The 275,621-nt window shown below is 38.6% G+C and overlaps 2 protein-coding genes across 4 annotated transcripts; both read right to left on the bottom strand.

Moving 5' to 3' along the window:
- Positions 1–15,576: 15,576 nt before the first annotated feature.
- On the bottom strand, positions 15,577–93,474 carry ODAD2 (outer dynein arm docking complex subunit 2). The gene is made up of 19 exons (XM_088534015.1): positions 93,251–93,474; positions 92,101–92,258; positions 90,545–90,740; positions 89,901–90,007; positions 89,300–89,436; positions 88,138–88,254; positions 83,526–83,746; positions 81,819–81,932; positions 81,453–81,594; positions 63,192–63,338; positions 62,708–62,917; positions 62,306–62,542; positions 61,229–61,339; positions 60,553–60,707; positions 56,971–57,213; positions 47,645–47,759; positions 35,764–35,952; positions 34,963–35,184; positions 15,577–15,720 (listed from the first exon to the last, which is right to left on the bottom strand). The coding sequence occupies exons 1-19, from the start codon at positions 93,472–93,474 to the stop codon at positions 15,607–15,609; spliced, it is 3,159 nt and encodes a 1,052-aa protein (XP_088390141.1). The 3' UTR covers positions 15,577–15,606.
- A 23,429-nt stretch (positions 93,475–116,903) lies between these two features.
- On the bottom strand, positions 116,904–216,666 carry MPP7 (MAGUK p55 scaffold protein 7). 3 transcript variants are annotated; one of them, XM_088533999.1, is made up of 16 exons: positions 216,572–216,666; positions 202,787–202,905; positions 178,919–178,996; positions 174,478–174,558; positions 159,940–160,071; positions 154,335–154,416; positions 152,575–152,660; positions 150,724–150,798; positions 149,916–150,112; positions 149,332–149,396; positions 130,182–130,352; positions 123,654–123,734; positions 121,694–121,787; positions 120,508–120,616; positions 119,278–119,421; positions 116,904–117,885 (listed from the first exon to the last, which is right to left on the bottom strand). In XM_088533999.1, the coding sequence occupies exons 1-16, from the start codon at positions 216,606–216,608 to the stop codon at positions 117,706–117,708; spliced, it is 1,731 nt and encodes a 576-aa protein (XP_088390125.1). In that variant the 5' UTR covers positions 216,609–216,666; the 3' UTR covers positions 116,904–117,705. The 3 variants fall into 3 exon arrangements, with proteins under 3 accessions (XP_088390125.1, XP_088390124.1, XP_088390126.1); XM_088533998.1 differs by lacking the exon at positions 216,572–216,666 and having other exon boundaries at positions 202,787–203,266; XM_088534000.1 differs by lacking the exons at positions 174,478–174,558; positions 178,919–178,996; positions 216,572–216,666 and having other exon boundaries at positions 202,787–203,266.
- Positions 216,667–275,621: the final 58,955 nt, after the last annotated feature.

The raw sequence follows: 275,621 nt of genomic DNA, 5'->3' as shown, positions 1-275,621 counted from the left end.
CAAGCAGAAAGGGGCCTAAAAGTGGTGCTCTGGCTTCTAAATAATCTATGACCCCAGAGGAGTCTGAAATAATCTGTTGTTCTGTGCCAGGCTGAGAGAAGGATTTGCTTCCCGGGCTCTCCTGTGGCCCATTCAGAGCCACCCCTCTCTCATTCTCTTCCCAGAGACACAGCTGGCATGGCCAGGGCAGGTCTTAGCTCTCCTGCCATTCCCTCCTTCCCCTTCCCTGTGGGAGCAGGAGGCACTCCAAGAGCAGCTTTGGTAGAGCCCCACTTATGCTCCTAAACACAGTCTTCAATTCCAGTTTGCAGTCCCGCTTCCAGCAAAACATCATTTTTGTGCCTCAGGTTGTGCTCTCACTATTTTTCTTAACTGCTTTTAGAAAAAGAAACACTTGGAGTTGCATTCTCACAACCACCCCCTCCAGCTGTGGATTCCTTAACAGTTAACATATATGTTTGAAATTCAAAGAATTTCCCCATCTCGTTGGTACACTCTGTGCTATGGCATTTGCTGAAGTCAGGTAGGTGAAGAGCTGTTTAGCATTAGGCAAAATAAAGTCTTATCTGGACTGCAAAATATTCACCCTCCCGGAGAGGGCAGCTGCTGAGGACTGTTGCTGTCTGTGGTGGTGGCGGGATCAGCCCCACACACAGCTCGGAGATGCCTGCAGAAAAGCATGGCAGGGCTGCGACCTTAGCTGGGATCCTGCATCCTCGAAAGCATGTGGGAAATAAAGCAGGGGTGAAGCTGGATCTCCTAGCCATGGAGTCCTGCAAAACATATTCCTAAGGACGTGAGAAATACTTTTCCCTTTGGATATTTCACAGGGCCAGTGCCGAGGTGTGATGCTGCAGGCGATGGGCGCACAAACACGGGCACAGTGAGCTGCATCCATGCTTGGGAGCAATGGGTTGTCATGCAGGACATACAACACCTATGAGGGGGAAAAGACTCTGCCAGTCTACTCGAAAGCAAAGATAGGCTGTGAACTTACCACCAATTACAGGCCTTTTGCATGCAAAAAGCCATGGAGAACTGGGGATTTGGAGGGTTCTGCGAAGGAAGGAAGGGATTGGGCTGAAGGCTAAAATGCAGGGTTGCTTTCCTTTCTAATGGGTGTTTGGTTTAGACAAGCGGTGAGAGGGAAACCTGTTGACATGGAAACCTGTAGCCAGGAAAGGAACATGCCAGCATCATGTGTGACCACTCCTGGAGTGGCTCTGCTGCGGATGCTGCAGCTGGGAAAGCTGTCAGACTGCAGGGCCGGGAATGCGGGGGTGAGGAAGTCACCAGCAACAGCAAAAAGAGCAAATGGGGAGGATAACCCAACGCCGGGGAGATGTAACCATCAGCCAAAACCTGTGCTTCACTTCCAGGTTGACAGAAAAGATTATAAAGCAGAGCTGCACAAGCATACTTCTCATCATACTTCAGATATTTCTTTATCATTTACATTCGCAAAAGAGATTTATTGAGAGAGAAGCCTGTTGCAAGAAAGCAGCTGAATGCTGCAGGAAGATGAAACAGACTGTGAGAGGTGAGCGCCAAGAATGAGAACTGCACCAAATTCTGGTGCACAGGAGATGACTTAGAGCAAAGATGTTAGCTGGAAACACTGGTTGAACCGTTTCAGATGCGAGTTGTATCAAGAAAGAGTAAGTATGGGGTAGAAGTAAGACCCTATTCACTATGATTCAGTGTTAGCCATAGTTCAGGAGAACCTGCAGTGCAGCCGCTCCAGGCTCCAGGGCACCACGTTTCTGACATCCCTGCTCTCCATCACGTGTGCCCGGGCCACATCATGTCTCCGGAGACGATAACGAATAAATGTTATAACGAATGAAGTAACGCTCACCACCCTTCTGGTCATCCACCCATCTCCAGGAAGGGTTGCATCCAATTTGCATGAAGGAAGCAGTGGGCAGAGGGTGTGAAGCTGTTCCCTACTGCCTGGCCTCTCTGCCCTGTTTGAGGCCAGGCTGTACAGGCTGTGCATCACCTTGCATCACTTGGCTCTTGCTGCTCATTTTTCCTTAACTGTGAGAAATACAAAAGCGGAGGATCTGGTTAAGTGCTTGGACTTTTGTTTGCTTACAAACAGGAGTTGAAACACAGCTCAGGAGTGGATGATTTTCTTGATTAAAAGTAATGCATTGATTCCCATTGGTAGTTTTGCTATGCTTTTACATATTTTATTATTTCATAATAAGGTTAATTTTAATTGACTCTTAGAGGGTGAATTTAATATTTTCTGAGGAAATTCATTGTACTTTACTGTTTTTACTTGTCAGAGAATGATTCAGTTTCACTAAACATAGATGGCTGATGCCTGCTCTGCATTTGAAGAAAGAATGTGGATTTGTTTGAATTTAGCACTAATAGTTAGAAGTTACACGGCACAAATTTCCTATCACCGCTTTGAAAATTAAGGATAGATGTTGAACAGTTGATACTAATAATTTTTATTACTATTATTTTAATTATTTTTTTTCTCCAGCCACCTGTGCAAAAATAAACATCACATACAGTGTTACTAAATTTCCTACTATTTGTTCCTGTTTCCCCATCTAGCATTACTGGAAAGTATAAAGTCGGGTATTTTTAGAGTAACTCCTACCACCAATGTTACTGCTTTGTGTTAGGGATATAGAGGTCACTCCAGCATTGTAAACAATCATGTGCAGTGTGGTTTAAACTGAGAGCAATTTTTGCTCCAGTTTATCTTTACTGGGCAGGAGGGAGACACTAGCACTTGTGCATAGAGGTGAGTAGAGGAGCTGCAATAACTTGCAGGGACTCACAGAAAAACGCACGGTCTCTGCCTGACTCCCGACTCTTTGGGACTTACTCTATGTGTCCAAAAGCTTGAGCACCTGCAAATAACTGGCAAATTTCAACCAACCCTGCGCCGCTAGCAGGGGGAGAGATGTGAGTGGGATGAGAGGGGAGAGGTGATGACTGCGAGGTGGTGACTCGGTTTCCCACTTGGCCTGCACGCGTTTTCGTGTGATTGCATGGATTTCCCATCGCCGAGCCTCCCTTCGGCAGCTGTAACATGGGAATAATAACACTTCCTCTCCTTCCCCTGCTTCCTCCGCTGCTCTTGGCACATAGCGATTACAGCAGGGCTTGATCTCAGTTGGAATCTATCAGTGCTACTGACATGTTAATAATACTCGCAGAAACGTTTCCTCCTCGCTCCGCACTGACAAAGCTCTGCTCGGGGTAGGAGCTTGTGGTGCGTCAGCCCAGGACGTATTCCCTTTCAGCCCCAAATCTGAGGCATTTTCTGGAGGCAAGACAGAGGGGATACAAAATTCATTCTGACTTCGAGGATTTTAAACAGAGAGAAATAGTCATAATATGCTTAAGTTTGATGGTCCTCCAGATATCGCATAAAAAGCTCAGAAAAATCCTCAGCTCTTGGCTGCTTACACTACAGGAGACCTTAGGCAACTCAGTCCATTCTGGTGACTCTGCTCTGAAGTCCCCACAGTAGGGCTGGTCCTGAAGAGGACAGACTGAGTTGCTAGAAACTCTGGACAACATTTTTGAGGTTATTTTTGTGTCCTGAAGGAAAAATCCCCAAAGCTGTATGGGATCGGCTGCCTGAGCAGCCTGGGTGAAGCTCTGCCCAGGACTTCAGGGTCTTCTTCTCCCTGGCTCTGCCTGCAGCCATCCATGCAGGGCTGGCTTCCTGCAGAGGAAGCCTGGGGAGGGTTGAGGATGCATTAAAGTTATGGGAAGATTTTCCAAATAATTTGCAATTAATATTTTTGGCCTGAGTGTGAAAATCGCCTTCCCTAATTGCTTGCAATCATATAAAAACGCCTTCCTAGCAGCTCTAGCTTTTACATAATTCATCATTTAAAAGTCTCTAATGACATGTATCTTTTCTTAAAGTTTTCCAGGAATAATAAATACGTGTTTACTCAAACAGATAAGGAGCCAGGCAGATTAAATCAATCTGCTTAACCAATGCTGATAGTTGTATTATTTTAGTAGAACTAAATTAAAGCTCTGTAAAACAGTTTTTAAACACACAAATGATTACTAGTAGAGGATAGACTCAAAATGCATTTGGCTTTGGTAGTTATTACCAGCCTTAAATGGCAACTCCAGGGAGCTGAGACAAGCTCATAATCTGTTTGCATTTTTCCATCTGTGCTCCACCTTCTGATATGCGTGTTCTGCAGGATGCAAGATGTGACGTGTAGCAGTTTAACTCTTGTACAAATTGTTACTCACCAGCAAGACCGAGGCATGCAAGCCAACGTAGGAAATAGCTGGCACATCCTCATTAATTCCTTCTGGTTCTAAAGTAGCTCTCAGGAAATAATTCTCCAAGACCTTGGCTGCACACACCGAGTATTTATGCAGAGCTGGCAGAGGCGCCAGAAACTGTATAGCCCATAGAACCCTGCATTTGTTTATATCCTGAAGTATTTATGAGGAAAAATGCTTAGGCAGAGCACAGCTATGCAGATACATGGTGCTATACCTAGGACACTTATTGGTATCTTCAGGCCCTTAAGACTTAACCCCAACACCCATGTGCTGTATGAATAACCTTCAGAAATGCCTTGATGGCAGTGAGAGTGACTTAGGGAGTAAGGAGCCACCCGCCCTCGCGTGTCCTGTAGATATTACTTGTGCAGTTTCTTTTTCCTCCAAATTATTTGCATATAACTATTATATTTTCTCCTGTGTTGTGACTATTTCACTTGTGACCTCAGAGATAATTTTCCTGTTGCTTGAGATTTGGCCACGACTAAAACCAGGAGTTTAGCTATTTATTCAGACCTTTTTTGTCTGAAAAATAGACTGAAAATCTTGAATATCAGTCTCTCTCATGAGATGTCCTGATTTCATGCATTATGGCAGGGCCAGAAATAACACGAGAACAGCTTTTCTCACAGTCCTTCGGTAGTTCTTTTCTGGCCATCGCCAAAAGCAGGATGTGAAGACATGCATGAACATTAAAGCAAACTCTCATTAGAATAGTTCAAGTTCCTTTTGCATTGTGGTAAAAAAAATGTGTCAATTTTTATTCTATTCAGACTATTTCATCCCTTTCGCTACTTCAAAAATCCTTCAGTGTTTTTTCTTAATAAATCATTCTGCTAGGTTAAATTTGACTTGTGGGCTTTCATCTCTTTTTTAAGTGTGATCCAAGAAAATGACGAAGCACTCAGACCGAAATTGCACATTTGATTGTATGCATAAACATTGGCTATCCCATTGGCTTTGCCAGAAGTCCTCGTTTGGGTAATATTAAGCATCCGCTAAGCGTTTGCTGGATGGGGACAGGCGCTGCCCTCAGAAGCCTGGGGGCTTCCAGTTGCCGTCAATGGGGACGCTGCTCCTGGGCGCAGGGACAGAGTTGGCTTTCAGGTTTGCATAATTAAATTGTTTCCTTCCAAGCTGTCAACAAATTTAGGTGCCCATCACCTCACAGCCTTTTGACAGAGCAGCAAAGCTGTATAAAGTTACCTAGCCCAGCGGCCAGGGTAAATACTGGGAATATAAGCCGGTACAAAGCGGGGTCACGGCCGCTCAAGCCGCACTGTTTTTGCACATGCTCCTCTGCACAAGACGCAACCATGGCAGGCAGCACGGGAGCACCCGGAGCTGCGGGGTCCACCACCATGGCAGTGCCCCTGGCCACACTCGCAGCCGTTTCAGGAAGCTTCCCGGACTCCTTGCCATGCAACATGGAGCTGTGGCTTCCTGCTGTCCTCCCTCAAGCGGCAGTTCAGAGACAGCCTCTTAAATCTGTGGTTGCTTGGGCCTCCTTGCGCTGAGTCCTCACCTTCTCCATCAGATGGCAGCAGAATTAGCCTGGCTTTACACACTGCAGAGTCCACCCCTTGCCTGTATTTCCTTCTCAGCAGCTCAGGGAGGAGGGAAGTGCGTGGGGATGAGGACAAGCTTGTCCATGCAGCATCTGCCAGATGGACACACTGAATTTGAACACCTGCACACAGCACCACAGCAAGCCTGGTGTGCAATAAATCAAAGCTAAGAACCATCAAAGGTAACAGGTACAGGGTCATTATTTCTCCCCCTGTACCCCAGCTGAGTACAAGTAAGGGGTCTGTCATGTCAGGAAGGCGTTTTTGAGGCAAGATTTCTGGTGAGGCTTTGCCTGTCAGCTAGCAGAGTTTTCCTGAAGAGCCCCACACCTCTACAATAAGTGGAGTATGGGGGGCACACATGGGTGGGCTCAGCACTGAGAAGGGGCTGTTCATACCCCTGCCCTGAGGTCATGCGGTTCTGGATATGTGCCCAGATTTCTGATGGCAGTTAATGGCGACATGTACTCGTGGCTCATCCTCAGGCCCTCAGGTGACCTGTGCTGCTGCAGCAGGATCAAATGTGTTGGCCCTGCCCAGGGGTTCTTGTACCTGCCTGTGTTGGTGAGGATGCCTGTGTGCACGGCCTGTTGCAGTGTTTTGCTGAAGAAGCTGGACCTCCTCACAGGCTGCTGAGCCTCTTACAGTTCAGTGAATTCAACTGAGACCTTTTTCTTTTTTTTCAATGTCATCACAGACACTGTCCTGCAAATGCAGCAAGCCCTGCTGGGAGCTTTCGCTGAAAAAGAAGGCACTTGGTCTCCTGCCTGTGTTTATGTGAGATTCTCCACAGGTTGAGCCACCATGTCCTAGTTAAGGTAATACTGCTTGGCAGTGGCACTAGATAATTTGCAGTGAACATTTACAAACTGGCCAAGGAATATGATTTCCAACCCAAAGGATCTATTCTTTTAAGGTTCTTATCCCATGGAGTGGCTTGAAGCGGTCATTGTGATTTTGTCCTCCGTAGGCCTGGAACTGGGTGGCAGATAACTGTAAAAACGCTCAAAGCTCTTGGAAAGGATCTAACCATGTCAGTGCTCTCCAGTGAAAGAAGCAGGCACAAACACATTGATTTGCCAGCGGTCTCTGTCTGGCTCCAAGAAGCCTGCCCTTGTTTGCGTTGCTAATCTATGGAGACAGAGGCTGTATGGGGAGATAGCGGTTCACAAGCTTACTCTTGTCCTGCTTCTCCTGGGGTCTGCGGGCCAGCAGCCATCTGAGACGATCTGGGAAGACTCCACAGTTGTCAGAGCAAGATAGAGGAACCTCGGCTGTATGTCTTCACACTGAAGGTCCTTATGCTTTGCCCACACTCAGCTGCTTGTGGGGCCGGCTAACGCTCGGCTTGCTGCAGCCTGGCAGGCCATTCTCCCGAGGGACATCCCTGTGGAGCTCACAGCGACCCAGGGAAGGTGCTTGACATCGTGCTGGAATAAAAATCCCTGCAAGTTCTTTCGGAGTTGCCTTCTCATAGGAGAGTGAGGAGGGTAGTTGGTGTCTGTAGGTACTTGTGAGTCTTTCTGGAAAGGGGAGCAGCAAGAGGGTGGTTATGGTATATAGGATATGTTCCTGCCCTGCCTTGTCCTGCTGTACGTCCTTAAAGAGCCCTCCTTGCTGCCTTCCACACAACAACCTATCGACCATCTCCATTTCTCCAGCACAGAGCAGCCTCATGGAGCAGCTCCCAGGCCCCTCAGGTTCTCCTGGGGTGGGAATGGCACCCAGAGGCCGTTGCCGGGGAGGCCCTGCCCGCTGCGCCCTGCTGAGGGAGCCATGGCCCCGCAGAGCCGGTTTGCGGCTCATTCTGGCTTCCCAGAGCTTTCCAGGCCTGCAGCTCCCTTTGGCTCTTACTCAGCAGTTTTGCAATCACTTCGTTTACAGTTACTCAAGGCGCGTTTGCCCAGATTGCACATGGTAAAGGCTAATGTAAAACGTTGCCTGCCCCGGAAAGAATGGGCTGAGTTTTCAGGTATTTTTTCCACACTGTTTTTTTCTTTGATTAAGGCCTTGGAGTGCGTTGAAGGGAGACGTGCAGGTGGCAGCCACCTTTTGTAACCCAACGCCCTGCACATTCCTGCAACTTTGTCAAACTGCTACCAGTTGATTATATCAACACAATCTCGTTACTTTGCTGGACTGTTTCATTTTAGAAATGCAAACCTTGTGGACTTCTGACAATTGCTAACTTTCTCATTGGATTAAATTCTTAGACAGTTTTATTGTTTCATGCTGTGGGGTTTTCCAGGGTTTTCTTTGGCTGGGCCCGCGTTTTTAAACTGCCGTTTAGATTTGCTATGAAAACACGCGCCTCAGTGCGTGCAGCACACACCCAGCGAGCGCAGCCGGAGCCCGGCGGCCCGCACTGCTCCCTCGGCTGCTGCACGGGGACACTCGCTCACACCTTGCCCGGGCCTGGAGCGCTGTGGAGAAACTGCCCGTGTGATCCCAGCCCTCTCAGGCGCTGCTGTTGGGTTGGGAAGAGATGCTTCGCTCCATCCGGCTTCACAGCCCTAAAGCGGCTGCTGGATTTGAGCGTTCTGGCCAGCGCTTTCTCCTGCTGTGAGGCCCCGGCATTGCCGCGGCTTTCTGCCCGAGTTGCAATAGCTGTTTGCGGTAGGGAACAGCAGGCTGCAGGCTGCACTGTCCTCTCCTGGGCCGACGTGGTCTGATGGAGGCTCTCTCAGACTTGGCGCATGCTGAGGGTGCTGTGGGGCGCTCAGGCCTGCGTTTGCAGTATGCTCCGGCTCACGTTTCCAGTATGCACTGGAGAGCACGGGGTGATTCGCTGCTAGAGCTGGAATGTGTTCCAGATCTCTGGAGTGGGCATGAATTTGGTGTCTGCATGGATCTGCATAGTTATTCAGGAGAGAAGACAAGTAATTCCCATGCAGTTTGAGCAGAAATTAAAGTGGTAACTATTCCACATTCCTGAAGTTCAGACTGGGTGCGAGGGTACGTAGATATCGGTAATTGCCAGTGGAGCTATAACCAGAGCACAGACTAAGCAGGGGCAGTGGCTGTGGACCACGGAGAGCAGCGGTGCTCGTACAGCCTGGTGGGTGCCAGTGTGCCGGCGCACTGCGAGAGTCGCAAAGGCTCATGAAAATCTGAAAGGCAGCCCCGGGAGGACTGAAGAGAGCTCTGGCTTTTTTCCTCCTGGACTTGGAAGGAATTAGGCCTCAGCTTCTGCGGAGAAATCACTCTGCTTTGTTTTGCACCTCTTCGTGCCACATCAGATCCAGGGCTTGGCAGTCACCTATATTCCCGGGTTGCTACACTGAAAAACATTCACCTAGTCATTACATTCTGGGAAGTGAACCAACGCTGGCCCACAGATGTCCGCCTCTCCAAATATTTTTCCTTTTACATGATACCCCACCACAGACAGTTGTGGAATGGGCTGGAAGGAGGCATCCATCTGACCGTAACTTCTGATTCTGAGCATATTTTGCCCCTCATCTGCAAGTGCACGTGTAATGTTTCTATCCAAAGTCTGCTTCAGCTCTGCTTTGACTGTTTCCCCCGTAGCCTCATGAAGGGGTAGGAGTTAGCTGGTCTGCTTTCTATATGGTCAAATTAAAAAACAAACAAACAAAAAACCCCCAAAACAAACAAACAAAAGCCACAAGTGAGTGCAATGAAGGTCTGCAGAGCGAGCCTGGCAGCCATGGGAAAGGATTTTTAATGTACTGGGCAAGTACAGCACAGAGAGGGGCAATTCAGGAGCTTCTGCACTGTCACCCGCAGTCACTCGTCAGTTGTGCCTGAGCTCGGTTACAAAGGCAGAGGGTTTTTCACTATCGACCTACACAGCACTGGTTCCTTTGCTAAGTATGCTGAGAAGCCACCCTCTGTTGAGCTGGTTGTCTCCTGGAAAACATCTGGAGAAACCCCCTTGTTCTATACCATCCTCCAGTCTAGCCCTAATCAGCCTCAGTTCCATAACCAAGCTTTACAAAATTGCTGACCGTGTACCACCAGTCTCCTCCCCCACCCCTTTTTTTTTAATAGTGTCTGTTTGTCCCAATATGGGTTCCCCCACCCTTCCGTCATTGGAAGGTCTAATGCTGAGTGAAAAACCACGAATATTCTTCGAACGTGTTCTGCCAAGTCTCTTTACAGTACAATACTGGCAGGAGTGAAACACTGGGGCCGGGCAAATATGCAAGCTTCATCACATTAAAGGAAACAGAGCAGCAGGGTTATTGCATCATTCCATGGCTTCCCAGACATTGTTGTTATTATTTTCATTAGTGCAACAGAACGGCACTCGGTGCTTTTGCTAACGAGCCAGGGCAGCCCCAAAGGCTGTTGACTGGAGGAGAGAACGCAGCAATTGGAAAGATGAGTGGTTTACTGCACTAACTTTATAATACAGCCTCTACCAGTTTGTGGTGGAGGGAACCAGCAACATGATCTGTGTTCATTTTTTTTTAAAAAAAAAAGGACACATAGCCAAACACTTAAAACTACTTGCTTGTTCAAGACAAGTTGTTTGAAAATTTAACTACTACTGAGTCAACTAACAATTTTCAACAGTAAATCATTTCAATTTCATATCGTATGCTTTTAATTTAATCAGCATCTTTCTAATGATTTCTGAATTACCATTTTTTTATTAAAACCTTTTTTCAAAGCGGAACACAAATCCTCGGGTGTTTAACCTGGGTACCAGCACTCGCAGCTCATGGCTCAGCCACCGCAGCAAATTTCTGCTTCCAGAGCCGCCCTGCCAGTGCAGGTGCTCGCTGTTTTCTCTTGGCCTTCCCCAAGTGCCTCACAGAAGTGGTACATGTCACAGGAGGGCTCAAGAAAAATCCACCACCAAGATTTTAATGAACCATTTTGCCAAAGAAAAGCTTCTAGGGAGATTCTCACCTAATCATGAGTGGAGAAAGCGGCAGCCAGGATCGTGGTTCAACAGGGAGGTGCCGGAAAACTTGCTCTGTGACCTATCATTTCATGGCTCAGCCTCAGTACAAGTCCATTCTTCTGGCCCTTCTCCAAAATACATTCAAAGTGACAACAAAGCACAGTTTTGTCTGGCTGGCTGCCCTATCTCGTCACATCAGGATTACCAAATGATAGGAGAAAACTCAGGGATCTTGTAGAGCTGGTTTTGTGCCGCCGGGTAACTGCGAAAGCGATAGGATTAGGCCACGTCATATAAACTGATAGCCAAAGCCAAGGCTTCCCTATGTGGGTTTATGAACCTTGGAGAAAGGAAGCAGGTTTGTAACCAAAGTAGAATTGATTGCAGTCATGGTAAATGAAGGCTCAAGCAGCTAAATTGTCCTGTGTCCCACCTAGCTTCGATTAAAGCCCATAGCTTGCAATGAAAATAACTGGGAAAAAAAGAGAGAAACTTGCCAACCAAAAGGTGCCTGGCAGCTACCACAGATACGAGTGGAGAAAACAAGCAAAAATTACATCAATGCTGTTCATGTCTTCCCGTTAAATAGTAAATATCACTGAACTGATAACTAGGCAACAAGATGCAAAGCACCTGGTACAATGTAAAACTGCACTCAAGAAAAAGTCAGGGAAAGGGGTCACTCTTTGCTAGCACCAATATACAGAGCAGCAAAATGTTGAGTCCTGACGAACTTCTCTGCGGGAGGGAACAGTAACTGGTAAAACTCATTTCCTTCAGAAACCGTGTAGTTTAACTTCCCCCTGCCATGGCTCCATCTCCAGACACTCTGGTCCTGGCACGTGTCAGGTCATTGAAAAACGGGAGATTAGGTTGTCTGAATTTCAGTGTGCCTGAGAAACAGCACTGCTGCTCTCTGCTATTCTGGATCCTGAGCAGTATGTGGTGAAGCTGAAGTGACTAAAGAAGAAGCAAACCACAATGCACAGTTGGGGAGCAGTTAGCTTCTGACTCGGGAAATACGCTCTGCAAACAGACAGCCTGAGTGTAGAAACTTGAATACTGTGCTACAGAAACACATTACACGTTTTCTTTGTAGTCATTCTGCTGTCATGTGTACCTTTTTTTTTTTTTTTCGGTAGAAGTGTGCAAGGAACAGCAACCTGATTTATTATGAGATGAAATTCTTAAACTAACATGTTATCTAGTTCAGCTTCCCGGCAGTTCACACCTCTGACCCCCAGTGTCAGCAGCTCATTTGACTCATTTTAGGAGCTACAAAAAGGAAGAGGAATCACATTTCTTACAGAGTGATCAGTTGGCAAATTAGTGATGGGAATCTCAAGGCGCTGCGTGACTCGAGCTCATATACTCTCTGAAGAAAAGTTCTGGTGAGGGAGCAGAATAACAAAGCCCCTAATATGTCTCAGATGCCATTGCACCCAGGCCGTGAAGTTTATATTTCCTTAACAACTTGGAGACAATATTGTGTGTCAGAACACATGCACTTGTCATTAGCATGAACATTCAGAGGAAATGAACATAAATCCCAGATTTAAATATGTAGTTTGAACATCCTGGGACAATTAAATTATTGATAATGGTTATCTGTCACCAAGCAATAAATCATGGAGTGGCAAAAGAAAAGCTATCTTGCTGCTGACAGATGCATGGGCTGAAAGATTTGCTCAGCCTTTAAGGTTCCAAAAGTAATTGCAGAAAGGTGAAAGATTTCTTGCCTTTTTTTTTTTTTTTTGATCAATTCTAGTACTTCCATACTCAAAGCGACACTTTTCGCGGCATCTTTTCTTATTCGGCCTGTAATTTTTCTGACGTTTTAATGAAAGCGAAGACGAGAGCTCACGGCGGCGGCAGGGCCGGCCTCGCTCACTCTCTCGCTGTCTGTCGGCACACGCTGCCCTGCGTGCACCGGGGAGCTGCCCAACGGGATTTTAAAAGGTGCTGGACTCTCTTGCAAGTCAAGGTCAAAATCAAAGTCAGAAGATCAAAAGCAAGTCAAAGGGATGACAAAGTTAATCTAAACTAACTGCAGGCTGGAAGAAAACTACTGCAAGCCTGGGAAAACACAGGAATTGCGTGAAGAAAACCAGCAAGTAGAAGCCAGCAAACAAATGGCCCAGTGAGGGATCTCCTGTTAAAAGTCACTTGATTTTTGCAGTTAAAGGAAGGACTTTTTGTTAAATTTTTACATCAAATTGCACGAGGCCGAATATAATACTCAGCTCCGGTGCTCAATATAACCACATTTCCGAAGAGGCTTGTCTGGATAAGCAGCCATGGCGGCATGAGGAAGGAGCGGAGACGCTTCCCCTTCAGCCCCGGGGGCCCGGAGAGCTGCTGGGGCCGCTCGGAGACGTGCGAACGCAGGGGCTGGACGTCCGGGGCTGCTCCGTCCCCGTCAGGCCTCGAGCAGGCCGATGGCGGCGCTAGGCCCGGCGCACGTGAGCGGGGACCGCAGAGCAGCTCGGGGGGCTGCTTTTCAGCAGACCGTGGTGCTGTGAAGCCCGACACGGAGCCACCGGGAGCCTCTCAAATGTCCACGCTGCCCTGTGCCCCTCAGAGGGGCCAGGGACCGGCTTCATTTATTCTCTGTCCAAGAACTACATTGCTTCATATTAATTACATGGAATCTGGCAGTTTTAGCAACTCCAAAAAAATCTATTTTTTAAAATACTGATCTTCCGACTGTGTGGCAAGTCTGTATCGATTTCACAATTTCTTCTTCCTATACAGAACTTAAAAACTGCCATAAGAATATAGGAAAACACCAGCTTAAGGAGAGGATGAGGTGTCCAATATCTTCAAACGAAGTCTTCACCTGAGCTATTCCAAAGTTTAAGGGCTCCCAGCGTGAGTGAGAGCATCACACTGAGCTTGTGTAATTCGTGACTTATTTCCCTGTCACCTGTATTATAAAATTAGGTTTCCTTTAAACTGATACCACTTGAATTCTATGCTAAAGAGCCAGGAGTGCTTTGAGAGGTCAGGTTAAGGACAACTGTTATTGTCAGAGAGTTTCCTTTTTTTTTTTTCCCTACAACAATAAGTAAAATAACCCACTATTGTATATAGTTTTCGTAGGCAAGACTGCCACAAGCTATTCACATCCACAGCTTGTCTCACAAAGAAGGACAGAAATAGCACTGAGCCCTCCCCTTCAAAATGAATTTGTCAATCAGATTTTTTTTCAAATGTTTATGTGACTAGCTATGAAGCAAACACTGTTACCACCGTTGTGACAGCTGTGGAATAATAGAGATACGTTGGTTTAAAATAACACACCACGCCTGTGGGCCAGAGTAAAAATCACTGAAATCATAGCATTTTTTTGGTTGCTAGTTGCTGAAAGAATTTGTGCCACCCTTGTGACCGTATAGGTGTTTGCATTGATCAAAACTGCTAACTGGATTAATGTTTTGATCGCCACCCTCTCAGCATCTGCCCGGGAGGCAGCCCAGGCTTAGGGAGCTCCTCCCCAAGCCCTGATGATGGGCGACAATGGAGTTTAAAAATAAAAATTAAATGAAAATTCAATACTTTTTGAATATATAATGGATATTTCTTTAAAATGATACAATGAGAAATAATTCTGACAGTCTTTTAAGATGAAGCTAATGAGCCTGCATGCTGATTTCAGAGAAGACACGATTGAGAAGTTGGATTTGCGTTTATTTGTTTATCTGTGAGAAGCTTCTGCTGGTTAAACCAATTTAACTGGTTAAAGTTAAGTTGCCTTTTTTAGCTGTGCTAGTTAGAGGAAAAAAAATATAAACTGATACTTCCAAAATAAGAAAACTGTTGATTATTAAATAAATTCTTTAAAACAAATCAAAAGTCAGTATTTCAATTAAGTTTTTAAAGACTTGTTAATTTTGTTTTTCAATTTTGTCACTTGTAATTAAGACATTACTGCGTTTAGGGAAATGTCTTGGTCAATACTATTCGTTGAGCATGGCAAATACTTTAGCAAAGGATAACAGTTGAACAGATGCCTGGGATGTAGTTCTGTGGTTCTATAATCTGTAATCTGAATAATTAATCAATTATTCACATGGTGGTTGTTGAATACCAGTAATTGATTATATGGTTATTGAAAGGAATTCAGTAATCTTAAATATAATTTTATGTAGAGGAATAAAGTAACTACCTTAAAACAATGCTGCTCTCAGTTTAAAAATGGAAAATCAGAGAAATAATTTGTAATGTGGAAACATGAAGTGATCCATTTTATTTACAGCTGGTAAATTTCAATTTGATTTAAATGTATATGTTAATTAAGATACATATTTCATCACCTTCTTGTAAAATTAGGCACTATTTTGTTTGATGCTGGTCGTAATAGGAAATGTGGAATGATGTCTACTGCTACAGCTGTTTGCAGTCCTTACGTAACACCAGATGTGAGATTGATGTATCTATAGTTTGTCCTCTCCTGTGAATTGCAAGTGATCAAACAGGCAAAAAAACATAGTGACAGGATGATTAGACAAGTTTAGCAGGAAGGGAATTGTTCAAGACATTCATAAATTACTGCACAACCACACACACGCCGCAATGGGAAATGTATTTATTGTAACTTTACAGCTACAGAAAAACACATATATCTAAGATGAATCTGAGATACAAGCTTATTAATTACAGAAGAGTACTTTGACATACCGTATAGACACCATCGAGGTAAAAACAAACAAAACCTCCTTTTGTTTTCACAGATGTATTTTTATTAGTAAATTATTCTCCTATAAATGTTTTATGAACTCTGCTGTGAAATACAGATACCAGATCAAGTAGTCATGCATTTAAGTGTAGATGCACTGTAAAAGAGGTTGGTTGATAAAAGCTGTTAAAGCATCAGCCATATTTTGCTTTTTCTGTTGCCAGCGCCAGCCTGCGAATGTTTGCTATGCAGCCAGCTGCCGCCTCCTGGAGAGTTTCATCCGTAGAGCCTACCATAGCCAGGAGGAGCTAGTAAAAACACAAAACAGCATCAGGAAAACAAATTTGTATGCTTTTTCTGCAAATAATATTCAAATCATATACGCAACAATTGTGTAAATTCACTCGCATGCAGAGAAAATGTTAAAATTGTATTAACCAAAAATATTTGAAAATTAAGATATAGAAATAAAATGCTTTAAATTTGATAATATTTGTACCTTCCACTTCATTTACTGATTACTTTATTACCTCTGTCTTTCAGTTCTGACTTAGCTCTTTTCTTGAGAGTAGAAATTGCACATGCTTTAATTGAAATAATGATTTCCCCTTAAGGCATAGTATTATATTTGTACATGCTCAAGATTTTTAACAAACAAAACTCTGCACTATGTTTTGGCCTTGATCTTGAAACTGGATCCATGTGAATGGGCCCTCGTGTCCCATTGACTGCAGCAGGTTTCTTTATTGCCACAGCAAACCACTCACGTTCAACTGCTTGAGGGATAACAGTCCGAGCATAACATTCTCAAATATTTGCACGTAAGAGTGAAAAACAAAAGTTCAACAAAAGCCCCAAACTTCTGGAGCAGATTCAGCTCTTCAGTCATGTGGAGCAGATCCTTTACTCTGGAAGCCATTCAGTTCTTTCAGTGGAAATTCCCTTGGAGAAAGGCACTGCTCAACACCACTATCACATAAGAGAGGGCTGGTTTGAGGAGAAAACATTTTTACATATCTGAAAATCATTAATAATCATTTTGGGTCTTATTTTCTTAATGTTTTGAAATCAGTGATGCAACTGCAGATGCAGTATATGCTGGAAAACCAAAGACTTGCTTAGCTTAAATCAACTCTGTGCAATCCTCAGATTTCTGAAAATCTGCCAAACTTAATGTGAGTTCAGGTATTTTGAAGCTCAGACAGCTCTAATTAAAACCTATATTTTCAGTCTGCAATACTTAGGATTCTGCATCACCCAAACAATGTTGAGTCAAACCACAAAGAAATCTGTTATCACTCAACTCCAGTGCATATTTTTCATACAGCTAAAATATTACATAAAATTATGAACTGCTAAATATAAAAGCATAAATTGAATGCAGGCATCAAATTCATATGCTACCTTTTTCTAACCTTCCAGCAATCATGAAGCATGGGCCACAGCTGCAAACATATGGCATTTGCTTATAGAGATCAAAGCATTTTATACTTGAGGAAGTATTTGTGTTAGCCAAATGTACAAAATAAGCATCTTGCCAGTCACCTTTCACTCTTTGACCCCTATATATAACCTATAAGATTGCCTGTAATATGCCTGAATTATGTCAAAAAGACCCTTCTTGTAAATTACGCATTGATGATAAATTCTTCTAGCCATTCTTCTTCCGATAATTTCCATTAATGTAATGAATTGTTTAAGCACAAATAGATAAATAAGAATTCTTAAAGTGTGAATACTATGAAAGGATACACCTGAGTTAAAACAGAGAAGCAAATGATATGTGAAAGCTTTATATTTTTGTATTTTATTCATATGCAAAATGCAGGCCAAGTTAAGCAGGCAGTGAAGTCAGTGAAGTTCACATTTGATTTCAGCTGCGGACAAGACCAAGCTGTACATCTCTGTGCAGTGATAAAGCTGCTTTACAGAGCACAGGAGCCAGAAAGCAAGTCTTAGCAGACAATTCACTTTTTTGAAAGAAATATTGCTGGATGAATATGCTGCTTCGCTGATGATTTCTGCAGTTGATTTCTTATCAGCCTAAACTGTAAAGTATTTCTTTGGGTACCTCACAATGTTCTATTAGAGCTTATAGAAGAAGACTGACATAGACCTTCATTTCCCTGACTCAAAAACAAAAACATGTATCTGGTATGTTAAAGCTGTAAATTTCACATTTTGGAACAAGGTAACTATATGCCTTGTGTGATTACTCAGGGCATCTTCACAGACCTAGTGCAAGGCTTCTTCAGTTTAGTGAATTGTGGAACCCAAATTTAATAATTTCAACATGAGAAGAACAAGAGCAGAAGTTCATCACAAAGTGAATGTTTTGGTGATATGTTATTTAGTAAAAATATAGTAAAAAGCAAAAATAAATCTGCCTCTGTTATGTCTACGTATAGTACGTAAGCCTCAGTTCAAGGTTATTTATTCCCTCTTTAGGCACTCTTTGTTTCTAGGCTTAGAAGACTTTACACTCCAGAGAATAGGTAATATGAATTCCACCAATGCAAACCACAGTGTTAATGAACATAGTGAAAACTGGGAAGTTTCCCTTCTGGGCTTGGTGGGACAAGGGTCAGTCTCTCTCTAACTGATTTTCTTTTAAGTCACTCGCCAGTGGTAACTACCACTTTGTACAGTATCCATTACATTGTGTCTCGCGCTGTTCACAACATGACTTGAAAAAAATATTCTTGAAAACAAAGTCTAAAACAGTAGCTGCCCCTGGGGATGGAGGATATAGAGCAACATTTGTCAGTCAACTTTTACTTCATGTGCTAACAAGGAGGCAACTGAAGACAGGAATAGCAAAAATGCAAAATGTTTCAATGCAAGTAGATAATTGCATATTTAGGAATCCAACTTACAAGATTTTGATATAAATTTTGTTACTATCTTTGTCTTAAATGAAATAAAATTTTATCCTTTCTTATATATCACAAAGTTATAATTCCTTCAATTCCTGACTGCAGTTCCTTGATCCTTTTGTGGGTTCTGTTCAATTCACTGGCAACCTGGGTTTCCAATTCAACTATGGAAATGTATTCATAGATCATATGCATGGATCATATACACATATTACATGTATTTGACAAATCCAAAAAATCTTTTTTTTTTTTCTTGATTCTGATACATCGTTGCAATATAACATGTCCTTTCTATTGATGCAATGCCCTTGAACTTCATTTATCCCTTCCCTTTACTGTTCAGGTATTATTTTCTGACACATGTAAATGTTAACAGATGTGAGAAGCAGTAAAAAAGCATGTGGTATAAATGCTTCTTTCTGGCATATAAAAGGCACTTTCCATAGACAGAGAAAGCATTTGCAGCACTATGTAGACTTCATTTTCAGTTGGCAGGTATCTATATTCTAAGGCAAGAGTCCAATTTTTTTTTGCACAGTTAGCACGTCATACCAGCAAATAAGCACAAATACAAGCTGTTTGGAGATCGTACAGAGCATATGTAGCATTTATGGGTTCCAAAAGCAAAAGTAAAGCAAAACCAAATCATCTAGATATTCACAACAATTAAAGAGATTTTGATATTGTTAGCATAGCTTTAAAATAGCACAGAGCAGTGTGGCTGTGTTAGGACTGTGTAATCATAAAATATGCAGAATTTGCAGAATATGCAGATTGGAAGAGATCTGAGGAGGTCTCTAGCCCTGGTCAAGGCAGGGTCAGCTGGGAGATCAGACCAGATTACTCAGGGCTTTATCCATCTGATCTTGAAAACCTCTAGGGATGGAGACCATGTAGTTTTTGGGCAACCTGTTCCAGTGCTAGATTGTTCTCCTGGAGGAGATTTTCCCTTACATGCAGTCTCTTTTCTTTTCACTTGTGCCTGTGGTCTCTCTGCCTCCTGCCAGGCATTGCTATGAAAATCCTGGCTCCATCTTCTTGACCTCCTTGTAGGTATCTGAAGGCTGCTCATAGGTCCCCTGGAAGCTGTTGCTTCTCCAGGCTGAACAAACCCACTTGCTTCAGCCTTTCCTCACAAGGGGCATGTGCTCCCACCACCAACTATCTTTGTGACCCTGTGCTGAACTTATTTTAGTTCATTCATGTCTTTCCTGTATTTGGGTGGCCTAAAACTGAATACACTGTTCTAGGTTCAGTCTAATGAGTAGTGAGTAAAGGGCAGAAATCCCTTCCCTCATTCTACTGGCAATATTCCTGCTATATTAGCAGTATCCTGCTAGTCTTCCTTGCTGTCAGGAGACACTGCTGGCTCACGATCAGCTTGCTGTCCACCAAAAGCTGTTCCCCAGCCAGTTTCCACCCCGTGCCACCGTAATGGGTGACTTGGAAACTCGCACCACTGATTCCCATCCCCGGACCTGCCTGGATACCTCTGCATGGCAGTCCTGCCCGCAGACGTACTGACTCCTCTCGCAATCCCTCACCTTGCCTCGCAATTTGATGTCTTTGCAACCATACGAGTAAAAACTACACTGCCTTCTCCAGGACACTGGTAAACATGGAAAGTGGGACACACACATCCCAGTAAAGAGACCACTTGTTACTGGCCACCAGGTAGATTATGACCCATTAACCACTACCCTCTGAGCTGGATTTTTAAACATTTTACACAAGGTTTTTACAGATTTGGCTGTCCAACCTTCTAGACTGTAAAACGTCTGAAGTTGGACAGACATATATGGTGGGAAACTGTTTTTAAAATCTCACAAAAGTCTGACTTGCAAAAGTCAGAGTAAATGACACCCACTGCTCTCCTCTCATCCACCCCCCTAGTCACTTTATGATAGAAGGCAATGATGGCCTGATTTATCTTTGATAAAACTATGCTGACTGTTCCCAGTCATCTGCTTCTCTTCCTTGAGCTCAGAAACGTGTTCCAAGAAAACTAACCCCATAATTTCCCCAGGGACCAAAGGGAGGTTCACCAGTCTGGAGCCCCCCAGACTGTTGGCAGGAACTGCTGCTCTGAGGACATGCTCAGCAAATCCTTGTTGTCGGGTCTTAATGCTCTCTGGCAAGCAAAGGGATAACAAAAATGAAAGTTTTTTGTTCCGTAGGGCAGCAGTAAGAGGTAAGGGTGCAAGCCATGGCATTTACTTGCATATCAGGGTATCATGAATGATGCCATCTTCCATCTTCTGCAAAGCAGAGATTCCTTAAAGCAAAATCTCTACAAACACAAGTTAACGAACTGAAAAACTATTTTTTTTCAAATAGAACAGCACAAGCATCAAGATAAGCACTTGTAAAACTCTCAAAACCTGGGAATGGGTCCATAGTAAAATAAAATAAAAATAAAAAATGGTATTTTCAGAGAAGGCTAGTAACTCTCTTTTCTATGAAGGCATCTTTTGAGGATTTTTCGCTTCTGCAAGAAAGTAGCACAAGGGAATTTCAAAGAATAAGAAATGCACATATTTGAAGATTTACACCAATAAAGCCTGAATCTGACAAAATCTCAGAAAGTACTTGTGCTTTGTGCATTGCATACAATAATTTTTAGGCAGTTCCTTTCCTTTAGTCCCAGTTATTGCAGCTTCCAGATTCAGTGGTGGGAAGCAGGAGACAAAGGAAGTGGTATTCTCAGACAGAATACACTTTCGCATGTATTCATCTTAAAATAAGAGGTTACTCATGTGATGTATCTACAACATGTTTTCCAAAACAGTGGAAAGTGCAGAGCAATACTGCTGGACAGAGATTTCTTTACTCATGTAAAACAGATAAAGATCAGCTTACTCAATACTCTGGAGTCCTGTGAACATGAAAGCAAATAATGAATCCTGAGTAACTCTAAAAAAGAATATGTAATGCCTTTTTTTCCCCCTGTCTTCTTTGGATTTTCTCTCCTGAAAAACTTTTTCACTCTCTTTTTTTTTTTTTCTTTCTCTAATTAGAAGGAAATACAGACAACCTCTTCAACAAGATTCATATTCAGACACAGACTGGGAAGCTAGTCAGAGTTCACATATAGCCTAAAATTCCTGGAACCACAGACATTTGCTTCAATACAACTGCTGCTTCTGTCTGCTAACACTGGTGATGACATCTTGTCGATTGACATAGCGTTTCCAGTTAATGGATTTTTTTCTAATTTAGATTTAATGTCTGACTTCTTTTATGTGCAACATTTCCTAAAGGATGCCGAATTTCTAACACTCTGATCTTCTAATTGCTTAAAACTTCTTTTCCAAAGAAGACATTTTTCACATGCTTTTTATAAAACTAACCTGAAAGAAAAAAATACTTTAAATAAAAGCATATGGTAGAAGCTTATCCAAGAAAGTATCAGTCTAGATCCAGCCAGCGTTTTGCTAACTTTCAACACCATATTGCACACTGGAAAATATTAAAGCACCTAGTTTGAGTGTTATGTTACACATACTCCTATGAAAATATTTCTCATACAATTAAATTATAAATAATAAAACATACTGCAGAATCAAAGCGTAATGAAAGTAAAGCTAAGTCACTGTTTCTAAAGTAAAAGTCATGCTGATTTCCTGATTTTATCTTTCAGCTGAGTGAAAAGACAAGATGTACCACGGAGCTTCCTAAGAACACACTGGCCCAAGTTCTGCAGCATTTTTGGTTGATTTTGTTTTTCTCAGGTGGCACAAAGAGAACAGATCTCAAATGTAATTTCACCTGTGTCAGGGAATACTCTGAGCCAGCAGAGGTAGCAAGCACAGCATCTTTGCTATTTGTATATATGTACAAGTGGGGGAAAAATAACCTACTCCTCTTTCTACATCTCATCTGTATTAATTGTCTTCTAATTTTATAATTATTCGGGGGAGGATACACTACTTCTTGCAAAGCCATAACAAATGGGCAGAGAATTCTGGAATATCAGTGAAAAAGAGAAAGTGAACAAAATGCTACCTGGTAAAATGTAAAACAGTTCAAAAAATTCTAAAACTTTCATGATGCTTTAAAATATGCTAATTTTTAAGATTTCCTATCTCAAGTTGTAACTCATAGAGTTTCAAATATTTTCAACAATTTCAGATATGAGTCTAACTAAATATATATATCATGCAAAAATAATGTACCTAAATAAAGCTAGCACTAAAAATGTTTTCTAATCTTTATTTTAAAAGTATGATTAAATGTAACTGAGAGGGGTCCTTAAAGGCAGATATTTTGAATCTATACTCAGCTGTAAGAAGTTTGGTGCAACATTTAGAAAGAATTCAATCATCATGAACATTCCGATGTACAGGGAGTCTTATGGGATATGAAATTCATCCCACAAAAGGCAATACGCAGATCTGATAATCCAGAAGTGATGAAGCCAAAGGTCTAAAAGCATATTTTTATTCAAACCACTTTATTTTTATTTCATTGTAATTTTCAAGAGAAGATTAACATATAAAAGGCTCTTGGAGGGCTAGAGAAAATAAAGAATTTTCTGATAGTATTAAAAGAATGACATTGAAGAAAAGCTTTTCTCAGTTCACTGGAAATTCATTTTATTACGATTAAAACAGGAGCCTGCTTACTTACTACATGGACGTTCAAAGTGATAGACTTACACCATGAATGCTCCTTCCCTTTTCATAGTTTAGTTTGACTTAATAACATGTTGTGGACCATCCTTTCCTTATATTGCTGCCATCATAATCAAACCTTTCTTATGATTGTTTCCCATTTCTTCTCCTGGCTTATCTGCTTTTTCGCACTTTTCTTTCTTTTTCATTTAAAGGGAGCATCACTTTAACATTGTTCTCCCTTCACTGAGGTGATAGTACAGAAAATTGGAGAAAGCATCGCTAGTTTAGTCTTGATTTTCCAAATTTTGTTTAAAATTGTCATTACTGTGAATACTGTAATTCTGTCTCCATCTGTCTTTCTATTTCTAGCAGTCATAGAAAGATTATATGGGAGCTAAGAGAGGGCATTTGGAAATGAAGTACAGAAGCAAGTCAGAGAAACAAAAGGAGCCCTAAGCTGTCCATAAATACTCATATTGTGAAAACACAGTGCATTTGGTTTTCTAGTTTATCCAGTTTTCTTGAAATGCCTAGACAGTCTTTGAAGCCAACACCGAACTGCAGCAATCAGAAACCACAGTTTGCAGATCAGTGGCAAATTTTGCAATGTTTATCTTAAGCTGCACCTTATGGCAGAACAAGGTATAAAATCTGACCATATTTGCAATTCTAAAGGTATGCAACATCTACTGCAATGTCAATGTTTGAATTAACTTCAAATTGTCTTCTGTATGCAATTACAAGTACTGATTTTGATCTCTAAAGTCAATATAGTTTTAGGTCTAATGATATAAGTGTCTGTCTATGTATGACCATAATAATCAAAACCAGGGGAGTTCTTTTTCTACTAAACCTTACTAGAACCCTACTTTACCTTAGTAAACCATATCAGAGTCTGAGGAAAAAAGCAGGATATCCATATGGGAGTACCCATATGATAGTATTTATTCCAAATAACAAGTTAGGAAATTTTAAAGCTCTTGTTTTTCTGGCCTCTCTGGGCATCCTGGTGGACATCAAGTTGACCATGAGCCAGCAATGTGCCCTGGTGGCCAAGAAGGCCAAAGGTATCCTGGGGTACATGAAGAGCATTGCCAGCAGGTCAAGGGAGGTGACCTTCCCCGTCAGCGCCGGTGAGGCCACATCTGGAGTGCTGTGTCCAGTTCTGGGCTCCCCAGTACTAGACGGATGTGGAGCTGCTGGATAGAGCCCAGCAATGAGCTACAAAGATGATTAGGGGACTTGAGCGTCGCTCTTATGGGGAAAGATTGAGAGCTGGGCCTGTTTAGCCTGGAGAAGACGGAGAGGGTATCATCAGTGTATACAAATATCTTAAGGGTAGGTATCAAGAGGATGGGCCAGGCTATTTTCAGTGGTGCCCAGCAACAGGACAAGAGGCAACAAGTACAAACTGAAACACAGGAGTCCCATCTGAATATGAGGAAAAACTTCTTGATTGTAAGAAAAACTGTTTCAGTGTGACAGAGCACTGAAACAGGCTGCCCAGAGAAGTTGTAGAGTCTCCTCTCTAGAGATATTCAAAATCTGCATGGATGCAATCCCATACAACGTGCTCTAGATGACCCTGCTTGAGTAGGAGTGTTGGATGAGTTGATGTCTCCATCTCAAGCACTCTGTGATTCTGTGATTCCATCGTTTGCGACTCAGTGGTGAGATCCCACGGCTGAAAAACTTAACACTTCTATTCCTCATTTTTAACTGATTATTTACCATCTGAGATCTTTGCCTCTCATAGCATAGCAATTTAATTTCTTAAGAGCTTTTGGTGATAAGTTCTGTTGAATTTTGCTTGTAGTGTAAATCCAGCAGTTCCAAATAGCAACAGGTTTACTGCAGATGAAAAGAACTAGACAGCAACTGCCGAAAGGTGTAACACTTTGAGAAGCAGAAGACTAATAAAATGTTCACTATACAGGGATTGTGCAGGGAAGTCAGGACAGACAGGCCTCCTTGAGATATGTTCACACTCCATGTGCCTATAGGACATCTGGACTACCACAATTATCTGTCTTTAGATTCCTGCAAAGGTACTAATCCAATCTAATGACTTTTGAATCTTTGGCAGATTGTAGAGATGATAGATACAAAACCCGTAAATAAACCTGGAATCATCCTACATAACTGTAGACTTGGTAGGTGACAGGGAACAAGTGGCAGAAGACAGGATTTGCACAGGGGGACTCAGACTTCAAGTGTTCGGAATACCTTTTGAAGATTATTAATCTCTTTATACTGCCCACCACAGAGATATATGGGGATAGACAGCCTAAGATTCCAGTATATAGAACTGTACTACCTGTAAAGCAGTATGAGAATCTCTTTTCTCAGTTCTATGATATGGAGTTTTTTTTATATTTTATCTTTTTCCCGGTTACAACGTAAAATCACTTAGTATGCAGCCTACTCTTTTCCTAGATCAAAGATAATGTATAATATGCAATATATCTGTCTCCTTTGGTAATTATCTAGTAATATGGACCAAAGTTCTTTCACTTTACGTTTTTTTTTTCTTCACAATTACCATAGATTATAAATTATCAGGAGCTGTTGCAAGAATTCTTATAGCGATTAGCAGCTGGTGAATATAACCACTTATCGGTCTCAGAGATTAATTCAAAATAAAGTAAAATGAAATTTAGAATAAAATGAAATTGTATGGATTTTCACTAATAGTGTATCAGAAGATAAAATTGATCATTATATAAAATTGATCATTATCATCTCTGTCATCAGTGATGAGTGAGTCTGATCCAGCCCTTCGGCAAATCAATGACAAAATTCTCATTAACCTCCTGCCCTCTGGTAGTTAAATCAGGCCTTTAGATTTTATGCCAAAATACAGAACTCTGAAAAGCAACATTAAGAGTAGAGCTCATCCTACAATCTACACTTTGCAAAAGGGTTATTTCTTAGCATCTGTACCTTGAAAGTGACAGTAATAAGATATGCTACAGTACTAAAAGATACTGCAGTGTGGTGTTTGAAAAGGCAACATTGAAAAGATTACAATGACTGGGGCTTGAAGCCAATTTTAACTAAGCCTGATTGATTCTGCAGGAAGAAGGGAAAAAAGAAGTTTTCATAGATGACAATAATGAATGCTTATTTTGGTATGTTAAGAGACTCCTGAGTGATAATTTAGCCTCCATTTACACATATGTATCTGTATGTACGTATGCAAATTTATATATGTGTATATAAGAACAGCTATTTTTAAGGGTAAGTGGATCATATTTTCACTGAATGTCAAAATAGACTTATTCACAGAGTCCAAAGTACCATTATTATTATTTCTTAAATTTAGCTTCTGTGAATAGCTCAGTATATACAAGGAAAATATTTTTGATCAGCTGAATGCCAAAAACAATCACCTGGCATTCTGCCCTTGTGCATTAAGCCCAGTAACTTTCAATTAAGAAAATGAATTTTAATAATTGACAATTTAGCTAAGGTATTATTACATAAAGATAAAATAAATCTAATATTCTTCTTTCTTATTATTGTTAAATTAGAAGGAAACATTTCACATAGTCAGAAGGATCAGACTTGGTTCAGGGAGCTAAACAATTGCAAGAAGCTGCTCTCTGTATTTCTGTGGTTTAGAGATAGTGCCAAGTCGGAAGGAAAAGACATTCCCTGCATTTTATAAAGCAAGATAAATACAGAAAAGAAATATAGATGAAAGATGGAACTGCTATCTATGGACCCTGCCAGATTCCTAGGCTTTTTGGCACACCTATTGAAGCTGGCAGACTTAGCCAGTAGCAATCTTTTCCATTAAAAGGAGCAGCATATATTTTGGTTTAACATACTTTGTTTATGCATTTTTAAACTTCAAAAATGTCTATTTAAATTTTTTTAATGATTCCTTCTGCACAGTTGGCTGCAATTGTACTTATTTGAAATGGCTCATTTATCACTAAAAGAGCTGCAGGGCACAGCTACTGTTAAACAGCTCCAACAAACCTACAGCTTAGTGGGACAAGCTTCTTTTTATAAGACTAAAGATGTTTAAAATGTGCCAAAGGAACTTTATGCCAGTTTCTAGGTTTGTTATCCAAACGTTACTAAATTAGAGGTCTCCTGAAGCACAGAGTTTGGGCAAAGATAAGCTGATCTCCTTTGGGCTGCTGCTTTTTTTTCCCATCTGGGATCAGCCACAATTTAAGAGAGCACTTGCTGCATGTTATATCCTTTAATCATCTGAAGTCTGAGGCTTAATTTACACTGAAGTCAAACTTTATCACCTTTGGCAGTAGTGCAAAAGCAAAATGTTTTATATTTAAGTATCCCTACTTTATGAATGGTGAAATTCTGTTTATTAGGAAGGATCAGGCTTTCTGGTTTCTGCCTCCCAGAGCTGAAATAATAAAGAAAATGTTCACACCTGCTACTTGCTAACACAAGAAAAACTGCAGTGAGGTAACATTGTTAATTTTCCATGATCCTTCTGAAACAAAACGAAATATGCTAGTATAGGGTGCAGTTTATGGAACTGCTTGTTTTTAAATTTGAAAGTGATGTGATCAATGCCTTGGGGGTGAAGGAGGTGGGCACACTTTCTATGCCTGACAGACATGCAGCAATTTTGCCATCTAGTGCCCTCTTTCTTCATGTTTGAGAACTGTAATTAATTCATAAAAAGCAAGAGGCATTCGCTTGGAGTATTTGCCAAACACACCGTACCTCCAGCCTGAACTGTGGAGCCAGAAGAGAGGCAAACACGACCGTTAAAAAGTAGGCTCTTCCAATTGGGAAATAAAAAATGTAAAGATATAAAATAAACAAATACATGTGTTTTTAATTACATATACATGGACATATATTTACGCCGATATCATAGGAAGTATTTTTGACTGATTTAAAAAGAGATTTTCCCAAACCTTGGTTGATAATATAAAACTGTGCATCATATAGTCAATGTTCTCACCAAAAAGCATTCCCCTCAAAACAAGCTACCCCTAAACCAAATATACCTAAAGAAGAAGGTGTCGGTACTTCTACATTTCAGTTTCTGAACTTCAGATTTGTATGGTTTATGGCAGAAGCTGTTTTTAGAATATTTTCAGTATAAATTATTAGTAATTGTTATCCATATTTTGCAATTCACATATATTTATTTCACAAAGATGGTCTTATGAAAGCCTTTTCACATAAAAAAAAAGTTAGCCAAAACTTCTTGTAAGGATTTATGACTTCAGCAACAATGGCCAATATTCTGGAAGCACTGCACAATAAAATACACAGAATGTATTTTATAATACATTATAACAAATGTTATTATAACAAAGTATGCAAGAACATTTTAACCATTCAATCTACCAAAAAAAGCATGTGTCTCTTGAGGTTATAGGCTGATGGGAGGACAGGCAAAACTCTGATGGATTAATTAAAACATATATATATATATGCATATGTGCATCCACATATACATCAATATATATTTCGAGTAGCACTCTTAGGAGCACAAGTCTTTTCTGCCTGCCTTATTAAACTAGGTATTTCAAATTAAGTTTTCAGCATCCCTGTTAAAATTCCTATATATTACCACAATTGATATTCTGTGAGGGAATCTATTAATATTTCTTTGTAATATGAAAATGGGGTACTTGCATTTATGCAAATAATTCAAAGAAGCAGAGCACAGAGTTAGGTTAAAAAACAGTTCTGTATAGTGGTAGGCAGGTTATTCACCTTCAATATTAAAAAATGTCAAACTGAAAAGTTTGACCTGCATTTCATGCATGAATTTCAATCATTGAGTTAACGCATCTGTCTTCCTCTGGTCCCCAAAATATGGTTATGGATATTATTATTCTAGGAACAGGAGACAGTGGAGTTGTTTACAGTGCAGCCTAGCAATAGCTATCTTTAAATGAACTTGTTGGATAATAAAAGCAGTTCAGAACAGTGCAGAGCTCAACAGAGGCTAATTTGCTCCAACTTTCTGTAGCCACCAGAGGAGACACACACATGGAAAAAAGCTGCCAACATCACAGTTATGATTCCCATGTAAGTTCCCAATGTCTGATTCTGTCCCAACAATCCCAAGTGACTGTTCTTTACTGCCCAATTTCCTTATTTTTCAAACAAACAAACAACTCCCGAGAAACACAGTCAGTATTCGGTACTTTCATTTTACATCAGCTAATTGAATTGCAACTATGAATTAACAATAGTTGTATCTTGGTTTTACTTGCGTTGTCAAAAATGATCAATACAAATATTTATACAGCTTTCTACCATTCTTCATTTAGAATATTTATGTGCTATTTGACAAGGTTCTGGCAAATGTAGAAAGCACACTGGTAAACTTCAGGAAAAATTTCTTAACAGTGAAGGTGACAGAGCACTGGAACAGGCTGCCCAGAGAGGTTGTGGAGTCTCCTTCTCTGGAGATCTTCAAAACCCGCTTGGACACAGTCCTGTGCCACGTGCTCTAGGTGACCCTGCGTGTGCAGGGGGGTTGGCCTAGATGGTCTCTAGAGGTCCCTTCCAACCTTGAGCATTCTGTGATTCTATGATTCTATGAAAAGAAGAACATACTCTTTTTTTAGTTTCATACCTTACTATTTAAAGCCACAGGTATTCTTTTCACAGTCTAATGCATTTGTATCTACATAATTTACAGGTGTTTATCAACTTTTCAGCCAGTGAACTCCTTTAGTTTTCTAATGTATTATACCTCTGCCAAAACTGGAATCTGCTACTAGAGAAAAATGCAGCATGTTGTTTTAAAGACATTATATATATTGTCCGTGTGTTGATCTCTTAAACTTCTCTAAACAATGAAATGCATGAATAAATGTTGTGGCGGCCTTTAAACTGTGAATGATTCTTACAAAAAGCAAACAAATTCATTTGAGGTCTACAAAGTATATTTTTCAAGTATTAAACACTGACTGATCTCCTGAAAAAAAAAAGATACCAACTTATTTCACAAGGTCTAACTTCAGTAATGATTTACATTAAGAACATTACCTTCCTTTAATTTTTAGTCCTGTGTATGCAGGCCAATATTAGAGCATGAGAATTTCTAACCTGGGAAACAGCTCCCCAAAGACATGGAAGTCGAAACAGAAAATTGGCCAAACAAACTTTGAGAGGAATATTGTGGCCAAACAGGTTAATGAAAGTCACTGATGTTCGCATAGAGCTTACATAAAAACAGGAAAGTTACTTTACCTGATTGAGTATTCATACAGCTATTACTGGAATACTGAATCATGTTTTGATGTTGAAATTTAGTAAAAAAAAGGGGGGGGGGAGGATTCATAGCTGACCCACAAAAATAACAAAAGAATTGAAAAGAGAGCATAGAGATTCCATCAGAAATTCCATCTACTTAGTTACTATGGAGTGATTTGCTCTTACTTTATAAAAATGTGTTTACTTTATAAGAATGTGTATCAGAAAAGAAATTAGATAGGGCTTTTCAGTCTACCAAGCAACAGTATCATACATGTAATGGCACAAGATAAAGCTAGACAAGTTCAGGCTACAAATAAGGTGCAAATGTTTTTATGAGGAAGGTATTTAGCTACTGGAACAAGTTATCATGGCTCTAGACGATTTTCCATCACTGGAATTTTTTAAGTAAATAGTCCGTGTTTTTCTAAAAGATATACTATATTCCAAGCAGAAACAAATTGAAGCAATGTCTAAGCTCTGTATGAGCTTGGCTGGTCAGACTACATAATCACAACAATCCCTTCTAGCATTACAATGTATGAATCCATGACTATCTAAAATGAGAATAGTGCCTCATTTACAAGCCTATGGTCTTATTTAGGCTTTTTAAATATTGGCACAACATTACCTTTCTTCCAGTGCTTCAACTTCCCCTGTACTGCAATACTAGTTGACAGTCAGGATTTAGGAGGATATTAATTTAAATTTAGCTGTCTAAAAGTTACCTGTTGAGTCTGAACTAATTATCTAGGTCCTTTCCTATACTCAGTGGAGGAAGATAGGCTCCTTCCACCAGATTCCATTCAGATGTTTTTGACACTTACTTGCAGCTAGTGTAAATCTACAGCTGCTTCTCTTTCCTCGTTGACCACAGAAGGTGCCTTAGTTTAGACGACTATGAACTATACACCTAAAAGTGGCTAAGTTGGAAAGGAATTCATCCTTAATGTTCCAAAGATTTTTTTTTCAAAACCCTGTATTCATGTTAGTTAGATCCACTAATTTAAAACATCTGTCTTTACTATAACAGGTACCTGTTACTGCTGGGCAGATAGTATTTCACTACCATCATATCATATCACTAACAAGTAAAATATTTTTTAATAGCTCTAATTGAACAATTATTCAGAATTCTGTCTTTCCCATTTAATGGACAGGACTGTATAGGCATCTGTATAGGATCTTTCTTCTTTCCTGCCTCAGGGTGGGATTTGCCCCTCTCAGCATAGATATCTACAGCGTAGATGTGTAGATGAAAATTGTGAACCTGGACTTCCATTATAACCAAAAGACACCATGTAAGACTGTCAGTAGAGAACGGGGTGCCTTATTTTAGTGTAAATTAGGACAGAAGAACCGCAATAGAGAATCTATTTCTCATCCCTGACTATTAAAGGAATTTGAATGATTACTTCAGAGAGAGATGTCTACAGTGTAGACATTATAAGTTGAATGCTTTTATTTTATTTTATTGACATATCCTGCTTTTGGGTGATTATTTTTCCTTCTTTTCCTCTTACTTTTTTCATGACTTCAATAATCTCCTGAGAAGTCTCATTAGCCTCTTCATGACAGACCGTGCTCATCTCAGCTTTCAAAGAAGCCAACCAAAAGTCCTAGGTGGACTCACAGAAAAAAATATAGGATTTTATCCTACTCTATACACCCTGATTTCAGTAGGAGTCTGAATGGAAAACAGTTTTCTTAAAGAGCTGGATAGATCCGTTCTTACAGGTTTACAGCTATTTAGCAAGTTTGATTGTGCACTGGTTGACATTTTTTTTGGTATGAATGGATGGTATGGATGGCAGGTTTGATTTTGTGTTTATGAAAATACACTCTTGACAAACTTCCATTATTTTTGCTTTTTGTGGGACTGGTTAACAGTCAATCCTTACGGTAAATTAATGGCTTTCAAGGTTATTTCCTTCCTACTGCCTGTAAACAAACTGTGCAGTAAGGAATCTTGATGTTCCTCCTCCCAGGTATGAATTTGGATCACAGTCACCTCTTGGCTATGAAAAGACTCCAGCCTACCAACCTGAACAGTTTATGGCATGAATCAACAGTGGGGCCTTTTGATATTAGAGATGATTTCATTGGTATTCTGAATGACTTTTAAAAATCTATCCCAATACTTTCTCAAAATGTGATATTTAGCAAGAATGAAGACAAATTCTACATTCTTCATGGCAAAGTGCGCTAACAGGTGATTTAGTTTTATTGCCCTTCTTTGACATCTTAATTATTGATCAGTTTTGGTTGTATTTTTAAACACTCAGAACCAGTCTTTTCAGGAGCATCAGTCTTTGTTCCTCAAAAAACCTCTGAGATCTTGCAGAGGAGGATAGCTAAAGTCAATCTCCATAGAGTTTTGAAGTATCTAAAGTTGAGCAAGGTAACTTATCATTTATTTGCAGACCTAACAACTCAACTGAACTTCTCTTCATGAAACTAATATTCCATTTCTGAATGATACAGAACAGAATGCAGACATTTTATTCTACATATTGCCATAACTGTCTAAACAAAAGGGTGATAAAATCTGTCCCCCTGACATTGTTTCTTTTGAGAAACCCACTTAACTGAATATAGTGAAGAAAATTCTTTCCACATTAGGTGGAGACTAAAGGGGATGACTTCTTCTGGACACTGGGAAAGTTTATTATTATAACTGCTTTCCCTGATCAGATCTGTCAAGGCAATGGGTCAACTCCACTGCTAAACTGTAGAATATTCCTCAATTATCAAAAATGAAAAAAGGAGAAGGGTTGCAAGGATCAATCATTTTTCCACTTTTGATTGAAATCATTTGAACCATTGAATCATTCAGGTTGGAAAGGACCTCAGGAAGCTGTCTAGTCCAACTTCTGCTCAAAGCAGGGTCAACACTGAATCCAGACCATGTTACTAGTGGGTTTGTTGAGTCAGGTCTGGAAAACCCCCAAGGACAGAGATTCTAGAGCCTCTCTGGGAAACTGTTTCAGTGTTGCATTATCCTCAGAGTGTTTTTTTTTTCTTATATACAGTTGGAAGCCATCTGTCAATTTATGAACCATAGTTCATGCATATGCTTGTTCACATGATGAGAACAGGTCATTTATACCCTCATAAGTTCAGATAACTCATGAATTATGAGATGGGAGGCAATTCCACTTGTTTTTTTATGATGGACCCACTTAAAATCATGTGATCATACATTTGTACACATGTGATCTTATTTGTACATAAAAAGGAAAGTGCACGTTAGTCAAAAGGATTAGCCCAATTCCTTTAGAGGCAACAGATTTAATTCTTTATTTTGTAACTTTATGCATTATTTTACCAGTTATATTTTCTCCCTCTTAACATCTTATAGAGATTACAGAACATTATGAATATATTTTTTAAAAAAACTCATATTTTGCTGCAAACTCTGTTTTTCTTTAAGAGTAAATAAATGCCTTTAATTAGTCTACATATTTTAACTAGGCCTGAGGACTAAGAATGAACCTACACCCATCTGGAATTATTACAAAAGTATATCATCAAGATTGTTTTCATGCAATACTTTTAGTGTGTTACAGCTTATAAACCTGTATAAGGACCTGTATAATGAAGTGAATGAAAATAATAGGTCACAGAAAGGCAGACAATAGAAAAAACAGGAGGACACATTGTGGATTGTGTCAGTGGAATGGAAAAATAAGCAACAATAGAAGTCACCAGACACTAAAGTTTGAAAATGAGCTGTAGCAGAGTATACATTTCCCTGTGCTATGTAGCTAGGATACTGCAACTGTAATGGGAAGAGGCTACTGAAAGCAGAAAGAGTAGCTTAGGTTTGAGTCAGTCCAAGTACTGGCTTTTCAACTGAGTCTTTAAACATTGCGACCAGCTGAGTCTTTTTAACCAGACTATAGCCAACTATAGATACAGGTTTTTTTAATCAGACTTTTACCAACCATACATATAGGTATGATCATGCAAGACCATTAGGCTGTGCCAGAATTGAAACTAATCATAAGAAAATGTACTATCATTATTGTTGACAAATTTAACATTAACTTCTCAAATTTAACATTAACAATAATACTGCATCATAATTTAACTCTTTTTTTCAATACATTTATCTACATGTTACAGAAAAACCTGCAAACAGCAAACCTTTCAGGAATTTTATTAAAATTGACAATTCTTACAATCTCCATCTCTAAGATTGTAATCCTTATGCCTCCTATGCCAATGAAATAACTCTACTGGCTTCAATTTCTGAGATAAAACTTAACTGGAAAAGTCTTTCTGAGAGAAAATTCTTACTAGAGAAAAGTCTCTGGGGAATGTGGCTCATACTTAATTCTTAAAATAAAATTCTTTATAAGTGAATACAGAATGCACTGAAACAAGTCCAGGTGAACTAAGCTTTTGTATTATTCTACCTTAATTTGGCCCTTAGAGTATCTTATAACTAGATACAGTTGCACTGAACTCTTAGGTGGCTTTCTGCCATACCAGGTAACTTCCATTAAGATGACTCAACTTCTTTTGCAAAAGCCACTTGAAAATGATAAAATGCTGATTACCAACCTAAGTAAGACTCAGGTAAAGCATTCTAGAGGTGAATGTCAATATCATATGTCTATATTTTAATAATCATTTAGCTGTGAGATCTTTAGAACTGAAATATTCTTTCCCACTCATTGTTTAACCAAATGTTTCTAGGATAAATTTCAGAAAATTCAAGGTAGGCAGCAGTATTCTAAAATGTTTTCAAAACTATTTCAAATTATAGCACCTTTTTTTTTTTTCAACATGTCAAAACCCTTCAATGATTTGAACTCCAAAGAAAAAAAGTCTTTCACCTCACCTTCACCACTCCATTTTCATGCATGGTGATACAGTTGTTGGGATCCTCTGAAAGCTGATATAAAGCCTGAGCTGTAGCTCTGTGGACTGATGGATCATTTGATTTCAAGTAACGTACCAAAGGAGCTACAGCTTTCGTCTCTCCGAAAGTAACTCTATTGCTTCCCCACATGCAACAGTGGGAAATGGCCTCTGCTAAGTGACGTCTTAACTTGTCATTGTTCTGAAGAAGATAAAAACATAATACATAAAAAATGCAATGTGTTAAAAAATCCATAGGAAAGCAGAACTGTATTCTCAAACACCATAAGGAATCCCAATTTAACTGTAATACTATTTAAAACTAGAGAGAACTGTGAGGCATGGAGTTAGTATCCTCTTACTATTCTCTTTGTAAGAGATGCTGTGATTTTTTTTCTATATGTTTTTAAAATTATTTCAAAGGTGTTTTTAGAATGACTGGAGATTAGCATTACAATGTTACATACAGTCCCATCATTGAGACTCTCTCTGGTTCAGATTTATTGCTTGCTTAGTCCTTTGTGCTTTTTCCATAGGGCAGCTGCACCACTGAAAAGCAATATTCTGCAGTAGGGATTATGAAAATTAAGCTACTCCAAAGCAACTTTGGAGAGCTAAGGAATGCTTTCATGTCCAATATACCTACCATAGTGGAAGATTCTACAGTTATTTTTCTTGCTGCTGTAACATCTGCTGTTCATGTCCTAATCTTTTATTTGGGTGTGATGCAATTTGACATAAAAAAATTCAGACACTTAGTACATGTTTAGATGCTACTTACTGTGTTTGCTAGTTTTGACAACAGAGGGACAACTCCATGGTCTGTTATAACAGCTAAATTTTCTTCATCCTTTGCTATATTTGTAATGGCTGCACATACACTTGCCAGAACTTCTTTATTCTTTGATTTTAGCAAATTGACTATCAGTTCCAAGCCACCAACAAAGGACCGAACCATTTCTCCAGAATCCTAATTGAGAATAAAAGAATCCTTATTTTAAAATATTCAATCCCTATTTGACAAACAAATGTTAAAAAAAGGAATTGACATGACAAATATTCAAAAGACTGCAGCTTCTTCTTTGTGTGGCCATCACCAAGAATCATGGCCAATTCAGCTCTCTTGATTGACATATGTGAGTTAGGTTGTTTTACAGACAAAAATCTAGGAAGAAATTCAACATCTAAATAAATATATCTAGTGCCATTTTAGATGCCACAGAATATTGTTTCCAAATTCACGCTCTCATTCCAGAAGAGCCCCTTATCTACTGTATCTGCAGGTCTCTCTTATCTGCTGTATCATATTTGCCAGGTGCAGGTGAGTGTCTCACATGCCTCAGGATATCTAAAACTTCAGCAGAACCCCTTTTTCCTCTCCCACAGTTTCCTCTGTTTCTCATTAGATCTGACAGTGAAGACAAAGGAGGAGTAGTATTACTTTCTTATATCAATAATAAATGTGTATTTGGGAATACTTACAAATCTATACAAAAGAAGGTTACAGGAGCTGTGACAGCAAATTTGAGACAATTGTGTTGCATTTCAGAATGTACACCTCCAAACAGGTTCTAGGGGTTTGGAATGGCATCAGAGTATGAATAATCAACATAAACTATAACCAAAGGTCACAAACAGGACTCCGGAAAAGTTTAAGTATGCTTTTAGAACAGAAATATAAGTCAGAGAGCACCATTATGTTTCTGTATAAATCCATAGTGTGCCTCAGCGTTGAATAGAGCATTCTACTCCACCTTACCCATCTTAAAAAAATATAGTAAGATTAAAAAAGGTTTAGAAAATGACAGCAGGGATAATCAAAGCTGGGAACTAGCTTTGGAACTAACCAAGTAGGACATGCTATATAAAAAGGCTATAAAAATAAAGGTAGATGAGGAGGTATATCATAGAATTATATACTATATATTCTTAAGCATACACTATATATTCTTTCAGAACTGGAAGATTCCTACAGATCTCAGAATGGTCCTCCAAACCTTTCAAAGTACAACCTTCTTATGGGGAAACTAGAGATGTCCATCTTCTCAAAAGTGGCCTTCAAAAGAGAAGTCTCCCATTTGGAACTGGATGTCTCTGTATAGACTAGAGGTTTTTAGAAAACATTCTTGGCTTCAAACTACACTACTTGAAATCATCAATATCAGCCTGACATGTAGCTGTAGAGTCTTGCTGACTCTTAAAAAATAGAGTCAAGGCTTTTTCCTAAGTTCAGGATGATACAGGTCTAAAAATGAAATTATATATGTAAGAAGTTTAAGGCCACAGGTGACCAGAGAGTGCCAATAGTTACTTAGTGGGAATGCACACTGATAGAAAAATAAAACTGTGTAGAAAACTATTTAGTTCTTTTATAAAGTTTGCAGATACAGCGATTTTTTGACAAGCATTTCCTTCCTATAGCAGCAGCTGCCAAATATACTAGGCTGCGAGGAAAGGAAGAAAGGAAAAGCTTACGTCTCTTGCTGGGATGAGAGACATACCCTGTACGTAACTCTGCACAGTGTTGGATTTTGCCAGATGAGATGGGTAGAGTCCAGAAACTCTGACAAGGCTGAATGACAATGACACATTTGCAGTATAGGCAAAGGACACAGCTCCAAGGACAGATCCGGTTTATTAGTTCTAGGAAAGCTCTTCAGTCACCCTGTGATTGGGCTGGGGTGATGTGGAATCTATCAGCACCAGGGAAGTGTTCTTTCCAAAGGAAATGTTACAAGGTTTCAGGTTAGAGAATAGATCAGAATCAGAATAGATCAGTTTCTATATCAGACGGTGACATCAGATGACCTGGTGTCTAACTGCTACTGCAGTCACAAGGGGGTTAACTAGTCAAATGGTCAGCAGTAACTCTAAGAAGAAATTAGCCTGTGCACTTCAGTAATAAAAAAAGTAGAGGTAGAAAGAAAGGTCTGCCATTGGAATTGCGTTTGTATGTTCACCTCAACAGGCCACTAGGAGAATTTTGGATAAAAATTACCAGATACTGTCTTGAAACCCTTTTGAGCTGAAAGGTTTTAGGAATTTATGGAAGTGCAGACATGGAAAGTACGAACTTTCCTAGGGCTAGGGAGTGACCTTGAGATGGAGAATGGTTTTGATTGTATTTCTTTCTTTTGGGGGCTGATTTACGAGCAGAGGAGTGCTCCAATTGTATTGTGTTAGTTTTGCAGAGCCAATGCATCAAATCACTCAAGGAGCTGGTAAATAAAAATTCCAGAAGATCCTGCACTCCCTTTTTGAAGTTATGGGACTAAATGCCAAACAGAATATTGAGCTGTGATGTTTCCTTATGCAAAAGCAGTGGGTATGCTCATCAGGAACATAATATTTTCTGCCACAGGCAGGACAATTCTTGAGGCTGGGAGGGAGAGGTTGCTGCCATACAGTTTGAGGGTCAAAAGAAGCCACCACAGCCTGTGGAAAAGGACAGAGCCCAAGAGCAAACTTTAGGCTGAAGTCCTAAATATAACCGAATGAATAAATAACAAATACAGACATTAAAAGAGAATCTAAATGTTTATGCAAAAGAAACATAGGATTATGTTTCTTATAACCCTAAATAGAGCTATGACCCAAAAGATAAGCTCAGAGGAATAGAGAAGGAAGGGCAACATTCTGCCAACTCTATTACCAGGTGAACCACACAGAAAGGGAGTTGGACTTAAAGCAAATTTCCCATGGATATTTTTTGGGGAGGGGAAAAAAAAAAAGCTGCTCTGACTGTCATTGCTAATGAAGGTATAAATAGACTATTACTTGAATAAAAGCAATATTTCTTGATAGGGATTTTCACTTCCCACTTGAAATTTTTAATCTGCTCCATTGGCACTAGATGATGGGTCACAGAGGAAAACAGCAAAAATTCTCTATGAATTTTTGATTTTTTTTTCTATGAAAGCTATACGGCTAAATGTTTAGATTCAGGAGAAGGAAAGGATATATGACATTTAAAATTACTTGAATTCCTTGAAACTTACTGTAGAAGTGTGACTGATGTTGTGTCTAAATTTTGGCTCAACAAATGTGAAAAGCTCTCTTCAATAGGCAAACTCTACAGTAAACCGTCTGGAATTTGAAAGGTGGCCCAGGCAGATATGCAAACGATTCTGCTTTTCTGGATGGTTCAAATACTCATGCAATTTTTCTTCGTGCTCTTGAAAGTTCTTCCATGAAGAGATAAGATAACCTGTCTCCCAATTTATGAACTGATATGTACATTTTGTATTTTCCTATCTGTGGAAATTTTGTATTTGCCTATAATCCCAAGTGATTACAGCCCTACTTGTTACATTTCTCTTCTGACAAGCTTAGATTTTCCACCTTTTGCAAAGCAGTATGTTCAAATTAAACCGATGGAATGCTATGTAAACAATCCAACAGCAAGTAAGAGAGGAGTTTCAATAATTGTCTGTGAAACCAGCCACATACAAGGACAGAACCTTCTACCAGTGATGAAAAGCAGAGGGAAACTACAGAAACCACATGTCAGGAAAGTTTCCCAAATGTGATTGTGGGTGTAGTCTGGGCTCTGAACAAGACAAAGAGCAAAGCAAAGAAGAAAAAAAAAATGAAGAATAATGAGCAGAAAGGACTGAAATGAGAATGTTAAAATTTAAATTGCTTACAAGATTTTTTGATGAGTTTTTCTTTCAAAGAAATCTAAACAACAAATGCAATCTTTTTTTTTTTTGGTATCACTTAATGAAGCAAAATATTACTTTGTACAGTAAAACTTTTTTTTTTTTTTTTTTTGCAACATATGTGTTTGTTATATACAATTGCCATTCTTTAAAGATACTTTCACAAGAAGAAATTATATGAAGTTGCGACTGTGACTGCAAAGGCCAGGAATCAACTCTTTCCATTCCTTGTCCTCTGAGTACACTTGTATTAATGATCAGATACTGACTCAAACTATAAAGCCTAAAGTAATTTCTGTGACTGAAGAAAAATCATATATAATATGTCTTTGGAAAACTCCTTTGTACTTTCTGCTTCAAATAGAAAAAAAAATAAGCTTTAAAGTCCATCTTTTAAATTAACTGACACATAACTATTTTGTGAGACTAAGCACCCAAAGCATTTGCCATTTCCATATATTAATGTGTGAAGCTTTAATGCTTACTCATACTCCTTCAGTCCTGCTGCAGAAATGCAAATAGCATTTCAGGGTCTTGGCCATGCAATTAGTTTGCTATTGGGGTATAACAGAATTCTGGTATCGAATGCAGAGTGGATAATGTTGCATTTCAAGCCTAAGACTAAACCACTACAATCATAATGTAGCACTTACATACAACAAAACAACAATCTATTAATCTAGGCACTTAATATACATATGAACATATACAACAATAGACTTCCAATGGTAAGTTTTTATCCTCGGAAAGTATGATGAAAATTATTTCAAAGCTGGATTCAAAGGAGGAGTTTGCAATTTCAAACAGTAAAAACAAGTACCTGGCATAGAAGGTGAGGACTACAAGATTACCTACTATGCCTACTATAAAAGCTGCATCCTGCTACTCTAATTATGATATTTTCATCTTGTTGAACTTCATAACTATTAAAGAAAAAGTAGTTAACATTCCCTTCCTTTTTAAACTTAAAAAAGCAGCTGATTCTTGGCTTTTCATAAGAGCAGAAATACCATGAGATAGATCAGCTTTACACTTCTTTTTTTTAATTAGGAGCAGAGAGCATATTTGCAGAAAAGGCAGATTTGGAAAAATCATTTGATCTTTGCAGTATTTACACAAGGAGAACATTTGGGATTTTTGAGTTCTCCTTTTCATCATATTATATGTATTTTTGTGGTCATTTTCATTAAGTAAATAAAATTCATCAGCCTTAAGTTGAGACATACAGTTCTTGTACAGGAACTCCAGAATTCTTTTGTAACTGGATTCTTTTCCTATTCCTTCCAAAGCGAAGGCTGATTTTCTTATTTGAAAGACTTAGAACTAAATGCTGTATTATGAAAAAACATTGTATTTACCTTTAAAAATACTCTGTTCTAAAGATAAAAGTTTCTCCATTAAAAACAGGTAGCATTTTACTCTTAGAACATCTTAAAAAGCTTAAGATGTCACAGGTAATTTGTCAAATCCAACTGTTTTTGCCCAAAAATGTGATGCTATGGCTGTGCAAATAAACTCTAATTATCAAGAATCATCTTTAAGCTACCTTTACTTTAATGAAGCAATCCATCCATTTCCATTTCCACTGCATGACTTAGAGAAGTACAACCAAATTTAAAATACAAAATAAAGAAATGCAATAGGTAAAGTTCTATATTATAGCTGTTCAGTGAAAAAATGAAAAAAAAAACTATTTATATATGGAAGTTACTATACATTTTTCATATGACACAATCTAGTGTTATTATTCATTCAAATTATTTTATATTTAACGGCAAAATTTATTCCTGTCTATACAGCTGTGGAGATTTCCAGTGTAGCAGAACTGGTGAAGGGTAAGACCAGTTTATAACATTTCACGTCTCTGCCTCTGTACAGTGTGTTGGGGCAAGGAAAGGCTGGATACGAGTGACAACCAGGATTGGATTTTCCTGTCCTACTCACCTCACAGAAGCAGCTACAGATAGAGGAGGCTTAGTGTTATATTAGCAGCTATAAAATGGCTCCAGGGCTGCTATGCAGTTTGGAAGAAACAAATTGCTTTCTCCTGGGTTTCTCCAGACAGCTGATCATCACACATCACACATACTTGGCAAGAGTTGTGCTACTGATAGTCTCAAGAAACAAAAGTCCATTAGCCAGCTGTAGAGCTCAAGACAGCATGTGATGCATGTTCTCAAGTAGATGATGGAAAAAAAAAAAGCCTTCACATTTGCTAGTGCAACTGCAAGTCGTCCTTTTGGTTTTTGTTATCTTGCTTTTCTTTTTCTATCCCATCTTCCTACTCATCCCCCTCACTTAAGTTCACTCCTGAGTGAATGCCAAGCTCTATTTTTTTTCCACAGAAACAGGGAAAACAGTAGCATCAGGGTCCTTTGAGGCCACAGTAGAGAATTGTATGAAACTGTTGTTTTGCACTGTCTTGAAAAACATTATAATAACAGAAATATGAAACACAGATAACACAGAACATAAATCCAAAAAAATGTTTAAGCAAACTTCATAAAATTATTGACGTTTTATCAGACAGCTAACACTACTTCATAGTTCAGCATTGCAGAGATGCAAGACAGCAATTTTCTCAGAACAGCCTAGCTAGATAATCAATGCGGTAACAACACAAAATAATAAATTATTACAATTATTGGCTTTGTCTTTTCAACTCTGGCAAGTTTCCATGAACTAGAGAGCTCTATTTGTGGAGGCAATCATATCATATTGTACCAGTTTTAATTGCAGACCACTGGGAATTTGAACAAGCATGAAGTATAAAATATGTTATAGTTCAATCAAAAGCTTCTGGTCCAGATAAATGATTGCTTGAAATTTTCTGGTTTATATTATACGATAGATCAGATACAATGATCTCAGTGCTCTTTTCTGGTCTTGGAATCTATGAAAATCCCATGTGGTAAATGAGAGGGCAAAGACAGAATGATTGGAGATGGACAAGAAGAAAAACAAAGAAGAGATGAAAATGAAAAAAATGTGAGGAAGATGGGATTTAAATTTTTTACAGATTTTTATATCCAATTAGAAAGTCTAATTTAAAAGTACAGAAGCAACATGACAAGTTGTTGACTAGTATGTGTAGTTATTATAAATTAAGTTAAAAGAAAAGCTGCTCAAATATTTTCCAGTGGAACAGTATTCCATCAAAAAATGCTGATGGAACAGAACCAAAACCTTCCATAAGAACATGACGGCTCCTTGAAAAGTTTTGACAGAAACCAGGCAGAAAGACAGGTTAAATTGCCAACGTGCCTCTTCATCTTTTCTCCTGTCAGCCAGACAGCTGGTTAGTAGCTTGCCAGGCTACTTGGCTTCTGGTGGGAAGAAGGGAGACATGGGCTATGAGGGAGAGGGAGACGTGGGCTATGCTCTAGTCTCTCCTTCCCAGCTTTCTGGCTCTGTGTTTTGATGCAAACTGGGCATCAATGGTAGGTTTCAGGAGCAATTTATGGTTGTCCATTCAGGATCTCTCGGAGAACAAGTCTACAGGAGCTGAAACTGCCCAGGATAGCTGATTCATTGAGCTTCTAGGCCGCCTGTGCCAAGAATCATCAAACAGGCTGGCACACAGGACAGGCAGCTACCAATTCCCTGAGCCAGCTCTGATGTCTTGGGCTTCCTAATTGTCCAGAGAACAGGGTGCTCTGGAAGTCCTTAAGGGCAAGCCAAAAACTCCTTTAAGATCTCTTACAGTAGATTTTTTCAAAGTTCAGTTTGTAATAAAAGCTTACAAATTTGGAAAATGGACATACAGATATGAGCTCAAATACAGAGAAGCATGAATGATGTTAGAAAACAAGGATAATGTTTAGAGAAAACAAGTAGGAAAATGGAAAGAGAGCAGTAAGAGCATTAAGTTTAAACTGCCAGTGTTTCTGTATATAAAAGCAAGAAGCATAGCAAGGAAAACAAAGACAGTGCAGAGTGCTGTACATACTCAAGCATGGAATTTTGACATCATAGGCTTAACCAAAGAATGGTATATAAACAAAAATGTATCAGTGCTATTTAAATATAATTTATAAAATATCAAAACAAAATAAGCAAGAATGTGCATTGAGGGAACTACTGATCTTTATATACTACATTTTTAATTATTAAAATGTGTAAACAAAGCATTTTAATTCTTTTAAAACAACTGGTTATAATTTAATTATTTGTTAAATATCTGAAGATTTTCCAAGTTCAACTACCTTTATCTACTACTTTTAAATAGAAAGGCTAAACCACTTAAACCTGTTTTAGTTTTGGTTCTGATATTTTTGGGCCAATATGGACATTCTCTTTCCCCATATATAGGAGACACACAGACATCTTTACATGGCTGACTATTCATCATGCCTATGAAATTCCAGTCCAGAACTGAAAGGGATGCAACAAAGTTGGAAAAAAAGTCCAAACTTCTTTTATCACAGAGGTGTGAGGTGTCGTTTTACAAGCAGACAATAAGAAAATAGAATAAGTACCTTTCCCTCTTTCTCCCTCAAGTCCCCAATCCCAGACTGTTTACTTAAGTTAGTTTGACAGACTTCATACACAATGAGCTTCCTTGATTTTTTTAGGAAAGCTTTTACAGTTGTAGCAATAACAAAGGTTAAAATTGAAACATCTGAAAGCTGATATGTAAGCACAGACAAAAGATAGAGGAAAGATGTGGGCCTGACATTACCATTCCTATTCAAATGCTTGTTCCAAAATTCTACTGAACAAAGAAAGGAGAATAACCTCTGCTATATGTGTGTGTGTATATATATATTAATTTCAAGACATGCTATTTAGAAGTTACTCTCTGAGGAAGTAGATATTTTAATAGAAACTCAGGTTGGCAGCACCCTTGTTACTGGCATGATGCCTTTGGATGAAATTTATAATAATCCAAATAACATCGTTGTAGTTTCTCTAAATTCGTGTTTGGACTGATGTACACTGGGATAACTACAAATACTGCTTTTCAAAGTAGCATCATAACCAAATGTTGCTGTTCCAACATCAACAGAGTTCAAGAGACTTTTCTTAGCAATTTTTCACAATCCTGTGTGTTTCTTGGAGAATTTCTTGGACAGTGCACTAATACTTTGCTCTTACCAATGTGCCTGCAGTAGTAACTTTTTCTTTTGGAAGTAAGAAATTAATTAGTAGGAATCTGCTTCTATTAAGTTAATTATTGTTTAAGTAATGCTTTTCTTTTTTTTGTTGTTTTATATTTTAGAGAGATGCATAAATTATTTTTTCCAGAATCATGGTATATTTGTCTAAGGTTCACAAGCAGCACTGACAGGTGTTGTGCAAATTTTCCTAGGACATTTCTACCACTCAAATTATATCACTGCCAATCTGTAAGATTTTTGTTCTACAAATAGTCTTTAGACTAAAAATTACTTAGAACTGACTCTGGTAAATGGAAGTGATGACTGACATCAAACTGATATTTTGTCTGTTGGAGCTGAAACAGTCTATACACAAGACTATGCAATCTACCTTCTCTATTGAAGAAGTTTTAAATCTGACATGAACCAAATATCATTAACCTAAATCATAGTGATGCTCTAAGCAGTACATTCTTCTCCAATTCTACAATTCTGTTTATGAGACATATTCCAGATACAATAATGTAATCCCTGTCATACATAATCCAGGATTAAGGACACTTAGAATCTATACCTTCCTTGCTATTAACTTCCCATCTGAAAATGGACAAATTAATTAGACCCAAAAGTTCACAAGTGGCCTGCACCTACATTTCAGAATTGAGGCCTTGGCCTTTTGTGGCTTATATATCTCTGACTGTAAAACAGAACTGGCAGAATTCCCCATTTTAAGAAGATACAGTGAGAATACATGAGAGAGGCTCCTGTGCTCACATACAATGACCGTAAGAGCCAGAGGCATAGATTTGCTCCATCATAAATATCATGGAAAACAACCTTTACTTTGTATGTACAGAAAGTGTTTGTGTGGGAGAAAGAAGTTGTACAACACTGTCATAAAAATTTGTTTCTAATACTGGTAACAAGTTCTGCTTCATTTGCCAAATTCTGCACTACAGCTTCTCCAAAACAAAATCAAAAAAAGGAGCAGAATCCAATCTCAAAGCTATTTGAAACATGGTTTGTAGCCTCAAATACAGTCTTGGAAAAGACCAAATGTACATAATCCCTTTAAAACTGTACTGTTATCACTGACATCAAACGTAGTACTGCATAAACTGAATTATGCTTCTTGAAAAATCGTGTAAATAGTTAAATATTTTTAACTGTGAATAAAAAATCTAAATTGTGCTAACATAGATAGTTCCTGCATATTCACTGTCTAGAATTATTTATTTATACATCTCTCTCTCATTCAGTGCTGCAGGAAAGGGGATTGGTAGGTTTGTGTCAGTGTGCCACTCTGCCTCAGCCTCATACAAAGCACTCATTGTGGGGTCACCGATTAGCATGTGGGCAGGCAGCCATGAGAGATGAAAGGGGACAGATACACTGAGGATGTACATAGCTTAAACTCATTAAGTAGCCAAGGGGAAAAAAAAAAAAAAAAAAAAAAAAAATCCCTGTAGCCTATGATTTCACTAGCGGTCCCCTACTGCAAAAACTTCTGAGAAAGGTTCTTAAAGTGGGAATTCCGGTAAAGCAGATCTCTGTCCTGCCACAACTGCTCAGGCATAATAAGTATTGCCTCATTCCTGAGAGATAATGTGACACTGTAACATTTAACTATAGAAATATCATTAGAGAGGAAGGCAGGTGTGGCCATATTTTGACAGAAGAGGCATGTATGAACCACATCAATAGATAATAGGACTTTTATATAAGGTTCTATTTTCAGAATAAAAAGATGTAAAAATAATTTGGAATAACTGTCATGTTTGAAAAATGGCAAGGAAACTGATGTGGTAGGAAAGAAGTGAAGAAACAGAAAAGTGAAAAAGCTTTTAATGTCTAAAAATCAAAAGCAAATATTCTTTCAATAACATAATAAATATGTACATCTATCTATATAATCCACATCAACATAAATTAATAGCAACCATATAGTGTTCAATCCCAAACAGGAAACATTGCTTGCAAGGATGCTAAGGATACCTAGCACTTCTAAGGTGCTCTAACTTTTTAGAGGTTCTGATTCTCAAATGATACACAGAAGGACATATACTTGTGGTAGAGAGAAAAAACAAACGTATTAAGTATGGATGCAAATTATATACTATAATGATTATATTATATATATTGTATATTGTATATTATAAACTATAAGATATTATTGCACAAGTGTTAAGGCTAAAAGTATGCTTAGTATTTTAGACAACTATTTTAGAGAGCTCGTAATGAGAAACAAATCCTTCCCCGCTTATTTTCCACAGGTCAGTGGCAGCAATTCACGAAGAAGAGTTACAGATTATACTTGCTATTTTATCTCTTTGGAAGCTGATGTGAAATAAATGAATAGCTCAGTCTTCTGTACACAGCTGAACCACACAACTGCTATTCACAAATGGCACTTTTTTTGGCAGTCTGAGCAGAGAATCTAAGGATTACATTGGCAGTGAATCTAAAATACACTCTGAACCCAAAAGATTGTCTCCAGAGAACAGCTGAAGTACTCATAGAAGAGAATTTCTACAACTACCTGTCTTGTTCATAGCCTATCTATAGAAGATCTCTGTTTGCTGCATTATCATATTAGCAATGATAAAATTATCAGATTATCAATATGCTTTATTTGGGAACAGCCTTTTTCGGTTCTGACAAGTTACAAAAATACTTTTTCCAAATAAAATAAGCAGTGTGAAGACAAAACAGAATGCTATAATGAACAATCGATTGAAGCCTCCTGTTCTGTTAAAAAACAAATACATCAATTATTTGAAGCAGTCAAAGAACGAACCAGAGAAACTGTAAGCAGAAAATGTGACAGTATTGTTGAAAGTCAAACAAACTTAATAATTACATGCAAGTATATAAGAAAAATATTATTTTAAATATTTCTCACCTTAGCATTTTCAATGCAAGGACAAATAGCCCAAGCTGCACTTGCTTGAACATCTGGATTAGGATTTTTCAGCAATGACCATAACAAACGAACTCCATCTAGACGGTCAATTATCCTATTGAAGAAACAAACAAAAAATGATCATCAGTTATACAACAGACTGCTAAATTCATCCTATAATCTGTTTGCAAGAGTTTTAGAAGTATTGGTATGATTTTCTTTAACATACTCCTTTGCTTCATGTAAGTGATTGTGTCTTACTGTCGGCTAATTACCATCATCATTTTCTGTAAGCACTGCTTACTATGACAGGTTGCTGTGAACAATTGATGTAAAAACAAAATATGTTTTCTAACTAAATTTCATAAATGCTGTTTATTTTTATCAGTATTGTGATTTAAAATGCTTATAAAAGATAAAGTAAGCTACATTATAACCACGATTCATGTAAAGCTAAAAACAAGCATGTGACTTTTTAACGAGCTGCATGCAAAGTGAAATCTGAACTCAAGCATACTGGCTTCTTTCATATAGCAACAAATACTTTCCAAAACAAATATTTATGCCCAAAACTATGTACTTAACTTTTTACTCAGACTATGTTTAATGTATTTACCTTACTGTATGACATATTTTAAAGTTCTATGTTTCTAATCTAGCATTAGGAATTAAAATGGTTACACCACAGTGCATCCTTTGTTGGGTCTGAAGAACGTGCAACTTGTTTCCCATGTGTTCCTTACCAACAAGGCTAACATTGAATACTGTGTTATAATTACTTAAACACACTGTAATCAAAGTACTTCATGACTGACTGAAAAATGAATTATCAGAATCATCTCTACACCATCTGCCTTGTGTTTACATATCAATCAGCATTGGGGATCACAACTTCACATTAGGATCCAGTGAGTACTTTAAATGGAAAGGAAGGCCAAACAAAACTTAATATCTTTTACAAACATTTTATTCTCCAAAAAGGTATGTTAAACTCAAAGCAGATGAACTGAAGATAAAGAAAAAAGTATACCTTGATTTGCTAAAATCAGGAGTTTAATTGCATAGCTATTCCACATCTTTATACTGTAAATGCAGCATGAGAAATAAAATACAGATTACTCACCAAAAAAATCACATGAAGTATCTCATTTGCATTCACTACCTATAAGTTTGCAAAGACTTTTTAAAACTAACTACAAAATCAGCTCTGTATGTAATCTTGCCATGATTTGAAGCAGAAAAAAAAAGGAGCATGAACTCTGCCTAAAATACTTTTATGCAATTTTGTATAACTTTCATGAAAATTGGTTGAAGAGTTATGTTTTCAAAACAATAACCATAGCTTTGTGCAAAAAGGTAAGCTGAAACACGATAATTTTATCAAGGTTTAGTAATTTTAACACAACTTGTTTGACTTGATCAGATGCAAGAAGATTATTGTTCAAAAGACTCAGAAATCCTATCATAACAAAACATATCAGCATGATCACGTACTAAGCAATTACACTTATATATCCACATAGTAAGGATAAGTCAAGGAATACAAGCTTTTAAATCTCTCCAAGGCCCCAAAGCTTTTCAGCAATTATTTTATTATTTTCTTGGCATTCCTGAAAGCACAAGGAATTTCTTTTTCCTTGTACTAGACTTAATTAATAAAGGTTCCACGAGTCTTCCTTCCAGTCAAGCAGAGCACTGACTATTAGCAACATGAGGTATTCTCAAGAGGGGGTAAATACAAATGACCTAACTCCAACCAGTACATAAAAATCAAGAGATAGAAGCCAAACACTGAGCTCAGATTTTTCCAACATGCTAAAGAAAATAATCTCTAGGCTGATTCACCTTTCCTTGTATTTTTTTCAAAGCTTCTTTTCAATTTAAAGTTTACTTTGATTTTCTTTTCAATTTTCTTTTCTTTTCTTTAGCTTCTCAAGCTGTACTCTCTTCATGGTAGAGTTTGCTTTCTAAATAAAAGTTTTGCCTTTTGTTTCAAGACCATAATGAGGTTAAGACCCAACTGGATATCTCAGAATATCTGTAAGTGCAGATCTCAATCCATTCAACATGTGCAAAAACAAACAAAAAATTTAAAGATTGAGCAAATCAATCTTTAAATTACACTGTTCATTACTGATTACTTCCTCCTCTCAGTTACAGTAGATTAACCCAAAGGAGAAGAACTCCAAAAACTAAATGATTCTCTTTGTTTCTCATACTGGAAGAGTTGAGGTTATTTAATCACCATATAAGCACAAACTGTTTTATTTTCATTTTGCTGAGAAAATATATTTGCCAATTATTAAAGAAAGTATTGGTAAACAAGTGACTAAATCCCTTCTCAGTTCAACCTTTTATCTCCTTTAGTTTCACTGCATAACATAGGACATGAAGAAACTGGACATCAGGGATGTTTTCTATTCAAAATAACATATCTGCAATAAAAGCAATAGAAGCACTAAAATAAATGGCCCTGAAAAGTGGTTCTCCTATAAAAGTGCTTAGACTCTAGGTTCCTTTCTCTCTATATATATTTTTAAAGTGGACAAAAATACATACTATTTTAGTTTTCTTTACAAAAAAAAAAAAAAAAAAAGGCATAGAAAGAGATGGAAAAATAGATCTTTGAAAGTCCAGCTGTGATGGCATGACTCTAAGCAATATTTCAGCTTGCTTGCATAGCTTTCATATCTAGTTTTTTTCTCAATATATACCATAATATTGTTACCAGGATGCTGTAGTAAAGCTCTCCTGTAAAATAAATACAAGCAAGAATACTTTACAATTCACTTGGCTGGCATTCAGTTCTGTATTGATTCATAGCTAGTGCATGGTTAAAGTCACTTAAAGGACACATTTTTACAATAATTAGTTTAAATTATGAAGACAAAATTAAACTATAGTTAAACCTGTTTGTTTATTGTCAACAGTTATTGAATAAAGACTTTTAATCTTATTTTCTTTAAGAACCTTCAATGTCATTGTTGTACATCTATGCAAGACCAGGGTGACAATTCTATAAGCACACACGGATTTTTTTTACATCTTAAACTAACAAAAGTGGTAATCTGAAAAAGTACATCCCTTTTGAATTCCAATGATTTAATATTGAACATTTCCAGTAGAAACGTCAACATGAATTGTTGAAACACACATGCACACACAAAGCCTAGACATCTGTTTGTCGTATCTATCATCTTTTTTGTTCAAATGTTACTTGCCAGAACTTTTCAGAAGTCTAGTCTTACTGCCTGCCAGCTTAGACCACAAATACAAATGTAAACAAACAATGCGGTACTGATTCTATACTGTGCTCACTGCTAAGATTACAGGGTTTAATCCTGGCAGAATGTAATCTTGTCTTTTTTGAAACCACAGTTTTGCATGTTTCTTGAAACTTTCACTAGTTGTTGCAGATTGCTTTGATAAGTAGTATTACATGCCAATGACTCAAACTCCATCTGCTCGGCTAAAATAATTGTACATCTTAGCTTGCAAAGATTGTAAAGCCTCAATTTTGAGTACTAGAGATGAATCCTATAGATTTTCAAATGAAAAGAGCAAAATGAAAAAATAATTAACATTAAAGAACCAGTCTTAAAAAAGAGTAACTGGGAAAAAAAGGTTTCTCAAAAGGAAAAGCCTACAAAATGATGTCTGGAAGCATCGCGGTCAGAGACGTTGCAGCAGACTGAGTTTGGGGAATAGCTACAGGCTTTCCACATAATGCTAATAAAGTTCAGTCACATAGTTATGCTGTTTAAAGAAGAGTCATCTTATTTTTTGCTTGGCATTGTCTTACAGCTGTATGATTCACTCTTTTTTACATAGGTCAAAAAAGTAATTAGGAATGATTTATTTTCTTGAAGTTGCCACAGACTAAGGGCTTGGTGCAGAAAAGCATCACTGTTAACCTTCCATTCTGTAGAAGTTAGAGTGTCAGCTGGGAACATCACAGAGATATATAAAAGACATAGAGGACATTTAGATTCATCTATGCCTCTCTACTACTCTTCTCCCTTTGTCAATGCGGGCTTCATCTGAGCAACATATGATAAATACACAATTTTTCCATCAGAAGGGAGTTCTACTATTTCCTAAGACCTTACTCCTAGGATTTGCTTTTTTGTTTGTTTTTTCACAGTCTGTGATAATATGATTTTTTTCTTTTTAATCCTATCCTCTTCATTACATACCCTTGAATCATTTCCATAAACGACATGAGTTCCCTTGTTAAGCATTTGTGCAGTTTTAGAACTAGCAATAGTGCAGATATCTACTACTGCAAATATAAGCACATTACAAAACAGAAGACTGCTCAACTGAAAGTTAGTCAGAGACTAACTGAAAGGTTAGTCTCTAAGCCACACTTTATTAAACACATGCAGATCACAAAATGTGCAAAAATGGTTGAAAAAACTCTTCCAGAGGGCAAGCTAGTCCTTGCAATTCTCCTGCTTTGTTCTGCGCTTCTATTACACACCAAAGACAAGGACAACAGAATCCAGAAGAATCACCATAATTTTTGAGTTTCTCTAGTGGCATTGGAGTAAGGCAGTAACTCCTTAATCATTGCCAGCCAAATTTGTCAGAGAAAAAATAACAGAACAACTGCTCTTCTGGAACCTGTCTGAAACCATTCCATGGAATAAATGGTCATAAAGTAAGGAAGTGATAGGGTTTCAGTCAGCTGAACCAGGAAGACCAGAAACAAAAAAGCATCAAAGTGCCTTCAGTCTTACAAGCTATCAGTAGCTTTGCATTGCTGTCCTCTCTTAGCCCATCTCCACATCCCTAAAATTGGAAATGGGCTGTGAGGAACAGAAAGCCTTATTAGAGCTCAAATTGAGTTTCTCTGGTTTATTTGAGGTTAGTTACTGATAGCTATTATCACAAATAAGCAACTGATGTTGATGCAATTCCAAAGGAAAAAAAGAAAAGGTGTAAGGCAAATAGTGGAAAGAGGCAATAGAGCTATGCACCACCTTACCATGATATTAGAGTTATTCATACATGGGAAGAAAAATTCTCTACCATCTGGGTCATTTTTAATTCTCTTAGCACTTTGGAAAGGTTAAATAAAGTAAGGACATGAATAGTAGAACTGCTTTCAGGACAAATACCTGAGCTACTTTAGCATCATGTGACACGAATATTTTGCATTGTGAGAGGTCACCAAAAAGACATACATTGAAAAGGGTTTTTTTTGGGGGGGGTTTTTTTTGGGGTTTTTTTTTTAAGATGAGGACATAAGGATTAGAAAAAAATGGCATTTTTTTTCTTTTGTTTTGGCTATCATAAAGTTGTAACAATACTTTTCTGAGTAGAAACTTCTACATGTGGAACATTAAAATAAGTTACCTTAATTATGATCCCTTATCCCCTTCTAGGGTATTGGAAGATTAAAAAAATCATACACGCAAAATGCTTCTTTATCAGAGAAATTGCAAAATCCCCTTTCCATACTTAACAGCTGAACAATAGAAATTTTGAGAGTTTTGAAATGCAACAAGATGCATCGAGAGACATCAAAACTGCAGAAGGAGCACTGCTCTGCAGTCTGAGAAGCTATGACACCATATCAAAAGGAAAAACTGTCACATTATTTCCCCCTCTATAGCTATTATTTGACTTTTCAAGCAACTTCACTGATTTCCATTCCTCTTTGTACTTAAGGAATTTAAATGCAACCTTTATTCAAATTCTAATATCAATATATTCTAATTCTAGTCAAATTCTAATATCAATACAAAGACTAATTTCTCATACTTTTCCCCCTTGTATGTAACTCATCTGTCAGGGTACAGCAATACCTTTCAAAAAGAATGGATTTTAGAATGTCTAATAGGCACACTGGTTCACTGAGGTTGCTATACCATCCCTACATATATATATATATTTATATATACATATTATATATATATATGTAGAGAGGATGTTATATATATACATACATATATAGTATAATATATATATATATTTGTAATTTTGCTTGACACAACCATTTGAATCAACTCTTTTTTTTTTGGTTTGGTTTTTGTTTTTTGGCAGCCCTACTGGGTAAAGCTAAGGGGAAAATTCTGACAGGAATGTAAGACGCAGAAGCAGGTATAAGAATGATTAGGCCAATAGATTGAGGCAAAAAGTCAACATGTACCCTCCAGAAAATGCAAAGAGGTCAGACCTCTCATGTCTCGCCATTCCTGATTTCAGCAAACATCTATGAATCCCCAGTGAAAAAAGTGTTTGTCTGCACTGCCAATGTCACTGGAGTGCTGGCAGCAACACCACTGCTGCTGCTAACAGTCTTCCATTAACTTGAGACCGTAAGAAATGGAATTAAATGTTCCAAATGCTTCATTAAATCTTTCAAATGTTCCTGCTAAGGCCTATGGTAGGCATCCCTGAGTTCACACAGATGATCTACTTTTCTGCCTCGTTTTAAAGCTACAACACAGCGCAAGGTTGTTACCAAGGCGGCAAATCTTACAATCAAAGGAAAGCATGACAAAATGAGGTTGCCCATGCAACTTTGAGTCAGACAATATGCTTGTGTCTGACACTATGATTTGCAATTGCATGATCATATCCCTGTTCTTCTCTAAAAGAACCCAGTCAGTGAATGGGATGGAAATACTATGGAGATAAGTCAGGGTTGTCTTTTCTTTTACACAGCTATGAACTTCTGTCACATCTGATGGTATTTATTGACCAAGACAAAATATTGCACTTAAAAAAAAAAAAAAATTGTCTGGGTAGCTGAATCCTGATTAGTTAACACTATTTGACTGCAGACTTTGCTATGGAGCTGTTGTGCCAAACAAGTCATTAAGCCCCAGGATAGCAGCCATAAAACTACTCTAAGCTACACCAGGACAAGCAATGGTGGAGAAACAATCAAGTCTTTGTATGCTTGGGATGTGGTCAAACCACATAGCTGTGCAGTGGAAAACCAGTGCTAGAACCAACTAAAACCATAGTTACTGTGAACAATGTCCCTCGGGTGTTCCCTCATTGTAAAGAATGCTGGATAGAGAATACGGAATACTTTCCACACAAAATATGGGCTCACCTAATATTTTTGGTTAAAAGCTTCAGAAAATGTTTACAGAAAGAGCATGAGCCCCCTCAGTACTTTCCAACAAGACAACACATTGTTTTAGTCCCAGATTCTGTATTTGGCACAAAGCAAAATTGTACACTGTCCCTTATCTCTTTGGTGACTACTTAAAAAATCTGGATGAGGCTACAGTTTCACCTCCTGCTATACTGGTCTGAGGATAAAGAGAAGGAAGGTGAATGGATGGTCCCAGTGTTTGTTTGTTGTTTGAAAGATTGAATGTATTAACCCTGCAAGATGCAGAACACACAACCAAGTAAATCATTTAAACACGTGAGGAGCTCCATTGACATCAATGTTCAAGTTAAGTATTGTTAAAACAGTTTGCTGGATCAGGATCAAAATTCTCCCTACCTGCCTGAATCATGCCTTGGAAAAAGACAACACCATTATTTCTTCTAGCGCTACAGCTCTAAACTTGACACAACTGAACTTGACTGAACACTGACACATTGCTTCAACTAAGCATCTTGGTCTCCCTATGAATAATAATTTATCTGTAATGTCTTTTACCCAGTCGTTAAAAGTACATTATATTCCTGGAATAAAATCTAGCCTACTTTTTCTAAACGTTGCAAACCTTCAACAGAGAATTTTTCCATATGAACCTAATTTGAGACTTGATTCCTTCGTCCACTATTGGCAAACTCTTTAGAATTTCCTCCCAAACAACCTATGCTCTCTCCTTCCTAAAAACAAGATGGACTCTGTTTGATTACAATTTTAGCAGCAACTTGTGTTATTTTTGGGGCTTATACCAACCACATTCCAGTACGAAGCTATCCATACTGGGTATTATGAGTGATAGTGCTGTGGGCTGCAGTATGTCTGAGGTTTTAGAAATGTCGTTTTCTTTTTATTGGCATTTACACTCCTCTGTCAATTACGATGTTATTTGTCTTAGGTTAGTAGAGCAAAGACTTATGTTTAGTATTCTTCATTTGAAATATTAGCAAAAGTGATTTCATTTGTGTATGCTTTTATACTACACGGCTAACTGTTCCTATAAGCCATGTTTACCGTTGTGTAGCATCTAGCCTCTTGCCACTGGGTGACAGCCAAAGCATGGAAACAAAAGCCCTATTCAGGCAAAGAATTCCCTGCACTGCTATATGAATATCAAGTGAATTATGCAAATCAGAACAGGAGGAGCTTAATAAAACTCTCTCTTTCTGACCTTCCTTACATATAAGGAGGGAAATATGCCCAAGATCTTGAGGAAAATATCCCTGTAAGGGAACAGCAAGCACAGTAAATGCTGACCTGAATATTTTACTGGAACACTTAATCATGAAATTCAAAGTCTTTCTGTCAGTCATGCAAATCTGCATCACAAAACTAAAGAGAGCAACAACTTTCTCAGTAAAAGCCAGCCTTTTTCTTCTTCTGTTTTTGAAGGAATAGTACAGGAGAAAAGGGTCAAAAAGAAAAAGTCGGAGTCCATAAAGAGAATAACGAAGACAAAAAGACAAAATACAAACCATGTTCTAATTTTAACAGCTTTCAAAAGATTTTTCATGAGAGTAAACACACACACTTCTTTTTGAATTATTTCTGTAATTTAGGCAATTATCTATGACTTGAGAACAGTAAAAGGAAGAAAAGGAAAAACAGATCATCATCATACAGTACTTTAAAACGGTGCTCTGTAAGGCTGAATCTTAGCTTTAATAAAAATCAATTTATTACAGGCTTACCTGATTTTCCAAAAAATGCCTGTTGTGTCCTATATATTAATTAAATACTTGTGTTGCCATATAGCATACTATTCAATAGGATATAACTAACCCACATAGCTTGCAAAAAACAAAATATCCATTAAACTCACACTAGCACTGATGAAAGTAAAACCTATTACTATGTTTAACAGGAAATTAAGTCCATTATTAATTCAGATGATTTTATACTAAATGGTACATAATCCATCAAAAGCCTGAACTAAAATAGTACAAACATGAAATGTCTTTTCAAACAACCCTATTACACAAAGTAACTAATCTGTGAATTCAATACCATAGCTGATTGCAATATATCTACTTATATATATTTTTTTGTAAGAAGCTATCTTTACCTTAGAACTTTAAATGTTGTCCTTGCAAAATCAGCTGCTGGAATTACTCAGATTATTTTCCTGCAATATTTCAAATTCCGTAAGTATTACTTATACCGTATTTTCTTACCTCATATATATACACACGTAACTTACATCATATTTTCAGGTTCTGTTGCACAAGCTCCCACTGCTTTGGTGACATTCACAAGAAGTGCCTGATCAGTTCCAGTGAGCAATTTCACCAGAGGGGGGATTCCACCGCATTTACGGATAATAGTTCGATTTATGTGCTCTTGGCAACATTCTCCCACTGCTCCAACAACATTTACAAGGACTTCATCAGGCTGATCAGTGAGCAGTCCTACTAAAGCCTCTAAAGTTTTATATTCCTGAAGTCTAAATGACAGCAATAACAACAAAGTCATTATTTTCTGTATGTTACTGTTGTGATGCTTTATTTTGTAAGTAAATTAACTTGTTAAAGAAATTACAATACATGTAAACCATCCCAGTCAGTTCTTGTGAGTCTTATGTACAGCACAATTTCTTATTCTTTTTTAGAAATACATATTTCTCTAGGAATGTGAGGAGTGGTTTGAGGGTTGTTTAAAACTTAACATATGGATGCAATAAAAAGCTGAAAATGCACTGGAAGACTGGCAGATACAGTGGCATCCTAATTTCCATTGCTTTTTCCTGCCTGTTAACAATGGGCTGGAATAGCAGTATATCAGCACCTCCCTCAGTTTTCTATAGCCAAAGGATCATTCTTACTTTTCACCGAATGTCAGCCTTTGGTGGGTTTTACTGACAACTTCTATACCTAGCTAAGGCCTAACATTTGCATTTTCTTAAAGTCATAAGGATAGTTTTTGTAAATTGCTGTTGTATTATGTGACATTCCATTTTAAAGTGAGGAAATAAGTTGACAGAAATATGGAATGAGTCAACTGCAAACTAATACTGCCCTTACTTTTCACAGCACTTTCAATATTGAAAAAAAATCAAGAAATTTATTTTAAAACTCCAGGAAGTCTGTTTCCTTCTCCAGGTCTCATCCTACAAACATACGCATGCTACACCTCAAAGGTTCATCTTTCAGATCAGGACTTTAGTCCTCAGTACTAGGGTCATCTTCATGTTTTGTTCAGAACTTGGAGGTTTCTTAAGCCTTAACAAGACTTAACATATTCTACCTTCCTTCAGTACATTTTCTATGATATACCATGACAATTCAGCTTGGGATATCAAACTGCATTTATCCAATAACTATGCTTTGACTTACACATTTGTGCAAATACATACATTTTTTCTCCCTAAAGAGATCAATTCTCTGAGGGTAGGGTTCTTACTTGTGCTTCCCTCATGGCCTCTAGCATCTGTTAATGTGAACATGAGCTCATATTTACTCTGAATTTTCCAGGAATCAGCTATACTTGGTGATTTTTGTTTCATAGAATAATAATAATAAAATCTTATTTTTGAAGTTTAGATAGCCAAATTAGAAACATTTTGATAAAAGTTAATCTTTTCAGGTGGATTCACTAGGATTGCAGTACAATTAATATAAGTAAGAAATAAAAAACCTTCATTTTTCATAATTCAGACTTTTGCCTTGCAAAAAACATCTTTCCCTGTTCCTTGCTATTTGGAAAAGTCCCAAAATTTTATTCAAGAGATGTTAACAGAAAAAGAAAAAAAAATGACATTTCAAAAGTATCAATAAAAAAACCCATTGATTTTCTTGGGCGAACTGCATCTGTGTTGCAGATGGGATGTTTCCCAGACGGAATAACGGGCTGGCTCTGCGATAGGCAGGCTACTCTCCGACAGAGTTGCTGGCTCGGGCCATCTTGTGTCCAGAAGCAGAACGGCTGCCTGCGCTCAACGTGGAGGCCGAGCTAGGCGGCCCAGACACCTACAGCAGCTCCCTGCTGCGGCAGCCCTGCATCCCAGCAATGCGCTCCTGGTATGGGGAGCGCTGTAGAATAGTTTGAAGATGAGTAAGTGGCTCTGAGAAACCAGCAGAGTTTGTTAGTTCTAGCCCCGTGCCAGATTCAAGCTTGTCCCTCCAGATTACTTCTGTGTTTTCGTATTATCCCCCCTCTCCTTTCTGCAGTGTCCTCCCACCCTGCGTTTGGGCAGGGTTTACTGCTTCAGACTCAGCGCTAGAATACACATGAATTCAGCGGAAGGCTGGAGCTGTGCCTGGCTAGTAACCTTCATGGAGCTTCCAGCACTTGCCAAAGATATCTGAATGGCCCAGGAAAAATCTGTTTGCATTTGGCCAGAATTATTGGCTACAGCTATACTAATAAATAAAACAGGCGAGGGCTCATTCTCTAGCCCTGAGGACAAGAGGCACAACATAGCATCCATATGGCTAAAATCTCTTATCCTCACAATACAGGGTGGCCTCACCCTTTTTTGCCTAATGGGAACAATCTGCTGCCTTGTGCTGTTCCCAAGCAGCGTCTAGGCACTGTCTGGGGGACTGCTGGCCAAACTGTATGGGGGACTGTTCTAACCCTTAAACATGTGGATGATCATGACACAGTGCCTGAACCCAAGCCTTGGCCTTGACTCGTTTACTAGCACCACCTCCCTACAGACTGCTCCAGAAAGAGAATGCCTCTGTGCAGACACCAAAGCTCAGAGAAAAGGGAGATGGGTACTTCTGCAAAGCAGGGTGTTACTGTGCAGCCAAGAATGCAGAAGCAGAATACATAAAGACCAAAGCTCTGTATACCAACAGTTGGGGAATTCATTTAGCAGAGCAAAAAGCTGTACTCAAAGCCCTGATATTGGATTTTTTTCTGATTTTAATCAGTGGCTATCTAACATATCAGCATGTCCAGCAATGCATATCAAAATTAGGGCTGCAGGAGGGGTTTACTCTGGTTTTCCTTCCTGCCCATGAATCTTGCCCTTCTCTGCACAGAGCTGCTCAGCTTCAGCAGGAACCTGGCACAGTGATGCCAGCATTTCCTTAAAATGAGGCACATCAGCGATGAACGAAGCTGAACGGAGGCAGCCTACTGTTCTTAACTGCTAAGTTATTCTACAAAAGGTGGACACAACTCCCGCTGTCACATCCCCTATGACTCCAGGCTCTAATACCAACTTACAGTAGAAGTCACTTATTTAGTAGCTGGGTGTCCAGACTAGGTTACGCATCTGAGAGGTTTCTCCAGAGGCTACTTATCCAAGCCTCCAGCATATTACTAAAATAGGTGGACCTAACATATTTTAGCTATCTACTCTAGAACAAGACAATTCGCTCCATTGAATGACCATAAAGAGTACCTAAATATGTATCTACACTGCTAAAGTTAGGTATTCTCTCTGGAGAATATCTGGAGCCATAATTCAGGTTTCTAAGCTACAGAGAGCAAAGGGGGATACTGGATGTGCATTCAAGTCAAACATTTTCTATGCGTGAGTATACTCCCTGGCTCCATGTCCTATATCTTGATTATTCTTTGCAGGCACCAGTTCTCACCCTTGACTCCTAAGATTCTAGAAACTTTAACAGTCTCCAGTGCACCCTGACGAGGTCAGGGGGCAGCCTGCAGCACCTAAGCTGAAGGCACAGATGATCAAAGCATGGCTTTGCAGAATCATGGCCAAGAAGAAAAACAAGCAAACAAACAAAAAAACTCCAAAAAAACAAAAATAGACCCGTAAATTTAAAACATGGAAGCATAATAAATATTTGCAAAATTAAATGGTTACTTTGACACATTTTCTCCACTGATCGCACATTTCCAGATTGCTCCTGTCACAGCTGCTAAAAGTTGCTTATTTTGAGTGTTACCGAGCAAAACAGACAGTGGTTGTAGACCTCCATGCTGTCTGACCAGGTCACGTGTTTCTTTGTCTTCTGCACACTGTGCAACAAATGAAATACACATATTATTGAAAATGTAGGAGAGACTGTCTTCAAAAGCTAGAGGTACTATGTTGCAAATATTGAAAACTAACATAGAAGAAAATGAGAACTGCTTATTAAATACCTAGAAATGCTAGGCACTCACTAAGATATTTCTGACAGTAAAGAACTACTTCATGTTACAAAATTTATATTTTTTTCCCCTTGTGAACAAATAAACAGAAAATAATTTGTGCATCTCTTTGCGTAGCATGTCCCACCCCTCTCCACCAGTTACCTGTGCAATTTAGGACCTGCTTGCAAGAGACTAATTCAACTAGGATCTGAACAGCAATATTAAATGTACAGCTAAGACGCCTCATAAAAATTAAGCCACAAACTGTCAACATTTTCTGCAAAATAATTTCTCACATCTTAGAGAAATAATAAAACTGAGAAATATTAGTACTAAGTGACAACGATATGAAAACCAAGCGCTAATCCCTCCCTCTGATCTACGAATTGAAATAATAAAATTACCTTAAATATGGCACTTGCACAAAGCATCTGTAGCTCCTCGTGTTCACTACTTAGATTTTTCACAAGGTCTTCAATCATTCCTTCCATCCTTATTGCAAGTCTGTAACTTTGCTAAAAGACAAACTCCATCTTTTTTAACTCCTCTGCACTAGTAGTAAATAACACTAATCATAGTAATAGTGAAGTACTATAATTTTAGCCTCTGATTTTGTGGAGTCCTGCACTTAATTTTAAGCAAAAGTAATCTAGATTGCCTAGAATATACTACTGATGTTCTCCACCACATGCATAACATCTCTGCGGGGCTGTGATCTTATTATGGGCAGTACAAACAGGTGCTGAAGCACTCACTCTGTATGAACCTCACGGAACGCTCTGAAAGGTGCTCAGGTGCTCACATGTTTCTTTACTTTCTGCACAGTATACAAAAAATAAAATATTCATATGTTCAAAATGTATAAAACAGTGGTTCAATGTGCAGAATCAGAGAAGAAACAGATGCTCCAGGATGGGGTCAACAGGCACCTTTTCATTTCACCTAAAGCCAGTAGCCAAAATAATAGATCTGCTCCCAGAAGGAGGTTAGGAAAACATGTTATTAGCATTAAAATTTGTCGTATGTTTTCTTCCAAATTTTAATCCACAGGCATTGTAGATGGAATTACTTTAGTTTAAGAGATTCATTTAGTCTTCCCTGAAAAAATGTGTTCAAATCTGGCCACATGACTCTCCCCCTAAAAACCGAACCTCCTGATTGTTCAATACAGAATACTAAAGTTAAAATTTCTCACGTGTGTGTCTTCATGAGGCCTATGTGTTTCAAGAAAGTTTTCTAAAGACAAACTACTTTTGTCTTTAGAACAAAAAATTAAGTGGGTTTTATTTTACCATAAACTGTAACCTTCTTACAAAATCTTCTACCACACCCTAGCATTCACAGTTCTGAGTCCAAATGTCATAATGAAGTTCCTGCCCTGGACAAAGTTTGTTTTTAAATGGTAGGCAAAGGTAACACTTCCTTTTATTGGTCAATTATTTTTATGATTAGAAATAACGTAGTTGTACGTGTTTACCTACCTCTGAGGCACATTCTTGTAGTGTCCCCACCACTGGGGTTAAGATGTTTACATGTGAACACTTGAGCCACTTAGCCAATAATGGAATGCCACCAGCCTTAAGAATTGCCTCTTTGTTTTTGGTGCTTTTGCTGCAGCTCCAGAGTGCCAAAGCCCCACAGCGAGCTATTTCAAAATCTTTTGCTTGGGGTGGTGTAAGAGCAGATGATCCCACTGAAATACATTCCAATAGCCCAACCTAACAATAAAAAAAAAAAAAATCAATTATACATAGTGGACCCTGATATTATACCGCTTTTTATTGATAGCGGACACTATCTGGACAGCCAGGCATACAACAAATCATCTATTGTTAGGAAAAAATATGCTTGTGGAAGGCATACTGATTTTAATATTTTCTTACCAGTTTCTTGATCCCTCCATATTGCCTTACTGTCCGTCGTGCTCGTTTAAACCTAGCAACATTAGCAATTGTTTCAGCTGCCAAACACTTTAGGTCTTTATCTGGAGACTCTAGTATTTTCACCATGATCTGTAATCCCTCAAGATCTGCAATTGCATGTCTGATCAGTGAATTCTGACTGATTTCCTTCAGTATTTTTAAAGAACCAATCTAAATAATGGAAAATAACAGACATTATATACCATTTAAGAATAAAAAAGTAGTAAAATTATTTAAAATGTAAGAGTGATCTAAAAACATTTTATCTTTTAAATTGAAAATCAGAAATCAGATTTTTATATATTAAAGTCCTTCAAATTAAGAAAACACGGAAAACATGAGAAAACAAATCAATTTTCTTTATACTACATAATCTTGAAAATTGAGAAAATATTCTAATAATAAAAAAAGTATAATCACTGCTCTATTTGACAAACCCCCTTACCTGACATTTAATTTCTTCTGTATCAAGTAAATTAATTAACACTTCAAGACCTCCAACATCTCTAATGGCCAGTTGGCATGTTTCTTGAGCCAGATTGAAATCTTTCATTGAACACAATGCAATTACAGTAGCTGTCGGATTACCTCCCTAAAATAAAATAAATTATTAACATATGTAAAGAAAATTAAATGTAAAACTTAATCTCTTCTATTAGCACCAACAAAATTACTACTAAAGGAGAAACCCGTTAGAGTATTTCTTGAATCTATGGTATTAAATAACATAGGCGTAATGAGAAATGAAATAATGATAGTCTGAAAATGGCAAAATGTTTAAGAAAAAAAAATACTGCAGACAAAAAATGGGCTGATAAATTAGGGAAAGTCAAGTATCAGAAATTCTGTGTTTTGATCTAAGTGTTTGTAGAGAGCAAGAGAAGATAAAGACATTTCAAAGACTCTATCTGCATTCCTTGCATTGATGCTCACCCTGGAAGAAAACAGAGTGCAAACTGGAATTCTTCTTTGTCAAGGACATTTCAGATCTGTCCGAAAACTGAAGTGACTGCAGAAAAGCTTATTAAAACAAACAAACAAAGAAAAGCAACAGAATGAGTAATAACGAGTCACCGTTAGTGGATGGTATTCACTCAAGAGTTATTATACAGAAAATCAAGGCAAAAATATTTGAGCCATTACAAGTGGCCTGTATCCTCTGACTTCAAACAACTCTGCAGCCTAAGTACTGGACAAATGTCACATCAATTTTGAAAAGATACTGGGGTGATCCAAGGCCTGTTAGATGCCCATGCTTGACAATTCAGTAGGCTGTAATAAAGAATAGGATTAGCAGACATCTAGCTAATTATGATATTTGGAAATATATATATCTAAATAGTCAACATAGATCTGTTAAAAGAAGTGCTACAAAACCTGCCAAACTCTTAGATAGGGATGATCTAGTTGAAGTCTAATGAAGCCCCATAGGGCTTTTGACAAAGTCCCTCACACTCTACACACAGTCTCCCACTGCTAGAAATTATGCACTCAAGTTTTTCCCACTTGTGAAAATAAGAAGTCAGGAAATCTGGAGTGCAAGAGATGAACCCCAGGCATAGAAAGCTTCCTTCTTGGTCATAGCGACTGCAGCCAGGATCTTAGGATCTGCTATTACTTTTGATCTGGTCCAATATCTTTTATATACAAATTTAAAATAATAAATACACAGAAAAAGACAAAAGAATATACCTTAATGTAGGAGTTTCAGAACGAGGGCATGTGAAAAGACTTGGGATCTTGCATACAAATTTGAGATTACATTGTAACATTTGACTAGAAGTATGAATTTTTGGATGTGTCTTAGGCAGAAAATGTATTGTAACAATGATTTCTTTCAAATCTATAATATAGACTTAAAATTAACCAAAACAAGGATGAACTCAGCTATGCAGAAATGCAGGAATCTGAGCTACCACAGCTAGAGGAGAAGTGGGAGTGCACGAACAATGTCAACTGGTGCTAGTGAGTAGGCTACAGCTTAGTGTACCTGTTAATCAAACTACAGTGTCTGCCTCCCAAATGCCTTGGAATTCCAAGGAAGCTTGGGCTCACATCCAGGTGTGAGCTGGGCTGCAGCCTCTCTTTTTTAAATGACATTTTTGAAACTGTAAAGAACTTCAAATCTACCCTTCCCCAAGGAAAATATTTTGCTAATCCATGCTGATCATACTGAAACAGACAACACTATAAAACTCAGTAATGCTCGCAAATATTTTTGTTAGGTGTACTTGCTTCATATTTAAATTATGAATCACATCCCCTAAGCATAAAGAAATCAGAAACAGTAAGACTAATACAGAATACCAAAGTATTTGGACTCAACATACCCTTCAATTGATATGATAAAACTAGTAGAGAATTGTAAGCAAGATAATGTTCTCAATAGAAATGTGAGAAAAATACTGCGTGAAGCTTCAGATCAGTAACTTACATCAGACAATGCATTTGTGACAATCAACGAATTATAAGTGTATGGTACTTCAAAACCAGTTTTTAATTTTAATTTCTTTTAGCTACAGGTGTCCACATAATTTTCTTGCAGAAAGCTGCTTAAACATAAAGGTATTTTTTAACATAATATATTGTCCTGAAGAAAAATTTTTACAATTACTTCATGCTAAGTTTTCTTCGATCGTCATTACATTCTTGACTCTAGAAGAAACTGAAGCATGTGTCCAGCTTTAAGAACATTTTTAGATCTACTTGGTAAAATAGGTCCTATGGAATAAAATTATTGTAGCATTTTTTCAAATGTTTTCCTAGGGAAATTAGCTTATCTATACATATCAGAAAGCCTAATGGTTTTAAAATATCTACAGAGCATGATTGCCAAACTACAGAGAATACTTTGTAGCTGGAAAAGAGAGTGTCCTATGAAGTTTTTGATCTTTTCACATAGCTCAGAGTTCGACATTTATTCTAACTTTGCTTCGTAATATAAACATTTTGCAACAGGTGTTTAAAGAAAAAACTTCTCTTTTTATTCTTTTATATAAATTCAAGGAGTACATTGTTAAAGTGACAGTGTCTCTTCTTTTGAGGAATATTTACCCTACAGTAAAACTACATTTATAGATAATGTAATAATTCTTAATTCTGTTATCTATTAAATATATAACTGTCCATATATGATACTCAGCATAGTCCAAGTTTTTTTTTAAAAAAAGTTTGTTTCTTTTTCTTCAAACTGCAAAAACAGCTTAAAATATGTTTCTAAGCTTCAACAAACTTTTTCATATTTTCTGAAGTATCTGTTATACAAAATGAAAAATACTACTGATGGTCTCAACAATTAATTTTATTGTAGTTACCATTGCAGAAAGTCTTCCAGGACTTACAGTAAAGATTTTAACAGGCATGGAAATAGTTACCTCTCCATTGAGTTGAAATAAAACCTGCATCATGTTGTATGACCATTTGAAACATGATCTGCTGGATGCAAAATAAACTCTACTGGCAGATAAACAACCAATTTTAAGGCTTCAAATTAAGCACAGATTTAGTTTAAAATGTGCATCTCTTTCTATAGAGCAATATAGTGTAAATATCCACAAGCTAAGTCAAAATAAAACAGGATCAGCACTGCATTAATCAGTAAAACTTCTCAGTTTTACTGAGAAGTAAACATTACACACATCGGTATGTGTAATGTCTCAATCATGACAGTAAACTCATGGAGATCACAACTGAGAATTACAGAACTATGAAGATGGCTATATAAAATTAAAATCAAATGTGCAGCAAAGCTTGTCTTGATTTTATTTTAGAAGTATTTAACTGAATATTTTTATAAAACACAGACAAATCTACTTAAAACCTTTAGCATATGTCAACAAAATCAGCTATATTAGACAGTGCAGTATATAAATTTGGTGTCTATGACGTGATCTCACTTTTCACGATGGGAGGAAGATCTGTGAGATCTGCCTTTGATTTTTTTTTATCCTACTACTGGATGTCCTGCTGGATATTCTTTTCCCAACTTAAAAAGACCTTTCAGTAATGGTGAAAGCTACAGAATTGTCACGCAGAGGTTGATAAATTATCTTTTCATTCTTAAGCCGAGATAAAAAGGTAAATCAAGAACTAATGTCCAAAAGAATATTAATCTACCTACTTTGAGTGTCTTTATACCAACAGTCTTTAAATTGATTAATTTATTTTTGTTTAATGCAAAATAACTCATTTGACTCTTACTTTACTTCTGGCTGGGACAATGCCTTCAGTCTTGATTTAATAATGTCAAGAAATGCAGCATCTCCAAGTTAATCATCTTTGCTATTAAAATTTTGAGCTCCTCTGACTTCAGTTTTAGCCACTGATTGTTTAAAGAGTTCTTTGGTAATTGACAACTCCTTCTTCATAAAAAAACTTTCTACTATATTAAGACACCCATCAATTCACTTTTTGGTAAACTAACAAGCTTGAGTTCCTAAGTCTTATAGCACTCACTGTCTAGCACTTTCTCTAGCTTTTGAATAAGCTTACATTTTGAAATGTAATTCTTTCCTGAACAACATTTTTTTTCAACATTTTTTTTTTAATTTTGCATACCAGAGCAGGCTCAAAATCAGTTTTAGGGGCTCCATACACCAATGTAACCTTGCATCCCTAAGCCTTCTCACTGCCTGTGTTTATGAAACAGGACATTGGTCTTTGCCATATAAGTACTGCTCAGTTGCTTGCATGTAACTGCCAGAAGTTTTTAGAGGAGCTATGTCCAGAATACAGACCTCCCTGTACAGGTATGTTCTGAATTCTCCTTCCTTATGCACCTAACTGCATCTGGGCATACTGAAGCATATTTGATCCAAACGGAGACATGCTACCAGGCAATTCAGATCTGCCTTTTAGTACCTCCCTGTTATTCCACATTCTTTCCCATTTCTGGTTTTCAGGAATGACTTTACAACTGGACAACTGATGAAAATGTTGTTCAAGGTCTGCCACTAGAGGAGAAACATCCTTATTTGGTGCTGTTCTCCCAGTGATGCCACTTATTTTGTTTAAGACTTTGCAATTCAGAAAAGAATTACCTGCCTACATTTTTTGCCTGCATCCAGACCACCTTTTCAATGGTTTGTTTGGAGTCTTATCTTTCTCCATTTTAAAATCCTCAGATTTTCAAAAATCACTCCTTGGCATCTCCCTTTGGATCTCAGGATCTCACTGCTGGACAGTGCTTCTGAGACACCCAAGTACTTTCTGGCACCTTCTGACAGAAACACATTCAAACACCAGATCACAGAATCACAGAGTGGTTGAGGTTGGAAGGGGCCTCTAGAGATCATCTAGTCCAACCCCCCTGCTCCAGCAGGGACACCCAGAGCATGGGGCACAGGGCGGCATCCAGGCGGGTTTTGAAGATCTCCAGAGGAGGAGACTCCACAACCTCTCTGGGCAGCCTGTGCCAGGGCTCTGGCACCCTCACAGGAAAGAAGTTCCTCCTCATATGGAGATTAAACGTGCCATGTTTCAACTTACACCCATTACCCCTCGTCCTGCCGCCAGCCACCACAGAGAAGAGCTGCCCCCACTACTGAAAGACCTGAAGTTAATATGGCTCCTCAGGAACAAAAATAATAGAAAATAGTCACCCACTTATTTGTTCATGTTTGTATTTGGTACAATTAGTATTTAAACTCATTCTACATTTTCTTAAGCCATGGAAAAAAGTTTTAACAGAAGAAGAAAAACAAAATTAGCTGTAGTGGCAGGTTTTAAGACTCTTAAGCATTTAACCATTTTCTTTACAGGCTTGTTAAATGGATTTTACAACAGACAGAACTGCCAAAGATGGCTTCATACTTATTTTGCAGCGTTTACATCCTAAATCAGTCAAAATCATCCCAATCTCCAATATAAATCAGGGTAGTTTGAAGTCTCTCTACACTTGGTTGCCCACCATGTTGCACAGATACAACAATGTTTATAAATGGCAGTAAATCAAATGGCATGTAAATGGCAAGGTACCTAGTTAGAGTCCAGAAACTCATCCATTGTTGTTACGTAAATCCAGGAAATAAGAAAGCATGATTTAAAGAGAAAGAAATTTAAGGAAAGAGGAAGTCATTAGTACCTTAAAGAAATTAACAACACAAAAGCAAATATCCCACTGAGGATGAAGAACATGAAGCAAAATCATTTGCATTAATCAAGCAAAATCCTGAGCTTTTCAGAATTTCTCTGAAACTCAGGATGCATACAGACATGAAGACAAGAAAAAACGACTAAGAATAAAAATAAAAGAATAGATCAGACATGTAAGGCCACAAATCAAGATACAATTACCAAGGGGTGTGCAACTGAAAAACATCATTTTGTTTGGTGCAACAGTAATTATCAAGACCAAGAAAACTATTAGTTGAGGGCGACCTCTCAATAAATGAATGCAAGAAGTTCAACATCTTTGTATGCTTTTGTTTTTACTGTGTTCCAGTACTACACACCCACAGTCAATGATGAAGAAATAAACACTCCTATGCTAAAGACCTAATTAGTCAATGAATACTTTGATAAATTAGATGTTTTAATAGTAGTTGAGCTTAATGGAGTCCACTCTACGTTGCTGAGAGAATTGGCTGCTGCAATGTCAGAGCCATTAGCAACCATGCCTGAAAAATCAACAAGGAAAAATTATCTCCTGGAAAACACAGTACCTGTCTTTAAGGTGGGATAGTAGATGAGTCAACACATGTAAGATTAGCCTGATTGACTCCAAAATGGAATTGGCACGTACAATCCATACCATACAGCTCTCATTTCTTGTTATGAAAAGACTTGTCGATATTGAAGAAGCAGCAAATGAAATATGTACTAGGTTACATGCAAAATTTGGTACAATGTATGGAAACAAGGTTAGCTGGAATCAATTGTAAAAATATATTCAGACAGTAACTACAACTTGTTCACTGTCAAACTGGATAGATACATCAAGTCAGTTCCTCATCTGTGTCCTCATTGAGACCATATGTTTCTTATTAATACAGTCACAATGATCAAAATGATTCCAAGCCAGGAGAACAGGATTACGCTCCAAAATCATTAAAAAGAAAAAAGAAAAAAAAAAGAAAAAAGAAAAAAAAAGAAAAAAGAAAAAAAAGAAAAAAGAAAAAAAAGAAAAAAGAAAAAAAAGAAAAAAGAAAAAAAGAAAAAAGTAAAAAAGAAAAAAGAAAAAAAGAAAAAAGAAAAAAGAAAAAAAGAAAAAAGAAAAAAGAAAAAAGAAAAAAAAGAAAAAAGAAAAAAGAAAAAAATAGATTTTTAAAAGGGCATGTTTTAAAGTTACTCAGGAAAAAAGAGATGTTCAAATGCAAACAAAAGACCATGGTTAGTTTCCAGCACTCCACAAAAAAAGGGATCTGGTGTCAACAGTGGAGCACAGTGTAGCCATCCCCACAATGCTGTGGTTAAAAAAAAAAAAAAAAAAAAAAGAAAGAAATTAAAAAAAAAGAAAGAACACACACACACACACACAAATTCGACAATAAGACTTACGAACAAATTTGCAACCTAAGGACTGGCAATCATCCCTCTGTTCAGCACTCACAATTGCTGTACTAAGTCCTGTTCCAGACACTGCACTTCAGAAAAGCACTGAGCAGAGATGAGGGGAGGACAGCAAAATATCAGAAAAGTACGATCTGCTAAGAAAAACTGAAGGAACCAAAGCTCTTTATATGCTAGAGATGGGGGGAATAAAGAGATCAGTTTAGGAAGACAGCCATGTATTCTACATGTCCCTGTTCTTGTGGAAGGGACAAGAAATCAAAGTGTCAAGGCTGATAGATATTAGAAATACTTTCTAATGACGAGGATAATTAAACTCAAATTTAATATTTTAAATATATTAAAATTTAATATAATTACAGTATTAAGTATTTTACCTATATAGTTTAGAGCAATAATGAAACCAACACCACAACAAAGAAAAGCTACACAACTACCTGTCAAGATGCAAAAAATGTTGATTCTGTTCTGGAGACAAACAGTGGTAATAAATGACCTCCTGTTTTCTACTCTAGTTGTGTTTTCTACTACTTATTTTTCCCCCCCATGAACTGTTATTACCTTTTTTTTTTTTTAAATACAAAATGCTTCTGATTAGATATTTCCTTTGATTCATCTCCAACAGTGCTGAAGCAAAAGATAACATATATCTTAACAAAATATAAAGACTCAAGATTCGAATATCACATGTCCCATCCTAAATAAAAGCCACACTAGTCAATATAAGACTTTAAAATGTGAAACCATGATCTCAATTCAGCAATGCTAGGGAAGAAATATATAAAATTTCCTCCAGGGTCACCTCTGTAAAGGGTAATCTGCACTAAAGCTTTTGCAGATGTTCTGCCAGCAGGCGGAAACATTAGCTTTTCAGACAGCTGAAGCTGCAAACGAGCTGCACAAGAGACCTATGGAATATCTAACCTGAATTCTTTCATCTAGTACAGTCCACATTACGGCAAGCATTGCCCTATTCCTTCTGTTTGAACCCTCCAATACCTACGTGGTTTAACTACACCAATTGACCAGTGCAATAGGGTTTATTTTCTCTTGCAGAGACCTCTATCAAAGTTCAGAATTGCCACAACTGACACTAGAGGAAGGGCAGTTTTAAGAGGAAGGCCTATACCTGAACTCAGGAGTTTCCATATGCATGGAAAATACGGATGTAACAATTAATTCTAAGTGTTTTTCAGTTTCCCAAGAGACAACAATATTAAATAAAATGAAGATTATACATTTTTTTTGGTTGCAAACATCGCCATGAATATTCAGAGTTATTTTAGTAATTTATATAATTCATATGTGAATATGACTGAATGCAATCAAAAAATGAAATATTATTTCATACTGAAACGGCAATGTGAAGGATTTTTTTTGTTACTTAAAATGCATTTTTACTATGGCAAATTAAATTTCAGCCATAGATTTATTTACATTTATAAGTAAGTAGATACTGGATTGATACAGTAAAGCATATGTCTATTATAGTTTGCCTGCGATTCAGCAACAGGAAAGAAAAATGCTGCTTGACATTCTTAGGCCTAATAAAATCATAGTTTTGCTTATTAGTATATATATATCTACATGACAATTATAATATACTTGAAAAAAAAAAGACTGAATATATCAAATCAATATGTATTTAGAAAATGCTGAACAGAAAAAACTTAGTTGCATGAGATAGCTAAAAGAAAGCAGGTCAAAATGACCCTTGGTATCATATCGAAAATTATTTAATTAAAAGTCATTAATGGAATGAAACAACCCCTAGAACAATAATATTGATTAAATGGAACCTAAGCCAAATATATTATTAAAATTTTTGCTATTTCTGTAAGGCAAGTAAGCCAAAAAAAGTAGTAAAGCTTAAAATGGAATTCTTAATCGGCACTATTGTAATATTTTGATTTTCTATTGAACTTGACTCTCTTAAATCACAGATCATGCATTTTGTAATTTACTACCAGAAAATATTTCTAAATTTAAATTTCAATAAAATTTAATGAAAAACTTACTAATGCTGTATCAACATTCTTCAGCAAGTCAGATTTTCTATCCTAGAAAATCCATAAACACTCTGGATTTTGTTTTGGTTTAAATACTAATTCAAATTTTTCATTTTAGTTTGTAAAATATGCAATCTGCAACTTGTTAGAGATGAGTTATGGACAAGTATAACAACTGATTTATGGAATCATTTCCTGAATCTTCTGGAGTGCTTGGGCTACTGCCTGGCAGTATGTAAACCATACAGATTAACACAGAGGCAGGGGAAAATCATGGGCATCTCAAAGTCAGAGAATCTAAAGTATTCACGTTGGACTACACTGGTTAGTGCACAGAATTGCAGGGTTTTAGCTGCAGATTAATCACCTGGCCCTGACCCTATTTCTCAGTGGCAGAAGTGAGATATATGTTAGGACACAATGAGTTCAAATTGCTATCATATTTTATGGAACTGAAATGAGTTTTCAAAAAAAAAAAAGAAAAAAAAAAGAAAGAAAAAAAAGAATAGTTCTATTATTTTCTGAATGAACCAGAAGGTTGTGTTAGGCAGTTGCTGAGTTCCTCCTGAAAACTCTTCCAAGATAGGTATATATTTTTTTAGGTAGCCTGACATGCAATCATTGAATTCTATCACAAAGAAGAAAGAAGTTCATGTGCAAACATGAGCTTTTACTGCACTGGACTAGGACTAGCTGCATGTTTTCCTCAGTAACTTCTCAAATCTGATTGAGAGAACAAAAAGTGTTGAACAACAATAATAAAATATACAAATAAACAAACAAGGACATTTGAAAAGACAAAAAGAAAGGGGGGGGTGTGTGTGCAAAGTTAATGTATAACATTTTAACGCTGCAAGTTCAACCTCTTCTCATTTCTGCCATTTTCAGTTTAGGAGAGTATTTGTTACTCACTTGCATCTGGACAATTTTATATAGACATGTGTCACAATGTTTTCAAATCTAGATAAATCTGGAGTGAAAAACAACATAGACTATAATGTGGTCAATAAAGCTCCCAGTTCCCTTCAATTTCCAGATCCAATTACTGCAACACATGAACTGAGAGATACTTTACAACTTACTCCCTGAAGGGCTAAAAGGACAGCACAGTATGAAGTGATGAAAAAGTAAAGAGCTATGCAGAGCTGGTAGTCTGCTGAAACACTTTTGAAGAACTGGAAGCAAGACAAGCCTACAGGATGGTGATTATATCCATATTACCTATGCGAACAATGCTCCAACACAGCCACTCAGTCAACTAGGCCAAAGTCAGAGTGTAGGTATAGAGCAGAGTAGGTAAAGTTGATGAGGCAACTCTCCATTAGCTGAGGGCTGCCAATTAGTTTATAAGGCTGGTACCAAAAAGGCTGATTTTGGAAAAGGCCTCCAAGGAAAAAGGTAAAACAAGGGGGAGAAAAAAAAAATCCAGATTTCCAAATACTTAAAGAATATGCCATATTAATAGGATTTTAAGAGACTATTTTACAAGACACTGACCAAAGACTTCAAATGCACAAGATTTGGAAACCCGTGTGTTCTAACTAAATTCACAAGTCCATAGCCATCCTACATTCCTGTTAAATAAGATCAAGTCAATGAAGTTAAGATCCATCTAGCTCTTCATTAGATGCTTAAACAGCAGATGAATCACACCTAAAAATACCCATTCTTTCTACTCATTGTACAAGGGGCCTAGGATGCACAGCTCAAACACAAATGCCTACGTTGTTCACAGACAGAGCTAGGCGAGACAAATCCCACCCTACACACCAAACTTTTGGCACTTGAAGAAAGGCATAGCCCTTTCCCTACCTTTGGTCACTTTGATGAAAGAAATATGAATATTTCCTACAAAGAACACAAAGAAATTATCAGGAAATTAAGAATGAATGAGAAAGACAAAAGGGATTAGGAGAAAGTTAAAAAAGCAGCCCACACAGACAGTAGTACTGTTTTTTCAGTTAGTTTTGATACTAATCCTAACTGCAGGCTTGGGGATGTGGTATACGCTGCCTATAATGCACATGTACCAGTGACCTTTAGTGATACAATGTCAGACCTGCCCAAGCAATTTTGATTTTGCGTAGTGCTTGGCTCAGGAAGACGATAGAAGCCTTAATGTTATTACAGCTATTTTATTTTACTTTTATGGATCCAAGGCATTTGGGACACAGGTGGAACTGCATCTGTGGAGAAAATTTAATGAGGTTGAACTAGGAAGGACCTGTGCTTGTACAGACTACTGGAAAAACTAGCAAGCTGTTGAGCTTGCATAAGCATTGGGCAGCCAAAAAAGACAATAGGATTTGAAACAAGCCAAAAAAGTTTTTGCAAGAAATACTAATTGATACCATTAGTGTATGAAAATATATGAGAAAAAAAATGCTCTCTGGAGAAATAAAAAAACTCAACAATGATCTTAGTGAGTGCACAGGAAAAAAGAGATGTAGATGAGGACATGGATGAGACATCTCTAATAGGCATGCTTTAGAGGCAACAATGTACGTAGTGAGCTGTGGCTGGTGATCAAACTGAGCCCAAATCCAATACGAAACCCTTAAAACCAAAGAAAATGCCTTTGATATTTTGCCTTGGTAGTTTTCAGAAACAATCATGTTCCAATTCTGCAGCAAAATCAACAATTCCATTTCAAGATAATAAAGCTTAAAGTCACATTGAGACACATGTGCCAATTACAATTATTTAAAGCAAGTATATGGGAAATGTGGTAGTTACGAATTCAGAAAAATACCCTCTTTTTTAATGCAGCATAATTACTTTTACAATATGTTACAATCCCACAGAAAAGGAAGACACAAACTTCATTCATTTTACCTTCTCTTCGTAGGTCCTTCTATTTTGATATAACATCTTTTTCTCCTTTTGGAATTATATTTTTCTGCTTTTTTGCTTCACTTCTATGCTGCCCTTCATCTCATCAGCTATGAAACAATTATGAGTATGTGACCCTTGGAACATTAAGTAAATCTCCTCTGAATAAAAATTCATTAGAATTAGTGTTAATGGTCAAAAATCAACTGGCTACGATTTGCTTCATGTCTCTACTGATGAGGAAGGATTGTTTGTACAGTATTTCGAGGAGAAAGCTATGCAAGTTCAAGTTGCCAATTACAATAATAATTTAAGAGTTCATCATTTGCCACCATGTCCAACCCAGTAAATTTATCATGGAACGATTTCTTTTTCATGACCTAGCACTGGCTAGGTTGTTAAAAATACACATCTTAACTATAATAAAATATAGTTTTTCCATATTTTTAGCCCACTCTTCCGTTTGTCAGCAATCACATTCCTTACAGGAATTAAAAAAAAAAAAAGTCCTGTATAATATTAGAAGATGGTAAAAAATACTTTTGCAAACAGTGGAGAAGAGGACGATATAAAGAGGTTATCTGCCAAGGTTGCCAGGTTAAACAAACATGTGCCTAGAAATACTAGCAGGTGGCATGTGATTACATCTCGTATATTTATTTTCTGAAAAATAATACCCTAGCACATAGCCAATTACAGCAAAATTCATTTTTTCATCTTGATCTCCCAGTTTTGGTTCAACTTCCTTCTTCACATTCCCTCAACATATGCTTTCATCAGGGAACAGGAAAGATTTATTGTTAGACATTGTACTAATTAAAGGTCAGCCAAATTGTCTGCAAGGCTGGTCAGTCTTGAAATAAACGCACACTACACTAGCAGAATTATTTTATATACTATATTTTACTACATGTAATTATTTTGTATTTAACAGCTATTCCTCTAAAATATTATCAGACCCAAGTCTTGCTGATGTGATATTGGAAAGAAGAGTTAATTGTTTTCTGCAGACTGTGGAAAAAATAGTATTATGAACAATGTATCTCCTGTACAGACGGGATATGTTTGCTACTCCTTCTAGATTTTAAAATTTAGCTATATTACACATATAGAGTGTGTTTTGCACACACACAAACAAATCAAATTTGGTTACATATCTATGCAAGTCCATACCTTCTGTATTATTCACCTAAGTATCAAATTATATTTGCAAAATTCTATCCACCAGTAGGTCTTTCTGGCAAAATGGAAGCCAAGTAAAGGGCTATAGATCTCTTCACAATTTGTATACTCCAAACTGTGGAGTTTGTTATTAGGGACATGCTAAAACACCCAAGGGTTTAGATTTGTCTTTGGCTAGCACAAGACTTCTAGGCACTACTACAGCATGTAAAATATGTAAACAAACAGTTTGTACTTCCATGGGCACACCATAACACTAATGCTGTTTGTCTTGTCTTACAAAAATTAAAGTATCTCTTCATATGATTTTGCTTTAAGTTCCTTAGTATTTAAAGATTCATTTTATTCCTTAGGCTAATATGATCGTGTCTCTTTTGAAGTTCTGCATTTTAAAATAAGGAAGATTAGTTTTCTGCTAATCCTGAAATACAAATAATATCTTAATCCATATCTTCCAGTCTATGAAGCTAACTTAAAATTTTATAATGAGTATTAATGTAATCTCAATAATTTGGAACATTTCCATCACCGTTGTAACTTTAAAAAGTCTATATTTTTACATTATGCAGTTAACAAAATACTCAGTCTGCCCTCTCACTCCCAAAAACCTTGAAAAAAAAATCTAAAAATCTGTTAGCCCGATCATTGTCTCTCCCAGTGCCATAAATTCATAAATGGTTCATATACAAGAGTTGCCATTTAGACCACCCGTTAAACTGTGGGGCACTGACAGTGCTACACAACACTGTTTAGCTAATCTCTCATTTGCACAAAAATATAAAAATCTATTTGAAAAGGTTGATGTTTTCTATGGGGTAAATTCCATGAGGAAATTTCAGATATCTAAAATGTCAGATCTCAGATATGATAACCTTCATCTTAGAGATAAACAGTGACTGATTTGATACTGATAAGTACCAAGGTAGCGTGCAAGTTGTTTGCTGCTGCTTGCTCCTTCCTCTCCAAGTACAGAAATATCATTTCTCCTCAACTTCTTCTGGCGAATGTAAGGGAACCTCCCATCTCCAATCCTGGGCCGTAGATCCTGGCAGAGCCCCGCAACATCTTTTCTTCCCCAAGAATCCTGCTACCCTCCAGGTAAAAAGAAGGGAACCTATTCCTTCCTGCAGGCCAGCCCACAGCTGTCTCTCCAGCTTCAGCACCTGGCACAACGTGGAAACAGCTGGGGAGAGTCACTAGGTTTGCTCAACACCTGAGATCTTGGAGTAAAAAAGAAACACAATTCTGTTGGAAAGAAAGGTTATTTTAAACGGTTGCCAAATTCATGGATATCTTACAGGAGGTGCCAGACCTGACTGGTTTCACTAATATACTCCTGAAATGTAGCCAAAAGTACCACAAGTTCCCAGGTGAGGAGCTGAAGGAGGAATACTGTAACTAGCACAGTCCCTTAGTGGGCGACTGCTCTGGCATAGGACAGTGCATAAATCACACCAGTACAGGGAACCAAAACTGAGCAGCATGAGAGCTTAAAGGATTAAAGACTTATCCTGGAGATTGGAATTATTCCTGGTGCAGTTGCTAGCCCCAATTCACCGCTTAACATCTTAAAACGGGCAATAATCAGCGCTCAGGGGAAGGCAGCACAAGCTGTGTGCTCAGCTCCAACCATTTCCCCTCAACCTTTTTTTTTCCCTCCTTCCTCAATTCCCTATGACCAGCCTCAAAAGCCCAGGTCTTAACGCAGAGCTTTCCTTTCTGAAGGTGAAAGGAGCTCTGTGGGACTTGCTGCCTAGTGCAGAAGATAAATACAATTCCTCACCTGCTGTGAGGCAGTGGGTCCTGACAGAGCCTTGTCCCTGATCCATGCTGCTATGAGAAATACAGAAGTAGGTGGGGATATTCAGGGTATATTCACTGCAGGAGAGTATCAACTTTGCAGGCAAGAGAGCTTATTTCACAGTGACAATCTTGTCTTAGTAGTTGGCAAACTCATCTTACCACCCTTTAACTTCACCTGAAACCAGTTTAACTAACAATGCTGAAGAAATGCAGCTGATGCTGGAAACTGCTTCCTGGGACTTGCTGTAATCCTAGCACCATCACCCCTGCCTGCAAGCAGATTTATGACCACTATAGGAAGTAACTGTAAAGAAAGTCATGTGGAAGGCCTTATCTAACCACGGCAAACGAGTGACGGTTTCTGTCCATCTCAGCTCTTCAGTGTAGAGGATTCTGTGTGGCTACCTGATGCTCCCCACTTCTAGTAAAAAAGGAAAGATGCTTATGTGTTCCTCCCACCCTATTCCTATTTTTTTTCATGTGCAAAATGCACTCCTTCCCCCAAAAACGTAATATTTAAGAGGCACTATTTTAATAAACACCATGAAATCTGAAACAGGCTCTCCTGAGTGGATCTCACTGTTATAAACATCAATAAACCACTTCCTTTTATTTACATCTACTCCAGCCCCTGGAGATGCCTCACACACCTACACGGGTATTGCGGGTCTCTCCTCCCTGACCGCTCGTAGGCCTATGGGGAGACTTGGCAACAGCGACGAGCTCCATGTGCCGCGCCAGAGGCTGGGAAGGCTGAAGGTGGGATGAGGAGCCAGACCACAGAAGCAGCTGCTTCCCAGTGGAGCAATTCCAACATGGCTGCTGCTTCCCAGGAAGGAGGGGAAACTGAGCAGGGCAAGCAGTCAGGAGGGAATTTCCCTGTGCACTCAGTTTTCTTCAGAAATGCATGAAGAGATACACAAATATGCTGTCTACAGGCACAATTCGCAGGACCTGGCAAGTTTGCTTTATATAAGAAACAACTGTCTCCTAAATTATAGTGACAAGCTAACAGTGATATAAAACACTGGTGTCGTTCAGGCTTGCAGGTTCATCTTTTATACAGTCTTACTGAACTGTGAATTGCATTTACTTTATCAGGCATTCAAAAATGTTTGCACCTACAAAAGATTTTATTTTCTAACTTTGTATCTGAAACAGCTATTAAGGCATCTTATTCATTTTTTAAGATGTGCATACAATGTATTCAAGCTTTGAAGACACTCAAGTCCCCGCAAATTTGTGCTTCTATATAAATACATTTGTAGATGCTTAAATATCACAGTTGTACATATATTTTCTCTTATGTTGCACGTGTCATGAACACTTGCCTACATGAACAACAAGAATGCCAAAAAATCTGCTAAGTCTGGCCAGAACTGCAGTATTTATACTTGAATTAAAATTAATTCCATGTGCAAGTTAAAGTAGCACTCCATCAATAAAGCATTTCAACCACTGTCTGTGGTATGGCACTGAGGCATCTCTTTTCAGTTTTATCTGACACTAGGGATTTCTTGCTTTACGTAGCTAAGAATCACTAGTGAAGTATTACATCTTTAAGCCCTTCTTTGTTCACTTATATCTAATTTAGAAAACTATAGAAAGACTCCGTGTACATGCAAACATAAACTTGCATTTGAATTTTCATAACAAACTACACTTTACATGATTGATTTTTGTATTATAAACTCTTCAGGTACTCACAATTTGATCAAATTTTCTCATTCTAGTTCTAAGCCCTTAAATCATTTTGACATCCTGCTTTTTGACAGCCTAAACAAAGTATACTAATTTCTAAAATAGAGAAGCATTAAAAAAGTATTTTCCATTTACCATTCTCACACTTCATTCTAAATAGTCTCATGTAATTTTAGACATATTTCCATACTGAAGCATGTTCATTACTAAAATCTAAACATAACCTTATTAAGGATCTACGTAGGAGAGATGACTTGAGAATTATATAATTAGCACCGAAGAGCCTTATCTGTAAAGAGGTTGGTCCATACATAGGACATTGACAAGATTTCCAAGATTTCTGGGAGTTCATCAACAGTAATGAATTCCAAGTAGCCTCTCTAGGAGAATCTCAAGTCTTTACTAAGAAGCTCAACTCTTAGGAAAGTGAAGGTAGAGGCGGTCCACAAAACAGAGTCAGGCCATCAGCAGACTGAAAGTTTTGAAAACAGCATCTTGGACTGTAATTCCATGCAAATGGAAGCATTTGTATCATGCAAAGCGTGCAAGTAAGGTGCTTAGCATTAGAACAACAGCCGAGCAAGTAAAACGCTGAATATTACACTAGATTAAACTTGCAAAGGGGTCTTCTCACACAGCACTAATGACACAAATAAAAATCTTCAACCTGAAATGTCAAGGCATAATGAACCATAGAGAGATTTATATTATGAATGCATTTTTATTTCTCTTTGACTACGAACACTGCCACAGGTCTCATATATGCTAATTGAGAAACAGCACTGAGAGTGGATTAAAAATTGTTTAACAGATAGGAGGAGTTATTCCACTACAACGGTTAAAGGACAGGAAGGAGCCAAAACTTTGCTTACATCTCACTAGCATTTCTGCTGCATCTAATGCCAGTGCAATCACTGTATCCCTGCGATGTGCATACTGTGTACTAATAAATAAATAAATAATAATCCAGTGCTTTTCTTAGTAACTTATGTAACTTAAATTCCAATACAAACTTGTAAAGGAATTTCCCCTGAGGGAAAAACATAACAAGTTTTAAAGTTTTCCAGTTTAGAGTCTTTTTTTTGAAGTATGTCAGACATACAGAATTATAAACATCTATATTTGTATGGTCCAAGAGATTTTCAACACGTCTGTGTAAAAAACTTTTTCTGTTGTTTTAGAGGCTGCCTATTTATCATACATTTTCTTGTCCACTAGCAGCATCTATCCAGACACAAGACCACATTAGAATTATTTCAGTCATGTATTAATCATAGTTGATGAAAGACTTTAGGCAAGTATTCAGTTTTAATAAAAACTCTTGAAAGTTATTATCCACATAAAGAAATATGTTGGAAAAAATTCCCCCAAAAAGTAAAACAGAAACCTAATAATTTATGCAGAAATTATACCATTTTTAGTTTTAAATAACACTGAACACATGGCTTAATCTAAAGATCTCTATAAGCCAAAAATAGCAGATAAAAAATTCAGGAAAAAAAGAGTGCATGATAGGAAAGTCCACAATTCCAGCGTTTGAACATATTACATAGCAGGGCTATAGAAAAATATTTTGAAGGGTAAAAGGGATGAGAAGTTTGTTTGCTGTCCTAGAATGTAGAGGGGCAAGAGAGGCAATTTTATAACATTTATCAAAGTACTCAATTTACCTTTAAATACTTCACAAGTTTCTGAATTTGCCAGTATTCTGATGGTAAATCAATGTTTCCTTCCTGGCGACGTTCAGGCTGCTCTTCATCTTCCTCAGTCTCTGAGGAACTTTCACTAATTTCATCCTTTTCGGAGGTTTTACTAAAAGTAAATAAAGAGCATCACTCCCTTTACAAGATATAAGCCAATACAAAGAAGTACATCTTACATCTAAAACTAATATGGCATTGTCTCCTCATAGTAACATTAGAAAAATACTAGTAAACAACATTAGAAAAATACTAATAATTATCATTAGGTATGGTGACAATTATTGTAGGTATTGATAATAAAGGAATTGAATCAAAATTAAAAAAAAAACATACCATTTTGCAGCAGATTCAGGAGAACTGCTGGTGGTTCTCTTTTTGATTTTTTTAGACACAGTACTTCTTTCTTCTTCGGTATCTTTTTTTTTAACTTTGTCACTGAAATATTTGCTAAAAAAATGTTATTCTATATATATAGCCAAAATATTCTGGTTGCACACACATTGTATCATTATATAAGAGCTTATGAACCAACAATGAACTTAATTAAAAGGAAAGTATGCTGTGTCTGAAGTATCTATTTTTGCTGTATTAAAATTAGTGGACTATTATAAGACATATATTATCTGATCTGTATGCAATATAAGAACAAAGAACGAGTGTATGAAGTCTGATTGTCACTAGTCCATCTATCCTGGGATAGCATTTCCCACCATGTCCCACCGCAATAGTTTTCTAAGGAAGAGTTGGAAGAATGGAAGAATATAATAATTTTTCTATGATGACTCTATGCTTTTTCTTCCAGAATATTCTGGCAGGGAAACTGTGGTTCAGGGACCTCCTGAGTGACCTTGCATTACCAGTTTTAGATGGATTTTTCTCCCCTGAATTTGTAAAGTTGCTTTTTGAATTCACATCGCCATCCTGTGACCCACAGTTATGTGCTGCGTGAGGCAGGTCCCTTTGCTCTGAACCCCATCTGCTCATTTCATTTGATGCACCTTGCTCTTGTACTAGAAGAGACAGTGAACAACTGTCTTCTAGTCATTCTCTAGTCATTATTTCTTATCTCTATTTTATCTTCTCCCAGTCATCTTTTTTTCCAAGCAGAAAAGTTCTAATCTGTGCATTGAACAGTTCCATACTTTTCATCTTGCTCTATTTAAATTCCAAGAGGATTCCCAGTCACAGCTGGGGACAATCTCTGGTGGCATCTTTTTGTTAATTCGAATGTTTTGAAAATTAAATCTCCTTCTTAGCCTGGGCTAGTCATACTATTCCAACCACAAGAGTAAAGGAGAAGAATACTCATTACTTGTGTATAACTTTATGATCAATATCTTAAATAATATCTGTGATTAATATATTAATATTTGTGTATAACATTACAATTAGACCCAATTCTACTACTTCTAGGCTACTACATCTAACCAAGTCCTGGAAGAAGAAAAGATCTTGTCCTTGGACACCATATTTTTGTATCCGACTCTAGGTTACTTCCAAAAGCTCTTAAAATGTCTCTTGCAACATTCCCAAATGTTTCAAATATTGAGATAGTCTCATTAGTGAAAACTGTTTCAAGTTAAGCAAAATTAGAAAGATGGCTCATAGGTCTTTGAAACACTAAAAAATGATACCCTATTGTCACCCTATTGAAACACTAAGAATTGATACCCTAATTGTCACCCTACTTTTCCATCCTGGATCTCTTGCCTTCCTCATAAAATGTTGTGTTGTTTAAACAAGACTGTCTATTCTTTGTTGCCTTAAAATGCACTTATATTAATAATGTGACAATATGAGTGTACTCGAGGATCAGGTACTGCAGATTGTAAAATATTACCCTGCTTTGTTTTGCTGCTGAAATGACCCAAAATAGCAAAAGTTGTTGCAAGACAGAAGGCAACAGTGAGAAAATAATTTGCTAGTCAATACTCTTTAAAATTTGTATATAGTAGACTTTGTTTTATTGCTGTTAAGATAATACACCTATAACATGCTTACCAATCACTAATATAGGCTAGAGAAATTATAGCCAACTACCTGTAGGTAACAGATCTCACGATATTCTTCCACTTCAGAGATGGTTCTAGTTTTTTGCTGTCAGCAGACTTGCTTTTTGCAGAAGAACTTTTTGTCTTCTCATATACATTTTTTTCTGTATAATTAAAAGGCTTCTGGGATTGGCTGGAGTCCTCAGCATCAACTGCTTCCATATGCTGATAGCACTTCGCAGATGCAGTTTCTTTAAAAAAGTTATATTCCTAATAAAAGAAAGAGATATAATTTGTCAATCACAGTGCTGTATGAATAATACATATTAAAATAATAAGCTATACAAAAATGTCCAGGATGTAGTCCTTACAATTGTATGTATTAGATACAGAAATAAATTTTAGGTATAAAATAAGATTGCCTTTAAAAAGAATAAAACATTCAGATTATTCTGAAAATTTCTATAGTGAAAAATAGCTGTTGCAATATGCAAAATAAAATGTTTTAGAAATAAAAGAATGAGATTTAAAAATGATATTTCTCTGCACAAATAATTTATATTTTTATAAAATTTCCACAAAAATTTATGAACATAAAATTGAAAATAAGGTATGATAAACTGCTGTACTTTATTTCCAAGTAGTTTAATTTGATATAGTTTTATATTAATAAAAACACATTCAATTTCTGCTTTTTCATCTTTTGTCTCTCTGCAGAAGTCATTTGGTGATCCACTTTTGTACAAGAATGGATTTGAGTACCCCTCCCAAACCTTCCACTTTCTCTCTCTGGTACCAGGGCTGATCAAAAGTATCCAGAAGCGAACAGCCTCTTGCCAACTTTTGTTTTCCATCAGAATGTATTCAATTTTTACAGGAAAGAGATCTCATGATCATTACTTCTCATTATTATTATTGTGGCTGTCACTACCAGGTAGGTGAAGACATTCCCTTACATTTCAGATTCAAGGCAGTTTTAAGGAGACTGTCACAGTACGGTCTGTCTTTGATTAGTCTGTGATGAGAATCAGCTGTTCCATGCTTGTTGATCCAATCGTCTAATCATAAACTAACTCATGCTAATTTTCTAAATCTGAAAATGTAGTCTAGACAATACAATTTAATACATGCTAAACCAGTCACATTGCTGGGGAATTGGTGCTGTAGCTTGATCAGCTTAACACGTGTTAAAGCATATGTCTGTCCTACAGCTACTCTACAGCAACTCAGCAATTCTAAATGTTACCTTAAACGAGGTCAATAAAATATTGTAAAAGTTAACTAGTTGTGTTATATAGATAATACAGTAATATACATATACAGTTATGTAGATATCCAGTAATGAGTTCCTCCCAAATCAAAAATATCTCCAGTCATAATTCATTTAATGTAGGAAAACTTGGAAGGACGGTTAAAAAAAAAAAAAGTTAACATTTTTTGGAACTTCTGAATTAGATGTGATTTATCACACTGCAGAAATGATGGGAATATTCACTTAGGCAAAAGCAAAGGCAAATTTCTTTTTATACATATATATATAAACTATCAGTTAACTAATATCTTTTATATAAAGATGAAATTCTGAAAACCTAAATGTACATCACCTGCAATTACTATCTTGTTACATTCTCTGTTATCTCAGCTTTTCAGAGCTCCTGAATGGAGATGCTTTTCCTCCAAATACAAATACACTAAGGCTCTATAGTATAAATTTTCTCATATTGTATGCTTAGAATGTAAAACCTACTAAATAAGCTCTTATACATGTCAATATGATATTCTTAATCCATTAGAATAATATAATTTAAGCTTTTCCGTATAAATTTCTTAGAAGTCAGAGAACACAGAACAAGTAGTTCATATGGCAGTTATAAGAAAACAAGCCAAGTCCCATTTATTTATTCTTAAGAATAAATATTTCTTTAATAGCAGAGCATAATGACAATGAAGGCATATACTTTATTTAACATTGCATTAACTTTTAGAATTAGGACTGTAAAATCATTTTAAATGTATATATCTTAGCTATCTATATAATATACATACTTATCTTTCAAAATCACCAAATGAAGCAAAGCCAAGAGACATTTAAACAGTAAATATGGCTAAAAGCTATCATACACTGTCATATTTATGAAATGTAAACAATATGTAGATAGACTTTAAATAAATATTGGGTATGGGATAAGCAAAACACAGTTTAGAACATACTACATTATTTTCAAATAGAACAACCTAGACGTTTAGCTACTGTATTTATGTGTGCAGCTTGAAAGGCTTTGTTCTTTCAGAACTGACACACATCTGTATCTCCAAAAAAGTAAACATCAGCCCTACATCCCAGAAAATCAGACAAAAAGCAAAGAGCATTTTCTATTTATTATTTCCTCTTTGCAATAATTAATGTTGCATATAAATAATCACAACTTAAACTTTTGGCAGCCTGTAATGAATATTACCACCAAGTTACAAACCTGTTATAATCACATTATAAATCTGAAGAAAGAATTTTTAACATGAATGATAGAACAACTGTCTTGAAACTACAAGATCTTGTTGCAACAGACGAAGTATGATGCTCCTTGCTCTAGATAATGTAGACTTCTAATTAAAAGTCAGACACTTGCATTTTACCTTGGCTGGAGCCTGGCGGCAACCCCTGCTATGTGAGCTGAAAGCATACCTATCAGCTCTGACATTTAAAGCCAAAAATAAAAAAGAAAGTGTAGCTTTTATTTATATTTGGGCCACAAAGAATGAAGACAAAGTTTAAGTGGTTTTGATTACAGAAAGATATTATCATAAAAGGTTGACCTTTTCCATGAGGTCCAACATTTTAACATTTCTAGTGCTCCATAAAGAATAATATCAGATGAAAAGAACTTTTTGTGCAAAATTAGAAGCTGATCTCACATATTGGTTGAAGCCTCATATTACTCAATGATAGGATTATATGTTTTCAAATACAATGAATACTGTAAAAACCCAAATTTAAACAATAATGAATGACATTAAAATTCTTAACTGTTACAAAGCTCAATTTTAACAGCTGTATATTAAGCATTCTTATCCTCTGCGTTCTCTTTTACATAGAAACTTTCATATACATACAACAATACTTCATCCCTATGTTCATTTTTCTTTTTTGCCTTTGGACATAGTCTTGCAAAAATACACTAAGCTTAGATCCAAATGAATCCAAATCACCAGTACTCAGTTGTATAGGGCTTTGGGATACACCGTTTTCCAGCTAAGCTCTTTCCTGGAGTAGAGTTCATTCATGCTGTACAGTCATGGATCAGGGGTACAAGCCCTCTCCATGAATAACTCTGACATTCTAGACAGCTCCAGGGATCTCTGGGCTTTTTAAAGTAGAACTAGGACTCTCAGTGCGTGCCTTTTTTTCCCCTCTTAACTCCATATAGGTTTTTTTGGGGGGGGGGTAAAAATGGGAAATCTGTTGTTATTTCCAGAAAAAAAAATAACCTTGTTATTTTCAGAGGAACAAAAGCTGAGAAAAGTTGTGTTTTTTTTTTAAACACAAACGAATGTGTTCAGAATACACAGTAGCATGGTGGGATATTATAAAAACAGCATAACAGCTGTTAGTTGCTAAGGTTTGTATCTATAGTCTCTACAGTGGTGAGGGAAGCTTCAATGAAGCCCAAACTAACCTCACTCAAGGTTTAGACATGCCACCAAATAAAGTCTTTGATGGCAGTTCTTCTCATTGTGCAACTATCTGAACTTAAACAGACCACTACTGCACTTTCAATTACAATTATGTTGTAATTAACAGGAAGACAAGCTGGTTACAAGGTTCTTTTGGAAGGACCAGAATCACTACTTTGAGCTCAAGCTGCCTTTAGAACTAAGCTGGTGTCTGCATCCTGTTTACAGATATCCTAAAACCTGGTGATACAGATAACTAATTCAGTAAGTGCATCAATCTAACACACTCCTGTCCGGATATCCAAGATACAGTGGTACAACCTGCCATTTGTGCAAACTCTTCATAGTTTTGTTTCAGCAAAATGTTACCAGTTTGTACTGGAAAATATCTTGGGAAACTCATCAGTTGCATCATACACAATAGGATGAAGCTTATAGCTGGAAAAAACTGATTAAAACTGGTCTTTCAGAGACACCTAACTATAAAACCTGCATCTTCAATGCGAGCCGATCAAAACTTGAACAGAAAAATTTTCCAGGGACACTTTATACAGTAAAATTAAAGAAAGCAAATGAATTAAAAACTCAAAACATTTCAAAGTCTTAAAATGCATCTAAAATCATTGGGAAGAGTTCTTTGAAAATGACATAGTATGAACACTGTAAAAATACTTGTAAATTTATTGATTCATTTATAGAGAATAATTTCCTTTTATGCCACAACCTAACTACAGTAGGAATATATTAAGAAGAAAATGTTAAGTAAATCAAAAGAACAATGAGAAAGATATTTTAAGTTCCTTGAAATTCTTCATTTAATCACAAATTCAATTTTGATGAAGAGTATAGTCAACCATGTTTTACTACTCTTTTATACTAACATAATTCTAACATTTCTGCAAATACCTTATATAATGTAATTTTTACCAAACTATACTGTACATTGGTTCAAAGTAGAATACATATATCCAATATCCATAAATACATACCTGTTTAGACATATTTTCTACAAATTTTGCTGATTTTTCCCTTAAAAATGTGACAATATCTTTATATATGTCACTTTTTCTTTCATAATCGATATCATCTTTCTCCTTTAGCTTACCCTTAAAAAAGAATAAATTTAAAATTATTAATAGTGTTGCCTTATGCAGGATATTTAATCTGCTAAGAAGCACAGGTGTCATAACATAATGAATTATATGCAGAAGCCTCATGCCCAGCACAGATTACATCAGACTTCAATATTGTTTAGTGAAAATGCATGGATCACTTCCATAGGTCCCAGTGGCTAATCAAGGCCTTATATACAAGCCTGCAAGTAATTACTACCAGTTAAAGTGCACTGTATCATGGGTTGTTCTGCTGAGAGTTATTTAGGGTTGACAGCAAATAACCAACTAAATATGAAGCTTCTAGTGCAGTATGGCGAGAATCCAAAAAGATCAGAAAATAATGGTTTATGAACGAGCTTTTATGAACTTCATCCATTAAAAACATTCTAAGTCAAAACTTCCCTGGGTTTTTTAACTCTTAGGAAGAGCAATCTATAGAGTGACACTTCAATGGACATCTGTCCCTCTTCAAAACAGGTGTAAGAGCTTTAGTCACTGCTTAAATGTATTGGGAGATTATTACACCTAAATAAAGCCTATCTTTAAAGAAAGAGATAACCAAAATGAAAAGCAGAAGAAAAGAGATAAGCAATATCTAAAAACCTTCTAATGAGAGCAGAAATAATTGCTTATTAAAAAAAAATGACAAAAGGAAGCTGTATTTTTTACAGACAGTACTATTATACCTCAGATCAAGAGTAATGAGGAACTACTGAGGTACCTAGTCCAATAGTGCCTTCCATATAGGAATAGTGTTATTCCTATATACCTCTTATGGAACTCTCAAAGACTAAGTGAAGACTGCTGGTAAAATGTGCAGAATACACCCCCTGTATAACACTTAAAGAACAAACACTCAAATATATATATACAAAAACAGTATACATTTATTACTGCGTCTTTTTCTTCAGTACCAATAAACCAACTCTGCAGCTCTAAGAGGTTCAATACCACCCTAAGCCCCAGATCTGCTGGAGTTTTGATTTTAATATATGAAAGTGTTTGTTGCTTCAAGATGTCCTTTATTATTACTTACTCCATTTAAATACACTCCTGCTGTGCTGCAGGTGATACACAAAGGATCAGTATCATGTGGTTTGATGATTAAATAACAAATTTCTCCATGCATTTGTCTCCAGGGAGGAGCTCGGCATCCATTAGAGAATGTGTAATCTGTAACCAATTAGCAATAGTGTTTCTATCAGATTTAAATATGCATTTTTAATAGTTATGGCTGATGTTAATATAACATGTATACAAATCAAGGTCCCAAACCAGTATGTTACTCTTGAAAAATTATACTCAGTTTGGAATTAATCATGTGAAATGCTAAGAAATGTTGGCTGATCTAACAAAGAATTGCAACACATGCTCAGCACTTTTTAGGGTCAAGGACTCCGTTTACTTCCAGTGAAGTCAGTCATATGATTAGGGATTATTACTATAAATGAAGCCTGAAGAATAACATTTCATATCTGAACATAAATTTTATTCTACTTTGTAACTTTAAAGTGAAAATAAACAGTTTTAATTGACTAGTAAATTTATTTTAGCAAATTCATACAGAAGTCACAAGTATATATGTGTGACATATGATAATTTAAAAGCAAAACAAAAGCAAAATGTAAATTTTGAACCTGATGTATATTCCAGTGACTCCAGTACTGTATCTTCTCCTTTCCCAGAGAAATGCTTGAGAAGATTCACCTCATTATTTACAGCATCTGGATTTAGTCTTACCTCTCTGCAATTAATAGAAAATGGTCTAAAATCTATTCATCAAAAACATGCACTTAGAGAAATCAAGATAGAATATAACAGGATTTTTGTCTTGCAAAATGAGTCAATAAAAATCTAGAAATTGACCAAATTCTTTTTTTTTATTTGTTAATCAAATCTTAGTTATGCTAATATGAAATTCTCTTATCTACAGATCAGATTGAATGGAATACTTAGCATGTTTCCAAGAAGAAATAAACATCTCCCCGAAAATTTTACTGTTAATGTGTTATTTTACGATTTATTAAATTTGCTACTGAAATGTAAAACATATGCAAAAAAAGCCCAATCACGCTCATGGGCACACACGCACATATGCACACCCATAGCAAGGTGTCTGTAAAACATTTTTTTCACTAACTTAATGAATAGCAAAAGTTGTTTCAGTAACTTTACCTTTGTATCACACCTAAAGCACATATTATGAGTTGAATCGAATCTAATTTAATTTTTAAAAAAACACTTGGTGACAAGCCTAGGTTTCCATTTGAAATGTACTTACTGTGAAATGTGTTTTAAAGAACTATTAAGCAGTTGCATATCCAGCTGATTAAGAAGTATAAAGATTTTCATTTTAATCTCTGTTTCAGGGTCATCATCTTTTTTCACTTTGTCAAGTAAATGCAACATGGACATATCTTCTCCTTCAACAGTCCCATATCCAGGGCCAAGGATATTCACTATAGGATCCCTATTAGCTATAGAAAAAATGAAACAGCAGCAATATAATGTGAAAAATCATTACAAGGTTAACATTTTTCTTATTTCAACTGCCAAATAATTTCAACACTGTTAATTTATAATAAGAACTTTAATAATGTGCATGAGTATTCATCAAACATCACTAAATACTACTGCATGATGAAAGTAGTTCATGCCCCTGTGCAGTTTGAAATACACTTGTGTAGTAATAATTTTTAAAAAGATTAAAATATTAAGATTTAAAAACTTTTTGATAATAAATAAATTTGCTTTTTACAACAAGGATTAAGATTCATTCAGCCAAGAGGTGAATATTAAATACACTGTCCTCTACCAATACTGCACTTCCCAGAAAATATCTGTGTCATCACCAAATCAGAAAAGGAATGGGCTTAACTCACTGAAGTAGATTGCTGTGGTTATATGATTTAGTGTTAAAGGACATCTTAAAAGTTTTCTAGCAGCATTCTCAATAGTCCAGTAACTTGCTCAGCTATGCCAGCTGTCCCTTCTGGTATAAGGACACAACTGCATGTTGGTTGGTTTTATACATACATTTTGCCCTGTTCTTGCAAGAGTAGTTCCATGCATCTATGAATGTTTCCCTGTGCATATATTTTTTCTCTGCTATTCACAGTTGATCAGTGCCAGGGCACTAGACTAGACAGACCTTAAATTTGATAAGCATTTATGTTTTACTATTACCAATGTACTACTTCCTATTAAAGTTACCACATAATATTACCTGTCTCTTTAATTCCTAATGCAAAGTGGCTATCCCATTTAGTATACCAAAGTCTTTTTGTCACTTTGAAAAGCTAGGCTTTGTGTATGACTCTGAAGTACTGACACACTTATTCTAAAAGGCTTTTATAGAGGGCCTGGAGATGTTTGCTCTGAACCCTGCACAGGTAAGAATGTCTTTAGTATACAAGGTTTTCTTTGGCTATTTTTAAGGAATCAATATTTTTAAAAGACTATTTAATTAGAAGTATAGAAAAAATTGTTAACAATTTCCCATGAGACATCCTTTTTTTCTGAAAAATATAAGCCTACTCTCTGTTGCAACAGCTGAGGTACTACTTAGTATACTGGAATTTGCACATGAAATTGAAAAGTTGACTTTAAAAGTTAACTTTATTCCAGAATTCTCTGTTACTGATTTCAGTGTAAATAAAAGAAGAAATAGAAATTTAATGAAATTTTGAGTCAGCACTTTCAGCCAGCTTCATGAATCAATGCCTTCTCATATATTTAAAATGAAGGCATGCACACATCTCTTCACATTTCATAAACATGAGTTAAAGGAGAAGCCATATTTTTGGAAAGACAGAAAAGAGAAAAAATAACAAAAACCTTCAAGGCATGCTTGTGCTTCCTTTAACTTTTTTTCCATTGCAATATGTAGCAAATAGGACAGCTGGTCAAAACTGCGAACTTTGATAGTTGATCCTGTGAGGAGGAGCAATGGTTGTCCATCTTTACTTTTGGCTTCAGACTCAACAGTTGTTCCACTAGAAAAATGGGGAAAAAAAATAAAAGAACTTTAATAAACAGCAAATTGTAGGGAAGAATCCATCACTAAGAATTTTGTTCAAGCTTCACAACCTTTTTTTTTTTTTTTTTTTTTAGTGCAGATAACTTATGATGTAAGCCCATAAAAAAATTCACAGCAAACCAGCATGGGCAATTCGTTTGTCCTACCTTGGAATTTTACAGTCTGCATTACAGAGTATTGCTACAGTGTTATTGAAACCAAGCCTGAATTTGCCTACTTGTCAAACAAAATTGGTCAAATTCTCCAGCAGCTTCGTAATTTAGGGAAAAATAATTTTCACATCTACAAAAACTTAATTTGGCACTGTTCAAAGAATTACAGAATTACATGGCTTTACTGCAGCCTAAGTCTTAAGCAGCAATGCAAATCCAGGTAAAGACAGACTGAAAAACAAACATAAACCTTCTGATTATCAGTACTTTTTCACTACTAAATCGAAAATAGTAGAAGAACCGTTAGCACATTTGGAAAATAAGACATAGTGGCATAACCAAGTTTTATGACTGAAGCTCTATTAATACATTACAGCAGTCTACTCCTGGAGAACCTTTGGAGAGTTCTGTCCGCAAAGCAACTGTAATTCAAACTTGTGTTTGCAAATACACCTCCATCGCTGCAGTAAAACACTTCTGTCCCATCAGAAGCAACTGCCAACACTGACAGAAAGGATATTAATCACTGCTAGACACATGTAAAAAGTCTCAGGAGCAGCAGTGCAAGCCTGTCCTCTGTGTTTCTGCAATAAATTGCTGATGAAACAGTTTTGTGTCATAACCAAGATGCGATAGCCTCAAACTTTCCAAGAAAGTTATTGTAACTCAATTTTTTCAATGCAAAACAGTTGTAAATCCATCCCCGCCAGCCTCCCAAACACGTAAGGCTTTCCCTGTGCTCGGCGTGCACTGTGGCCCTGGGCTCGCCTCGGAGCGCGCTGCCCTCCACACTTACTCGCCCTGGTAGCCCGCGCCGAAGGCCGAGCACCCCAGCTGCGTCCTCCACTCGAGGGGCTCTCGGAAGACGAATGCCGCCTCCCGCGGATGCCGGCTGCTGAAGCCCTCCACAAACTTAATGATTTCATTCAGGAGGGATTCGTTCAAGGGGGTGATCTCAAGCGTGCCGCGTCCAGAGCCAGCCGAGGTCCACTGGGCTGCCCTGGCCAGCGCCGCTCCCATGGCTGCCTTGGCAGACACACAGAGCATGACCCAGGCATTAATAAACTTATAGTTATTAGTCATGATTCTTGTAAGGAGGATAAATCCCCGAAGGGGACATTGAGGCCGGGTAGAGGGTGCCCTCCTTCCCCCGGCACCCTCCTTACCCAGCCGGGGGGCCTCCAGCCCCTACCTTGCCCCGGTGCCCAGGTCCGGGCCGAGTCCGCTGCCTCGCGGCTCGCGTTGCTATGGTGCCTGGCCCGGCAGCAGCCCGTTACCACAGGCAGCGGGTAAACACCGTGGCCATGGGGACACGACAGGGACGGGCTCCGGCGGCCATGGGGACAAGACAGGGACGGGGCTCCGGCGGCCATGGGGACCAGCACGTGCTGGAAGGGGAGGCTGGGGCTGCGGCCAGGTCCCTGCAGCGGCTGCCTGGTCTTTGGGGGCTTGGGTGCTGCTGAGCCCCGCTGAGGGTGCCCAGGGAGCGGAGGGGCCCTGGGGACACAGGTTTGAATGAATAGTTTGTGGCTGCTTTTTCTTACACTAGCACCGGTCCTTTACATTATACTCAATTATTTTTATTTCTTAACCTTTATACCTCATTTCTGAGTTAGAATATCTTCCCCAGGCTAAACAAGTTAAGTACTGTCTTAGGTGTTCTTCATCTCTCTTATCATCCTATCATCCCTTGTTTGCCTGTCTGACCTTGATTTTCTCAGACAGATGTGACAGTATTTCTAATGAGATTTCATCAGTGCTCTTTATGATAGCACTAATATTCTTCACCTCTTTTGGAAGTTCCTCAGCTACTACATTCTAGGATTGCATGTGTTTCTCAAATCGTATTATGGACTGTGACTCCTTGCAATTCAATAAGGCAACCAATTTTTTTCCATTACTTTTATTTTCAGGCGTCGACTTTGTAGCTTTCCATAGGCTTTAAACATAGTGTTGCAGTTTGACATTATAAAATTTAATTTGATTTTCTTAAGGAAAAAAAGATTTGCATCACACCATCTATCTTTTGATCCCTGTCCTCTTCCCTCTCTCCAAAGTAATTTTTGGACCTGACAGCAAATGTGAACCGTATTTCATAGAGGGTTAGCGGCTTGGAAATAATTATGCTCCTACAAATTTCGTAAAACATGGAATATTTGAATAGAGGAGAAAGTAAAATTAATGTATTTTCTGAGGTAAAGGCAGGCATACAAAACTCAGACAACATTCCGCAGCAGCCAGCCAGCCAAATGCCATGTTCATACCATGCTGGTGAGTTAGAACATGAGCAAGTGCAACCTTGCCCAGTGTGTGTCTCATGGAAAAGGTGGAAGGAGAGGATTAAAGGTCAAAGCACATAAATCCACAAGAAACCAGATCTCATTAGTTCGGCTACTCAAGGAGTATTTAGTTTTAAATGTTTATTTTTATTATGTCTATCTCTCGGTCTATCTATATTATATATTTATATAGTTAGTGATATATAGGTGATATAATAGTATATATTATTTGTGTATAAATTTATTTGTTATATATTTATTATTTTATTGGCTTATTGTCTTTTTTATATTACAGGTGCCTGTTGAAAGTATTCTTTCTACTATAAAGAACATTATGCCGAATTCTCCTTCTCTGCAGATATTCAAAACCCACCTGGACATGATTCTTTGCAACATACCCTTCTTGTGCAGGGGGAATGGACTAAACGATTTCCAAAGATACTTCCAGCTTAAAACATTCTCTGACGGTGATTCTTTGATTCTGTGGCAAGGTGTAAGATCCCTTAATGCTGGATGGTATTTAGAGCCTCAGCTGGATTCTTGCTGTGACAGAATCTGGATGTGATGCAGGCAGCATCGTACTGGCTTTTTTTACTGAGTGATCTTGAGTTATGAAGTTTGACAAGATCAACTTTCCCTAGGGTTCAAGTTAGGTGAGAAGGTGTGAAAGCCTGGAGTAGAATTTGTGGGTGCAGCAACCTCCATGTGGTGACCATTCATGCACCATTCAATGTCTGCCTTACACTTCGCTGGGTTCTGTGAATTGCATTCTTCAGTACCTCTTTAATCTTTTCTTCATGTAACATCAACCATTTCTTTCCTGCTGTCAGATTACTCTCTCCATGCTCTGCAATATTTTTGCACATTTTCAGACACAAATTTGCTCTAGCAATTCATTGCTACAGTTAATATACTGATAGTTAAGCCCTAGGTGATTCCTTCAACCTGGCTTTGTGAGGGAGTTCCTAAATGCCTATTTTTAAGTGATGGTGAAATAAGAAGGCATGAACAAGGGGTAATGGGTATAAATTAAAACACAGGAAGTTCCATCTCCATATGAGGAAGAACTTCTTTCCTGTGAGGGTGACAGAGCCCTGGCACAGGCTGCCCAGAGAGGTTGTGGAGTCTCCTTCTCTGGAGATCTTGAAAACCCACCTGGATGCCGCCCTGTGCCCCGTGCTCTGGGTGTCCCTGCTGGAGCAGGGTGGGTTGGACTAGATGATCTCTAGAGGCCCCTTCCAGCCTCAACCACTCTGTGATTCTGTGATTTCTTGTCATCTAGCAACACAAGCCTGAATGAAATCAAAAGCAGCTTACACAGGAATTGGGTACACCAAGAGATGGCATTTGTGCTGTGTAGGTCTATAAATTCACAGTAGTACATTTGTGTACTAATAATATTTTATTATAAGACTTTTTGTAAATTGGCATTACATTTTCTAAATGGTAGGTGAAATGTTTGCCTGAGCTTAGTTGAAGATGAGGCCATTAGTTATTGGCACAAAGAAATGGGAATATATATATATAAAAATAATAATGGAAAGGAACTTGGAGGGTTTTTTTTTTTTAATAGCTCAAAGCTGCAGCCAGAATGTGTAAGCAATTTTTCTTCCACATTTTTCCTCACATTATAGTGGAATGGGACTTCCACTTCCAGAACAGTAATATAAGTTCTTAAGAAAACAAGTAAATAAAAGAGCTATTAAAGGCAAATGATACTAGCTGTGGCTTCTGTTAAATAGCAGTTTAGCTGATGAACTTCATGCAGTTTATAAGTAAAGTTGAAAATCAGGAGAAAAGCAGATCTGAATATTTCTTTTTATATGTCTAACTTTTGTTGCAAATATTTTCATATTTGACAATTTACAGAACAAACAGAAGTTATAGAGGTCATCCTCCTCCTCTACTTAGCTCTACTTCTTCTCAGAATGAAGCCACCTCTGGAGTAATATGTCCAGTTCTGGGCTCCCCAATACAAGAGAGACAAGGAACTGCTGGAGAGAGTCCAGGGTAGGGCTACAAAGATAATTAGAGGGATGGATCATCTCTTACATGAGGAGAAGCTGAGAGAGCTGGGTCTGCTTAGCCTAGAGAAGACTGGGAGGGGATCTTATCAGTGCATCCACCCAGTAGCTTTGGGTGGATGAGTGTCAAGATGATGTGGCCAGACAAATTTCGGCAGTAACCAGGGATAGAACAAGAGCAAACATGTACAAACTGAAACACAAGAAGTTCTGTCTGAATTTTGAGGAACAACAACTTGACTGTGAGGGTAATAGAGCACTGGAACAGGCTGCCCAGGAAGGTTGTGCAGTCTCTGTCTCTGGAGATATTCAGAGCACATCCACAATGTGCTCCAGGAGACCCTGCTTGAGCAGCGGGGCTGGACTGGATCATCTCCAAAGGTCCCTTCCAACCTCACTCATTCTGAGATTCTAACATTTTGGTGAAGAGGACTTAGCTAGGGAAGAAGAATCTAGTATTGCATTCAATTCATCTAAATGCAATATACATATGAGTTGTTAACTTTTTAAATATATTATTCTTATAATCTTATAACCTATTGTTACTGTTACTCTATCTGCTTTTTAATTAGGGAGTAGTGTTTTCTGAAAAGGCAAAATTTCAGTTCCGTTGTGATCCACATTAAATTGTGAAAAGAAAGAGGACGAGAATAAACTGTCAATGCCTTCTTTATTTTTTAAGTTTAATGGGAAACAGCGTACAAAATTATTCTTAGAAAGTAAATGACTACTCATGCTTTAGCGAATCTCTGACTTCTTTACTGTGAACTCCTACTTACTTCTTGTTTCTGAGCAACTGTGTGCTTCCAAAAATGCCAAATGATCCGAAGCGAAGTTAATTAAAGACTGGGCTTTGTGCTGGCTTGGTGCTAGAATCAAAGAGAAAAGTCAATTTTTGGAATATGTGTCAATGTAACGCAGGAAAAAAGTGTGCGGTTTCATGAATGGATGTCTGGCCAAGAGACAGTTTCTTCAAAAATGTTCAAGGCAAATAAAGGACTTCTTAGCATTTGGTTAATAAGTTAAAGATTAGCAATATCCGGATGGTTATTTTCCCAAAAATGATAGTAGAGGAGAATCTGCTGTTCTTTTTTAAGAAATGGTTTCCATATGGGAATTATGGCCTACAATCCAAGATATAATGTCATTTTTGTAAGTTTTTGTCAGTAAAGAATAAAATATTTCAGAATACGAATTGTGTTACTAGACTGTTCTTTCCTCTGGTTGTGGATGGCTGTTTATTCCCTTCTTTTGCTTACTCCTGCTCACTATCACACAAGTCTTTTCAATATCTGAGTAAACTTTGGAAGAAAAAAACAGTATCGAGTAATAATCACATGACTGTGATTATGTCATGTTAGTATTTGTAGTACCATGTTAGAGGACTATGATTTTTAAAGATGTAGTAAATGTTTCCATGTTTTCTTTGGAGCATCATAAAAAGATATGGGTCAGGTTACCAGGGCCCTTCTTAACATGGTGGCATAGTGTTTCAAGGAAATTTGGTCTGTTTTCCTGAGTTTGTAATGCTTTCATGGAGATAATTACATTCCAGGCTTTTCTTTTTTCTTTTTTTTTCATCTTTTTACATTATTTTTCTATATCCATACCTCAATCCATCTTCATGTGATATTTTCTCAAGAAATACCTCCCATGAAAACATACATAAAATAGTAATGAAAGACAAGGCTTCAGAGGGGGATGTTCTGGAATGTAGTTATATATATAACTATAGATATGTACATACTGTTTATATACACACACACACGTAATATATACATAATATCGTGCATATATATAATAATTATTATTATATATATAATTATTATGATCGATAATCAGGTTTTGCATGCAGATAAGAACGGCAGTTATTACACTTACTCTTGTGTCAGAATAGGTCTGAGTTGTTCTCCGATTCCAACTCTCCAAGTTGTTGATTCGAATCCTTCTCTGACTTACATAAGTACTATAATTAGAGAGAAGAATGAACATAATTATAATTGTAGCTATGATCCATGTATAAAATTAATGCAAACTTTGGTAGCATAAAAAATCAAAGCTTCCACAGCATTAGGAATTCCCGAGGCAAAAAGAGGCCGCCAACACTGCTGAATTTCTTTCTTTTTGAGTAATATTTGTTATAGTTCATAGATCACTTGTTACTTTTTCAATGATTGTTTCTGTTTGTAAAAGAACAAACATTCCAGTTTACTTTGTATTTTAGGGCAAAACTTAATTATTGAGTGATGACCAATGGCTCCAGAAGCCACCCCGACCTGTTCATATAACAGTGCAACTTTTTGCATGCATAAAAGGTTAATTGCTGTTTCTTGTAACGCTTCTGCTTGATTCTTCCTTGCATCAAACATTTTTATTTTGCATATATATTTTCCTAAAGAAAAACACTATCTGTGCCTTTTAGTGTTTGCATAAAATGTTTTTTGGGGGGAGTATTTTTCCTAGAACAACTAGTTAATTATTCTGACCTTAGTAGGATAGCAAGTCAGTATTCATATAAGCTATGTCTTTTTGTAAAAAACTTGCTTTGGATTACAACTTGGATTATAACTAAAAAGTCTGTGCAGTTTCTACACAGCTATCAGAAAGAAACAGAAGCCTTTGAATAACTCATTAATGTAAATCACACCTTCTAATTCTTATTATAAAAAATAATGTAACTTCAACAGTGCTAGTTTTCTTTAAAGTAGCATAATAATTAAAGTAGCAGAGATTTATTTAACAAAAAAAAAAAAAGGAAGAATAGTCTGTGCCAAGTGGAATGCACTAAGTGCTAACACTTAACTGAACTTAAAAGTAAGTTCTAAGCAGCATCCAGAACCACTTCTCACTTTTGTCATTTAGAAAAGATTTTGCCTTTCTGGCTGGAAAAACAAAAATGGGAAATTACTTTGAAGTGCATGGAAAAACTTGCCAGCTTCAGTTATTAGTTAATGTGTTTAGCCTGTGGTGCTAAACACTTGAAATAATTTTATATTAAAAATATTATTGAGGACCAATGTGTCTCATACTGTGACTAGAGACTGTTTTCTGCTTGCAAATATAAACCTTTGCAATTGAAATGCCACTTGCGAGTGCCTCTTGTTTTGCTGTTGGCTTGTAAAAAATTCCTTCTCTTTCAAAGGGAAGGATAAGAGAATTGGTCGGGTTGTTTGGGGGTAGGAGTGTGAGAGGGGGATTTTTTTTTTTTTTGGTATTAGAAAAAAAAAGTCATATATAGTCTCCATTTATGGATTGTCATGATTTTTTTTTTCTTACGAGAAAAATGTGTGTTATTGGTGGAAAGTATTTTGGATGGTAATTTGGTGATATTAATCAAGAAAGACAGTCTGTCTGTTTTGTGAAGACTGGCTCACCAGGTGTTAATACAAACACGCAAAAGAAACTACATAATTTAAAGAAGAAAATAAAGTCAGTCTTCCAGTTACCACCGTGATGATAGCCCCATTTCATTACTTAGGCAATCAGCAGTAGCAATGCAGCAGTTCTGGGTAACTTGTGCGTAGTTTGTATGAAAAGTAAGAAAAAATTGTTTTTTCCAAATATTTTTTTCTCCTTATCAAAAAAAGAAAAAAAAGAGACATCAGCATGTTTTTTGGTTTTTTTTTTTTAATTCTTTGTAGGTCATTCTAGGGCAGAAATTCAAGCATGTTGGAACAATCACTATTTTTGAAGAGACTGCTTCTATCATTTACTGTGGCATGGTATTATTATATGGGAAAATATGAAATGGAGAGAGGATTGGTGATCAGAATAAAGCCAAATTGCTACAGGGTTTGAATGGCAACTGGCTGTAAAATTAATATGGAGCAAGAGCTGGATGCTGCGTGGTTGAGTATTAAGCCAGTGCCTGGTAGAAAAATAATGCTTTCATCTAACTTTCTGCTTGACAAAACTATGTGAATTCTTACAGCAAAATAAAGAAGTGACTTTTCCTCAAGTCCATAGAGTACATTTCATGACACTGATATCTCTTCTCAACTTAGATGAGAAATACATGTGCATGGGGAAGAATGATGATTATTATAGCTCCATTCCAAATCCATTTACATTATGACTTCCAAGTGGGGAGGAAAGTTGCCTTTTTATCGAAATTATTTTATTGTTTGAGAAAAGCAGAACTTCACGTTACCTGTACGTGTCCTCCTGCGCAGTACATTCTGGTACAGTTAATTCAGCCAATTTTCTGATATTAGTCTCAAGATGTGTGCCATGGATATTAGAATTCTCCATACGGGTACATTTATTCCTCTGATTTTTTTCCCATTGTTTTTTTCTGGTAATAGCTGTATAAAATCCAGCATTTTCATTGAAATTTAGAATCATTAAAGTTGTTCTAGAGGATGTGAAGCTCTCCCACATTATGGTAGTTAGTAATTTTACTGTAGAAAGAGCAGAATCTAGTTGTTGGTAGGTCTTGATTGCTGTGTTTTCTTGCTTTCTTTTACTTTCTTTTGTTTTCTTTTTTCTTTTTTAATTTGGGCAGAGCTAAAAACATTTTTTTTTAAATTACGTCCGTTTTACGCATAAATAGATATTCCAGTTTATTACCAGAGCTGCGTGTTTCCAATAGGCCTCCAACTCAGAATATAAAGTTTTGGGGATGAATCAAGCCATACCTTCAAAATGCATTCACTTATACTTTGTTTAGATTTGGGAAGAATATCACTGAATAGATTGAATGTGATTTTTCTTGGAATATCAAGCTTAGCATCTACTGCTTTTGCATTGAAAGAGATGCCGATTATGGTGCCAAAAGACTGCCCTACTGCACAGTTTGAGGTGATTTCTTTGAAATATAGGGTAGGTCTGACCCTACCAGAACATCATCTATGGGAGGGCTTTGGTATCTGCTCCCATTGCCATTGGCACCAGTAGCTTTCTGTGATTTTATGGGAAGAAAAAATGGGTCCATTAACAGTACTGTTGGACAGCAGATGGGTAAACTTGATCTTACCTCATCTTCAAAAAAATAGAGCATTTTTGACATTTTAAATTGTAGTTTAGTCACATGAATGTAACATTTCTGTTGAGATTGCCATGTAAGGCACTTGTGATTTGTAACGATTTTGGTAAAGCTCTTCACACGGGAAGCAAGAGCAGTCTCTGCATGACAGGAGCCAGAAGCGATCGCTTGTGGTTCTGACGGAATGTGCTGCCAATTAGCAGTCTGCTGCGGCTCTCCATTAAACAGAAGCATATTTAAACACGATAAATTCAAAAAAAAAAAGTGCTTTAGTGATTCAACAGTGTTTTGTTACTTTGCTGTTTTGGTTCAGTAACACTACTGAGCCTGAAGCAGTAACATTTAAGAGTTAACAAAAGTTTTGTGCATTGAAATAAGTAAGTACAGAATAGATCGCGAATGCCCAAATCTGCAAATCTTTAAGCACACAGTCCTGTCCATATCCGACTGGCTACGCTGTACTGCACAACAAGCACGATGCAGAAGCGGGTGCCAAAGCTAGCTCATGCGTTGGAAGCAGGCTAGCCTGTTTGTGCAGTGCTTTGCCAAAGCTAATTTACTTTGCTAAGAAACAGGGTAAATTAGACAGTGTGCGGCATTAAGCAACGTGGTTCCACTGCTTGTAGTTACCCAGGCTGGCTCCCTTTGAGCTACTTTGGCTATCTCTGCGCAGCACCGTGTTGGGTAGTACTGAATAAAATTGATGTGTGTGAAATTTATTCATGCAAGGAAGGTCTGACAAATCGTCCCCATCCTTCCTTCTCCAGAAATTTTGTCCTCTGACACACGCAGAATGTGTAACTGAGCATGTCTTTAACTAACTCCAGTGTAACCCTCACTGCATTTGACCTCAGAAATGTGATTCACTCTGAGTAAACACAGAAAATGGAGCTACCACAACTGATTATAATTAAATATAAGTGGTTAAGCACAGATCTGTGGTATAAATAGGATGTGTTACAGCTGACAGTTAAAGTTTGAGTTCAGCTTACATGTGAGCATTTGCATTACTCATGTAAATCAATGTTCTCACTTACAAGAGAAACCTCATAATTTACCACTGCCCATAAAGTATCCTCTCTGTAATCAATAGTGATTCCTATATGGAATTGTGCAGAGCAATCTTTCTTCCATCCATATCCTCAGCATGATTACTGTATGGTTTGGCAACATGACAGCAAAAATCCAGTGAGCTCAGTAGCTTACTGTGTGGAAGGACTTAGCTGTCCTAATAGGGTACAAAAATTCCATTCAGTTTAAAGTAAGAAAAACTTGGAATTAAAAACTCCAAATGGTGAAAGATTGAGTAGAATCTTCAGGAAAAAAAAACACTATATCAAGTATTTGCAATTAAGTTCACTTTGATTATTCTATATATAAGTAGAATATGCTAATTACAAATATTCAGTGCTCTCTGGCACAGTGTTACAACAAAGGCGGGTCTGGTGATGTTTCATCTCCACATAGGTTATAATTATGTGCTTGCAAGCTGGGAGCAGACCCTGCTGAGACGCATCGTGAGGCGCTTCCTTGCCTTGCGACGCTGCGCGCACGTCTCCGCGCTCAGGAACGCGGAGGGCAGGGCTGTGTCGGGAGCCCGCAGCCTGCAGGGCTCGGAGCCCCTTCCAAGGCCCCGCACAGAGCAGCATCCCCGTCCCATGGGATCCCCCGCCGTGTAACACACTAAAGCTTAAAGCAATAAGGCACATGGGGACCCGGGTGCTCAGCAACTCACTGCCTGATTAGCGGGTGCCGCTCGTTTGCAGCGCTCTGGAAGGGATGTGCTCGGTGTGCTCAGCGCGTGTGGGTCACAGTGAACCCCTCTGGGCAGCGAGCACTGACTTAGCTTTAATGGGATTAAAACAGGCAGAAGCTGGAAGTTCAGAGTTCAGTGAACTCACAGAAGCTTATATTTTGGCCCTTAGGAGACCAACACTGGTGCCAAATGAATTTGGATTTTGCAGCCAGTAAAGTTGAATTACTTCTGTGGATTTGGATTCCCTAAATTCCACCTTGGGGTCCTTGTGTGCATCTTGGGTACAGGCCTGTGCATTCCAAAGAAAACATAGGCAACTTCTGAAATAAACAAATGAATAAAATAATTGTTTTTCCATTTTAGTATGTGATTGCAATTACCAAAGGAAAAAAAATCCTGTAATTTTCAGTCACCTATGTAACTAAAACTTCCAGTGGAACTGAATGTACCTCTTGTAGTTACATAAAACAGACTCCTCCAAATGTAATGTTTTATGAAGCTGTGATTAACTACTGGGGGTAGAAGAGTTTTATAATAAAAGATGGAAAACATGCTAAATAAATGTCACTTTCTTTACAAATCATTATTCTCTTTGGCATTTGATTGCAGCATTTAAGATCAAGGTGTGACAGTTAAAGTATATTTAACCTGTCAAAGCTATTTATATTATAGAAATCTGCAAAAGTAATTGCTTTCCTGTTCCTATTGTCCTATTTCTCATTTGAAAGCTACTTTATTTTTTGCTTTGCGTATCTTGCTGTAAGCTACTGCCTACTTGGCTACAAGCTACCCGTGTATGTCTATGCTCTACATACTTCGTATCTTCCATGATTTATTAGGTACACTACATAACGTGAACCATCATGTCTTACTGTGAGAGACAATAGATGGGAATCTCTTCACTTCCAGAGGTATTTCCCAGCAGGGTGTCTCGTGTGTCTCCCACCTTGCACCAAAGGAGCAGCAGGACATTTTGAAGGTGTCGCCTCTTCGACACCTGCACAACATTCAGACTCTGGAGAAAATACACAGAGGTTGTTGAATCCCCAACAACTGCTTTGCATGTGCTCACTGAAACCATGCGGGTGCTCACACGTTGCTGTGGAAGCGGGGCCTGCAGTGACTGCTTGGGCTGTGATATGGCAATGTCTCCATTTAAAAGATTTCTAAAACTAAGCTCAAGGGCAGGCAAGTGCTAAGCAGTAACATTACTTACTAAGTCTAGATCAGTAGAAGTATCTTAAATACAGCAACTGCTCACAGCTTGTGTTTAGCTTGACATTTGCTGTTCTTTTAGATACAAGGAAGAACAGTCCTGAGAAGGGCAAGCCCCTAAAAGCCGTTTTTCCAACCATATAAACTAAATTTATGAAGATGCATCTTTGCAGTCCCCGCTCCTTCTAAGTGTGCCGTTGAGGTGCATGGAGCTGGGTTTTTCAGCATCCATAGCACAGCAGTTGTGACACTCACAGCCTGCAGTCGCCAGGCCTCAGCCCTTCTGCAAATTGCACTCCACCGTCTCAAGCACCAAGAAAACGCACTCAGCAGCCACATGTGAGAAGTGACTAGTATCACACAGGGAAGCTGCGGCAAGACAGGGCTACAACTCAGCTCCCCAGGGCTGCGCTCATGCCTTAATCATGAAAACATGTTCTCTTCCCTGCAGTTGTCTGGTCGCTCGCTACGTGCTTGTCGACTTCTGCAGCGAGCACAGCACAGACTCGTCAGGTCCCGTTCTCTTTTACTGCGCAATGATTCATCCTCCAGAGCAGGTCTCTTCCATGCACTACAGACCTACAGAAAACAAGACCCACAGAACCCCCTCCTCACCCTCAGATGAGTTGCGCTCACCGGAGCCGCCAGAATGTCCGTCCTTGGGCTTGGTGGCACAAGGGGGTCTGGGGCACGGGGGCCGCGGGAGCCCGGGACCCTGCGCTTCGTCTGGCCCCAGCCGGCAGCAGCGACGAGCAGCCGCGTCAGGAAAGGCCCTTCCGCGCGCCAGGAGCCCCGCGGCTGGAGCGCGCCCAGATGTTTCGCGGGAACGGCTCCAGCAGCCCCGGCACACACAGGTGTTTATTGGCTTGAAGTAAAAAATCAGGAATACCAAGAATAATTCATCCAGCACTTGGCTTCGAACGTAACAAGAACGAGCACAATATACAACGCTGGATGGCAGATAACAGTGGCTATTAGCTAACAAGTGCGCTTCGTTTGCAGAATTGCTCAAATAATTAACATTTTCTTTTCCTGGAATGAATTAATCTTAGCATAAAAACTGACTATGCATGGAGCCAAGAAATCATACATCTCTTTTTCTTTGTTTTTTCCCCACTAATATGCGTCATTTTAGGAACAAAAGGTGCTGCTTCTAGCTCTAATAAGCACAAATTTACTTCTTGGAAGTGTGATTGCAGTTTACTTTCACTTTGCATTTAAAACTAGCATAGGTCTAACCAAATCGAAAGTAGTACTGCACACTTACATTAAATATATTCATTTTCACACTGAAATTACTTTAAAGAGCGAAGGATTGATATATGTAGGAGATCATGGGGAAAAAATATGAAAATAGTCCAAAGAAGTTTGTGTCTAAGCACAACAAAAGCTCAGCACAGCCTCTCTGTGACCTAGAGCACAGCCAGGCTCCACACGATTTATTGGTTAACTTTAATAAAGCGAAATCCAAGCACCTTTTCTGTTTTGTTACTTCCATTTTAACACTCGCGGTAGCAGACAGACAGACAAAGTTTAGTTTTAGCCTGGGAGCTAGAAGAAATACTTCTAACACACATATGGACTCTTAAATCTGACTTATAAACACTCAGTAGTAAAGTCGGCGGGAACTGAGCACTAAAACTGGAGAAGAGCAAATGGAAAGAGCCCGTGCGCTGTTTGGGAGCTAATGGCAATAAGGAAAGTGCTCCTGCCTCTTCTTGGAAACGTGTCTGATAAGTGAGTGTCTGCGAGGGGAGAGGACGGGCAGTGACAGACTAGTCTGCCAGCCCCAAAACGAGTTACAACAAACCTAAAAAAAACTGAAAAGATTTTGAATCACACATTGAACTAAAAACGAATGCTATTAAAACAAATTAAACCAGCCCTTTGTAAATATAATCTAAAAGCTCCTGGCTTCCATTTAAGTGATGTCTGGCAGAGTGCTGTGCATCAGCCACAAAGAGTCATCCAGCATTCCCAGCAACCTGGCTTCAGAAAACCCTCTAAATCTCACTAAATTCTGATGATTCTGATGTCATTTTCTAAGCTTAAAGTGTTCTTTCAAGTGACATCAATCATGACTCAACTTTGCCTCTCATGCCACAGATGACAAAAGCTCCTATTTTTAAACTTTCAGACAAATACAGCCACTATGACTTTTTTTTTGCCAAAAATACATCAGTTCAAATCTCAGTTTTCTGAACCTATTCCACTCTTTTGGGATACTTGTCAGCTGGCCTATTTATATTAGATTTGTAAGAAATGAGACGTTTTTCTAGGAGAAAAATAACGGACTTGGAGAGCAGTGCTTCCACCTTGCATTATTAATAGAAACTGTGATAATCTGCGGTTATATTGTCAAGGAGCACAGAGACTAACTGCACAGAGCCAACAATTCACTCAACATGGTGGATGAAATGGATAAATGACTAAAAATGATTTGTATCAGTGTCTGCAGTCTCTTGTAAATGTCAAATAGTTTCCTGACATTCTAAAACCCGTGCTGTACCGAAAAAGTGGGAGAACAGCATTTCGTATTAATTTAAAAATGCATTAAACTGATTATCCTCTTCTAGCACTCAGTATTTCATGATTTCATGAAGACCCTAGATGATGCTGATAGCTGGAGGAATTGCTGTACTCTTTCAGATAGTCATGTCTCATTTTTTGTCAACAGAGCAGTGAATGCTTTACTTTAAGCAAATAAAATGAATTCTACTTGTTGTGCAAGAGGATATTTACAGAGGTTCTCATGACCATCTCTTCTTGCAAAAAAACTGTGAATATTTATATTGTGCATTTTCCATGAATGGCAGTATTGCTGTTCCTATGAACTGGGTATTCCTTTTGTGATATCCCAATTACAGGCATGCATCTTCAGCACACTTTGCAGTACTGCCACTTCAGCTTTGTACTATTCACTTAATCACCTAGCAGGATTAGAAGAGCACCTGGATAAATTCTTACCTGCTCATCTTGGAAGCAGCCACAAAATGTTCTAGTGTAAAGGATTTATGATATTTCCTTGGATCTCCCCATTTGCGTACTTACAGTACATCTGTTCCTCTGGTTTCTCCACTATAGCAGACCGATGCACAGGTGTAACTGAAGTGACAAAACTGTTAATATTTTTCTAAAACAAATCACTTATATTCAGTACAACTAACATTTTATTCATTGTTCTTGCTAGTACCTGCATTTATTCCAAAAGAATTGTGAAATGAAAGAATCAGAGAGCTACCAGCTGCACAAGTCTTCTGAAACCTCTGTCGTCGGAGCCTGTCTTACACATTACAAAAACATGCAAAACGGCTTAGAGAGAGTTTTTAAAAAAAAAGAAAAAAGAAAAGGAATATCCAGGTGGCTTTTTAACTATGGAATACAATAAAACAGTTTGGAAACTATTACACAGAAATATAATAACGAAAAAACAGGATACACAATTTACAAGTTGAGATATATAGAGCAGAGCTTTTGCTTGAGATGAGATCAGTAAAGCAGACAGAATGCAAAGTTTGTAAGGGATTTTTAAGTATGTGACGGCCCTGAGTTTACAAATGCAGGACCAGCTGCTTGCAGATCTGCTGATCAACACTAGACAGCCTTCTAAGGCTTAAGGTTAATTAAGGTTAATTATTCTGAAGCACAATATTAGAGGTTTCAATCATAATTTACTAAATCCACAGAGATTAATTGTTGCTTCCATTCTGAGAGCACTTGGGAAATTACTTAAACATATGTGAGAAGATTTATCAGGAACACATTGCAGGTGTTTCAAAAGAAATGAAGATGATGAACATGAACAGCCAAGCAGCAAAAGGCATGCCAGGGTATTTAAGGCCCAGAGTTTGCATTATCTAATTTGACAGAGAATCAGTAGATCAATTAGGAATACAAAGCTGCAATCACTAATGTATGTGCTAGGTATATTTCTGTTGAAATTCACTCCCAGATACTAATCTCAGATATTAATCCAAAGATATTGACCAAACAGCTCATGCTTGTTTGTTTGCTCACCAAAATATTTATTGGCTTTGCTGATCACATCTTATCTCAATGGCAGAGCCTGAATCCAGCAAAGTCATCAATTTTTTCCAGGGTAAGAGCAGCTGAAGCTGTTGTGAGCAGTGATACTGACGTGAACGGGACCACACATGAAATGAGGCACTAAAACTCAGCAGTAAATGTTAGCAAGACCTGGGTGTTAGATTACGAGCTCTTCCAAGCAAAGACATTCTTAATTTCCCAGGCTCAAAAAAAGATAAGAAGTAAAATCCCGATATTGCTAAAATCAAAATGAAAGTCATATCAATTTTAATTCACTATCAACTCATCTGTGTCACATAATCTAACTGAATAAGCAATCCCTTGTTTTTAAGTGAGAGTACACGGTACAGATGAAAGTCATTTGAGGCTAGCTATAGGAAAAGTTCCTGCTGTCATTCATTTAGAGTTGAACTGGTGTCAGGTATCCGCTGATATTTCAGACTTGTCCCATACACATAATAGAGACAGCGGCAGCAGACGTTAGATTCTAAGAGTGAAGCAATCCAGACTAAGCACTTTCCAATAACACAAAATGAGGCAATTACCAGGAAGAGAAGGAGTCCCATTAGCATGAAAAAAATCTAAGTTATTCACAAGATGCTAAAGAAAAAGCAAGAACCATCAGTCCTGAACACAGGAATCAGGAGGACCCATAAGTATTTAACACAACACTCGTGAATTCAAGCCAAGTAACCACTGCTACAACTGGAGCCGTGCAGGGAGCAGACAAATAGAGGTGCCTCCGTTTACTCAGAATAGCAGGTGTCAGATTTAGAGAGAACTGGTCTATTGTATTTTTTAGATTTAGATTTTGTTAGTTAGATTTTGTGACAGACAAGTTGCTGTAGCTGAGGTGGGGAACACGGGAGTCCCTGCTCAAAATCTGACCATGAGTGTCTCCCTGGAGCTACTTTATGTGATTGCTAGGAGGACAGCAAATATGAAATGCATAAATGTGTCACAGTTTGCCAGTAACAGCAGAATTAATAGCTGCCACCATCATCCCTGTGGTACAAACTGAAAGAACACAAAAGAAACTCAGGATAAAGAATGCGCCCACTTTATCAGTGACTTGTGGACAATTCAACATACGCTTCCCAGGACATGTTGAACCTGAACAGACTGCAAGACCAGGAAGGTTTTAATATCACTTTCCAGAATATGACCTCTGGGGACCATGAAGTCAAGAGCTATGTGCTGGCCGTGACACACAACATCACATGGACCAAATGGAAATTCTGCTGTGATGGAATTCAGACCAACACATGGGAAGTACTATACTGTGTCACAGAAGGGACATGCTAGATCAGCTCACAGCATCTCTACGAGAAGGTGGATTGAATTGAGGGAAAGGAACATGTAGGAGTGGGTACAGAGACATCTGCCTCTGGGTGCTCCATAGGACTCACTCTAGCACCCAGAGCTGTGGAGGACAAGAAATGCTCTTCTGCCTCATGCTTGCCAGCTGGGAGAAGTCATCTGGAGTCCTTAAAGGCTTCCTGGAGAAGCCTTCCATCAGAAATGAGGGCTCCTGTGTGGCTTCTGATCGAGGATGCTGAGCTGTGATTTGAGGATATACTAGATGAACTTGATTAGTCACCTGGTTTGGGCATCAAGCAAAAAACTTGTCCTGCAGCCAAAACAACAGAGAACAGTTGGGCTTTTCATTTCCTTAGAGAAAGGTAAAAGGAGCGGATGTAGGAAGCCTACTGAGTGTAGACAAGAGTTACAGCTGGGGCGCAATGCTGACAAAATCTAGAGGCTGGGCTGGGTGGCACATGTGAATCATCTTTTGGGCTGTCTTATAGATGGAGAGCCTTTATAAGAGAAGGGCAGTATGAGGTCCCCAGTCCCCATCATAGAGGTCACAGTGGGAACAAGAAGACATTCAGCCATTAATCAGGTCCTACAGGTGAGCTGCAAAACTCAATCCGTTTAACTGGTCCCTGCTAAACGCCTAGGAGCAAAGGGCACAAGGTGGACACTGCTCCGTCTCGTGGATAAGAGGCAGTAAACAGCAGCTTGCTGTTTAAATCACCTTTCCACGCTGTTTGGCTTTTCAGGCTGCCCAGGTCTGCATGAAACTTGCAGACTTCCAGGGCCCTGAGCCCTACAGGGCCACGGCCTCTCCCTTGGAGCAGCTCCTGGCCAGCCTCTCCTTTCTGCTCTGCGTCTGCTCTAGTTAAACTACTGACCTCTGGCTCAGAGAAGCTTCCTGAAAACAGTGGGGGAAGAAAGGAAATGGGATTAAACAGAATGGGTCACTTGAGAGCAGTTGAAGAAATTCTATCATCAGCTTGGTCTGGTAGCTTTGGAAGATAGGAACTTCACACCTTTCACTCATATTTTTTTAAAAAAGAAGGTTTTAATTACAACCACTGTTACTTTCATGTAGGCAGTATGGAAGCCAGAAGAAAACTAGAAAGAATCTGCGGTTCAATTAGTGGTGGCTGAAAATTAGAAGTGTCAAAGAAACTTCTGGAGATTAGAAATGGAATCAAATAAGGCATTTTCCTCTCTTACTAAATACTTCCCTAATTTTATTGGGAATAACATCTCTGGTTTCAAAAGCTATGGCACTGTAATGGCATTATCCTCTGTGGTGAATGGTACCGTCTTCATTTCTTGGAATAGCTTCCCTGCAGCATCCCGGCTCTGCCACCACACTTCCCAGCCCATGCGGCTGGCCGACAGCAATGGAGGCAGCTGCACAAGGAGGATACATATGTAGTCAGATTTAAGTTCAGGGCCTATTTTGCAGGGAAAACAGAACTTGATACTTCAGTTCCCACAGGATGCCACCACAGTGACTATTTTATGTAAAGTGAAACCAGTGGAGCTGTGTTTTACACCACAGTATCACATAAAAGGCAAAACAGTTGGCCCAGTGATACTCCTACGCAGACAAATTCCTATGTCTCCTGACAGGTTCACATTTCTTTATCTGGCAAGCATAAAATTATAGTCTATGTACAAAGCAGTCTTTTTATGTAGAGAAAAATTAGGCTAATCCCAGCAAGATTTCATGTTCAACTAAGTTTGTAGTGAACAAGTTTATAAGTCTGCATTCAATCAGGGCCTCTCTTGACTTTCACTATACAGCAAAAAAATAGCATATTTGCAATGTAAAAATCTAAGCTTCCTGAGGTGCCTGAGTGTCCTCCTGAGTAAAAATGCTTAGCTGTTTACTAGAACTTGGCTATTGTGCCAGGTAGACTTCTTTCTTTAATCTTTCATTTATCTTTCAATTAAGCAATAAATATATTTGATAAGGTTGTTTTTCTCAATAAAATGTAATGGTATATACTACAGCAGTATAAAAGTATGTATATCTCTCTATATATAGATGCAGCATGAAATTAAGTTGATATTGGCATAAAAGTAACATTAGTTGCACTCATTACAAGTCCTGCCTTTCAAAATATCACCTGTTCTTCAAACAGCAAGGCTTGAATTTGTGCATTTTTCAGTTTGGATTCAATCTGTTTTGGAATCAGGTGTGGCACATGATGATCACAATTCAGTGAAGGCAAAAGAAGATAATAATTCAAATTCAGTTCTGTTTTTCCACAAATCCATGGCTCAAATTAGTCTCCAGCTTTGGTTCTACTTCCTGCTTAATAGCTGGGTAAAGAAAAATATCCTGGAAAACATCTCAGGAGGGCCAATAACTGATGCTACTCTTTTATACTATCCAAATAGGGCAGCTTGAACCGTGCCAGGAAGCAGCTACAACCTCAGCCTTCTCTGGGACCTTCAATCCCAGCTCTGAACAACCCTCTCTGCCAACGTGGCCGCTGTCCTCATGCCAAGTATTTGGTGGCTCACTAGTTCTCAAGAGTCAATTATCCCTTTTCCCCTTGTTCAACTAAGATTACTGCATTAAATCTGTACAAGGGCCAAGAGGAAAAAGAGAATTTAAATTGCCAATAGTTAAACATAGTTTGGTGGGTTAATCTTAAAACTGTGACCTGTGTCCTCTCTCTGTGAAGGATAACAACATCAGGAGAAAACAAAGCAACAGCTTTGTCAGCATCAGCAGGACCAGTTCGGGTACCTAAAAGATAGATTTCCTGGAGAGCCTGCTCTTTCACTGAAGTTGCTCTCTCTGCCATACCCACAGACCCACTGCACCTAATCCCTTAAAATTAAGTTTCCATAAGCCTGTGTATGATACTATAGAAAGCTTGTAACATCTCTGTTAAACTACAGATCTAAAATTTACTTAAGGAAAATTACAGCATGTCCTCTCTTGTTTTTTTTTCTTCCTAGCACATTCAAGTCTTCAATATAACTATTCAAAAGAAGAAATATGCATACAAAAGAAGTTGTGACCTACTTTTCTCCATTTATTTTTTATCAAGAAGTTTTCAAATACTATTTGTGCCATTTGAACGCTTTTGGGAATCCTGAAGCTATTTTTCTCCATTTAGACACTGAACTGTGCAGTTGCCAACTTTGTGCCACTACGTCTTTGAAATTTTGTTTAAGCAGACATAGGTGCACCACTAAAATAGAAGCACACCATAAATAAAATATCAACAATCGCAAGTGTTTACCCTCTTTGTTGAAATGTTGGATGTCAGCTGCACAAAATACTATAGTATTTTACTTTAGAAATGAAAATTCATTCCATACGGTCTTCCAAATATGCAACTTGTATTTCAGACACAGATACCATGAGGGGAAAAGTATCCAGCTGTCTAGAACTCCAAATTCTCTCATTTGTACTGTCATTTAACATAAGACAAAATTTAAGACCAGACCTTAACTGTTTCCAAATGTTGTTTTTGCAGTGTTTCTGCAGAAACCTTTAACCATTGTCAAACATCAGGACTCTTAAACAACAAATACATGCATTGTGTTCCTTCAGGTTTTCATTTTAGACATTCTTCTGTTGACTGCTTGGTATCCTACATAAATCATGGTAACATGATAAATACTTAATGACCCTGAGAGCAAAAGAAGGTCAGGCAAATTGGAAGTACTAATGATTTTAAGCATCCATACAGACAGAAAACTCTTGATCCTGCAGTAAAATGACTGTAGACATTATAGTAGAAAAAATATGTTCAGATTATATTTTCAACTGCAAATCTGTGAAAAGCTATTTTTCCTTTTTAGCAATCTCACAAAAACTAAACACCAACTTCAGTGAAGAAAAAATCCTATATCCACAGTAGAAACGTGCACCTGAATACATATGAAAAATGCAGAATACTGCACTGAAACAAAACAGAACGGATTTCAAAATCTTCTCTCTAATCCTAGTATGTACTGGGCTTTTTTTTTTTTTGTTTTCCCCAGAAAAAAAAATAACACAATGCTAGCAGCAACTCAGTTAAAATATTATTTTTTTTCAAGTCTTACAAATGAGCAGAATCTTCCTGTACCTTCCAAGTGTACTGGGAGCACAAGGGGTCTGTGACACTCCAGCATGACAAATGCTCCTTTGCTAGCACAGCCAAGGTTACTGCTGATACGTACAGGGATTTCTGATGACCAGACAATAAATGGCTGTAAGCACCTTCACAGGCCAGAGGAACGTGTGAGATCTATACTGAAAAAAGCAGCAGCAATATTTAATGTAGCTGACATCCTCTTCTTCGTTCCTTTTCTGAATAATCATCTCTTTACACAAACCTCAGCAGAAGTGCAGTAGTTTTGTAGCTCAGGGTCGCAGTTTGAGACATCGTCCTGAATGTCCCCTCTCTGGAACGTCCCCTCTCAGGAACAAACTGGATAATCTGGGGATCGGGCTGCAGGAAAGGGTAAAAATCTGCTTTGAACAAAAATGACAAATTAGGAGTTTGAGTCTTTGTTCTGGGTTTATCATTTTTGCATTTTAAAGATTTTTAGTTTTGAAGAGATAGAGCTATAGGAACAACCTAACTTACTTTACAGGCATTTTATCTTTCAAAGTCATTAGATACATATTTTGTGGTGCAACTTACAATAAAAATAAAGTACAACCTTTAGTGATTCACCAATAATTTATTGTTTTGCATAATAAGGTAAGATCAGATTTCAGGTAAGACATCAACCAACGACCTGATGGCAACTTCAAGTATAGAGCTTGGTACAATATTAACAGAAGCAAAAAAACAAAAACATTTGCTTGACTATGGCAAATGGCTAAAACATAGTATCTGGACTTGACTGTCAAAACACACAATTCTCTAAAAACCCACACAGCACAACTTGAATATGTCTAGTATTAGAAACATATTTAGTCATCTCCATTCACAAGTTCTTAGAAGTCAAGAGGAACGGAGAGCACCTCACGGGCAGCTCAGGAGCGAGGCCGCTGCACCACGCACGCTCCGGTCCTGTCCCGTCTGCTGGGCTGAAACTTTTGGGGCCTTGACGTGACACTCACCTACGCTGCCCTCCCAGAGGCCCACGGCTTCTCGATTTGTTGGTAGGCAACCACTGCAGCAACGCTGGTTTTGAAGGGAAATCTAGTAATTCTCTTAAAATTATTTCACACTCCTAAAAGACTCCGTGCACATTTACTGTTTGTGGGATACATTGCGGGTTCCCTCTCTTTTGCAGGTGCTGTTAGTCTGGAATTAGTTTCAGGCTTGGAGACAGGGGCGGGCAGCCATCTGTCTAGGCAATTCCTGCCGTGCTGTGCTGGGATCAGAGTCGGTGTCTCTGCAAGGCAGCAAGCACCGCACAGCTCATTGCTGCCCGACACAGCCAGCCTGCTGTGGAAAGCCCTCCGAGGACACGCCGACCCAGCAGTGGGATTGAAAGTTATTTCAAAAGGACAGGAAAAAAAGGCCTGCAGGACAGCCAGGACTGGTCCAAACAGGGAGTTTTCCGAATATTCTAGCGTCTATTTCTTAAGGAGAAAAGCAGGTCCCTTATGTGAAAGTTATTCTGCACTACTGCATTGAGACACCCCAGGTTAGAAGCAGAGCTAACAGAGTGTTTCATTAAAAACTAAAGCTCCTCTTGTTGAAAAAGGTCAGATCCTGAGAGTTGCACAGTGCTCTCCCAGTTCTGGTTAGCTGCAAGAGATGGTGAGTGCCCTCAGCACCTTGTAGGCAAAGGCAAGCAGACATGCTGAATACCAGAGCTCCTGAAAAAGAGTTCAATTTTCAGCAATAAAAAGAAATAGAAAACATGTTTTCAACCCACATTGCAATCTGCATGCGGTTAATTTAATCAACAATTTTCTATTTAAGTTACAAAAAAGATTAAGTCCACCAGAAAAATGGTGAAATTTGACAAAAGTTACATTACAGTTGTTCAAACAGCAGGTATCTGCACTGAGACTCAGTACGTCTGCAACTCTTGCATAAGCATTTCCAGACTCCTAGGGATTTTGCTGTTGTTGCTTGCATTTCGTTAGTTCTATACAGCTCTATGCCAAATGCAATGCCCCACACATTAAATATGCCTAAATATGCATTTAAAATACAACAGAAAAATCAGATGGCTTTATCAGTGTATAAAATGAGTATTTACATGGAATGTTGAGCTCAATTTACAAGACGGCATTTCAGCTACCAGGACCTCGTAGTCCATTTACTAAATGATCACATTGACAAGATATTTAAAAACTTAACATCCCTTTTCAACCCTTTCATAAATATATAAAGTTTCACTAAATTCTTTGTTTTCTTTAAACAAGACAGCTATACTCTCTTTACAGATTAACACCAAATAACTCTGTTTCCTGTTTGAATGCCACAGATGTGATGATATGAAGAAGATAGCAAGTTCATACACTCCTTCTGTCCTTGTAAGACATATTCACAATATAAGAAGTAGCGCACAGGTGTTCCTTGGTCTTTACAGATGTACACATTTCCTGCATATCAGTAGTAAATAAAGGGATTTACCAGATTATCTGTAATATAATCTATTATACATTTGCTTACACTGCCACGTAAAATTTATTTTGAGGTTTCTAACTGAGCAGTGTCAAGTTCAGTTTTACACTGAAGTTTACAGCATTCATTTTAATGCCTGTTACACTATGAAAAATGTCTCACCACATACAAAAAATAGAAAGAATTAATTATTGCAACTACTTCCAAGATCTCAAAGGTTTCCTCAATAATTATTGGAAAATTTCTGATGGGAAAACTATTCTAAAGGATGCTAAAAATGTTTGAAATCAAAGAAAAATGTTTTCTTTACTTTCTGTTGCTCCTACTAACGTATCACGGATCTTACAGAAAATTAATCCTAAAAAAAGATTCTGAAGTTATGTACATAGTAACTTTACCCTATTTAAATAAATATTTCCATGAATTTTATTTTGCCACAAAGCATGCATGAAAATATTTCCCATCCATGCATGCTCATAGCAGACTATTTCACAATCAAGCCACTGAATACATCTTGCATTTCATGACTAGTAAGTGCAAAGGAATACTAAAATCGGTCTGTACATGTGAGACAAGGTTCACATCTAAAAAAGTAAAAAGATATCTTGATACTTAATTTAATTAAACTATGATGTATTCCTCATAAAAAATGTTGGTCACTTTTGCCTGTCTCAGTTCTCTCAAGCACTTAATTTCCAAGCACTGATGTGCTTTTTATGAGAGCAGTTACATTTAAAACCATCAAAGTGCTGATCTCTAGAATTAATTAGTATCTTCTGGTAACTCTCCATTAAAAAAGACATACCTTGGAGACAGACTTACAAATAACAGAGAAGTGTTTGGCAGTTTTGTTACACTAGTGTTAGCTCCCTTTCTTGAGTGTAAAGAAAGGGTTAAATCTGACTGCACTGTCCCAAATTCTGAACAGAAGGATTGAAGACACAGAAAAACAAGACCAATGTTTCAAGCACAGGAAGACTGTACCTGCTCTTCCATTACAGTTATAAAGCCCTCCTACCAAGAAAACGGCAAGTAAATAATGCCTAGAAATGCACCATATTTGGATTTGGAGCCATCACCGGATGTTTTGCCCATTTAAATGTTATGAGTGCAGCCAGCTGACGGGAACCCAGAAGGTCTCAGTCTCCAATCTGTCGAAAGTTGTTTTGAGCTCACTGTAAGCAGCTGCAAGGTCATCGTTGACTATCACCTTATCAAAGAGATGGCCGTACTGGCCTTCCATCACCTGAGCAGATTTGATCATTTCTTGAAAATCTTCTTCCTAATAAGATCAGTGAAAGCAGTAGTCAGTCCACAGAAACATTAAACACACAAATTCTGTGAAAAATTGAAAGTTAGTTGCTTATTTTTCTTTTCATCAGGAAATGAAAAGGGTACATTTTATTAAAAATATCTTGTATTTACCACTTCATATGATCTCAGAGAACTTTCTCCTAAGTAGGCTTTGCCCAACAGGCAATTCTCTCCTCTCTTCCCTGGCAGCAACACAATTAGTGCACTAAGTGCAGAGACACTTTAGGTTAACAGTCCCAGTGGGAAGTGTTTCTGTTTACTTTGATGATACACTGGGAGCTTTGTTACTCAAGTCTCACCCTGCTATTATCAAGGGATATATTACAATACAGGCTTTATTTTTTTGAGAGCTCAGTGGATGTGAGAAAGATCAGTGGATTTCTATTCATGGTTTGGGAACAAATTTTAGAAATTAAATTGATTATATAACTAGAAGAGACTCAAACTGTCCCAAATAAACAATGTCCCGAAGAAAGATTACTCTTCAGAACGAACTGCTTTCACATTTCATATACCATACAAAATATTCTACTAGTATAGGATTTCCAAATTATTTCAAAAGCATATTTTAGCCAGATATAGTCTGCATCAGTGGCTCGGCTTGAAAAAAAATCATAAAATTCTAAAAAGCACCATAATGAAGGAAAATGATAGACAAAGTAGATGTAGAAAAAGTCTGTGATCAGCTTTGGTTTAGCTTCAGTTCAAATCTTATTTCATTACATTTCAAAGAAGGAGATTAGGTTACTTTTAGGTAACCTAATATTTCTTCTGCTTATTGACAGAGTAGTGTTTGTTACTTGTTTACATTTTTGTCTTTTTGTCTGTTTGTCTTATAGTACTTATTTACATCTTATATTATGGCTTATTTAACACTTAGAAAAAAATAGGTCTCTTACCAATGGATGCATTTTTTTTTATTGAATAAGCATTTACTTTTTAAATTAATGCTTTATATTTGAGTTTTGCTCTAAATTTTGATTCAGTAATTTACCTGATAAAGCAGTAAAGTTCTTATATTAGAGACATCTGAGCCCAAATGCAACAGTTTTAAAGAAAAGTCACAGCATTATTTCTCTTAAAAATGTATTTCTTCCAGTTAGGGGTTCTGTGATGATATAAAATCAAACAGAGCACCATGGAAATGTAAGTATGCATGAGCATATCAAACAGTAAAAATACCCCAGCATGTTTAGGATGTGATAGAGATTGGGAGATAATGTATATACTATGTATAGGCCCTGACAAGCACTCTAGACAGGATCCAGTGAGGACAAGTAACGATCTTTAAATTAAGGTAAACCACCACAAAAAACTCATAACAAGTTCTCATGTTTTTACCAAGTCTATGTATACTTACTGTAAAGGGTTTTGCAGTTCCCCTATCATCTTTACTTGAAATAATCTTTGCATTTTTTCTGGTCTCTCTCAAACGTTCAAGTGATGGAGGCTTTATAAATATAACAAATGGCTTAAATTCATATGTCCGTAAGTGTTTCACTGTCTGGAAAGAGGAAAGACTACATTCAGTTCATTTCTCACAGTGGAATTTACAGTAATAAAAGAAAACTCTACAAAAAGAAAAACTAACAAAAACAAACAAACAAACAAACAAAACACCATAAAGGCTATTTTTCAATTAATGTCATCCCATTTTGTTGACAAGCATCAATTCATATAAGAAGGTTTTTTTTTTACGTAAATGGCAAGAAAATTCATCATTTCCACCTGGGCTAATCCCATTGGCAAAGTCAGGCTGTCCGCAGCCCTGCCACTTGCAGCTACAGAAGGGAACAAGAAGCTTTGTAGGGGAGAAGCACTTGAACAACGGGTTTCAGAAGGAAGAAAACCTTGCTACACCCATGAGAAGAAATGGAAAAAGGTGTTTGTGACAATCTTTTGCAACAGGCCAGTTGCTCATTCTCTTCAGTACCGTCTGTCCAGAGACCCCGGACACACACCTTGGAGAAGAAGCAGTTTGACCTGGTTCAACCAAAGCACTCGAGCCCTGGCAAGCACTGGCGGTGCGAAGCTCCCAGCGGGGCAGCTCAGCCGGGCTCGCAGGCAGGGCCAGCAGAAGCAGCAGAGGTTTGGACAGGAAGGTTCCTAGCAAGACCCCAGCCCACATTACATTTATTTGCTCCTTGCCTTATGCTCATCCTGCATGGAAAGCCTTTCGTAACAGTCCTGCTGAAATCAAGCAGTTACATGTGTGCGAGAGAGCTGCTGGACTGGGTGGTAGCTCAAGGATATTCTGGAATTAAGGTTGATTTTTGACAGAAGCTGTGACCCAAAGCAGCAGAGAGATAAGTGAAAATACCGGAGCATTTTCTAATTAAAGCTTTGGTGTTATGCTGCAGGCTTTCAATTCAGTTAATTACTGAGCTGAGCATTTGCCAATAAGGATTAAAGATTCCTTCTTCTCCTTCAGGAAGTCTTGCTATGATAAAGGTATCCAGCAAGCTTGGGCAATAGAAATTCAGCATGGAATGAAACATACCTCTCTAGAAACAGAGCTTTTTTTTCCCTAGAATCTCAGTGTGTGGCACAGGGAATTAACTACAAGATGCCAAAAGACATGCTTACTTACATGAGGCTGCACATCCAACAAACAAACTTTGTTTTTAGCCAGAACAGATCGAACGGAGTCTAAACTTGTACCATAGTAGTTGTTCTTATATTCACCATACTCAATAAACCTGTGGCAGAAGGTAAAAACAACTGGAATCATTTCCGTTTTCTTCAGCAAGACTCATCAGTCTAGTTTATAAGATTAATTCAGAAGCAGATATATTTTACTTTACATGTGAGTTTTGCCTTGTTTTATAAAGGAAATGCTGTCAAGTACTTCAGCATGTCAATTTTAAGAAATCTTCTATTTTACCACTTTCAAATCAGTAACACCTGCTTGTATTACAGTAAAAGCGAAAAAAGTACTATGGTCCAACAGCCCACTAATGTTTTCCATCACCTCTTTTTCTGAACTAATGCAATGCAATAAAACAGTGGATAAGCTAAACAATAGAAACTACTGAAATTTCATTGCACACCACAGAATACCCAAATTCTCTGTCTCAGAAGAGGAGGAGGAGCTACTATGGTGCTAATGAAACCAAGGCGGCTGGTTATGCGCTATAAAAGTGCAAGCACTATTTGCCAAAAAAGCAAAGCACAGTTTGAAGTTTCAATAAAACCCACAGCTTTGTGTCTAATACACTTTTGCCCTCTGAAATACTAGGGCAGAATTTCAAGCTACAGTATTTTACAGGCTGCTAGGGAGCATGATGCTATCACTGTCTTCATTTTAGTCTAATTTCTGGAGAGTTTATGGTGAGGGGCTTCACTGTAGGTCTCTACGTTTAAAAGAACAGGAAGTGTCTGTCCTGAAAGAGAGCGTAACTCCACAAACATTGACTTAAACATGTTCACAGCTTTTCCAGGCCTCTCCTCCTGGCTTGCAATACCCCCACTGCAGGACAGATAGTGCCTCTCCTGTCTTGAACTCCAGCAGTTTCAGTGTCTTATTGATGAACTGCAATGCTGAAACTGCTTGGAAATTCAGAACCGTTTCTGTTTTGTACATAGTGATTTTTGTTACGTACTTTTTGCAGCTGTTCTGAACTGCTTAGATATTACGAGGTAATTTTTACACATCTTCAAATCACTGCAACTTACATCCACTTTGAAATATTACCTAAATTACAACCAGCCACATTTTATACTATAGCCATTCCTTTAACCGTGGTTCAATTTCAGGTAAAGTCTCTTCAACGTACTTGTTATTCTGTACATCTGTCTCAAACAAGTGCTTGGAAATGAAAATGTACTCAACACCGTCACTTTCTTGGCCTCTTCTTGCTCTGGTAGTGTCTGCAGTTTCATTAACAGAAAAAAATAAAAAGGATCAGATGGGCAAAACGGAGTAATGTAAACCAGTTCAGGAAACATTTAAAAGCACACAAGCCTTCTGTGACACTAAGCACAGCAGTTCTCTAACTTCCGATTGACTTAAGGCTGCTCTGCATCTGGGAGGCGGCGCTCGAATCCATGACTGGATTCATGACTGGCTAAAAGCAAAGGAAAAAACTCCTGGGTAAGTGTCAGATTATCACTTTTATTAACTAGTGGAAAAATCCCAATAAAATCAGAGCAGACAGCAGAACAATAAAACGAACAGCAGTCCATAACAATTACCCCACCTTGCCACTTGTTAAACTTATTAGCATATGAGACCATAAAGGGAAACAAAGTTCACGAACCTGATTTATAAAATGTTATGTTCATTAACAACCCTTGTAGCTATGGTATGTGAGGCATGATAATAAAAAAATGGGGTGTGAGTTTTATGCTTTACTGCTTTCCTGTTTCTGGCAAACAAAAAGGAATTCCTTTTTCTTTCAGTAATCTTGTATTATTATTTGCATTCTGCATAGTCCCTCTTTACTTCTCAAGTATAATATAAAAAGGGAGATATGCAGAATGCAACAGTACAATGTATGTACCAAGGTTTTGCTTTTGAATAAATCTTGTTTGTGGATGTGTCATTTAGGAATAACAAATCCTTTCCACACTCATTATAATTTGCACTGGACAGCATCATGCATTCCCCATCCCATATGAACCTACCTGCCCTGCTTGCAGAAACAGCCTAAAATGCCAGTTGATGTCATGCTCTTCTCAGGTTCACACAAAAAGAAACATTTCCAAGACAAGAACCCTCCTGGTCTCCTTGAAAGTTCTGACTTACTGAATTAGTGAAGAAGGATTTCTTTACTTGTTTATTTTAAATTATAACCACAAATTTTGAGTAGCATAGAGAAAAGGCAGTTTGATGAATACTGGCAAATTTTAGAAAAATAGTTCTGGGCAAGGGATTGCATATGCTTCCATATGTTAAATATTTGGGAACATCTGTTTTTTTGTTGCTTTTTTTCAATACCCTGCTGAGGCAAATATTTGCAAATCAAATGAATTGCTGAAAAGAAATGTATGCATCTTTCCATCTAGCAAACTAATTTGTGTATATACCTTATAGAATACCTGCATTTGCAAAATAGTGGGACAGTATTTCTCAAACTCAGAATGTCAGATCCATATTTTTAGGGACCCTTCTAATGTGTAATTTCCCTTCTAAGAAGAAAATTACAGGTAATAAGCAGACCACTGAATAGAAGTTTAACTAAAAATACAGTAATGTACTATACAAGTTGCTGTGGAACAATGTTACTTAGAACAGTGTTATACAAATTCTACAACTTGGAAGGACATGGGGAAGGGGCAAAAGGAAAACTAACCATCTTTCCACGGCTAATCAAGTGGTTTTTGATTCATTTATGCATAGAATGAAACTGTTTATCATTACTCTTTATTTGTCAGGCTGCCTAACATTATCTAGTACCTGAAGGCCTTTGGGCTGCACAGAAGGAAGGGTACTGGGGAATGCTGCGCTCCTTTGCAGCCGAATCCGGGGTGTTCTTCGGACGAGTTTCATTTACTGAACTTTGTTGACATAAATCTTGTTAAACTTGCACTAAAAATCTACTGCAATGCCTCTGAGCCAAAATGTCTTATCAGTTTTAATCAATGCCATATAAATAAAGCTGCAGCAGCACTTTTAAAGATTAGAAAAGTGACTTGGATGCCAAAGTTAGACTTAGCAGCCCAAATTTGAAAATGCCTTCAGTTGATATAAACTAAGTAGAGCATTAATAGAGCAGAAATGTATTTTTTACTCACGTGGCACTGTTACCCCATAATGCTGCGTGTCACTGATCAGCAATTTCCGTTTAAGCTCATTCAGTCCAACCCCAACAGGACCTGAAAGAAAAATATCATGCTTTTTTCCAACAAATTTCTCTATTCTTAAGACATAAACACTTCCTGAGATAAGATGACATACTACATAGCTATAATATATATTGACTTTTTAATCAGAATCTTTTGGAAGTGTCCATGGGACTTCAGCTCCTCTCCATGCACAGAGTGCTCTCCAGGCCACAACCTATTTGGGTGAGTTTGTTTCTTCCCTTGTTGTTGCTGCTTCTTCTTTTAAATGCTTCTTTTCTCCTGTCTGCTGTCTGGACTGGTCCAAAATAAATGTTTCCTTCTCTGTGTGGCTGCCAAAAACAGACCAGTCTTGGAAAGAAGATGGCAGAAGAAACAAGACCTGCATGGAATTGTCTCAGGGCTTTTCTCACCCCTCTCCTCCACCTGAGTCATGGAGGAGAAGACAGCCCCTCTGCTCTCGTGTTATCTCCAACTCTGGCCGTTCGGCTGCAGTGCCTTGGGTGGAAGGACGAGTCTCAGGGAGGTCCTGCCAACCCCGGTGAAGGCTCACGGGCTACGTGGGACGGCTGGCCACCAGCCCCAGGCCTTCCTGCGGGCTCCTGTCACGGCCCTGCTGCTGGGCGGCCCTGGTGGGCCGCGGGGTGGGCCGCGCGCAGAGGCGGCCCAGCTCGGAGAGCCGCGGGTCTGACGGGGCCCTGTGTCCTCAGAGCGAGGAGCAGAGCTTAGAGGACACCGAGTTGTCTGAAGCACAACCCAAATAACACAAGGACAATACATGTGCTTTTAGGGAAGAATCTCGCCATTCTCACGATAGCAGTACACATATACATTGAATGTTTTTTTATACAGACATAAACTAGACATAAAATCCTATAAACATTTTAAGGAAATAGTGGCATATTGGTTAATTACTCCAGAAAGTCTGGTAGCAGGAACCAAAGACTGATGCTTCAGCACGTTTAGGTGCCAGTTTCCAATTTGCAGAAATGACTACCCATCCTGTCTGAAGTTAGAAACATGTAATGATGAAAAGCAAATGCTTTCTACTACCCCCAGACTATGGTCGCTCTGTAAAATCTTAGCGTTTCTGTATTTATAATTTTATATGTTTACATAAGTTAAACACACAACTACATTTCAAGATCCATCTCTGACCTGCCTGTAAATTAATCTATCAGTATGTATAAATGTTTATTTAATATGGTGTACAGCAGCCTCTACTGGTGCATGTCTGCAGAGGAAAGCAATGTGTCATGCAGCTAATGGCATTAATTCTGTTCTCAGTATTTTTAAAAACAGGCTACCACTTCTAACTGTACAGTTATTTAAGCAAATAAGGGTTTTTGCAAGTAAAGTAATTAAAACCTTCAATATATCCTAGCAATGAAACAATAACTGCAATTCAAGTAAAAAAAAGTTGTATTTCTTTCAAACAAAAATATTTCCCATAAAATTTACCCAAATATTATTTCCTTAGTCTACATGCTGTCAGATCAACAATATACTTTTAGCTCTGTTTATATGTAAAGAACCTAGACTTCAAGTACTGAGAGATGCCTTTGAAACTTAGATTAAATGTTTCCATACCAAGACGTCACAACTATGCTGTCTCTCCTTCCAGATTAACATTTTAAAATCACCTTAAATTTAACTACTAAAAGGTGCGGTCTTTTGATTCCATGCTGTCTTTGTCCTAAAGTGTAGCAAATTGACACCGAAGGCTGATTCCTAATTAGCAGTGCCATTAAGTCTTCTTTTTTAACAACATTTCCCAAATATAATGTATAGTTCTATCTGAATATTCATTTTTATGGAATCAAGAAATATATGGAGTTCTAATAATTATGAATCTGCAGACATGATTTGAACTCATTAACAGTACATCAGGATTAAAAAAGACAATCCAAATTCTTATAGCATAATGCCAGGGATGCCAGATTCATGACTGTAGAAAGGTTTAGTTTTACTACACATCAAACCATACAGCAATATTTAGTGTTATGGCAAGATATTTAGGGATATTTTGTTTAATTTTTAAAAGGAGTATTTATGTCAATTGCTCTTCCAGCTTGAGGCATGTAAACTAAGTTATGGTTGAATCCTACAAAAACAGCCTCTAGTAACTGCCCCACCTTATTGACAGACATTTGCAGGCTTAGACGGAAACTGCCTAAAACTTGCATTAAGTTTTGCATCATACACACATTTTTGAAGAAAACTGGAAATGACATTTTATGCAAGTTCAACGCCCAGGAAGGCTGACCTGAGAAGCTATTCTTCACAAATAGATACATATTGAACTATATATGCAATATATAACTATATATGAACTATATATGCAATATGTACTATATGAATATATAGTACACATATATGTTATATATGTATATATAGTAATATATATGTTATATATGTGTATATATATGTGTATATGGTAATACATATGTAATATGAACTATATATGTAATATACAGCTCAAATACTATATATATTTGAGACATGAAAAAGAAAGCTGTCTTGCAGAAAAAGAGAAACTGCAAGTTAGGTAAAAGACTGGTTTCTGTAGCTGAATTCCTTCTCTCCAGTACAACTGATTGCTGCAATGCAATGCCTGCACATGCATATCCAACTTGCAGAAACAATCAGATATGAGGTAGAAAAGTAGAGCCTCATTATTGTGTGTTTCAGTAAATTATAACTAGCAGTGGGAGTGTATACTGGGAGGTTACGCTGAGTTCCCACAGGCAAGGTTAGCCTATATAAACATTGCATTCTGTATAAATCAGACCTTACTGAATCCTGCTGACCTACCAATGCCTTCAGCCAGGAAGGTTTCCGGCAGACAGTAATCCCTGTCCAGATGGTTTACGGGATGTAGGATGGGCATAACAGTCCTGCAGTACTGCTACAGCTCTATTAAGCCTCTGCAAGCTCCTCCTCAACAGCCTCTGTAGATGCTCAAAGAAAGCCAGGAGGGAAAGGAAAGCCAGAAGCTACTGCATCTCATCCTCCCCTTGCCGAGGCCAGCCTGGCTTTCTGCATAGGTCCTTCATGATAAAACCAGAAGTAATGGATACTTTTTAAAACATAAGTAGTATAACAATGCAGAACTTTTCCAAAATGTCTTTCTTCCAAGCCTGAATTACAGATGCCTTTTATTTGCATTGGTGACCAGAGAACACCACTGTAGGGAGTACTGTCAGCCTAACTTTGGGAAAGAGCACATTTTTTTATTTATTTCTTACAGCAATAAACACTGCTCCTTCACTCTCCCACACCGCTGATCCTTGCTGCCACCACTGTCCCCTTAGGGCAGATGCATCCTAGTAGGTGACCATGGCATCTGAAAGGGACTACTCAAGCTCTGCATGCCCCTGGCAATTACACTTGATGCACATACATAGTTCTATACATAATATACACATATATATGTGTTCTGGGACATATGCTAATAGTTTGTTGTTACTGAGCTTGCTTTATATGGCACATCCATTCTGATGTTTAGGAAATACGTTTTGTGCTAGTCTGGTGCTTACAGGCACTGAAGGAGCCTTTGTGAGCAGGACTTTTTCCTGATTAACATAAATAAAATTATATTGTCTAAATATGTACTTAATATTAAAATATTCTGACTCTCCTTGATAGGGCTGCAAGGTATCATCCTAGCATGCACACAACATTTCTGTAAGGAAGACTTCAGCAATGTGTGGGCACCCTGGGAATAGTAAGTTACCAGAAAGAGACTGGTCATATGACACTGGGTGATTTTGTTTTCAGCACACTCATCACATTCATAATAATTAAAAGAGAGCACAGGAGAAGCACCTGCACTAAAACCACTCTGGATGATCCACTATTTTAGCCCCAAGTATATGCAGACTGTATTCATGGATACACACTTGCAGACAAGGTGAAATCTTGACAAACTAGTATGTCTAGCTGAACCTGAACCTAATTCATCTCATACAAGAAGGACTAAAAATTACCATACAGGCAGCTTGCATACCATCAATTAGACTAAAGCAATTTGATATGAAGCCAAAAGAAATTTCCACCTCAAAGTTGTCAGCCCCTCACCCCAGCCTCCCTTCAGAAAGAATAAAGCAAAAACCTAAAAAACCTTCCAACAGCAAAGCATGTGTTTAGTCCTAGCATAACACACATTGGACATGCAAAGTCCGAACAATTTCAATTATGAATTAATTATCTGTCCTTTTTTCCCTGGTACTAATACCCAGATTATATTTGACAGATTATATTGAATGCTGCTACTGGCACACAAAAAGCTTTTTAAATGTGTTCGCTTCTACTATACCTGTGTTGCCTAGCTCTGCTAGTTTTTCCACATTTTGCCCAAGACATTTTTATGGTATTGGCCAGATTTAAGCTGCTCTTAATATCCAGAGAAAAAACATTAGAATTACTGAAGTCTGCAATAAATTTCTGAAGTGCTTTTGTTACTGCAAAAGCACACTTTCTTCATTTGATTTATTACAACAAAAATCACATGAAATCTCTAGGTATTCCTCAGATCAGACATATGCAATTTGTTATAAAAAGTCTACTTATCACACTTCTGCACTGCACTGTTGATGTAAGTGTAAAAATCAACTGAACCATGTTATTACTTGTTGCATATAGCCCACAATCTCACAGTGATCACACTAGTAGGTGGTTGAATTTTAGTGTTGGAGAGTGACAAAATTGTTTATTAAAAACTAAATTTAATGTTCCCTTGGATATGAGTGATATAAAAACACAGCCACTCAACAGTTTGTAACAGTCCCTGATAGAGGGTCATATTTCTCCTGCTCTGCTGCCTTCAGATTACAGGAGATGTTACTAATGAAGCATCAACCTAAGTGCTACTGCAAAAGAAACTGAAAAATAATGAGACATTTTGATTACTTCTTTAAAAAAAATCTCTTTTTTTCAGGTGACTGAAGCAATGCATTTTGATTAGATACTAACATGGCAATGATAAATTACAGAAGAACAACAAGCTGCCTAGGGATGACAACTTTATGTCTGATGGTTCCAACTCTGCTTACATCTGCCCTTGGTGCACCTAATTCTTCCTCTCATCTACCTTTCTCTCAACTTGTGTATTTACTTGTTCTATTACAGATCATAGTTTTGCTACTTTCCATCTATATAGTCTTGGCTGATCACAGAAATTTATTCTACTTTTGTTTCTTTTTTTTCCTTTTCCACATAGCAATATTGAGTCATCTCTGAGAGCAGAAAGCTGTCTACATACTGACTTAATTCTTATGAGTTTTAGTACTGTTTGACAGCCAGGTTCAGAGCAGTCACTTTGATAACTACTTTTTCATGCCACTTTCTGCCTTTGTTTTAGCAAGGATTTCAGTGTGATCTCCCACAGCATCTTGATATCCAAACTGCATTTTGCTGAGATGAGCGGACATACATATGGGTGAAAAAATGGATGGATCATGTCACTCAAAGGATGGGGGCTAATGATTTGTACTCTGTCTGGAGACTGCTTACAAATGGAGTTCCTCAGAGTACCTTGGGACCTTGTTTCTTACCTGTATCAATCACCTGGAGGAGCAAAAAAGAACATGCCCTCATCAAGTCTGCTGACAACACCAAACTGGGCGATGCAGCTGACTTGCTTGTGGGCTCTGAACAGAGCTCAGAGAGGCCCAGAGATGCCACAGGAATAGGCTGAGAAACACCTTGTGAAATTCAGCAAAGATGAATGCAAAGTCCTGAGCTGTGAGAAGCCCCACAGCAGCACTGGCGGGGGCCTGATCGGTTGGGGAGCAGCTCTGCTGAAAAGGGCCTGCCGGCCCTGGCTGGCAGGGCACAACGGCAGCAGGGAAGGCAAAAAGCACCCAGGGAGGCATCACGAGAAGCATAGCAAGGTGCGGGGAAGTCCTTCTTCCCTTTCCTCAGCATTGAACCACATGAGGTTCAATGTTGCGTCTGCCTCTGCCAGGCTGGGTTCACACTACGTGAAAGTAGTTGATAGACAGAGCGAGTGCTGCGGAAGGCTGCCAAGGTGGTCAGGGGCTGGGGCACGCGGCCTGGGAGGAGAGGCCGAGGGAACTGCGCTTGTTCACTGTGGAGAAGAGAGGGCCAGGGGACCTGTCTACTTCCTATTGGGAAGACAGAGACAGGATCTTTACTGAGGAGGAGGGTGGGAGGACAAGAGACAACAGTCATAAATTGAAACGGATGGTTTCCAACTGGATGTAAGGAATATTTTCCATTTCCATTCAATGCGATGCTGGAGCAGTTTTCCAAAGAGGCTACAGAACCTCCAGCCCTGGGGGTTTTCCAGACCTGACTCGACAAAGCCATCAGCAGCCTGTGCTGAACTCAGTGTTGACCCTGCTTTGAGCAGGAGGTTGGATTAGACAACCTTCTGAGATCCCTTCAAACCTGCGTTATTACTGTGCTGACCAACTGTTCTGTTTTACCAGGACAAAAATAAAGAAAACAACTTACCAACCAAAACTACAAGCCTGTATTTTTCATTAGGTTGTCGTCTATATTTTGCAACTTCTTCATATGTTGGGATATCTGCTGTATCGTATTGATCACTCTTCTTGCACTCATACATGGATTTGTTTGTTTTTTTATCTTTTCTACTAAGACGAAAGCTTCTTCTAAAACCAGCTGCAACAAGAACAGGATTTTTGAAAGTAAGAAATAAGTCTCTTCAAAATATCTGAAAACAACATCTTCCAAACTCTTGAGGAGTATATTGAGGAGTGTATATTTTTATATATACATTTTTAATAGTTTAAGTACATATTTAAATAAATACGTATTTAATAGCTATATATGATTAATATAGAACTATACAGAATCACCATGTATTAATGAACTAACAATAATGCATTATATATTATAATATAGCCGGTCATTAAAATAATATTATCCCACAGTTTTAAACTATAACAGATGCCTATTTGAAGTGCAAATATAAGACCACCAATGAAATCACAATTGCAACCACAAATAACATGTAAAAATATAAAATATGACTACAATAATTTGTTAGTGCATTTAGAAAATTTTGAGTATCTCATATATTTTATATATATACACAAACATACAAGAAAAACATTCATGCAATCTGGACTCCTATAACATACTTAATTCTAGTAAATCATTATGGTACACAGATGTTAAATGCAAGATATGGTGGAAGTACACCCTGTGGTTGAAATGGTTAATGGAAATTAATTCCTTGAATATTTTTTGTGCTTAGCTCCATGCTGACAGCATAAGAAAATGCATACCTTTCCTGAAGACATTAAAAATAAAAATCAAACACTGTTAGTTAAACTCCAAACAACCATGGAACATCTTGGACAACAGGGTACTCATGGATATGATAACATGAAATTAAAAATGAATATTCTTATTAGACTTGCATTTACAATTGCATCAATCATATTACATCACCAGTGCCTATCTGCAAGAGTGGAAATTTCACATAGCTTTTAAATGTTCTCAGAGGAAATAATCGTAGGCAGTTTCAAAGAGAAGAGTAAATAACACGTTCTACATTATACATTAAAGACAAATTTACTCCATCATTAATAATTACTTTTTTTTCACATAAACACTCTACATATATTTTACTGGTAACCCTATGCACACCTTTTCTGTAGAAAGAACTAGATGACCAGACTGAAAAGCTGATTTCATTATTTTGCAGTAATAAGATAAAAAACAAACTGCACTTAAAAATTACCAAACAATCCCAATACCCTTTTTCCCTCTCCAGGATTTTTCATAGGATAGTAAACACATGTAAACTTTCAATGACCCTAGAATTTTCAGCAATACGTTTTAATAAACTTGCAAAAGCACTTATTTTTAGGTGTTTGAAATGTAATCATATTACAGCTTTTTCTTCAAAGGTAGTTTGTGGCAAATTCAAGACTCAGCTCTGCAAATACTTCAAACCAGACTTGGAGCAAGATCCATGAGTCTCAGATACACCAGCAGAGCATTTTGCACCCACGCAGTTCTGTTGTGCACGAGCCCGGATCACAAAGAACGTCACTGCCCTGCTGTGAGTCCCTATACCTGTGGGTGCCTACTACATACCCCTACATACAAACGAAGAAGGAAAATTTCTTTGACAATACAGTGATATTGACCCACTAATATTAAGATATCAATCAGTAAACTGAAAATTAGTGAATAAAAGGAAAAGAACATTCCCAGAAAAGGATGGTGATTTCTAAAGTAGTAGTAGTATGAAAAAAAAAAAAAAAAGAACAAAGAGTTCTATCACAAAACCCAGATTTCTCATATCTGAAGAGGGTTCAGTTTTGTGTTGAAAGGCAATCATTTTTGAACTCTCTTTTAATAAAAAAGAGTACAAGCCAAATGAAACCAAACCAGTCTTCTCCATTCCTTTGATTGAATTCCAAGCTCTTGTAGTGCATTTTACTAATAGGTTTCTTAATCTCAATTTAGATGGTAAGATGTGTGATCTTAATGCGGAGTACTCTTCATGCAAAATCTGCTATTAGATTTTAAAACAACCATTCATAATTTTTTCTTCTTTTCTCCATCCACTTTGTGAGTTCAGGTTTCACTGTCAAAGTGTCAGATGGTGAGTTATTTAATAACTTTAATTCCTTTTTCTATTAAAGGAGTGAAAATTTATTTTTTGTGTATATATAGAGAGGGAAGAAAATCCTCCAATGAAGTTTTTAGGCTAATTCTTCTCTGATCACTTTTGCAGACTATGTATAAAGCATCACAAAAACTCAGGTCATAGGTTTCCACTACTAACAGATGCTTCCTGGATTAAAACATTTACTATTTCTGTGAATCAAACTGATTTGTAATGTAAAAATATTAGTATTTCCTTGTTTTTAAAAAAAGTTCATCAGTAACTTACACAAAAACCTCCAGTATATTAATAAATTAAAAAAGATAAAAGCCAGAGAAAACAAAGCACATGTGCGGTAGGACTGATTTTTCTGCAGTTTGCTAGTAAAACTCTGTAAAACTAAAAAATATTAGAAGTCTCCTACAGATTGATAGTTTTGCCACTTAAATACTTGAACATTGTCAATTTTAAAGTTGTTTCACTCAGATGTGCTTTTGTTCCACAAAGCTACATCTGAGTAGCCCTGTACAGAATCCTAAAAAAGCTTGCTTAAAGCAGCTTTCAAAAGCAAGGAAAACATACAATAATGAGAGAAAGGATGAGACTGTTCTGAATATATCCAACATTTTTATGACACTGCTACTGCATTCCTGGGAATATGATTCTCCCTCTCTCACATCTGCAATTATACATCCTAACATATGTGGCTTAGCTTTACATTGACCTTTAGAAACTATTGTATAAAGGACCATTGATGTTTTCTCTTGAGTTCTGATTGCATTTTATAAGCAATATATTCATCAAGACACTTTAAGATATGTTACCAAGCATAAATACCACATAAAGAGGCCTTATTCAATACAGAATATTGAATACAGAAGATTACATGGGTAATCTTACAAGTTGATTAGATTTATTTATCATTATGATTTGAGGCTACTTGGCACTCTTGTACTTCTTAGGATCTTGTACTCCTAGGACAATCTAACTGACAACGAATGAGGAATGCATGTGCTTAACACAAAAAGAAAACAAAAAAGTTCCTAAACAGCAATTTTCCCTTTCTAAGAATTCTCCCTTGGAGTGTCGGTGAACATTTCCACTGTGCCAAGTCAGGCCTGCCAAAGTAAAACTGAAATGCCACCAAAGCAGTATTTCTTAATTGTAAAAAACAGGCTTTTGCTATTTTTGTTCATTTATTTAATGAATTTTATAGCATCTGAGACTGACTTTGTGTTATTTTGAAGATTTGTAGATATTTCCCTTTAGATATAGTTCTCTAGCAGAATGTCAGCAGTGATACATATTTTGTAGCTAAGACTGTGCAAAATGATTAAATTTTACTGTAAAAACATGATACTTGCAAGGCATGAGTACATTTAGGAACAAGCAAGAAAAAAAAACCCTAATGTTTGCATATTTTACAGTTTAGGAGAGATGAAAAACTAAAACATCATATATTTTAATTAACAATAGAGCATTGTTAAGGTGAAAATCCCTACAGAAAACCAAAGAATTGTTTCTATAAAACTGTCAAGCTTAAAAATAGACTTCTAAAAAAGAACAGAGGGAAAAAGTCTTGCTTAGCCAGAATATTTGATAATATTAAGTGAATAAATATGAAAGGAGCTGCAAGCTGTACTGTCTGTGGAATATGGATATCAGTAAAGATTAACTTTGGTAGCCAAGTATGCAGACTGGAAAGAGGGAAAACTGTCACCAAAGCAACAAAAACTTCTGAACATTAGGAACTTTGCACCCGCTCACAGATTTCAACTATATACGACTAGAAGCCTACGGAACACGCTAACCGATAAACTACTCCCGGAACGTAACAAGTTTGGTGAAATAAAGAACAGCCGTTGGGAAGTAAATATGAAGAACAAATGTTCTGAAACCACAAATACCTCCAGACTTTATGACACTTAACAGGAAACAAAAAAAAATCATGAAATGTCACTAATAAAAGGTTATTAGTTTTAAGACCTTACAAGAACACAAGAGAAACAACTTCTGTCTCTAAGAATATTAAAAATGAAGAAAAAAAATCCTAGGTGAAAAGTCTGATTATTCCTTTAATTACTATGACTGATGACTGATGTTCAGTCATCTCTGAACAACATTTATATATCCTTACATTTATACAGAGAAACCCATCTGGACCCCATACAGAAATCAAAACTGAGAACCGGCAAAGCATGAGCATATCCGGTCTTCCCTAACATATTTTAAAAGGTGACAGTGTAAAGACTTGTATTTAGATTTAGGAATGTAATTCTAAAGAATAAATGAACAAGAGCTTACAACTACATTGTGTGAATAGAATGCTCTAGAATGCTACAAAATACTTACGCAAGTTTTTGTTCATTTTCATTCACTAATAGTATTACTTAAGTATGCCTGTGACTTAGAGGCATTCTTCACTGATTTGGGTAATCTTACACACTTTCTACATACAGTGAACAAATTCACTTTTTTTTTGTAAGTGCATTTATAAATACTTTTTTGTATTTGTACCTCTGACAAAAATAAGTTTGGTACCATGGCCATTACTGATGTTTGGAAAAATACAAAAAAATAGTACATAAACTAGATATTTCTGGATAATTTCTCCCCAATTATTGAGACTTCTTTTCCTGCCCTCCCTGTATGGAGGGGTTCACATACTGAGTATTCCTGTTGTTCCACAGGAACTGCACAAACACGTAGCAGACTTCTTAACGCTGCTTGCTTCTGGACTGAATCCCAGTTTGCACATTTAGACAGGGTTAATAAAAATTCAGATTATGTCTGGATTTTTAAAACAAAACTGAGAATAGTAAACAGATGATATTCATCTGTATTTACTGTATGCTCATAAAGGTTCAGGTAATGTAACTAGAATTTTAAGTTTGGCAAAGAACTCCTAACGTACTCCACAGCAATTCCTCAGGAAATTACTGCAGAAACATACAACATTATACTATAACTTAAATATTAGAATTTGGTGAAAAATAATGAAATAGGTCTGAGTCATGTTAGAGGGATTAATAACACCATAATCTTGGGCAAAAAGGATCTGACCCCAAATGCTGAAGATGTTCTGCTTTTCGAAAACTACCTCTTCTGTTGCTCTTTATGACCATCTCAGGTATATCTAACGCACAGGTCATTTCAGAGAGGGCCAGATGACTCAGAATGTCCTGATTCACAAACTGGCATAGAACACCCTAAAGCTACACTGCGCCATAAAAATCTAGTTTAAAAAATTAACAATAGAATTGCTGTAGTTCATGTGGTATGTTCACACATCTATATTTTAAAGACTGCTACTGAAACTCAAAATCCCAACTGTCCATCTTGGTGATTAAATCCTGCTGTAGATGCAAGGTGATACAAGTAAAATCTTTCAACAGCTAAAGTAACTCAGACTACTTTGCTCTTAAAGTTACAAGTTGTGCACAAACAGTTTTTTGGGTGTTGTTGGAGCATACTGAACTTGCTGGTGTGACCTAAGCCCCTCCACTGACCATGTTTTAGGTTTCATTTTCAGTTCACTATATTTAATCTAGACCTTCTGTTATAGTAAGCAGGGTCCTAACTAGAATTTCTTGTTTACTTGATGAGCAAGGAGTACCATAAATGTCTACACGCTTGCACAGACATACAGACTCAGAAAAAAAATTAAGCTAAGGATTCACTAAAACAGCATTGAAAAAAATTGGTGGACATTCAGAATAAGCTGTTTTCAAAATCAGAAATATTTGTTTTTCCACTACCAAAATAACCACTGGCCTCCTTACTTGTGAATTTTAACTTGTGGTTTTTCTTTACAAGCATAAAACTTTTACCATTAAAAACGTCCAAAATCAGAGTATGTAAAGTGGCATTTATATCTTTCTAATCTTAATTATTAACTATTTAAAACATAATACAAAGGGAGACTGATGGGAATAAGTCTTAGAGTATGCGGTATGCGGTTATATATTTATTATAACAACAGAAAAACAACTGTTATATTGTATCCATATGAAAGTCTGTTAGATGCAGAGCATTAATGTAATTTTTGAAATTTCGGAATGTTCATTCTGAAATGAGCTTTCATTTAATCAGCTCTCCATATTATATGTTAGTTTATATAATCATCTCCTGTAGTCTGTATGATGCAGTATGCTTAAGCAGCATCAGCTGCTGGCTTTAAAACGCCCAGTGTGCCAGTACAACCTGAAGAAATAAACCTGAGAATTAAAATATTGTATTTTTATTCTGTGCATATTATTTTGAATGTTTTCTTCTTCATATAACATGACAAATCTTTCAGGCTATACTGCATCTGATTTATCTGATGGAAACTATGACCGTACAGTGTTCAAGAGACTGCTAAACTCCCTGAGAGCTGATAAAAGCAGTAGCTAGTCAATGGGTGCAGTCACTGAATTTGTTATCTCTTATCTAGCATCCAGGTGTGCAACAGCTGGTCTTTGAGTTAAGAACAAACACGGGAGCTTTTATCCACAAAGCAGTGCTAATTTGTGGTAAGCCATGAGAGGCTAATTCGAGTCTAGTTCCTCAGATGCTGAACCTCAGGAAGGATTGGAGAGGTGGGAAACAGTACGGAGAATAAAGTAGAAGAAACTAAGTGACAGGGGAGAAGGAATGGGAAGAAAAAAATCTTGGGGAAAGAAGCCAAAATGCAAAAGGCCAGAAAGGGAGGAAAAAAAAAACAGTAAGTAAACATAATGGCAGAGTGATTATTTTATATGAGATCCTGATATCTTCAAAAGGTGGAGCAAGGGGCTGAAAAAAATTCTTTGAAGCCCTCCAGTTCTCCTGGCACTGAAAGAATGTATGTCAGACCAGCGGAAAACAAGAGGTGCCTCCTAAGCACGACGGTGGACTGAGGGGTTGGGTATGTTACGGGCTCTCCACAGCTGAGGCTGTATGTCTTTGCCTAGGACCCCCCTAGCTTGTGGATTAGTGTACCCACGGATACAGGATGATGCAAGATCTTGGAAAGAACCTTCTGTCCTCCCTGAAGCGCCTCAGCAGGTTTTGTCCAAATTATTGCTATTTAGGCAGTGGAGAATGCCCAGCACCAACAGTTATTCCTCAGTGAGACTGTATTCCTTGATAAGATACAATTAAAGAGAACTTAGGGTAGAAACAATCTGAAATGTGCGTGAATAGGACTGGGCTGCTAAGATTTCTGAAAAAAGGAGATACAGGAGTGGGTTCTACCTTGCTGTTTTCATTCTCGTATAAAGCATCTGCCCACTAGGATCTGATTGCTGGCAGTTAAATCTTCACATTCCTGCTATACATGCAGCCAGAAACAGTAAGTGGGCAAAATTATCTTTTCATTTCTAAAGGATTTTATATAGCAGATATAGTTCATCTGGAATTGCATTCAAAATACCATTTTCCAAGTATACTTCAATTTGTCAATACAACTGTACTTCACTATTAATACAATTATTTGATTGACCAACAAATGTAAAAAGTTTATTTTTAGTACAATCACTCAAAGAACACAGGTGAACATTAGTTCTGCAAGTAACTGGCCAAATTATAGCACACTAAGGTTTTGGAAATAAGCCGAAGTTCTTTAAATGATGTAGTTTTTGTGGTCCTTATGCAGTTTATATATCACATTTTGAAAAGGTACTACAACATGAAAACCATCCCTAATTTACAGCACTGGTAAAGTTGTTTCAGTGAGCCCAGTGGTTTGGATGTGTGAAGCACTTTTAACAAGTTTCTGCCCATTCTTCCCACAGTAGGAGGGAGAAAGTGCTGGGAAAATGGCTGGTTGCTGCAAGATCCACCCTAGCCCAGCATCCACGGGCAGGAATACTGGCCAGCTTCAACTAAAACATTTTAAAATAGTTTTTTAAATGGCACAAATTCAAAGTTGAAACATATCATGGAAAAATCACCTTTCTTAAATGTTACGTTTGTTTAAAAATTGGAATCCTTAGACTCAAGCTGAAGGGGTTCTGTTGGGTTACAACTTACTTTGGTAATGTGGAATAGGAACCAATGCACACAAATTTGCTTGGCACTGTCACTAAATCATGCCCAAAATTATTAGCTAGAAACATAGAAATAAAGGGTAAGCAAAATGTGGATAAAAATTGAAAGTGTCTCTTTAAAGTCTTGCTCAGATTTCATGATACAGTAAACACATTGCTTAACATACAAAGAGTCACAAATTTTCCCACTTACGGTATATTAAAATTTTGACTTAAAAATCAAAACAGTATTTTTTAGTAGTTTGTAGTTAGCCAGATGAAGACACACTGCACTATGTAAATCCTTTATGTCAAATCCAATGAGCCATTTTTAGAATTTTAGTATTCATGCTTTTAACATGCACAGGAAGGATATTTGTATGCAGATTACCCCCAAAGGGAAAGTGACCCAGTAGTTCCAGGGAAGATAAGCTAAAAGAAAGGAAGAAATCATCTTTTGTAACCAACTGCTCACCTAGATGGGATCCACTGTTGTGACCAGCACACTCAGCATCTTCTGGACGAAGGGTAAAAGCACACAGAATAAGAGCCAAGAAATAAAGCAGAATAGTTAGAAGCCCCGCAACAAATACAGAAGAAATTATTTAAAAAATGACAACTGTACAAAGCATAGCATTAAAAAGCCTTCAATAAGCCATGTTCTTAAAAACATAAAACAATGTTTATTGTTTTATATTTTAGCTGAAAATAATCCGGATTTTTGCAGCATGCACACTGATCTTTTTATGTTTTCAAACAATACGTTTTGGTTACAGCAAACAAATATTCTAAAAATAATTCTAATGCTATATTATTCATCCTTTATCAGTTAATAATAATATGATGCCACTTAAAAGAAAGCAAAATATATTTGATGTAAATCAAGCTTTTTTTTTGTAAATTATAAATTATCAGACTGCTTTAAATCTTGGCTCAATGGATTAGACAGAAAGGTTTTTGATCAAAAACACACCCTTTCATTTAATGTAAAATAGCTATAATGTATATTTTTACATGCCAGAGGCTCTTTGAACAAAAAAACGAGCTACAATTTCTAATGCCTTTATAAACAAAGGCCTCAAGTTAAAAAAGAAAAACAACAGATCAGCTGCTATTGCTTTAACATATGCTGCAAGCATAACAGTAACAGGGTAGACTTAGAGGGAAAGCAGGATGATACTACATGGACGAAGTTTCTACTGTCTCAGAGAAATATTTCCTCAGTATTAATTAGAAACGCAAGAGCTCTCAAGGCCATGTCATTGAGTCAGAACCATCTCTTCCCAAACCAGGCCACCCAAGTTTTCCTAACGATATGATACTCCTCTTTTATACATATCTTTCCTCCAACAGTTCAAGAGAGAGAGAAAACAGCTTATAACAATAGTCCAAATTACTGATCTTCACATGAAGTAAGTAGGAATATTGTAATATTTTTATCTATTTAAGAAAAAATGAACCAACGTACTTGCTGGCAACATGGAAGCATTATATGTATAACATCTCTTACAAATGTGGGACTATATTCAATTTAATTCTAAACACATGTTCTCAAAATAAAATTATTGGGCTATGCAGGGAAACTTTTGTACAAGTACCTTCAATTTCCTCTGAGAAGCACAAAGGAAAAATAGGAAAGGAAATCATTAAATGGGCTGCAAACATAACTTCAGAAAGAAAAGTTAAAACTAAGAAGAAAAAAATGCACCTACCACACTCAACCGCTTCCTCATCTTAGAACAGCCAAAAAAGCAAAGTATTATTGTTTAATACTTCATAAATAGGAAAAAAAAAATGTAGCTATGTAAGCTATTCTAAAATCCTCCAAATAGCACCCATTATATCGAGGCATATAGCAACACACCTGCACTGAATTTAACTTGGTATTTAAATACACACAAAGGTAGAAGAGGACCAAAAAAAAGACATTGAAATGTTATGGATACTTCAAATTTCCTATCCGAGAGTCTTCCACTACTTACGTGGTAGTAGTGACTGTAACCAGTTGTGATGAATCATCTCTTGGAAATTAACTGCATAGTTGGCTAATTGCCTAATATCGGCTGTAACCTGGTACTTCCAAGAATCACTGCCATGAATTTGGTCTCAGTATCTTCCTACACATACAGAAGTAGCTGCTACTACCTTTAGGACTAACCTTATGAAAGTAGATAAATACACCTTTTTTTTTCCTGACACTCTCCTAATATAATAAATCTAGACATTTGCCTTACCTGTAATAAGCCATTAAGCTTTTGCCTCCTTGATAGGAGAAAACATACATATTTACATTCATCTTTGGGCTAGCATAGAAAAGCAAAATAACTGTTATGAATTTGCATTCAAAAGATATGATTAACGAATATCTAGATTCACACAGAGATTTTACAATCTACGTATCATGCAGATATCCTCTGGAGCCTGGACATAAATACATAAAACTATATATAATTATTTCAAAGAGTTCCTACAAAGCATGTCTTCCCACAGAATCTGATGATTTATTAGAAGGATATTTTAAACTCTTTCAAAAGGTAACTGATGTATCAAATAAAGGTTGGGTCAAAACCCTCCTAACTTCGGGTAACATGAAGAGCTTTCCCCATTTCATCCTGTGAAATGGACACAAAAACAGAAGTCTTTTTTTATTTTCCTGGTGAAGAATGCTGTTTTGCAGAGCCACTTCTTGACATTCCTTTTCTTGAGGACATTTTTCACAAAGATTAACTTGGAAGATTTCTCCAAAGCACATTTGAAGGCATTCCTACACTTAAGGTGACTGCAGGTCTTAGCAGGCTGGCAAGTCCTCTAAAGCTGACCACGTCTGATGCCTTAAGAGAGCGCAGACACTTTTGTGAGGTTAAAGGACACTGGATCCTTTTTCCTGTCCCGACTTTCTGAATTCTTTGAAGTGACAAACGCCCTGAGGCTGGATGTATAATGACAGGTCGGTTTGCTGAAGGTACTTACTATTTCTTCCTCCCTCTTCGTGCTGAGGAGCCTTTTTACACTTGTCCACACACGGGCAAGTTACATGAGTTTTTTCTACACTTCTAATTGACTTTCAATAGGCTGCAAAAATATCTCCGGAAATAAAAAAAAAAAAAAGGGCACTAATGCACAGAAACAGCTCATAGCAACACATCTAAATAATTTCCTGAATGCAGTGATGTGACTGGACTGGTGGTTGTGGACTTTTAAGGGTTCTATTTGGTATTTTATCCGTGAGGATTAACAGACACTGGAAGGAAGCCTGGGGAGTTATGGGGGCAGATGGGGAGTTATGGGGGCTGAGCTGAGAGCTGAAAGGACCCCAGGCATTTGGCCTGCCCCTCCTCAGAATGGGGATGGTCTCTTACCTTCTGTGCTATGAATTTGTTTGGATTTCCCAGCGAGCCAGCAGATGCCAGAGAGCAGACAAACTGTGCACAAACTGAGGCTTCACGCTAAGACAAAAGTGCAAGAGTTTTGAGCACTTTGGAGTTGCTTGCATCTGCACTGAGGGACCCTCCCTCTCAATACTGCTCTTGGCTTACTTGGGCTACCGCTACATTTGAACATAATGAAAAGATGTGGGAAACAGCACCTCGTAGGCTACTGCGGCTACAAGGCAGCCAACAACACGGGACTTTTGATTTTTTTTTTTGTTAGGAATTCCACCAGGGAAATTGTCTGTCCCTCTTAAAACCAGACTTTTTTGCCTGGAAATTTCATTTTGGGATTTATCACTAACTAACGCAGGTGTATGCATGCAGCAGCTACTTGCAGACATATGCTTAGAATGTTCCAAATTTTAGAGACATGGAAAAATTGGGTGTATCTTCCCAGGACAATATAACTACCAAATTGAAGCAGTGGAGAGAAAGAAAACAGAGATGTTTAGCAGGAAGGAACAACTACGAGATTAATGAGGAGTAGGGTAAGAATATAGAACAGGAAATCATTTGGAAAGGAGGATAATAAAAGTACTGACAAACTGTAAAAAAGCACCGGAAACATGGAGCAAAAATACCAAAAAAAGAAATGCTATCAATTAAATAGCATGTGATAAGAAGAGGGGGGAAATTACAAAGGAGGAAGTAGTCAGGGGACAGGTTCATGAAAAAAACAATGAAGTTTTATCAAGGTATAAATGGGGGAAAAAAAGAAATAGGAAACACAAGTGCAATGGAAACTTAGGAAGCATGTGTTTTTATTCATTTTAGAAAGATATCAGCGTAGCCAGTATGCCTTACTAAAACAGTGCAAAACACAATTACAGACACTGCATTTTTTATGCATTTTAACTGAAATATATTTACATCTGATTTGATGGGCCTCACCTAAATTGTATTACTTACGAAGCTCAAAATCAGAGCCATTCCAGGAACTGCCTGAGCTCTTAACTCAGCACCAGAACAAAATTTTAACCCTTGCTGACTTTCTTTCAAGAGTGTTTCTATTAAAGAATCTTTGTTTAATGTTTCTCCGTCTAAAATTAGATCCAGCAGCTCTGTTCCAGCTTCTTAACATAAGCTCATTACATTTTCCCTTAAATTTTATTACCTTTTTGTAAGCAAGAAACTGGGATGTACAAGGACCTGCATTACAATGAATAATTAAACAAATAAAACACTCTTGATTTTGTTAGTGATGAACACACAGTTAGTGCCACAAAGCATCCAACATTCACTGTGCTTTGCAGTTTTAATCCTACAGGATTTTGTAGATCATACATATATTGTTGTTACCAGAAATTTTAAGGTGATCTAAATTAATCCTTTCATAATATCATCAGATATCAGTATCTCTACTAAGAAAATTTGGAAAATGTAGAAGGACGCTGCTGCACTGAAGGACAGACCAAGAATTTACAGGATCCGTTTCCACTTCTGCCTTGTGACTCAACTGTCATCCAGCTCCAGGTGACCTTAATTTCTTTGTGATAGCAGGAACTTAGTATTTTTAAAGCATAGAGAAGTTTTGAGCAAACACGCTAACTTGTTAGTTTAACTCTGAAGCTTTAGTTCATTTTTCGCTCTCAACTCCCTGCAGGTGGGCAATTGGGAATCAAACAGGAAAATAGATAAATACTGAGCAGAAATGCAAAATTAAATGTGTGCAGTAATTACAACAAGCAAAGGAGTCCTATGAGACATTTAGGCAAATGTTTCATCTTCAAATACAACTCGTATGAAACATTCATTCTCTTACTCTGTTTAAATTCTTCTGTTGGCAGAATATCATCTTCAATTCACAACACATTCATCTTTGCATAAACTGGGTTACATCTTGTTTGAATGAACACCATTTGGCTGCAGTTAAACATTTCTTCTTACTCATACAATGCCAATCACATAAGATAAATCAAAACTGAAAGTAAAACAGCTCTTAAGGCCTAGAAAAACTATAAAATAATGACTTTGCCACAATAAGTATTTTAAATGCAACATTAAATATACTGGACAAATCTATTTTCAAGGAAAAGATAATTTCTGAATAGCTCTGATTCAGGTGATGCTACCTACCTTATGTATTTATGTATAAATATACGCACAGGGTATGGATACACATATACATATATGCATGCACTGTGTAAGTTAACAGAAGTTAAAGGTTACTAGTTACAGGCTAGTGTAAAATATAATGTTAACAGTAGTTTTCATAACAGATAGTAATATGAGAGAAAATACAGTAATTGCTATGAAGGCAAAATTATGCTGAAGGGATGTATCTTGGATGATACATTTATAGTTGCAAAGAACTGCAGAACACTAAATTAATTGTTTGTAAAATAAATTTACTTTTTCTTTTCAAGGGAATAGGTTATTGCTGCTTTTTCTACAAATTAAAGTAAGCTGCAAATGCAAGGATCACTGTTTGCTGGCAGTGACTGTTAGAGCCAGTGCATGAATACTCTTTGTGTTCAAGCTCACAGGCTTGGAACTAATAAAAAAATGAATTCTTCCTCATACTGAGGCTCACGGCACTCCTAATCAGCTGAGGTGAAGTAAGAGGAGAACTCATAGAGCCAGCTCTGGGTACAAAGAGGTGCCCATGCTCCTGCTACTAAAACCAGTGCTGCTCATTATTCCTCAGGAACATCAGACACGCAGGTTTCTGCAGAGCTGTCTTTCCATCACCACTAATAATCTCAGACAATTCCAAGCTGACTTCATGCAGCTGGACACCTCTGTACTGCATGTCCCGCTGTGTCCCACAAGCTCCATTCACCCCCAAAGTCAGGTATAAAGCAGGCTTCACTCTCCCAATATGTGGAAAGTTAATCTCGTTAACACAATCTCATGCATCTCTATTCCTTTACTTTCACTCCATTTTCCTATTTTCTTCATTTTTTTTTCTCGTCATTTTTTCCCAGTATATTCTTCCCATCATATTAAATGAACAAACAACATTGCTTTTGGCTGTAAAGTTGTTGGTATTAAGTACTGAGAAAAATGCTGAAAATGCTTTGCAAGTTTCACATTCACTCAGAGACTCACAAATTTGCGCTAAGTCTCAGAATTAACATTATCAGTTTTATCAGGCAGGTCAGCACATCTAAACTGCCACTTGTCTTATGCATTTAAACCTTATTAAATCTTAACAATGTTGAACTTATTGAGATGGTTTTACACTGATAATGAAAAACTGTAATAGGGCAATGTTCATATGGGATTTGCATTCGCCATTTTAAAAACTTTAACAACAAGTTTTTATATGAAAAGGAACCATAAAAAATGAATGATAGTGCAAATACTGACTGTTCAAACTCATAATACTGTTAATAGCACTAATTTAATCATTCCAAAGACCCTTCTCTCTGGAGTTCTGCCTAGCTGGGTTTAAAGGCAGCTTTTATTCAACCATTCTTCCACTGTCCTTATTATAGTAATTTCTCTCTTCCTTTATTCTCAGTACTAAAATTCACTTTACTGCTTTTTTTTTCCCCCTCATTTCCTAATTCCTACTTTTTTCTGGACTTTCTTTTGCTTTAATATTTATCATTGTTCCATGTAGCCTCTGGCTGCCTTATCAATTTCCCTCCACCTCACTCTCCGACACTATCAAGCTATGTGCTCTCTCCCATTTCCAATAATAAAGTGTGATTTCACTTACCTTTCAATATATAATGTTTATTGTTTTACTTCCTCTTCTGACATTACACATATTAAAGGCTTTTCACTTCGACTGGTGCAATATGAGAACAAGTCTGTTATGTCTTTCAAGACAACGGCTACATTCTGGGAAAGGTGTGTGTGTCTGCACATTGCTCTCTCTCTTACAGAACATTTACTTTTACTTATATTCACTTTACACATAGATACAATGAGACAATTGACTTGGCTTGTGACAGTGTATTAAACTAAAACTAAGTATTGGCATTTCAGTTATAAACTGGCCCAGCCTAGATTTATGTTCTTTCCCGTGTAAATCAATTCTTGTTGAAGAGTTCCATGGAAAATTTCCTCCCCTCCCTCTCCTCGAGATTGTACATGTGGTCAGTATCACCAAAGCTTCCCTGGGCTTCTGAATTTATAGTACCCAAATATACACACATTTTACTTACTTCACATGAAACACATTGCTAGGCTGAGAAGCATTAAAAAATCAAAATCAGAAATAGAAAGAATGCTGTTAAAAGTCATTTGATCTCTCTTCTTGCAAACTTAGAAATATGTTTCAGATAGCTCTTTTTCTAGTTGAATTCAACCAAGCCTTTCCCAGTTCCAGACACTGGCATAAGGAGAGACACAAAAAGTACTACTGCCCTGGAAGCTCACTTGAGAAATCAGAGCTGATCCACATTTTCTTGACATTTAGGAAAAATAAAATATTTCTCCTCAATTCTCCCTATTAAAACTGAAGAAATCTAATTAGGTTTCTTCCTCAACTACGAAGTGCAGGATCTATGGGATGAATCAACTGAACAGAGGGAACTGATGCTCCATTCTACTGACTGTGTCACAGGAAAGTTCCCTAGTGTAACTCCAGCCCTCACAGGAAAGGGACTTTTATTAGCATCTCTGTTTAAGTTCAACAGGTTGTCATCTTTTCGCAGCTGTAAGGAATATCAGCTGGCAAACTGCCTTTTCCATCCCAACTGCTAAGGAAATTTAGATCACAGGATAGGATGGGATCAACTACAACAGCAAGGAACCTTTCAATACACAGCTTATTCAAAAACAGCTTGTTCAGATCTACAGAACATTGTTTTCCCCATAAAACTACCCCTTTAAACACTGACGAACGCGACACCAAGCTGAATGCTGATAGTACAGGACCAAAAAACAGAGGAATCAAGCATTCAGCTAGTGTCCTACTTCTTTATATTTTATATTTATTTTATATAAAAATTATATATTTATTTCATATATTTTATATTTAATTTGTAAAGTAAAACGGAGGTCAATAGTGGGTCATGGCCCACAACATAGAAAATGACAAAAACGCGAGGCCCTTTCTCATTTTCTCTTCTCCATGTCACCCTCCCCAGACATGTTTCTGAGCCTGGGAATATGTTCACAGAATCACAGAGTGGTTGAGGTTGGAAGGGACCTCTAGAGATCATCTAGTCCAACCCCCCTGCTCCAGCAGGGACACCCAGAGCACGGGGCACAGGGCGGCATCCAGGAGGGTTTGGAAGATCTCCAGAGAAGGAGACTCCACAACCTCTCTGGGCAGCCTGTTCCAGAGCTCTGTAACCCTCACAGCAAAGAAGTTCTTCCTCACATGGAGATGGAACTGCCTGTGTTTTCATTTGTACCCGTTACCCCTTGTCCTGTTACTGGCCACCACCAAGAAGAGTTCGGCCCCACAATATGTTGCTTCTTCAGCTCTGCAATGCGAGATTTTTCCAGCATCTCCCAGTTTGGCAAGATAGCTGCTGTGCACAAATGCAGGCCAGAGCCCCACATCTCGGTTTCAGTGCCATGCTTCCTAACACAAAGAAGCTTCCTAGCTTTAGAAAGATCACGAGGCTGCAGAGCTTCTCCCTGATCCCCTGGAATTCTCCTGAGAAGACACTCAAGTGCAAGGTTTTCCTGAGAGCAACCTGAGCAACATTTTAGTCATGACATTTTTTTTTCTATAGGTGAATTCTTGTCCTTAAAATATCTCATCCAGGAAGAACCTGAAATTCCCTCTCAACACCAAAAACATGTTTAATCTTTGAAAAAAATGGTGGACATCCACTCAGAACAGCACTCTTCCCACGGAAATCTGTCAGCCTTAGCAAGAGATTGTCCTAAGATATAAGGAAGAGAGAAAATGGCAAATCTCTATTAGTTTTCTGTCATTCCTCCTTCCTGTGGCACTTCCGCCTTCACCAGCACCAAACTGGACCTTCCTTTTTCTCAAAAAAGTCTAAAACAGATCATTAATAGGTATACTGCTCAACCCCAAAGCCTTGTGGTATTTTAAAGGAAAGTAGAGGGAAAGAGTTCTTCTCACTTGTTTAAGCTAGTTAAAGCAAGGTAAATGGAGAAAGCAGAGAGAAAAATAGTACACCTCATACTGTGGGACTTCTCTGGATTACAAATTTGGCAATTCCCAATCAAGTACAGCTTGCTTACTTGGAAGGGTGAGATGCACCTTGTAAAATCTTTCATACAAAAAATCAGTAAAAAGATGCAATGTATTATACAACAAACCATGCAGCGTTGCTTCAGCAGCTGATTTACCTCTTCAAAAGCACCAGCGCCACCTTATTCGAAGACTCTTGTCTGGGGATTCTGCACACTCAAGAACAGTGGGCAGAAAGAGCTATACCCTGGGATCAGAAACTTTTCCAAAACTGGGGCAGAGCAACTTCACCTAGAATCTGCAAAAACAACATACACTGCAAGCTAGAGGACCTCCTCATTGTTTCTGTGAGCTAGGTAAATTAGAAATGTAACCATGCAGTTTCCTGTTAACGAAATTACCAAGCTAATTGAGGCTTTGGGAGTTAATGACATCATTAGGATTTATAATCAAATAGTGGAAAAGCTAGAAAAACATACTTGAGTACTAAAAAACTAACAGTAATTGTCAAAGTTAGGAACACAACAGCCATGGCGAGGAGTCGGGGAAAACTGCAACAGAAACCACAGCGAAATGCATTTAGTTAAATGCATTTAGTTAAATGCATTTAAGTTTTTTTTCTTCTATTTTTGTTGTTGTTGTAGTGTGCCAACATCCACTGTTTGCCACAGTATCCATACTTTTTGTTTTAATGGTAGAGAAGGAAAGATACTTGGAAACTTTTGACCAGTTTCTGAATATTTCTAGTTGAACTCACAAACATGTTTGTATTTAAGATTTAGATCCTACTGAAACATTATAGTTTCATACATTGTACTCACTTTGTTATGAGTCTGTATAACTGAAAGAAATAACAGGTCAAGTAAAATATGCAATAATACTTAAAACAGATGTTGATGTAAATTCCAGTGGAAATAAAATATTTGTTTCAATGTATGTGCTTGTTTAGAGCTTATTTTTCTTATATTGTGCAACTACTGTGTTTTAAAGCAGAGGCTATTAAAAATGAATTTGTTTAGAAAACAATAAGAAATAGTACCAAGAGAGCCTGTAAAAGAACTGAGTGTCCTGACTTAAAAAAATAATAATAATAAAACACATAGGGCACAAAAAACCCCATCAACCTTATGGGGGAGGGAAGGGAGAACATCAGAGCTTTTGTCTCTCTCAATATAAATTTTGCTGTATTGATGCAATCCAAATTATATAAACTTGAGAGTCAATTCTGTAGTATTTCAACAGGAAAAGAGCAGTCCTTGACCTCTGAAATATTATATATCAAAACATTAATTGGGCTTGGTGCTTCAAAAACAAAGTCAGATGGTTGGGAATGACTTTTAGCTGGTTCTTAAAGTTCTAAGCTTTAATTTCAGTTGTATTTTTTTTCCTACTGATACAAAGTGATCAAGGAGTTACTGTCCCCTGGAGAAATGCATCTTCTATTCAGAAGGCTGAAACAAACTGCTATTTTATAAGGTTAAAGATCAGTACTATGATTTCTATTCCAGGTTAACAGACTTACATGATTTTCTGTTGGAAATTTTCAGTGGCTGAATCTGCACTTCTGGTCTTCTCAGTGCAAATCTCCTATAAAATAGGAGGTGGTGGGGAAAGACACAAACTCCTCAGTTTTTACTGCAAGTTTGGGATTAATAAACACTTAAGATCATGAGACTATTGCAAAATATTCTAAAGCCTTTATAAGAAATTAACTTAAAACAATCTAGTCGCATTCTAAAAAATTAAATCCTGAGCCTCAAATTTTTGTAAGGTCTCCAAAAACCTGCTGCAGTTCTTATTCCTGCATAGTACATCAGTGTGAATACAGATATTGATGTGCTATTTTCCATATGGTTTCTCTTTCATTCTGGATCAGTGTTATCCTATCAGTTTTTGTCATTATTAATTCTAGCCAGACAAATAAGGAAATCCAAAGTATTTCAGCAATGGGTTTCCAAGTTCAGCTGTCTTACTGCAAATGCAGGTTTATCATACCAGTGTAATCTATGAGCATATATATGACAACCGTGCTGACTGAAAGACTCTGCAAATAGCGACCTTTTTTTACTACAAAACATAATGAAATCATGCTTCTCAAGAGCTCACCTCTCCTGGAAATGCTTTGAAGGGATTAAGCCTGCTCTGGGATTGGCATCACCTTCGTGTTTGGCCTGCCACCAGGTTGCATCATCCTGGCTCATGATCTGAAGGATATCTCCTTTTCTGAAAGCAAGTCCTGCTTCTTTACAAGGAATTGCTTTATCCTCATTAGGATCATAGTCAAATAGGGCTCTGATAAACATCTGAAACAAAGAGTGCTTTTGCTTTAGAATCCAAATATTAAATGCAGTCCAAACGTATCTTGCTTTTTTTGCTTTTACTATTCAAAAAACATTGAGCTAAATAATGTAAAGTAATAAACATTTACTGTAAGACATCCTTATGGAAATCTCACATTAGGAGATAATACAGCAATGTTTAATTCATTGCTTCTGCGACCAGACTTTGTACCTGGTAAGGCTGAAGGATCCAGCTCCTAAAGGTAAAAAAAACTTTGCAAGTCAACAGTAATAAGGGAACGGGAAAGAAGATAATTTTGAACTAAGGGGCTTAAAGTGCCTTTTGCTCAGTTTAGTATGGGAGAAAAGAAGTATTTGGAAGTAGACCAGGTCCTAAGAGCAGACTGCAAATCATCTTTTTCGATTTGATGGCTGCAGCGTTTGAGCCTTAAGAACCAAGCTAGGCCCACCTGCAAACCCAGCATATGAGCACTGCCCTAAACATCATCATATCAGAAACTCTGAGGCCTGAGATATAAATACAATCTTGGTTCCGCCTTTAAAGTAAAGGATTTGAATGGCCAGCACAACAGTTACTGCAATAGTTTCTGAAATATTCTTAAGTAGTTACATACCTTGCCTTCCTTTGCTGGGGCTTCTTCCTTCACGCTAGGTATTATTTTAAATGTAATTGCTCCTTGAGACTGAGCCTGGTGAATATTTTAAAAGAAAACGCACTGAGAATTAAAATCTACATTTTAAACAATATAATAAATCTGAAGAGGAATGGAAATCCCAATTAATTTTAAAGTGCTCAAATTACAATGAATTTATCCTCTCGCAAGCATGATTCATGGAGTTTGACAGCTTCACAATACAGAACTGTGAGCCCACTCGTTTATTTTGCATCACAGGCAAGCAGAGAAGAAATGTTGAAAATTGGGAGCTACATGTTTCAGAGGTACCAGTTCTACACTGAAGGTAAGAGCAAATGTGGCAGTTAAAATCTATGCATATTAGAAGCAACTGCAGGATCCCTGGCAAAGTTTGGAGATCCCTGGAAAAACCCACTAACATTTCATTTTTATAAAAATAAAAAAAAGAAGAAAAGCCTGATAGAAAAACTCAAGTAGGCTTGTGCCATATTTATCATATAAAACTACTGAGGGGATTTATTCTTTTGGCAAGTTAAAGAAACTAGAAAAGAAAAACATTTTTGAATAGACTACGTGTACTAAATGGAAAAAAAGCCCTCCACTATAAATCTTAAAACAAGTTAGCCATCATCAACCACCTCATCCATTCATCTTTCCCTATATCCCACTTAAAGTGTGTCTGGCTGCTTTTTACATATTAACCACAACATATTCCCACTGCCTCAGTGACATTTTGCTATTGAAGGAAGTGCTAATCAGCTGGAGACTCTGCTCCTACTGCAGGCAGCCGACAGCTTTCATAAAACTAGCAGAGTGCAACAGCCAGCCAGCGATTTAAGCAAAATGGAAACAGGCCTGTCCACTACCAAGTGAGACATACTTCTGCCTGCGTGTCTGTGATCCAAGAGCTCCCTGTTTGACGAGCAGCAGCCAAGTTCTTATTTCAGCAGCCCTAGGACTGGAATCAATAATTCGGTTACTTTTGAAACAAGCTCTAACTAGCTTTTGATGTTTATATTGCACCTTGAGGAGGTAAATGGGGAAATTGTTCACACCTTTTCTAGTGCTATTGTGTTCCTGGAGATTTTTAAACATTAATTTTACAGGAAAATATGTTTCTTTAGGGAACACAAAACCATAAAGCAACTATGCATATCACTGGGTTAACATTTGAAAGGAATCATTTTGGATATTGAACCAAAGCTGTAAGGTATCACTCACTTTAGCAGGACAACCATATATTTATGTATTTAGAAATGACTAAACTGTGAATATAAAGAACTGTTGTCATCATGATCAACTTCTTTGCTGTAAAAATACTAAATATTTCTGAAAAAAGCCCAAATAATTTCATTTGAGCTCCATAAGTAAGTTGCTAGGTTGACTTTAGGAATTGCGTAGGTCAGAGGACAGCAAACATAAGCTGTAAATCAATATAAATATACTAATATACCCTATAATTTGATTACATCAAGTACATATATAATGAAATTTTATTTTATTGTGGAATTAATGCATTAATAATAACACAGATTAAAATGGTTTGAACTCAACCGATCAGTATATGACTTAAACTCTAGATTACACAGTGATGCCTGATTCATGGACTTATTATTAGCATCAACTTCTATTAAGTCATTTGTAACTGCATATATGTAATGGTAGCCAGCAATTCTTAAAGAGAAAGGAAGTACAGGTTTATAAATGACGGTACCAAAAGAAAAAGCAATACTGTAGAATATACTTTTTCTAAGAAATACATCAGGAACAGTAAGTGATATTACTTTTTCTTGATTCTTCTAAATTCATTCTGAAATGTTCAGTACTTACCAAAATGTGTATTATTTCTTCAGGTTTTTTATCATCTACAGGAATCCCATTGACCTCCCTGAGTTCATCACCAACATGTATAAGACCTACAGAAAGAAAAGAGGCGTTATTAAATGGAAATTCTTTGTAATATGAAAGATGCTGTTGATTTTTTTTGCCTTATTCATCTACCTTAAGCTCTAACTTAAAGGCTTATAAAGGAATATATGCCGAACACAACAACAGATAATGTCCTCACAGACAGCCATGAGATAGTTGATTTACTCACTCCCCCCTTCTTCCTCCTGAAAACTAGCACCATTGTTGTATGACTTTTCCAGACTTTCTTGTATGCAGATGTTTGAGAAATGTCTGTGCCAATTCTCTTTCCACTCACACTACTTTCTTATAGCTACACAGCTGCAAGTATTGCAAAGACGACTTAGCTAGCTTAGAGGCACAAATGCTTCCTAATTTAACAACGTATATCTAGATTTATTCCTCATAGCCTCTCTCAATTGCCTTCAGTGAAAACAGGCATCTTCAGAGGATAAATCTTAAGTTTTGCAGATTTTAAATATCCCAAACAATGGGAGTCAGGGGTGTGCTGGTATTTGACAGTCACCAGCGAAACCCCAAATGAATATACTACAATTTCCAAATATTCTTATAAGTGATTCTGATTACTTCTGCAAGAACAGCCAATGGAAAAATGGGTAGTAAAAGTCATTCTCCCAACAGAAGCAGAACTAAGTTTAACAGTAGTGCTTCAGAGAGAAAAAAGAAAGGAGAGAATACAACATTTGGTGATGTTAATATGAGTTCTTTATGATAGCAGCCACCCATGTAGGTAAATTAGGTTATTATTTTTATATTAGTCAGATACCACAGAGCACTAAAAAGACACCTTGATTCAATAGCTCTTAGAAATTATTTCCATAGGTAATCTTTCTACTGAATTTCATTAAATCTGAGGGCTCCCCTAGGCAGAGGGAGGGCCACAAAGTAGTTCACTTTCTGAGCCCAATGTGTTGTGTTTTCAATAAATAGTCTCCATGCATTAATATTGCTTCATTTATCCAGCTCCTTTGATCAAAACTTTGTAAAGGTCACTGTTCGTTTAGAAGTTTGACTAAAATAGAGATTCACTCAATAATGAAGTAAAACTACAAGGTAGTCTACATTTTGATGACACCCTTGAAATACAGTGCAGTATAAATGAGCAAAATGGTTTGAATAGAACTGGAACTGAACCCAATTATTCTCTAGAATTAAGACCTCTGAGGCTTATCAAGAAATTACATTAAAAAAATATCCCTAGCTTAATCTAAAACGTAAAATGATTATTTTTTGCTAGTTTTTTCTACCCACAAATAAGAACAATATAAACAGAATTTTCTTAAAGAAACATCCAGAATCTCATATAAAGTAATGCAGTAAGTTATAATTTGGCTTAGTGGCTGTCTTCAATTGTAAACTAGGCATGCTATACAAAAAATAAAATAAAAATAATAAATAATAATAATAATAAAAAAATCAACAAAATCCTGCATCTAGTACCTCAATTACTATACTCTGTTGCAAGAGAATTGGGAAAACAATTCAGTAAGAAATACTTTCACTAAGACTGAAACATCACTTTGGAAAATTTTCCAAATCTGGAAAAATTTTTAATTTTTGTGACACTGCTCTATTTCACGCGTACAGAATATTTTCACTTCAACTCACTTCCTTCTGGGTTAGGTAATTTGGAAGACTAGAGTCAAGAAGCAACACCTTACCACTTCTATCTGCAGCACCTCCACGCATTATCCTGGCCACTACAATTGCCCCTGTATGTTCATCTCTTTTAATAGTAGCCCCCTTTAAAAATAATAATAAAAAAAACTTGATTAGTTTGAATGCAAATTTAATTAATTAACCTAAAACACATCAAATATTGATATAGTACTAATAAGCCTGAAAAAGCCAGAAAGGGCACTTGTTCATCAAAAGGATACACAAAACATTTTAAAACATAATTTTACAATAAAATATAACATTGCATTTGGAATGGGCACTCACTGACAATAATTTTGCTTTTTTGGCATCAGAAGTTTGCAGTGTTATCAAGAGATAAACACAAATTTGGAAAATCCTCCTGTACTTCAATGCTTACCTGTGGAATACATGAGGGACAATGCACAGAATGCAGAAAAGTAGAACATTTCCTGTATTAGACATGACTGTTTTCACACATTACATAAATACAGTGGAAGACATCTAGGTAAAATGACATCATGTAGTTAAATTTCTAGTGAATAGCTGTGTAGATCATTAAGAAGCCTCTGTAACTAGAACTGTGAATGTGTTCTGCAAAGAGGCACAGAGTGACAACTTTGACTCCCGCAGACCAGCAGGAACAAGTAAGAGAAGAGTGGAAGACACTGGAACCCTATTTAAGTTCTGCTGATAGTTCTTTCAAGCAGATGAGAGCAATCATATGGGGAAATTATTGCATTATTCTGGAAGACAGAATGCACCAAGTAATGAGGAGGGTTATGACTATATATGTATTTCTTAGAATATTTATGGTAATACTAATGTAGCCATACATATTATGTTGTTATATATTACATATGACATGTAGATATACATATAGGTTCTACGCAAACTGTATTAATTGCAAATAGAGAAAACTGCTTCAGGAAAATTTATACATTCACCACAATTTATATAATATTATCTTCAGCAAAAGCTTTAAAAGAAGCCAGCACTCTCAGTAAAATCTTAGATCTGCACATTATCCATTTTAAGTTACGTCTTAGATTTATTTGTGTGCAATTCTAACTGGAAGCAATGCAATTCCGTCATTTGCTCAACTTGTCCTTACATATTGCTTATAATGCAATTATATTGGTAGACATTTGCTTGCATTCCTTATCATGACCTCATTTCAGTTTTAAATAAGTCTGTGAGTTTAGAAGGAATTATAAATGATTAACTGCAATTAATCTCACTTCAGAAATTCATGACTTTAGCCTTCTGTATAAAAAGCATTGAGTACCATTATCCGTTCTGATCTCCCAGCTGCAGCTATTATTTTGATGGTTATTATTAATATCCAAAAAGTAACATCTGTTTAAAAGCACTAAGCATTTTTATGAATACATTAATAAAAAAAGAGTGTCATTATGGTGCTAGAACCAAATACAAACAGAGGACATTCCCACTGTATTGTCCACGTGTAACAGAGACTCCCATTCAGCATTAAAGCATCTTGAAAAAATAGCACTTTATGCCTATTACCAGAAGTCAGCAATATTATGTTTCAGTGGGTGCAAGTGCAAATCATGACTGTCAGCCTTCCAGTGAGCTCCCCTGACCACCACATCCCTAATGCTCATGTCTGAAAATGGTGACTCTGCTTCACCTTGGTTCTAGACGGGCCTTAAGAAGGACCTGTCTGGAATCAAAGAAGGGAGCATTGACCAAGGGGACATCTGGAAATGATGATAAGGCACTTGTCGAAGCGCAGTGGTTGCTTTATGCTTTAGGCAATTGCCACTAGCAATATATTGGCACAAAATGAATTCTAAGTACAGATTAGCTGACTTGAGAGAAGTCGTAGAAAGTCAAGGTAATTTGGAATTTTCACACAAAGAACAAAATCAAGTTAAAGTTTACACAAAAATTATTGAACCCGAGCTAGCTACTTGAAAATAATTCCTTCCTGCCAAACTCAAAGATCAAGTGAATGGGCAGCCCCATAAGAAGCAATAGAGTTTTGTGAATTTTCCTATACCTACAGTAAACATAGGAAAAATTGAGTTCTTCGAATCGCCCTCCCCTCAAATTTAGAATACTTAAAAAGAAATCAAACACAAACAGATCTCTTTTTGAATGCCCGGAGACTTGATTTTCAGAAAAAGCAGTTTCTCTTGTACTGCTGCCAGCTCTGCTTAAACTATGAGGTATATATAATCTGGCAAGAATTTCTTATTATGAGATGTTCAGCTCCAGTACTTTCAGTTACATGTGCAGTGCAGCTCCTCATTTAGAGCTTTAAAAATGGAAGAAGGTTAGGCTGGACCTTGAGAGCTGGAAAATATTTTCAGTGTTACTCGCCAAAAGTGTAAGTTACCCTAAATGAGACATATACAGATGTAATAGCATAGTTCAGTTTAAAATACTTTTAAAGGGAAAAATAAGGAGTTTGGGAGACATATGGTGATCAGACTGAGAAAAGGTTTAAAGGTATACCATGCAAAAGCACTAAAAATAATACAAGCTCCTTTAGTGAGGCTGCCTCTTCGTTTTCTTTCCATTTTTAATGTAATGACACAGATTGGTGAGCACCACTTAGGGTCTCACATTTGTGAGCGTTTTTATTTATCTGCTTGTTCCAGAATATCAAAATCATAAGCCTTTCTTTTACAAAGAAAAAAAGAAAGATTAGCCTGTGAAATAAATTATGAATAAGGACATTCGTAACATCAGTAATATTTTTTGCATAATTTTCCATTAAGACACTGAATGCAAATGAGACCTTCAATGAAACTTATTTTAGTGCATATAATGCACTGAATTTAATACTGAATGCTGAATTCAGTGCATTCAGTATTGAAAATACAAACAAAAGTATCAGTTACCTACCTTATAGTGAACAGCTATTTTAAAAGGTGCTGTCTAAATTCCACTCTTGGTGCACACATAGGCTATGCACACAAAAGCCAACTGCTGGCCAGTACCCATTGAGGCTGTCCCTAACCCATTGAGGTTAATCCCTATAAAACAGATTTATTTTATTTCGTTCATCTCTAATAAAAGCCCAGCTACAGGACTGTGATTAGGATGCACAGAAGGAGGTTGTGGACTCTGTGCGAGCAGAACATGAAACAGTCTTAATCCTAGCAATTCATTTCACCCACGTTTGGCTGTGGAAGCCAGGCAGGTATCTGGTTCAAATGAGGTGTCCAGCCTCCTCCTGCAGTTAATGAAAAGAAACAAGCAGTTCCCAAGAATGAATCCTGCCTTTATTAAAACAGGCATTTTAAAGAGCGGGAATGATTTGATCTTAGGAGCTGCCCATCTTTTCTTGACTACGGGCACAGCAGAGACATTAGCTTCCACATGGCCAAATTTGTGTGAAATGAATCTGTGAGGTGACTCCTCAGAGGAACCGCAGCCAGCTCTACCGAACGTGGAATCGGCTTCGGGAGCCAGGGCCACAAGCTGGCAGAGGCCACCCCATCTACGGAACATCCAGCCGCACATTTCGGATATCGGAAACATTAACCAGGAAGACCCAAGTGGCTGGAAAGAAACTTAAACTGTGGCACAAGTAAGAATCTTCCAAAAATCTTCTTTCTCTCTGCTAAAATATCTAGGCAGGTGAATCCAGGCACCACCCCTGGAAAAGAGGTGTCTAGTTCTGCCTACATAAGGCTCGGGGAAGTTCTAAACCATTTTATTGGGACAAAACTGCCCAATATGTAACTCCATCTCACTTGAGTGAAACTGTGAGAATGCCAATTGCCAATAGAGCTTTTTTTTTTTTAATATATATATAAATAAATAAATAAGGGTGGAAGGATGAACTGAAAGCTTGAATCACCTTTTGCAAAAGGATTGGGAGAGAAGCTAAGCAATGATTTTCAACCTTTTGAAATCTGGCCTAGAGAAGGCCTCCACAACCCCTTGTGTTTTCTTCTCACAGTCTTCATTAATATGTGAGCAAGGGGTCGGAGCACCAGAGAGTTCCTTAAATGAGAGAAAAGCAGGAACAGCACAAGAGGAAATATGGTGCAGGCTAATCAGGCATTAGATGTATTCTGAAGGAGTTAAGAGTGCCCAGTTTGCTGCACAGAGACTATTGCACCATACTCCAACATACTCCAAAGAAGATACAGTCAGGGACTCCCAGCATAGGCAGCTGATGCAAAGCCTCCCACTTTGCAGGAAAAAAAAGAAACAATCCTATCCCTATGGCTTCCTTATAAATATAAGTTTTACAGACAGAAGATTAGCATGAGAAGAAGCTACCAGACTGTAGGATGGCACGACTCACAAACTCACACAAGGGTTTAGTAGCAAATCTCATTTCAGTTGTGAAACTATGTAAATTGGGAGTTTACATCATTAAGATTTTCTCACATAAACTCAAACAAAACAAGAAAATTTTCGTTAATACTAAAAATAAGTTGTTCAGTTGGAACTCATTTCATATTGGTATGTTCGAACTTCTTCATGTGTTTCAGAACCGATCCTCTTTCGGATACTGTTTGTTTTCTTCCTTAAAGAACGTACCCTTGTTAAAAAGTAAAATAAAGACAGAACTCTTAATAAATATTTTAAATATGATTTGAATATTTGGGAAAAAATGTTTAATATGTTTGTTAATATGTAAGTCTTGGTAACATGGTTGGACTTGATGATCTCAAAGGCCTTTTCCAACCATAATGATTCTATGAAAACGTTTACATAGGTCAAAGTTTTAATGGGGTCCAGGGGCATCTACAGGCAACACTAAAACTCATTTCTTATTTACCAACATGAGATATTCACCAAGAACGAGAGCTGATACTAAGATATCTATGGTTAGACAAGCTGCCTCTGTACATCTGACACAGGCATCACTCTCTCCCTGTCACCTCAAATACAAAATCGCAGCTTTCTCAAAGTAACTTTGCAGATATTTCTTCAGCATCTCTATCCGTTAAAACAAATATTCAGTATAATATAAAACAAAGCTTTTGTTGGTTTGCAGGAGGAAAAGGCATATAGTTAAATTTTATACAAGATGACTCCTGCTCTACAGCAAATAAAAATAACCAAATCAGTAAAGCATTTTAATATTCTTGTAATACAACCTAGGTTTAGCCCTTTCATTTTTCCAGATATCCCCATGAAGATATTAACTTTCTAGTATTCATAATCCAAAGTACAACAACAGACATCTTAAATTTGTCCAGATTTCAATTGAAGTATTTTAAAGTATGTTTTCATGCTCTTCTTTCAGTGTATCAAAAGGTCACATATTTTTACATGAATGCTAACAGGCACAGTTCATGACAAAGGTCAGGATTTCTTTGGGGATTCACTCTCCTCTGTTTTTAAAAGAAGTCTCTGATTTAAATTCAAGATAGATGATGAATATATAATTGATATAACTAGTCAGAGCAGCCCACAGACACCATAAATGAACAGATTTCCTTTACTCATTTGACACACTTTATTAATAATAAAGATGTCATTCATAAGGGTATTAGTGTAATACATAAACATGGACAACACCCTCCTATTCACATTTCTAGTTACTGCTACTCATTCATGTTCACAAACTGAGTACTCTGCATCCTGTGCACACACACACAAAAATCCCAAACAAAAGGCAGGATTACTTACCAATGGTTCCCTGTTTTTGACAAGTCTGATTATCTTAACTGAATCTTCTTCCTCATCAATATCGTCAGGCATGGGGGGCAGCACAGGATCGTAGTTCTTCTGAGCAACGGTATCATGTACAGAGAGTAAAGCCTGGAAATGTTACAGATCAATATATTATTTGTCATCTGAAAACTGATGAAAGACAAAATGGAGGAAGTTATTTATAGCCTTACTCTGATACTGTCATACAGGTTGACGATATAACTCTTATAACTTGGACTCAGGTCAAATGAGGATGAAAGAACTCCATAAAATAAAAATTTTGGCATACACAATGTATGCATCTAATAACCATGGATACAGAACGTCTTCACACTCATGACAACTCCGAGTGCCTTGCACAGTAGTTTGAAATTACAAAAACTATGATTAGGAGAAAAGCCTCAGGTGAGCAACAATATTATCCTAGAAGTCCTGCATAAAAGTTTCTCCAATGCACTCTACAATCCCACAAATCAAAGAGGCAAAGTGTCTGCCGATATTTCTGTTCAAGCATTGGTACATGAGATCCAGCTGTTGTCCAACCATTCCCTTCGAAGGAACTCTGCACTTCCTTGGTGACTGGATCCCTTTCACACCAGCATTTATTTTAGGAATTTTTAATTTACCATGGAACTTATGACTGAGATGAAAGAATATATTAATGAAGTTATTTGGTTAGGCTTATCAACCATCTGTCACATGTCCTGCCTCCTTTTTTTCTCTCTCTCTTGTCATTGTTTCTCCACTTCCTGCATGGCTTGAATAACAGATTCTTCAAAATTTCTTTCTAAAAAGAAAAAAAAATGTCCTGAGAAAAGGACTCAGTGTTAAAAATAAAATACGAATTTGTAGAATTTCAAGAATCTTGAAAGTTAAAGGAGGTTGGGAAGCTAATTCTCTTAATTCTCTGAATGATCTCAGAAAACGTCAGCTATAATCTCAAATTCACAGTGTTTCTAGATACATAACTCTTAAAGACCTTCTTTTGAATAGTCTTCATTATTTGTAATACCTTTTAAACTGTTGGAAAATATAATGCATTTACTTTCCAAGCTGAAACTATATATTATAGTTGGCATAACAGTAACCACCAAACTTATAACTGTTTCCATTGCTTTCAACTGTGTCTGTTTTTAAAAAGCTGCTCTTGAACATTTCACATTTTGACTGGATATTTTTGCACAAGGTTTTGCCAATATTTTAAAAAGCCACAGGCCGAAAAACAGAATTAATTTCCAAATTGATAACTTCCATATCAGAAAAATGAAAGAAAAAATGCTCTGTAAAATGCTGACCTGTTTAGGATTAAAGCTGTATGTATCATCCTTGTCGATATGGATAATATCAGAAGGTATTTATCAATGAATGTTAGAATCAAGCTATTCTAACAACTCTTATAATGATCAAGAAACTTCTTATATAAAGAAGAACAGAATTGGGCTATATTTTTCTGATAACAGTTTATTTGCTAATTAATGGAAGGCAGATAATATTAGACAAAGCATTCAATTGATCAGAGGCTGTATGTTGACAAAGGTAAGGTACATTTTTAAAAAAGTGGCACTTCCATTATGCTATTCCGTATTTCTTTTCCTTGAATGGAGGAGATAATAAACAACTGCAACCAATTTCCAAGCTACGCTAGCTATAAGTATCATAATAAATGCAGGAAATGGAGCATATGATAAACGTAAAATCTTGAGGGTTACTTTTTAAGCTGGGCCTTCACCAGTATAAGCACAAAGGAATCCCATGCTCGCTTCCTGAGAATTTGCAATTGTCATACTGATTGCTAGGTATATTTTACATTTGGAAGATTGTGTTATAAAGTTCTGTAACTAACCATTCTATTTTTTTCTTGTCAATATACTATTTACCATCAAAACTTCGCAGCTCACTTCCATCAAAAGTTTAGTTTTACTTTAAATCTGAGCTAACAACCCCAGATAGTAACCATTATGGTTCCTGCTGGAAACATGTATTATGGGGAATTACATATGTAAGACATGCAGTCACATGCAATCCTCTAAAGATGTATATGAAATATCAAAGAAATGCCAAAATGAAATTAGTGTTTACTTTTACTTTAAGCTACTTACAGTTAAGACACCTAAAACCAGTATTCTGCAATTACATTTTTCCACATAATTGGAAAAGCAAATAATAGAAATACAAAAAAAATTACAAAATCTAAAATACAAAAATGTAATTGCAGAGTACTAGTTTTAGATGTGTTTTTAAAAAAGCCTAGACATGCTCATGGCCTGGTTTGACTTGATGAGGTTCTACATTCAGTTTAAAAACAATCATCAGGCAGATAGAGAAAACAGATGAAAATAATCCAAAGTACCATTTCCAAAGAGAAAGGCAGCAACTTAAAATATGTTCAGAAGAAAACACCCTTGTCAATGCAGCACGCGCAGCAGCTCTGCCCGGCGCTAGAAGGAACCGGGCCGGGGTGGGTGTCAGGCCGTGGTTCCCTGCTCCAGGGCCGAGCGGCTCTGGATGCCTCATGCAGGGGGATCACACAGCCCAAGCACCACCAGGCCAGGCCCATCCACGTCCCCTACGTACCAAGCTCTTTTCCCCCTCAGAACCACAGGAACTTATCAACTCCTTTTGCCCAAAAACACACTGTAGCACAACACACTGAAGTTTTCAGTGTAAGCCAAACTCTGCTGTTATTTTATCAAACAGCAAAGACACGCGTTTTAGTGCAGGGTATCGGGGCAGAAGTGACGTCCATTTCCCCTGAGGAGCTTCCGTCCTCACAGGCCCTTTCACGTCTTGCTCTCCTGCTGCCTTCAACACTCTGCTCTCTGCCCTCTATAGTTGCTCTTAAAATAAATTTAGCGGCATAAATATGGGGCAACAACTAATCTGCAGGCAAAATGTAAAAGTTATTTTGGTTTTACTTAAAGAATTCAACTAAAAATGATCAGAACATGACTTCAGGAGAACGGTCATATATTTCAAGCACGTGAGTAAATGACCATATTCACAGACTAACAGGACATTTCTTCAGCAGCTTCTTTGTAGTGTGTGTTTAACAATGTACAGTTAGTTCAAATAACTGCATCCAACTAGACTGTATATGAAAGTTACAGATTTTCTTAAAAGCAAACTAAATTAAGCGCCAAGAAATCAAACAGAAACCAGTCACGAACAATCTTCCCAAAGAATCATTGTGCAAAGGCCGTTATAGTCTCTTTTTATACAGAACTAACTGGCTGATTCCCCCACAGCTTTATATTCCGGGATACTAACATTTGCCTCTCAGCAAACTGCAAAAAGGACAGACACTTTTTGTTTTTTTTTGTTTTGTTTTGAAATACAGATCTCTTCAGAGCAATGAGAATATGATCCAAGATCAGGGTCATGAATATCTAAGTACCTCTGGAGAAAAGGATTTTATTTCAGCTCTACAGTCTATGCTTATGATTCACTAATGTAAACATGATCCATATTTAGAACTTGAAAGAAGGTATGATTCAAATGCCTGCACTACCTAAATATAAATATTGATGTTCAGCTAAATTCTTAGACACGACCTAGCTGGACATGAATACTTTCATCAGGCCCCTGAAATGTCTAATAGCTAGTACTGTATTTTTCATAGTAAAGCTATCACTGATCATTTCACAGTTTATATAATGAAATTTTGCACTATCAATTTACACAAAGAGAATTTGGCACTAAAAACATTTGAAGTTAAAACAGTTATGAAATGCTAAATGTTTATTTAAATTGAGAATGTTATTAATGAAAACATTTCTGTATTTTGAGAAACATGCATCATTTCACTACACTACATTTAACTACACTCATTTTTGTTCCTCTAAAACAATGATGAATTTTATATTATTTTTGCTTCTATTTATATTTCAAGAAAAAAAACCCTCAAGTAGCCACTAACTTGTGATTTTTTAAACTCTCACTATTAAAAAATGTATGTTTAAGTTTGAGCTTGCAGAAATGTTTTGCATTCACTACTCTAGAGAAACATTTGAGAAAACAGAGCAATTAAATAAAAAAAAAGAAAACAGAATGGACACAGAAGCAAAAAGAGCCGTCTCTCCTTGCAGTCCTCTGGAAAAAAAAAATTAGAAAATTAAATAGCTAATGATCAAGATTACAGAAATAAAATTTGTAAGGACTCAAACTGACCTCCACCAAAGCAAGGAGCTGCAGCACTGCTGCCCACGAGCACCCACAGCACCGGGGAGCAAATCAGCCTGCGGCTGCGCTGGGCTACAGACCGAGCACGGGCAGCTTTCCTGGCAGCTCAGATTGATAACGTGGGCTTTGAGCTCGACCAGGTGAGGCATTTTGTGATCCCCCAGCGTTGCTCTGCTGAAAGTCAGCAGAGCAGTTAAACTTTGCAGGAGGAAAAAAGTGACTCGAGCAGCAGGCGCAGCACCGTGCCCTGCAAGTCACCTGGCAGAGCCACGATCCTGGAGAGCTCCAGCTATGGTGTGTTTTCCTTTGTGATAAGGTTACAGAAGAAATACAGACAGACAAGCTGAAAACGGAGGCACAAAATATTACTCCTCACTGGAAAGCCTCATTTCTAAGTAATGTGCATATAGGTAAAATGAAGGGAGTGAGTGGAGTGACACCAGAGACAGGTGTCAAAGCAGAAAAGCTCAAAGATGAAGTTCAAATTTCTGGAGGAGACTAAATCTAAGCAAAGAAGGGCTGACAGAGCATCAGAATGGGATGAGAAGCCTTACAATCATACAAGCCAAGTATGGAGAAGAATTTAGGAAGCAGCAGAGTGCAAACTGCAGCAAGAGAAGCCTCACGGTAAAGGCAAACAGGCGCTGGGATTTGGCATGCAAAAGTGACTGGATTTCAGAGCATTTGGAGGAGAAAGGAAAAAAATAGCAAGGAGTCAGAATGAAACTAAACATTTAAGAACAACTGGTAAACAGCACAAAATTAACAGGAGAAAAGAGAAAAAGAATTTAGGTGAGAGGGAAAGAAAATGAGGGAGCCAACTTTCTTCTTCTACAAGAAAAATTAGTCTTTAAATAGTCTTTTAAATCTTGAGTACATACAGAGGAGTTTACACTGATATAGAGTTAAGTGCATACGAATTCCACTCCATCAATTCCACTCTCCAGTAAATGGGTGATAAAACAGCTTTCAGAAAAGGGCAGCAGTGGCAGCAGCTTAACCATTATGGCTGCTTGCTAAATAAGTGCAAGCCCAAGGCACATGCAAAGCCGCTCTCAGCAAACAGGGAAGGTCTCCACCGGGATTTCGCAGCTTAGATAAAGCCAGAAATATAACCTAGGAGTGGGGGCAAGCAACAAAACAGGAGCTGTTGGACGCCCTGTGCCGCTGGAGAGCCCAGAGGATGGCTGCATTAACTGGAATAAAAATTCTTAGGAAATAAAACCAGTGAGTGAGTGTGCAGGTTATAGTTACCATTTATCAAGCAGAAAAATGGATAAAATTCCTTCCGAAGGTATGATATTCTAATCATTTTTTCAGTAATTTTCTGTTCTGAATAAGATTCTCCAATTAAATATGCACCGTACATAATGTTAAAGAAATCAGCTATCTTCAAGGAAATGGACATGTATAACTTTAGCTATGCATAACAATGATGGGAAGAAAATTGAAAGCATGATTCTCAATTTGTGACCATGAAGCCAATGTACGCAATAATTCATGGAAAAAATAGTTAATTTCCTTCTTTCTGTCTTTCAAATACTATTTCTTTTTTTACATGTTGGCTATAATTACCCCAGAAATTATATATTATGTGACATGACAGTAAGTTAGGTATGTACAAAAGAGAAAAAACGTTCTCTGCTTGGGACTGTTGGCACCTGCACTTCAGACAGAGCCGCCCTCAAGTTCAAGCTTGTCCAATTAGCTTGGACAAGCTAATTCCAAATTCCTTTTTCCTCCCTAGCTGATTTTGATGCAGTTAGGTCACTGTAGTAATTCGAAGTATTTAACACACACACCATATGCGTGTGTTTTTGTGTCTATAAGATCTACCATATATTAATGTTTTTAGCATGACAATATCTCAGCTGGATCAATATTAAGTATATATTACTTTTTCCTCCTGACTATGGTGGACTTTTATTCCTGAATATATGAACTTCCTTTCACAAAGGGGTAATTTCCCTGCCTGGAAATGCAGTTTCTTGATTTCAGATGCACCAGTCTGAACTGATGGGTTTACCTGCAGCCCTTAGTCAGACAGCAAGAGCCAGCAGCAACCTGGACTTTCGGCATCTTCAGACTCCTACTTCCTTTTGCTCATTGCCTGGAGCCCCTGGAGATGCTTCCGAAGTCTAACTGCCCTCAGCGTGCACAGAAACACACAGCCCGTCCATGTCATCTGGGAAAGGTGTTAATGCTCTTCCAGATGGCAGCCCTGTGTTTTCCTCAGCTGTGGCCTCTCCCTCTTCTGCTCACACTTAGCTATTATCAGGGCAGAAGAAGCTCTGATTTTAAACCAACAGTGAAGAATTTGACCAAAGCATCTCTAAAACTCGCAGTATGATTCACTTAGCTAACATAATCCTGAAGCTCTAAGCACTTTAAGTTGTTTTTAAGTAGTTCTGCCTGCTTTGCAGTTTTCCCACACCAAAAACTAGAATAACTATTTCTATACATCAGTTTAACTGAACTGAGAAATCATTCTGGATCATCATCACTACATCTAAGTAATTCTTCTATATGTACATAATAGAATTATCACTGAAGAATTATAAAATATTAAAATTAAAATGATGCAATAGCACAAATCCTGCCTCTTAAATCACACTGAATCATGGAATGGTTGAGATTGAAAGGGACCGACATTCGTTAAGAAAAGGCCAATAAAGGAGCAGATAGAGGCAAAAAGCTGACAAATTCTGGTGAATTTCCAAAATATTTGTGTTGAAGAGCCTTGCAAAATTACACACTATGTAATCATGACAGGAGATGCACAGTCTTGATGTTGACTAGAACCCATGAATGACTAAAAAACAAAACAAAATAAGAAAACCCCAAACACACTAAGCCAGCAATGAACAGATTCAGCAAAAGAGGAGACTTCAAGTTCAGACAGTTCAGATAGAATACGGCCTGACACCTGCAAGGGAAAAGCAGCTCTGAAAGAAGATACACAATTCTCACTGACAAAAGGGACTACTTGCTTCATACCGTGCTTTTTTTTTTTCTGTTTCCATTAGCTAAATACAAGTGCTACTTGAAAAGGAAGTGATTTTATCCATACTGACTTCTTCCTCTTCCTAAATTACCAGTTTTAGGATTGTTTCCAGTCTTCCTGTGTTATACATGAATGCTATGGTTAAATGCAGACAAATCAAGATTTTTACATGAATTCATGTCAATTACCTTTGGTGTAAAGGTTGTATAATACAGAAATTCTTTGTTTTGCTTTTCAATTCCTTTATCCTCCAGCCAACCTGCCTGTCTTTGCTTTTGCCTATTACGGCTATCTCTTTATCATCCACATTAGCTGCTAGTGAGTATTAACATTTCTATACATCTAAGATAAAATAGGCAGCCTGTGTTGCAGTTAACATCATTTCATATGAAACAGCCCCATGAAGTTTTCTACAAAAAAGTACTCCTTAAACTTATGCTTATGGATATAAGTAGAAATAAAAATAGGAAGTCAAGCTGAAAAGGTGACATTTTAGATCCTATTTTTCCTCTGACAAGGATGTCAACATGTTTGGGGAGGGCTTCCCAAACCAGCAACCTGCTAGAAACAGTAAAGAAAATCTGTTGAATAACCCACTTTTTCACTCTTTCACAGTTACAGGCCTAAAAGGGAGTACTGCAATCATGTTGTTTGATGTGCATAACACTGACCATGTAATTTCATTTAATTTCTACATCAAATCCATAGTAATTACTTCCTTCAAAACAGCTGGTGGTTTCAACCACAGTGCACATGCAGCACGACTCAACAAGAAATAGACTCAGCTTCAAAAAAACATAGAAAATTAGCCCTTGATCTGTCTATCTGAGCAAGCAACGGAGACATTTATTTTAAGGTAAGTATCACCTCAATCTCCTCCCCCGCTTTCTTGCTTTTTGACTATCTCTTTAGCAAATTAAAGGCAGGAAACACTGAGCAGAAGGACCTCCTTCAGTTGCTAATAAAAGTCTTGCAGTGCGGTTGGCTCCCCTTCTCCCTCAGCTTCGTGGCTGGGGTGCACAGGACATCTAGACGCTCTCCATCGAGTAGTGACCTGAACCCACCAATGCTGTGCTCCTTGCTTGCTTTTGTGATAATTTGCATCTAGTGCTTGGAAAATAACTTTCTCTTGCTGTTGACATTTTACAGCATACCATCCCAAATCAAATTGATTTACAAATTAACGGATTTTGATTCTGCAAAAGAGGATTAGTTATACCTCACCATATAGGTTAAGTTAAACAAGATTATATATTTAAAAAAAAACAAAAAACAAAAAACCATAAGAGCACTCCCCACTGTAACCTGCCCAACAGCAAATCTGGAAGACCACGAGTGAATAAACAGAGATCACTCAAGATGCTGCTAACAGCACAAGTGCAGCTCAGATGCTAATGACCTTAGATGCCTATTTGGCTTTTCCAGATGCAAAACCTGAACAGTTTCAGGCAAATCCCAACAATTTCCTGGAAAAAAAAAAAATGTTGATTTTGCAGAAACCATGTTTTGCAATGAAAAAGCCCTGATGGAAATCGAGCTCTAGTTTCAAAGGAAATGGAGGGAAGAGGACAAAGTTTAGATTAAGACTTTTTTTAAATTACATGTTCTAAAAAATGTTTCATAAAATTTTCAAAAGCAACACCAGATTTTGTTTTATATTATTACAATGCCAAATCTTCTGTGAGTGCCTCATACATTAAAGTAATGTAGAAAAATGCCTGCTCTTTCCTGCATAGTAAACTATATAGTCAATTTTACCAGTTGGTTGTAAGGCAGCTTTATAAGGCTCTCCTGATAAAGGCTTAAAATGTTTATTTTTTTAGCAGAACAAGTAGCACTTTGATCAGAACAGTCTATTAGGACACTATGCAAATCTAGTAAGACCCAGCTGGCACAGACCATGGTATCAGCAGCTGGATATCAAATAAAGGCTAGAGTTTATGAACTTCTCAGTAAGTATAAGAAAACCAGAACAGGGTAGGGCAACTAATAACGTATGCTTCAAGCTAAAAGGAGGAAATAATTATACAAAGAATATAAACTGCTCTGGTTTCACTATCTGCAATTTTAGTTTTGTTTAACTCATGGTTATATTCTGAAGGAAAGCTGAGGAGGGACTTCTGGAGATGCAAATGTTTACAAATGAAAATTGTTTATGTTCTGCAAAATGAAAAGGCATGAATAAATTTAAAAGACATGTCAAATGACTTGCAAGTAAAACAGCAAGTGTAAATCCTATTTACAGTTTTCTGGTGCACACAGCTTTGCCATTTCAGAGGCAAATTAAAAAATCCAAAACAACGCAGTTTAAAGAATCTGTATTTTTTTTGAACACCACACATTGAAGTTGTCCGTGGACAAGTTAATCTGAAAACATTCCCAGCCATATGAGAGTGCTTTTCCCTTCCCTCTGCAAGTTATCTTAAAACTACTTCCAAAATTCTACTCATCCTAGGGTAATAAATAAGAGGCCAAGAAAAATACGTTAAGAACGTCCCCTGCTTGTTCCCTGCACAGCTACAGGTACCGTTCCTCAAACGCTCCAAATAATTTACATGCTCTTGCACCACGATGCCTTGAATTGTGCCTTGTGCCCTTGTTTATGTATCCGTTTTATGGCTCAAACGAGTGGCTGGCAATCCTTTCAGAGCACATAAACACAAGATAAAACACCGTGCAGAAACAGGCTGAACCACCACGGGCATTCTTGAGAGGTTAAAGAAGTTTAATTTCCTCCAGGTCATAAGAGGTATAATCATCCCTTAAAATAGTTTTAGCATAGATGCAGAGGCTTTTAAAAACAATTATTGTTCTGCTTAGTACACTAGGACTACAAAGAACATATTTTATATGATTTTTAAAATACACTATACTTGTTCTGATAGGGATAAATTTCAAATGATATAAATCTCATTTTAATATGTAAAGGATTGGGAAAGCAATTGCTGTTACAGGCACAAAATTAAGAATTGATGAAATCTGAATGATGTATCTCAAGTTGGTCTCAAAGTGAATGTACTTGTGATAAAATTGTGAAAGGGACTAAGAGATGGTCCATTTTTTCTATAGCCTTCCTGGTTTACAGGAACCTGCCTTCCTGCCTACACAAGCGAAGTGCCTAAAATGTTAAGTCTCACAGTTAATTTTTTTTTTTTGTATTTCAAATGTTTTATAAAATAAATGACAGTTATGCTCCAATGCTATGGCGGTGTCCCAAAAAGAACACAGCTTTTCAAACTTGTTAGAAAAGGAATTGAGAGTCAGCAATCATTAAAGTTTTTTAATTAAAAGTAGAAAAGAGTTACAAGCATTTAAAATATTATACAGTACATACAACTTGAAGCAACACTCATCTTTATTTCCTGTTTCTTGAGGGACACTGATTTTGTGTTTATAAGGAAAATAATATATAAAAGTAATTGTATAGATTTTGGAACAATGAATAAGAATGTAGAGGAACAAGACAAACACCTACTCAGCTGCAAAATACTCTGTAAATAACTCAGCTGGAAAAAAATCAAGGAATACTGGAATGTACTCAATTCACTCTCTTTTTTGCAGATTAAATTCAGCTACTTTTTGAAAGTTTTTTCCTCCTGTATCATAGTCGATTCAAAATCAGCCATAAAGGGAGAACATACTGACTACTTGTGCATATTCACCTTCAAAGTTCAAATTATTTGCACATGACTTAAAAAATTTGTAAAGGTTTTCCTTAATAACAGAAGAAAGGTGCACAAATATGTAATTTTCCTAATTCTAATGGAAAACAACATTTGTGGATAATAAAGACACTGTTCTAGATCTAATTTGTTTTCACATTTCATTTAAAACTGCAGACAGTATGCAAATACCCACAACAGAAATACTTTAGGGAAAAATAAAATTTCAGTGCCCTCTATTCAGTAAGTTAGAATTGTAAGCAGAGCTAAGATCTACATCCCGATAGTGAAATCTCCTAGATATTTGCAGTGAAGTCCATAGGTAGGAACTATTTTAAATTGAAAAACGGAATTCAAAGAATTTTCTTTAATCCAGTTTTCCCAGCTCTTATGGTTTTGTATGAAATAGCATGCCAGCTCTCAACTGCACACCCAACAGCATACTCAAACACACGCAGCTCGTCTGCTCTTTAATGTTAGAGTCTAATACATGCAGTCCTGTTTAAATGAAGGAAGGACACAAAACTTCCATTTGTTGAACTCATCTATGGTTAATAAGTGTTGTAGATTAAAATGCTAGCATTACTCTTGCATTTTTGCATAATTTCACAGCTAGCAAATAACTATATAATAAGTTTATTCAGCTAGCTGTAATCTGAAGAAAACAAAAGTCTGTCCTACTATCCTTAATGTATTTTATGAATGCTCAGTGTTATCTGAAACATCATACGCTGTATATTTACAGCATACACTAAGTAACATTGAAGTTGTTATTAGACAAGCAAGCTAAAAGACATTTGTTCCTTCTTTTTAAACACTGAAAACAACACAGTACGGAAATTCCTGGTCATTTCACACCAATTTGTATAGAATCCTATAACTGCAATCGCCTGTAATTGCCTGCCAACAAATCTGCAATGTAAAATACATATCTTAAAAATAAGCAAGGCAAACCTGAAATAGATTAAAAATATCTAATTCATGGTTACATCTCAGGAGTTATACAAGTCTTAGATCTGACTACAGGAACTGAAATAAATCTAAGCATCTGCCTGCACTGTTCCATTTCCAAACAGGCCAGGAATTCACATCTTCAAATGTGGTTTATTTTCCTTAATCCCACAGAATAAAACATTAGGTACAGCAACACAGTCCCCCATTCCTTACTCACTTGAGGTTTTACCAAACATACCACACGAACACCTATAATGAAAAGAGTGGCAGCTGTTTAGCAGAACACTACACAAATTACCAAATAGGCAAACAATGTAAAGTGCCAGCTCTTGATGTCGTACAAGTGACAAGAGGTAAAACAGTCTAAAAGTCCGCCGTAGGAAGTCCATAGCAATCAGAACCAGGGATTTGCCCTGCTCCATGACTTGCTTTACTGCAAGGCATAAGTGACCTGGAGTGCTACAGTTACTACAGTCTGGAGAAACAGGCACTTGCGGAAGACAGAAACCTCACCTGGACACACCTGAAGGGTCCCACACAGGCAGAGCCCAGCGCGACCTCCCTGCACTTCATGTCAGCCCCGGCCCCAAAGCGTCCGGCGAGGCCTGCACCGCTCTGCTCTGCTCAGCCTACCTACAGCTGGCACGTGAACACATCCGCCGCTATCCTGAGGTAACGCATTTCACTGGAACCGAGTTTAGCACAAACTCGGTGATACCCCCATACCTCACAGCTCCAAGAAACAGAAGCACAATATCTAAGCTTCAATACACCTAGTTCTAGTTATTTAGTGTCACTCCTTGATCTGAGGTCCTTTCCAACCTCAGCCATTCTGTGATTCTATGATTAAAATATTTTACTTTTTTTTTTTAAATTATCAACTCAGCTGCTTTTTAAACCAGCATAAGAATGCCCTGGAAGTATAAATGTCCTTTAGTAGCTATCTTCCTCATTTGACTGTAAACATTTAATTGTACATTTGCAACTATGACACGAGAGACTTGAAGATGTAAGTTGCTGTACTTACGTTTTCTGAAAGCAATAACGAGATGCATTTCAAAGTGTTGACTCCTGGCCAGCTTAAAAATCAAACACCGCACCCAGGAGGATTCAGGTTCTAAGGTATGGAAATACTACTCCTTGCTGCCTTTATGAAGTTTAACAGGATTCATGTACATCATGAATCTTTACTCAGCATTGGAAATGGAAAACAATAGATTTGCTGGCCTGTGTTCACGGGCCTATATTTTTAAACTGTAGCACAGTTTACACCTTACACACAGACAAACAAGGCCCCCTGATTTCTTCCTGGAGCTGAGAGTTCTGTTCTACTCCCAGGTTAATCATATGAGATAAAACATGAACATAGTGACCCTGGCAGAACCTTGCGATAAGTTCTAGCACATTTTGTAAATCTCAGTTCTGTTGAATATAACAGTCTCAGAAAAAAAAAACTATTTTCTTCTTTAAAACGTTCTTTTGTAGATGAAAACATGGAATAACATTAACTTGTCAAAGTTCCATGTATCAGATGCGAACAGATACGTGCACCAAATTGGCAAAACTTTATGTATCAGATACAAAAAGATACATGTAACAAAACAATTCTGTAACACAAAAGGAAAATATGTAAATATTCATCTACTAATGCTGTTGCCAGAAACTTCCATCAGTCACTCTTTTTTTTTTTTTCACGTTAACCAAGTCTATGAGCTTAAAATTACATTCCAACACCTGTCCCTTTACCCTAGCCATCCTTCATCGCACTGTGCATGTTCTACAGTAGAGCTGGAAGAAGATACAAGTTTGCCTGCAGTCTCCAGCTGACACCATGTTTAAAGCCAGGTCAGGAGAGGAAAGCTTCCCTAGAGGAATAACATGCAGCTAGCGTAAGTATATCCCAAATCAAGCCTATGCAATTTTTAGAAAATGCTTACACAACATTTTGGAAAAGACTATCAGCTACCCTAAGTAATTTCATATGTGGAAGGAAGAGTTGTTTCAGACACCATTTTGCCCCAGGAATGTAGACAAAAGAACAAAACAAAGAAACATTTTCCAGGCATCAGTAAGGCCTGGAATGATACAGAAGGGCTAGGGAATCTGAAGCAGTGAACTGCATAAGCTCAGCGACACTACTCGGACTCAAGAAATCTTTGGGAGGGAACTGGAGAAACTGAGTACCGACATCTTTCCTTTCCCTTTCTGCCCTTGAGAGTGTGGGGGAAAATAATGAAAGTACTTAAAGGAAGCAGCCTGTGCCTGAATGCAGTACTCTCACCTTGCCAACATGATGGAGGGAGAAGTGTTATTTACCAACTCCTCCAGCTATGTTTGCCATGGGATGGTGGGTGCAGAAGACATTGACTGGGCAAAAATATCAGGCATACAGGCAGTTCTTTCCAATGACATACACAAACTCACACGCAAACAATGCAGGAAGGGAAACATTTGTCTTATAGAGTCAAATATCCACTTTTTGGAATACCCACTGTAAATAAACCACAGCTTCCTATGAATTACTTTCATAAATATCAGTAACAGTGTCATAACTTACTGTCAGCGTAGACATGTTTCTTTGCAGCAGGTATTTCCTACCAATAGGGCGTCCCTTGTTAGAGACATGTGTATTCACTAAAGCGGAGTGAAGGCAGCGCCGCCCTGGGAAGCAGCCGCTGCCACCCCCGGGGGAGGCGCTTGCAGGTGCATCCTCACCTTGAGATGGGGCTTTGCCAGCAGCTTCAGCAGCTCCCTGATCTCGCTGTTCGGCGGTTTGCTCTGCAGCTCCTCAGCCAGCTGTGCGGGAGATTGAATTGACACAGACACCATTAGGAAAGCGCTGTTGTACCCAGTGCATCAGTGACAACCAAGAATCTATCTTGTTCAAGGTTATTACTTTCCAGTGTGTTAAAACAGAAGCCAGCATGAAGAAAAACACCATCAATCACCGTGCTTCTTTTTCTGGCCCTCAGTGGACCAGATTTAAGCCAGGCCTTTCGGCTCAGTTTAACGCAAGTAATCATTTCTGGCAACAGCAGAGCCAGATCGCACTCTGATTTATAGCAATGAGGGCAAATCCCAGCACTTCATTTAAGTGAATGGCCCTTTGCGTGCAGACAAAGGGCTGCTTGTAAAAATGACTGGATCAAACTTTGACACTGTCTATAAAAAACAGCTCCTGAATGAGGTGGTGAAATCCATACTGCTTCCAAAAACCCACAGTAGCTGTGCTGTTTAGGGCTGGAATAAGAAAGCAAAGTGCCCCTACAGCGCAAGCAATCTGAACCTTTTATTATGTTTACACATACACTGGAAGCAGCTTGTTAAACGTAAAGCGGGTTAATCATAATATGGTTTATAACAGGTCATCAGCCATTCAAGCCCCCAAAATGCACAGAGCGTGTCCTGACACAGAGATGGTAACAGACGTTTGGTTCCCCGACAGGACTGTGTTTTGGTGAACAGCAGGGCAGGGGTCTAAGGCTTGAGCCCACGGCTGCCTGGCTCCTAAGCTTTCCTTTATCACTATGTTCTCAACTAATCTGGACTCCAGAGGCATCTATTACTACACGGATTCAGACTTCAGACTACTTTTCCAGAAGAAGGAAAAGCTAAAACATTCTTTACGACACTGAACTATAGTTTAACATTCTGAAGCAACATGGCTCATAATCCAAATTTTGATTTCAGATAATCACTTAATTTCTTTGTATTAAATCAACGCCATAGAAATTTATCAAAGACAACTAGTGATTTGAAGAAAGCAATTTTATTCACCTAGCTTAATTTTAAATTCTTACTTTCATTTTTTGATGATTTGAAATTTCAAAAAATAAACTAGTATATAAGCATATTTTGCAGTAATTATGTATAATATATAATTAGAGAAGCAACACCAGGCACATTCTGAATACATTTTTGAACCTTCATATTAACACAGAGTTAAAATAATTGAAACCAAAAATTTATCACCTACATCCACTATAACTCGTAACACAAAATCATTTATCAAACACATCAAAGCTAATCTTAACAATCTTCTTACAACTCTATAGTAGGATTAGAAAAAAAAACTGTTAAGGAAGGTCAAAATGAAATACCTGATGCACATAAGAGCAGGAATCAAGGTAATCTGCCAGAAATTTAGTCTGCAAATTCTGGGGAAGAGCTTTGCCAAGCTGCAAGTCACCTGTGAGAGAAGTGAGCGCAGCTCAAGGATACAGATTCCCCTTTGTTCTTGTTTCATTTTGAGCTTGTGCTGCTTATTACTGGAGAATAAAATGGAGGCATCTGTAGTTTCATTGATCAAGACGCTAATCAGGCAGCAGGAATGGGTGCTCCAGGGCTTCTCAGACGACATGTACAAGCTGAGCTGCCATCTGCTTTGATGGTGCGGGTGTGGATACAGGTACACAAGATATAGAACAGTAAGAAACAAGAAAGAGTACTAAAGTGCTTGAACTGACTGTTTCTCATCTCAGTGCAGCTTAAAAAGCACTTGTGATGTCTAGAGAAAAAGGAGCCCCAAGCCGTGCTCCCTGTTAGCAAACGGCTGTCACCAGGGCGGCCTGCCCTGCTCCTGGCAGTTATGCACTGGATTTTTGTTTCCTTTTCCTGGTGTTGTCAAAGTGCAAAGACTTGTAACTGCTAATGGTAGCGGCTTGATGGGATTCTTTGGAAACAAACATTGTTACTGCAGCTGATCCCCAGATGTGCCAAGGATTGCCAGGAAAGCTGCCAAAGAAGCACTTCCAAAACCCACTGCTGGGAGAGCCAAACATTTTACCAACTCTTCATGAAAAGTGGCTGCTCTTGAGAGGGGAAACCAGAGCAAGGCAGAGCCTGGACTAAGGAAGGAATAACAGGACTGGTGAGTTTAAAGTTTCTTGGGAAAGTTCTGAAAGTTCTCTTGTTAGTATAGTGCTTCCAATAACTTCAAGGCCTAGTTCATAGTGTGTAACTAACTACACTTCAGGACATGTTTGTATGGTTTGCATCAAGGCAGGTCTCCTACATGAGGCATTGCTGCTCCAAAATAAGAGGTAAACTGAAGCTCTGATGGGAAATTCCATGTGACTAGACAGGGCAGAGAAGGGAAGGCCGCTAGGAATACAGGAATGTGCTGGTTGTTACTTCAACACTGAACAGAAGAATAAAGACCTCTATAAACAGGTTTCAGTCATGTTAACAGCCCCCCAAATTTAGGTTTCAAACCAAGCAGGAACTATGCGCTTGTTAATAAGAATACTTCCTAGTTTGTTTAACTACAAAGCAGTTAATATCACTAGGGAAAAAACATTAATTTAACGCATATTGAAATAAAAGTGTGTGTTATATCACTAACATGCTCTTAAATCCCTGAAGCTGACAACCAGCCGGACAAATGTGCCAACATTGACTAGCACTTCAGTGCTAAAACCCCATGTATCTTAGAGTTATAAAAACCATTGTACTTATTATTAATTTACTTAATGTACTACATTAACTTACATGCCTGAAGGTTGCTGGTAACTATTGAAAATACACATAACCCTGCAACGTTATAGCCTGACTTCAGCTGCCAGAGGACACTTCACTTTTATAGGACGCTGCTCATAAAACGAGTGATTCCACTACCCACATGCAAAAATGGAGCAGCAAGAGGATCTTTAAATGAAGCTGTGCATATAGAGCAGGCAGGTGTCTACACACATTCATGTCTTAACATGCACACATTTAAAAAACATTGCTAAAATATATTCATAAGGTAAAAACCTCCCAACCACTCATAACTAAGAAGTCATAGAATAAATTTGGGAGTTTCCAACCCCACACATTTTAAATGGAGCAGAAGAAAGAAGGAAGTTGCTTGGCATTTCTGAAAATAACAAAAACTATGTTTTGCATCCAAAAATAAGAAACTGATTCTTATTAAGAATTTTAGCCCAGAGATCAGTAACACAAATATTAACAAGGATTATTAATATGTCACCAGGATCTTAATAAAGACAATTTCAACTAGCTTTCTAATTTTCAAAATTATTGTTAACATTAATCAAAACTACTCGAAGGTTACAAAAATATTACTGATATATGCCTAATGTCAAAGCTAATGCATTATTATATTTGGTATGTCACAGGATATAGATCTCCTCCCACTGAAACATTATTAAATTACGATATATCCTTTTTTATGTATACTTGTAATATATTTAACTTAAGTGTTTCTTTAGGATGTTGCCATTCTCAATTCACAACATTTAATCAATTGTCTAATTTAAAAATCAAAAGGATATTAACAATGTAAAAAAATCAGCTAAGCTTTTAAAATCTCTATAAAATATGACAAGCTTCAAACATGCTATATTTGAAACAGATCCCAACACATTCTGCCTTTTCCAAAAAACAACCTGAGATCATCACTTGAAACAAAGACTTCTGGATTTCACCTAAACCACAGTTTATTAAAAATTTCTCTGTCCTGGCCTACCTCAAGTTCAGTCATAGTTTATACAGGTGTGTGCACAATTCATCTGAATGCTAGAATTAACCAAATAGCAAGAAATGGCAGGTTGGAATATTTTTTTCTTTAAAATAAAAGTTATAGTAACAGGAAATTAACTACTCCATCAAAGCCAACCACTTCTACGATTTATTTTTTGGTTATGAAGGTAATTTGGAAAGCACCAATATCCATAAATCATTACTGTACTTTTTCTTAAATAGCTTTTTTTTTGAACAACCCTTCTTCCTAGGTATTTTATATGCCTCATTTCTGTACTTTTATCTGTCATTTTTCATGTTCTTTCAGCAGAACAGCTATCTCATTTGTCTTTATTTTTCCAAAGCATTCCTCTTGTCTGTGACTTTCTCTAAACACGAATAGTTGACAGCTCTTTCCCTCCCAGTAGAGTTCCAACCTGTAATTTCTATTACGTAGTTACCAAATCAGAACAAGAGGCTATCTAGATGCAATGTTTTTATAACAGGCAAGTGAATAAATATCGAAGTAGTATCAGCAACAAGCACAGTGATGACAGCACCTCTGGAAACATTTGCAGCTTCTTATGATTTCAGCTCAGAGGATTACATTCATATGTTTGCACTATGAGGAGCTCTGCTTGCAGACAGTTTTTTGGGAGATTTGGTACCAGTGATCTCAGCAGGGGACACTTACATCATCTGCCAAGGCTGCTGCACCGTGCAGTATGGGCACTGGGTTCTGTTTTTCATAGTAATGTAGTTTTTCATGAATCTAGAAGACAATAGCACAAAACGGTAAGTTAAGTCAGCAGCAAAAGAAACATTACAAATAACCCTGATGAGTTAACTGATCTGTTGAGTGCCTGTAACTAAAGAAACATCCTTATAGTAACCTACAGGCAGCAATCATGTAATTCATCATCATCCTCTGTTGAAGTGCTAAGAATATGAAATCAGACGGAAAAAATGCTCAGTATGTAGACCAAGCCACAGAAAAACTAAACATTTGTGATTTTTCTCCCCTGGCTTTCTATGTCCATATTTCTAACATACTGCTTTAAGTATCAATTACATTTTATATTGCTGCTGAAAACACAAAGCATAAAGTGTTTATCCCCAAGATGGATATAAAAAAACCCTGTAAATTATGATTTATGAAGTGAAATAATGGCCTGCCACCCACATCTTGACAGACAGTTTGGTGGAACGGCTGCCGTCATTAAAATAATTCAGAAACAAGGACAAAGAAGTGCTAATACAAATTCTAACACATGTCAAGGAAAAGGGCACTGCTCCACAAATTAAAGTCACTTAGGAACATCTAAAATTTTTAATGTAGACTCATCAAAATGAAAACTGCAGTGTACTTTGGTTCTTTGAAAGGGAGAGAGGATATACCATCATTTAAATATGGTATATGGTGATGGTATATGATGCCAATCTCCTTGCTCCTTCACAATTCATGCATTTAAAATTTGAGATTTTTTCCAGTGTTAAGGCTTCAAATATCCGAAATACTTCAAAGCCTCCAACAGGTTTGTTAAAGGTAACTTGAGAATGTCTGAAAGCAATTAATTACACACTGTATTTTATTTACATTATTCTCAAGATATATCAACACATGGACGAGCTGGGGAACCTGAGGCCTGGTGGGGCTGTGGGGCTCTGGGCTCTGCCGGGGACTCCCTTGTGCATCACTAGGGTTTGGGGACCCCCCACGCTGCCTTATCCCTCCCTGGCACCCATGGGGTCCTGGCAGACTCCAGGCACCAAACAGGGCATCTTTCAGGATTGGACATTCAGAAATTACTGTGAGCTGGCTGGCCGGCCTCTGGTTTGCACTGACTTGTTCCCTCCGGCCTTCCCTCATCTTTCACATTTGCTCTTTTTCTGCTTTTCGTCACTTCCCAGCGCTCCCTGCTCCTCCTCCCCATCCCCATCTTTTGAATTCAGACTCAACTCCTAACAACTTTGTGACTGAAGAAAATAACACCATGTGCTTGCCAGTTTTATTGTTCTTTCTGCTATGTCTCATAACACTTTCTCAATCCAAGTCTGGTTTTATTCATTTAGGCTGTAGGTTCTTTGAAGTAAAGGTCATATGATACCCTGTTAATGCAGTGTGGCATAACAGGATCTAAGTCTTAGCAAATTTATCGCGATGATGCAGGAATCTACTAAGATTACTTCTGCAAGTGGCTTGTTAAAGGATGTGACAGTCCTGGAATGCCAAGATGAACCATGAAGACAAAACAGTTGCTCATTACTAAGAGATCATGTCATAAAATGGTTTCTGCTGACCTGTATTTCTACTTAGAACATGAGTTTGAATTCTGCTTCTGAACATAGCTTGTGTAGACCTCATTTACTCACAAAAAGTAGGAGTAATCTAAACTGGAGGTGATCAAAAGCATAAATGACTGGAGAAGTTCAAGTTTCCAGCTTACAGAGCATGGAAACGAAACAAAACAAGCAGCTAGAGCTTCCCGAGTACAGCCAAAATTCATGGTTTACTTAAGACTGCGAACCTGAATTTCTGAAAGACCTAATAAATCAGAAAGGCTCAACTTCACCATATTTTATTGCTTCAGCCAACATTTTGATTCTCTCCAGGCTGAACTTCAGTCAGCTCTGAGCTTAAAAGCAGTTGCCTGTGGCTACCTCCCACGTTCTCGAGAAAATAAAAGAACTACTTCCGATGGAGCTGTTTTTAGCCTGGACAGCCCGCAGGTGCCTTCACCACTGAAAATAGAAAAAGGAAAAAGAGAGCCCAGACCTCCTTCTGTTGGCCACCCATATGAGGAAAAAAAAAAAAGTTACAGAATTGTAAATTCTTGCAACAAAAATGGCATTTCAAAGAAGGTATTATGTAACTTTGACAACTGACTACTGGCACTGCCTATAACAAGGAAATGACTGAAAACAAATTTTATTTTCCTAGAACCGGGTATCAGAATTCAGGAAAATATTTAAAGAAAATCATTAAAATTTTTAAATGAGTTTTTGGGTGAGTTGTAGAGAATAACGGACAAAACAAATCTTAAGTATACAATGGAAGCTAATCAAACGATCAAGAAAATTTAACGTTAGTCCTGGCCAGCGCTGGGCAGCAGGTGCTGCCACGTCGGGGTGGAGGTGCCGCTCCTTGAGCGAGGTGGCTGGTGCCTGCGAGGGCAGGCAGGGCACCGGCACTGCAGCCGCGGCCACTTCATCCAACCCCCAAGACAGGTTCTGTACAAACACTTGACAGTATTTTGTCTTCTTGGGGAAATCACCTTTGTTGTTGTTTGCTTGTTTTTAACCAGATTGTATCTATCTGCAATATCTATCTTTCTTCTCCTTATAATTTAACGGAGTTTTCTAAGCAAAATAGAAAGCACTGGTGTATACACAAAGCTGCAATAAACTCACGAAACGGGGATTCCCTTCCATATCAAGTATAAACTTACCATACATATCAAAACTATAACTTCCTACTGCTTCTCTACAGACATTGCCCACTTCTAACTTCTGGATAACTGATGTATTCTTATTGTGTACAGCACTTATATGTAGCAGGTTCTGAATGCAGCAAAATAGAAGATTTTGTGCAACTTTACTGATAAACCCAAAACCATCAGTGAGGCAAAAATATATTCATGTTTTTGCAGGCAGCTAGCATAGTCCTATAAGTAAATCTTGAAATAGGATTTAGGAATAACATACAAGTAAGCCCTGTTCAAATCAAATATATTTTAAAAGTATTTCAGAATGACAGTCTGTTTTTTAATATCTTAAAAAGTATCTTTGGCTAGTTTCAAAGAGCTAGTTAAAATGTTTAATATTTAATATTCAGATGCTTTCTTAAGTAAATGTCCAGTTCAAACAACTCAGCAGTTAAAAAGCTGTTAAGACTGTAACTTATATGTGATATTTTAATTTATTTTTTAGGTCTTCATGCTTGATCTCTGCTTATTGTGACATTTTTGAATTAAAGGATAAGGACTGTGTGAGACGCACTCCTCATTTTTTGTGGGAGAAAAATCATATACTGAATACAGCAGGAAGGTGGAGAGGTAAGAAGGAGAAGACGGGAGAACTCGCATTTTCTTGTGTTTAAAAATCATATTGCCTTTTAAATATAACCCCACAAGTGACTGCTGTAAGAAGGGTAAGTCACTTAACAACCCCAATTACTTTAAGCCCTTTACAGGTAACAATTAGAATTGGCTGATTGATTTTCCCCCTATATCACACTTACGCCAGCGCAAAGGCTATGAAATGTCATGGGAGGTGACTAAAACTGAGTAAAAAATAAGGTGGTACAAATATTTTGCAGCTTTGTAAAACTCACTCCATGAGATTAAACTGTAATTGAAATTAAAGCTATCCTGAAACTCTGAGAGAAGCATGACAGTAGATTCAAAATGCTAGAAGGGAGAGCATTGACCTATTTCATGTTTTCAACCACTTATGTGAGATTCATTTTAAAGAATTCTATTCAACAAGAAAGGTCTTGCTTATATTTTGTGGCTATGCTGGAGGTCCAGCAGCACTGATACTACTGCCATCTCTTCAGCAGAAACCTGTGGAGAGCCTACAACTGTAGCATGCTTTAAAACCCAGAAAACACGTAACGTCTGTTTTAAGTTCTGCTGGCATTTAAGTATAAAGCTGAAACCCTGGAGGCCTCTTCACAGATGAGACCCAGCCTGTCAAACCAAAAGTTACGTATCATAAACAAAACACACCAGGTTGTTCTGCGGAATAGATGGCCAAGTTCCTGGGGTTTGGGGGTTTGAGTGTTTTGAACGACCTATCTTTCACTTTCCTATCTTTTTCACTGTAGGGTTCTTCAAGCAGTCTTACCAGGCTCTGTGAAAACAGACAATATACTTTTGAGAAAGGCCACAAGAAGGAAAAATTATCATTTGCAAATTTAAAAAATTTTGGCACATTTGCAGGCAAGGTAAATTGTGCCTGAATTTTCCCAGAGAGATTGAGTTAAGTTTTCTATTAAAAAACAATTGTAGCAGAAATACATTTTCTTCACTGTCCCCAGTCTGAACTATTTCAAAATCCACAAGGAGCCTTTTTGTGTCAGACAAACGAATATCTTGAGCAACAAGTCTTATCAAATAAACCTCCTTTCTCCTTTCAGTTTTGTAAGCTTAGCTACAGTTCCAGTATGTATGCAGAACAGTACCAGTTTCAGGTACCCCAGCTCCATTCTGGGAAGCATCTCCCTTAGTAATTTTATTTGTATTTACTAAGTTCCAATACAGTTGCATGAGGATAGCTTTTTTGAAAGGCTCTAAAGAAGAACAAAGCAAAGTCAAAGAAGTCATAAACTACATGCCCTGCTCTGGAAATGACAGCTTATCTGAATATTACAGCCCAAGATTTATTTGGAATGTGATAGGAACTTCATCTACAAAGTTTCTGGATAATGTAAGCTCTACCAGCTGCTTGCTGAGGCAAACCAAAGCACCTTCAATTGAGATGATGGGAGATTTGTGTCAAAATCGCACTTCTGGCACGAGCTAGAATGCCAGTATCAACCCACCTACCAAGCACCAAGGCAGCAAGCACAGCGGGACAGCCCATGTGCTGGACACGGCATCTCCCCCGAGGGCTCTCTTGGGCATACAGTATGCAGCACACCTGAAGTAAAAGCATTGGGAAAAGAAGCTGCTTCTCGACATATTGGCTTGGACACTTGCACAGATGCTTAAAGTTCACTAAAGCTTCAGGTTCACATACACTTTGCACAAAAGTCTTTAAATCCCCTACTGGCACCACAAGCTGGGGAGATGATGCTATCAAGAGGACCACGCTTAGACTAAAGGAGCCACAAAGGATGAAGAGAACATAAAAAGAAGGAAAAAGAGGAGCTGATCAGGCCTCAAGTGCTAGTTTGGCTTCAGTTGTAATTCTGTGTCCAGCATCTGCAAGAGAGATCATTCCAGGAGGGATGTCAGGACAATCATGACTATGAAGGACACATTTTATCAGTCGTGACAGAGCTTGCACAGGGAGATTTCATGATGAGAATTACTTTTTTGTTTGTTCACTAAGGGCACTAGTCTAATTCTGAGGCTTTGATATTGAGTTTGCTGTCTAAAGTGAGTTAAAACTATAGGTCAAATTCAAATTAATTACTTGGAAGGAACAAAACAAATGGTGGACTACAATGTAAAAAGTGAAAATAACCATAAAAATTCCCAAATTATAATTACATACATTACATACAATTACGTAATATTGTGTGCTGAAAGAGCATACATACATTGCTTGAGGTAAGATTTTAATTTCCACCTTCTTTTCTCTTCCCAGAAGCCTATCATATCAGATTAGAGAAACAGAATTGTTTTGTTGTTTATTTTCAGCATTTAGTGGGTGTCTGCAAGCCTATTTACATAGAGGACAAATATGGAGTGAATACAAAGCTACTGTGCAAGCTCCTACAGTCTGTATCACTGCAGCATTGGCACGTTAATGAATGCAGATAAACAAACAGCTCTACAATAATGTGGCATCATGAACACAATAGGTGTAGGAAAATTGAGCTGCAAATCAAATGCCAACTGCTATCTGCTACCCATTGCAACATCTTGAAAAGTGGCTTGTTCAGAACACCCACAGCTTTTAAATCACATTCAGTAAAGGCCAATTGACTTGGACTGCAGTTAGAGACACAGAATATTCCTAAAAGTTCAGCACTCTGTATTTCAAAAAAGGACAGACAAAATAAAAATGCATAACTCATAGCTACCTACTCAGAGTTTGCTTTAAATTTCATATCACAAAGCAGAGAAAACCATTCTCCACAGTAATTTTCAATTGCATCTAAAAAATTAAATGCTTGCACAATGCAGACAAGTTTTCAGAGAACCATACTACATGTATCAAAGCAAGCCTATGAAGCCATAAAAACAGATATTCAGAATTCTCTGATTTGGCCCCATTTTCCACAGCAAATGACTCATCTCTACAGGTGAGCAATTCTCTCACGTCTCTCTTCTTATAAAGAGCAGATGACATTCTGAAGAATTCACAGGCACGCCATTGGCGTGGAATATTTCTGCCTGAACAGGTGTCAATAAAATGGAAAATTATTCAAAACAATATGGTTGGGGAACTTTAACAAACAAAACTCAAAATCCATGCTACAGTAAAAGAATGAGAAGCTTCTTTAACACTGTAGCATGAAATCACTTACAAATCAGAAAGACTGCAGACTGCCTGGTATAAATTGTGTGATAATTCAAAACCAGACTATAGAAACTGAAGGCCAGTGCTTCAAGGAAAAAAAAAAGTATCAAAGGGCTAAAATCCAGATTCTGAAGCTCTGGCATCATCTCAACTGCTGCTTAAAGGGCATTTTGTTTGTTTGTTTGTTTTTCTTGGGGAAGAAGGGAGTGGGTTTATAATAGGAAAAGTCAACACAGCTGCAAAAAAGATGTGCCTAGTCCCAAGGAAACTCATTAACTAGTTCCTTTAATACTTCTTTCAGGAACCAGTTCACTCATACAAACGAAATGACACCCAACACTGAACTCTATGGATTTTTACTGTCAGCTTAAACCATTATCTCCACTGATGATTAAACCCATGTTTGTCAAGATGCAGGGAGCCTTCTAGGTATCAGTGCAAAAAAAAAAAAAAAAAACGCCTGTAAACAAGGTCTAAAAGCTCTCATCAGGCAAATGGATGCAAATTCTGCTCTGTTCTTCATTTGGGCAGAACCCCTGCAATGAAGGAAACAGCCCAAGTGCCTTCCCAAGTCACATGAGTGCAACAAGCCCCTTATTTGACTATGCCAGGAAATATATCTGCACATCAGGACTGTACCGTGCCAAGGGTGCCAAAAGGGATGCAGTGATACCGCTCGTTTCAAGTTTAGCACAACACTGTTTGCGTTGCAAGAAAGCTGCTAACTTTTCTTTCCAAAGCCATGGTGGAGGCGAAAGAAGTGCTCGGTTAACAGTGACTGCAAATAACATGTGATTATGATAAATCTCTGTTAAAGCCAATAACAGGAATATGACATGCTAGAAATGAAAGCGAGCAAGCTCCTGGGAAGAGGGCAGCTTTCCACTGGCAGAATCGTTTGATGCACTGCTCTTAAGGACAACTAAGAGCCCTGCTGAAAACCAGGCCATGTAAACTGTCGTTTCAGCCAGATAACTGGCCTCTATTGCCCAATCAGCAATTCCTCTAAATAAAACACACACTACAGTAAGTTTTACAATAAAATCCCATGGCTCTGTTTGTTTTGTTTTGTTTTTGATTTGTGGTTTCAGAGTTTCCTCATCAATCATTTTTTCATCCTTTGCTCTTGATTGACCTTGATAAGCAGTGGGTGTCTGAGAAAGATGATGATGATGAAAATATGCTTCAGAAAGACTTCCTAAGTCTAGAGTACTGTTCTTCCTTTTTAATGTTGTTCCTAGCCAAGAAAATTTAAAATGGAGTGAAGACACCCAGCGCAGAGCAGCACGTAGTAAGCTCTAGCTACGCACCCTACAGCAGGCCTGCCGTGCACTTCACTTATGCAGTTGATCACAAGCCTGCTTTGCAAAGCTGGCAACAGGTACCGACATTTGCTTATCTTGCAATGGAAGGACTCTACCAGAAAACAGGCCCAGAGGGAGTCTTGAGGAGCCATAAAAATTCATACAACTATTTCAAGATCACTTGTACCTAACAGCTTCATGTTTGCTAATGATGTCTGCTCTGAAGGACCTTAACTGTATTGACCATCAGAACATTTTCCATAAATTTTTCATTTGCTGTAAATTGATGCCCTAGCTTCTCATCCTAACTCGAAGGACATATTATTCCCTTTGTGAGGCTCTCGTCAAGCTGAAATCGCAGGCGTTTTCCCAAATGCTCCTTATGCCCAACCCAAGCTTTTTCAGTCGGCCTTCATGGATCATTTTTCCAGACCTCTGACCATTCCAGCTGCTCCTTTCTGGAATTTCTATGTTCTACTTCTGTTTAAGTATTGACCCTATTTAAATCTAGAACTGAAGGAGAAGAAATAATTCAAGTTTTGTCTCCTGTTTACACATCCATGGGTGGCATCTGTCTTTTTCTCACTGCTGCCTCACATTCTGTTTGCAATCACTACAGTAGCAAAACTAAAGCTACTTCATGATACCTCATCCAGGTTTTATGCAACTGATTATTAATATTCAGGTAGGCTCTTAAACCACTAGAATGTTAAAGGCTAAAATAGTAATTAAGTGGATTTTTCATTTCCTTATTTGTTTCCATTTGCAAAAAATATTCTAACCTTTTTTTTTTATTTGTGACTCTAACTCCTTAATAGCTTGTCTTGTGAGATGCTGTTCTTTTTTCTTACTCAATTTTTAAGAGCTAAGCTTTTATATTTTAATCCTTCTTTAATAATAAAAATTTATGTTATTTAGCCCTTATCACAGAATGAGGGCTCAGGAATAAGAAAATGATAGTCTCAAGAATATAAAAGCACATGGTAACATGACTTAGACTAATATATTTTATTTTTGCAAGTTTAAGCAGAACAGATTAAATACTGGCTCCAACCCCACTTATTCCTTGCAGAGTTTCTTAAAATGTTTATTTTTCTATAAGGAACACTTTTCACTTTGAATTCATTGTTCCTTACACAATAAAATAAAGCTGCTATTATGAGATTTCACAGACTTTATTCAAATGCGTTTTTTTGTTAGTAATAAGAAAAAGTTTTGATGACTTTGCTTATAGAAGAGGGTCCCTAGGTAGACAGAGGAAGTTCAGACCAAAGCCAAACAAGTTGCATTTGCTCCAAAATAAACTTTTCTGCTTCTTTAGAGCCAAACAGCTTCCATGGCTACTGTATACAGTATTTTCAAAATTGTTATTCTGTACTTTTAACCCCATTTCTAAAGGAAAGAAGATCAGAAAAAACTGCAAATTTGAATGAAGCAATCCTCTTGTTTGAGCTTAGGACATGAAGTCCTTGAAATGGAAATCTATTTTTATTGTTAAAAAAAGGAACAGGACACCATCAACCGTTTACTCCCTTGAAACCAGCAGTCTTCAAGTGGGAATCCATGGATGTTGAAAGATGCCTGGAATCTTAATGCACTGCCACTCATAAATACATTTTCAAGCGGAACAAAACTTGAACAGTAAATCTATCAAGTACTAGGACAAAATTTTTAAAATAAAAATATATCAATAATTTTTCCCAGAACCATAACCTATATAAAACAAGGCTCCTTTAATTTGTTAAAAAGATTGAGAGGCAATATTGCCACTTTGAACTTGGTTAATATGCTAATTCAAAACTGCTCTTTCACAACTTCCAAGCTGACTTCTAATGAGAAATAAATTATTGTAATCTTGACTTTTTTTTGTCTTTTAACTACTGATAGTGTGATACTTATGAGCACATAGTGGTGTTTTTTGTATGTGACTGGGACCACTTCCATCAGCTGACCACTGCTTTTCTTTACATAGGATAAATGCAACCATCACCTGAAATTCTGCCCAGCTTCCCGGGAACGTGGGTTACCTGGTGAGCTACAGCTCTCTTCACACTTCTGCCTCCCGTCAACAGCGAGCATCATTGCATTTGCAGTAACAGACAGACTGCAGAAATGATGCCATTATTTTTAAAGGACATCATGAACAGGATGAGAAAATAGGCGGAGGCAACATCTCCTTCCGAAGGCTAATTCTGAAACTCACTTCTTCTTTAAGATTTTAAAAGTCCAAGAAATATATTCATAAACAGTCCACGGGAGAAGATGGGCTTTATTATCTGAAGGTCTGATTTACTTACAGGGAAATGTAAGCGGCCATACTGTACAAAGACACTTCTGACAGACTGAAGTATTCCCCATCTTCCTTCTGAACAGAGGCTGCCCGTTTCCGAGACAGAAGGGAAACGACCTTCCAGATGTGACCCAAAAAGCAGGAGCTTCCACTGCTTCCCAGCTCCCTGGTGCTCCCTGAGAAGGGGCTCGCCGAGCCGGGCGCCAGCGGCTACGCGACCAGGCCCAGGCCGTAGGGCCACGAACGCACGGGAGCCTCCTGCTGACCACGAACCCACGGGAGCCTCCTGCTGACCACGAACCCATCTGCCACCTCCTGCTGACCACGAACTCATCTCCCACCTCCTGGTGGCCACGAACCCATCTCCCACCTCCTGCTGACCACGAACCCATCTGCCACCTCCTGCTGACCACGAACTCATCTCCCACCTCCTGCTGACCACCCTTCAGACCGGCACCGCGGGCCGACCTGCCGAATCACCACACTTAAATTTCACACACTTAAAGTACCCCCTTCCTAAAAGCATCAGCAGTCAGAGACTTCCCAGCTCATACTCACCTCTACTGGGATTCTCAAACAAGAGATGCATATATATAGTTAACTTGACTTCTCATACCTTAAATCCTTTCTTCTGCACAAATACCGTACCCATGTGCCCTCCTTCTAGGCTGGTTTGTTTGCTTCTTAGTGGACTTATTTTACCTCCCGTTTAGAGTTTTTCCATTATGCTCTCTGACATAATCCTCATATAAACAACATGCCTTTTAAAGTTACTTTTAAAATATACTTTTACTTAAGGAATTCTTCATGCAAGCAATCAAGACATCGTAATTTCCACTGAAGCTTTTCAGTTTGCGAAACAGTACTCAGTTAAAATCGCAAAGTAATGTAATACAGATGGAAATAATCCCTACAGCAACCACCAAACAGCTGATCTTTTCCCAATGATTCTAAATACAAAATTAGAGAAAAATTGTTCTCATTCAAGAAAATGATAAACTTATATTGATCAGAAAATCAATATTTGCGAATATTTGTGAATTTGAGAGGAGGAGGTTTTCTTTTAGAAAGGTGTATGTTTTTGATACTGAATAACCTAACCATTCTCAAACTTAAATAAAAAAATGAATATTTCAAAGGAAAATTTTCATCTCTTTTTAAAGAGGAAAATAAAGACACTACTTATCATAAATTAAAAAAGGGAAGAAACGCACTGACTGCAGCAAAAATGGAAGGAACAAAACAGTCTTGTCAATAGGGAAACCATCAGTGGAAGCTATTATTATCTGAACTTCTCTAAGTACAAAATATTCCAGGAACAAATATAATCTTGTTCCTGGGAAAGAAGGAAAACAGCAATCCTGGGCATTTAAGGATTTGCTTTCAAATTTGATTATCTAATTCAGCAAATTAGAGAAAAAATAAAAACAACATTCCATTATTTCCTACTACTGACACTTTGATTACCAAAGAAAGAGCCATAAAGTGAATTCAAACATAAATTTACAATACTTTGTGTGCCAATGCTAATACCAATTCACGTTAAATTATTCCCAGAGTCAGAGGACTGAGGAGGTAACTTGCCAGGAATATGAAGATACCATTGAACAAAAATACTCAAGAAAATCAAAAGCAGCACCTTCTTCCAAGTAAAGAAGCTATTAGGACATGTTTTAAATGAACTGTTGCATGGTCCTACTTTGTCCAATAACTACACCTGAAGAAGCAGCTATGAAGTGAGCCATAAATGAAAGATGAGAGTTATCTTTGGAAATCCACAAAGAACAGGAAGCAGCACTGCGTGGTAAGAGGAGGTCGTTCCAAATTCACTGCTAGCAGCCTTATTTCAAGGCTAAGTTCAAGATTTCATGGAGATGCTAGACGCAAAATAAATAGGTGTCTGTACTTAATACTTTTTTCTTGAAGGTCTCATCTATCCCTTCAGAAAACACTGACATTTACATAAACATGGGAAGCTTTTCTTTTGCCTAGAAGCACACCTTGCTTGGAAACTATTTGCTTTGTAATCTTAATTTCTCCTACTAATATTTTGAAACACTCATCACAAGTTTGAATTGAGAACTTCACTTTCATATAACTGTACAGTACATAATAACCCTCTTAACTCTGCTCAGTATGTCCACAGTCCAATGTGAATGAATGCTAAGCTGTTCAACTTCTGGCTGTCAGATTTTTGAACTCCATTTTCTGCATAGCAAAGATTTAACAGAAATCCTGATTAAAACCTTAAATAAAATTAAAACAAACAAACAAACAAAACTAGCATTCTCAGCATACAGTCTGTGAAAACTTGGCACCGACTTGTGCTTTTTCACATTCCCTATTTAGGCAGAGGTGCTAAATTTAAATATTGGTAAGCACCATTCTTGCAGTCTTCTGCTCAATGCAAGTTACTCCTATTTCCAGATCAATTCAGCTTCACTGAGGTCTTCATATTGGTAAGATCGTTTCTCTATTCAGCGAGGCAGAATTAACCCACCCAAACACAGAAAAATTTAATCTCAGACAGGAACACATAACCCTTTGACTCAGTTAGAATTTTTATCATATATACATAAATACGTGTGTGTGTGTGTGTATGCATGTACACATATATGTGTAAAAGGTGTATATATGTGTGTGCATGTATATACATTATATATATAAATATATTTTATATACTTATTTATCAATTAGCACCATCTAGTGGGGTCTGTACAATGTATGCAATAAAAAGTAGCTCCCTAGTCAGATTATCCTTACATTCCTGTGCAACGTGTTATGATACAGAACAGGTGCAGCACTTGATAAAATAAAATTTAAAAAGAAAGTTTTCTTGTTTTATTTCATTAACATTGAGTTTGTTACTCTATCATAAATTTCATTTTAAGAAAAAATGCTGACAGTAGAAGTTGCATGCATGTACACATAAAAACTTAATAAAAGGAAGAAAAAGATTATACATTCATACACATGCAAAACACAATTACAATTTAGCTACTATTTTATATTTTGATTCCTATGTTCTCCTATCACAAAGTAGAACGAAAATAAGAAAAATCCTATAATTTTTAAGAGCAGATACTTTGAAACATAAGGGAAAAAAGAAAGGAATACTAAAGGCTCCATCATCAGAGCTTATAGCTAATTAATACTGATGAGAGTACAACAATTTATTCTGCAGATACAACTTTTGCTACAAACAGATCAAAATGCCACAAAGGCTGGACCACAAGCCAAAATGCAAATAAAATTACAGATATAATACTTTCAAATTTTCCAAATGTAATCTTTTAGAAGGGGTCACCTACATTAAAAACAGATACTAAACCTAAACATCCTTTTTCATCCCACTTTTCAAATATATCTTTTATATTAAAAACTGTGCAGATTCCATTCCTGTTGCAAATGATGATGAAGACTTTGGTAGCAGTTCCTCCACTCATCAGTTAGCAGCAAGGAAGCCTCACAAATAAGCAGCACATAATGGCAGTTAAACGCAACACAGGAAAAGGCTTTTTAACCTGTGCCTGCTTACAATCCAGGTTAAAAACAAAACACAATTTATCATGGCAATTAACTGTGTGCTTAAGGGTACAAGTCAGGAGTGTGAAATGAAGCACTTGCTTAAATGCACTGCAGAACTTGAAGCACTTTGTAAAGGATAGTCAAGGACAATCTTCTGTTCTTCCCTAATTTACCTGGCAGTAGGTGAAAATAAACTGGTTTTGTTCCTGCGGAAAAATGTTAAATGTGGTTTAAAAAAAATCAGAAAAATATAAAAATGTAGAGCAATAAAAACATCAATGGAAGACTTGTAATAAGTACTTTAAAAGTCCTGGGATGTAAGAAGATGAGACCTGCACAGTCTGCTCGGATGTCAGGGTACAAACAATTTATTCAAGCTAAATGGAAATGAAAATAAAGAGATTCTAATAAATGAGATAGTACCAACAAATAATAAAAATAAAGATGAAGACAGGATCTGATTTTTATTTAAAAAGATAGAGATGTGTTAGGAATAAATTGTCCCAAAGAAGTCCAGTGAGAATGGTATTACCATAGTTTTATTAGATACAAGTAATTATCAACCTTCCCTGCAGAGGAGGAAGAAACACCAGAACTGACGTGGAATGTCTGCAGTGGGCAAAAGAGAAAAATAAACAATAATGACACAATACCAAAAAATAAAAAATAAAAATAAATAAAAAAGGCAGTAATTTGGAGAGAATTAATATTCTCTATCTGCTTGAAAAAATCTCTTCTGCTATATCCGTGCATCAAGGCTATAAGACTCAAGCTAATAAAATATGGATTTGTTTTCCTAGGAAAAACTTTTCTTCTCACCATTTACATTCCCACTATTTCCTCCATCATTTCTGGATGACTCACACAACACTTCTCCATTTCTTTTTGATCACTGCAACCCAGTGCTCTTTTACTTTTCCTCAGCCTCTTCTGGTAAACCATCCAAAAACACAAACCCATTTTACATGCAGCTTCATATCAAGAAAAACATATTCGTTTCTTTTTATACTGGAGCCAGGAACACAAGACCTTTCTGTAGCTATGTCATGTCTTTAGCTATTAGGGCTATGTCATATCTTTAAATTGCAGGTAGGGAATAGCAGCAATTGCCTGTTGACCGAGGACGGGGCAGAGCCAGTGGAAGTGCACAGATACTGCTGTACTTACTGACACTCTACTATAATAAAACAAAATATAGGGACAAGGTTAGCAATTATATTTTTTGAGAAATAAGGATCTACCTAACCACTGATACAAAAAGTATCAAGTTTTGGGACCTGAGAGATTTCCTGACAGTTTTCCATCAGAACTTTTTCCTTTCCTCCACTTTCTTTTTCTTTTTAAAGTAGGATGCAATCACAGCATTAGCAAGCATGACCTAGGCTAATTTACACTGCATATGAATGCTGAAAATCAGCATAAATTTAAATAAATCAGAAGTTGTATTAAATCAGGTAATCATTTACAATACTATACCACAGACATTTCAAAGGTAAAACAAGTTTTAATAGTAACAAAAACAAAAGGCAAAACATCTCCAGCTACATTTTGTGAAGTCCTTAATTTATACATGACATGAAAAGAAAGTACAAATGTTGATCCAGTTCAACCCAGAGGAATTCCTCTGCTCAAGTGAAATGCACCGAAGTGCTCTCCTAACTACGTTCTCCATCACCGGTGGTTATACTTTCCTAAACTTTTTAAAGGTTTGGAAGGTTAGTGAATAAACTGAAATAAGCAAAAACTGGCATGCTTTTCCCACAGAGAAGTCACTCCAGAATAGCTATGAAAAAGTTAATAGGAATAACAAAAGGAGAGCAAAAAGTTCATAACACCAAGAGAATTAAGGATGTGGCACAGATTACAAATTCATTTAGCAGTATAAAAGAAATTATAAAATGGTGTGATCCAAGAGCAATGCACACACTCACAAAGCCCAGAGGCAGAGCAGAAGCAGGAAAAACATGACTGAGCCACAGCTCTTCCTCAGCGGCAAGAAGGAAAAATGAAGACATCACTGTCTTTGGGAGAGGACAGCAATAAACTTGGGCAGTAGTTACAAATAGTTAGCTAGGCATTGGTGTTAAAAAAAAAAAAAAAAGATGTTTTGAGAAAGAGCATAGGCACACAACTATAAATATTTTGTTGCTTAGCATGTGCTATGGTATGATCTGTAATCGGCCATTAACAACACACCAAAGTTCAACACGAACGCCACCTGGATAGTACAAATAAGCTAACTGCTCATATGTTGGAGTTTTCAACTGAATGTGACTTATGTTTGAAGTGAACTTCCACTGACATCACCACACCTGCAAAGTGAACATTGGCTTCTACAAAGATACACAGAAATGTCTATTAGAAAACCAAACTGTGGTTAAGAAAACTCTACTATTTTTAACAATGCTCTCTGCAGACTTAGAGAAGCAATGCACATGTGGCATGCTACTCTGCTCTCTCTTCTGCCCATGCTCTAAAAACAGAATTACAGTAGACTGAAAAATGTAAAAAAAAAAAAAAAAAAAGGAAAGAAAAAGAAAAAAGTTGTGCTTAAAAGGCCAGAGAAGAAAGCAGGCTTGAAAAAAGAGAAACAAAGAGTCTACACATATTACTGAGCAGTACAAATTGACTTCAAGAGCATCAGCTGGAGAAAGGATACAACCAAAGATTTGTAAAGAGCAAAGGATAAGCTGAGCAGTACCAAAACATACTGGTAGGAAAAACAGGGATGGCCCTTCTTCAACGGGCAGTCTCATTCAATCTTATTGTATCAATTTCCATGCTTCAAAATTATGTTACAGCTATGATGCCCCCTCCTTCTTAACTGTCTCATGGATTTGCACTGCAGAGGCTTGTTTGGGTAGTTAAAACTTTCTCTTCTGAAAATGGTCCAAGACTGTAATAAAACAGCTCCCTCACGTCTCCTATAGGACATAATTTTACTTGTCCACCACAAAAATGATTTCGGCTCCAGAGAAAGAGAACACTGTAGAAAAACAGTTTAAAATGACATTATCCTTGCATGTCTTGGATTTATCAGGCTATTATTATCGAGCAGGCTATTATTCTTTGGCCTCAATATTATAAGGAAAAAAAAAGTATCACTTTGGTTAAATACATTCTGTACAACCTTCCGAGACCAAACAAATAAATAAATAAACTGTTACGTGCATAGCTTTGTGTTCTAAAGCTTCTAACTATTGCACAAGTTTTGCCACCAGAGGTTGGTATAGTGCCCCTCTGTAACACTGAAATTGCCAACTATTTATCTCAGAAGGATTTAGATTCACTTTTTAATGTCCATTTTTGGATGTATTTCTGCTACTCTTTGGAGGTTTCCCAGCAGAAACTTTAAATCAATTACTACCGATCCAAAAAAAATGCCTCTGTCTGGATTTTAACCTAAATGAAAGCTTTTTCACATTCCAAAGCACTGATTAATTCACTAGTTTCAAGTAATAGTCATAGACCAACATTTCACACCTCTTATTAAATAAGTTTATCTGTTTATTTTGAATTTCAAAGGTTTTTTACACCATACCGGTAGAGACTCCATTATCTACCTCAGCTTCTATGACTCAGTGAGATTAAACTGTCAACAAACACAATTAATTGCTATTTTGGAAACTATCTTGGATTTTTTTCATTATTAACAAACTGGGCTAAAGGAAGGAGATGATGACACAACAGGACTTCCTTATAAAAACCTAGACAAAAATTAGTAAGCCTTTACTATTAAACACGTTAGCAACTAACTCTTGATGTAGAAAATTGCGACAGGTTGGAGATATAAAACCTCAAAATTTTGGACAAAATCTAAGCGTAGATGTCTATCCCAAACTTCTCACAAGAAGTACAAAATGAAAATATATTTAAAAAAAATACAAACAAGAACTTACTATAGCAGATGCCATTTAATACACTTCTGGACAACCTGGGATTTTTGCAGTCCACTAGCTGATTACTTGCTAGTAATGATTCATATTTTACAAGTGCACTTATACATCCATTTGGCACTAACTCGATGTACATATTAACACAAATAAGGTTATATCCTCCAAAGATATATCTGGCTACTTTTTCAATAAACTGGAGATAGTCTTTCATTTTATTAAAGGTGCAGGTAGGTATGTGTGATGACAATTTTGTCTTGGGTAAAGACCTTGTAAAGTAAAGATCAAGTAAAGATCTTGTAGTATTTTCTATAAATCTTCAATTACCTGATTTTGACTCATTTGATCACTGTTCTCAAGGAAATTAAGTTTAAAGGCAGCTGATTCTCTCTAGCTAAAAGTGATCTCTTTACTCACTGATTTTAGTTGCTGGGTATTCAATAGACCTTAAAAAAAAAAAGGTATTTCATAAGGAATAACACCTTACACGACACTTTTCTTGAAAGCAAAAGTCACTATGGAAGCAAAACTAGTCAACATTTCCATAGTAATTACTCCACATACGAATGCCCACTGTTGTCAATGATTTTTTTTTCACACGATATGTTTTTCAGTATTTTCCATTTTCAGAAAGCTAGAAAGGTACAAATTACACCATCACATACAAAGATCTTAGATAAGAACATTAAAATCTGCCACTCCTGTATATGTATTCTAAACATTCAATCCAAAAAGAAAGTTTCAAAATTTAGCCTGATATCCAGGCAGGCCAGATAGATTTATTGTGTCTTTGTAGATTCAGTATCCTAGTACTGTCCAGATATATATTAATCAACTATAAATGCTATACATTTATTTTATATTTATAACGGATAGATACTTCTCTAGGCCTGAAGACATCACATAGTACATATATTTTCCAAAAGGATTTGAGGCAAGGCTGTGTCACACCTCTTTCAGCAAGACCCTTAGCAGTTCACAGAACAACAAACACATCCTGACGAAGTTAAGGTTTCCTAGATCTATGATGATCTCCATTTTAAGGAATAGATTTTAACGACAAATAACTGTCACCTGTTAACTAGTACATCGATATTAAAGAATTAAACTGCAGTTAACTCCTTATCCCCTTGCCAAAATGCACAATTGACCTCATCTGTGCTTGCTTGGAGATCCTGCAGTGCAAGAGCAATAGCTTCAGTGTGAACACTTGCCTCCAGTAGCTCGGCATACTCTCCCTGATTGAAAGACGTGAACTACAATGTATGAAGAAATCTTGCCTGATTTTCCTCTAAGTTTACTACTTATTATTTTTCACTGGCCATGAATCAGTAGCAGCTGCCAGGCACTACATTCATACCTCCTACCTCCTCCTCCTCCACATGGCCACGTGGTAAACACTTATTCACCCGGCCTTTTCCTTCGTTTCCTCCCCAAAGCGAACAGCACTTCAGACCTGCACATGGATTTACAGAACTGCGGGCACATCTTTTTAAAAATGCCTGGAAACCCAGCAGTAAAGAAGCAGGAGATGCTACCTCCAGCCCATCAATTCCCAGTGCCACATATCGACCCACATTTTTTCCCTTCTGCTGCGTTTTCCAGGTCTGCTTAGAGAACACAGAGCCCTCCAAGCTCCTTCCAGGGTAGCTGTTCATGGCTGCCCTGAGATCGGAAACCTTTTTAACTATCCTCTTAACAGGGAAAAACATTCTAGCAAAGTCCCTCATGAAGAGACCCTGCACTCACTGCCTTCTATACAACACAGTGTTCAACAGAAAGAAGAGTATTCGTGAGCTGTAGAAATGAACAGTTCCAACAATAAATTATGAAGATTGTATAAATATTACAATGAATGCTTGACATATTGTAGGCAATCCAAGCTGCATCATAAGACCTCTCCAAGTGCCACAGAATTAGCTCTTCCCAGAAGAAGAGTTGGACAGTTAGAAATTAGTCTAACATAAAACAGTCAAAAAACTCATTGAGATTGCCTGAATGCTCTGCTGTAGATGCAGGCTCACCATTATACAGATTTTTGTGTGAGTGTGTGTGTGGTGTTTGTGCATAAGGCTCTGAATAAAAAAAAAAATCCAGGTGTATATATAAAAGTTGCCTATAAACTAAGCTTGCACCAGCCTAGACTGCAGACTTAGCATATAATCTGCAGATTGTTGATTTTATCATTGTAAGCATGTGTCCAATCAATCCCCTTTGGTTTGCTCCGGTCAACTTATTTTTTGTAAATGCTATCTTTATTTTTCTCATTATCAACTTTAGACTTGAAATATCCACATTTTTACCTTGTACCTCCTCACACAAAAGGTTTCCAATATTTCTACACAATAATAATTGTAAAATTTGGGTGAGGTAATCATATAATTGAATGAAGATGCCCAAGCATGGGGATACACCCTTGATTATTGAAAATTAGATTACTTAGAAAAAGTTGTTAGCCATCTGCACGGACTTAGCATGCACAGCATTAGCGTATACAGAATCATGTTCTCAAAACTTCAAGTGAAATCAATAGAAAATTTACTACAAAGTAAGGTCTGCAGGGCCAGGTGCTATGCAAATATAACAAAATTGGCTGAGATTCAGCAAATATTACTTACATTTTGTACTAGGTGTTTTCTTTTCTAGTGCCACATGTTACTTTCTGGATGCTTAGTCTCTTCCCTGTTCTTCCCTATCAAGAGGAATAGCAAGGAATAGCAATAGACCTTGCAACTCCTTTATTTCTATCATGAAATGGGCAGTCCAGGTGGAAGAATTGGGCATTTTCTGGGCTGGCCAAAATTAATCAATAAACTGCAATTGGTTATGAAATAATCAGGTAGACGTCCAAGAGATAAACTTACTCAGTGCTTGAGCATTACATTAACAGAGTTGTTTAAGGCAATAGAGCAAGTAAAAACTTTGTCATGGAGCAAAGTAGACAGTTAAACACGTATTCAGCAAACAAGCTTCTTAAAAGTATGTTAAAAGATAATTAGAACAGATGTATTTATCCCTTCTGTTCCTCTAAAAAATGCCAATTCAGTGTATATGTGCACTATTTCAGGCTCCAGCTAGGTTAGTACTCACAATTATCCTGGGGATCATCTCTTCATGATTCTCCTCTATAAATTTCTGTACAACTAATAGGATTGCTACCATATAAAAAGAAACAGAATGTTGAAGATTTTTGGTAGAAAAGGGAGTATGTATTAAGACAAGGAAGCAAATTGAGTGAAGCAGAGACAAAATTTAAACATTCACTGTCCAAAGCCAATTTGCTCTTCCAAACTGTCAGCAATGGCAGTGGGTTCCCTCTTCTCCACACTTTGCAAAATAAAAGCTAATTAACACATTCCCGTATTTAAAAAAAAAAAAAAAAGAAAAGAAAAGAAAAAAAAAGGCAAACAGTTGCATCGGTTTGTGCTGGTTTTACTTACTACAATAGGAATGCACCGTAAGGAACAATCCAGTATTTGCTGGGGAATGGACTCGATGATCTAATACAACTTTTCCATTTCTGACTTCTTAGAATAGCTCATGCTGATCCAAGTTCACAAAGAGATTTCTATCCAACAATACTGAATGAAGAGAACTCCAAGACAAGTTTTCTGGCCTTTTTTTTAAAAAAAAAAAAATCCTAAGAGAGCCAGAGCAGCGAACCAAACCATATGCCATAGACTACAACTATAAAGAAAACACTATGATTACAATATATCCATAAAATACATAGTGTCTGTAAAAAGGAAGAAAAATCATTTTATAATTAATCATAAAAAATATTTTATAATTATGACCACATAATTTGGAGCATTGTATCCAAGTTACACCTTACAGCTCTTTGAATATACCTTCTTATTATTTGCAACTGTGAATCAGCTAAGGCAAGATCAGCTTAGAAATTTTTATTAAGCAGTGTGTTTATCTTAAATAGAGAATTACTAGTGCATAATTAGTCATACACCATTTTTCCTTTTCCTCTAATCTGTAAAGCTTAAAACCTACACAAACTAGAATTGGAACATGCTTGGCTCTAAGCTAGTGCCTCTTTTTATTACAAATTATCTGTCACCATTCTCTGCCTGAGGAATTAAAAACATTTGTCTTTGAAAGAACAGTTGATTTTAAGAAACTATTGCTATGAGAAACAGCCTTTCAAGAAGTCCCCCAAACCCAGAAAGACCTGGCATTTCCGAACCCTTACAACAGAGAAAGGTTATGGAGATGGTTTCTTACTTCTGCTCTTACAGTTGTCCTCAAAAAAAATCTATGGACTGACTTCTCTGAAACTTGAGAGGATAGTGAATAATCCCTTAAAAATGTGTTAAAGGTCAAGCAAATACCAGGAGCTCCAGATAGAGTTAAGTCTGTCTTAGCCTGCTAAGCCAGGGACACGAAGGAGGTGACCTTTTAAAAGTCCTTCATGTCCCATCCTCCACGCCCGAGCAGCAGAGAAACCAAGCGAGAGGTTCTAGAGCCTGAAAACGTCATGGCTCACTCTAGAGGCTCATAATAGACTCAATTCTGAGCTTGCCACTCAAAGAGACTGTCTTCTGGATGATTTGAGTGTGGTGCAGTTTAAAAAAAAAAAAAAAAAAGCACAACTAGAAACCCTGAAGACAAGACTTAGGTCTGCTTTAGAATAGGTTAAGACTCAATAGGACAGTAACAGAACTGCTCACAGATCCAAAGTTACAAGCATGCTTTAAACTCACACCTAGAATCTATCAGACAAATAATAAACACTTCCGGAATACTTCAATGCCTTTGAGCCGCAACTGCAACAGAGACACCATTTGTTATCTTTAAAACTTCTATCTGTCTGAAGAAATCTTTTTCATCAAATTTCTTGTCAAAGTTGGAAAGCGCAATCCACCTGCTCAGCAGCCACAAGGTGCCCTCAACAGCAAGAGCGGGTAGGGGCCAAGGTGAGAAGAAATTCAAGGTGAGTAAACTAGTGACCGGCCTGTTACCTTTTTGGTTTGGGGAGATGGGGAAAAAAGCAGCAGGTGAGTGAGTTCGAACAGGCTTAGTTTTTGTTTTAATATAGGAATAAACGTCGAAAACCCAGCCTGCTCATTTTATAGCCAGCCTTCTTCTTTGATACCTAATCCAGAAAGAAAACTAGTTTAGCTGTGGATGTCACTTTTTACCTGGATTCACACTAATGTCAATCTATGTCAACCTATATGAGAAACGCCAAGTGGGGTCACTTCTGGGGATGTGGGCAGCAGCCTCAACAGACAGCTAACATAAAGCAGGAAGGAATCCCTGAGAAACTCTGCACTTTGCTGCAATTTGATGAATTGCTTCAGGTAAATGAGCACTGACAAGCACTGTTCCTCCTGCGCTTATGTATCTACTACAAGTGAATGCTTGTGTTCATTTTTATCCATAAATTCTCAGCTAATTTTAAAATAGTTTTGGCCAGGTTATCAAAAATTGTGTCTTCCCAGAGTAAGATGGTGAAAACAAGGGGAAAAAGTGACTTAAAATCTACATCAAACTAATCTCTAGTGCTGCACACTTTACCTCCTCTAGACCAACCCTGCTGAGAGATGGGCAAGGCTGGGCATGGTCATGGCATGGGTTACAACGAATGTACTTAGAGCTTGATCTAGCTCCGTGATAGAGATTCACAACATACTCACCATTTTGGAGGAGTCGAACATTCTTCACCAGCCGATTGGCCCCTTTTTTCTGCTATAAGCACTTTTCCCACTGTGGGGGTTGCTCTGCGTGCTCCCGTGGCATGCTTTGATTTCTTGTTGCTGATCATTTTCATAGCAGGACACTTACTCAAGGATTCTTCTAAATTTATTTTAGGTCATACTTTAGTCCAACATATTTATGTGCAAAACACAATTTTCAGTGGAGGCAAGCCAGCAAGAGAAACAGCTTACTAGAATTTCAGTTGACTTTGTTAAAGGAAATTATTTTAAATTAATGTGGCTACTGAACTGTTGCCATATTTGACCTCAGAAAATATATTCCTTCTAATTTTTGCTGTGAACATTTATTTATTTAAGCTAAACTCCAGGTCTTGAATGTTGACCATAAAGAAGTCTCAGATTTCCTGCTACTATTTCGTACTCTATTTTTCTAAACAAGGGCAAACAACATATGCTTGCTGCATTAGCATTATACTGCCAAAACATCACTCTTAAATGAAATCATCTATGTATTTTTGGTAGAATCTTATTTAACAACTTCCACCCCTGACAGAAACAGAGTTAAAACAAGGCTGTTTTGTTTTCACTGAGCAACAGTTTGATCACTGGTTTACTAGATGGCGCTCAAAACATTTTTCCATACGCTCTTCTCAAAGCAAATCTGACTTAAATGTGGTTTACCTTCACCAGTGAATGAAGGCTTTTTTCACCAAACATATCCCAGAGGAAGGTCAGGTCTTCCTGGCTGTCCACATGTGGCTGCAGCTGGGCTGGCAATGCAGCCAGCAGCTCATACAGACCTATAAAATGAAAATAAAACACAAAGTGTAATCTAGGGGTGATCTCATTAATTTCACTTAACAGTTCTGTGTAATTGGCTGCCTGGAGCATGTCATTTTAACTGAACAGGGAGTCTGGAGTATCCAGCTTAACATCAGCTTGTAGCACAAGAAGGAACATTTTAAAAAATTTGCAAGAAGCAAGTATCAGCAGTGTACTTTGTACCTTGTCACAGTTGTCAAGCTTCTATACCCAGATATATTTACAGAAGGTTATACAGAAAATTCATAAAGGTTCTGAAAAAAAGGACAAAACCAGAAAAAAAAAAAAAAGCATTCCTTTGCTTAATCGTTATTCCATTTCCCTTGATGTTAGCCAAAGAGTGAAATGAGTCATGAATAGGAAAAACTTCCTTAAAAGAACAGAAACTGGATAGGGTGGTCCATTAAAAACGGGTTCGTGGTTTCTCTGAATATTTCTTGCTAATATATTGCTTAACATTTTTTTCTCTCGCGTCCAGCAGGAACCTATAGCGAGACAAGAGAACCCGCCCGGTTACCCGGCGTTAACAGCCCGAGCGGGGGCAGCTTCCCGGGGCGCCTGCCCGCGCCCCCGGCTGCGATCTGCGCCGCGCTCTGCGCGTGGTGGTGCCGGCCGCGCTGCGGCCTCGCGCGCACACGGTAGCGCCGCGTTCCCCGGTAGCGCGCGGCGGCGGCGGCGCACAGCATCCATCATGCGCTCGGCCCCGCGCGCCGCTGTCCAAGAAAGGCAGCAACAGTGTGCGCAGCAGCAGCAGCTCTCTTCGGGGAGGCAACCTGGCACGGGCTGCTATCAATTCATAGCACATGTTTCATTTTCCATTGGGATTACTTGGGGTAAAAAGGACAAAATGCCTTTTTCTCCAGTCTGCTGTCTACAAAAACACCACTAGTCTCCTGGGATCCAAAATACATGGTCCTGCTATTATTTTTAGTCTGAGTAAGTGCTGCTGTTCATCACAAGGACAGATTTACAAGATTTTCTACTAGTAAAGCACGTTATTGTAAGTTACAGGTTACCTATCATTCTTATGCCTATTATTTTCCTAAAACTTATGATTTAAAATATTTATTAGTAAACATATTTTCACAGCTTTTCCAGGCATCGTATATCCCTTTCAAAATTAAATACTGCACCTTAGGGATCCGATTATTTAACATTTTTGTCTCTTTATTGGCTTTCAGTACGGTATTCTGGAAAAAAATGTTCCTTCCAGAGACATTCTTTTTGTGGTCCAAGTGTTTTTGGTGGTTGACATTCATTTCTCTCAGAATCTTGCTTTTATTTAAATCTGCTCTTGTTTATGCTTCAGAAATACTGTAAAAAGAGGATATAATTCAAACCACTACAATTTTGTATGGATAGGAAAAGAGCAGCGAGTCTTGCCTAGTATCGATGACTGAACTCCAAAGAACACAGGTTCAAAGGGAATTCTTGGCTTTTTCTTTCTGGATTATTAGAATTTAGGCACTTGGCAAAAACGGTTATTTGTATCGTGCAATTTATGCTTCAAAACTGGCAACTTTTTGAAAAGTTGCTCTGGATGTGACAGTAGTTACCAGCTTCAAAACGATATGGCCAGTGCTTTGGCTGAGGGAGTAAGTATGAAAGAAGAGCAAATAATAAAACTGCAATAAGTCAGAACCTAATTCTCTTTACTTATTTTTTAACAGTTTCACAGTCAAAATTAGAATTTCTTTACATTTTGCTTTATATTTCTGCACTTTTTTATCACTCTAACCATTTTTCTTACTGCAAGAATTTATCTCAGAACAACCTGAAACTATTTTAAAAAATAATAATTAAAAAATTGTTCAGCAGAAGCTTACAACGTGGTGTACCTGGTTCGGAACAACTCCTGGGTACCATTTCAATACTACCTGCAGCTACTCCCTCCAAATTAGAGAGAGAAAACAGAGAGAAGCTTTTTTTCTTGACTTGTAAGTCCTGCTTCAACTACAGAGCTACTCTATAGCTCTTCTACACCAACAGATGTTGGTCCTCAAATCTAAATTAAAACCTCCAAGAATATAACTAAGTAAATTTAAGTGCAGGTCTTCTCACAGATTAACTATCAGGGCAGTGACACAGGGCGACACTGACTCTGCCTAGAATGAGACCTGGTTTGATGCACAAAACTCCCCAGGAAAGGTTTCATCCTGCCCCCGCACCGACCAGCAGGCAGCTGCCTGAACACGTCCAGCTCTGCACATTCAACTCCAAAGCTCCTCCTGGCTTTATTTATCCATCTCTCTGAACTACCCTGCTAGGGAAACGGGTGCCACCTGCAGCTCCCTTGCTCATTCGGGCAGAGATGGAGTCACTCTGTGCAGCTCTCCTTGGGAAATGGGGAAAATCAGGCAGATGGTCACTGATTTCACCCCATCCCACAGCACGGCCTCGGTGCTGCCCAGCTTTCCCTCAGAGTTCAGGATATGCAACCTTCATGCAGAAAGTAAGAAAACAAGAATCAAGAAAGGAAAAAAAAAATGCTCCTGCCTTGGAAGTGAGCAACAAAGTCAAGGAGCAAAAAGAAAATAAGGACTTAGGATATTTTATTGGAGAGGAGAGAAATAAAGCTGAATATCCTCAAAGTTAAACTTCGTAGTTTCAGATCATCTCCCTCAGTTACATCTCCATCCTCAAACAGAAGATGTCAATGTCAAAAAGGGATAACTTAACACCTTTACAGACAAAGTGGGATTTTATTATGCCTTCTGCAGTGCCCAATATCATGGAATTAAAAATTTTCAGATAAGTATTAAGATTTTGTATAAATGAAAAAAAAGCAGTTCTTCATACCCTATCTTCCCTGACTCCTGAAGAACTAAAATGTGTCCATTATTGGCCTTTTATTTAGGTCTCTGTTACAGAAAATGTGTTGTTCATATTTAGTACAGTGTGAAGATATGGTGAAAAACACGTCTTGTCACATGGCTGTACTGGCAAGTGAAACCTGTTGGTTTTTGCGATAGCAACAGGGACCAAAAAAATACTGCAAACTTGGAATGACTTCAAGCCCTTACAGACACACTGGCCTAACTTAAGTTACCAGATCTAATAACCTGTCACATCCCTCTGGCTACACCTGAAGAGCTCCAGTCTCTTGGTGTCACTAACCAGGGCTGTGGTGCTCCCAGGCTGCCCAACAGCAGCACAAATTTCTCTATGTTTTAGCACAACCTCCGACGCTGCCCTCCTGCACAATATTCCAAAGCACCTCAAATGCTTTATAGGCCACAGCCAAAGGCCATTGAAAGCTATGGAAGTTTCCTACTGATTTTAGTGCTCCCAGCCTGTTGAAAACAATTTTAAAAATCTTTTCAGTAGCAACTATAAGCAGTGAAATGATGCTGTACTGAACATTCTGGATCACTCTTAAAACAGAAGTTAACTGTTAAGAAAGCTCACAGGTACAACCCCTATCTTCAGGAGGGCCGTTTCCTACAACAAAAATACCTTTTCATTGCACAGGCCACGGAAGGGGACACATCTCAGCAACTAAGGCCCTAAATACTCCTCTTTGAGCACAGGGCTGCCAACTCTCGGTTTTATTATTAGTCTCCATTTGATGTTTCTCTTACAGTCCCACCTCCCTGAACCATACGACATGCATGGCTCTCCAATTAAAAAAAAAAAGTATTTTGTGCACATTTTTGGGCATATGCCTGCAATTTAAACAAACATCCCAAAAAGTTCTTAAAAGTCTCTAGAAGTTGTGCTTAAATAAAGAAAAGCCTAAAAAAACATGGGGTTTTTGAATGTCTGATGTTGGCAGTATTGCAAAGAGCCTTGCAAGAAATTCTTGCTTTTTTTATACACTGTAGCTATTCTAGTCAGGTCCTCGTAATATTTTTCAGTCGGGTTTACTTGGAATTTAACCAGATTCTACAGTTAAGAGAAATAATATCCCCACTGGGATTTTCCAGTATCAAAACATTTCAGGTGTCAAAATTCGGCATAATAAACATGGCTTACATAAGAAAAGCATATTTATTTCCATTTTTAAAGCAGATCATTTATTCAAATGTCCCATGTGTCTTGAGCATACATTACAAATATTAATTTCAGAGTGAAATGTAGATACAAACTCAGGTATTCTGCAATTGTAAAACGGGAAATAAGTCCACTCAGACCTACAACTTAAAAAAAAAATCAAATTATAATGTAATCATCCTTCCATTTCCCCATTGGAAAAAAAAAAGAGAGGACTTTCTAAATTAATATCACATTAAGTATTGAAATATTTCAGTGGCAGTAATAAGAAAAAGCAAGAGTATAAATAAAACAAGGAAGTCCTGGTTTTAGATACTAACATGGTGATATTTACTGATATGTTATGTAAATTAGGTATGGTATCTAACACTGCATGTGAAATGCATAAAAGCCTGTAATCTGATTAATAAAGGAGGCAAGTATTGCATGTAGCAATCCTGTTGGACTCTTGTAGAGAATGTACAGGGGTTATTTTAAGCTGTTTATATAGTATATTCTATTTGAATACCTGATTCAAGAATGGAGAAATTTGAATGTAAAAAAGGAATACGGTACAGAACCTTCAGTAGACAATACAGCTTCCAGAGTCCAGTTCAGCTGACAAAAGTGACACAGGGAATTTAAAACCCACAGCTAGATGTTCCTGCCTACAGAAATAATCTATATAAACAATATGCATGCAGACAATCTAAATACTAAATCTAAATTTTTTATCAACTTGACAGTAATAGGGAGCCTTTCTCTGAAGATTCTGGGTTTGTGCAAAATCCAGTAAGACAAAATGATTGCAAAATGAGGTTTGGAGCGTTCTGCCAGCTTGGACTAAGGAAACAATTTCAAGGGGAAATCTAACTGTGTTTGAAAACTCAGCATTGTCCCAGCTTAAAAAGATAGAATAGATAAATTTCACTTTGTTCTGCTAACACATTCATGCAGTTCCTGTCTTCAGGCTATCTTCAGTTTATCCTACGCTTCATTAATACAGCTTGTTTTATTAGATCTGAGGAACAGAATGTATCATAATGGCAATTCCAACCTAAAAACGTGCAAGCTAACTTTGGGCTTGCAGTAAGATTTAAGACTCAAAAGCAGTGGAAAGCTTTTAAATCAGAAACAACGGGACACAAAGAATTTTTCCAGTTCTAGAAAATTGCTTCCTTCACCGTGTTATATTCTCTAGAAGACTGCTTGTTCCTAGCAGGAGGCTAAATGGCTCCGGAATTGAGGAAAGTGTTCCCGTACTGAACCACTCGCACTGCGGATTCCAGATGCTCAACATTCTTGACATCAGAATGGAAAAATTTACTATTAGTCTAGAGAAATTTAATATCACCATTCTTGTCATATCCTTCATAGCTTCATTATTAGGACAAGTCTGTGGAAGCTATAAACTAGTGCTAAATGATAAAAAATATGGTCTCTGCGTTCCATCACTCTTACATATTACAAGAAAACACCAACTTTGTTTCGGTTAGCCTGAGGAAGAAACTGGGCACAAAAGGATGTGCATTTGCTTTCATATGTTAATTAATTTCCTGAATTAGCATTTTGAATAATGATGCCAGATTTTAAATCAAAGTTTTTTACTGTAACTGAGGGGTAATAAACACTAAAGAACATATATCTAAGCCCAGAACAACACTGTAAAATTTTATTGTATTAATAAAATGGGACACACCAACCTTTAAATTTTCCACTTTGTCAAAGGTAAAATAATCAGCACCATTCACTGCCATTTATAACAAGCTTACATTTTTTTCACATTTAAACCGTACTTTACAGTTCTATAAAGGATCAGACAACACTTTCCTTACACAAAATCAAACAGCATTGCAACAGAAACCCTCACTCTGAAATCAGTGCTGCTGTATAATAAAATCAAAGTCGTGAAGACTGAAAATCTTAGAATTATTTCATTAAGAAGTTTAATTTTGAAGCAGTACTCATGCACAGGTTTAAAAAAGCATATACCATACACGTATACAGTAGGGGAAACATATTACACTGGTCTATCAGACTCCAGTAGTAAAAAGACTGCTATATGTTCTATTTTATGTACTATAAATAATTTTTATGTTCCGTAATTCCACCAAAAATATAGGCTTCCTGACACCACAAAAAGTTAGACTTAAACAATATTTTTGCAGAATCAAGAGTCAAAGTGATTAACTCATTCCATCACGTACATTCTTTAAATGCTGCCTCTTTGTGTTCAAAAAAAATCAACCTAATTCTAAAAGGTACAAAATGCTGAATAACTAGATAACCATGACACGGAGGGGAGCAGTATCTTTGGAAAAATAGTTGCTATGTTTTATTTACTAGTTCATGAAAAAAAAGAAATCCTTGTGGACAGCACATCAATTGGAATGTGGTGGTTCTATTTTTTTCGTGATGAAAACAATAATTTTGGCGTAAGTACTCTCAAAGAATAACACTGCATACTTACTAAGTGCAATAGAGTATTTTAACCTAACATTTGTACCTAATTTTTATTCTTCCAAACTACAGTAATTTGTTAACTCACCTTAAAACAACGTTATGACAGAAAATGTTGAAAGTGAGCAATCATTTAAGCCCACCACTTTAAAAGACATTATTTCCTTCAAAATGGAAAAGTCTTTCGTCTTGGAACTTGGCTACAGGAGCTAAAGAATCCGCAGTTGTTTGAAACAGTTATTGGTCTTTTAGGATTTGTCTCCACATGTGTCTTTCAGCTTTGGTGCAGCACATACCGTTACATTCTGATTGGAGTTAAACAGTTGATCCCTATTTGCATTCATAGCGCGGAAGACAGAGCACTGCAGAGTTCTTGCTTGTATTCAGCTCGCCAAGGCTCTTTCAAAATTGAAAACCCTCACGGTGTAGTAGCTACGGGGATACATTTTATGAATTTTCAAAGTATTTTCATGAGTACTTAAAAGCATTCCTGTTTTCTACAAGAATAACACGAACTTAAAAGCACTGATTTCAAGCGACCTGACTGATTTCAAGCACAAGTGAATAAGCAGCTTGTGGAGAGCTCCTGCAAAAATGCCCCATGTATGTGGTCAGAGGCCTGCAGCCCCTCCAAAGCACTGTGCAGTCCGTGACCCCCTGAATACCCTTGACTAATTGCCTGGTCACGTGCACAGACATCAGCTTGATGAGTCATTCATCAGCTATTTACATCTAGATCTTCATCAACAGCAGGGAAGGCAATGGCAAATACCTGGCATGCAGCCAGGGAAGAATTCACTCCAGCATGCGGGTGCCTGAGAGAGCGGGCATGATCCGCGTGTTTAACTCTTCCCTGGCAGCCAGGACTTGGCATGGGGTGCTGGGGCCGGGAACACTATCCGTGCCACTCCACAGCCGCGGGAGGAGGACAGCGCAGCGCACGGAGAGCCCCAGAAAGGCTTCCAGCAACGCGGGCCAAGGCTATTTTTAACTCAACTGTGGCTAAATCTACTGGAAACTCCAGGTGATCACCATGAAACTCCAGCTTTCATATCGTGTGTCTCAAGTGGAAGAGAGCGGCTTGCAATCCATATGATCTCACGCATTAGATAAGGCAGGGCTGATGCCCCAAATCACACTTTAAAGTCAGTAGATCCTTTCAGTACTTCCTTTCTCTGTATGACTGAGCTTCAGGATTAACACTCACAACTTAATCACTTACCAGTTATGCCAGCACATCCACCTGTGATAGTGATATACACACGCACGCACGCTCGCACTTGATACAAATTTCATGGAGTTACAAAGGAATACGTAAGTTTTAAGAGTCAAGTACATCGTATCTTATCTCAAAATTAGTTTAGAAAACAGTACTACTTGAGTGGCCAAATTTCATATTTTATCTCTAAAGATCACATCCTTAAGAGATTATTAAAATGGATTTCTTACTGTAATGACAAAATCGTATTTGAATTCCTTCTATTAAAGCAGAACAAGCAACTAAAGGTTAGCAGGGAAGCTTCTCACTACCTCAACGAGGTCCAAAATTTGCTTCAGATTAACAGCTTGAGTTTTATTAAAACAGCCACTGCTTGACCTGATGTTGGGCTGCGAAGCCACAGGGCCTCTCACGTGAGAGCGAACGTGCACGGCCTGCGCAGCGAGCCGAGGCCTGGCGGCGCTGCGCGCGCCACAGCGTCAACGGCTGCTCTCGTCAGGGGACATCTGGCGCAATGAGGAACTGTCGGCCATGGCGTCATCAGCTTCGGTCCAAAAGATAGAAGTAGCTGTTCATTAAAGCTTTGGTTACTAAACAAGATAGGCTGCCTTTCTTCCAAATTTACCACCAAACTTTAGGGATCTCATTGCTCACAAAAAAAAAAGGAGTAAAAAATGCTCCCGCTGCCAGACATTTGAATATAAAGTTAAATTTGTGTCCAAGAACAGTTTTAAAGAGTTTACCACCAGTAAATATAACTGCACACATTTTCTGATTCCATGCTGCTGAATCAGTCTAGCATTATATAAAGTATTAACCCAAAACAGAACAGTTTAGAGAAATTTCTCCTGCTTTGAACACGTTTTCCAGCAGTCGCCACAAACATGTTGATACCAAAATAAACATCCCTCCTCCAACACCAGCAAGCAATATTTTTTAAAATTAAATCTGATAGCAATTAAAGCCAGCCATGCGCCTCAGAGTTTCCCACATCTTTCGTATTAACGTGAACCTACAAACCATCCAGTGCCTCTGGCAGCTGGAGATGGGGAGAATGCCAGAAGGCGCAGTAAAATATTGGCTCTATTTATTAATTCAGTGCAAGTTTTGCCTCAGCTAGCGTATCACTTTTCATGACAATCTCGCCATATCTGGGCATTTTGACGTGGGGAGAAATTCAAGCCGTCTCGCAGTCACGGTGCAGCCAAAGGCAGTTACACACAGGGCACTTGCTGCGGGTCACCTATGTGTAATATAGGAGGCAAGCAGGTTTTAATGGGCACGTGGAGGTTTTAACAGGCAGGACTGCGCCGCCGGCCAGCGCTGCCCTGGAGCCTTCCCTTGCATCCCTTCCTCTTCATGCCATAACACAGAACCCCAATATTTGGTCAATATTTTATTTTGAGCAGTCTAGAAATAGAACTGTAAAGACAGAACATATCACAATCCCTCTTGTCCTCCTGAAAAAAAAAGTTACTTTAAAAGGCTTAAATTTTTATCCACCTTCAGCTTAATCTGCCTTCTGCCCCCCAAAAAATCTCATGTTCCCCTCTCAGCTCTGCCAGCTATTTAGCTTTTTCTTTGAGCTGGCACTTTTTCTTTCTTCCTTCTCATTATCAAGCATTTTGAGAAAAGATTATGTTAGAAGTGGCAAAATGATTTAAATGGCCAAGTAGTTAATAAAGAGAGCATATTTGTATGAAAACACTACGAATGGGTAGTGTCTTTCAGTGTTGCAGTGCCTGCAAAGTTGTCTTTGCATCGGCTGCAAGTCTCTCACCCCACTGGGAAATAATCCGGAGTTTATTATTTATAGGGTGATCATATCAGCACAACAGTCTAGAAAAATATTTCTACAAGTATTCAGGACAACCACACTAACAGCATGCAGCTTTATAGGGCTGATATTTCTAAAAGCTCTGCAAAACATGTTATATTATAAATGTTGTTTGGAAAAAAATAATCAATATTTAAAACAAATTTCATAGCTTTATTTTGTATCATTACAAAGCAGAGAAGAAACCTCCAAAATGGTGAGTATTTTAAAGGCCATCTGAATGTACAATCTGGTTATTAACAAATGTGATTTCTCATTTTAAAAGAGCTAAGCTTGTGCACTCCATTTTACATGTTTGCAGTACTGAAAAAAATCCATTATGTGATATAACGTTAGCTCCTGCACGTCCTGATGAAGGGGTTAATGGTGGCCTTGCACATTTTTGCTCTTTATAATTTAAAATATTCAAATTGAAGCACTGCTGCTGACTTTCATTATATCTGAGCAATCTCACACAGTTTCACTTCAGGGCCAGACTTGGTCAATAAATCTGGTTTTCCCGCTGACAATACATGAATCTAAAACCCAAAGTCTGTTCTGCACGTCCTTGTCATTTTTTAAGACGAGCAGAAAAGCTTTTTTAAACTCATTAACCAAGCACACTCAACAGAGAGTTGAGAGGGAAGAAACCGGGGACAATTTTACAATGTTTTTCACACTAAAACAACACTTCACGAAGCATAATGATGTCATCTTGGCTCCCGCGAGGTCAGCAATCAAACTGCCATCAAGTGCAGCGAAGCCAGGACTGCAAACTTAAATCTTCCTAAATATATCAGATAAGAGAGCGCTGGACATCACAGCCTTGCTTTACCCGCTTGCCTTACCAGTAAAAGCGCAAGTTTTCTTGCACTTTTCTTTCTCTTTTTTTTTTCTTTCTCAGCTTTTAAACTGCAGGCGACAAGCTGGCCCATGGAGCTGGCGCAAACTTTCACAACACAGAAATTATTTCAAGGCTCAGACGCAGCGTGGGGCAGGAGCGCCGGCTCCCACTCCACAGGGCTGCTTTAAGAGAACTTCACCCTGACACAGAGAGGTTTGAAAATCTTAAGGGAGGAGTAAGACACATGCACGCATTATCAGCAACATGTAAAACAGCATATTTTACATATTTTATACATACATATGTATGTTTAAGCACACATATGCCTGTAATTCATATAAAGAATTAAATGAAAAACATTAAGATTTTCATACGGAAATAAGTCACACAATTCTGATTTAAAAGGCATCTGAATAAAAGTTAAATGCAAAATAATATTCCAAATTTTGCATATAGTCACAGTCATGTAAAATTCCCAAGAGGAACACTCCGATGTTATCAGAGAACGCGGGACATGAAACAGGTTCCTCAAACAGGTTTCTCTGCAGCTACTAAAGGACACTTAAGAGTGGAGGAGATGTAACTTATATAGCAGGGCACCTTTGGCTTCACAGTAAGAGGACAGACCAGGCTAATAATTAATTTCCAAGACACTTGAATCCAAATTAAAACAACTGCTTTAAACAAAAGCTTACAAACAGCATATCTGTGTCTTTGATTTATCGTAGTATAAACTCTGGCAAATCCCTCCCAAAAGAGGTTAAACAGGCCAGAAGACTTATATGGGTTAAGATGCTGGATAACAAAAGGATGTAAAAATACATAAAGGAAGCAGCTGAAAGGACACAGTGACCGCCCTAAATTTACAGGAGATGGTCAGCATTAGTCTGACCAAATGCGGCTCATGGGGAACAGAATCCTGCTTTCGACAGTGCTCTGATGGCTAAGAATATAAAAAAATTCATCAGGGTTTCCATAATACTGTCCTAGTTTCCAAAAGTCCGTGACTTGGGAACTTTCCGATATTCACAGATGATGCATTCGCATTTACTGGTCCTCAAATAATTTTTCTTCAATGATTTCTTTTTTTTAGTCATTTTAAAAACCAGGTTTACTTTACTTCACTAGGATATAACAGACTGCTTGGCCTTCTGCTTGAACATTTTGTAAGAACAGAGTCATAGCAGACACACTAAATGCGACTGCCTTCCCTGTCCTAAAGGTAAATTTTTGTTAGGTGCCCACCCAGCCTCTGGCTAACTCGGCAGCTCTCTGCGAGGATTCTCTCGTGAGCCAGTTCCAGGCCACTACACTTCAAAACACCTGTTTCTGCAGGCAGGAAAGAAGAGAAAGAGGAAAGATGGTCTGTCCACTCAAGAACAATGGAGGTAAGAAAATCCATTTTTTTATTTATTTTCATTTTAAATCTAAGAGTGGGAATAACAGCAGAAAAACAGGGCTCTGAGGTAGCTCTGGCAGCAGATTAGAAATTATCTGTGTTATAAACAGGAGAGAGACCATTGTTTGATATAATCATTCAAAAATACTCAAATATCTATTACCCCCTTCAGAAGTGGGGTAAAGAACTGGGAAGGAAAGCAAAAATTGTCCTTCCAGATCCTAGTTTCTGCTAAAAGAGGCAATATATGCTTTGCACTGTAACGCAATTTGGCTTTAATAAACTGCTGACACTGGCTTAGTAACAAGAACTGAATGGTGCATGTTGTATCTCACTATAGATTTCCTAGGACCATAGGGATAGTTGACCTTTATCATACTTATTAAATGAATATTTTATCACTTGCATTAATAAATATACTTTTAGAGACGTTTAGCAAAATCAATTTTAAACTTAAGATTTTTATCAATGTTTTCGAGCCATTTTCTCTCTTGATTTGGAGGTGGCATGCCCATTATTATGGGCATATTAACAGTCTTGCATAAAACAGGTGATGTTGTCTGCAGCAGGTACCAGTCATCACACATTCCCCTGTCACCCAACTTAATACGTTCCTGGAACTTTTGAAATGTCAGAAAGCATTTGGCCAGTTAGCATTAAAATGCCTTTTAAGCAGGGTTTTGGAAGGATACAAAAGGTTCTGTGATGAAGGAAGCAAAGGTCCACAGCAGGACATCATCCCCAGATGGACATGGACGAATCTTCCAAACTTCAGCATTAGCACAATAAACACCTTCCACCACCACACAAATAAAGTGTTTTATGCACAGCAGAAGGTGAAAAAAGGGAGATGGGTCAAGGTGGAGTTTGGGGGAGATACTAAGGTCAAATTCCCTAAACACAGTAAGAAGAAGAGAAAAAAAGAAAGTAATACCCACCCCAACAAGGAAAAAAAAAATCCCTCAAGACTCATTTTTTCATCTAGAAAATTACATGTGGATCTCAGGTATGAAAACAAAATCACTAGGCAGTCAATTAGAAACAATAATCTAATGCAATTCCTTCCTTTTTTTTTCTTTTTTTTTTATTCCCTGCTTCCTTTCGTTTTCATAAACTTGCTATTATTTACTTTGCATAAAATGATGTGATCTAGAATAACAAGTGCAGGGGTGGAAAGCAATGACCTAAATGTTGTAATCTGAGCCAGAAAACCTATTTACTACATGCCTTTGAGCAAAACTACTAACTGTAGTTGTTCCTCCTCTAAAGCAGGGGGAAAAAAATGCACATAGGCTGTTAACAAAACAGCAGAAGGAAATTAAACCCATATAGCATAACATTACTCAAAAATAAGGTTGAATCTTTGGAAAGCTACAGAATATGTTTTTATCTGCACTCCTACTGCCTGCGCTCAATGACAGGAGCAGGACTCTGACGTGGAAGGCGGGGGAAGGACGAGAACCTGAGACATTATTTTTTTTCTCCTAATTTTTTAGAGAAGTGTCAAAACTAAACAGTCTGTGTTCAGAAATAACTCTACTGATAACTGTGCTCAGAGGGATAGTCTAGACTGCTGCAAATATTAAGGCATGTATGATATCATCTTTTTTTCTTTTTCTTTTCCCCCTTTTTTTCAAGTTGTAGGGACAATGTTCAGATGTGAATCCAAATTCCTCAGACTCGTATATAATCTGGAGTTTCTCTCCTGGGGCTTTGAGGGGGAGAAGCCATAGGACATTTTAGAATTAATTTACCTGTGGTGCTTAGTAAGCTCACACAGACTTCAGGGAGAAAAAAAATATGCTTAAAGCGTAAATTTAAGCATCTGTTGAGATTACAATTAATTATCCTATTTGATGAATTCTGCTCACAGAGGCTGCAGACGTAGCAGACGCGATGTGGAGGACACACGCTGTCCTCCGTGGCCTGCGTACCTGTGTCACTGCCCGAGCCGGCCGACAGCGCCGGCATGATTCCCTCTGCAGGGGACGGCACGGGGACGTCACAGCAACACCCTGCGGCCACCAGGCTGCAGGGGACTTCAACTGCTCGCAGCCAAGTTGTCCACGAAGATTTATGCACTCTCCCACTCTCGCCTGGAAAGAACAGAAACAGAACTTTACAATTAAGAACACTGTTAAACTGTAAATTACCGCAGCTAACCCAATCTTATCGTTATCACTAAATAAACTCTTGATTTAAATTTAATCTCCCAGTTAAAACAACAAAGGATGTTTATTTATATATGACACAAAGGACGTTTATTTATATATGACTGTTAGGACTCTTTTCCGGGTGAAACAACTTTTGTTTTTTTCAGTCTAATCTGTAGTTCCATTCTGCTGTAAAAATCATTTAACACATTTCTCTCATAAATTATACTCTCTTGCATGTCATGGAAATATAAGATTGCTTCATTATAATAGTGACCAATTTAAGGGAATGAAAATTTGTTAGTATCTTCATCACACGCACAAAAATTGCATATTAGCATGTTAATTTATTAAGGCCTCCACTTAACCCAATTTCAACTCTTTTTAGTTCATTTAAAAACTGACATGTATTTTTTATTTGTTTCCTGGAAATATAATTCAAATTTAAGTGAAACTGTAAAAAGCAGAACAGGGGCAGGCAATCACCTGCACTAAACGGCAGTTTGAGCCACAGAGCTGATGCAGCCATTATGTCACCATGTAAGGATCCTTGCTGTAATTTGTTATTTGTAAAGTCCTAGGATTTTTTTTGAGACATTCTTTAATTATTGAGCAGGCCTACTGCTACTGAATTTGGGTCTTCTTTTTAACCCGTTCTGGGGCATAATTCAAAACAAATGCAATGAAAACATAAACCAAATTCATATATAAAGGAAAGTTTTAAAATCTGGGCATGTTAAAATACGAAACTGCAACACAACTATGTGAAATGAAGATCAAGAGTTAAGATTGGAAATGTTTACTAACACCAGGGCAGGAGCTAATGTGTTTGTAAGAGAAAGGAAGGGGGAAAGGGAAGGTGAAGCTTAAAGAAAAAAAGATATTTTCTCCAGATCTCCAGATTCGAGAAAACAGATGTATCCTTTAAGAAAGAAACCAGCATGATTCTGTTCTAGGACAAGAAAATAAAAAAATAGAAGGGCATTTTGCTGCCACTGCAGCTCCTGCCATTTTTTATTAAAAAAAACACATTTATATTAATCAGAATGACTTTTCAAACCATCTTGGCCCCAAAAGTGAATATTTTGGACGCACTTGTTCTTGGCAACATTTTTGTGGAAGAGTAATATACAGGTGCCGTAAACACTGTACGCAGTTCAAAATTCTCTTTTCCACGAAAAAAAAAGAAGAAAAAATGCCTACATTTTCAGAAATATTGCAACACTCTGAAGGCCATTTACAAGATTTTGTTTAGTTAAGTTTAAATTTAAATTAGATACAAGACAGTTGTAAACACATCCTAAGGTGTAAGACTTGTAGTATCATTTTAATAGACAATAATATTTAAAGTTCTTCTTAAGTGTTCACCAGAAGAAAGATTTTCTGTGTCAGGTTTCGAATCCCAGTGATTCTGGGTTTAAAAAAAAAAAAAAAAAAAAAAACAGCAAAAGTTACAGCCCCAGCTAACTTCTTTTTTGATGAATAAAGCTACTTGAAAATATATATAACTGTCAGGATCTTCTTTCTTATTTTCCTGTTATGAGGGGCAATAGAGAAGAAAACTAACCTTTCTCTTACATGCATGAGTTTCAAAACTTTGTGTATATGCATCAAATCAGTACAAACCTCATTAATTTACATTTCGACTACATTTACCACAGAGACAACGAAGTCAGGCAGTTCAGAGTGAAAGATCTCCCTGGGTGACAAAGTTGTACAACATCTATATGCAGGACAAGCCAGGGTGCAGCTGAACAAAAGCAGAAGTAGCCGTCGCAGCCAAGGACATGCTGTGCAAATTAACACAGGCCATATTCACTTTGCATTAATTCTGTTTGTTTTCCTTTTAACACATACGGGTTCAGCAAGGGGAAGCCCTTGCCCTGAGCTCCCTCAGTCCCCACCGTGAGCACACGACTGCAGGAAGGATGGAAGCACTTTCAGTTTTCTTACGTGCAAGACTAGTTAAAACAGAGTGGTTTACTTTTAATGGCACCCCTTTGATTTACAGGCAATGCCAGGTACGTTGCCCACTCTAAAAAGCCCCCCTCAAACACGCAAAACGGTCTCAGGAGTAACGCGGGGCACTGTCACTATTTACGAATGCAGGTTCCTCAAAAATATTCACCAGAAAACGGGGACAGTCTTGCTGATCTGTACGTGTGCCATGTATTTAGCATTCAATGGTATGCTTCATTTTTCTTTATTTCACGGCAATATTAAACAAATTCAAAACTCTTTATTATTTAAGAAACTTATATATGGCATAAAGTTATTCCCCCCAGATCCTAAATATATATTAATGAAAAATAAATGACCTGATGAAATCCTTACCAGTAAAATGCTTAATATTTTGTTGGAATGGAACAGGGCTATTTTTTTTTTCTAACTTGCAAATTAAGCTACATTTTTGCAGTGACGATGTTATTTTCTTTGGCTCGTTTTATTCAAAATGCTTTGGAAGTTTTTGTCAGAGCCCGGCCGTAAGTATTGCTGACTGCTGTATGGAATCGATTTACTGCAACACAGAAATACCAGCTGTTACAGTATGTCCTGAGAGGGATTACCGAATATTCTTAAATTGAAGTTCAATCCATCTTTCCATAAAAATTAGAACCAAAAGCCAGGAACGTAACAGCAGTATCAAGTGCACCTGAGGCATTTACAATACCCAACAGGACTGTTACAACGAGCCTTTAAAAAGGGCTTATTTTTGAAATTTCATTATTCCAGTTGTACCTTGCTTCTATATATCACACTGTATCGGGTTTTTCTGGCAGGCGCCGTGTGGAAACAGTGAACTATGCGGCGACGCGCGGCTGGATTTCCACCGGGCCCCGAGGCCCCGCGCGGCTCCTGCGGCGCTGCTGACACCTCGCGGCCCCCGCTCCGAAACGCAGCCGCCGTCGCGGCCCACGCGCGCCTCAGCCACCTGCGTGTCCGCGGGGTCCCACCTGCGGGGCCTTCCCGCTGCCCTGCGCCTACGCACACACAGCAGAACGGCAGGCCTGCCGGGAGGGGAGACGCGTTTCCCTCGCAGGCTATTCCAGCGCGCTCACCGCCCGGCTGCAGCTCTAGCAGGCTTCCCAGCTCCGCCAGGTTCACCCAGGTAACCTAACTTACCAGTGGGTGCCAATTCTGCTGGTTATAAATCGCCAGGAGTGTGGCAGAAGCCTCCTGGGAACAATTTTTAAAATTGCAAACTCCTAGAATTACAGCTCTCCAGGGAAAAAAAATATACAGAGGCTTTTTGCTGCAAATCGGACAAACAGAGGAGGCCCCTTGTCCACACTGCTGGAGGGGGAAAGGCACGAACGCTGCATCCCATCACCTGTGTTGACAATACAGGAGCGCTGACGACTATGGGCAGCGGCAGGGACGGGAAAGGAAAAAAAAACGGGGGGTAGGAGACAGACTGCTGCAAGAGCAGCAAGATGAACAGCCTTGTGCATAATATTAGCCAAGGGAGCTTCTTTCTAGCATCACCTCTTGGTTTCAACTGGAGGTGACCCCATCAGTCCACCACATACTTTATTCTAGTCAAGTTCAATTTTTGGTAAAAGAAGCAGGTAAACCGATCCAAATCCGCCCTCGGAGCAAGTGCTACGCACATGGAGACAGCGCGCGTCACGGCCTCCTTCTGCCCTTGGCTCCCACCGCCCCCCACGAGCACCCAGCACTCATCTCACGTTACTCAATGTTTGGCGCGCGCTGAGGAGGACAAGTACATTTCCTTCACATTTAAAAGGCAGGCTGAAGATCAAGCTCAGCTGATTTCAAGCTGGTAAAAATATATAAAGTTTAAACGTAGTGATGCTATGAATCTGGGGGAAAAAAAAAAAATGTAAGTAACAGGTTGCGTGATATGAGAAACCCACTCAATTTGTCCTTCTAAAGGATGCTGCAGTTACGAAGACTTGAAATCTTGATTTCCAGAAACACAAACAGCACGCCTGCAAATGGTATTTGAACTACCAGATAGAGATTTCATGTGGAGACAGGAAATTTGATGGCCATCCAGCCTGTGTTCAGCATGGGGCCTCCACACTGGAATGACGGGGGACATGTACACAAGGCTGTGAAATCCAGTCAGCTCAGGAAATTGCTCAGGGAGGTTGCCTAGACTGGGAGGAGTAAAGCTGCTTTGGTAGACAAAACGGGAATCGGAAACGGTGGTCCACTCTTCTGGAAGTTGTAATGCAATGAGACCTATGGATTCCTTAATTTTTGCTGCGGAAGCTGCCACCCACTCAATCACAGGCTCCCTGACAGGCTCCTGGAAGCCGTTTCCAGCTCTCAGCTGGCTTCCCGGGCCGACCAGGGCCTGACAGACAGTATGTGCACGCTGTCAACGGGAGCACACGACAAATCTTTAACCACAGTTCCCACACAGAGGCTCTGTTAGACAAATGAGAAGTGACTTCAAAGTCATGGCAGTACCAGGAGCTGCCTCTGACTCACACATCTGCAGGCAAAATGGAAATGAAAAGGGTGGCAAACAACTCTGGTTACAGTCCAACGTAAAAACACAAATACCTGTAGCAACTGCCATGTTACTAGCTAATATACCCAAGCAGAGAGCATGGACTGTCCCAAACTGAAAAAGACAAACCGAGAGCTAAGCAGTTAACAGAAAACAGCTGCCTTGACTTTCTCCTGCTCTTGACATCAGATCAATCTTCTGCCATCAGAAAAAGATTTTAAGACTTCTGCACAGTACTTTAGGAAGTCTGCTCAGTGTTTTTCATTTTGTTTAGGTTACGGAAACCTTTAGCTTATACCACAGGGACTTTAGATACAACGACACTTTGTTAAAGGGCTTGGAGAATAATAGCGGAGGGTTTAGTCCTGGTGAAGCATCCATTTAGAACCTGAAACAACTTGACTTTGAATTTAGATATATTTGGATATAGTTGAATTTAGATGTACTTGGTCTCAAGCGATTGTACTTGTGAACTTGTTATATTTTGTAGTGTGCCTTGAACTTCATGACTCAGATTTTATATGAAGATACGAAGTCTCAAAGCATCAGAAAAGATACACCTCTGTTTTCTACCTATGGGAAAATATCTACTAACAGGAAAAAAAGCAAAATAATAAAACATAGAACATACAGCTACAAACATTCAAAAAAAAACCATTAAAAAAGGTAGTCAGATTCTTGCTACCTTAAAACACAGGCAGGCTACAAGTGAAATACATCCAATAAGGAGCACTAGATAAAACTGCAACAGTGGCAAGACTGTCTGCAGTCTGCATCTTCCCTATCTTTAATATAAAAAATCCTACATGATTTCTGTTCAGAACTCATATAATTTTAAATGTCAGCGTTGCAACGGAGCACATTCCTTTAAATACATTAAAATATTCTTTTTAGTACATACACTAAAGCTAAAAGTTTAATTTAAAACAGCATAACTGTAGTGCATGTCAGATACCCTTAGACAGATCCAATTTTCTGCAAATAAAATGTACTAACTGACAGAATAATATTATTTTAATAAACTAGTTTAATAAAGCTATTCATTAAAATGTGACCTAAGTTATGTCTTGGATCAAAGGTTGCTCTTTTGGTTTGAATTACTAGTTTGGGTACACTTTAACACTTTTCCTCTAGCTGCAAACTATTCCCTTCCTTGGAAAATACTTGTCAGCAGGTACCACCGCCTCTCTATTAATTACTGCACAAACAGTTTTGTTCTGGAATGCTTTCTTGCTAGCCTACTTGACAAATGTAAGAATTAACTAAATTAAATGATAAACCTTACCTGTCCCAAAATACTGAAAAAAAATCAACTTTAGCAATTTCTTTAAAGTAAAAGGCCCAGCAAAACCTGCTGCAATTATGTGATCGCATCAACACTCCCTAATGGATATTTATTAAGCTTTGCAACAAAGGGCTCTGTGACTCCATCTTGAGCAATATGGTTTACATTTTATTATTATTATAAATGCAGTTGGATTCTACATCTACAAAAGCTGATGGCAAATCTCCAACTGCTAGAACTTGGAAACAGTATTAAGACCAGGCTTAATAAAATACCAAATATTTCATTCCTTTAAGTAAAGTTTATCTAGGTATTTGTGTCAACAGCATGCTTAACTTCATAAGCCTGTGGCTTGACAAAAAAATGCTTGCATCAATTTTGAGGTCAGTTAAACTGCTGCGTCCAGAAACCATCCTCATAGATACATAAATATTCAAATATTATTAACCCAAAGTCAGACACATCCCCTACAATGTTTGAATGTTATTTTTCAAACTCAAAATTTTATATATCTCTAGAGCCAAATAGGGTGTGGAGAGGAGAAATGTTTTAAAATATTTTCATATTTCATGGCAGAAGAGAGTTTTTAAGAAGCCCCTCTTTTCCAGGTTTACCTAACTTTCCAAGCATTTACCCTTCCTTCAGCCTAACTTTCCTTAGGCCACTTCTGCCTAGAAGTGATATTTTTTAATGGGGGGAGAAGACTGGGGGTGGGAGAACAAGAAATGAATAATTCAACAAACACAGTAGTTCTTAGAAAGCAAAAGCAAAATAAACTTTTCTAATTTACTTTTTATTTTAAAAACACTTGCCATAATTTTCACTGTAACCAGTTTTAGCCTGTTTCTTTAATGTGAGGTTTTCAAATTTAACATCAGCAATCTGAAAAGCATGGTCCTTTTTGGAAAAAGTTTTGATTTAGTAGGTGATAATTTATTAGTTGCATTTTGAATGTATGTAACAAAAAGCTTCCTGACATATACAGGTGCACAGTAAAAGATGTACTGCCCTTGGACCAAGAGCTACTCAAGAAGTATGCACGTTTGATTTCCAGAAGTTTATAGGCTTTGCAAGCCAAATTGCTCTGGGTCGTTAAGTTTAGTGAAAGAAAACAAAGTCGAAGCTGAATACCTCAGCAGTTACAGCATCCGCAGAGCCTGCACAGTTAGTACATCAAGCATACCAGACACTGCTGGTCCTCCCTACAACTCCATGACCACCCTCCTTCTCAGCATACTTGAGTTTGTGGCTTGCACCCAACTCCCGGGGCCACTTAAACTGCCCCCCGCCCCGTGCCCTTCCCTACGGCTCTCGGGTCACTCGAGACCTCCTCCTTCCAGCTGGGCTCTCATTGATTTTTTTTTTTAATTTATTTTAAATTTCCCTCCTTCCAGAAGTGAAGATCCCGTTTTTGAGATCTAGCCATCCCAATGCCACCTTTCAGTTTCTTGAGTCACATCTTACCTTTTCCTTGGGTGACTTGCGCTTTACTCAGTATTCTTCACACAAATCCGTGATCCTCCACTAACAATACCCGCCCTTACCCCTTTCCTTGCAAACATCCCTGCTTCCTCACACGGCCACTTACTTCTGTTGCCCCTTCGGTCTCTGCTCTGTCTGATTCTCATTTCCACTCTTGTCTCACTGCTGCCTCAGCCCTAAAGTCCCACTCTATTTTTCACAGCTTTGCTTTCAAAACCTAAATTTGCTTTCTTAAGCTATTCTTGGTCCTTGCTTTGCCACTCTCCAAATATCTCCCTTAAGGCTCTCCCCTTTCTTTTAGGACACAGATTAGTTTCTTCACACAGGCAAGACATCTTACAGTTATGACATATATAAACAGTAGCACGTAGAAATAGGAGATTCTTCTGCCTGCAGCCCTGTACTGTCTCCAAGCTCAACTATACTCAAAGCATGATTTTCCAGTCCTCCTACCTACATATTAATTGATGCTTGGTAAGATCTGGAACGTTCCCTAAAAACGTTAGAACAGATCACAAAAGGGTTCCCAAAGTTTTACCTCACCATATAGTGAGATCCAGCAACGCCTCACGCTTTTTTAACTCCATGAACACAGTCTGCACATCGTTACGGAGAAATTTACCTAGCAGATAATAGACCAGTTACAGTTAATTGCACGTTCTGTCTGCTCAATCTATATGGCCTGATACGCATTCCCACTGCAACAGGAACGCTAGCCGCTGAGAGCCAAGCCCTGTCTTCAAGTTTAAAGACCATATGCCGTAAATCTGAGCTTCTAGTGGACGAAGAGTCAGACGCAAGGCAAGAGATAGGCTATATGTCACGTTAACGCTGCAGTGAAGACAAGCTCTCACATTTCACTTCTTTGGGACAAAAACACATATTCAAACTTGATGACCTTTTATCATTTTAAATTATTTTTTTCAATAATTTCAAATGCAAACAATATTCTACTTGGCAGTGTTACTTATATGAAGAATTTTCTGTTTTTCTTGTTCAACTCACAGCTTAATTCATTACTCTATGTCTTAATGTATACCAGGAAAACACAGGATATGCAAAGAGTCCAAGCTAATGTTGGTGTTGGAAACTTAATGTTTGCATTTCCTGGATTTTGCAATTTTAACTAGGTGAACAATACTGCATTGATTCTGTTTTGGCTTTTGCTACAAATACCAAAGTATTTCTCCTTATTTTGTCTGAAACGGTATAAATGACAGCTAAGTGGTTTGACAGTGAAATTTGGCACTTTTAATTATTCATACTGGACTCTCCAAATTATATATTGCACAGATCATTAGGCATTCATGAGGGTAACATTATGCAAAATAGCAAGCATAGCTGCTCTAACAATTATAACTAAAAGTGCAGAAACATTTTTTAAATCTGATTCTTTGAAAATTAAAGTCCAGAAGTGGAGAGGATGCAATTTTTGCACTTGAGGATGAAGCAATGGAAAATATTCTAAAGCAAAAAAATTTCTTTAAGTGGTGTCACTAAGGATTGCCATGTAGTGCTGAGAAAGTTAAGCCAGGAATGCCCACTGTGAATGCTACAGGCCTCCTTATGTGCCTATAAGAGGGTGATACAAGCTGCAGTTCTATTGTCCCTCTAAATTCAAAACCTAAGACAGCTAAAAACTCCAAACTCAACTTAAGGGTAGCTCCTTGAGGAACTCTATACACTGTACAAAAATTACAATTACTGTGAAGTGACCGGTCTCTCATTTTCAAGTATTTCTCCTTGCATTAATACCTCTGAGATGGTAAGATAGGGAAGTGAAGAGTAACTAGTGTTGATCTGACACTCTCGGTTTCTGCTTCATCTGGTATTTTAAAGGCACAACATTGATAAATGTCATTTCAATACTTACTTTTTTTTTTATCATCCCGCATTCTCAATATTAGGAGAACGTGCAAAATAGTCTATGTTCTTGGGATCAGTTTAGCAGGAAGGAATCAGATCGCTGGTACTTGCTCTATTCTCCACACTTGCTTCTCCCAAAGAAGTGTCAGAGAATTAATTCACACTGCTAGTTTGTGCTGATCACCTGGTGCCTCATGCAGGAATAGCCACAACTTAGAACGAGGACCCAAGCAACCACCCAGGACCAGTAACTGGTTCTCCTCATTTGCAGAGTTTGGTAGTGGAGATTCAAACTGGCTAATACCTATGAAGATGGCATATTTAACACACTGAGGTAGCTCCTTGGGGACAGCAAGCCATATATACATACACACACACTATATATATACACACATATATACATACACGCACACGCACACACATATACACACACACATATATATATGCACACACACACAGAGCGCAAATAGCAGCAGTAATTTCTTTCAGGCTCCACGACACTCCAGCCAGAGGACACGCTAAACAAGGATACCAGCCAGCAGACACTAATTACAGAGGCATCACAGAAAACTCTGCCCCAAGAGCCCTACTATGCATTTAGTGGAAGGGCTTGATCTTGGCAGCAGAAAACCAGTGCCAAGGTCTTCTAAACCCCAGCTGCAGACCTCTGGGCATTTCAAAGAGCGCAAGAAACAGTCCTCTCTGCCCAGGGGATTAAGCAGTTGCTTTTGTTTCCTTCTGGACCATTTTGCCTTTTGCTAAAGCCTTAATGCCTTGCACTAAGGGAGCAATCTAAGTTGGCAAAGCCAACCAAAAGGGTGGTCTGGGGAATGCTTCTTTTGGCGGGGGGAGGGACGAAGGCAGTAATTTTTGAGATTCTGTACTGGGTACAAAGGCATGCTAAATTTCAAAGCCTGTTGCTCTCAGCAGGAATTTTGCTACCTTCTCCAACCCTTGTGTACATAATTCTCAAAATTAGTCTAAAAGAAGGAAGCAAAATTGATTGACACAAGGTCATCATTCTGAACCAAACTTGATAGTTCACTGAAGATCTAACTGAATTCATGAACAGAACCTTAAGAAGTTAAATCCATGACCACGAAAATGTCCCTTCAGGTGAACTTTATTTCTTACACCATGGGCACCTGCAAGGTTATCTTAAGCAGAAATACCCTTATCCTTCTATTCCTATCCAGAAGGATAGGTTAGTTTCTTACAATATCTTCTGCTCTCATTCTGAAGAGATAAACTAAAACAGAGTTTATCAAATTTCTTCACATGCTCTCTTTATTTGCAAGATCTCCTTACTGAGAGGACACTTAGTCACTAGTATGTCTGCAGAATCAGCAGGTCTGAAGATCTTCTTTCCCATGAACAAAGTTTCAATACGCACAGTCCTGACAATTTCGAACAGGATGCTCTAAAAGTGGAGTTGTCTATTTCTGCAGTCCCTCTGCCGTGAAGATTCCTCCCCATTAAAGTCCCTCTGCCCTTCAAGACCTTTTTTCCGGAATACAAGAGGGGGCACTGGGTCTCTCCCCCGCTCCGTTGCCACAGTCTTGCCTCCCCGTGCACTGCAGGAAGCCTCAGCACGGAAGTCAGTCAGGTCAGCCAGGCCTCCTTGGCATGTAGGAGGGCAGTTCCCTATACTGGAGCGAGACTGCAGTTTCACTCCTACAGATATTCCCTCCGATAAAGTTATTCTTTTTTTTTTTTTTTCAGCTAAGTCAACAGCCCTCTCCTCAGGGCCTGTTTCAAGTCAGTGTCCTACCTTCAGGAATGCCCGAATTCAGATGCTGCCCTACCAAACATTGACATCTCCAGGCCTGGAAGGTCTCTGAAGTTCTGCAGCAGAGAGGCGACTGCGAAAGGAGAGCCAGGAAGCCTCCCCTTTCCTACTGCTCCCTGCATCGGCAGCCAGGAAGAAGTCACAACGTGTACAGGAAACCCCTTCAACTCCCATTTCTCCCTTTCTAAACCTAGGATGATTTTTAGGGTTATGCACCAAATCCCCCCCAAAGGATTATGTTACTGCTACCAGTTCAGATGAGACTTAAATTAAGAGGTCACATTGCTATTAAAATCTGCACCTACATTAGCCATTCACATCATGACCATAATAGCAATGCAACACTGACAGGAAGGAAATCTGCTGCCTATAATAAGAATCCATACTAATAATATCATAATAAAATAATCTATAGATCAAGGCTATAGAATCATCAACACTAAACTTTTTGAAAACTGCTGCTTGTTATGGAGAGTTCCATAAAACAGTTTAGCAATAAAACAAAATATGTAACAGCTATCATCTTCTCCTAGAACAAAGGATTTTGATCTATACAAAATTAGACCAGATTTTCTAAATTGGTTAATGCCTTTAGGGAAGAGTTCTGCTTATATTTGCATTCATGAAGCTGGCTTGTACTCTGAGCAGAATCCAAATGCGCAAAGGACCAAGATAACTTTTATCAAAAATGTCCAGATAGCAGAAAAAACATAAAAACATTTCTGCATATGAATATTTAAACATGTGGTTAATTTTTAAATGTCATAAATCCAGAAAGTTTCCCTAAACTTTCAACTTAAACAGTCCTTAGCCAGAAGAGGGAGCTCTCGCACTTTTCAAGTAAACATAAGTCAACGTTTTCCTCTTGTCTTTGGTAACAAGAAAGAGGTCTCATCTCATGCCACATGTGTATGTTTGCATCTGGCTGTTTAACGAGCAAATATATAAGAAAATGAAATTTTAAAATATATGATGTTTTAATTATGTATGGCTAAATATAGATCCAAAAGCTTTGTTAAAAATAAGCCAATTCACTCCTCCCTTTGTCAAAGCAGTAATTTTCATATCATGCAAACAGCTTTGCAAAGCCACAGCCACATTGCCTGCAAACTGTTCAACAAATCGAATCACATGCTATGAACAATGACATAAAATGGGTCTGAAAATCCACTGAATTTCATGACAGAGAAGGAGTGTCCCTCCTATCTTTCATTTTAAATGGAGCAGGACTGCTACAAGTCCTGCCAGGAATTATAAGAAAAAAAAAATAAAACTTGATTTTGATATTTTTAAGAAAGGAAACTGAAGAAGAACAAATTCAAATAAATAACTGCTATTTATTACTGCAGAATATGTAAGGGTTGTATTTTGTTAATCTATTTGTTATGAAAGTGTTGTTTTTTAAAATGACTCAACAAGGAAGAGGTATAAATAAAGCTTTTTTTTTTTCCTACTAAAGAAGATGAACAACATGGATTACACAGATTCTGTGGACTTACAAAGGTGATATTTACCCAAAATAACAGTAAACCACAATGAAATAAAAGGAGACCATATACAAGATTTAATTACACGTTTCATCAAAATACGTTCCCCAGATTTCAACAGATTTATCACTGTAATTCAAATTACATTTTCTAGGTTGAGTGAAAATTCATGGAATAGAATGGATTGGACAGTTTTAAAGATCTTGTTGCAGTGAATTTCTCAGTCATTTTTCTTCAAACTATACACATAGAGTGAACTACCTGGTTTGAAATTCAGCTAATACACCTTAAACCTGGCAATAACTTGTGTTATGTTTCAGTAAAAATCAATTCATCCATGCAGGACTCTTCCACACTTGTTGTTGTTGTTATGGATAACTATTTACTGATAATGCAGTAGAACTGTGCCAGGCTGAACCCATCTTTATTTTCATCTGTAACAGTCTAGTAAACAAGTGACCAATCAATATGTTCCCACTGAAAAAAATGTCAGTTTGTGACAACTTCTCACTAGAAACTACACCAGTTTGAAGAGAAATGATGTGTAAGATCTAAGATGCAATTTGGGGTGAATATGGAAGCCGTATAACCCAATCTTCCACAGGCCGGAGTTCCAAGTGAGCACTCACGTCTCCCAGGTCACATCTCTTTCTGTCTTCTGATCAAGAACTTAATCCTGAGCCCTCCAGCTTCTAGGCCAGTGCTCCATCCCTGGAGCTCCTGGATATTTTTCCATGGAAAAAGTGGCGACATTCTGAGCCTCTTCCCAAAGCAAGTTAAGTTTTTTTTCCTGTTTCTTACTGAGGTCTGCACTTCCCACAAAACTCAAAGTTTAACCAGAAATCTCAAGCCAGTTACCCATCCAGTTCGATTTATAACTTGAAGATTTCAATATTCTTGAACAAATGCTTTGTGCTTGAAAGCAGAACTGATGTGCAGCAGAATTACTCATCAGTGATAAAGTCAGTCTAACTGTAACAGATTTTCTACAAAATCTGAAAATTTGGCCTCCTGATAGGAAAAAGATGCTTAGAATTTTCCCACTGCATCTGCTCTGATTTTTAACTAGGGTGGGCAGAGGAGCAGGGGAAGAAAAGTAGTAAGGATAAAAAGCTGCCAAATTTCACATCATTGGCAGTTTTTTCAGTATACTATTGCAATTATGAAGCCTAAATTTCCTACAGTCTCATAACTAATCTTCTCTCACTCATCAGTAAGCTTTAGATTTGTGGAAAATATTACAAAGTACATTTGTATTTTTCATGGTATATTATGATGTGCCAAAATATCACTATCACAACCTGTATCATGATTATAGCTTGCTAAGATGGTCTTGACACATAACTTCATTTTCATAAATATTGCAAATGTTGCTCTTAACATTAGAAACTAATTTAAACCTTACAGTTAGTTCCTTAAGAGTTGTTAAGTGGATACCAGAAGATATGTTCTCGTCACGCAGCCCACCGGTCTGAAATAAAGCAAACACCACTTTTCAACAGAAAGCAACGGAGCCAGCACCAGCAAGGCAGTGGGAGGAAAATGGAAGTACAAAAGCACCCTAAGCACTTGAAAGGGTTTTTCAGTGTACTCTGCAGCCCCGCAACCTAGCAGCCCAAAGCAAAAATCATCCAAACACCTACAGACATAGGATTTTTACTGGATAGTTTTCACCAGAACTTTAGAGATCCATTTCTTTGTTTTTGCTCTTCATTCTAAGTTCAAGCATACAGAAAAGAAATGCCTTTTCTTTTGAAATAACTCATTTTAAAATAACTTACTACCCAAGATATTCTTGAAAACCAGAATTTTGTTCCTCCATGGTCAGTCTCTCGTTTTCCATGCCTGCTCTGGTACCATGTCCTTCCCTCCTCTCTACCCATAGCAGGGAAAGCAAGAGGGAAGGAAGGAGAAAGTGGAAAATTCTGTGTTCATAGTTTTTCCCACTGCTCTCCAAAGAGGAAGAAAAGAGAACCATCATTTGTCAACCTACAGACACAAGCCCTAACTTGTGAACACTATTTCACACCTAAATCAAGACAGGCAGAGTGTGTACACAAAGTAAGATGAATTATAAACATAGGAGAAAAAAATGTATTAAAAAAGGCATTAAAAAGGTAAGAAGTACAGGTGAAAACACAAAATAATCAAAGGGGGTATTTTCAAGATCAGCAGAGTGCTTCTGTGTTTAATGTATACCATGCACACAGGCACAAGAGAAGGGAGGGACGCCCATGGTGAGCAGCTGCTTTCGTCGTCAGGAACCAGGAGCTACCGCAGCCACGCGGCCCAGGCAGGGCCCTCGGAGCTAAGGATGAGGTCGGGAGCAAGAGGAGGATTTGCAGATCCCACAGGCGACACCTGGCACTTCTGCACAGTGCTTCCGTGAGCAGAAAAACGGGGTTTGACGTTGCTCGCTTGCAGGCTAGAGGCCCAAGGCTGGGTTAGTTCCTCTCTGTGACTACTTCCTTGGCGTACTTCATTTATTTCACCTTCGCTTTCAATCCCAAATAAACCCTCCCCTGCCTGTGGGTTTGCGCCAAGCTGCAGGAGCAAGTCTGTGCAAGCGCAAGGGGGGAGTGGGAAAGTATGATGGCAATGGAAAAAAACGCCCTGGTCCTTGCTGAGAGCTAAACGAAGCCCTGCAAACATGAGAAACATGAAACACCTGTGATCGTGCAACTGATCATGCAACTGTTTCTTTGCAAGCTTTACTAAGGGCCCCTGCAGTATCCAAGAGCCTTGTCATAAAGTCTAGCCTATATATTGAAGACAAATCCTCATATAAATCCAACAAGAGCATCTCGAAACAACCTCCGTGCTCTGCCCCACCAGTACCCTGGCAGGCTGCTCCAGGACTGCACCCCACAGATGGTTCTGAGGCTTCCACTTCTCCTCCTGACACAGTAAAAGGCCAGCTGAGGCTCCTGCAATCTTTAATCTGTATTACTCTCTAGTTCACACAGTCCTTCACACTGATATATGCCACATATTTATTTATACCTTCCAATCTTCAATTTGTTGAACTAAATAAGACAACCCCTTGGCCTCCCATTACAATAATTTCCCATTTACACCTAATCTTTCCTGCGGTCTTACTTTACCTGCTATGGCCACAACAGTTTCTCCTGAGCAACAGTTCAGGAACTCAAACTTAAGTACAGCCATTTAGCAAAATCTCAGGCAGGGTCTCACTTATATCATCTAGAACCTGTACATCTAACTAAGGTCACCTAGACCAACTCTGCTGCAGAGGCAGGACCGCAGCTCAATTCTCCAATGCAGGAATTCAGCGCCCTTGTGACGCATCCAGCCTCTCCCTTCTTGCCGTAACCTGCTGCAATAACTGCAGGTCTTTCAGCTAAGTGACGGGCATCTGCTGAAACAGTATATTGTGCCGTTTAAGAGCATCAAGTCATTTATACAAAAAAGAATTAAACTGTAAGTGCAAATCTTAAAACTGTCTAATTTTATAGGTATGTTAATGGTACTCTTAAATGTAGCTGTGAAGGAATAGAGTTTCCTACAGCCCTCATACAGAAAACGCAGGGTTTACCCCAACACTCCATTAACACACCGTTAACACTACACACCATGCCCAGATCCCGGCCCTCCAGCAGCAGGCAACAAGAGCAGCTCTCTGCCACCACCGCCACCCTGCAGGGGCACAGGAAAACTGGCACCACCGGCTCTGCTCTAGATCCCTGAAGAGCTTCTGAGCTCATTGATATTTGGCAGACCCTGAACACGGAACTAGCTTAGCAGTAAGAACGGAACTACACCACAATCTGAAACATAAAAAGGAAAACATAAAAAGGAAAACATTCCCTGGGTTGAAGCTAAACTATACAGATATTCCAAAACTTGTCTGGAGTGTATCTCTGTCTACACTGCTCTCCTACTGAAAAGGTGAATCTTTGCAAATTGAACTTATTGGGGGAAAAAAATGAACTCTTCTCTGTATTTCTAATTTTCTGTAGGACTATTCTGCTCAACAACCAAAAAGAACAGAGACTACACAAATCAGTGTTAACACTAGAGGCAGGGGAAGAGGCAGGTGGAGATCTGTATCCAGGTTTGTTTCTATGCTATAAATCTGCCGTCTTACTTGTTAGCACATGATGTTCTCCCAGTTTTCAAAAATTGCATGTCTCCTTTACAAGATCATATCAGAAAAAGAAGTCATGAGAAGAGTCACATGCAAAATTATGAAAGGACCCAAAAAGCAAGGTGAAACTTGCTGTCCTATTAATCTGTAGTTGGGCCCTGGGAGGAAGCCAAGTTAGTTAATCCAAATACACAAACAAGTTAATGATGGCCTGAGGGAGCAACACGGCATTTACACATCGAAGGAAACACTATGTAAGAAAATATTAAGAACTTGCATGTATTTCAGAGGTCTATGCTATTATTTCAAAATATGTTTAATTCAAAAAAGGGGGAAAGGAGAAATCGTGCAATAAATTACACATTATTTAAGATTAATATCAAGAAACTGAGCCTTCCTTGAACAATCCTACTGTAATCACCTTGATATCACAGGTTCTGTGATAAAAATCGCAGCAGAAGCTGTAAAGAAGAAAAGAACAAAGTGGTTTAAGCGCATTTGGAATATCCTACCATATACCTTCTGGTGGCCAAAATGGCTCAGGGTGCTCACCATTATAGTATTATCAGAATTAATGTAGTTAAAATTATCAGAGTTTACTGGAAAGGCAAAGCCATGACTTGGCTGACTTTCTATTCATTCAACCTAAAATTGTATGTCCTGAAGTTGTTGCACTGTTCATTTCAAATGTTACAACATTAAAATTGTTGCACAAATTGAAAAACAGCAAGGAAACCCCAAAAAGATCACCCAGCAAGGCTTGAGAGCAGAACTCTGGGTTCTCTCACAAGGAAGGATGCTTGTTCACTCCTGGCTTTACAAATGCACAAGTAAACACTGTGGTTCCCACTCATGTTCAAAGTGAATAATGAAAAAATGAGCAATATTTGTCGTTTCATAAGTACAGAGATCAGATCACTCAAAGATGGGATCTGACCACCTACATATATATGTGGGATAGAGAACTTATCCACTCACACAAAAATCCTAAAATAATTGTGTTACTATTGTGCATTGTTTATTTTTCCCTATGCTTCCTTTTTTTTTTTTTGGTCTTTTCTTTTTATGATGAAGCAAATGACTATGTTCTCTGAAATCATGATGAAAATGTACAGATCTCTTGCTATTTTGCCCAAGGGAAACAAAAATCTCCAGAAAATACCAGACACAGATTCACTACAAGCCTTTGTGCTTTCTGCTGCTTCCTTGATCAATATTCATATACTCCAGTGTATTTTTTATTTCAATTTGAAGGCACAGCAGAATGCGAGCAGAGCTGAATCCAGTATTCATGGCTGAGTTACTCTGAAGCCACCATCTCCCCACTCAGCCAGCGCCTCTGCAGAAACAGCATGTTCACAATCCAGCTGTGACGCCGATTCCGATGTCGTGTTGACGAGAGGCTACTCCAGAAAACGCTGCATTTTCTGTCACCACCAGGCTTTGATGTAGGACACTCTCAAGCACCCTCAAAAACAGATAATCTTTTCACACTGAACAATCACCCGTATAAAACAGATCCAATTACTCATTATTTGAAAGATCTCTCTGTTCTCTCACTTTTTCCTTCTCTCTTTTATGCCAAGCATAAAAAAAAAAAGAAAATCACACTCCTTGTGATTTCACACACATGAATATTCAAGTACTTTGACTATAATTTTCTTTAATATCCTCAAAACAGTTGTGCAAATCTTTACGCACAAATCTTTATGCATTTCATGTCATTCAAGCAATTACATTAAAAAAAAAAAACACAGTTCACAGAAGCACGAGAAAGCACGAGGCTGCTCAGAGCTTGGAAGGCACAGGTAAAACCTTCCTGCTCATTGCACCAAGCTCCTCCACGCTTTCCAAACGTTTTCATCCGCACGGTTGTACCTGATTGTATGAGAACACCCTGCTGTCGAGCACGGCCAGTTCACTCGTCACAGCTCGGCAGTGGCATCGCTGTGCTGAAGAAATGAGAGCTGCTCGTCACACGAAACATTCCACACACGGCTGCAGCGGATGGTGAACACTCGCCCTGCCGGCACAGGCCTCCTTGCGCTGAAGGCCTGGGCGACCCACATCCTCCCCACACTGCCAGTAAAGGCAGGGCAGCACTTTCCTGCTCTCCTCCCTACTTCACCCGGGACATAAAAATAGTAATTAAAAAAACAAACAGACCTTTAATACTTAAGTCAGACTGAAGCTTGTCCAGAATCCTGTCTTCAGAGTAGGCTGCCTAACGCCAAGGGAAAAGGCTTAAGGCACATCAAGCTTTATAAAACCAGGAGAACCTCTTTGCTACCCACAACACCACAAGCTCCAGCACCGGGCACCAGAGCATCTACCTGGGACACAGGTGGGCTCTGCACGGCCACCTGCAAGAGCTGCAGGTTCACCCAATGCCTGGCTAAGCCCAGCTCTGCTCGTGATGCTTCACAAAGTCTTGACTTTTCAAAAAGTTGTGAAACTAAGTTCTAAAATTCATGCCAAGTGCAAAGCACTTCTTTTTGCTTGAAATTTATGTTCTAAAAAATTGCAAATAAATAATTTCCTGTTAATAAATAATTTGCTGCTTTTCCCACTACCATTTATAATTCTCTTTTGTGTCTTCCTTCCAAACAAGAATCAATTTTTTATTATCATTTTGTTAATCAGGGAAGTCATTCCTTCTCTCTGACGTCCCCTATTATGGTTTTCTTCTAAATCTACTATATCCTATTTGAGAAAAAAGAGGAAAAAGGAAAGGAGTGTAGTTTTCATTTTATTTACACTGTATAAATACTCCAAGAGAGTTCAGTTAGTGTCAGAAAAGAAGAAAATGTTCCAGCATCCACAAAAATAGGGTGCAGAATACTATTTTGTGGAAGATTTTAGAAACAGCCTCTGGATTTTTTACCTTACTCTCTATACAGAAGCCTGGGAACTTCCCAGCACTCCAGCAGTAAGTAGGAGTCAGGGCCCAACCCTGCCCCTGCAGAAAACTGGGTCACAAAATTCAACACAGATCACATCATATGACGTGCACCGGGTGAGAGAACAGGGGCACATGCTCCAGTTTTGAGCACAAGATGCTGCTACTCATTTGTCTTTCTTGACTGGAAAAAGAAAAGAATCCACAACCTCATCACCAGATCGCAGCTACTCCTCCTGGTCCCCAACTCTTCATTATTTTGTAGAACAAGGCTAGTTCTTGTCACAGCAACAGCAAGAAGAGGTCAGGTTTACATTCTCTACCCTTTTGTTCATAGTGCAGTTCAAAAATAGGCTTTGATGTTAAGTTAAATGAAATGAGCGTTTGGAAAGCTAAATACACATGCATAGACACAAAACTCTCCTGTGCTCATCCTGGACAAAAGCGAAGCAGAACCATTTGCAGCAACGTGAAAGATGATACAATGGTGCCAAGAGCAATAACTCCAAGCTACATCTGAAAGCAATCACTGTGAGCACAGCTCTGTCGTGTGAATAACGACACTCGAGCTGTCACAGACAGTCATCCGTTGTGAAATAAACATAAAATATTTTCATATAATGTTTAAACACAGATGTAGAAGTTGTGTTTTCCCTGGCATATCCCCTGTCTAATACAGCAGACGATGTTAGGACTTGTAAGCACTCTAGCTCATTTATTATGACAAGTCATCGTTCTAGAGTACTTTCTTATCCATTTTATATCAAGGAAATCATTTTTCAGAAACAAATGAACCTCTGGGCAACGTAATATCTTTCTAAGTAACCTGAAACAGAACAGTTACCACTTTGATACATTCTGTAGGATGTTTCTGCTGAAGAACATTTTTCCTTTGAGCAAATAACATGTTAATAAGCACATGCACAAAAGTACAGCTCTCCATCACATAATAAAGTCGTCCAAATTCAACACCCTCTTAAGCTAGTCACTACAAAAAGTTACAGAGTTCACTTGATCTAAAATAAACAAAATACTGAGGAAGGCGCAGCAAAACGCATTTAAGACGGTAAACATCTAATGGAAAGAGAAAAACAAGAGAGGGAGGATCATTCTGAAGAACGCTCATTAAACGAAGAACTCCACGTGCAGCCGCCTGAATAGGAAGCTGAATACGGCTGCTCACTGGAACATAGCAAATTAAGTTTGTCTTGTTTGCTTTGAGTTCTATTAACAAGCTGACATCATGAGGCAAAAAACAGTCTGCAAATACACTTGACTCCATTTTTCTTCTGTTGGACTGGAATGTCTCATCATTGCAAGTGTATTTATAGAGGCACAGAAACGTGACTTTTTCACCTTTCCTTAGATACAACTTCTTTCATCTACCCTACACATTTACCTAAGCTAAATTGGTGATCAGTTCCCCTGTACATTGATATAAGATTATGCACACTAAAAAGGATTATGAATTAGCTACTTACATAACAAAAAATAGATTGGAAAATTCTTCATTTAATTTCATGTTATGTTTCTTGGACCTTTACATGACCTTTCTAATAAGATGAAATCTTTACTTATTTTCTCCATACTTGACTAACTGGACTATTTGAAAACAGTAGTTTAAATTACATTTGGACTTGCATTGCTCAGCTAATTACTTTCTGCCCAAGAAAACATTTGGATTCTTCAACACTTAGTATCTGTAACCGTAGCAGTGCAGATGCCTTGACTCTGGCAGACTCGGACTGGGCATGGTTTGGATAGAATCAGGAACGGGCATATGGTAAAAACCCTGTGCATTTGGTCAGCGGTTTGAAGACAGCTCCTCGAGAGCCCTCCCCGCGATAGAGACCAAACCTGCGGAGCGCCTGCTTGTCCTGTGCCTGAACAGCCCCCTCTGCACCACGGCTGGAACGGAGACCGCCGCAGACACAGGCAGGAATAGGTGCCACAGACTGGGAGGAGAGACATGAATGCCACAGTAATGGACTAACCAGATTACGGGATCCTAAATATTTTCAGCATTCAGATGCCTAAGAAGCATATCTTACAGCTATTACTATGGGATTTGAAATGACTAAGGCTTAAATATAGCTTTGACATGATGCTGAATTTGGAAAATGTCTTCCTGTTTACAGCTCAAGTCATAGGCAGAATAATGGCATCATTCAGAGCAGAGCAAGAAAGGATATAGGAGGAATTCCAGAAACAGTGACAGAATTAATGCCTGGGTAATATTATTCAATAAAAATGCTTTTTAACATCTACAACTAAACAGTTTCCAATTAGTATGTCAGTCTCAAATAAATGATAGAAAAAAATATACAGGTTTTTTCATGGTCTGTGGGTCTCCTCAGAACCCAGATGACATTATTTCCAACATAGATAAAAATACATCTTCCATAAAGGCAATAAAATGTATGAAATGGGAGATATTCTTAAAATCCACTTTCCATTGAAAATGTGACCAATAATACAATTCTTTTACAACTTTGCGATCCCTGGTCACACGCTGCAGGCACTGAATATTTACTTGCATGTTTTTGCAACTGACATAATAACAGTTTTGATCAGTGACTGTACATTAGAAAAATTAATTTTAAGCAAGATGGATATGCAGCAAAGCTCATCTTGAACAAATTTATTTCCACAAGCTGCATCTGAAATCTATACAACAAAACTGCAAATATTAGTGGTGATCAAGGAAAACAGGGCATAAATCATCCAGACTTTCTAAATCGTATTGATTTTTGTGCAAATGATTTAATAAAAGAAGATTATTAATACTCTTTTTTGGCCTTTCACTGAGCTTAATGGAGAGGCTAATAGTAAAGAAGGCTTTCTACTTCCTTCCGTTAGAATAAATTAGAATGCATTTCCTTCCTACTCTTTCTGAGAGCGACTAATGTAATATAGTTATTTTCTGCATCTATAGTGACTGAACAACTGAAAAAAAGGACAAAGAGGAAGCCTTCTCTCTAAAATAGCCTTATCCTATCTGTTTATAATGAATCGTTTCATTAAACAAAAAAAAAAATCCTAGTACCATGTTACTTTCAGTTAATGATTTATTGGGGAGGATATCTATCTAGGTTATAAATTAGGACTGACATTTGAACAGCATTCCAGGCACAAGTGATTCACAAACTGAAGCAAGCCCACTTTTCTACGGAGACAAGAAGGGTCCTTGTACTGTCAAATGAAATTTGGGACAGACCAAATTCTTCCCCTTCTCTATTAATTTCTATGAAAGCAACACATATCCACAAGAACTTCTAAAACAGGGTCCTTCTGACTCCGAAAGCACTGGTTCTCCTAGTCCTTTTCTGACAGCACAAGGGGTTTTCAGCGCGGTTATTACGAAATGAAGTCACCGGCACCGCCATATGAGGGAACAAAGTCAGATCTTTCCTGATGTGTGAGCTCTCTCCAGACACCACTTCTTACTACTTGAGAACCTGCCCTGTTAAATTTCCCAGAGCAAGGGAACCGCTGCCCAACTCTTTCCGGATTCTTTGGACCCCTTGGTCCCTGACCAGCAGCCACCACTCCTTTTCCAAAGGGCTCCACACTGTTCGCTTACCCTTCCACATTTTGTTGTGAGCAGCAATTGAGAGGATTCCTCTTCCCAGTCATTTCCTTGCCTACATCCTAGTAAGGACACTAGCATCCGCCCCTTCAATCACCACCTCTTTCTTCCTACTAGATATGGAGCTATGCTTAGACATTTTTTTAAAATCTTTTTCTTTCCGTATTTTCTCCTCAGAGAAATCCATCTGCTTTTTAGCTCCAAATAGCTTATTTGTCCAAAACAGAAGCTTCTTCCCAATTTTCTTAGATCGCAAACAAAACACTTAAAAACTACATTCTGGAAAGACAGCTAGGATGTTGGACAGAAAACATCCATGCACATTTATCAAGCTACCTTACATTACCCACAGCAATAACATTTCCAGAATGTAAATGTCCTTGCTGGTGGTTGTTCCAATACTGCCCGAAAGCAGGAACCTCAGTAACGTTCATAGGCTGAGGCAGCAAGAAGTCTCTGCTTTACTCTTCTACTCTGCAGTAATGGGATTGCTGACCATGTAGTGCAAGCCCTGACCCGATGGCTGCTCTCCTTCAGCTGCCGAAATGAAGAACACCAGAGAGACACAAAACCCTGTAAAATGCAAAGGAGAATCAGCCCGCAGACAGAGAAATTACAACTTCCAGAAAAAGCACTCATCTCTCAGAGAAACAGTGACACCCCAGTTTGCTTCAGGTCATTACTTACGAGGGCTTGAACTGAATATCAGTAAAAGCATGGAAGAAGATTTTAGCAAAATGGCAAGTGCTAACATTTTAATAATGCTTTTTGATTTCTAAATAAAACTGAAGTAGAGACTTCCACTTGAAATATTTAAATAGGCAGAAAACTAAACCTCAAATCCAATTTTCTTTCACCAAAACCTTTTTATCCTCTACATTACAGTAACTTAATTCAGCCTTAACATTAACAGGTGCTGGTAGAGTTCAGTGCCAAAGAAAGGATAGGACATAAGCATAATATTACATTTGGAAACATGAGTGAAAATTGGCAGAAGCTGATGTGTTGAGGTATCTAAGATACTGAACATGTGCTTGCAGTGACCTGTGCCAACTATGAAAATTAAACCATTTTAAGGTAAGAAATCAGACGTCAGACGTGTGGCCTGCCCTTACTTCACACTCCAGACAATATATGGCAAAAAAAACAGCCATGCAATGGCCCCCTACGCACACATTTCTTTTCAGCCTCAGAGTCAGCCTCACAAAGGCACAAGCATGCTGGAGTTCAAAATATTTTCCATCACCGTACTGTATTTCCTTATACACTGCCATTCACAGGAGAGATGAATACATCCATTGCAGCATACTAAATATACAACTTCTATGAATCAGGTTAACTGAACAGATGCAACGCTCCCTGAGAGCTGCAAAATTTAATAACTTTGGCACATATCAAACCTATGTATTCTGCCTCTTTCGGTTTACCTGTTATCACCTGACCCACATAGACCATTTCTGATGTGACATTTCATCTTTTCTCCAGTAAGAACGGATGATTCAATCACCTTTGCATGCACACTTCACATCACAGAAAGTCAGGGAATATTTTGCCCACATCACAATATTTGTTTCATGACATACAGGATACCTAAAGAAGTCATTCACATGTTATGGAAAAGGAACGTGTTTTACACCCAGAAGTCCACAAGATGTAGCAGCTAATGGCAGTTAACAAGACTATTTGCAAGGTTTTACTTAATAAAATTGAGTATAACCTTTTTCTTTTAATCAAAATATTCCATGAATTCCTTTTGGTTTTTCTGTATTCAGTAACATTTAAACTGTTCAGGTGTTGTTCAGGTCTACTCAACAATCAAGTGCAACAGAAAGGGAAGGATTGAAGACACATTCCCAAGGAACACCAACATCGCCAGGTTGGGAGCTTTGCACAGGACTTCCCCATCCTCCCTGTGGAAGTTGGCCATGCTGCAGCCAGCAAGGGAAGCTCGAGGATCCAGGCACTCTGGTTGTTGGGTGCCTTATCTAAGCGGGAAAGGTTGGGGACAGCACTTGTGTGAGGACAGCTTGAGCTCCCTCCGGTTGAGGCAGACACAGAATGAAGGCCTTTGAGTCTCAACACTTTGTTTCCTACTGACCAGCTTCACTGAACTAGCGCTGCGCTCCCGGTTCAAATCCCATCTGAGAAACCTAAACCTCACCAGCACGTGGCCCCTAGGTGCCTTACTCCACACTTCCTTAGCCTAATCATCACGAGCTACAGTATCGATCATCAGGCTTAGGTACTTCACTCAATCTGGGAGATAAACCACCCCACAGCATTTTAAAAAGTATTAATTGCTTATGTTTTCCAAAATATTAGCATTGAAGATCCTAAATTGGAGAGGGACAGGTCAGGTTCTTACTGAAGTTTTTTCAAATTCATTTTTTAAATCTTTTATATAATTATATCCTGCACAATGTATCCTCATTTTACATATTTCATTAATACTTAGGAACATAAATCTACACACCCCACATCAATTTATCAAAAGCCTTTAAAGTGTCAAGTATCTAATAAATACTGGTCAGAAAAAATGTTTACATATAATGCCAGTTTTCAGTTCTTATGTACCAGGTCTGACTTATCTTTGATCACAGACATTGGCAGTAACTCATTAAAAATGCACCCGGCATCTGGGCACAGCCACAGATTTGTGATGTGAGCCCAGCCCGAGGAACAAACACAAAAGTCCCAAAGGAAACTCACGCTCCAGAGGCAATCAGACATCTGCCTGCATTGAGCAGTCTCGTAGGATGGTCTGCATTCCTAAATTATACACACCAAGTCTCTACTGTTTGAATATCTCTTTCTCTACTCTAAGACAACGTCCAGAGAGTACATTTTCAAACACAAGATTTTCTATCTTCATGTTTCTATTAGAACACAGCAATAACAAGGAAGCTGCTATTCCCTTCTTTTATCAGCAGAGTACAAAGACAAGACCCACCCTTCCAGGGAACTGGAAAAACCTGCTACGTGGAGGCTGAAAAGCCAGAGTACCTTCATCTTGCTCCGCATTTCAACAACAGGCCTCAAGGGAGGCTACGAGAAGCTGGCTTTAGCCTAGCGAAAATAAAGCTGAATAAAAAAGCAAGGACTGTATATAAACACAGAGATAACTATCAAAGAAGAACAACTACTTAAAAGGAAAAGCTTGGCACAAGGACTGGTTATTACCAACTGACGATGAATACATTTAGGCTAAATATTACAAGAAGGTCCATCATGCTTAGAAAAATTTAGTTTTGCAACGGGCTTCTAATTGAAGTGGCGGGAGTAGGGGGCTCAACTGCTTTTGGGACAGAGGTTCATAGATCTATGACTGCGTTGCACAAAGTCTGCAAGTGCATTGAAATAAACTCAATGAATACAAAGGTCCTTTCCTGTTCTGCATTCAAACAAACAGCACAATTCTGATACAACTCTAACATATAACCATTTGTCAGGCAATACCAACAAATAATTACACCAGAGAAAGCAGAAGTGGCTGTTAAAATCACAGCAGAACACAGACTTGGACACAAAAAAGCTTACAGAGCATCTTTTCAAAAATTCTCTCTGATTCACAAATCCATTTTTCACAATCTCATGGTACAAATGTGCTCCCTCTGCAAAGCAGAGCTGCACAAGCCCCGAGTCTCATTCTGCGACGCGGCGGGAGCCTCTCAGAGCTTCCAGGCGGCCGCTCCTCCGCGCTGTGCGGGAGCGCCGGAGCATCCTGCCCCACACGGCACGGCCCAGCAGCGCCTTCCTGCGCTGCAATCACAACCAGGTGCAGCTCAAGCACCATCATTAAAAACCAGCTGCCAACCTCTGCTACTGAAAGCTTCGACTAGCTGCTTCTCCCACTTAATCAAGGGGGAAAACTAACTAAGAGTAAGACAAGATTAAACAAGAAAATTGCTGCAACCATGATGGTCTAAGACAACAGGCAAGACAAGATAGATCCACAGTGATATTAAACAGTATATCTAAAAGGGCAGCCTTTCAGATCTACATATGCACACAGCAAAGTTCCCTAGCTCTTCTGATAAAGGCTATTGCCCCCACCTTGCAAGTCTTCCATGCCTGGAGACTTTGTTCCAGCCTCTCAGTTACAGGCCTTGCCAGGGCAGTACTCATGTCTTTGTTTTACTACTACTACTGTCTATTTGAGATTGAAGATAAATTGCAAAATATTTTGGGCTGATAAGCTCCATCTGCTCACTTACAGCATCTCTCATCATCACATCATCTCTCCTACTGTTCTTCTAATGCTACCTATTGAAAAGCATCTACTAGGTGAAGAGTAGTGGAGGGGATAGCAGGAGAGAGATTTACAGCACCGCACAGGAATCACACATGCAGGGCACACCAACCACAACTGATCACTGTTTCTCATAAAACAGAAGCTCGGAGCACTCGGTGAAATTCGCTGGCAGGAAATATAAGAGCTAAAGAAAACACTTTTCTATACGATCCCTGGTGAAGCATCAAAAGTCAAAATTAAATAGTCCAAAGAAGTCTTAAGGCCCATTTCAGGAACAGGGTCTTTGCTGCCTACTGAGTAGAACACCCAGATACAGTCCAAAAAAAAAATTTTACATCAGTGATTATCAACAGCCAGACTGCAGGACAAAAAACTCCTTTTCAGCAATTACTTATTCTCTTTTCCTAAATATTCTCCACTGGTCACTTCTGAAGAGAGTATTACAACTCCTACATTCTCAGCAGAGACCCACGGTATAGAATTTCTTCTCAATTAACACATAATTTCACTTGAATTTTAGAATCCAAAGGCAAAATTCTTTTCACAGTTGATTTTGCCTCTCCCTATCCCTTGCTAAACCATTGTGTCCAGATGCATAGAAATGTTTTGGGGAACAAGAGCAAGAACTGTACTTGAGCAGTGAGTTGACATAAAACTGTATTTTCTTGGGCTTATTATCTGAGCAAAGGAGAGAACGTGGTAGCTGCAAGACAGCATTACAGGCTATTTTGAGTTAGTTTATATCACAGCACAGCATTCTCATACCATTTTAGTACGTCTGCTTATACTAGACTATCACTGCTTTTCTAAACTTGTCATCAAAACAGCGGACCTTTTTATTCACTCCAGGAGCCTGGAGATCTGATTGAAAGTTTATTCCAGACACGTGACCGTATAATTCAAAAGAGTTTAAAATAAGGATTCTGAAAGAAGATACCGCCAAGAACTCCTCACTAGATCTACTAGGCATAAAAGGGCATATCTTACTTGATCTACCCTACTAATCCCAGCAAGTTGGTCCTGCACAGCAGATGCAAAGCTCAAATGACTCCTTTCAAATCCTTCCTGCAGCTCCACCTCCAGCCTCCGATCATTTTCCTTCTGGAAGTGACAACTGGATTTATGCTCCTTGGCCTAGGCAACAGTCTCCTCCTAATCCACGAGTTGATCTCTCCAGTACTAGGAAGCAGGATTACTGATCCCAACTTTAGCTGTATTTCTATCACATATGGAGAAGGGATATATCAGATGTTAGCAAAACAAAGTTCAGCTTTACACATTTCACACTGTTTTGGCTATTTAGCTTTAGGGATTACATAACAAGCGACAAAGTTGCGACAGTACATGCACGCATTCTGACATGTGGCAGCCTGACCCCAGTAAGAGCTGAAATGCAGGGGAAAATCTACTTGAGCCACGAGTTTTGATTCCTCTAAATATCACAGAATTGCAAGTGCATGGATTGTTTGGAGTACAAGTCACTCCTGGAAAAACCCTTGTGAAACTGGAAGAAAGTGAGAAAGAATATTTTACACCATAAGAGTCTTTACCTTAAGACAAACATAAAAAAAAAAAAAGACAAATTGAATTCTTCAGAATTCATTGCAACAGGAAAAGCTTTCTATACAAAACTACACTGAATAGATCTGTACAGTATAAACACCATCTCAAAAGCACCCACTTTCTCTCTCCCGCTTCTTCGAAGCTGCTCCCCCAGACAATCCACAGAACTGCCTACCAGCCCTTACTGCTTTCCCTGGCCAGCTGCCAAGCAGCCTGAGTGAATTCTCTATGCCAGGTCAATGACAGGAAAGGAATCTTGTGTCTAAGGTGGCAGCATATTTTTTTTTAGGAAATTATTGGCCCTTTTTGAAATATTATCCTTGAAACATGCCTGGGGTCATTCATGTAAACAAACAATGGATTTCAAGTGAAGTGCTTTATCCCAAGTCTCAGGCTGAAAAAGTAAGCCACAGAAACTTATAGATTTTATTAGCAAGTTTATTTTTCCCTTCTTCATGTATATTTAATTCCAAGTTCACAGACCTGCAGAGGTCATTCCTGCAGCTGGTACAATCACATGCCAAGTCATAAGCTGAAGACTCCCACGACCAAATGTCAAACCAGTGACACTTGGATGAAACATAAGCAATAGAGAAAGGAACCTGCCTGATGTTGACTGTCAGAATAGAGCTCGGTCAAGCTCCATGGAGACAAGATCTCAGCATCAAGCCAAAAACTATTATGAGGTGCAGTCCAAGCCTGGGCATTCCAGTCTGTCTTCAGTACTGTCTGACAAAGAGAAGGAAAAGCAGAACACTATGCCCGAGAAAGCACATCTGACTAGGAACCACTGAGCTAGTCAGTGCCACTGTGACATTAATTCACAGCCAGAATTCAAATGCTAGACTGCATCTCTTACCCGGAGACCAGAATATCTCAACCCTTGACTCTTGAGGAAAAGAAAGCTTTTAATGTTCTAATTTAATGTTTTTACCACACTTCTATCTACAAAATTCCTGCAAAGTCCACTAGGGTAGTTGAGCTGTACTACTTTTTTCCAAGAGTACGGTATTACTAACTATCCACTTCCAGCAGAAGTTCATGAAGATCTTCGACAAAACACGCTGATTCTGTTAAAAGGAAAGTGAGCACCTGACATCGTCCTTTCTTCACCCCATTCTTCTTGCTTTTTTGTTTTGTTTTGTTTTTCCCATTAGTCTAAGAAAGGTTTCACTGTCAGGAAGAGGGAAGACTCATTACTAGAAGAGCTTTATGCAGTGACTTTCTAATACTCCAGGTCAACTTTTTCTCTTCTTAGAAACAGTTGTATACACATGCACATACAAATCTAGTCTCATTACAGTGAGGGCTATCTTGTATGTGAACACATACACTATAAAATAATTGTATATATAATAATTAAATGTGCCCATAAGAGAGCCATCTTATAAACACAGAAACCCTTTGGGAAAACAAACAAAAAAAATCTAGTTACAAATAAGAGGAACCCTGCACTTTCCAAAATATTTGTAACTTTTGTGGCCTTGCAACAGAGCAAGCACTGGGGTTTGGATTCCCTTTTCCATTACAGCCCACGTCCAGCAAAGAAAGGCCAGGACTGGAACCACGGCACAACACACAGCCAAGGGAAACCAGACTTCAGGTTGCCACTCCAGCAGGGACATTTCCTAACTTCTCCTCTCAGGAAGTGAGATTACCAAGTGCTTCGGCCACAGAGGCTGACGTCATCACTCACCTCCTTACTCAAGTGGGAGGATACCAAACCACTCAAGAATGAGCTTTGGAGAATAAATAGTCATGCCATTGCCTGCTAATTCAGACCTGCATCATGTTATATACGTGGTCTCTAAAAAGTGTCCTGAGAACTTGTTAGAGATCTGCTTCTATTTTTGAAGCCAGCAAGAGAGATGTGGAAAGAGAAGACACAATTTCTGTTACCCAGAAGACAAAGGCAGCAACAACAGTGCGGTGTGAATATTTGTTAGATCAGAATAAAAAAATTAACCCTCTTTGAAAGAGGAAGAAGCTAATGGTATCCATCAAACTCCTATATGACGGAATAACGTATACATGCCATGGCCTGCACTCTCTGGAGGGCACAGAAGGAAAGGTTAGCTCTTTTTGTACTGCCCTCTCAATTCCCCACCTAAGGAAAAGAAAAATCAGCATTTTCATTTGATCAAGCCAGCCTCCTCAGAGAGTGCATCTCCCTTGACCGGCAGCCAGGAGCAGCAGAAGCAACTCCAAATCCTTGCGACAGGTGCCACAAACTCCAACCGTGTCCTGCACCAATAGTGGAAGAAGTTCACTCACTTTCACACCCCAAACATGAGGAACTCTAATAGCTACCAAACAGGCCCAGCAAGTATTCAGCTTCAAGTACAAAATACAGTATTAAGGTGAGATCTTTTTTTGAGCGACTGTTTGGGGGTAACTTCACTTATGCTTTGGATCTTTGGAAAGCGGGCAAGGAATCTCAGTTAGCAAATGTAACTGCTCTGGCAGTCTGGGAACTTCTCGTCTGAAAGACACTGAGCAGCAACAGAAAGTCCAGCTATTTAAATGGCTACTTTCCTATTCCTATAGTCTGCTCTTAGTTAAATTTGTTACTGTTAGGCTAGTATTAACATGCATGGTATGCTTTCCTTTCAGGAACCTAGAGATACTCCATTCCTAAATCAGGAGGTTTTTTTTATTTCTAAAGAAATACTGATTTTTCCACTGGCAAACTTGTGAAAACAAAAAGCACCTGCTGGCACTGTATGTTATTCTGGAGAACTTTTACCTGTGATGACAGCAGGTTTATTTTCATAAACTGCACTGCTTCAATAAGTAACGGATGTGTCTATTGAACTAACAGATACATGGATTTTAAATATTAATGCTCCATCCAAGCTAGATGAAAGCATCAAACACGACAAAATACGGGGCTTATGAGGCTGGGGCATTTAACGTCCTGAAGTCAGCTAATGGCAGGCAAAGCAGCAACTTCAGAACCTGAATAAAGCAACCAGGCTACCTCCTGCTTTCTTTCAAATTTTAATTGCCACCATCCATAGGGAGCCCAGACCACTAGCTGGAACTCATTTAAGAAATTCGATAAAACTGGAAGTCTGAGGAGTAAAATGCAAATTCACTTCTTATGACATGGCAATTGCTCAACTGTCATCATTGATTATGCTTGGCCACCTACATAGCAAGTGTAGAGAAATAAATGTTTGATGTTTTACAGACACAGTCTGCCCTTCATCACACTGAGCAGGGGGGAGTACGGAGAAATGCTGCTACTGCCTTCATTTTGCTGAAGCAGAAGCTAACCACTAGTAAAGGGCTACTGGATTCAAGTTTGAGACTACACATCTTCAAATTGCTGATCATTATGTTTCTCTCCATTTCTTTCCAGTTAGTTGAAGTGGTATTAACCCATCAGTAAAGATTTGCCTCATCCTCACTAACCCTTTTCTAAATATGAAAAGACAATAAGCATTTTGGGAGCTTTCTGAAGTCTCCTTAGCATTCTAAGGCTTACTGAATACCACTGATCTCCAAGGTCCAAGTAGGAGGAACGGTTGCTGAGTCTGCAAACCTTACCTAATAGGCACCACTTCAGTCTTCTGAGCTGGATTGGATGTGATGGTCTTCTTTCCAAAACATAAATCTTTATCGGTTTCCTCTGCCCTTTTTTCATCCATAATTATCTAAATAAAAAGTAAAGTCCTGTAGTTCTGTTACAATACTCTTCTGCAACTAAAATATCTGAACTCTTTTTTCTTAACCATACCAGCAACAGCTTCCAAATCCAATTTCCAAATTGCTTTCTAACTCACTTCTCTTCCTACCCACCCCAACCAATCTTTTTCCTGTTGGAATAAAGGCATTTAACATTCTTTATTTATCTTTATGGGCACATAAAGTTCAGAAAAAAATCTCCAAGGATAATGAATTTAAGTAGTCTTTATGAAGGAAGAAATGAAATTTATCATGAAATCAGGAGTTTTTTTAAAAAAAAAACGATACAGTACATAGTGCTAGAAAGTTTCCCCAGCTTCTGGGAAACAAAAGCTGTTCACCAACGATGCAAAGCAATTTTCAACTCTTCTCCCATTGTCAAACTACTTCTTTGACCCATGTTTCCTCCAGTTACTGTCTTGCCAATCCTTTTCTTCATGTCCTACATAGCAAAAATTTCCAGATCTAGTTGTCTAGGAAAATAATTTCCTCAGTTGCTACAGTGCTGAAATCTGCTATTTTCAGTCAGTTTCTCCTTTGTTGCCATGCATGTCTAACACTAAAAGCAGTTATCTTCCAGCAAAAATGAAGAGAGGAGTTTCCACATTTCTCTAGATCCATGACTACAACTAGCAAAGAGTAACACACATTTTCCCTAAACTCTAAAAATTTCTTTGCCTGTTGACTGACTTCTATCTTGGTCTCACTACTCCATTACTGCACATTACTTTTCCTCTCCACTCTAAATATCCAGATTTCTTGAAGCTGAACAGCCATTCCTCACAGCAACAGGCTTGTCTCACCTGACCCATTCTGGTCTACAGCTCTGCCACATGACTCTTCTATGAGAGTCAGACGCTGAACCAGATGTCCCACTCAGCATTTACTTCAAAGCACTGACATTCAAAGTTTTACCCCCTGAAAATTACTTGCTATTTTGATGCCCTGGCCTAAACTGGCCATGGCTGCTGGAAGGTGGTCCAAATCACTATTTGAATCATCACATTAAACAAGCCTTCAAGCAGGGAGCCCCACACTGACTACAGCCATAGAAGGGCGGATTAAGATTCACTATATTATAGTATTTGCAGGGCCTTTTGCCAGTAATTTTCATTCACAGACAAAACTCGGTTTCTTACATGTCAAAACAAGACTAAATATGATATTTAACAGCATCAAAATGAGATACATTAGAGGAAACCCTTGGAAAAGTAACAAATCCTTGAATAAGGAACCTACTTCAGCTCTGTGTTATAGATAGGATGTTCCTTTTCCCCATATGAGGGTAATCCCTAGACCTGAGGTTAACTTGACACAACCACTGGGTTCCCTATGCACATCCTGGAGATAACCAGGAGTTACTGGATCAGAGAAGTTCCAAGATGAAGCAAAAGGCTCCTTTCAGGGTTCCTAGGAATGCAGATGCCGGGAGAGAACAGGGCCGAAGCAGGGTGGGCTGCAGATATCGCTGCTAACAAGGAGCTGTTGTTTGTCAGCAACTGCACTGGGGCTGGTGAGCAGGGAGTAAGAGCACGAGAGAAGAGCAAGTATTTTTGGTACAATGTACAAGAGTAGACACTTCACACACTGTGTAAATGCCAATCTCCATTCACTTTGGGTACTTTTAAAAAGCCAGCAAACTCCTCGCTCTCAGCTCGTCTCAGCCCCTCAAGAGGAGGCAGCTCCAGCTTCCCCCTTCACGGGCAGGGCAACCATAACACAGAAGTCAACTGTGCTCTTCGATTTCCAAGTGAGCCAGCCTACAACGAGATAATTAACTGCTTATGAACAGCTATTCATTGAAAACCTCCTGCAGTATATTTGTTAAAACACTGAAAACCTTTATGACTATATCTGTTAAACCTCTGAAGTAATTTAAGGCTGTTTTATTAGAAGAGTTATTTGCAACTCTTTCGAACTGTGACAAACACCTGCAAGTCCAGGTGAATTAAAAAACACACAAAAAAGACCACTTCCCATCTGCCAATTGCTGCTTCTGACTTGGCCACATATAATCTGTGAAATATTTATATTCTGCTCTCCTTTGTTTACAACTAACAATATCAGGCCCATTTCTTCAGTGTTCATGACATATTGTCGATGAAACTGCAGTTCTGCACTTCATATATGAAACTACATTGTTCCCTCTGGAACAGCTTAATTTGCTAAAGCCAAGCTCAGTCCAAAGAATACATCATGAACACAGCAAAGACTCTTCTATGCTCTTACATAAATGGATGTAGATGTGTCTCCAAAATGGATGTGTCTCCAAATACTAAGACACATCCAGTGCCTCTGAAGCTGTTATGCTCTATTCCTAAAGTTTTTATGTGAATAATGTTTAGCATAATTTATTTTGTAGAGAGACATCATTAATACAGTGCACTGTATAAATGCAGCAATACGTTTTCCTATTTTCCCAATATTCACACTACCATATATAATGAAGTAACATGAGAAAATGTAATTATTCTGGACTATTAAAAAACAGTGGCTGACTTTATCAAACAACATAAGAGTACAAAATTTAGAAAAATACTTGAACTACATATTGGCCTAACAGTATTAAGTAAATAATAAGCATAACAGAATTATTCTTGGGCTGTTTTACAAATCCAGAGACTGTTCAGGACTTTAGAAAAAACAGACGACAGCAAAGTATCAGAAAACGCAGACAAGAAAGTTATCATAAGGTAATCCTACCTGAATGACTGCCTTTATTTTACTTAAAATGAACTTAAGATAAGCATTTTCCAGATTGTAGAGCTCAAAATCTACCAAAACTGAAGGAAAGAAAGGAAAAGCTAAGTTCTGTCAGAATTCCTGTACTCTGTTCAGAATTTGAAATACTTGAGGTTTTATACATACTAAATATTAACAGCATAAATTTAATGTAGCTAACAGCAGCAATCTCTTTGAATTCCTGCAAAAATTAGAAAAGTCTAAAGAAAATAATTGGGGCATGTAGTGGGAAGAAATTTTAGTTTGCAAGTTTGTTCCAACTTCACGCCTGTCTTAAACTCATAATTAACCAAATTAATGACTGCTGGAATTGGTATAGGTTAGTTTTATCTTTATAAAGATATCTTTAAAACACCTAGGTATCTTTACAAGAGAAAACTTCAAGGTATCTTTATAAAGATAAAACTCTAAGATATCTTTATAAAGACTTTCTATATGTACAACCACATTTTATGTATGAACAGGATGCAACCTTTGATCCAAATCATCATGTGAAAGCTTCGCATCACACACAAAGCCCATACTAAAAAAAAAAAAAAAAAAAAAAAAAAAAAACTCCTTAAAGCACTTGAATTTCACCCTGGTAGAAAAGCTGTTTCGGTTTCTTGCTTTGCTTCATTCTGGTTAATCACTCTGCTTTGGAAAGTCACCACCACAGGCCGCGCATGCCGACATTTCCCAGGTGTCTATTCCAGCCTTCCAGCCAGCACTGGTGCTGCCTGCTCTTCATACAGGTCAGACCCCCTGTTGTCTGTCACTGGCAGCAGATCGCGGGGCAGAAACGGGAGTAACAGGATGCGCGCTGGGAACAGAACCAAGGCAGCCCGGCTACACGTCCTGCAAGCGTGCAAGAGTCGAGACAGAGTGGAAAAGGTCAAGCCACGGCTGTGCTGTCAGTGTTTGTATTTCACCTCATCTTCAGCACTCTTCATGTGACAATGTCCAACTTCCCCGCGGTTAAAATGTTTGCTTTCCTGATTGCTTTCAAATACTGATGTCTCTGCAAGTGTGACTAGTTTATTTCAGTAACTCTTCATTGCAGGATAGAATCACTAAATCTCATGCTGCAAATAAAGCTAAGGCTTTAAGTTTGGTTCTTGCAGAATTGCCAAAATTAATTCTTTTTCTTCTACTATAATATCCTTTAGGAAGGCCCTGTCCAACTCTTCATCTAGAGTAGATATTCAGCTTGACTTGTGCTTTCATGCAACTTACTAATGCTACAATATCAGGAGTATTTTTATGTAAAAACAAAACAGCTTTCAGAGTAAGAGAAAAGCAAAAAAAAAGAAAATGTTGGTCAGAAAAATAAGATGTGATCCCAAGATTAGGCTGAAGTAGCCCAAGTATTTTACCATTAGCGACTCTTCTCAAAAGCCAACAATTTGGGAGACGCTGTCCATTCCACAGATGGTTCATAAGGGAACCGTGACAGAGACCTCTAAACCAGCACCAGGACAAAACTTGGGAGTCTCCAGAACTCATCTGCTGAGTGTCAGCAACGAAGAAATCATAGAATTCGTTATCTTCCCAGAGAGGGAAAAATTCAGGCTGCATAGTTTGGTAGCTAAGCAGATAGATACATGCAACATAGATCCATTTCAAGAACATAAAGCTTTGTGGATCTTCAGACGTGAGCTATTTTTGCTCTCTGCTGTTCTTCCCCATATGCATGTCACAGAAATGCTTCTATCACTTCTTTGCTTGTCAAGCGTTTTCCGACGACCACGATAACTGTACTGAATGCCGCACATGAAATGTCCAGAGGGCCCTGTAAATCACACAGGCGCACAGAGCAAGAGCAGTTCTCAGACCTGCCATGTACCCAACATGACATCGGACAGAGCGAGCAGTTTTTCCTGCCAAGGGATGTCAGGGATACTGCACTGCAGAAGTCACTTGAAACACGTTAACTAATGTCTGCTCCCCACATCTGTACTCTGGCAATAGAGGGTGAGGCAAATCTTAGATGAAGCGTGATACAGCGTGTAATGCAAATGGCTGCATTCCACTGAAAACTGCATACGAATCATTACATTTAGAAAATTAAAATTAGGAGGGAACAAGTTAGTGTACTACAACTTTTGATTGATGCAAAAGAAACAGGAGCAACCAAGAAGAAAACTTTCCAGGAGACAGAAAAAGTATACACACTGCAGGCTAGAATTAAGCTGTATTAGCATTACTGTGTAGGAAGCCTTCCCGACTCCTACACATAGCACATGTAGCTCTAGCTAGTAAAACTTGCTGAATTCACTGCACAACTTTTTAAAAGAGATACTCTAAGAGACAACTAAGCGACATTTTTCCTGCTTTCACCTATTATTGCAGTAGCTTCTACAGAAAACCTTGCTCAGAGGAACCAGTTTAGAGGGAAGATGCTACTGAATTACTTTTCACAGTTCCCTTCTGCTCCCTCCTGTGTGCTAGAGAGAAATGAGAGGCTTGAGGGTGCTGGGGTGCTTGGCACATAAAGCAGGAGAGATTCACCACAGCAGAGGAGAACCGAGGCTTGAGTTTCAGCCATAGGCAAAGCTGCAGCATCGTAAGCACAGGCGGGAGTTCCCGCAGGTTCCAGCAGCCTCTGCGCGAGGAGGCTGCACTCCCACGAGGCGGGCAGGGAAGCACCAAAACCAACACTGACAAAATAAACTTGGGACTGTTTCCTATCACCACTTGGGAAGCCCTGCAAGCATTTTAACAGGAAGGCAAATAAGCATCAAAATTACCAGTGTACTACCTATGCCTTGTATTATTTTTTGCACTGTACTCTTACAAAATCACAGTTGTGACATCTGCCTAATTAAAGAAAATAAATTCCAAATGGAATGTTACTACATAGAAAACACTTTGTTATGAACATATTAACGCTATCCCAACTGAAGTGCAAGGTCCATGTAACTCAGTATCACACCCCTAACAGGGGCTGCTTAGGACACCCTGCTAGAATGAGAACAGAGTAACCATAAAAGCCCAGTCCCTCGACACCCTCTGCCAGCTGACAGCAATATGCTGCCCTTGGACTTACTCTATCTACTTTTAAGTGCACACATGTAAATAAAGATATACACACTAGAGTTTCAAGCCATTCCAACATCCTTTAAACTAACTTTTCATTTGTCCAGCTACTACTTTGCTCCTTTTTATTCTGATGAAAGGACAGGCACGGTTGATGCTTTTTATTTCTCTACACTCCTTCCCTAGCCATTACCTCACAGTTTAAGACCCAAAACCTAAACTCATTTTTGCCTTAAGGCATATTTTAGAATCTACCACAACCACCCATTCTGAATGCAAAAAGACTTACTCTGTCCTAACAGTGATATTTAGCCAAATCCTAAAGTTAATTAAGTGACAGACTAAAGATTTGACCATCTATACCAATTAGAGTCAACAAAGCACGCCAGTAGCTTTTGTAAGTGAATAACGTAGCTTAAAAATAAGAACTTTCTGTAAATAGGGCCAAGGCTTAAATGTCACATCACTGAACTAAAAGGCAGCTGAAGGATGAAGAGAAACACCTCATACTCCGGTTAATTACTGCATTTTTAAATGAGCAACTACAAAACATACCCTTTTAACAAAACAAAAATATAACTATGCCCAGGAATAGCTCCCATTAAAATGGAGCTCTTGATCTAAGAACATATAAATAATAGCTCTGAAACTCATTGAAAACCCACTGTATATTAAAAAAAAAAAAGTAAAGCTTAAAAGATCTTCACAATTTCAAAAGAGGCAGGTTATGGCCATGGCATGTTCAATCTTCATAAGGAAAAAATAAAACACTGAAAACCAACACCACTGAACCTATTCCGTATTTTATTTGGAGGTAATGAGAGGCAATGATGAGATAATCTGGTTAGGCTGTCAAAACAAAAACCTTGTGAAAACGTGGCGAGGTGTTTTGTTATAAATACCTGCTGCACAGACCTGAAGGCGGAATGGAGCGCCGAGGCTCAAGAGCAGAGCGCGGCTGGGTGCGCTGTTCTCCGGAGCTTCCCCGTGAAGGCACCGCAATTCACACGGAATTCGCGGAACCACCAGCGATAGCTACAAAGTTTTTTCAGACTTGCCCAGCGTGGAACCGGCAGCAGCAGAACCCAGCGCGGCGCCGGGCTCTCCGCGGCCGATTCGCAAGGCGCCCCGCGGGGCTGCGGCCCCCCGGCCGGAGCGCGCCGGGAGGCTCTGCCCGCCCCGCCGCTCCGAGCACCCTCCGCGGCCGCCTGTGCCGCCGCGCAGCCCCCGGCGCGGGCGGCGCCCGGCGCTGTCAGGCGGCGGCTGCAGGTGGTGCCGGGCGGGCAGCGCGGCGGGGCGGCCCCGCACGGGCGCGGCGCCGCCTCAGCCCGTGCCCGTGTCCGTGTCCGTGCCCAGCTCCGCGGGGACGGCGCCTACGGGCGCGCGAGCGGGCGAGGGGCGCCGCAGGTGCCATCTTGGGAGCGCGCCCCCCGCCCGGCGCCCAGCCCAGCCCAGCTCAGCCCAGCCCGACCCGGCGGCAGCGCCCCCGACCCGGCCCGGCCTGGCCCGGCCCGTACCTGCTCGCGGCGAGGGGAGGCCCTGGCGACAACGGCGACAACGACGGCGACGGCGGCTGCAGCCTCCAGTTGCGACGCGCGGCGCCCCCCGCTGCCCCCGCCTGCGCCGCCGCCGGGCCGCGCCCCTCCCCCTGGGCGGGGCCTCCGCCGCCCCGCCCGGCCCCCGCCCGGCCCCGCCCCCTCCCCGCGGGCCCCGGGAAGCCTCGCGCCCCATTGGCCGGGAGCGCGAGGGCAGCGCGGCGCCGCGCGCTGATTGGCTGCGCCGTGCCCCCCCCGCGCTCGCGTGACGCTGTTGTGGCGGTTGCTCGCGGCGGGGCGGGCGCAGCCTGGTGGCTCCTGGCGGGGACCGGGGGGGACTTGAACCCGCGGCGGGCGCCGGCCGGGACGGGTGGGAGCCGGCGGCCGGTCCCGCCGGGGAGGAGAGGCTAAGAAGGTCCTTACGCCTTGGGCGCTGCGTTAGGTTGATGTCTCTTGCAGCAAAATGTGCCGAGGATATTCCCGGCCTTTCCCGAGTGCTCCGTATTCGGAGGAACACGCCGGTACTGCAGGTAGCGCGTGCACCTGCACCGTAAGGAGCAGCGCGGGGCGCGCCGGACCTCGCAGTGGCTAATCTGCAAACGCGCCCGCACAGGTGGCTTGGGAGAGCTCCAGTTCTCCGGCGTTCACCGGGGCTGTTCTGCATTGCCTGCAGGTAGCATTTGAGTGAAGTGCTGAACAAAATGCCGTTGGGATGTATCCGCAGCTCTATGGGACTACTAGTTCCTTACAGCCTCATCTCTTCAGGCAGGTCTCTGTCACTCTACATAGTGCTGTAGTATATTAAGCAACTAATTTGTGTGGTATATTAAGCAACTAATCTCATTCAGCCCACTCTGGCATTTGTTCCTGCTCAATTTAAAATGATGGGTTTTGGCACACCAGAGAACATTAGACAATCTCATTATGTTGTCAGTCATTTTTGTTTTAGATCAGCAAATCATTAACAATTGCTTTCTTCTCATCCATATGTTCAGAGATTTGGAATCTGATCCTTTCCTGATCCATCAGCAGCGGAAGCATTCCTGAAATGAAACCAGTTAAACATAGGTGGTTAATTTTTGAATGAATTATTCTCAAATACAGTGGAGTAATTGTGTTTTCACAAAGCCTAGAGGTGCTAGACACCTCACACACTTTCTGGATAAATGCATCTTTGCAGTTTCTAGATCATATTATAAATATTCTTCCCACTTTCATTTTAAATAAATCACAAGACTAAATACACGCCAAGCTAATCATGTCTTTATTTTTCTTTGAAATTGAAATTGCTGATTTCCCCCCTAGTACTTTTTCATGTCTTAAGACTTAACCTCATTTGGAAAATGAATTTAAAAAAAAAAAAAAAAAACGAGACTTTATATGCAACTTATAGCCGAAGCTAAGTTGTTATAGGAGCAAGTTAAATTCCCCAGAATGAAAGTGCAGACAGACACTAAGCAACAAAACTCCAAAACAAGGCTGCCAGCCAGAACGATGAATTACCACCATCGCCCTCCAAGTATTACCCTCCTTTTCCAATTGTGGGTTTTGGCAGCAGTGAACTGAGCCCTCCCGTCAGTTTTTAAAAGGGCCCATTCTCCACAAGCCGCAAAGTGACTGCTATGAGTGAGCACCCCCATTTCATATGAAGGGAGGTGAAGCTGGGGGAAGGTGAAGAGCTCTTCACGACTCAGGACTTGTTCTGAATCCGAGGAGAGGACGGTGCTGCTCTCCAGCACAACTTCAATTAAGAACTAAACATCCCAACATCATGGAAACAGCTTCAAGAGTTGCAACAGCTTCAAACAGGTTCAAGAGTCAGACTGGCAGAAGATACTTCAATGTATAGGCAGGTCAGATACCCATCTCCCATTTATTTCCACACAGCAGTTTTTCTGGTGGAAAGGAACAGGAAGAAATAGACACTTCAAGGTTCTGTTGTGCCATCCTAGACCCAAAAGAGATTTAAATATGATTGATATGGCTGGAGGATTCTCTTCTGTTTTTTTTTTGACAAGGCTGCAAACCTGCGAAACCAGCATCCTACCTCTGTCCCTGGAAGCACAGCAGCAGAGGACACATTGCAGAGCACATCTGCAGATCCCTGCTGAGCCACAGGCTCCTGCTTGTGGCCTCAGAGCTAGTTCATCTCACGGTACCGGCCCTTCTCTTCCCAGTTGCTAAATTGTTGTTACAAGGCAGCTAAAACCTATTAAATACTTTATTAAAATTGTTTTTCCATGCAGGCCCATCTGGCGCAGGGATGTTATTTGATCATTAATGGGCAGTGAAACCGAGACAGTTCTACAAAATGTGGTCTGCAATCTGAGAGGATTTGAGAACTGCAGCCTAAAACGTGTTCAGTTGTGTCTGTGTAGAGACTGCTTTGGTGTTTCCACCTCCTGACGCTGAAACTTCTGCTCTGCATAGCTGAGATTCTTGCATAATTTAGCAGAGAGACATCTCAGGTGTCTCCTACTCAATTTCAAAGCATTGAAGCTGCCATCTTTTCCAGATTTTGGCACACAACTTGTATCACATTACACTTACAGAAGAGTTTGCCAGCCAGCCCTGCTTATGCTTATGTAGGGAATTTCCTAGAAAACAGAAAAAAAATCTCCAATATATAATTGAATGCCCCCCAATGTTAATATATGAGAACTGCTTTCACACAAGTTTTTTATTTCCTTGATTTTAGTCTGATGCAGATATAATCAATATTGTTTATTCCTCCATCTCAAATCCAGCATTGTTGGGTCCAAACCAAACAAAGTCATGGACATCTTTTCTTCTGATGCACTGAAAATGCTTGCTGGTCCTTTGTGTTGCTGTATCCTCACAGTATTTAGGCACACAGACAGGCTTGTGGCTAGCTTGAAAAAACTGGCTGAATGGAACTGTAACCAGCAAAAAAAAATGTTTCAGTCATTGCAAATTGAGGATATTGGAACAATATGTAACAATAGATGATCATTAAAACCATATTTTATTTTGTTTTCTCACACTTTTTTCCTACCGTAATTGCAAAATCTTCTGACATTCTTCGTCCATCAAAACTCCATAGCATAGAATACATGAATTATGCGAACGATGTTATCAGAAGAACTTGCACAACGAAGTGTACACATTATTTGCCCAATTTTTCCATTACAGATGCAACTTACAGTTAAATGCTAATTTGTAAAACTCAGGGAGAGCTCTAGAGGCTCCAACCTTCTGACAGATGTAGTAGAAACCTGTCGTACTTGCATAGGGCATATGGAGCTCGAACACTTTAATACGAATAAGTATTAAAATATGTTAAACCTTATCTCTCCTTGTTTTCAGGTTGACTTCCTAAGGGAAAAAACAAAAAGGTTTATGATATCTTTATGTCCATGCGTAGTATGTCTATAAGTCCCTCTTTTCAGTCTTTTTAGCCACATACAGGTTAATTTTAACTTTTTTCTTTCGTCGTATTTAAAACATTTCAGATTACATCAGTTATCTGCAGTCCTCTTTCCTTCAACTCTTTACTTTTTGCTCTCTGTAGATTTTTTGTATTTTTCTCTGACACCACCTTGCCGGTTTTCTGGTATATGGGTATTTCTGTTCAAGATCCAACTCTTGCCAAAGGATGCATGCCATACAGACAACCTTTCTCAGGTCTGACCCTTTTATTCTCCCAGACTGATTTCATTTTTTTCCTTCACCCAATACCTCTTTTCTTCTTCCTGTCCTAGAGTTTTCCTTATGGCAATCCATTTTGATATTCCTTCTACCTTTCATAGCACCAGCTCTCAAGAAGTAGCAAGTAAATGAAGTTGATTATGCAGAAATGCAAAAACTTGCTCTTTTACCTATTCCAAATTTGAATGCTACCTATTTGACTGGATTTTCAAATTCTGTTTTACTTCAAATTCTTTCCTGGATGTCTTCCTTATGATCTCTCTTCCAAGGCTTCCCAGATAAAAGTGTAGTTTGTACACTTTTTTTCATCCAATTTCACAATGCTATTTTTTTAGATAAACTTGTCCATTCAACAAGTTACCATCTAGTTTGCTGAGTATTGAAATACATCTCTTGATGTATTTCTATCCAACTATCTATCCAACTTGTGAGGTTCCGTTGGAGCCTTGTCTGGCTTTAAGCTTTTGTGTTCTGAACTGATAACTATATTAATTAGTAATGCTATTTCAGATGTTAACAGTGGCAGGTTTTTTTTGTCTGTCCAAGCCATGTCATGTGATAGTTTCTTATACAATTCTTCACTGTATGGTCAGTGCCTGGTCATCCCTTGTTTTTCACATTAGAGTATCACATATTAATTAATTAATTTATTTAGATTTATTAATTCTGCTTTACTGTTAAAGCTTTCAACGATGATCTCCAGGGATCAAACCTCTCAGAGTTTTGCTGCCACCTCCTGATCTCTGACAAAAAATCCCAGCTGGCGTCTTATATATCTTCTTTAATAGTCCTTAGCTAATCCTACCTCCAACCATTGGCCAGCACGGGATCAAAGTCAGAAATATCCTTTTCACTTTTTAATATTAATATTGTATTTTAATGTAATTCCTAATGCCTAGTATGGAGAAAAATACATGCAGTTAAAAGCAAGAGAATTGAAATTGAGTGGTGCCATTTCCAAACAAATTACATATATTAACACTTGTGCATTAATGCTCATGTTTAATTTTCTTTAAAGAAAATCTGAGAATCTGTGGAGGAGTTGTGAAAGAATTAAAAACATGATGAATGAGACTGGGGATGTTTCATCCCTAATTAGGCTTCCACTTTGTTTTGCTGAACTCCTTGTTTGCTTCGCAAGATAGTTAAAATGTCACTACTTTATCTTTCCTTGCAGTTCCTGAAACTATTATTATTAATGAATTAGCATGTGGCTTCAAGTCAAGAATGTGCTATTTCATGAGCGTGATCCTGCATGTGCATTTTGTTCTGAGCTCAGGATAAGGAGAACTCCAATTTTCAGACTTCAGCTTTAAAAGCCAGGAAGTTTGATCCATCACTCACATGTGGATTTTTGAATGGCAGATGGAAAAAGTAGGAAGGGGAATAAAATTTGTTTGGGTAAGTGGTTACCTTCTCATTTTCATTTGCTCTCTGTGTGATCTAATTTCACTATGTTTTCTCCTCTAAATCCTATCCAAACCAGAACACCTGCGCAAACCTGAGCGGAACCCACTGCTCCTTTCCCTCTGGGCAGTGACTAGCTATGGAATGGAAAACAGATCTCCCTTTGGCATTAGCTTAAATTATGATCATATACAGCTGACAGCACTGAAAGTAACCTTGCATTATATGCATTATAAATGCATATAAATGCATTATAAAACAAGCAGCTGTTCAGGTACGGGCACGCCACCAAGATAACAGGAAAACACAACTATCATCTCACAAAAGCACATCACCTAAACAAAGAACAGGGAGCCAAGCGCATTTTTTTCACAGACTGGGACACAATTATGGCATGTTATGACATTAAAACATCTCCAATAAATCAGTGATATTATGCTAAAAGGAGAATGGAATGGCTGATCTTGATGCTAAGTGCCCCTAGCAAACGGCTTGTTCCGGAGGAAGGAGGTTTCTCCTCAGAGCGAACACGGCCCTCCTGGTTCCCAAGGGCTGCTCTGTGGTGACTGCAAACTGGGCAGGATCAGCAGGAAGATGGTACTCCAGGACGGGCAAAAGTTCATCAGCTCTTTGGTTGTCTCCATCATCAGATAAAGTCCCAGTAACGAGAAGGCCTGAGATGTATCACAGCACTTGTGCATTTGCTAAATAGTGAGAGGTTAAAATCTATCTGTAGGCTGAAAAATGAGCACCTGTTACTGAAAAGGTGCTCTCCATCAATCCAACCATTTTCAGTCATTATTAAGCATTCTCATCTATCAATTTGTTAGATGCCTGCTGTTTTCTGGGGTGGTCTGACAAAACCTGAGGGCCATTTAATCCTCCAGATATACAAAAAGACATTAGAAATTGGTAACAATTCTCCTCCAAGATCTAGCAAGGTCCACACTTTCCTCTTATGCCTACCATAGCATAGTCAAACCTGCCATTAAAATAAGGACTGTGTCCAGCTGCATTGCCCTTAGCCTGTGCCCAAAGACCACTGCAGCAGGAGCGATGGTGCGGCCGGGGGAGCCAGGTCCTTCAGCACAGGCTCCTGTGCTCATTCATTAGGTCCGGATGACTCAAGTGCAGGCAAATACCTGGCAGATAATAGTGTGATGATCTCAAATTCACCTCTCCCTAAGTGCAAGCAGAGGCTCGGAAAGCTCTGGCTGCAGCAGAGCTAACATCTAGGAAGAAGTGGACATGGAATAAATCCCCTGGCAAAGCTGTTCTTCCCTCCTCTGTGAAGCAGATAAAGCATCTCAGGCTTCCTCCCCTGAGCCCAGGCAAAAGCTCCAACCTGTGAAAGGTGATTGAGATGGGACAGGGCTGGAAGCCACTGGAAATCAGCAGCAGTGAGGGCTGCAAGGCTGACGGGAGCAGGGGAATGGCAGATCCCTTCGCCTTCCTCACACGCCTTTCATGCCAGCTCTTGAGAGCCCTTCTCCTTTTATGCCTCAGGGATTAGTCCCGTCTCAGCCTTCCCAAGAGAAGGGCAAGTGCTGCAAACCAGCGCGGTGATTTTGCCTGTGGTGGTGGTCGCTCCAAGCCCTCGCTTTCACCACTCCAGCCTGGCGAGCGCGGTGCGGCTCCTCGGCTCTCTTTTCAGTCAGCCTCTCCGGGGTGACTGCTGAGCAGCCTGGCTGCACTTCGCTACCAGCCACAAGGCAGCCAATCTGGTGCAAAATCTCATTATCAATCTTTTATTTTCAGCTCAGTTAAACTCCAGTACCTTTGGGGTCTGCCAAAAGTGCTGCTCTATGTTTATAGAGCAACAGTCCCTTCTGCCTGGAATGCACCTTTATCCCCATTTCACTTTTTCTATTTTTTATTTTCTCCATGTAGATGCACATATAAGGGAGGGGGTGGGAAGAAGGAACAGCTTCCCTAAGAGACAAACATCCATTTCTCTCCCTAAGCTGGAAACCTATTTAAATCTGCTTGCTGGGAATCAGCTGAAGGGCCGATTCCCAACACATGCCCAAGGTAGGGTGAGCGGCTCCGCTCGCTTCTTAAAGGGCCCCCACAGCCTCTCACACACGGTTTGACCGTGGCCTTGGCTGCTGGTGCTGAGCTGCGGCTCCACACTGCAGCATGCAGCTTCTCTGCAGCACGCGGAGGCTCTTCTCCTTCGTCGGAGGATGTCAGCCAAGCCACTCAGTCATTACTGAAATTAAAGTCAAGGGAAAATATATACTTTTTCAACAGGAAAATGCAAACTTCTCTGTGGGGAAAAAAAAAAAAAAAAGAAAGAAAGAAAAGCTTTGAAAATGAGCAGGGGAGGCTTTGGTCAGATGCCTCTTACCAGAGAGAGATCTACTCTCATTTGGCCAAATTTTAGATGTTTTTGTTAAATCTCTTGCTCCTGCTTAAGGGTTAAGAATGTCCCAGGCAGGATTATGCCTTTCACAGTTTCACTCCTCTTGTTTGTGCATCGTTCCCACAGTTTGGATGAGGCTCCTGTTCCCTCACAGCTCCTAGCCTGTGCATGCACTCGCCTTACAAAGCAGCTCCACATGCTGCGGTCCAGGATTACATGATGGAGACAGAATTTCCCAATAATGGTTGTTTCCAGCTGCTACAAGCTGAGCAGCAGCCAAGCAAAGAACTGAGGGCAGGGACACTTTCCTGCACTTTTGGTGACCTCTCTGCTGGCATCTAGGCAAAGCGAAGGAAGCAGCTATCTGATTCAGAGGCAGACAGAATGAGAGCCAGATCTAAAGCACTGCTGTGGAGAAGCAGTGGAATATATTGGATATAGGAATCTGTGGGATGAAAACTGGTACTGGCAGAGCAGGCAGATTTTCAGCATTGACAGGGCAGGAATCCTTTTGGTGTTAGAAAAGGAGAGAGTTAATGACAGAGACTGACAAATCTGAACAACGATTAGAAAATTAGGATGTTTGTGCACTAATGGGATGGTAGGAGTGAATGCAGGAGGAGGAAAGAACTTGCCATAAAGCTAGGGCACAAGTGAAGAAACTGATAAAGAAGTTGCAATGAGAGGGAAGATGTACCGAGACTGCAGTGCCAGGAAAGAGGCTGGTGCTGAAACCAGTGGAGATGGGTAGCACCGGCAACTGTGAAGTGACCACACTTAGCTGGGAGATGGCCAGGCAAAGAGCCAGGAAGGAGCTCAGAGTCTCTGGGAAGGAGATGGAATGTAGGATAGACTGGGAGTTTGAACATGGAGATTGTTTCCAACAAACAGCACTGAACAAAACAAGTGAGGCAACAGTTGCAAGAAAGCAAGATTGGCTAAATGGTCATCTTCGTAATGTCCGTGGCCTCTGAGATTCGCTTTGAGAGGACAAGAGCGAGGGGAGGGCAAGAAGAGCCATGGGGCCCGAGCACAGGCCCAGCATGGACGCGCCTGCCTGGCTGCTGCGGCCCCCGCAGGCACCATCAGGCCCAGGGGCTGCGTCGCAGCCGCTCAGCTGCCTCCCGCAGCGGCACGGGAGCCCTCGCTGGGGAGCTCTGCTGGCGCCGAGGGGCCGCGAGGTGCCGCAAGGTGCCGTCTCTCTGGCCTCGCAAGGTGATGAAGTCACTGGTTCCATGCTCATCTTTTCCAGGATCCGTCAGTCCTTCTGCTTGCTGCTACGATTGCCATGACTTGGTGGACAGGCAGTTGGCTGCATTCCGATTGATGCCTCATGTTAGATAGAGTAGTTATGGCTATCACTGAGCTCCATGGCTTTCATCGGTTTTAATCTATCAACAATAATAGTCACAGAGAGATGAAAACGATGAAATCCGCTATGGATCAAACCTGCCATATCCTACAGCACTCAACAAATGAGTTGCAAATTTTTATTACACTTAACACTTTGATAGATTCTTTGATAGATTCTTACGCTTAATTTGAACACAGTTCCTTATCTTCCTCCTCTGACCAACGAGCATGACCATTATATGGTGCTCTATGAGTGCTCAGGCTAGGCTGATCCTCTTGCCCTGGACTGCATGTGACAAACCTCCAGGTGCCTCCAGGTTTTCCATGTGCAGAACCATGTTAACCCATGCAGTCTAGGGCATAGCTCAGAATAATCTTCGTTTTCTTTTTGTAGAGACAAGCTAGTCATGTCACTGCTTGGGTTCTCAACAGTCTTTCAGTAGTTCAGTTTCAGTAGTTACTGCCATTTAATATCATCAGCATTTAGAATCACTTATATTTGCAGAATCCTTCTTCTGGGTGCTCTCAGGGTGGGTTTGTATCCCACAGACCCTTGGAAACGTTCACACAGTTGCCATAGATACTCCTCAAGGAAGGATGACTGAGGTCCTGACAAGTGCAGCAGTGTCAGATCGCGTCCTCAGAGGTTACTCTGAGGTGGTCAGCTACAATTTTCTTACTTTCTTCCATTTTCAACATAGGGAATGTAACCACACTGATACTTCATCCTGGCAGGAAGCTGGTCAGAATATCACTCGCAAGTCCTTCTGCTGTGGTGGTGTCTGTCCTTCTGCCCAGAGAGCCGGCTCAAGGGCTGTGCAGTTGCAGCTCAGGAGAGCTGGTAGTATCTGGAGTTAAATATCACTGCATGTGTTTAAAGAGCACTTCCTGCCTACCTCAGTTGCAGCTCTCTAAGTGTGTCTGCAAATCAAATCCTAGATTATCAAGTCAGGCACCCAGAATGAGGGATATAAAATTACACCCTAACACAATAAGTGTTGCAAGAACTCGCTGGCAGGAGCAGGGCGGACGCCTGTTCTCCAGGGACACCCTTCTGCTGTCTTAATTGTAAAACAACCCTGTTTCTTCATGCAGTCGCCAGCGCCATTTACTATTCATTTTCCAATTTCAGCAACAAGAGGAGTGAGGGTCTGGCAGGCAACAGAATCTTTTGGTTCAGAAACTGATTCATATCCACAACAGAACTGGAAAACAATGTGCGATTTTGTAAGCTAAAACTATGTTAAAAACAAAATTAGCTTTCCTGGTTTTAATGACTGCCTCTATAAAATTAATATTATTCTTTGAATATATTTCTTCTGCTGAGCACAAATACATATACATGCTCTACCTGTGCGTCTGTTCATGTTTTATTCTTCCCAGTGGCTGTTGAGACACAATTACGGTAGGTAGGAAGAACAGGAAAGTTATGCTAATTCGGGCTAGTCTACGCAGGCAGCTGGAACCTGGGGGCATTACCACTTCCATTTACAGTGAGGAAGCCACACAGAGAGAGCTGGGAGGAGATATTTTTTTTCACAGAAACTACCAGAAACAGCTGTGTTGTGATAAGCAGAAGACTGTGCTTATGCTGTTCTGCAAGGAGGATTATAGTCCCCCTATATAAGGCTTCTGTGCCAGGGAAATACTATTTGGTTTTATAAAAGTGGTTTGAAGATAGCCTTTTTTAACTAAGTCAATTAGATTTTTCTTCAACTGGGTAACTCACATGTAATTCTGGAAATGCCAGATGATGTTGCAGCAAATCTGGAAAAGCCAGATGATGTTGCAGCAAATAACCGCATGGTTACAGTTACTGAACAAGATCAGAGAGGGAGAGGGTGGATCTGTTTCCAGGTCTTTTCCCCCATGCCCTGGACGGCACCGCGCACACAGTCAGCATCACAGCACGCGCACGGCCTTCGGTGTATTCTCATTAAGGCAGCCGCTCAGTGAGCTCCTGCTTTCTGCACTGAATCAAATTATCAAGTAGACGAGTAAAATTCAAAATCACTAGGGGAAAACTTGTGGATCAAGTATGCTGCTTACTAAACCTGTTTCTCCTTCTAGACATCAACAAAGGCTCATGTCTGATGTGTGATTTTCTTCTATGGAAAAAAACCCCCAAAACAGTCTGTGTGTACTGTGTGATGTGTTTTTTATTTTTTCCTTCAGAATCAGCTTGGCAGAATTCCTTTAATGTGCAAACTGTGAACTTAAAAGAAACATCATTATCAGCCTTCCTAGCCTGAAGCTCTTAATCAAGTATTCCATGGCTGCTAGCTTGCAGATGCTGCAGTTAAGGTGTTGGGTGGTTAGGTTTTGTTTGTGTTCCCTTAAGCCCTTTACTTGTTTTTGTACATGCCTATAAATATCTTACCCCTGAGAAAGGACATGAAAGTAATCAGATAGATGTTAATTAGATTCCTCTTTTTTTTTTTTTCAAATTCTGGAGTCACAATGTATAACTTTTAATTACCCATTTTTGTTTTGGGAATAATAATTTCTTCTTCAGACATATATCAATATGATCAGAAATAGGTATAATTTCTTCTCCTGAATTCTTGATTTCCTCCAGCCAACTTTTAATAAATAAGGAAACATTTATGCCTGAATCAAAGAGCTCTGCACCCTTGAGTAAAAGTTAGAGTTCCTCTGCCGTGGGTCTAAGCACTATAAGTTTATTGTGTGTTGTTCACAGAGATCCTCAAGACAGAGATCAAAAACTTAGAGACAGAGGGTGGTTCATTTCAGTTAATTTTTAAACTTCAAAATTAAAGACAAGAGAACTTAACCCTAGAACAGTCATAGCCAACTGAGGTAGATGAATATACATATATATTTATCCTATCCCTCCACCCAGGGTGCAACAACAGCTATATTACTTAATTTAAACTTCATTCAGGTAATATAGCACTGAAGTCTTGTATTCAGACATTAAGGAGTAGGCTCCAAAGCATCTTTACAAAATCCAAGAAACTAAGTTTAAACTGACTAGTGTGTGTATTTTGAGAAGGTACCTTTCATAAAAGCAGAAGCTAATAATTATATGTTGGTGCTACAAACAGCTACAAATTGCTTAAATGGAGTCTTTTCAAACAGATGGTCCATTGCAGCCAGGATTCACTGGTTTCATTACCTTGGGTTTCAGATCTACCTCTTGCTGCTCCATTCCTATCACCAGTGCAGCCATGTCATGGTTGCACTGCCCAGCTGGAGAGTCTCCGTTGTGTCAAAGCCCTGGAAATAGGTGCACAGAGGAGCAGGATTTTACAGACACTTCTGAAGGAATCCTGAAGACTCTTAGCCTTTGATGTGCTTGGATTAACCAAATTCCAATTTTCCGTGCATCCAAAATATTGTAAGATTTTCTAGTGTCTGCTTCCCTGTCTTTTTTTTTCCATTCATCATAGTTTATTTCCTGTTTATCATGTTCTAAAAAATCAAGGCTTATATGATTATTTGTCTTTCTATTAATTCTTGGATTTGTTAGCCAGTTTCGACTGGAGTTGACATGTCTCAAAGATAAGCTTCAGTTTACTCAACTAAGTTTCAGTTTTCTGTTTGTGAAAGCAGGTAGCCAGTAGAGGAAAGAAACCAAAACTGGTGAAATCACCCCAGAAGCTGCAGGGGCTCAACTCTTCCCAGACGTCAGGGAATCAGTTTGGAGAAGCACCTCCTGTGAACGCCCAAACCATGAGAAAGGGCTTCCTCCAAACATTGCCTGAATAGCCATTACAGAGGGTAATACAGATGTACAGAGCATGTTGCGGTGTGGCCATTTCTTCATCCAATATAAAGGCAAGGATGGATCACTAAAGTGTTCCTTTCCTCTCCTTTCCATCCTGGGCTATCCCAAGGTTGCACCCTTGCAATTTCATTCCTTCTTCCAAGTTACTTTCCGCAGGTTTATGGAATCTGATTTGGATTTTGTGTATTTGCCATCCAAACCAGCAACTCAAGTACCTCATGCCTCCTAAACTGTAAAAAAACTGCCCTGTGGTCACATGCTGCATCCGTGTCTCTTTTGTACACACTCCCATCTCTTTCTACAGTCTCAATTCTTATCAGGAGTACACTCATCTGAATTAGTGGTGTACCCACTCTATGACTATATATTGGCTAATATTATTACTTTAAACTTATTTTTACTGTTCCGCATAAATATTCTAAAACTGCTTGCTTTCCTAAGATTTACAGTGTATTATGACAAGTAGCTTTTAGGCTCCTTGAAGTGCCATGTTTTGGATGTCATAAATCCTGAATATTCATAGCAATATTCACTGTTAGAGTTAATGAGTAAAAATTCCAGACTGCCACAAATTATGGATTAGTCTGAAGAAAGAACTGCATCCTGGTGGTGTAGTATTGGTGAACACCAGAAAAATTACTCAGTTTTAAGCTGCTTTAGTTATGAGAGAATAAACTGCTGGATTCCAAGGATTCAATTGTCATTCATTGCAGATAATATTCACTTCATTTCTTCTAATTTTCTAAATTTGCAAATTATGTGAGATCAGATCCATAATTCCACAAATATTTCGACTAATATATGGATGATTTTGGAACTGCTGACTACCCCGTATGTCTGTCTTTGGGAAAGCCCAGTATTAAAACACATAGAAAGGTATCTCAGTTCATATTTGAATTTTCAAGGCATTAAAAAACTCCATCTGCCACTTACGAAGACAGAGCAAGAACAATATAGTAGCTGTATTTAGATGCAAAGTCCAATTTTAATGCAAGACAAGTGACAATCAAGGGCATTCCCAAATTGTTTATATATGGCTATAGTTGGGAAGCCCAACCTTTCCATGGCTGAAAATGAGTTTGAATTGCACATTCCACCTCTCTTAAAATTGTGTAAGTTTGATTGGGCTGTCAGTGACTGCTTAAATTTTACCCCTCAGCAAAGAAAACTACCTGCTGTGTTATTTTGTGGCACAAGGGTTGTCACTGACTCTGGTACAGCAGCACAGACCCATGGATCCATTTCTCACAAGCTGTGTCTCTCTTGCTCCATCCTGGTTTTGCACCAGCCCTGCTATTTTACTGTCTTCAGCTTCTTGCTTAGTCTGGTCCCATGCACCCTGCCTAGACAGCACTAGGGTCCCCTTCTGAGCTACTGCCCAGTCTTTTCCATCATCACTCCTGGTCCCAGTACTCTATTCATGTCTCCCTCTGCATCCCCAGCTCCTTATTGTCTTTGTCCAGTCGGTTCCAGCTTCTGCTATGGCCTTTCTTGCATGTTTTGTTTCCCACTTTCCCTTGTGAGCCAGCTTGCATGGACTACATCATGACGGGTATCAAGAACGCTCTCCTCCCAGGGTCACTTGTCCTATCATTGTGCCTTTAACTAGCTTTGCTCTCTGGCTCTCTGTCAGATCTGTGAGACAAAGCCACAAGTGTCCCTCTAACACTGTAGCCCTTGACTCTTGTGCAGGATGTGTCCTTATCCATCATCTTATCTCATCTTCTGTCCACCCGTTTCCATGTGTTTCCATGTTTCTGTTTCTTAGTCCTTGACCCTTTGTGCCTGCCTTGTTTTTTTTTTTCTGTTCCCTCACCTCTCCTTCAGCCTGTCTCCCTCCCAGATGACCAGTTCCTCTGTGTTGCTTGGTCTACAGGAGTTGAGGAGACCCTAGCCAAGGGAAAACATCCTGGTCAGCCCCAGACAACAGCTCTCACTAAAGCCTTAGATCTTAGAACTACAAAGCTCTGGAGCCCAGTCAAATGCAGCAGACCCTCCTCCAGCCTGTAGCTCAGACAGACCGAGGTAGGTTTTCAGAGTGGCTAGAACAGTCTTTCTGACAAATTTCAAGCTGTTCCTCCCGTGTATGAGGCTTTGGGGACTTTCTAAAGGAAGATTTGCCTTTTTATATATATATAAGGGAAACATCATTATTTTTTTCTTATACTGCTGAAGCAACAAAGCCATTTTGCCTGAATTTTTCACAAAGGCACAGCCCGAGGCAGATCCTTGATGCACGATGCACTCACACAGGGACACGCATGTGCCACACGTACCCGGCCCTAGGCAGACACCTGCCATGGACAATGTTACTGCCGCCTGTTCCAGTTTCCCTATGTTATGAAGCAAAGAAAAGTGTGGTCTAAGAGTAGGAAATATCAGACAGCATTTAACAGGTGAATTTTCCCACTACCACCCCAAATCAATCCTGCACTGAAAAGCTATTAAAAGATTCAACAAACTTCTTTGTCCTTTGCAGCAACTTTCCTTTTAAAAACTTCTGGCCTGCACTTGCTCATATAAAATAATGATTTGCGGAAGCAGAGGAAGTTAAAATCCCACCCATCCTTTTCTCTCCTAGCTTATTTATTTTCCATGTGAGATTAATGAGTTTCCTGCAACAGGGCTCACTCAGACATTGCGCAGATAAGTCAATATTTATTTCCTTTTCAACAGGCTAGCAGACACCTCCACACTCCCCATTTTTTAGAAGCAGAGATCAGTGTACAATACGTCAAATGATACCAGAATCAAACAAACACCCCCATTTATAAAATGCTGCTTTTACTGTTTACCATTCCGCAGACTGGTAAATCAGGCTGAACTGCACTGTTGAATGCCAACAGGGAAGCTCCTTTAATTTGGATACCCTTATTTTATCAGCAGATACTTCGGAAAGAATGTACATGCTTCTGTAAAAGCTTTTCTTTAGTTTGCAGCCGGGCTCATCCACGAGGCTTCTCAGCCAAACCGTTGCCACAAGAGCCCGTGTTTCCGTGCACACTGAGCCCAGTGAATCCTGGTTTCCTATGGTTCTCCATCCCGTGTTCCCACAACACTCCCAGTTCCTTCCTGCCTCCCAGTGCCGTCGCTCTTTCCCCTCTCCCATCCCCAGTTTGGAGGACGGGAGCGCGTGCGGCTCATGAAGCCGGGTCCAAAACGGGCACGGGGACGAGTGGCACCTGCTTTGTCCCCCGGGCAGGCCAAGGGCTCAGTCTCCACTGACCTAACAAGTTGCCCAAAACTTTTAGCAACTTCCTACTTTTTAGAATTGCTCTGTCACATACCACTAAGTTAAAACATTAGCTGTGGTGGGAGAGGAGAAGTGATAGAGAGAGACTCCATTTCCCAGGGAAAACAGCTTATAAAGGAGTTCCTCATTGCCAGGGCATTGTGCAGAAGAATTATAACTGAGAAACTCTGCCTGTGACTTGATTCAAGAGCTGGTGTACATGGATATTTATACTGTTATTTAACCTCTCCTTCTTCCAGCGCCAGCCTCAATGCATCAGTAACAGCTCCTTTCCATCTCTCTCGGTTAAGTCCCACTTAAGTACCCAGAGGAGAAAAATCCTTTTTTCTGAACATGTTATTTCAAATTTTACATTTTAAAAAGTAAACTGGAAAACTAGGGCGAGAAAAGTTACAGCTGTCTAAGGCCCCTGATTTGCAAATTCCTTACTCTCACTAGTGGGACCCTGGAGTAATTCTGCTGGAGCCGGTGGAGCGGTGCCAGTGTAAATGGGAGAAGCACCGTCCGGCCACGTGTGCAAATTCCAGCCGAGATTTACGCACCTTTGGAAACCAAAGAGTTGAAAATTAATTCCCTTTTCACTTATCTGCCAACATTGAAGGGCAGTAATTCTTACTTTTACCATAATAAATAATGAAAAAGCTGTAACAGAGCATGGAAGGCTTTGATTAGGCATTTGATATGAAGTACAAGAAAAACAGTGAATTTTGTGCTCAGGAACTGGCAGCCAGGAGAAGGAGGAATGACCTGGTTCAAATATATCTGTAGATTTTTTTTAAAAAAGGTCTTATTTCCTATGAACATATAGGCAGTTCAATAACACCAGCACTTCAATAAGGGAGCTGTCACAGATACAGCTTTCAGTACCTGCCATCACTGCCACAGATAAAAAATAATAATAATGTTTTGACTCACTTCTCTAAAGCAACATTTCCCTTATCCAACACCCTAGATTCGGTTAGAATGAATTTTTCAAGACACGCACTAACTGCAGTTGAGAATTTCAGAGCAAATAACAGGCTGGAAGTGTTATGACTACATAACATGCCTTGTATTTTAGAAGTTTGTGTTTTAAAGGAACGACTGCTGTTTTGAACAGTACGACTAGTGAGCATTGCATTAATTAGTCTCCCTGAGAACATATTCAAAGGGTTGCCTGGATCTCAGCCCTTCTGCTCCATTACCAGCAATGGGAATTGGAACATTAGACCTGCAGCTCTTTGCACCTCTCTGCAAAGGAGCTCCCTCCTCTCCCAGAAACAACAGATGGACAGAAGGTGCAGAAGAAGGACTGCACATTTCCCACTCATGATTTTGAAAGAAAATGAAAGAACAGATGGCTGCAGAAGTTCAAAGAGGACTGTAAGTCCTTCAGCATGTGCTGAGGACCGCAGTAGGGGCCAGTCTGGCAGACCTGAGAGCTTCACGAAGTCAAGCTGTGACTGGGAAAGATGAAAGCCCATCATGGCCTCCTCCTCCTCTTCTCTTCTCTTCTCTTCTCTTCTCTTCTCTTCTCTTCTCTTCTCTTCTCTTCTCTTCTCTTCTCTTCTCTTCTCTTCAGTAGTGTCTCACTCAGTATTGATGGAGCAGCTCAGGAACGCCGCTACAAGAAAACTATAGGAGAGTAGAGAGTTTACCACTGAGAAAATAAGTATATTTTTACCAAGGAATACAGCATGCAAATTCTGGAGGCTCATCAGTGACACAGAGAGGAAGTTATAGCTTCTCCCATAATGAGCCAGTTTGACTTTTCATTCCACCCTTACTTGCAGTCTTCTTGGAAATAAATTCTCAGGCATTTTAATTTTAAGATTGGGAGTTGCAAATGAAAAGCAGCTTGACCTAGAAAGTCTATATTTTGATTTTAAACTTTTTTTTAGTTGATGTTGATGCTTTTCAATAGCCTGAAATTTTTGGTTAATGGTTCTTGGCACAGGTATCTCATGGATTTACACGCTGGAGTGCTGCAGCAACAGAACTGCAGAGTCTATAAGGAACAACATGGGGACACAATCAGTAAAATCTGAACTCCTTAGATCATGTGTTTGTGAGCTTCCCAGTAAAAAGCTGGTTTAGACTCTACATCCTCTTTTCTGAAGAGTTTCTAACCTCTTCATATAATGCCAGTCAATCCTCTCTAATTTTTCTTTAAACAGGGAGCTTGCTTTGTGTACTACAGAAGAACCCCACATCTGGTTGTCAAGGCCACAGACATACATCATATATTTGAATGGGATTAGGTCCCCATACATCAGATATTTTAGCGGGATGAGCTCCTGTACCCCTTTTGACTTGAGCTTATACTCCCATCTTTATCTCTGCCTATCTCCGGGATGCAGCTTTAGGCTCTGTGATGTTTCCTCTCCTTCTAGCCTGGCACTCGCAGTGACCCAGCTCTGCAGACAGACATGGACATCGTTCCCTTTCACATTGTGCTACCATCTTACTTTCATGGGAACCTGTGAAATATTTTTTTTTCAGGTGAGAGAGGAATTTAAAGGGTCCCCTGCTTCCCGAGCAAGACCCTGACCTTCAGGGCAGTTATATGAAAGGAAGACAGTCCCTGGGTGCTTTGAAATGGAAGTGGCTGCATCTCCTGCTACCTTGGATGGAAGAAAACACAGAGCTGCTGTGTTCGGCGAGGTGGCTGCATCTCTGGACAACCACAGCAGTGGAAATTTAGATGTGAACAGCGCTCAGATGCCTACAAGCTCAGGCACACAACACCAAGGGCCAAGAGGGTTTTTTTTCCCTTGAAAAGACGCACCTGAAACACCTTCACAAGAGTGAAAAGTAAATGCAAAACAGCGGCCCCATTTCTGCATGGTGTTCCTGGCACTGAAACTTCCCTGGGCCCTCTGAGTGCTGGAGGTTGGATTCCTGGCAGAAATTCCTTACAGGCAAGTAAGTAAAGGAATTTTCAAGGAAATAGCATATTGCCAGACTTTATCTTATACTCAATAGGCAAAAGTATCCATAAAAGTATAGGATGAAATTACGACAGCGTGGAGACCAACATTTCTATAGCCACAAGCAAGCAAAGGCTAAAGGAGGACTCGAACTTGAAATACAAAGTTGATTTGTCATTCCCTGTGCCCTCAGTCCCCCTGGAATTGTTCTATATTTACAGTTACAGTGTCAGGCCACAAGAATAAACAAGAGAAAAGGAAAGCTAAGGTGGAAACTATGTAAGTGGAAGGACATTATCTTTGTACAGATGTAGCCATGAAAACAGAAAAACATAA

The sequence above is a fragment of the Tinamus guttatus genome, unplaced genomic scaffold, assembly GCF_059628265.1.
Source record: "Tinamus guttatus ecotype Peru unplaced genomic scaffold, ASM5962826v1 Tinamus_guttatus_pri_ptg000530l, whole genome shotgun sequence".
Classification (NCBI taxonomy): Eukaryota; Metazoa; Chordata; class Aves; order Tinamiformes; family Tinamidae; genus Tinamus; species Tinamus guttatus.
The sequence above is the reverse complement of the archived record's forward strand: the minus strand, read 5'-3'. Positions and strand labels throughout refer to the sequence as shown.

Bases quoted from the DNA above. Each gene is read 5' to 3' on its own strand.
- MPP7 (XM_088533998.1), bottom strand. From the start codon at position 202,996: ATGCTCCAGGCAGCCAATTACACAGAACTGTTAAGTGAAATTAATGAG. The intron at 150,113-150,723 runs GTATGTAACTAC...TCTTTGTTTCAG, and splicing joins CCCCAGCAAAGGAAGGCAAG to ATGTTTATCAGAGCCCTATT. The intron at 130,353-149,331 runs GTAAGTCTGTTA...TTCTTGTTGCAG, and splicing joins AATTTCCAACAGAAAATCAT to CTGGTTTTAGAAGAAGCTTT.
- ODAD2 (XM_088534015.1), bottom strand. From the start codon at position 93,474: ATGGGAGCGGCGCTGGCCAGGGCAGCCCAGTGGACCTCGGCTGGCTCT. The intron at 92,259-93,250 runs GTAAGTGTGGAG...CCATTTTTCTAG, and splicing joins GGCGCGGGCTACCAGGGCGA to TGGAACAACTGTTGAGTCTG. The intron at 35,185-35,763 runs GTAAGTAGCATC...TATCTTCTTCAG, and splicing joins TGTCAAAACTAGCAAACACA to AACAATGACAAGTTAAGACG.